General features: G+C 40.3%; 2 protein-coding genes and 1 non-coding gene across 18 annotated transcripts; 2 read left to right on the plus strand and 1 right to left on the minus strand.

The window, feature by feature from the left end:
- Nucleotides 1-24,748: 24,748 nt before the first annotated feature.
- Nucleotides 24,749-24,821, minus strand: TRNAD-GUC. Its single transcript has one exon. It is a non-coding gene; the product is annotated as a tRNA-Asp (tRNA).
- Nucleotides 24,822-50,684: 25,863 nt separating this feature from the next.
- On the plus strand, nt 50,685-161,313 carry MBOAT2 (membrane bound O-acyltransferase domain containing 2). Of its 4 annotated transcripts, none has more exons than XM_036872969.1 (13): nt 50,688-50,875; nt 89,575-89,724; nt 94,596-94,673; nt 129,274-129,369; nt 139,208-139,263; nt 140,501-140,555; nt 145,985-146,168; nt 149,895-150,087; nt 150,456-150,559; nt 153,213-153,277; nt 154,921-155,053; nt 157,813-157,964; nt 160,316-161,313. In XM_036872969.1, the coding sequence occupies exons 1-13, from the start codon at nt 50,805-50,807 to the stop codon at nt 160,539-160,541; spliced, it is 1,563 nt and encodes a 520-aa protein (XP_036728864.1). In that variant the 5' UTR covers nt 50,688-50,804; the 3' UTR covers nt 160,542-161,313. The 4 variants fall into 4 exon arrangements, with proteins under 4 accessions (XP_036728861.1, XP_036728864.1, XP_036728862.1 ...); XM_036872967.1 differs by having other exon boundaries at nt 50,694-50,878; nt 89,579-89,724; XM_036872966.1 differs by lacking the exon at nt 89,575-89,724 and having other exon boundaries at nt 50,685-50,878.
- A 19,553-nt stretch (nt 161,314-180,866) lies between these two features.
- KIDINS220 (kinase D interacting substrate 220) lies at nt 180,867-278,368 on the plus strand. 13 transcript variants are annotated; one of them, XM_036873486.1, is made up of 31 exons: nt 180,998-181,132; nt 187,874-188,002; nt 194,095-194,193; nt 195,231-195,329; nt 199,534-199,632; nt 200,567-200,668; nt 202,943-203,041; nt 204,761-204,958; nt 206,652-206,750; nt 208,679-208,777; nt 210,068-210,166; nt 212,955-213,132; nt 216,158-216,322; nt 217,981-218,160; nt 218,949-219,114; nt 220,786-220,937; nt 221,100-221,389; nt 222,215-222,355; nt 223,090-223,333; nt 223,499-223,587; nt 225,070-225,214; nt 232,205-232,367; nt 254,438-254,616; nt 255,703-255,929; nt 258,044-258,157; nt 258,909-258,965; nt 264,720-264,752; nt 268,946-269,074; nt 271,025-271,123; nt 272,677-272,907; nt 275,330-278,368. In XM_036873486.1, exons 2-31 carry the CDS (start codon nt 187,895-187,897, stop codon nt 276,590-276,592), a joined length of 5,346 nt encoding a protein of 1,781 aa, XP_036729381.1. In that variant the 5' UTR covers nt 180,998-181,132; nt 187,874-187,894; the 3' UTR covers nt 276,593-278,368. The 13 variants fall into 13 exon arrangements, with proteins under 13 accessions (XP_036729387.1, XP_036729388.1, XP_036729389.1 ...); XM_036873487.1 differs by lacking the exon at nt 180,998-181,132 and adding an exon at nt 181,667-181,716; XM_036873490.1 differs by lacking the exon at nt 180,998-181,132 and adding an exon at nt 181,667-181,716 and having other exon boundaries at nt 200,570-200,668.
- Nucleotides 278,369-283,395: the final 5,027 nt, after the last annotated feature.

Here is a 283,395-nt window from a genome sequence, read left to right on the forward strand (position 1 = left end):
TGATGCTTTGTTATAGAGCACTTTTTGTTACAGAGTGCCTTTGTTACGAGTACCCTACTTGGGGGTCCCCGCTAAGCAGGCTTTCCAGGGGTGGATTTTTAAGTGATCCCAGGGAACAGTGGGCAGGGAAGGAAGGAAAGCCAGTACGGGTGCATTATTGCATTGGCCATGTAAGGACAAATACAAACTAAAATAAGAGTCTTAATTCTCCCTGCTGAAACAGGGAAAGAGATTTGTCTCCTCTCCCTTTTCTCAGAGCATTTACTTTAGAAAACCTGTATGTACTTTCTCAGTCTCTTTAAAATGTGTTCCTTTGAATACATAAGTCTTTTGTCAGCTGGCTTTTTTTTGTTGTTGTTGTTTTTTTAAGCTTTATGACCCAGGAATGTCTTTCTCAAGAACCTGGGAGACATCTCTTAAAAGGCAAACATTTTGAGAAACATCTTTTTGAAATTCAAGCATCAAAAGAAGTATTTCCCTATCGTTAGTCAACTATACCTCAAGAAATAAAATTTTTTAAAAAGAGGTAGGCAAAAATCACTTGTAAATTAAAAAAAATCAAACAAACAAACAAATAAATGGCAGAATCTGTGGGGAAAAAAGAGGTAGTTCCCCTACTTTCCAATTCCTGTGGAAAGGGAGGAGCTTCACTTTGGTGGATGCTTTGCCCCAATTTGCGAAATGACCTCCTGTCATAAGATAGAGGTTTGGGGGCTTCCCTGGTGGCGCAGTGGTTAAGAATCCACCTGCCAATGCAGGGAACACGGGTTCGAGCCCTGGTCTGGGAAGATCCCACATGCTGCGGAGCAACTAAGCCCATGCGCCACAACTACTGAGCCCTCGTGCCACAACTACTGAAGCCTGCGTGCCTAGAGCCCGTGCTGTGCAACAAGAGAAGCCACCGCGATTAGAAGCCTGCGCACTGCAACGAAGAGCAGCCCCCACTCGCCGCAACTAGAGAAAGCCCGCGCGCAGCAACGAAGACCCAACGCAGCCAAAAATAAATAAATAAAATAAATAAAGTTATTTAAAAAAAAAGAAAAAAAGAGGTTTGTTTTTCCACTGGATAACCCCAACTACAGGTAAAGTTGAGATGAACTCTGTGTGACCAATGGTACCGTCAGGTCATTGCATTGCAGGACTAGTTATTGTTTACCTTGAGAACATGCATGGAATGGGCTGTATCTACTTGGCTGTGTGAGGCCATGAGATTCCTTGTGTCTCTGCCTTCTCTTAGCAGATTGATTGCCTGTGATGCACATCACATTCTGGTTTAATGCTTATTCAATAATAAAAATGTTTTCTTTTTCTACCACCATGGTGGAGAGGATTTCTGGGTTAGGAGAAGATCTTGGTTCTAATTCTCCCACTGGAGGCAGCCACTCCGTCACAGGGGATCAGGGCACGTGAGGACCACTGGAGCCTGGAGTAGGCGCATCTCAGAACTCCGCGCAGGGTTCAGAAGGAGGAGCATTTAGTCATCGGCTTCCACACCCGTCCGGTCTAGGGGCCTGTTCAGCCCCCGTACTGGTGGGTGGTGAGTTCCTGAATGCAGAGAGGACCATGGTTTCCCCCTCGGGGAGGTGCCGGGCAGGGAGAGGTGCCGTGTGTGGGTCTCAGGCGAGGTCGGTCTGCTGCACCTGCGTGAAGCTGGCCAGAGCTGGAGCAATGCCAGTCTAGCAGCAGTGGCTGGAGTGGAGCGAGAATGGTGGCGGCACACGTAGGCCTTTTTTTTTTTTTTTAAAGTAGTAAAAATATTAGAGTGGGTTTAGCTTTGATCCTAAGATACCATAAATTAACAACTGGTGTTTCCTTATTTGGTCTTGCTGCCTTGCAAGTATTTGCTTAGAAATAACACCGTAATGGTGTTATTGAATGAAGGAATAGGGCGAAAAGGAATACACTCGAGCATTGCAGAGGAGTTGAGCAATTCTGTGTACCTTAGAGAACATGGAATCTTTGTGTTGGGGACACCCCAAGAACCATCCAGGCATGGCGCCCACCTAAAACGTGGATTCCCTTTTCAACACCGCATTCTTTTTGTCACCTACGCTTTGCTTCCAGATTTCTTTCTGGCAAAGAATTCCAAATTATGGTAACAATTACTGTCTCCAGCTAATGTTGTCAGTGTTGTAACATTCTTTAAATTCTTTTTCTAATATCACTAGAAAATTGAGCAAGTGAACTATTAGGAAATGTTGCCAAGGTCAAGATTAAATTAGACAAAATCTACTTATAATAAAATTAGTGCTTTGCTGCCTGGATAAGGAAACCGGATATGTCTTGTTTAAACAGACCTAACTAGGGAAAATCCTGAGCAGCCATAGCATAGCGTAATGAGACAGATATGTTATATAAATATACTCCTTTAACTATAATAAATGATAGAATATTTGCCAGAAAGATCAAAGTACAACACACCTACAGTTGCAGAAGCAACAGAACTGTTCCAAGGAACCTTGAATGAATTGGTACCAACCACTTTTATAAAGGAGAAAAAAGAAAGACTTACAAAAGCATGCTCTGTCCCTATGAGCATTAGTATACTAATGTTTTCAGAGAAACCCAAGACATCCGGGTAGTTGTCACGAGCAGAACTACTGTAGCAAAGACACAGTGGGGCTGATAATATACCAGCAGGGAGAACCCAAGTTACAGCTGAATTATATGAACAGATGATAAGGATGCCAGTTAAATGAACCACCCTAGCTAATTGAATAAGATCCAACATAGCAATAATATTGGTAGCAAAGAAACCAGACACTGCAATTAAGAAGTAATTAAAGAAGGTATTCCTGACATGAAAGCCAGTTTATTTGTGGCTCTTGAGAGGGGCCTTTCGACAAGGGACAGAGGAAGCAGACACATTGTTCTCAGAGGGTGGAGGGCTAGATTGAGAAATTAATTTACCTTTCAGAATTGTGTCAGCTAATTTCCTGTGTCTAAAGTTAATGTCCTGATTAGAAAAGACTGGGCGTCCTGGCAGATGGATGGAACTCTCCCTGCACGTGGGATGAAATACAGCGCTCGGATCCCCCAAACCCTCCATAGTTTTTTTCCAGCTGGAGTTGGGATGCAGCCTGAGTCTGTACACAAAGGCAAGGTCCTCAGCCAGCGTAACCTGCGGTTCCCCATCTGTGTTGAGTTCCACACGGTTAAGAAGAGGAGAGAGTGTTGCTAACCGATCTCAGGCCAAGATTGTTAAACAAGAGGAGCCACGAAAACATGGCTGAATGCTCTTACCTCAATTTCTAAGAAGCCTAGTGAACATCACAATAACCATCATAAATAATATTTGTTCCATCTTTTATATTTTCCATGCCTAAGTGTTTTATATGCTCCTATCACAAATGACTAGATGTGAGCACTCATTATTCCCATTTATAGACTTGGAAACAGATTCAGTTAAAACTTGTGCAAAAGCACATTATTGGGAAAAGCCAAGATTCCAACACAGGTCAATCTGACTTCAGAGCCTACACTCTTATCCATCCCACGATATGGCCCACAGCCTTGTAGGCGTGGAAGAGCTGAGATCAGTGAGATTAAACCACTGACATTGCTTATAACAGAGTCTCCCCCAGATGAAACTGACAGACATTTCACACTGGTTCTCCAGGAGTTCTTTCCAGAAAAGAAGTTCTCTCCAGAAAAGACAATCCAATCCTGGTGATAAGAGATCCATGCTGGTCTTAACAGAGAATCTCAGCCTCTGTAGCTATTCCCAGACCCAGCTGCAAAGAATGGGACAATAAGTGGAAGAGGTCTGCGAGGGATATGGCACATGCTTACACACCCACACACACACAATCACTCACTCACTTTCCCAGCCAGAGGTATTTCTTTATTTATAACGCTCCTCTCAGATGTGCTACTTAAGCAAATCAGAAAAAGCAAATATTCCCAGTGGTCAAAACCTGATCAAGAAATCCACTCCGCTGCCAGGGAAGAGAAGCTCAACAAACTGACCCTCAGGGGATTCTTCAGGCTGAAACTAAAGGCCAATGCACGGTGCTGCTAGAGATCCTTTCCTCAGTGATCACCCTCTCTTCTCTAGATGGTCACCCTCCTCTCTTCTCTTTTATTGTGCTATCTTGTTTTTCTTCTATGCTGTACCCCAAGAGAAGTCAGAAATTGAATACACTCATATTCAGAACGTAATTTAGGATGCTCAACTTCATCTAGTTTAATGGATCTTCATCAAATTTAATGATGTATCAAAATATAGTTATTACAACCAATTATATTAGTTTGCTAGGGGTGCCATAAATAAGGACCACAGACTGGGTGGCTTAAACAACAGAACCATATTCCCTCACAGTTCTGGAGGCCAGAAGTCCAAGATCAAGGTGTCGGCAGGATTGGTTTCTTCTAGGAGGCCTCTCTCCTTAGTTTGTAGACGGCCGACTTCTCCCTGTGTCTTCACTTGGTCTTCCCTCTTTCATGTCTGTGTCCTAATCTCTTTTTATAAGGACACTAGTCATATTGGATTAGGGCCCACCCACCCTAATGACCACATTTAAACTAATTATCTCTTTAAAGACTATATCTCCAAATGAGATCATATCCTGAGGTATTAGGAGTTAGGACTTCCACATATTTTTGGAGGGACACAATTCAGCCCATACACAAAGTGAGATTTATATAACAGTCTGACTCAATTTTTTTTGAGTGAAACTATGTATCCTTTGACCAACACCTCCCTCCTGCCAGCCTCTGGTAACTACCATTATATTCTCTGCTTCGGTGAATTTGACTATTTCAGATTCCTGGTATAAATGGTATTGTGTAGTATTTGTTTTTATGTATCTGGCTTATTTCACTTAGCATAATGTTTTCCAAGTTCATCTATTTTGTAGCAAATGGCAGGATTTCCTGATTTATTTTAATGGCTGATTTGTCTTCCATTGTATGTAACACCACATTTTCTTTATCCATTCATCTGTCAATGGACGTATCTTTGCTATTGTAAATAATGCTGCAATGAACATGGGAGTGCAGATATCTGAGATCCTGATGTTAATTCTTTTGGGTGCATACCCAAAAGTAGGATTGCTGGAGCATATGGTAGATCGATTTTTAACTTTTTTGAGGCGATTCCATACTGTTTTCCATAGTGGCTATACCAATTTACCTTCCCACTAACAATGTACAAGAGTTTCCTTTTTACCACATCCTCGTCAACACTTGTTATATTTTGTTTTTTTATTAATAGCCATCCTAACAGGGGTAAGATGCTATCTCATTGTGGTTTTGATTTGCATTTCCCTGATGATTAATGATGTCCCGTACCATTTCATATACCCATTGGCCATTTGTCTTTGGGGAAATGTCTGTTCAAATCTTTTGTCTATTTTTAAATCAGGTTTTTTGGTTGTTTTTTGTTTGTTTGTTTTGCGTTAGTTTTTTTTTGTTGTTGGTGGTGGGCTTTTTTTGCTATTGAATCGTAGGAGTTCCTTATATATTTTGAATATTAATCCTTTATCAGATATATGGTTTGCAATTATTTTCTTCCAGTCTGTAGTTTGTCTTTTCACTTTGCTCATTGTTTCCTTTGCTGTGAAGATGCTTTTTAGTTTGATGCAGTCCCATTTGTCTATTTTTGCTTTTGTTGCCTATTCTTTTGGTGTCATATCCAAGAAATAATTGCTAAGGTCAATGCTAAGAAGTTTTCCCCCTATGTTTTCTTCTGGAAGTTTTATAGTTTCAGGTCTTATGTTTAAGTCTTTAGTCTATTTTGAGTTGATTTTTGTAAATGGTGTGAGATAAAGGCCCATTTCATTCTTTTGCATGTGGATATCCAATTTTCCCAACACCACTCACTGAAGAGATTATCCTTTCCCCATTGTGTAGACTTGCCCCCCGCCCCCCCTTCAAAGATCAGTTGACTGTAAATGTGTGGGTTTGTTTCTGGGCTCTCTATTCTGTTCCATTGGTTGATATGACTCCATTTTTGAAGTTTGACTGCTGGTAGATTTCAAATTCCACCCCTGTCTCTTCCCGTTCAGCCCCACATTTGGACAAGCTGATAAGAAAGCCTGGGTGCTCCCTCCTTTGGCTCCAGAAGGAAGTTCAAGTCCCACACAAGTCCCAGACCACACAAGTTCAAACCACAGGCCCAGCCTTTAACCATAATAAAAGGCAAACCAGTCTCCCTTTCCTCTCTCTCAAGCCACTGTTTTTTTTTTAGTTTAAGTTTATTTATTTATTTATTTTTTAACATCTTTATTGGAGTATAATTGCTTTACAATGGTGTGTTAGTTTCTGCTGTATCACAAAGTGAATCAGCTATACGCATACATATATCCCCATATCTCCTCCCTCTTGCGTCTCCCTCCCACCCTCCCTATCCCACCCCTCTAGGTGGTGACAAAGCACCAAGCTGATCTCCTTGTGCTATGCGGTCTCAAGCCACTTTTGTACCAACTTGGGTACTTGCTCTGCTCTTCCCCAAAAGTTTCATTACATGAGTAATAAATCTTTAAATACTTTTTGGTGTATGCGTGGTGTCATCAGTCTCAACATCCAAAACAAATTTCACGTGGAGTGGGGTTCCATCCTGTTCCTGCCGGACGGCCACGACAGTCCACTTACATTTAACTAAGATAACACTCGTAAAGTCAACTATATTACCCATAATAGTAACACAAAAATAATAAAAACATAGCTATTTTGATAGATGTCAAAAAGCAATGTCTTCTTGACAAAACATAAATATCTAAAAACAATAGGAATGGAATATTCATTTCTTTACATGATAAAGAGTACATATTTAAAATGGATTCAGCATTATACTTGATGGAAGGTACTAACATCACTCCTCTTTTAAAATATAGGAACAAAGCCAAGATATGGCCTATCACCACTCCTACTTAATATAGCACCTGTGCCAGTTAGTAAGCCGTTGTCTCTCAGCCCTAAATCGACTTTTCTTTGTGCTGCGCTGTGAGATGTAACATCTCTCCTTTGCCACGTGGCTCCATGTTAGGTGTTATCAATAGGAGGTACGATAGGAGACTGAAAGATAGACTTCCCTAGTGCTCCTATTGACAGAGCCAGGCATGGAGTTGCTGGCAAAGTGGAAATGTGGTTTTCAGAGTCCTAGCTCCAACATCACAGAGTATGAAAGGGTGATTTTCACGCTAATAGACAATAACTCAGTAACTGGCACAGGTCTCTTCAGCCTGTTCCTCCAGCACGCTGAAGTGAATTATTACCTTGCCCCAGTTGGGTTTTTTGGTAAAGAAAAACTCACAGACAGAAGTTACTCAGAAGACCATACTCCTGAAAATAACAACCATAATAACATCCTTCACGTAAAGACTTTCCTTGATCTGCGTTTATACTGCTCCACTTGGCTGTTCTTCTACACAGACGAAGTCAATTTGTAGTTGGAGAAAAGCCTTGTAATGGTATTAAAACCCTCTAACTCGCTCTCCAATTCCCAAATACTTAGGGGTTATGTCAACATGATAGGATGCTATAAAGATATTAAAATGACAAGTGTGCTAACTAATGTCAGTACATGGACATGTTTACATAAAATAAAAAGATGAAAAAACCCAAAACAGAATTTATTAGGTGTATCTTACTTATTACAATGTAAAGTTTATAAGTGTACATAAAAGGACTTGAAATAAAATTGGAATTATTTATTTATTTTTTATAAATTTATTTATTTTTATTTTGTTTATTTTTGGCTGCGTTGGGTCCTCGTTGCTGCGCACGGGCTTTCTCCAGTTGTGGCGAGCAGGGGCTACCCTTCATTGCAGTGTGCGGGCTTCTCATTGCGGTGGCTTCCCTTGTTGCGGAGCACGGGCTCTAGGCGCGCGGGCTTCAGTTGTTGTGGCACGTGGGCTCTAGAGCATAGGCTCAGTAGTTGCGGCGCACGGGCTTAGTTGCTCTGCGGCATGTGGGATCTCCCCAGACCAGGGCTCGAACCCGTGTCCCCTGCATTGAAGGGGGATTCTTAACCACTGCACCACCAGGGAAGCCCTAAAATTGGAATAATTTAAATAAAGTTGGAATAATAGCAATTGCAGTTTAATGCTACATTACGGTTTTCTTCCTATAAAGTCACACAAGTTCATAATAGTTTCTTTCTTTTTAAATAACTTTTTTTCCCATAAATTTATTTATTTTATTTATTTATTTTTGGCTGCGTTGGGTCTTCGTTGCTGCATGCGGGCTTTCTCTAGTTGTGGCGAGCGGGGGCTACTCTTTGTTGCAGTGCGCGGGCTTCTCATTGCGGTGGCTTCTCTTGTTGCGGAGCACCGGCTCCAGGCACATGGGCTCAGTAGTTGTGGCTCACGGGCTTAGTTGCTCCACAGCATGTGGGATCTTCCTGGACCAGGGCTCAAACCCGTGTCCCCTGCATTGGCAGGCAGATTCTTAACCACTGTGCCACCAGGGAAGCCCCGTAATTGTTTCTTAAAAGATGTGAGAATATTTGCTCGTTTACATTTCTCAGACTGCCTTCCTCTCTGATCTTAATGTTCCTTTTAATTTGTTTTTCTTTAAATCTTCTTTGAACAAATGAAGTAATATTGATTTTGTCTGACCTATACTCACAGCTTTTAAAACAAATCTTGCTTTCACAGCTGCTTATTCTAATATTAACAGGCTGAGTGAAGTTTGCCCTCTGAATTAATTCTCAAAATAAAGTAAGATTGAGATGCATAATGAAGAAAAATGAACTATAAAAACGAGGACTCTCCAACATACAATGAATTGTTCTTTCCCCTCTTTTTTTTTTGTTTTATAAATTTATTTATTATTTATTTATTTATTTTTGGCTGCGTTGGTTTTTTTTTTTTTAATGTTTTCCCAAATGGTTATTAGCTCTTTTTTTTTATTTTTTATTTTTTTAATGCTATTCTTGTCTGCTTACATTCTTTTTATGTATGTATGTATGTATGTATGTATGGCTGTGTTGGGTCTTCGTTTCTGTGCGAGGGCTTTCTCTAGTTGCGGCAAGCGGGGGCCACTCTTCATCGCGGTGCGCGGGCCTCTCACTATCGTGGCCTCTTGTTGCCGAGCACAGGCTCCAGACGCGCAGGCTCAGTAATTGTGGCTCACGGGCTGAGTCGCTTCGCGGCATGTGGGATCTTCCCAGACCAGGGCTCGAACCCACGTCCCCTGCATTGGCAGGCAGATTCTCAACCACTGCGCTACCAGGGAAGCCCCGCGTTGGGTTTTTTTTGCTGCATGCGGGCTTTCTTTTTAGTTGAGGCGAGCGGGGGCTACTCTTTGTTGCAGTGCACAGACCTCTCATTAAGGTGGCTTCTCTTGTTGCGGAGCATGGGCTCTAGGTGTGCGGGCTTCAGTAGTTGTGGCACATGGACTCAGTAGTTGTGGCGCACGGGCTTAGTTGCTCCACAGAATGTGAGATCTTCCGGGACCAGGGCTCGAACCCATGCCCCTGCATTGGCAGGCGGATTCTTAACCACTGCGCCACCAGGGACCCCCTCCCCTGTTTTTAAAAAGAAATAGCATTACCTGACTTTGTCCTGCTCTGTGCAGAATGAGACATGATTAAAGTAGTTTGTGTGCCTGATGATAATACAAAGCTGAGAGGAAAGGAAAAACCTCCTCTGATGAAAATGTTTTCCTTTAATGGGAAACTTACCGTCTCTGGTTGCAGAAAAGGAAGAGAGAAAACAGCCAGAAATATTCAGTTTTCTCTGTCATAAACGTGCCTTTTGGGAATGGTCAAGGTATCCCAAGGAATGAGATGTGGAGCAAAAGATTATTGAATTAGAATGACCTCAACTTCTCTTTTATTGAGCTCAAGGTCATCTAATAGCTGTTCTCACAACCATCCTCTTCTCTTCATCACATCTTTTGTTCTTCTCTTTATTTTTTTCCCATCCATATTAAAGGAAGATTATTCTAAAACCTCAGTTCAATATAACAGCTATATACAAAGTAATTACCATGTGCAAGATATTCCAAATTCTGTAAAAAATTCCTCTTGCCGTGACTTCCCTGGTGGTCTTGGTGGTAAGACTCCGCACTCCCAATGCAGGGGTCCCAGGTTCGATCCCTGGTGGGGGGAACTAGATCCCGAATGCCTGCCACAACTAAGAAGTCCGCACACGGCAACTAAAGATCTTGCATGCTGCAACTAGGACCTGGTGCAACCAAAATAAATAAATAAATAAATAAGTAAGTAAGTAAATAAATAAATATTTTTAAAAAATTTCTCTTGCCTTTTAAACTAGCTTGAATTTATTATGTTATACGCAAAGTAATTTTGACTAATGTATGTGCCTTTTTTATTCATTTATTTTTTAATCGAAGCATAGTTGCTGTACAATGTTATATAAGTTACAGGTGTACAAAATATAGTGATTCACAATTTTTAAAGGTTATACCTATACATGCTTATTTCTTATAAAACGAAGTCCAAATTTCTAAGAAGTGCACTAAAAGTTCTATATAATCTAGACATATCTTACCTTTTCAACCTTATTTTTTATTGCTTCTTAACTGAAATTTTTTTCTCCAAACAGCCTGGCGTACTCTGTATTCTTAAACACATCCTGTTCACTCCATGACCACACCTCTGCTCATTTAAATATCATCTTCACGTCACTTTCTCTCTTTAAATCCCATCCATCCTTCAAAGCCCACTTATCTCAAAGCGCCCTTTTATGACAGAGACAACCCTTCTTTTGATGATTTATAGAACTTCCTGTATGTGCAATTACTTTGGCATTTGTCATATACTCTCATGAACCATTATTCATTAAAACATTTTTAAATGTATGTGAATAAACCTGTAAGATCCTCGGGGTCAGAAAACACCTCTTTTGCTTGTTTGTGCTCTGAAGGAGACGCAGAAATGCTTTCTGATTATTCACTACTGATGGTGGGCCACTTCCAAAACTTATACCCAAAGAGAAAATTACACTTTTACCCAAGGAAATAAAATATAACCCTTATATTCATTCACTAAAATGGGTTTACTGAGCATGTTCTGTAACAGGGGAGAACCTTTTGTATTCTATTACAAGTTAATCACTAAAGGGATGTTGCCTATAAACATAAATTATACATAACGGCCCATCTCTGGGAACACTGCCTCCCAGGTAATGGGCATTAAGCTAAAATACTTCTGTGTAGCTCATAGGAAACATCCTGACCAGGCCCACCTGTGAATGCCTGCAGGGAGGAAAACATTAACATGTCCCCTCTGGAGGCTGACCAGAGCCAGGAAATGTGTGACTTTACTCCCTCCCTTTTTAGTATGAAAGAAGCATGAATTCTTGCTCAGGCAAGACAGTTCTTTGGGATATGAGTCCACCATCCTCTCGGTCTGCTAGCTTTCCAAATAAAGTCTCTATTCCTTGTCCCAGCAACTCGTCTCTCAATTTATTGGCCCGTCGTGCGGCGAGCAGTACAAGCTTGGACTCGGTAACAATTCTATGTGCCAGGTACCGGTGATGAGACACAGTAGGAACCTGGCCCTGCAGACCCACAGCCATCAGTGGTGACACAAATGGGTCACTGGGAGCTGAACCCAGAGCCCAGGTCACAGGGCACACGGACTGTCACAGGAGAGGAGAGCACGTATGCGCGGAGCTGACAGAGGGAGAGGACAGTCTGGAGCTAAAGGCCATCACGTGCAGGCCAGTAGCTCCATTCTGCGAAGACTCCACCCGTGTTGGGGCTTTAGCGGGGATAGATATACAGCACTGCTTTCTTCCACTCCAGAATCTGAATTCAACTGAGAAATAGACACAGGACCGAGACTGAAGGAGATGAGGACATGGCCTAGACTTGTGGCAAGTGGGATGCTCTCAGTCCCCTGAACTGAATTTACTCGACCCTCGGCTGGCCTCACCTGCAGACAGAATCTGCCCTGCTGAGCTTACTGTGCACCAGAAAGCAGGCCAGGATCTGAGGCGAATTAACCTCCAGCCAGGTGAGAATTTGGGGAAAAACAGAAAAGGTATAGTCCCAGACTCTATATGGGGCTAAAGACCACTGATGCATAATGTCATCTCCTCACTCTTCTCTGGGCCTCTGGGGAGTCAGGGAGGTGACCTCTGGCAAAATGTTACCATCTGGAGAGGAACTGGGAGTGGGAGAAAGCCACGAAGGGTGGTGTCCTGTGAAATGCTGAATGGTTTGGGTTTAAATACCAGTTCTGTCGTTCATTCACTGTAATTCTGTAAATAACAGTGTCATTTCCCTCATCTATAAAATGGGAATCTTACAAGGTTTTTATATGGTTTATTATTAATCAATATTTTTGATACTGAAATCCTCAAAAATGGGATTGAATTTGATTCAACTGGCCTCAAAAAATGTTTTCAAAATTTTTATTTTAAAGATTCCTTTTGGGTCTCTAACTTACCTTCTGATTAAGTAAACAATTTCTTCTCTACTAATAAAGAGATGAAAGCTATCTTTCATTGCAAAGTGGATATTGTACAGATTAGTTAACATGAAGCTTATGTGTTCCAGCTTAGGGGAAAGGGTAAAAACACATCTAGTTAGATTTAATTTCTTCTTCAAACCTGACAAAATATCAAAATTTGGGAGGAGTTGGGCTGGGGAGAGTTGATAGTTGATAAAATATGTTTTAAATTATAGAAGCCCAAAGGCCTCATGTGTTTGTTCAGACTTCATCTGGTAACACTGAGTGTGCATTTCAGACATTTTGACACTTTATTTCATCAAAGGGATGCATAGTCCTTCTCAGTGACATTGAACTTCAAGGGTATAATCATTCTACATGTGCCCCACCCTCTTGTGTTAATTACTGTGATGAACTGTCTTGCTCTAAGAGGTGATATTTCTTTAATTTTTATTCCAGCAGAGAAACATGAAACTACCCATTTAAGAGCAAGGAGCATTTTGTAAACAGAACTTAATATTTGTTTTTTATTCAATTAGATACTATAATACAATTTCAATAAACAATCTCTAAATTAAAATGCCACTTTTTTGGATATTTTTGTTTTTTAATTTAATTTAATTTTTTAAATTTTAAAATGCTACTTTAACTCTAGGGAAATAAAGCAGCTTGAAAATCAATAAATAAAAGGTGATTTGAAAACCAGGAAAAGAATGACATTTTATCAAAAATGATAATCAACTTGGCCAAAAGCCAGCTAGTCATCTTGACTATTTATTCCTGGAATTTCCATTTGCTATAGTTTTGTAAGGGTTTGTCTCCTTATTTTTGGTGGTATTTATTCCAGAGTTTCTAAAATTGGTGATATGTTGGTTGAAAAATTGATGGCATAAGATCCTTATTTTCTTCAACAAACTCCATTGACCATCATGTGATCTCATATAACCACAAAAGACATTCCTCTAAAGCAGGAATCAAGACATATGAATTGGGACTATCCAGAGAAAGACAGAGGCCTGCATCCCTTCCATTTTTATGATATACTTAAAATAAAAACAAATAATAATAAGCATTCTCAAAGCAGGATTCTCCAAGTTGCGGTATAGTTTGAATGTTTACATTTAACCATGGGAGTGGCATGAGTGAAACCTTCTTTTAATCCTGTCAGTGTCTCTGTAGTTATTTATAGAGATTATTCAGAGACAACTCAGGACAGCTGAATCTGAGGCCGTGTGTAAATTAGGCCCTGATGCGCACAGACAATACAGGAGATCGGCCCTGGTCTTCGTGGCTGCTCCTGGAAGAAAGATACACAAGTTTTCTGGTGACTGGAGAGGTCTGAGTCCATGTTTACATGGGCCAAGATAAATGAGATGTGAGATGAGTACCTGGCTAATTCTAACACCTCCCCTAACTCTGCTTTTAAAGGCAAAGCAAGAGGCTCGAGCCTAAATTAGGGGAACTGGATGAGGAGCCAGGACAACAGCTGTCGCCCTGCCCACATCACGCCTCTAGCCCCGGCCAGCAGCAATTGCCGTGGGGCTCCCAAAGCCACACCCATCCTCCCCACAGGTTGTCCTCCCTCACCCCCTAGAGTTCAGGGCACCGGAGACCCCGTCGCCCTGAGGCTGGAGCCGCCCCATGGTCCCTACTCAGCCCAGGCAGAAGGTCATGGGGCTTGGGGGACGAGGGACAGCTCTGGCTGGATTTGAGTCCTGTCTCCCGAACACGTGGCCTTCGTTACTTCATACCTAAATTTCAGTTTCCTTTTTTTTTTTTTTTAATTTATTTATTATTTATTTTATTTTTGGCTGCATCGGGTCTTTGTTGCTGGGCACGGGCTTTCTCTAGTTGCAGCGAGCAGGGGCTACTCTTCATTGCGGTGCGTGGGCTTCTCATTGAGGGGGCTTCTCTTGTTGCAGAGCACGGGCTCTAGGCGCGTGGGCTGCAGTAGCTGTGGCACGTGGGCTCAGTAGTTGTGGCGCACGGGCTCAGTTGCTCCGCAGCATGTGGGATCTTCCTGGACCAGGGCTCGAACCCATGTCCCCTGCATTGGCAGGCAGGGTCTTAACCACTGCACCACCAGGGAAGCCCTAAATTTCAGTTTCCTAATCTGTAAAATGAGGATAAGCACAATGGTAGCCAGCTCACGGAGCTGAGATGATTAAACATGAATTAATTGTCTAGCTCCTGGTAAGTGTCCTCTCGAAGGCAGTAATTAGGGATGAGAGACCCACAACTAGTCTCCACATTCATTGATGATTCTTGCCTAAATCAATTATTCGTATGATAGTTGCAAAATGGTAATTTTCTCAGTCCACCATTCTCTCTAAATTTATGAGTTGCATTAGATGACCTTTCCCTTCTTGCTCATGTGCTTTTTTGTTTGTTATTTAATCAGTATGAACTAATGGAGTCTCATTTTACTTAGTGGGTAATAGCCCATTCTTATCACTGTTACTCAACTTTCCCAGCTCTTGGTCAGTGGGAGCTCCTCCTTTCTGGCTCCTGTGTCCTTTCAGCAGCTCCTGCCCGCACCTCATGTTTTGAGCACTTCTTTATTTTATAGCCTAACAAAGCATTTCAGGTTCATCTTGTACTTTCCTTGTCTCAGCCTTGCCGTCAGCCATTTTTTCAAGAAGCTCTGATTCTTTTTGGTGGAAAACAGTATTTAGAATCCAACATCTGGGCACTACATGCGTTCATTGCTTTTGGGGTGTCACTGTTTCCAGGCGCTTTCAGCAGGCAAAACTAGAGAATACGCACACACACCCACAAATATAACTATATTTTCATCTTTTAAAACCACGAGTTCATGCTAATGCTCCCATTCTCGTCCAGCTCGAGGGATTCTTAGCCTTCTGCATTTCCATATTTGTTTGTCATGACGTTATCAATACTTGTACTCGTTTGTTCACCTACTATATGTAGAAAGCTGTTTCAGAATTGCTAACTCACATCACTGCTGAAACAAACCCTACAAATAGAGTTTGAGATTTGTCTGCAATTGGTTTTGTCTCTAAAGTAAAAACGCTGTGTTCGAAAAATTCTTGGGAGAGAGTGAGTTTTATGATATGTGAATTATACCTCAATAAAGACATTTAAAAAAATTTACATGGGTTAGTTGCCCTCTCCTTCAGCATGGCTATGCTCTCCATTTTAAATGCAATTACGTTTATTTGCTTCTGTTTGTATTCCATTTTAGAATTTTTTTTCCTTCTCTATCTTATTGACATTTAATTTTGGAGTATATAAACAAGAATGTGGTTCTAAAAGCCCATACTCTACAAAAAGGTATACTCAGAGGTGTGAATTCTCATCCCCTTTCCTTCCACTCAACTCCTTTCTACCCCAATAGGTGACTAGTCTCATTAGTTTCTGCTCCACCTGTCCTGTTTCCTTTTTACAATAATAAACTGGTGGAGATCTCTGTTACTATCTATCTATCCATGCATCCACCCATCTCTCCATTATCTTCCATACACAAAAGATAGTAAAGTGTACTCTTTGTCCTTCGATTTTTTTCCTCTGCTTAACAATGTAATCTTGAAATCACTTTACGTCGGTTTATAGAGATCTTCTGTATTCTTTTCTCATAGCTGCATAGTACTCCATCGTGTGGATATTCCATCACTTAGAGTTTGTCTTTTGCATCACTTAGAGTTTTAATGGATTTTCATGTCTCATTGGATCCTTGTAATAACCCTGTGAGATGGGCAAAATGTGTGTCATTATTCCCATCTTGCAGTTGAGAAAATAGAGATTCCGAGAGGTGACAGAGGTGAGTAATAACGGAGTGGGGTCTAGAAACAGACATCGGAGTTCAAGGGCAGCAGCTCTCCCATTACACTGTGCTGGTGGCCTTCAGACCTCTTAATCCTGCATGTGATGGGGAAACTCAGGCTTTGTGGAAATCTGGTCTGGAACAGTGACCACTATTCATATCATGTCTCTAGGTTTAATGATAATAATAACATAATGTGTTCTGAGTTCCAAACAACTACTTCAAAACAAAATTTTTTAAAATGACCTGTATCAGGACCCTGGCATACTTAAATTCGGTAATTTGAGGAGAGTTCATAAAGGACCTTGATGTCAGAGGAAATGGAAATTAAAACAATAATGAGATACCCTTTCCTAATCATCAAATTGGCAAAAATTAACGAGCCCTACCAGAGCAAGTGTTGGAGAAGGTATGAAAAAATAGGAATGCTTGTGTACAGTGATGAAAGTGCACCTACAGTCACTTTAGAGAACAGTTGGCAGTATCTTGTAAATTTAAAGCTATGTGTAGTTTTAATGTAACAACACGTAGTGGATTTATTGTTGCTATTTTATTTATTTAGGCCATGCCACGCGGCTCGCGGTATCTCAGTTCCCCGACCAGGGACAGAACCCAGGCCATGGCAGTGAAAGCCCAGAATCCTAACCACTAGGCCACCAGGGAACTTCCCTTATTGCTGCTATTTTAAATGAATTAATAAATTTAAAATTTGTCAGTTTTTATCTATAATATGATAAATATTAATAGCTCTAACACATGCAAACAAAACCTCTTTGGGGTCCTAAATAAACTCATGAATGTAAAGGGGTCTTGAGACAAAAATGTTTGAAAACTGTTTCTTGATGAGTTGTAAGAGTTGTGGGGAGTTCTTTATACTTTCTGGATACGAGTCCCTTATCAGATATATTATTTGCAAATCTTTTCTCCCATCTGGAAATTATCTTTTTACTTTTCTTTTAAAATTAATTAATTAATTTATTCTTGGCTGCATTGGGTCCTCGTTGCTGCGCACAGGCTTTCTCTACTTGCGGTGAGCAGGGGCTACTCTTCGTTGTGGTGCGCGGGCTTCTCATTGCTGTGGCTTCTCTTGTCACAGAGCACGGGTTCTCGGCGCGCGAGCTCAGTAGTTGTGACTCGTGGGCTCTAGAGCGCAGGCTCAGTAGTTGTGGTGCACGGACTTAGTTGCTCCGTGGCATGTGGGGTCCTTCCCGGACCAGGGCTCGAACCCGTGTCCCCTGCATTGGCAGGCGGATTCTTAACCACTGTGCCACCAGGAAAGTCCTGTCTTTGGTTACATCACTATTCAGTGTTTACATTATTATGTATATGTAAATATATTTTCTGCTGAGCCAAGAGATATACTGTTATTGTTTCCTTTCTTGTTAAAAAGTCTGCTTTTCTCAGAGTTAGCAGTAGCCTAATTTAAATTGTTGCCGTTGTTTCCTTTTTTTGAACTCATGCTGACATCTTTCCACACCCTTCAATGGCCTCCATTTCTACAAGACCAAACCTGGGGCTTCCCTGGTGGCACAGTTGTTAAGAATCCGCCTGCCAATGGAGGGGACATGGGTTCGAGCCCTGGTCCGGGAAGATCCCACATCAGCCACGGAGTAACTAAGCCCATGCACCGCAGCTACTGAGCCTGAGCTCTAGAGCCCGCGAGACACAACTACTGACCCCGTGTGCCACAACTACTGAGCCCACGCGCCACAACTACTGAGCCTGCGTGCCTGGAGCCCGTGCTCCGTGACAAGAGAAGTCACCACAATGAGAAGCCCATGCACCACAATGAAGAGTAGCCCCCGCTTGCTGCAACTAAAGAAAGCCCACGTGCAGCAACAAGGACCCAAAGCAGCCAAAAATAAATAAATTAAAAAAAAAAAAAAAAAAGAAGACCAAACCTGTCTGCTAATCTATCAATTCCTTTTGCTTTCTAGAGAGACATTGCTTTGGGCATCTGTTCCCTACACCAATCCACACTTCCTGCTCCCTAAAAATGATTCTGCCCAAACCTCCACGGCACTCTGCCTGCTGACACACGTCATAGCAGTGCAGCAGCGTTTTTTCTTTGGAGATGCTCCTCCAGCCCTCTTGGCTCCTGCCTCAGCTGGCTGGCCCTCCCCTTCGTAATCCCCGAGGATCACCATGACCTCTCTCTCCTCTTAGTTCTCTCATTTCCTGGATCGCACTTCTTTCTCTTTTAATTTATTCTCTCATTTTGGTGGAGTAGAGATTCCAGTAGCTTCCTGAGAAAATGCATGGGAGATAAATTATTTTTTATCTTTAAATGAGTAAAAAATGTCTTTATCTCCACCCTCATATAAATAGTTTGGCTGGGATTAGAACTCACGTTTAGAAATTGTTTTCGCTCAGCACTTTGAAGGGATTTCTCCTCTGTCTTCTGGTTTTCAGTGCTGCTTTTGAGAAGTCAGTGCAATTCTCATGTGGCATCTGAATCCTCCTGCCCCATTTTGTCTCTTCAGAAGTCTTTATGATCTTTTTTTTTTTACACTTGATACTGTGAACTTTCATTATAATATGTCTTATTCTGGGTCTTCTCGTCATGCATTGTGCTGGATACCTGAGGAGTCCTTTAATTCTGGGGACTTGTGTTTCAGTTTGAGGAAATTCCCTCATATTGATTCTCTGATCATTTCTTCCTCACTCTTTTCTCTGTGGAATTCCAATTACTTAGATGTTGGACTTCCTGGATGAGCTTTAAAAATTTCACCTGTCTCTCTTCTCGTCCAGCTTTATCCCTTTATTTTACTTTACAGGGTTTTTTCAACTTTAGCTTTCAATCCTTCCACTGACTTAAAAATTCTTTTGGCTATCTATTTTTTTTTTTATAAATTTATTTATTTTTGGCTGTATTGGGTCTTTGTTGCTGTGCATGAGGTTTCTCTAGTTGTGGCGAGCGGGGGCTACTCTTCGTTGCGGTGTGTGGGCTTCTCATTGCGGTGGCTTCTCTTGTTGCAGAGCACAGGCTCTAGGCACGCAGGCTTCAGTAATTGCAGCACACGGGCTCAGTAGTTATGTCTCACAGGCTCTAGAGCACAGGCTCAGTAGTTGTGGTGCACAGGCTTAGTTGCTCCACGGCATGTGGGATCCTCCTGGACCAGGGATCGAACCCATGTCCCCTGCATTGGCAGGCAGGTTCTCAACCACTGCACCACCAGGGAAGCCTTGGCTAACTATTTTTAATTTCCAAGGGATGAGGTCTTTCTTGCTCTCTAATGGTACCTTTAAAAAAAATTTCTGTTCTTGTTTTATGGCTATAATATCTTTTCTCATCTCTCTCAGGATATTAACATTAACTCATATTAACATTGACTCGTTTCCTCTGAATTCTTTTTTTCTCTTGGTTTGTTTTAGCCTCTTGTTTGTTGAAATGTTTCCTCAAATGCCTAGAAATCCTTAAATCTCGTATTTAAGAGTGGGACACAAAAAAGCTGATTGGAAATTGTGTGTGTGAGTGTGCATGGAAATTGTGTGTGTGAGTGTGCATGTGTGGTATGTGCTTATGTGTCTGTGCATGGTGTATGTGTGTATTTTGTGGTATGTGTGAGTCTGTGTGGTATATGTTTGTGAGTGTGTGGTATGTGGTGTGTTTGTGTGTGTAACCGTGTGTGTGAGAGCGTATGGCGTGTATGTTTGTGTGTAATAGGTGTGAGCATGTGTGTCTGTGTATGGTGTGTGTGTCTGTGTTTAGTGTGTGTGTCTGTGTGTGGTGTATTTGTGTGTGTGGTATGTGTGTGGTGTGTGTCTGTGTGTGTTACATGAGTGTGGGTGGTCGGTGTGTGTCTGTGTGTGTGTGTACCGGGGGCGGGCAGGATGGGGAGTAAGGGTTGTAGACTGTTAGGCCTCACGGTTATGTGATCAGGAAGCAAGCCAATTTTTTTTGCAGGGGAGAGTGGGGTTTGGGTTTGGGGTAACAGAAGTCTCCTGACTTTATCAAAGATGGATAATTTTCTATTTTTTTTTTCCTTTTGGATGATTTTCAAGAGGAGAAGGAGGTGGGAATGTCTTTCAGTCATCTTAAGACAAGAGGTTTCTTGTTGAATTATTTCTACTGTTTCCCAAAGTAAGAAGACCAGCAAAAGAGGCCCAGTGGAAGAAAGTCATTACAAAAAGCTGTACATTTCTTTGGTGTTTCTTCTCAAGACTGTTAGTGTAAGTGACAGTCACACAACCAGTATAATGAGTAAATGCAAGATTTCATCTTCCCGGGAGAGCAGTCTAGCACATTCCACAAACATTTCTTGACTAGAAATTGCTCTTTACTGTAGATGAAATGCCACTGGATTTTCAGTTATCTTGGAAAGAGTTCCATGTTGTAGCGATAAGAGGTAGTATCTTTCTGGGTCTTTAAAATCTCAAACAAACTCCTAAAATTTAATGACACCTAAACATAGAGCGAAGAAGTTCTTGGAAAGTTAAGTATGTAAGGGCAGGAAAACCTCAAGAGCCAGTGTTCAAAATCATTGTCCCAAACAATTGATAAAAATTGGCAAACAAGCTGAAGGCCCGCGGAGGAGGCTGTGTAATTCGACACAGAGCTTGGAGACGAGAGAGCTGTGTCAGTGAGCCCTGGCACGCAGAATCAATTCCAATGCCAGCTTTCTATACAGGTTTTTAAATTATTTTGCTTGGCATAATAGTTTTTCTCAAAATGCTCCAAGAAATAGCATAATGTGTCTTCATATATCATCATGAATTAAATGTACCCAATTACTTATTTAAACTATTGCTTGGCCCTGTATATTCGTTTCATAGCTAATATCTGCATGCTTCACTGAGGTAATTTCATGTACTTAGTAAATCTGTGGTTCCCTTGCTATTTACAGAGTTTTAGCGCTGACTAAGAAATGTTTTAGAGCTTCAGACTCATACAAGTAAGAGTGACTTTTGCAGCTTTGTCTCAAACAAGCAAAGCAGATTCATGATATCTTTTCCTAAGTTATTCAAGGTGTCACTAAAGCTCCTATGTCCTTTATGGGGAGACTGTCCGAAGGCAGTATTACACTCTTAAAAAACAAAATGACGTAGTCTAAAAACTAAATTTTATAAAGGAAGGCCATTAAAATACTTTGAGCCACGAGATAAACACTTCACATGTTATGTAGCCAGGATTCTGAAATGTGTTGAGATACTCTTTGGTAGAGGCTACACAATTTGGATTTGGAAGCAGATTAGAATTACTTCCCCAATATAACTGGCCCAGGGAAAATGGTATTTCCAAAAAAGCATGGAAACAAAAAGAAAGATTGTTTATCCAGCTCTTTCAATTGCACCCTTAAGAATATATCAAAGGCCCTTGGGCGATGTTTTTCTTTTTTATGTCTTTCTGCATTTCCCCATACTCTGTAATGACTATGTATTTCGTTAATAGTTGCATCAAGATTAATGAATTCTGCTTGAAACCTTTACAATCCAAATTATATAAATGAAGTTATGGGAGTTTACAACAGTAAATATTTCTGAAACACCCACAGATAGTAAAACAAATTATTATCATCTAGGTCATAAGAGGAGAAAGTTCTTCTTCTGACATCTGTCCTACATTCTTCCATCCTCAATTATGCCATGATGTCCTAAAGGTAAATGTTAGAATCTTATCTCTCCAGACACAAGAGAGAACATGAGCATACTTGCTAGAAGATACCCTAAAATTCTGCCCCTCCCTCATGAAAATAGATGTTTCTCTTTTAACCATAATCTCTTAGAATTCATATTTCAAGGGTCAGACTCTGAACTATATTTGAAATTTTCCCCAGCTCTTTTCTTGGTGCAATTCCAAGTTGGCAGGAAAGGCTTTGCTTGTTAACTGCCAAGTAATTATTTCATCAGAAGGCTCATGAGAGAAAGAGTTTCTATTACCTTTACTTGTGAGGATGCACCTTCCAAAAAGATTCAGACTCATTACGCAAGAGATGGAAAAAGCCACAGATGCCCGTGATTTGACTTTGGCAGAAGCCCAAACGCTTTTGAGATGTTAGATTTTCCAGATGCGTAGCCTCGCAGAAGGAGATCTGCCAAATTTGGAGAGGCGTGCGTATTTTTGGTATATACAAACAGTGTTCTGTTCATAGGGGTAACAAAGTTGGGGGGAGTCCTATGTTGTAGGAAGAAGACTGACTTGTGAAATGCTTAGGTCTTGGACCTCTGTTGCAGACAGTATATATCATCTTGGATAAAGTCCCTAAATGAGAGCTCTGTGCCTTGGTTTTCTTTAACGTGAGTATATCAAAGTCCACTACTCTGATGCCTCTTTTTAGATATCATGAGGAAATAAGCACTGGATTAGGAGGCAGACACAGGCTCTGGTCCCATGTTTGTTACCTACTGTGGGGCAAGACATCTGAACTTTGAACTTCAGTTTCCTGATCTATAAAATGGTGATACTAATCCCTAGCTACTTAATAAGTTTCATAATCATGAGATAATATATGAAAAAGTATTCCACAAATTATAAAATGTTATAAAGCCTTAAGGTATTACTATTAGTAGTAAGCGTAATGTCTGTAAAGAAAATTTCAGTTGTGCAGAAATGTACGAATACCATTATTGTGCCATTTTATTAGTTATGCTATGAAACCTTGGGATTTCAGAGAGTTTCTTATACCATTCTACTGCTCCACTCAAGGTATTAACTCTGCAAAATGCCCTCCTTGGGGACTAGTATTTGTTGGTTTCCTCATCAGGGAGGGAGCGCCACATGGCTCAGTGGAAAGGGCACCTGACTTGAGAGCAGACCTCCTGGGCACCTGGGTTGGGATACAAACTACTTGTACGGCCTTTGGAAAGTCACTGAACCTTGATGTCCTTGTCTTGAAGTGAGAGATTGAACTAAATAATCTCTAAAGTCCTATCCGGTTGTAAAATTCTAGTATTTTATCTTTGTTTAAAGTATCAGTTGCTTTTGAGGGTTCACTAGAGTGATTCCGAGTCCCTGTGTCACATATCACAGTTGCACAGGAAGCCCTGAGCTACTTCGGTACAGGATTAGGAGGAGGTATTTGTGTTTTACTGCCCAGAGTTGACCCTGCACAACTGGGTGCCCACCAAGTAGAATATTCAACAGCCTAGGAGCCATCATGAGATGAATAAACACCAGCGGTCCTGCCTGCAGGCCTAGCGAAGTATGCTTTGTTGCCATGGTGTTCCTGGGGCAGCTAATGTATAAACCTACACCAGGGGACCTGACTCCATTGCTTTAAAATCACCTCCTACTTTAGAGGAGAGTCCTAAGACCTTAATGTCCAGGGAATTAATGAATACATCAAGCATTTCTGAAAGTCAGATTTTATTTTGAACCAGTTCATAAACCAAAGGCATTCAACATGAAAAAAATACAGGCGTTTGAATTGGATGGACATTGATTTGAATCCTAGATTGAATTTACTAATGGGAGATATTAGGTAAATTGATCACTCTGAGCCTCAGTTTCTTCATCTTTAAAATGGGATAATAGCTACTTTGCAGATTTACCGTACAGAAAATGCATTAAAATACCTGGTCCATACTAGGGACTCAATAAATGGTCATTGTTCTTCACTGATGAAAACATATTTCTAAAATTCTGTGATCAATTGCACAATTTAGCTAGGAGTGAGTCGGAAAGGTTTCAGAATGAAAAGGTATTTGCAAATTTTTTCCCCAGTTTTAAAGGTTTAAACTGTAAACAGAGCCTTTATAGAACGTGTTATTATTCCTTATATGTTAAAAGAGTAAAGAGATTTTTCTTTTTTACACATTATTTGATGTGTAGAATTTTTGTATACTTTAGAGGTTTTTTTTTGCTTTTTTCCCCAATTTTCATCTTCTTTAAACTAACTTTCCCTATTGAGATATCTGAAAACCTAAATTATAACAGAGTTGATTCAGATTCCATGGTGTGCTGGAGTTGGCTCACACCAGTGCCTGAGAGCTGTGTTTGCACTTGTGTTCCTAACTCTGCATTCAGTGGCATCTCGTTGATAGCTGAAATTGGCCACAGTGGGAGTATTTACACCACGGAAATCAGCAAACAGTATAAGTCAGGTCTCTTTAATTTTTCCAGAGTCAATTGTTAAACACTTACAAGCACACCACTGGATACAAAATTCCTGGAGTTTTTCATGTTTGGCTTTATTATTTAAAATGTAGGGACTTCCCTGGCAGTCCAGTGGTTAAGACTCCGTGCTTCCACTGCAGGGGGCGTGGATTTGATCCCTGGTCAGGGAATTAAGAGCCCGCGTGCCGCTCGGCACGGCCAAAAAATAAATAAATAAAAAATAAAATAAAATGGACTTTTCCAAATTGTTAATATTAGTCTCTCCCTGAAATAAGAGCAAGGACTTTGTTTTATTTACTGATGAATTCCAAACGTCTAAAACAATAAATATTCCAATAAATATGGGAAATAAGCAACTGTACTTTAATAGCATTTCCCCTATCACATACTTAAAAATTACTACTACTCTGAATCTCTTCAAATGCTCAAACTATCACAAAATTGAAGTTGAAATTTATCTTTCTAACGCATGAAAGTCCTAAGAGATTTTTCAGAAATAAATTGATTATCAAATGTCAACTCTCAGCTTGCGGGATCTTAGTTCCCTGACCAGGGATCGAACACAGGCCCTCGGCAGTGACAGTGCGGAGTCCTAACCACTGGACCACCAGGGAATTCCCAATGCCAACTTCCTGTACAATGCAGCACATCTGTAAAAAATATAATGTTGAGTCTCACTGCATTTGGTAAGGTCTAGCTAAGTTATTCACAAAACAACCTCCAGATCATGTGAACACGTTGATCTATTAAGTAGAATTGTTTGGCATTATCTATCTAAATGCTAAATAGATGATTTTGACTTTGATATAATTGATAATAAGATGTTCTTCTAGGGAGTAATAAAGACTATATACAGCTTTTAGAAGCTAGTCCTGAGAAATAATAAGTCCCTGCTGTCAACATATAAAATGTGCTTGCCTTCATATTTTATGTGCAAGACTAAACTGATATACTTCTAATCAGACCTGATAAAGTGGAAATGGCAAAGAACAAACATTTTTGAGAGATATGAAGGATAAAAGAATTGACAAGAAAATGACAGATGGATTGGAGAATTTGGAAGGTGTTGTCAAAAAGTTGAGTTGGTATGGAGATTTCTTGAAAAGTGTAAAAGTGAAGGATTGGGAGTGTACTACCACTATTTGAAGAGGAAGATGAAGAGCCTGATTTTCGAAGTGTGAAGTTTCGGGTGTCAGAGAGACATTCAAAAGGAGACACTGTGGAGGAAAGCCGGGACGTGATAAACAGGCTCCCAACCATCCCACGTTTAGAAGGCAAATAAAACACACCAGAGACTCTGCTTTTTCCCAACTACCTCTCCTCAGGCATACCTTCTTTCTCACTATGCCCACTATGACCCAGTTTAAATAGCTTATTAAAATGCACCCCCATAGTAGGAAGGAAGTTAGAGGGTACAACTCTAAAAAGAACTATATATAATGCTAAGAGCTCAGACTCTGAAGGTAAGCTCTGAGTCCTAGCTCTGCAATTTACTAGAGTCATGACCATGGTTAAGTTACTTATTCTTGCTAAACCTTAATGTTCTTCTCTGTAAAATGGGTAAAATAAAAATTCCCCTTTTAGAGAGCTTTGAAGAAAATAAAAGAGGGGTCTAGCAATTAAAAAAAAAATCCCCATAACGTTGGTGTGAGGATTGAACAAGATAGTTCATGAAAAGTGCTTAACCTAGTTCCCAGCACATAGTATTTAGTAAATGGGAGCAATTCTATCGTAAGATTTCTATACGACCCACATTTAGCCCACCCTGGAGGTGGGGCTGTCAGCACATCAGCACCATAAGGGGCCGGGGTCAGAGTCAAATATGCCCAGAAGGAGCGGTTCTGCCATCGTACACTGGCAACTGTCCTTTTGTTCTCTTCAGACTCTTAGACGTCACAGCATATTCATGTCATCAGTACCTCTGGCTATCGTTCCTGTACTTGGTCAAATCTCCCAGGCTGCAGGGACTTTGTGACACCTCTCCACATGTCATAGGACTTCCTCTCACCCTCAACTGCTTGCTGGTCATTAACCTGTTTCCTCCACCATTTTCTCCTCCTTGGTGTGAAACTTGCTTTTTGAGGTCCAGCTTGAAATACTCCAAAACACTCTGCGCTGCCGGTCGCACTACCGTTTTGTGTGGGGCACCATTTGTGGGCAGATCTGTTCACCGGGACATGAAATACTCATGTTACCATGAATACCGTGAAACTCACATGCAAAGAGGTCACAACAGAGTGAGAAATGGATGGGGAAGCGCCTTTCAAATCAGGGCGACTTCACTGGCGGACAGAGAGCCGTGGAGCTTGTGCGCAGTATTTTTAGTTACAAAGACGTCTGGGGATGGGCAGGGCAGTGGCGAGTCAGTGCGGTGTCAGGGAGGAAAAACAGGAGGATCCAGTTTGCACAATGCGCTCACCAGAGTGTTGCCCCAGAACAGGGCTCGCTTTAGAAAAAGACCCCACGTTCAGATAAGGAGGAGGAACCCTGCACTGATCTTAGAGATTATTAGGGTGTCAAAGACTCAGACGAGTCCTGAAAATAAAGAAATCCTTCGGACAGCTTAAGTGCACACTTTCTGGAATGATGGGACCCCAGAACACTTCTCTGTGCTGTAAATAGAAAGTTCTACCACCAAACACCCCCTTCTGGGTGTTTCCTGTCACACTTCATTCTGGTCCGACGGTTGTCCTTCTCCTGGACCTTGATCTTTATGATTACAATACTTGTAATTAATACACATGACTCCCCCTCTAGCCACAAATAAACTACTGTTTTAATCATTTTTTGTTTTTCTCTTAGACTGGAATCCTTTCTCTTTGGGCCTCTGGTACATTCCAATAGTCACCAATTCCACTCACCCTCTTAGCTATGATTTTACGGATGTTATTTCTTGTATTAATAGCCTGTGAGTTTTATTTCTTAGAGCAGGGCTGTCCAGTAGAGTTTTCTGTGATGATGAGAATGCCCTCTCTCTCTGCTCTGTCCAGTACTCTAGCCACTAGCCGCATGTGGCTACAGAGCACTTTAAATGTGGCCAGTGCAATGGAATTTTTAATAGAGCTGAATTTTTAGTTTTGTTTAATTTTAATCCATTTAAATTTCAGGGGCCACACATGGATAATGGCTGTCGTTTTGGACAGTGCAGTCTTTGTGGGTCCTCTATATCTGTATCTGGGAGAGAAGGAGGAAAAAAGTCATGTTGACAAGGTAAAGCCACAGTGACTCCTACTCTGCAAAAAGCGTTGTTGATCACCAATTATCTCTTTAAAATACATCATGTTGAATATTTTTCTGATGTGCTATCTGTGCAATTTTTTAATACCAAGAAAATAGATTAATTTTGGTATATTATCGAGGAAAAGTACTATTAAAGTACAGGAGATGAAACCGCTTAGTGGCGAGGCTAATAGAGACTAACAGGAAAAGTTTGGAAAGACACGCCTTAAATAATGACGGAAAAATTAGAAACCATCTCCAGGGATGTTTAATTTGGATCAATTCTGATGTAAATTGACTTTCCAATGTTCCAGGGGAAAAAGCCAACATTTGAAAAATAAAAAATCTATATAACCAAAGTACCTGCGCAGTCCTATGGCCCATTTTTCCAGGGTGGAGGGGCTGGCCTTCCATTTGGTAAGAATACAACACAGGCTTCTTAGTGTTCACAAAAGGGCACCTCATGCTTGGTAACTGGAGCATTTGGATCTCCCTTCTGTTTACAATATTGGTATGTACTTTGGATACTTATTAGAGACTCAAGTAATGAATTGTTCACACAAAGTTCCTGTCAGAAGTCCGGCTGAGACAAATGGTATCTGGAAGGGCTTTGTCCCTCAAGGTTCTCTAAGTTTATCCCAGTATCAAATCTAATCTCTAGAAAGCATGGACTCAACTTGTATCCCCTTGGCACCTTCGTCATAGAAGAAAACTTCACATTATGCCTCAGCTTTTATCAAAAGGCCACACAAGAAACAGCCATAAGTAGAACTTCTGTGCCTTCCTTGTGAGGCTACTGGGGGCACATTGTCCAGGGTTATTCATGCTATCTACCGACTGGAGAAATTTGGCTCGGATACCAGAGCCAGAAAATGCTTGTTTCATGATGAACTGGAATGTTTCATTTTGTAAGGCAATAAAAAACATGTTCTGTTTCCCTCACTGTCTCCTTCCCCAGGAAACTCAGAGCTGGTTTTGTGCTTATTTGCAGTAGATTTTCTCAGCCCAAGATTTCTATTATAATTTTTTCTTATCTTCCCTCACAAAAATTTGGTCATTTTATTTTTGTTGTTACATTAATGATTTTATTACAGTCACAATTTTTGTGGTACTCTGCACCAAATCCATTTTGGAAGAGGTGACAAAGATTCTCTCCTTGACCAAACTCTACTCAGGCTCCCCTGAACTTTTCAAATAAGCCCGACTTTTCGACTTCTGTGTTCCTTTCTGTATTATCCAATCTTCGCAAGAATCCTGCTAGGTCAGTTTAGAAAGAACCCCCATCCTCGTTATCTGATCACCACAGATATATAATCAGGTTTCTCATCCTCAACTCCCCCCAGGTGATGCCTGATCCCCCTGGCCTGCCTCTAGCAAGAATCCTGCTAGAACCCCCCTTAATCCTGATGCTTCCTCTTAGTAGTTTTCCATCCACTGACCCCTGCCCTGCTCCTTCACTATGAATTCCCACTTGCTTACGCAGTATTCGGAACTGAGCACGGTTCTAGATTGAGGTCTATTTTCCCCTATTGCAGGATTCTTGAATAAAATCTGTTATTGTTTTAGCTACTATCCAGCTCTGGTTTTTTCCTTCACAGAGGACAGAATTTAAATATAAATTTATGTATATAGATTCATTTTCCTTCCTTTGTCCCCTAAAAAATTGGGACACCTTCTTATAGTTATTATTCTGAAACTTTGGCTTCAACACCAAGAGTCCAGTCAGTGTTTTAGAGCCGGTCCCGAACCTTCTCTTCCAAGGTGTTCCTTCAAACAGCGGGCAGGTCCATTCCACGTCGCCATGTCACTGTGGGTCACAACTCACCAGCAGAACAGTTTGTCAAGTGTCATTCCATCATTTCTTGTTTCAGGAAATAGCCCCAGAGCCCCTGTCATTCAAAACAGAAACAAGGGCTCTGTAGCCCAGTTTTAAATGTTCTTCTATTTCTTTCATATCCCTCCACAGTATCAGCTGAAATCCCTTTCACACCAAAAGCCTTCATCAAAGGTGTTTTCAGTAAATATGCTTCCTTCCAAGTAAACTTCAGAAAAAAAAAACGTCTTTGTTGGCTGAAGGCATATTTTGCTAGATTAAGTGGAAAATAAATTTCAACTTCATGCTGCTTTACTTTCTTTACTATATGTTAATTATAAACATTGCAAAAAATAATTTATATAATACAGCAAAAAGCATTCTCCAAAAAATGTTTAGGTCTGACACAGTTCACAGATGAATCCAGATCTTTTCCCCTGACCCTCATACCTCTACTTTAACATTCTTCTCATTTTGCTTATGATGATCAGAATTAAATATGAAACATTTCCTGCCTTCTAGATAATAAAAGGGAAGTTCTTCACCTAAGAGTTTTAAAATTAAAATCTTTTCAGGGAGTGTAGATTTGCAAAATAAAACAAAGAGCTATGTTGCTGGCCCCCCCGGGACACTTTTCTCGATAATGAAGGACAATCTGGTTCAAAAAAGGTGGGTAAAATATTCATCTGGCTTATTGCAGACGAATCTCATGGGACAGAGATGAATATTTTTGTGCTCACTTAAAAAATATAGGCATTCCTTGGATGAAGAAGATGTGGTACATGTGTGCAATGGAATGTTACTCATCCATAAAGAAGAACAAAATGATGCCATCTGCGGCAACATGGATGGACCTAGATATTGTCATACTGGGTGAAGTGGGTCAGACAGAGAGAAGCGAATATCATGTGATGTCACTTATGTGTGGAATCTAAAATAAGTGTACAAATGAACTTATCTACGAAACAGAATTAGAGTTACAGATGTAGAGAACAAACTTATGGTTGCCAGGGGTAAGGGAGGAGGGGAGGGATAAGTTGGAAGATTGGGATTGACATATACACACTACTATATATAAAACAGAAAACTAATAAGGACCTACTGTGTGGCGCAGGGAACTCTACTCAATACTCTGTAATGGCCTATATGGGAAAAAAATCTAAAAGAGAGTGGATAATATGTATGTGTATAACTGATTCACTTTGCTGTACAGCAGAAACTAACACAACATTGTAAATCAACTATACTCCAATAAAAATTTTTTAAAAAATAGGTATTAGGAGAAATCTGGCTCTCTTTCCTACGGCTCTTTCAACATTTACTTGCTTTTTCTTTTAACTGAAAGCTGTGTGCATGTTAAATTACTCATTTGAGGGTACTGTTAGTTATCTGATATATATTGTAAATATATGTACATTGCAAATCATACGCATATAAGGTAAGTAAAATGTTTTATTTTGCTTATATTTCAAGAAATATAGACCACATAGCAGTAGGCTTTGGAGTAAGGTAACTGTCGCTAGTGAAAAGTTCAGGCCTCTAAAGATGGTAATAACACTGTAGTTACTGTCATGCAAAAATCAGAATTAGCAAATAAATTTCTTCCTGACCAAGTACCCTCAAGACTGTTTTCTTTTAAAATCTCTAGGATACCTAAGGGACTTAAATGTCAAATATCATTCAAAAAAAAACTCATAAAGCTTGATTAACTGATAGAGTTGTTTTACCTGCTGCCTGAAGAGTAGTAGTACTGGTTTTACTACTCAGAACTCGCAGGACTATTACTGCAGCCTCAGCAGCTTAGTACCAAAATTTTATTCATGGGTCAATAGGAACAGCAAAAACTTTCACTCCAGGTTTCTTACCCTTGAAAGCTATTTAGCAGGGAACTGGAACCTGTGTATATACGGACAAAGGCCAGTATTGTTTCTGAAGCCAGTATCACTCCTATGATAATCTGGGGAAATTACAGCCACACGATTTCAGAATTAGAAAATAATTTAGACACCATCTCGCAATTTCCTCATTTTACTGATGAGGAAAGTGAGACCCAAGTGTGGCTTATTGGAGATTAGTCAGCTAGATACTGAGTAAATTGAGATGAAGATTCTCTACTCTTGCTACTGAACTATGTTACGTACATGTATTTCTGGGTAAAATGTGGCTTTTAGTTAGGGAGTATGAAAGATCTGATGCCACCAAATTATCAAGGCAAAGGATTAAAAATGAATCACAGCTGTTGGGACTTCCCTGGTGGTGCAGTGGTTAAGAATCCGCCTGCCAATGCAGGGGACACAGGTCCGACCCCTGGTCTGGGAAGATCCCACATGCCGTGGAGCAACTGAGACCGTGCACCGCAACTACTGAGCCCATGCGCCTAGAGCCCGTGCTCCACAACAAGAGAAGCCACGGCAATGAGAAGCCTGTGCATCGCAACGAAGAGTAGCCCCTGCTCACCGCAACTAGAGGAAGCCCATGCGCAGCAATGAAGACCCAACACAGCCAAAAATAAATAAAATAAATAAACTTATTAAAAAAAATTAAAAAAAAAACCACAGCTATTAAAACTGTTAATTCAGGGAGTTCCCTGGCGGTCCAGTGGTAAGGACTTTGCGTTTTCACTGCCGGGCCCTTGGTTCAATCCCTGGTCGGGGAACTAAGATCCTGCAGGTGTGGCCAAATAAATAACATAACATAACATAACATAACATAACATAACATAACATAACATAACATAACATAAAACATAAAACCATTAATTCAAATGCTGATGAGGGAACATTGTAAAGGAAGGATCAGCCTGTTAACACCTGAATCCCCTTTAACATCACCCAAAACGACACAGCCACATATTACATCTGCCCGTGCAATGCAATTGGAATTACACATTACCACCTATGAAAGATTCTTGCCCCCAAAATCAAACCTGAATCTGATTAAGGCTCTAGATCTAACTACCTCTTGAAAGGAAATCCTGAGGATAGAGGAATATGTTAAACACCACCACAGGGAAAAAATTGGCCGAATCCAGACTGGAAAATTCTGCTGAATGGATGGTCCTGTTTCTTCAACAACAACAACAGAAGAATGATAATAAGAAAGAAATCAGAAAAGAGAGGAGTATTTTTATCCATTAAAAGAGACCTAAGAGATGCAGACTGTAGAGAACAGACGTGTGGACACAGTGGGGGAAGGAGAAGGTGGGACGAATTAGGAGATGAGGATTGACATATGTACACTACCATGTGCAAAACAGATAGCTAGTGGGAACCTGTTGTACAGCACAGGGAGCTCAGCTTGGTGCTCTGTGATGACTAGATGGGGGGGATGGGAGATGGGGTGGGAGGGAGGTCCAAGAGAGAGGGGATATATGTATACATATAGCTGATTCACTTCACTGTACAGCAGAAGCTAATGCAACATTGTAAAGCAATTATACTCCAATAAGTAAAAAAAAAGAGACCTAAGAGATATTCATCAAATGTAACACACGAACCTTGACTATCTCTTGATTCAAACAAACAAAATGGCAAAAGAGTTTAATAGGACAATCAAGGAAATTTGAACACTGGCTGACATTAGATGATATTAAGGTTCTATTCTTAATATTTTTAGGTGTACATTTTTTACAGCTACAAATTGAAGTATTTATGAATTAAATAATATAATGTCTGGGATTTGCTTTAAAGTTATCTATGTGGGGATGGGGGAGTGGGATGCATAAATGAAGATTTGATCCATGTTGATAATTATTAAAGCTGAGTGATGGGTATTCCTTATACTATTCTCTCTACTTTTGCATATGTTTGAGAATCTCCAGAATAAAAAAATTAAAAATAAAAATAAAACCAAGATAAACAGAATACGTGTAATAGACTTTATACATACATTCTGTTGACGGAAAATTTTTTATAGGATTTAAAGGATCATTGAGTCTATGATGTTTCTATTCAAAGTTATCTTCCTGTAACTTTGCTGGATAGCATCCCAACACTGCTGGACAGGTGGTACCTCTGGCATGTCTGTATTCTGCGTTTCTTATTCTAATGATCCGTTAGTGTGTCTGTCTCTCCCACTGTGAGCTCCTGAAGGGCAGAGGTTCTATCTTTCTGTACCTGGTCCATAGCACAATATTTGATGGGCACCAAGTAAAGAAATGAATTTGCAGGAAAAATGTTTTTCTCTTTTGCTATTTTAATCAAGATTTTATTTAGTTATGTTGAAATGCAAATCTGTCTTTGTTGTTGCTGCTTGTTATTCTGCCCTTATTGAAAACGGGTAACAATGTTTAAAAGAATCAAAAAAGAATAATCAAATCCCCATCTATAGTTCCCACCTTCTGCCCCCATCCTTTGATTTTCAAAACTTTCTTTATGAATAATTACTTAAAAAGAATTATTTCTGTGTATCTGCCTTGGAACATTTCCAGATTCTCAATCTCACTTAAGCTGAGATTTTTTAAAATTTCAAGATACCTGTACAAATTATTCCAATAACTTTTGAACATTACTTTTCATCTTTCATAAACAGAACTCTCACTCAATGTAGGGAACAAGAATTTCTTGATTCTTTAATGATCACATTGTTCAAATAAAAGTCACATAATGCTTTCCTATTCAGCTATCTGAAACTCTCCATTTCTTCCTTTCCATGTTGGAATTCAAAAACTACTAACTTAACTTCGAGAAATTGAAAGGGTAAAAAGAGGACGTGGTTGACTGTGTTTAAAGATCTTCCCATCCTATACATGCATGCTGCTCCTTCCATCAAGAGGTGGAGTGTATTTCCCCCTTTCTGAAACTGGGCTGGCCTTATGACTTGCTTTCATCAGTCGAGTGCAAGGAAAATGACCCTATGCCAGTTCCGGGCCAAGGCCTTAAAAGGCCTGGCAGCTTCTGCTCTCACCCCCTTGTAGCCCTGGGCTGCAATGTGAGGAAGTCAAGCTCTCCTGATGGAGAGAGAGGCCACATGGAGGAGCATTAGTGCCCAGCCAACAGGCAGCACCAAGGTCCCAGATGTGAGTGGGGCCATCTTGGATCCTCTAGCCTTAATTGAGTCCAGCTGACACAAAGTGGATCAGAGACAAGCCATTCCCATTGGGCTTTGCCTCAACTGACGATCCACAGAATGACTGTTTTAAGTGATTATTTTTAGGTGTAATTTGTTACATAGCTATAGAAAACTTATACAAAGAGGGAAAGTGAGATCCTTTCTCTGTGTTCAGCATATTTCTTGTTTGAACCTGAAATGCTAGTGTTCATTCTCTCTGCCTATCAAAATTCTACCCATCTTCAGAAGCTACCCAAAAGTTCAAGTATAAGAGACTGGCTGTTTCCAGGTAGTTTCCTCCTTAGGGCTGGGACAGAGTAGGTGTGAGATGGGTCTGGAACATATTGTTCCATAAATTCTTCCATATGCCAAGGAAGTAAGGAAGTGATAAAAAAAAAATTATAGGGCATACCCTAAGGACATAGGTGCCAGCTTGAAGGCTCCCAATGACCAAATCTGGGAAATTTGCCTCAAAATAATTAAATACAATAATGAATTGTAAAGCATTTAAAAAATAGGAAATCAGGAATTCCCTGGTGGTCCAGTGGTTAGGACTCCACGCTTTCACTGCTGAGGGTGTAGATTCAATCCCTGATTGGGGAACTAAGATCCCACAAGCCGTGTGGTGCAGCACAAAAAAAAAAAAAAGGGAAATCATTATTATCAAATTACAATAGACAAGAAAGAAAGAAAAGAAGAAGGAAAGAAAAAGATAAGTCAATCAACAGATAGACGGGTGAGAAGAAGGAAGGGCTCCGTTTTACACCAGAATGCTGAAGCCAAACATTAAATGAAGTGGGAGTACTGGAGTTGGAAAATCCCCACTCTGCAACCATCGTTGTAAAGATTGACTCTGGAAATCAATGGCTACTAAGTTTAAGAGAAGTTTTGATGAGGAGCAGGATATTTGCAAAATCTTAATATATCATTTCCTAATAAAACTATTTATTGGTTGCAAGGGAGAAAAAGAAACAAAATTGTACAGTGGGGAGATTGGACAACACCTTGACCAAGTGATCAAAATGAACATCACCTTTGAAGGACAGATGGCTATCACGGGCAAACAATACAACATTACCCCAATGCAATCATGAAGAAACAGCAGATAGGCACAAAATGAGGACTGTTATATTAAAAGCAGAAAAGATAGTGGGAGCTAGAACTATTGTCTTTGAAATTGTCCATGTCATGAAAGACAGGGAAAGGCTGTGGCTATATCCCAGGTTGATCAATGTTCCAGACTGATTGAGGCTAAAGAGACCTGATACCTCAAGGCAATACCTAACCATAGACTGGATCCTATGCTGGGAACATGTCCTAAGATTTAAAAATGCTGTTAGATCAACTGACAGAATTGAAATATGGATTGTAGATTGTTAGCTTAGATAAATGCATTATCTAGCAACATAGTTTATGAAGTTGATAACTGTGTTGTGGTTATTTAAGAGAAAATTCCTAATCTTAAAAAATACACACTGAAGTATTTAGGGGTAAAAAAGTCATCATGTATGTAACTTACCTTAAGTGATTTGGAAAAAAATGTGTGAAAAATAAATGAGTGAAGGAATAATAAATAGTGCAGATGACAAAGCAAATGGGATAAATGTTAACAGTAAGTGGATCTGAATCTGGATGAAGGGTATACAAGGGTTTCTTGAACTATTTTTATTTTTTGTAATTATTTTAAGGCTAAAATTATTTCTTAATAACAAGTTAGAAAAAAAGTTCTACTGTTCTAAGATATAGTTCATGAAACTATTTTTCGGTCCTCAAACCCAGGGGTCCCCAACCCCTGCCGCACAGCAGGAGGTGAGCAGCATCTGTCGCTCCCCGTCCCTCCCCGTCGCTCCCCATCGCTGGCATTACTGCCTGAACCATCCCCCTCACCACCTGTGGAAAAACTGCCTTCCACGAAACCGGTCCCTGGTGCCAAAAAGATTGGGGACCGCTGCTCACACCTACATTATTTCCCTTCTCTGAACACCTATAGCACTTCACTGTCTTGTTTTTGGTTTTTAATTTATCACATACAGCCTTGTATTGTTATTTAGCTGCTTCGGTTGTTTTGGGTGTGGAAGGCTGTACCTCATCTTCTTAATTGCATGTTAAGTCCTCAGCACGCTCTTTGTGACTCTCTCGTGTCCCCCGTAGAAGGCTGACACAGAGGAGGCTCTGCATAGTCTGGAAAGAGCTCTGAGCAGGAAATTTGGCATGAAGTCCCTGCTCTGCCACTCGATTGCTCTATGAAATTGGGCAAATTAATACATATCCCCGTGCCTCAGTTTCTCCATTTGTTAAATTGGCAGGCTATAAGGGGCTTTTCCTGTTCTAAAACCAGGGGTTAAATATTTGGTTACATGGGAGCAATTTTATATTCTAGAAATATCTTGTAAAAAAATTAGGAATTAGAATATGAGTTTCTCTATATTAAAAAATATTAGCATAGCAGGCTGCAGCTATTAAAAGTAATTCAACAATTCTGGGGAGTCAAAAAATCTTAGAGGTGACATTTTGAGCAAATCTGTTGAACCACACATAGATCCTTCTGTTTGTTTCATTTTGGCAACGTGTTTTCTTTACCATGAGTACCCTGATAATTGTGGACTGAGAAAGCTGATGCCCCTCACCCCACACGCTTGCCTTGTCTTTTTCAGCTGTTGTTGATTTTATAGCAATCTATCCACACTCTACCCAGCTTCCCTGTGGCTAATGAAAACACATGTGTAAGATACTTGGCTGAGGTGATTAAAGATGCCCGAGGTCCTTGGCAGTTTGATGTTCACTTAATAATTCTTCCTTTCTGACTTTATGATTGACGCTGATGATTTGAGCAAAGCACCAAGAAGAGTTTCAGTTTTTCTCGCTCCTCTCAGGGCTAACAATTGCTCAGTTTTCAGATTGAAGCTCATTCAAATACATATTTTGTTACTGAAAGATTAAAGTAATGGACATAAAAGGAGTCCCTCTATTTTATTGATTGAAATAAATGCTTTCTTTTAACTTGATCTTTGCCTATTTCATATCTATCTAATCTAACCATGATATTAGAATTTAAAAGGTGTCAGCCGTTTTTTGAAAAAATTTGATCCATTGATATAATAACAAAATATGCTCCAAGTTTTATTTATATCTACAAACAAAATTTCAGCTAATAAAAAGTTATTTGAGCATCGTGCTTTACAATTATCGAAGCTCCTATAATGTGTATGAGAATTAACTTAAAGGTGGTAGGTGCACTAAGATTAGACATATAGTTAAGGAGGTTTGCAGTTCATGGAAAGACTGTTAGATATATTTCTATTATCTCTTCAATAAACAAAAATAGTTTCAGAGTAAATGAACAAATGTGCAATAGCTAACACTTAAGGACGTATTAACTTAATGCACTTCATATGAATTTTTTAATGTTCTCTAAAAACTCAATGAGCTGTTCAATTATCAATGAGCTGGTTTCCTCTTGATCTTGTCATCTGTGGAAGTTTCAAAGACAAAAGTGGAGTTTCTAAAATTTCTTTTTATAAAAAATTTAATTAATTAATTAATTTATTTATTTTTATGGCTGCGTGGGGTCTTAGTTGAGGCATGCAGGATCTTCGTTGAGGCATGCACGATCTTTTGTTGTGGTACATGGGCTTCTCTCTAGTTGTGGCGTGAGGGTTTTCTCTCTCTAGTTGAGGCGCGTGGGATTAGTTTTCCCCGCGCATGTGGGACCTTAGTTACCCGACCAGAGGATCGAACCTGCGTCCCCTGCATTGGAAGCAGATCTTACCACTGCACCACCAGGGCAGTCTCTAAAATTTCTAATACTGGCATCACTGATGCTAATTTTGCTTATCCATTCAGGTTGAATCAGAGTTATTTAATTCTCCAGATGGGAACATGTGTAGTCAATTAGAATAGTTATGACGTCAGAAGGAATAATTTGTGTCATGCTTTATTTATTTATTTTATTTATTTATGGCTGTGTTGGGTCTTCGTTTCTGTGCGAGGGCTTTCTCTAGTTGCAGCAAGCAGGGGCCACTCTTCATCGCGGTGTGCGGGCCTCTCACTATCGCGGCCTCTCTTGTTGCGGAGCACAGGCTCCAGACGTGCAGGCTCAGTAATTGTGGCTCACGGGCCCAGTTGCTCCGCGGCATGTGGGATCTTCCCAGACCAGGGCTCGAACCCGTGTCCCCTGCATTGGCAGGCAGATTCTCAACCACTGCGCCACCAGGGAAGCCCTGTTTGTGCTTTATATTGGTTAATTTAACTTATATTGGGGATAGCGGAAAATTTTCCAGGATTGAACTTGTTGTTTTCATTGCTACTTTTTTTAAGGTTGATGAGAATTTTATCTTGTGCTATAAGCTCTTACAGACATCAAAATGGCCACGAGTGAAAATATTGTTCAGAATTTCCATCTTGTTAGTAGCAAACAGTGATGGCTCATTTGACTCTGTCACTGTTACTTCTCTAAATAAAAGTATAATTTTTGACTTTGTGAATATGATATCTTGGGGAGTAAATGTTTGATTTGTATATAGAGAATCAAATATATTACACAGGCCATCAAATGAGACCACTGCCCAAGGTCAAAGATGCATCTACAGCAATACCATTAAGGAGGAGAAGTAATATTGTGTGAAATTTATATCCATGTTATAACCGACTGCCCACATCTTTAGCAGGAGTATTGGTTTTTCTGAAAGGAAAGGATTTTCAGTACGTAGGTGAGTTTATAACCCACCATTCTCCTTTTAAATAAAGGGTTTATCTTTTCTAGAAATCCAAGATTTGTTTCAACTTGGAAATCCAGGGGCTTATTATGAGATTGCATACATTTTAAGATGAAGGTCAAACTTTTTTCACTAAATTGTTTGCCTGAGAAAATGTTTAGATCCCAAATCTGGACAAATATCTTTATTCAGAAGAAGTTTATACTTTCATATCTAATAGGTGGAAATTTGGCATTGGAAATACTACTATAAGTTTGTTTAATTAATACACTTAATAATTACCTTTATAAGAAAATCTTGATGACATAAATGTAACTTAGGAAAAAGTAAACATGGTCCAAAGCTTAAATCTGAATATTGTTTATGCATAATATGAAATATTTTAGATTATAAAGATGCATGTGTGTTTTTCTTTTCTAAATAAACTGTAATTCTTAACGAGTATACAAATATGAATTTGGGGTTAGGTATTTGGAAACTATTGATGGGTGAATTCATATTCTCTGATATGGTGTTATGTCTTAGGTAAAGTTAGCTGATTTGACGAGCATGCAATTCAATTAGAACATGGTTCAAATCCATACTTTAATATGTGTAGGTAATACTCTTAGTGATATTTATTTGGTGTTCTTTATTACTCATACTATTTTACTATAAGCTGAGTCAGATTTTCCTTGTCAGTATAGTGAAATCCACTATTTCAGCAAAACCTGCTCAGCAGGATCTAAGAGTTGTCTGCTTTTTACTTTGGAAACATTTAACATTTAGAGTCAATAAAGATACTATTATGAGTCTAGCGCTGGCATTGTGAAAATTAGAAACATGAAGTGGATCTCATATTTCTTAATGTTCTCACTTATATTTCATAAGTGTTTGGTCTAGTAATTATGCAAACAATAAAACACAGTCAGCTAGTTGATGGATATGTCTTTGCACATACATTTGGGTGTGTTCTGAGTGCTTGTTTTCTTTTGCTGTACAAATTCCCTTTCTTCCAACAGGAAATTTTTTAATGCATGAAACATGTCCTCTTATCTCATTTTGTTACTTTTATTCGTTACAAGAATTTTGATGAGGGAAATGTATATAATTTTTGTCATTGATTTAATGAAAATATTTGAAGGAAAAATTAGGAAAAAGTTGGAAGATAAAATTGAGGCAGTCTTATATAAGAAAAAACAAAGAGCTGGAAATAGGGAAAAAATTAAATAGAGGATCAATCCAAGAAGTCCAGTATTTTACAAATAAGAATTCCATAAAGAGAGAACAGACCATAATGAACGGGAGAAAAATATCAAAGAAAGAAGAAAATTTCCCTGATTGAAGATCATGTGTTTCTAGAATGAAAGGGCCACAGAAATACCCAACAATGAATAGAAAAGACCCACCTCAAGACACATCACTAAAATTTCAGAACATCAATGATAAAAGAATATCCAAAAGCTTCCAGAGGAGGAAGGAGAAAAACCCCCAAAAAACCCATAACAGGTCACACACAAAGAATCAGGAATTACAGTGGCATTTCTTAGCAGCATCGTTGGAACTTATAAGAAGATGGAGCAATGGCTTCACATTCTAAGTGCAAAATGGTCTCAATCTATTCTAGACCCAGCTTTGGCAGATGTTACAGATTGGTGAACTCAACACCCACCCTCCCTCTCCCTTTCTGACAGCCTCCCTCTGCTTTAGACTCTAGAAAGCTAAAACCCGTATTTGCCAGGCTCCCTGGCAGCGACAGTTTTGCATGTTACCAACGACCCATCACGCAAACCCATGAGAGACTTGCAGGGCTGAGATGTGAGAAGTGACAGCTACCTGGGGTATCTGACATTCTGGGGCATCTGTGGCAAAGGCTGTACTATCTCAGCATTCCTCAATCTTTTTTCCTTTTATTATTACTCCCCTGAGGAGTCTTTTTAGACTTTTTCCCCCTAATTAGTCCCACTCATGAAATTTAAATACTACAGATATACTATATATCTGTTTATGTGGCTAGATGTATGTGCTTTGTATTTTAAAGAGTAAGTTTTTTTGGCCTCCCCCTTCCTTCAAACAATTTTGCCCCCTATTGAGGCAATATTGCCCCTGTTGAGAATGCATGTACCATCTGGTCCCCTAAAATCCTAAGTATCAAACGGCAGGGGGTAGCTGGGCAGGGAGTGGGTACTGTTAGAACAGCCCCGCGGTGTGACTGAGGGTTGCTCCTGGCTGTGCAACATCCCATGCGCTCCAGTGTAGGAGAGACGTGGAAAGGGGTCCTTCCGTGACACCCTAAACCCGCACCCCCCCCCAAAAATAAATCCTACACTGAAGGCTTGCTTTAGAGTTAGAGAGCAGACAATCCAGAACAGATCAGGAGGAAGTAGGGTTCCAAGACAACCTGCAAAACATAAAACTGATAGATTATACAATGCATATGATCGTGGTGATAAAGAGTTTTAGGGTTGTGTGGTGGATTTAGAGATGAATTAGTGATAGGTACATGAAAACTGAAGAAAATGAAAGCCAAATGTTAACTCTAGGAAAAATACAAAGTAGTAGAGAAATGGAAACAAATCATAGTATATATGTGACTATCTTGGACAATATTTTTGAGGCCATAATAATGGAAACTCTGACTATTTACTTAACCCAAAGGAGTGATACAATTATATTGGGAGGATAGGGTTGGAGGGAGGATGGGAAAAGAGCTGTATTCTCACCAGGCATAGTAAAGTAGTCAATGTATAATGTTTAAAATGAGAAAGCCTTGAAATAGCAGTATAAACTTTTTTTTTAAAAGAAAATGTAGAGGACAATACAAATAGAGACAGTTATAAGAGTTGAAAATGTTGGCTATGGGAAACAAAACAGGAGTGGGAGAGGTGGGACAGGGGACTTTCCTTTTTGTTGACCACAGTGCTATTTGATTTTTTAAAAACTTGTATTACTTTACAAAAAATAAAAATGAAATTCAAAAAATAGAAGCCCGAGGAAAAAAAGTCTGCATTGTTCTAAGATGTCTTAACTGCTCCTTTATTCATTTTCTCCCTGGATGGTCTTGTTAATATTTGTCTATAATTACTTTTTTTTTTTCCATAGAAGACCTTAGATATACTATTCCTTGGCAAAGACTTTACGTATGCATATTGCTTATAGGTCTTGATCTAGATGAGGCTCTTAAAAACTGAACACTGTGGTAAATGAATTCCATTTGATTACCAAATTCTCTTCCTGGTCCTAGTTCTCTATCATTTGAATGGTGCATTGGCCAATGCTGGCTCTCAAACACAGAATCTCATAGTTGGCAGATTTTTGATATTTGTAAGAAAACACAGAAATACAGAGGAATATTGATATCTTTATCTTTATTGCACATATGCAATTAACTAGAATGTACTCAGCATTTCATTTTGACTTTCAAATGCATTCTCCTCCTCAATGACCAAAGCAGATGTACAATGCATGTCTGAAAGGCCACAAAACAGGCCACTTTGGTCAGTAAAGTGTAAGTTAAACCATGTATAAGCCGGAATGACTTCCCCATACCTCATTATGTGCAGATTTTTCCATCATTTCCCCTCTTCATTACAAGTGTTTCAATAGAAAACATCAATGATCAAAATATCTGTCCCTCGATGCTGGGGTGATTCAGCTGCTTGCCCTGGGTGTAGATCATGTCCCTCAGTGCTAGGCCTCTTTTATATTTGCTCAGTTAATCCACGTTGGGGGAAACTGATTAGATACAGTGAACAAGCTCAGAGGTATGTTAATAGGGAAACACTTCTTAAACTTTAGTATATGCGTAAGAATTGCACATTGGTAAAATGCAGACTCCAGCGCCTTGACCTAGAAATTACGATTCTTCGTCGTCTTCTTCTTTTTTTTAAAAAAACTCTGATTCTTTATGTGTTTGGTATGGTACAGGAATCTGGATTTTAAACAAATGTCCTGGGTGATTCTGATTAAGGTGGTCCTGTGGAAGGCATGGAGACACACTGACTTGTTGGGTTGTGTCAGACATAGTGGGGTTGGTTTTATTATTCGTTTATTTCTCAGTGACACCCAAGCAACTCCAAAGGGAACAATTTTAAGTGCTCTCTCAGCTAAATATCTAGGGACCAGTAGGTGAATATATTTTATACAAGGAGGAATGGAATAGCTTTATGCAATAAGATCAAGTTCCTGGCTCCCATCCTAGAATAATGTAAGATCATTTCATTGGTTACCAGCTGGACGCTAACCAGAAAAAGATAAATATTTGTGGATTCAGAGACGGTATTCCAAGAAACACTGTATGGAAGGATGGAGTCTAATGCTACCTGGAATTTTCAAAATCATCAATCAGAGTAATCATTTTTAAATGTGTCACAAAGTAATATGCCAAATTATAAATTATACATTCATTTGCTTAGTTCTTACCCGTGAAATTCTTATATAAATTACCATTTGTCTTTTTTTTTTCATCCTTTTCCTACTGTGTAGGTTGTAAAGGCTCAGAATAGATACTGACAGTTAAAAAACAAAATAATATAACTTACCATAATATATTCCAGCATCTAAGAAGATGTAAAAGTTTAAACCTAGCTGTCATTTATTTTTGTAAATATAAAGCTCTGTTAATGCTTTCAGGTGAGATAGGCCAGGACTGTCATAAATCATTTAAGTTAATGTACTCTTTATACTCCAAATCTTAGCCCTTGGTGTCCCCCCCGACCCCCAGCCCTCAATTTGGAGGAAGAAGCTAAACCAGCCTTTGTTGCTAAACTACACTTCTACTCTGTATATAGTACCCATGGTAAATGTGACCATATACTGTAAGACCAGCAATTCCTATAATAATAATGGTGAGGACGATGATCATGATGATGGAGGTGATGATGGCTAATATTTATTAAGAGCTTACAATGTTACAAGCATTAAGTACTTTATGTGTATTAACTTATTTGAATGGCACAAATCATTATTATTCCCATTTTATAGATGAAAAGATTGAGGCCCAAGGAGGTTAAAAAACTTGCCCCAAATCAATTAAGTCATAAGTAGGCTTCAAACTCAGGCAATCTGGTTCCAGGACCCAACTTCTTTACCTGGTACTTTCTATAATCCTACCTTCCCAATGCCTCAACAAAATTAGGGATAATATTGCAAATGAAGAATCTAAGAAAGGTGCTTCCATTGGAGGTTATTTCCACCCGATCTGCATTCTCATTCTGGAAGTGGCAACACATTATTTATAAATTTAGTAATACAATTGGTTTAAACTAACTTGGGAACATTTGGTACCTCTTTCATTACAGTTTTCTCCTTAATTTAATTAAACTAATTTATTTATTTAAAAAATTTTAATTTTTATTTATTTATTTTTGGCTGCATTGGGTCTTCGTTGCTGTGCATGGGCTTTCTCTAGTTGCAGTGAGCGGGGGCTACTCTTCATAGTGGTGCACTGGCTTCTCATTGTGGTGGCTCCTCTTGTTGCATGGGCTCTAGGTGCGCAGGCTTCAGTGGTTGTGGCTCGCGGGCTCTAGAGTGCAGGCTCAGTAGTTGTGGTGCTCGGTCTTAGTTGCTCCGTGGCATGTGGGATCTTCCTGGACCAGGGCTCGAACCCAGGTCCCCTGCGTTGGCAGGCGGATTCTTAACCACTGCGCCACCAGGGAAGCCCTTCCCCTTAATTTCAGTGTGTTGTGATTTTCATAAGAACTGTCTTGTGATATACAGTATTTTAAGCCTGGGTCAGAATTTACATACAAAAACCCAAATAAGAGAGAATAACTATTGGCTTTCAAATGGAAAATAAAAGATATTTGATGAAATTGAAACCATGATCTGTTTATAAGGACCTTCCTTAGCAGGTACCTCATGTTTAACCAAAAGAGTAACCTGTCCAGGACAGCAAGTCCTTTGACAAGGGAAGTGGGTTAGATGTGGCAACCACAGACTTTACACGCAGAGACAATTCTTATTCCTAATTCTTCACTGTTTAGGGCTCTAGCATTGGTATTGCAATTTGTGAAGCAAAACCCAGCATCTGAAAAATGACAGTAATATGGGAAGGGTCTAAGCAGAAAATATCTACAACAAAATACGTTTTTTGACACATTTACTCATGAAGAGGGAAATTTGCTGAAAGTGATGGGCTTCTGAGGGACAATGCAGAATTCTTTGGTGGGCTGGAGACTCACTGAAGGCCTTCTCTTTGTTCCAGAGCCGGCAACAGAAGAGGTGAGGGTCTAGCTCCTCCCCTAGCAGCCAGAGTAGACTATTTGGAAGAGCAGTGAGATGTCAATATATTTAATGATTCTAGATAAACTTCTTATAATTATAGATAAATCAAAATAACCTGATTAGGCAGAACCGAGAAAATGAGATCTTCTTACCCCTTGTGGTCACCTAAGTAGACGCAATAGCGTGACTAGTGGTGATGGTGATTATGATGAAATCTGCGGTGGGTATTTTGACTTACATTTAAGATGTTTCATAATTTGGACACAAATGCCATTATGCAAGCATGGGGAAGCGTGAGGGTTTGTACTTTGTTTTTCTATGCCTAAGGATCAGAGGGTTTCAGATGGTGTACTTACAATAAATAAGCGCTAAGGGGATTTTTTTTTTGAGACTTGACTCATTTATACAAAGGTGGGAAAGCTAAATAAATCTATGAGGAAAATGAAATATTTCCCCAAGATGCACAGATACAACACAGAAATCATCACAGATCACTGAGAATAATAGATATTTTCGAGAAGAAAGTTGATTAGAGATGTAATCTCTACCTGTAATTACAGGTAGTTCTGAAACCAGTGGAGCAACTGGAAAGCAATGCAGTTCTCAAATTGATTAATAATAATTAGTTTTGTTTGTATCTCTTAGTCAAATAAACCTATACTGAATGGCTCAGAGAGACAGAAAAAAATTCTAGAAATTCTTGGGAATCATAATTTTAGAGGAAGAAGGAACCATTGGAATTATTTAGTTTTTTAATCTCCTAATGTATAGACAATGAAACTGAAGATAAGCGGTTTGTTTGTTGTTACAGGTCAGCCTTAGAGCCAGAAAACAGCAGAGCCAGGACTTCAATGGCTCCAGGCAGGTCTCCTATCTCTACTGTTTCCTGTGTTTGTTATGCTTGATGTCCTAACTGAAGCACATTATGTCTTAAAGCAGCAGTCCCCAACCTTTTTGGCACCAGGGACCGGTTTCATGGAAGACAAATTTTCCACAGACCGGGGGTGGGGTGGGGGAATGGTACAGGCGGTAACACGAGTGATGGCGAGCGGCAGATGAAGCTTCTCTTGCTTGCCCGCCGCTCACCTCCTACTGTGTGGCCTGGCTCCTAATAGGCCATGGCCTGGTAGTGGTCCGTGGCCCGGGGGTTGGGGACCCCTGTCTTAAAGGGTGTTTGCATTGAGTCTTCGTTGCTGTGCGCAGGCTTTCTCTAGTTGCGGCGAGCGGGGGCTACTCTTCATTGCGGTGCGCAGGCTTCTCATTGCAGTGGCTTCTCTTGTTGTGGAGCACAGGCTCTAGGCACGCGGGCTTCAATAGTTGTGGCACGCAGGCTCGGTAGTTGTGGCACACGGGCCCTAGAGCACAGGCTCAGTAGTGGCACACGGGCTTAGTTGCTCCGCGGCATGTGGGATCTTCCCGGACCAGAGATCGAACCGATGTCCCCTGCACTGGTAGGCGGATTCTTAACCACTGCGCCACGAGGGAAGTCCCAAGGGTGCTTTCTGTATTTCATTTTTTGGTCTCAGGCTGGGGTTAGCTTGTAAGTGCTTAAAGATGTCAGCCAGTTACCTGGGGCTTTTATTATGTGAATGGTCCAATGCCCCTCATCAAAGTTATCCCAAGATATGATATGAGGGCATAGAATAGGCAAGATAATTGCCTTGGGGACTCATTTCATGACACATACCATTTTCATGAAACAAAAGCAGCTTGATAGATTATTCATTTCTTCTGAGTGGTTTATTCAAAATTAAAAATAAATTGGAAAGGGAAATCTTCATTTTAGCAGTCTTGAATTACCATAGCCAATTCTGGGGGCAGACCTATCTAGGCAGGATGAGAACACCGGTAGATAGTCATTTAATTATACGTGAACGCTGCTTAGTGCTCTTACCATTTGGTCTAAGTTAGTAACTCTTGTTAAAATGTGGTTGCTATATTGAAAGCTTTTTCCTGCTCATTATTATTTCTAATACTAATATTGCTAATATCTTTAAAAATAATTTAGCCTATTATTAATTTCATGCTCATAGTCACGATACTTCTGTGAGGCAGAATGAAAAGCTATCATTATCCATATTTACCAATGAGGGGACTTCCCTGATGGTCCAGTGGTTAAGACCATGCTCCCAATGCAGGGGGCCGGGTTCGATCCCTGGTCAGGAAACTAGATCCCTCATGCCACAACTAAGACCCCGCATGCTGCAACTAAAGATCCTGCATGCCGCAACTAAGACCCAGCACAGCCATAATAATAATAATAATAATAATAACAATGAGAAATTTAAGGCACAGAAAAGTTAAGCAGATTTCTCAAGTTCACAGCTATTTGGTGGAAAAGTCAGGATTAAAAGTTTGGGATCAAAATATACACACTAATATATATACAATAGATAACCAGCAAGGACCTACTATATAGCACAGGGAACTATACTCAGTATCTTGTAATAACCTATAATGGAAGAGAATGTAAAAAAAAAGAATATATATATTCATATATACATATTTGTAACTGAGTCATTTTGCTGTACACCTGAAACTAACACAACATTGTGAATCAACTATGTTTCAATTAAAAAAAAAAAAGTCAGGACTAAAGTTCAGGTCTTTTGACTTCCAGCCAAGTTTTTTTCTCCTGGATGCTTTCTTTTGATTTTAACATTAAGAAAAGGATCTTACTTGGTACTTGTAACACCTCACTCTCTGTTTTGTGTATACATATGACTGTTTCTTTTTTTGATTATAAGCATCATTTCCTCGTTACAGCACACCCTGCCCCACAGTTCTTGAATATAGCAAGCACTCAGTAAATGTTTGTTTTTAAGAATCAAGCACGTGAGAATCATTTTTATAGGATGACTGTTATCTGTGGTAGGACAGTGAGGCATCGTATATAATTAATTCAATTCTTTCCCCCTTCATCACAATTTAAGAGCTTCAGGTCTAATTAGCAGATACTGGTCAGAAGGCCTGCATCAAATTTATGCTATCATCACTGAGCTATTAGCTTAAAATATGGGCCTCATTTTCTTCATTAAAAACATGAAGATGTAGTACTTTTAATATGAGAAAAATAGTTTCCATTTTCAGAATCACACTACATTTCTTGGATGGTAATTAATATTTCTTCAGTCTTACCATATACAAAGCACAGTTCTGAGTTCTTCACTTAGGTAAGCTTTTATAACCTCATAACTCAGAGTTGGTGCTATTATTATGCTCATTCTTACACACGAGGAAACTTGAGGCTTAGCAAGGTTAAGTAACTTGCCCAAGATCTGGTAGCTAATAAAAGGCAGAGACAGCCGAAAATCTAGGTCTGTGTGACTCCAAAATCTAAGTTATTAATACTACACTATATTTTACCTACACCTTTACAGCCCTGACACAGCTAAATTTTCCAGGTGGCTAATATCCTCCCCATTGTAGACATTAATTTCATGTGGTTACCCCAAATAGAGAACTGTTCTGTCAAGTCCTACTAAAACAAAAATTCAGTCTAAGCAAACTCCTTTTCATAGACATTATTTGTTCTAGACCTGAGATTGTATCTTTATGCTACTTTAGGTTGCAGTATGTTCCCAACACTCACTTTTTAAGTTTTTTAAAATGGTATTTCAAGTTTTCCTGCAGTTTGTATGCTCAGCCTCCTGCATGCTTCTCTACACGTCTCCAAAGTGGAGGAAAGGAAAAAAAAAGTTTTCTGAGATTAGTAGAGGGTTCCAGACTTGGGGGATAATACGTTTGAGTGAGCAGCCCATTGAGCAGGTTTGGTCTCTAATTGATTACAACTCCCTCTGAATCACTACCCCAAGGAAAATGAAGGTGCTGGCTTTTTGATTCTTCCTTCTATCCCTCATTCAGTTTGGTTGTTAGGATTAAGTTAACCAAACAAAGAAAGTTGGGCAGGAAGGAATTGAACCAATTAGTTCAACTACCTCCTTTTCAGAGAGACAACTAAGTTCCAGGAGAGTGATTTACTGAAGCTCATGTATATAAATCTGTGCTGTCTCATCATCCAAGACTCTACAGTAGTTATCAAGTAAATGGCACACCTGACAGCTGATGAAAATTTCTGGACTGGGTTTAAGTGTGAGGAAGAAGAGGGCCTAGCAATTAAGAAGAACTCTGAAGGCACGATCTGGATCCCAATCCTGTCTCTATTTATTAGCTGTGCTCTCTTGGGCAAGTTACTTCTCTGTGACTCAGTTTCTTTGGTTGAGGGTGGTAGCTGTACCACCCTCATGTGGTTGGTGTGGGGATTAAATGATTTATTATACTTTTAACGCAGCAATTAAAGCATGCGGTTGAACTCTCATTAACCATTAGTTATTTCTACCAAAAATTTCACACTCTTAACTCCTTGAATTTTGAGCTCTCCTGATGCTCTCCTCCAGCATTCCTCCTCGTCTGAAATCTTCTCCACAAAGTCGACGCTTGCATTTTCAAGGAACTCAAATGGCTTATTTTCACGGAGTCTCGACAAATAGATGAGACATACACATAACACACACACCACCACACACCGAAGGTACGTGGAAACAGCACAATGGAAGAGTCTGGGGGAGCTGGCGACTCAGGGGTGACGAAATGCTGAGAAAGAGCCTTCGCTCTGAGGAAGACGGCAGAGGCCGGGCAGGTAAGGACACACACACACACACACACACACACACACACCCCCACACACACCCACACACCCACACACACACCCACACACCCACACACACACACCGCAGGCACAGGTGAGAAGTGCCTCCCTCCCTGGGGCGGGGCGCCATCGCGGCGTCGAACTGACCGGTCGCAGCCCGCCAGGCCAGGTGGGCTTCAGGGTGACCGAAAGGCACACACAACCGGCACTGGGACTCAAGTTTGCGCTTTTCCACAGCAATCCTGAAGACAAAGGGACTTCTTATCTAGGTCACTTTTTGGTTTGTTGCCCTCCTCCTCCCGGCCCCCAGGCTTTGTTCCCAACTTCCCCCAGCGCTGGCTCGACGGCGCCCCGCACGTCGCCCGTTCGTCTGGCAGCCAACCCGTTCCCCTTTGTCGTCCACCGTTCCTCCTAGAGAGGGGTGGGCTGGCCGCCGACCTCGGGCACGGACGAGGAATAATGGGATGAGGAGGCGGAGAGCTCCCCGCTGGCACCGGAGGAGCGATCCCCGCGAGCCGCCCGCCCACTGTGACCAGACAGCCCCTCGTCCCCGGGCCGGGCCTGGGATGGGGCGGAGCGCGGCCGGCGCCCTCTGATTGGCCTGCGGGCGTCGGGGCGCCGCTCCGCGATTGGGCCGCGGGCTGTCTGGCGCGAGGCGCGCGTGGTGGGGAGGGGGCGGCTGGAAGCTGCTGGAAGTCAGGGGGCGGGGCGGGCGCGGGCAATCTGTGGGGCGCGGGCGGGGACGCGGGGACGCGGGGGCGCGGCGGGGGCGCGGGGGCGCGGAAGGAGGGCCGAGCGGGTCACGCCCCCGGCCCCTCCCCGGCCCCGCCCCGCGCGCTCCGACCGCGGGCGGCCAGGGGGCAGGCGCGCCGGTCGCTTCCCCGTCTCTCGGCGTCGCCCGGCTCAGTCGCGGGCGAGCGGCGCGGGCGGCCGGAGCGCCAGGCAGGCCATGGCCACCACCAGCACCACGGGCTCCACCCTGCTGCAGCCCCTCAGCAACGCCGTGCAGCTGCCATCGACCAGGTACCCGAGGCGGCCCGCTGGCACCCGCGCCCTCGCCGCCCCCTCCGCGGCCGTGTGCCATCCGCGCGGGACCCGGGACCGGGGCGCGGGCTGGGGCGGGGGCGAAGGAGGAGGCGACCCGCTTGTTATTGTCCGCCTGGCGCCCGCTGCCCCCCCCCCACCCAGCTGCCCACCCAGCCCCCACCCCGCCCGGGCAGCCCGGGGGGGCTCCGGGCCACCGAACGTGCGCGCGTGCATGCTTGGCCCTGCTCCCTGCCACAGCAGCGCCCGACCCGGGGCGTGCGTGCACCGCGTAGTCGGCGATCGGGAGTCCCGAAGCCGGTTCCAGGGCGTGTGGGCACGGGTGTTGTAGACAGTGGTGCGTGAAAGGCTGTGCTTTGGGGGAGCCGGGGTTGTCTGTGCCCTGCGCGCGTGGCACCCGATACTCCACGGGGAAAGGATGGACGTGCCTAGGTGGAGGGTGCGCTGGACACGACGTGTGTGGCGTGGAGGAGGCCAGCTCAGGGGTCGGCGACCGGCTCTTTGGGACAGTTTGCGTGGAAGTGCGGCGTATTCAAGAGAGAGAGGCAACAGTTTGGGGCAAGGCAGGCAGGGGTTAGGAAGAAAAGGCAAAGTGAGTTAATGATCCCAGGGTGTCTAGCGGAGAAAGTGGCAACCTTGTAGATGGAAACACCTCCGCCCCCGCCCCCCCCAAAAAAGCATTTGACACAGTATAGGGAAGAGTGACATTTAAGTCCTCACTTTGAGTTTGCATGAAGGGCCTAAGGGTTACTGAGATATAAACAGGATTGTGTGGGAAAGCCGCGCCATTTTTATTCAGAAAGAAAGTTTGGGAGTATTTGTCAGAGTGACATTTAGGGTAGTTGGTGGGGCAGAGATAATTGCTTTAGCCCCAGGCTAGAGGTAGTGCACTGAAAATTTTGCTTAAAATTATTTCAAGTGGACTTGATCTAGAAGTGTTTTGCACTTTCCAAGGGATCCGGGTTCACTGTCCTCCCGAATGTGTTGCTGTCATTGATGTCATCAGGGATTTCATTTATAATACTGGATTCCTCTGTGTCCAGACTCCGTTTCATAGCAGCAAAACGGGAAACGACCCTGTGTCTAACGTTATGACACTAAGTGCTTTGTGCTTCAGTGTTTTAAAAAGTAAAATAAAGTATGTTCAATGAGTATAAAAAAATTCTACCTCTGTTCAGATCTGAATTCCTTACTTATAGCTCAGTAATAGCTGTTGGTTCTTAGTAAATACCTATCCCCCATACATCTTGAACTACAGTTATAATGTGAATCTTGTTAACAGATTAAAGTGCCACTAGTGAAATTAATCGCATACTATAAGAAAGTAGTCTTCTCTGTTTATTAATAAACTGATCAGAACTTATGGTTTTTCGTCTTCTCAGCCCTGTGGAGAATTCTCACTTTTCTGAAGTGAAGCACAGTGTATGGCCTTTTAGTGTATTACAACCCTCCTTGACTTAAGTAGGTTGCTGCCAGGGTATCAGCAAATGCAGGGTAGGTATCTGTTTAAAAATTGTTTTGCCAATGAGAGCAAGAGAGATAGGCCTATAGCTTTTCACTTATTTTAGGGAACAAGATTATGCTCTCTTTCTCCCTCTTTCTCTCTGTTTCATTTTCTCTCTCCCTATCACGATGAAATATTTTCTCTACTGTGCTCGTGCCTTCTAATTTATATAATGCCTGTGCCTTTAAAAGTGATTTAATATAATAACCTCATTTAAAAATCTCAGCAATCCAGAGCAAGTTCTTTTTAGTGCTGACGTAAGCAGGAGAATCAAGGGAAGGGGACAGGACTTAAAATTTTGACTTTCCTCCTTTATTATCTACAGGTTTTGATTTGGTACCTTGGACACCTTTGTTCTCTTGAGACCATTCTGAATTTGCATAGCCACTTGTATTTTGGGTTGTTTTCTCTTAGCAAGTCTTAAGACTATTGGATTAATACCACACAAGCCTTAACTTTTTATGATAATAATAAACTGTTTCTCTGAAGCACCAAAGAATTGACTTTTTTGCTGATAAAGCACTTGGAATAACTGAAAACTCATTTAGTAAAATTGGATGAATAAGTAGTCACTGACTGAAAAAAAAAAAAAATAAGTAGTCACTGAGCCATTATTTTGAAGTTGAGCAAAATAGAAATGAATTTTGGTAACATGTAAATAACTGGGTCCCAGTTGAGAGAAAGCCTAAGAATTAGTTGTAATCAAATAGTGTGATTCAACAGGAAAAAGACAAATCAGGAAATGAAAAGTGTAAAAATATAACTTGTTAGTGTGTTAACTTGGTATGCGCTAATTGACAGTGTTTTGAAAATTTAGGAAATTATAAAAGCAGTTATTTGATGTCAGAGGAAGAGAAGGACCTTAGAGCCAGAAAATAGTTAAACTTTTTTACTAGAGTGAGTGCGGAATTCATGAAATGATAGAAAGTACTGGTATGTATGGAATAGAAGAATGCAGGTTGCAGGGTCAGGTAGGAGAGAAAGGAAGAAATATGTTGCAGTAAAGACCAGGCAAGGAACAGGGACAAAAGATCTTGCCTGCCTTAGGCTCCTGGATTCTTTCATCTTTTCTGAGAAATCTGGAGTGACCTTGAGGTAACCGTAGTATTTGTTCAGTAGGTCTTACATTTAAATAAAAATATAAAATCTGGTATTTAGTGAGGTTCGATGATGCTTTAAGATGGGAAGTGTTTAGCATCTGATGTTTCGCCTTCTAGGCCTTGCATTCCAGGCGACTTTATTTCTAGAGCGGTTAGTTATCATTAAAGGAATATCTGGGGGGATTTGGACTGAGGGAGAGACAAGGGCCAAACGTGCTATCGAGAAGACATCAGGTGTCATTGAACAGAATCGTATTCTTTATTAGTTGGCCATGTGGTGACTTTTTTAAAAACTCCAACATGAATACCAAACAAGGGAGAATAATTGTGTCCAGATCAACCTATTATTTTTAAGAGGTTTTTTTGTTTTTATTTTTTAACCTGAATATATATGTTCTATTGCATTTGACTTAACCTCACTTCTGAGTTATCAGACTGAGGGGCTCTCTAGCCCTCTTCTTCCTCCCTCTCTTCACCCTTCCTTTCCTTTCCGTTTAAACCATTTTTCTTTCCTTATTTCCCTTGATGCTGTAATTACTATGAAATTGGAGTAAGGTTCCCTGGTGACGTGATGTCCAGGATGGCATACTTGGCCGACAGCCAGTGAGGGATGAGACTGACCTCATCGATCAGTCCCGTTTGGGGACAGGGTCCTTGTTTTAGAGATGACGTGCTGAACTTTCTGGGGCTGGGAGAGGGGGCAAGAGGGAGGCTCGAGATACTCGGAAAGGTTTGGGGGAGGGAGGAAGAAGGACCAGCTGTTGTAACCAATCCTGCCAAGTCGGGTAATAATGATCACGGGTAACATCTTACAGTTTTCAAATCTCTTCCACATGCGTTATATTATTTTCCTGCGTCCTCACAACACCTTATGAAGTCAGATAAAATTCACGTCCTGAAGTGTGTTAGCTTCAGGTACGTATGTACGTATGGTATTAAGCATTTGAGTCAAAGGTCCATTTCAATTTCTATTCTGAGCACGTGGCAAATCATTTTGTCAGATCCATGTTTTAGATGCAGGTTGCCAGTGTGTTTTTGGAGGACGGGGTGGAGAGGAAGGGCTTTCCCAACACTCAAGTGCTGGTGGTGACGGCTGGAGTGGGGAAAGCCGTGTGTGTACAGGGGGAGAATCCTCGTTTCCTTCTTTTTGGTCATTTCGTTGATTGACGGGTTGCTGTATATTCTCCCCCGCCCCATGCCAGGTAAACAACCAATGAAGTGGAATAGTATATTAGGGAAAAGAATAGTTTAGAACATTAACTGCCTTAATCCTCTGACGATTCTGTGCTGTGATGAACCCCATTTTATAGATGAAGAAATAAATGACGTTCTCAGTTTTGAGCCTTTTGAAGATGCTGACTTTTAGGAGAAGAAGGTGAATGGCAACAAAACAAGCAAATCAAAGGTCTATTTTATTTTAAAGTTGCCATTTGAATGCTTTAGGTTTTGGACATAAATATTTAACTCATTTGTCGCTCCTGTCTACTTTTACGCCCGTGATGAGCCTCAGCCTTCATCCTGAGAGCCTTGCCATGCTGAGGCAATCTGCTGTGGAAGATCCCTTTTCATCAGGAAGGCATATGGGCCTGAGAATCTTGAATCTGTATTTTGGGCCCTGTCAGTTACCTAATTTTAGAAATGTCACTTTACATAAATGAGTTTCCCCCTGTGTAAAATGTGTGTTGCACTTAGTTTTAAAATCCCATGATTCTGTGTTTGTTTCCTCAAGCTGCCTCAGATTCTTTTTGGACTGAGTTGGAGGGAGTATAAATATGAACTCAGGGGAGGAAAATGGACTAATAAATTTTGAAGTTGAAACCGCCTCTGTGGTTAATCTGAGGCAGTGAGGCAAAGGACCGCGTGCCCTAAACTGTAGTCCGTGTCGGTTTCCCTGTGTCTGTTTCCCTTCATCGGTAGGAAGTAGTCATGCCGTGGTCATGACTGGCTTGGAACCAGATTCTGCCAGCCTTGTGCTTGTTGGCAAATCACTGTATATTTCTTTAAGGCCCAGTTTCCTCACCTATAAAATAAAGATAATAAATAGTAGCTATTTGTAGATTATTGTGGAGATTAAAATACATAATCTATGTAAAGTACCTGGCTCCTAGTATACATCTGCTGCACGTTCCTTCCTTCTTTACAAATTATGAAATATTTGGAATTTGTCTTCTATTTTTCTTTTGGGAAGTTAACATCTGTTCACATATATTCCATTTTAAATCTCTAGGACTTCCTTTTTAGGAAGGGAAATATCAGGCTCAGGTTCAGTCCTATTCCCCACACAGTGATTAAACTAGGATTAAAATCTCATTTTGAATTTGGAGTCAAAAGTGGTTTTTCTGCTTCCTCACTGTTCAAGAGTTCTTTGTCCCCTGCTTTAAAAATGCTTCCTGTGTTATTACTGCCTGGATAGGTACAAATAACCCTAGTCTCTGTTTACTGTGGCCCATCAGGGCTGACTTTCCAGGGAAATAATCAAAACAGCTCACACACAGCTTTGCCTGCAGTCTATTTAACAGGTGGGAGTCTACGATGATAGAACTTGGCAAGACTTCTTTAAAATAAAACAAGCTGTAAACAGGGCCCCCAGCAGAGTGATCTTTTAATGATTTTACGAATGACATGGGTCCTGCTTTGGTAAATGTGTAGGGTTTGGAAAAGGGGAGGGATAGCCGATGTGTGGAAAGATAGAATTCGGATTCAGGAGATCTGAATAGGCGGCAATGATGTGCCCCCCTCCTTTGCTTATCAGAACCCTCACTGTTCTTCCAAGCCCGCATCCAGTGCACCTTGCAGATGAATCTTTTCCTGAATCCCATCTGATGTGACTGCTGTTGTATTTGAACCACAGTAGCATTTTGGATTTGGCACTGTTCTGGCATTTATATTCTGCTTAATGTTGTATGTATCCGGCAGGGTTCTGGTAGGAGACAGATTGAACTAGGTAACCAAGGAGACTTTAAGAACCATTTACTAAGATATGGGCAGGTTTAGGGAAATCAGCAAGGAATAGGATGGTGTCCCAGGACCAGCTCCTCTAGGCCTGGAGGGGCCAGAGGAAGGAAGGGCAGAGCCCTAAGGGGATCAGAACCCCACGAGGGGAGCTGTAGGGGCTCCTGCCAGGAGCAGCTGTGGCCCCCAGTGAGGGACCCATCCAGCCTGCGGTGGGCTTGAGGGAGGGGGTGAGGGGAGATGAATACCCCACTCCCTCCCATCCTCTCTTTCCTGCTGGTGCCTCCTTCAGAGGGCAAGTTGATACTTTGGGGACACAGAGAGTGGGTCTGGAGGCGTGGAAATCCTGTGCAGGACATTGTGATTACTGGTATGTCCTTTACATGAGTGTTACTCATCTCTCTACATGATGAATACAAATAAAAAACCCTTTGTCAGGCCCTTAAGGCACATCCTCATTCTGTCTCTTTCTTCGGAGTCGCACGTTTTGAAAGAACAGTTGAATCTTGCTAACCTCTGCTCACTCTCACAACCATTGTAATCAGACTTCTGCCTGCCACGCTAATAGCCACATCCAGCGGCAAACTGTGTAATACTGATTAGTTACTTCTTGCGTAAACCTCTTCCCAGCTTCCCTGCTGCCCTTTGCAGTGCTCTTTCAAGTGTGGCTGCGAGACCACTTGTATCAAAAATCATGTGGGATTGTTGTTATATATTCCCAGGCTCTACCCAGAGCTACCCAGTGAGGGCCAGGGAACCTACATTTTTAAGCAGGCTCATTCTTACCCACCTTCTCCTACCATCAGAGGTAGAGAGCTACCTGGCCACATTTTTTTAAGGTTCTCCATATTACTAAAAGGTTATCAAAGTGTGACACATTTTTAAAATGTTTGCATTTAACCGATTAACTTGTAATCCCCAAAAGTTCATGCAGTGTAATTGTGCTATTGACAATATAGTCACAATATACGGGAAGAATAAAATTCATAAGTGCACACTAGGCAGTGTGGCCCCCAGTTTTCAGTTAAATGATGTCCTTGTCCCTTTCCAGTCCTGTCATTGTATCTGTAGTGACTGCATGTGTAGCCTCATGTGTAGAAAATGTCAGAAGTCTAACTTTGGGGTCCTTCTGGGCTGAGAGGCCTGCCCTGTGAGAGGCCCTGCCCCACCCATTCTCAGGCCTGCTTACCTCTGGGAACCCCTGGCCCACAGGAGAGGCCTAGAACCTCCCGAATATGGCTGCCAGCTCCTTTTCTGTTATTCGGGCCCTGCCCCTACTTTGGCCACCCCTCACACACCCACACTCTCTCCCCAGAGGAGCAGGAAATTGCCAGAAGCCCCCATGCACGTGGCAGTGGCCGGGCTGGAAGTGCAGTCCTGGTCTGCTGCCCGAAGGTCCTGCAGAACCAGTTAAGTTCCCCCAATACGTTTTCTTATCTTTTAACTCCATGCCTTTGATCAAACTATTTCCTCTGCCTGGATTCCCCTCCACACTCCTTTGGGTCGGCAAACCCATATTTTGCGATACTCCGCTAAAGCTTATGCCTCCTGGGTGAAGCTTTTACAGATCTGCCCCATCCTTTCCAGTCGCGCGTCACTGCCCATGGGGCCACTGTGCGCGTCTAACGCGGGCACAGGCGGTAGGTAAGTACATGCTGCTGCCTGAGGCTGTGGGCATCCCCGGCGGAGCCCCTTCCGGGAGCTGTTTCTCGAACCTCGGCAGCGGTTCTGCAGTGAGGCTGGCGCCGCAGAAGAAGCTGAAGAGAAGGCAGACAGGTAGTCGTCCTGCTCAACCTCTGTCCTTCGCTCTGGGCTCCCCCAGCCTCTCCCGTGCCTTCCAAGCAAAAGCCCAGCATCGCCTCGATCTGGCTCTTTCAGGAGTGGGGTAAGGGGCACATGTTGGGGGTCTTTGCCCCTTTCCACAGCTGCCTGTCAAGGGTGTGTACCCTCCTCGCTCTCGCAAGTGGTGGTCCGAGAACCCCCGCTGGTTGGCGTATCTGGCCGCCCTTGTCCTTGTCAGTCGGGGCCTCGGGGGAGTTGCCTCGGCTTTCCCTGCTCTGACGGCACCTGCAGCACGTCATTTTTTTTTGCTTACTTCGCGCGCCTCCCTGCCAGGGTGTAAGTTCCTCAGGCACAGGGCCTGTCCCTCAGGTTTGCCTCTCTCGCGCTCAGGACCGCCGCGGGCACGAGGGCATCCGGAGTGAGCGGCTCGCGTGGTGAGGAGCACAGACCCGCTAAAGTTCCGCTCATCACTGATTGGCGGGGCGCTCCAGGCACTCACTGCGCTTTCCTAAGCGGCAGGTCCCTGGTCTGCATCCCGGGGCGGGTGAGGGCCCCTCCCACAGGGCTGAGGCTGGCATCAGGGGTCCTGCCGGCAGAGGGCCCAGCGCACAGAGCTCAGTCCATGCTGGGTGTTGCAGCTGCCGGGCTGCTTTTCCCGGGCTTGTGGAGGACACGGAGTGTACGTGCCTCGGGTGCATCAGGCTTTGCAGTGCCCGTTTGCCGTGATGCACCTTGCAGGCACTGGAGTGTCCGGCGTGTGCCGGACAGAGTGCTGGCCGTGCGGGATACAGAGGAGAAGGTGGCTGCGGTTTAATGCAGTGGTTCTCACACTTTTCAAGGCAGCAGCTACCAGAGGGGTTGGCCGGGCGGCCAGGCGGAGGCTCCCGGCCGGGGTGGTACCCGTGCCCAGCTTCTGAGCAGCCCTGCGCCAGGGGCTCTCGGGGATCCTTTTCCCGGGGACACTTCACTTTTCCAGCGTCTTTCATTGGCACCCACACCCTCCCCGGCTGGAAGGCTGGTCGCGGGGTCAGGACAGCAGTGGCGTCCCCTCCCTGGATGGGGTGCTGCCTTGTCTCTGGCGCTCCTTTGGCTCCCCAGCTGGCCGAGCTCCGCAGATCGGGGTCAGGTCACTGTGACTCGGTCCCTCTGTGTGGGCACTGCCGTGCTTCCTCCTAGCTGCCAGCCGCGAGAGTTACGGGGTGCCTCTGCTCTGAGTGTTTACGTAAAGGGCTGCACAGTACATCTCCGTGGGTTAGAAGGAAGCTGTGTAAACCTTTCTGGCTGACTTTTATTTTCCTCAGGAGGGTTACTTAAAAGGAGATGTGCAAAGCATTGAAGAATTTTGGACGAATGTGACTGATGATTCAAAGGAAAATGGAGATAACTGTGAGAGGTACCAGTATCCCCAGCTAACGATTACACTGTCATTACACCGTTGGGTGATAAGGGGTGACTGGAAAGAGAAGCTCTATCAGCATTGTTATCAAGCTATTCAGAAAAAAAAGAAGCCTTCAGAGTGCAGAACTGTCTTTCTCCAGAAAGAACAAAGGGCTGTCCTTACAGCCCTGTGGTTGGGGGGGCCCTGCAAGAGGGCTCTTTGCGGATATTACCCCTCCACCCCCTTGTCCCCCAGCCGGACAGTCCGGGGAAGCCTGGCTTTTGGCCGGCAGCAGGTGTCATCAAGGGATCCTCCCTGGGCGGCCTGTGTCCCTGTGGAGTGAGGAAGCCAGGGGCCAGCCCAGTTGCCAACTAGATGGACCTCCCTCTTCCGTGAACGTGTGGGCCTCTGACCAGCTTGCCTTGCTCCTGTCTCGGCATCGGACAGAGATGCCACATACTTTCTGTTATAATCCATAGTCCCATAGAAACTTTTTTAGTTTTTAGAGGTTTTCTGTGCCAAACTAGATATCTGTAGAAGGTCAGAGTTGTAGATAATATATACTTTTAGACATATTTAAGTTACTCAGTTACATGTTATTTTAAAATAAATAGCTCCCAGCTTATACAAACAAAAAATTCTGAATGCTTTCAGTTTCTTTTTGAAGGTAGATTATAGGTAAAACTAAGCATATGAAAGACATTCAGGTGATACCTTGTTAAAACTAGAGAGAGAGGCTCTGCCTTTTTTTTTTTAATGTAATTTTTATTTATTTATTTGGCTGTGTTGGGTCTTCGTCTCTGCGCGAGGGCTTTCTCCAGTTGCGGCGAGCGGGGGCCACTCTTCATCGCGGTGCGCGGGCCTCTCACTGTCGCGGCCTCTCTTGTTGCGGAGCACAGGCTCCAGACGCGCAGGCTCAGTAATTGTGGCTCACGGGCCTAGTTGCTCCGCGGCATGTGGGATCTTCCCAGACCAGGGCTCGAACCCGTGTCCCCTGCATTGGCAGGCGGACTCTCAACCACTGCGCCACCAGGTAAGCCCGAGGCTCTGCCTTTTGCAAAACCACTAGTTTCAAAACCGCTCGTCCTCTGGGTGCACAATAAATAGTGATTGAGTTCAATGTATCTAATTTAACAACATCAAATTTCAAAGATAAATGTAAAGACTTGCAGTGAAGTTCTCGAAGTTAACTGTATAGGAGGAGACTTGCCTGAGACCAGGATTAAATTTTATGAATAAACCATGGGAGTTTCTGCTTACTGTAAGGTGTTGTTACCCGATGAGGTCATGGCTTAGGTGAAGTAGTTAATGCCAACGTAAATTCCAAATTCACATGTCTAGAGGTTGCCGCGCAAGGAACATGAATGGATATGAATGTAGATGCAGCCATTTTTTGAGATATGGACAGCATGACCATATGGAAATCCCATGCCCAGGCTAAAAGGAAAGCCCCCCCCTCACATTTGCTGATGGTTACCAAAGCTGATTTTTCAAGGGAAGCTGGAATTCTGGATTTTTTGGTGAAAATTTGTGATTTTTAAAACTTTGGCTCAGGTTTTCTTAAGTTTTCTGTTTTTTGAGCCCAAACAACATAGCTAGGCCAGATTTAGCTCATTGGCCGTCAGGAAGTAGGTAGCAGTCTCTGTTACAGTTGGTGGCGGTCATTCCAATCTGAGCAGCGCTGTGCTCTTCTGAGATGTCGGAGGAACCTTGACAGGCCCGATTACAACCACAGCAGGGCAGTCAGGGCTGCAGAAGCCTTGGGAACCATGTCATGGGATTGTTGAAGATGTAATTCTCGTATTTCATCACTTAGTAATTTCGTCCTTAAACTGGCCAGCAGGATTTCAGGTTAAATTTTGTCTGACTAGTTCTAGTCATTTGGAGAGGGTCACACCTTAGAAATAATCTTGAAAGTTAATATCCCATTAAAGTGGGAAGGTTGGACTTTCACACCGCTATCATTTTGTTCTTTTTGCAGATCCAGTATTTCAATTATTAACTGGCCTAAGTGGTCAAGGCTATATTATGGGTGTGATGTTAAAAAAAAAATGTCTAGCTAGTAGAGAATAAAGTCTCATGGAAAGGTCTTGATTGCCCAATAAGCCCCTACCAGTTTTTCAGGTTTTTAAAGTGTACGTTGAATTTTGGCCAGCATATTTTATCTCGTGATAACTGTTCAGGCTTTGGAGTTCAAGTTTAATCTACAGTGCGTTTCACTGCAAGTGTTAGGGTGCCTTTTCTAATACTGGGACTGGCACAGCTGTTCATGTTAGCTGCTTACCAAGGATAGGAGTCACGAAGATTTTTGGTGTCTGCGTAGAGCCGAGAGGACAAGGTAGAAGTACCCTTTGGCTGGCATTTAGTATCTTTGGGGATGGCTAAGTGTCCTCAGTCTAAGATTATCATCCTTCTATGTGGTCCCTGTAGCTTTCATGTAGTATGAGACTAGTTACGTCTTCTCCTTTTGTTCTTGGAAAATATTTTAAAAGCCACATAGTAAAGGAAAATCTCGGTATATTTGGCATCACAACATTGAGCTTCAGCCTTCCGTTAGATTTGAATGGAAATTCTGATAAACTAGTCAAAATCAAAGAACAGAATTTTTGGGTATTGTCGGTATTGTTGGGTATTTGTTACACTTTTCCATATGGATTGGAAGGATTCATTTCTAAAGAGTTCGAGTTCTTTTTTAAGGTATAGGGAATATAAATTAATGGGGAAATAACTATGCTGTTCCAAGTAGGTTTTTGGCACAGGCTCAGTTTTAGCACATAGGACCATGAAATGATTGATGCAGTAACTTTGTTAGGAATGTGGCATTTGGTAGGAAACATGTGAGTCGATTTAGAAAAAAAATCCTGCTCGGAATATTAAACACAGAAGGATGTTGGGACCATTTCAGCAAAGACAAAATAGATTAGAATAGTGCCAGAAGGCTGGTCTTGGATTGTCTTCCTTTTTGTATTGATTTTATTGAAAGCAGGAACCTCTGGAAAATAATGAAAATATTAAATTGCTTTTGCCCATTTTGTCCCTAACTCCAGATTTGGTAAATGCACCTTTCAGCTCTTGTAAAATGAAGGAGAATATCAGTACAGACCAGCGCCCTGGCTAGGCTAGTACCGTGGGTAGCAAGGAGATAAGCTATCTTTACGTTGGACAGTAAACAGTGAGCAGCAGGGCAAGGTACAGCAAGGGAAAAGCAAATGTGTATTAGTATAAGTTATATATCGGGGAGGATGGACTGGATCAGAATTAAGAGCCTTCTCTCACACTGGGACCCCAGGAAACGAGGTAGTAGCAGTGCCGAAGACAGACCTTTGACAAATTGGCATCATTCTGAGAATCGTAGAGTTGGAAAGTTTTAGTCTATGGTGAGTGTTGTTACTTTCAGAACATTTTTGTAAAAGGAAGTTGCTGGCTTATTGGTATCATTTTAGATATTACGAATTACCATGTTGGCAGTAAAGATGGAAAAGGGTAAGTAGGTATTGTTGTTCATCGAGCACCTGGTATAGGCCGGGGGTTTTCTAGGCCCTGGAGAGATGCAGAGATGAGAGAGAGCTGGTCTGGCTCCTGAGCTTCTAGTCTAGACGGAAGAGAAAGACTGACGCATCTGCACAGCATGCAAAGGTGTGTCAGAAGAGAGATGCTGGACGTAGCTTGGATAAAGCTGCTGCAGGGAGCCCCACCAATAAGTCAGGGCCTTTAAAGGTAATAGACTACTTGTGTTCTCACGTAAGTTTTGATGTAAATGGTCCAGATTGGTGGATAGTTCCACTTCACCTGGTCCTACAGAGACCAGTGTTCCTTCCAACACACTGTTCTGCTACCTGGGGCCTTATCGCCTGATTGCAGTTGAGGCTGGTTTGTTGAGGGCAGTGGCCCTTAAGCGTGAGGTTGCATGAGCATCCCCTGTGACACTGGTTAAAACACAGGTTGCTGGGCCCTATGACCAGAGTTTCTGATTCAGTTAAGTCCGAGTTTGCCAAGTGTGACAGGTTCCCAGGTGACGTTACTGCTGCTGGTCTGGCAGCCAGACCTTGAGAACTTAGGGGGTTCAGTCCTCCAGCAGACAAGGGGGGAAAGAACCCCTGTGGCTGCAGGTGTGGGCCAGAAGTGGCACATGCGCGTTACTTTGACCGTCCTTCCTTTTGCCAGAGCTCTGTCCCATGGCCACAGGTCACAGCAAGGATGTGGGTGGGGTGAGGGCTGGTAAATGTGGCTCGTCTGTGGGAGGGCAGGGCAGGCTCCACCACGCTGGCATCATCTAGGGAAAAACAGCCGTAACTCGGGCTTGGATTGGTCAGGGCAAGGTAACGTCTGAGCCAGAATCTTGAAGGATAAATTTTCCTGGCATCCCAGAGCAGAAGTGCGACTTGTAGTTAAGGAAGCAAGGAAAGCGGAAAGCAGGGCAGGCTCGCCCCTTGAATAAGTATTGATTGATGGCTAGGCTTTTTGTGAGGCCTCGAGCTGCAGAGACTAGAGGGGAGATGGGCGGGGTCTGATGCAGCTGATTAAAAAGCAAACAGGTTTCGTGTGTTAAGAGTCTAGCAGTTAAGACCGTGGGTTCAGGAATCAGCTTAGATTTGAGCTGTGGTTCTGTGTGAGTGGCTTGAACCTTGCTTTATCTGCATTGCTGAGCCTCGTGGGTAGGAAGCACTCTGTAAATGTCAGCGATCATGGTCATCGCACCTTTGGTGTGAACTGCTTGTGTGAAACGAAATCCTCATGGGAGTCTCTGGTGAATGGCCTTCTGGCTTCTGTGTGAACACATCTGTGCTGGAGAGCTTGCTCCCTTCGCTAGGGCAGCCAAGGCCATTTCTGGGTAGCTGTCATGGTTAGAAGGTTTGTCATCTTGGTGCTTACAGACTTTCTGGAACAATCCGGAAGTGGTCTGAATAAGCCCACTTCTTCATGGTCACCTTTTGGATTGTTGGGGACATTCCGTCTGTCTTCACATGGTTGGCTTATGAACAAGTACACTTTAGTAAATTAGGTATTGCTCCCCCTAAATCTTCTACTTTGGAAATGCAGAGGCTCATGAGTGAACGTTTCTAGCTGTTCTGGGGTGGGTAGCCCTGCACCTGAAAGTCTGGTTTCCAAGGGTTGCCCTCTTTAGAGCATTGCATACTTGTTTGAAGATTTATTGCTTAGTGCCTCTATTATTTGCTAGTATGTACTAAAAATAAAAATAAAATTGCTGATTTGGTAATAGACATGTTCTTTGAGACAGTGATATTTGAGACACTGATAGAAACCACGAGGCGTACCCCGAATACCACTTCTTTAGGCTCAGTGGACTCCTGGTACTCATGGTTTATTGTGTTCAGGCGTGAGAAAAAGAGCATCACTGAAGAAGGTGGATGAAGTGCTGGAAATGTGTTATCTAAGGTTGCCTTGAAATAGGGGTCCCTCAAATCACGATTTTGGTCAAAGGTCTGACGGCTGAGTGTTAAAATCAATAGTGAGTTAAAGCTGAATATTATCCAGACAAATCTCAAAAATTTCTTTGTCTTCAACTCCTGAAAATGGTTGATGGTGTCCTGTAATCATTTCTGCAAACAGTTGTTTCTTTGTAGATTCAAAACAATAGGAATTCTCTTCTTAAAACATTCTTTTTTTTTAAAACATCTTTATTGGAGTATAATATAATTGCTTTACAGTGGTGTGTTTACAATGGTGTTTGCTTTATAACAAAGTGAATCAGCTATACATATACATATATCCCCGTATCTCCTCCCTCTGGCGTCTCCCTCCCACCCTCCCTATCCCACCCCTCTAGGTGGTCACAAAGCACCGAGCTGATCTCCCTGTGCTATGCGGCTGCTTCCCACTAGCTATCTATTTTACATTTGGTAGTGTATAGATGTCCATGTCACTCTCTCACTTCGTCCCAGCTTACCCTTCCCCCTCCCCATGTCCTCAAGTCCATTCTCTACGTCTGCGTCTTTGTCTTTATTCCTGTACTGCCCCTAGGTTCTTCAGAACCATTTTTTTCCCTTAGATTCCATATATATGTGTTAGCATACGGTATTTGTTTTTCTCTTTAAAACATTCTTATGAAGACTATTGATCTCAGGTTTAATTAGTGAGAATAAAACATGTTTTGGGAACCCCAATTCTCTTTAACACTTTCCTTTTTTTCCATACTCCTTATATATTTTTATTACATATGTATGATTCATTATGGATATTATTGTGTGTGAGTTTTAGCATTCTTTCTCCTTGTGAAATTGAGATGGCAGAGCTAATTATTCTGCTTTTAATTCATTTGCATAAGATATATAGAATTCCCAAATAGAGCTTTTTCATTAAAAAAGGTCATTTTTTCATGATTTAAAACTAAATAACTAAAAATCGAATATGGTTCTTAAAGATTATTTTGTTTTATGTTAGTACACTAAACAATTTTTTTTTTTTTTTTTAAACAACAGCTCCTGTTTATTTTTATTTTATTTATTTATTTATTTATTTTATTTATGGCTGTGTTGGGTCTTCGTTTCTGTGCGAGGGCTTTCTCTAGTTGCGGCAAGCGGGGGCCACTCTTCATCGCGGTGCGCGGGCCTCTCACTATCGCGGCCTCTCTTGTTGTGGAGCACAGGCTCCAGACGCGCAGGCTCAGTAGCTGTGGCACACGGGCTTAGTTGCTCCGTGGCATGTGGGATCTTCCCAGACCAGGGCTCGAACCCGTGTCCCCTACATTGGCAGGCAGATTCTCAACCACTGCACCACCAGGGAAGCCCACTAAACAATTTTATAAGTATAATATAATTATAAAATACTATAATCTCCTATTGACTTATAAAAAATTTTATAAAAATTTTCCTCTGTGAATATAATGTTCTTCCTAAAGCTGTCATATAAATGAACCCTTTCTCAACTCTCACATTAACTCATTTGCTTTCCTGTTAATAGTTTCATACTCATCAGTTATAACAACATTTTACTCTCACGATAACAAGCACATATTCATATTTTAACTGATAGAATATTAATATATAGGCACACAAGGTGATTTCACACCAATTTAAATGTAGAATTCTTATCTATATATATATTTGAAAGTTAATATTCATATATGAACAATAGATATGAATGACATGCACTGTTTATATTACTGGTGTTATTTTGCTGATCAGAAATGACAGTAGGATTAAAGACCTAAATGTAAGACTGGAAAGCATTAAAATCCTAGAAGAAAACATAAGCAGAACACTCTTTGACATAAATCGTCATAATCTTTTTTTGGATCTGTCTCTGAAGGCAAAGTAAACAAACGCAAAAATAAACAAATGGGACCTAATTAAACTTAAAAGCTTTTGCACAGCAAAGGAAACTATTGACAAAACAAAAAGATAACCTACTGAATGGGAGAAAATATTTGCAAGTGATATGACAAATAAGGGATTAGTATCCAAAATATATAAACAGCTCATATAGCTCAATATTAAAAAACCAAACAACCCAATTAAAAAATGAGCAGAAGACCTGAATAGACATTTTTCCGAAGACAACATACAGATGGCCAACGGCTACATGAAAAGATGCTCAGGATCACTAATCACCAGAGAAATGCAAGGCAAAACCACAGTGTTATCACCTCACACCTGTCAGAATGGCCATCATCAAAAAGACCACAAATAACAAATGTTGGTGAGGATGTGGAGAAAAGGGAACCCTCCTACACTGTTGGTGGGAATGTAAATTGGTGCAGCCACTGTGGAGAACAGTATGGAGGTTCCTCAAAAAACTAAAAATAGAACTACCATATGACTCAGCACTTGCACTCCTGGGTATATATCTGAAGAAAACAGAAACACTAATTCGAAAAGATACGTGCACCCCAACATTCACAGCAGCATTATTTACAGCAGTGACGATATGGAAGCAACCTAAGTGTCCATCAACAGATGAATGAATAAAGAAGAGGATATATATGTGTGTGTTTGTGTGTGTATACAGGAATGAAATTTTGCCATTTGCAACAATATGGATAGACCTGGAGGGTATTATGCTTGGTGGAATAAGTCTAACAGAGAAAGACAAATGCTGTATGTTATCACCTATATGTGGAATCTGAAAAATGAAAGGAATGAATAAAAAGAAATTTACAGATCTAGAGAACAGACTAGTGGTTACCAGTCTGGAGAGGGAAGCGGGGAGGGGCAGGATAGGGATAGGGGATTAAGAGGTACAAACTACTATGTATAAAATGAATAATCTACAAGGATATATTGTACAGCATAGGGAATATAGCCAATATTTTATAATAACTTTAAATGGCGTATAATCTATAAGAATATTGAATCACTATGTTGTATACCTGAAAGTAATGTAATATTGTAAGTCAACTGTACTTCAATTAAAAAAAAAAAAAGAAATGATAGATTAGTCTATCTCAAGTGATAAAATTGAGATAAGTGTGAAATTCAAGGATGCTAGATAGAAAGGACCAGGAAAAAGGCATTAGGCCTTTTTGTCCTTTTACAAGCCAAGATCCAGAGCAAAGCAAAATCGTGGATTTGGGCTGAATAACAGGGTGAAACCAAACTTTAGTTCATCTATAACTTGAAAAGTTGGCAAAATTAGGGGTTTTTTTTTTGTTTTCTTTTTTGCTCATTGGGAGCTGATCCTTCTCTTATAACATGTAGATGTGTTTGACATTTGTGCATTTCCAATTTCGTGTGTTTTCACTAATGTATTTTGTATCCTAATAGGGAACTGAATATAGTTTGTGTGTTTTCTATCTGATTTTAAAAGTAATATATATTCATTGTATAAAATTTATAAAACACAGAAAGGTATAAGATGAAAATTTAAAAATCACTCATTGTTCTTCACCTTTTGCTACCTTTCTTTTTAGTGTGTGTATATTTAAACAAAATTGCCTGCATACTGAATGTAAGATTTTTGTAACCTTTTGTTTTTACGTAACACTTTGTGAGTCACTTCCAATTTTATTCAATTGATTTTCAAAACCAATATAATGTTCCATCATTTGGATATAGTTAATTATTAATTATTAACTAGTTAACTATTAATTAAATAGTTAATTATTCCCCTGTTGTGTACAAGTTTTTGCTATCATGATATTGCAGTAAATTTCTTTATATATTCGTTTGGTGCATATCTGTTTATTTCCTTAGGAAAAGAAGTTTCCTGAGTCTGAAACAATGTGCAGAATCACTGGTTTTGAAACAATTATTAGAACTTTTGCTTTTGCTTTTAATTTATTACAGTTTATTTTCTCCTTTAATATTTTAAGTTGTTTTCACTTTTTATTTCTTCATACTTGCACCCTTTAGAAGTTACATTGCCTTGTTCTTCAGTACTTGAATGTTTTATGAGTCAGAAAGTTACCGGAACTCCCCAGCTTGGGTGGTGTCAGCTCTGGTCCAGTGGCTGTGCTTTCCCCACTGCCTTTACCAAGTGCTGAAAGGATTGAGATTATGCCTTAGAGGCGTGGCCTCCTTTCATCCCTTGCCTCTGGGCATCTTCTGCTCTGTTTCTGTGTCTGTTTACTAGGTTATTTCCCCCACTAAGCGGATCTTCCTTCTCTCCATTGCTGGTGCCCTCCCTCTGCAGGCATTTGTCAGATGTTTACATTGCATACAAGTTTATGATGATTACATTTCTAATTTTTAGAGAAATGACATTACATTCATTTTAAGACTCCGAATCATCTGGAAGTCTGCCAGCAGGATTTATGCTCAACCTATTCAGAGCATTTGCTCACCAGTTCTCCTTGCAGGCTTGGCTCCCATTTCAGTTGGTTTAGTGTTGAGAGAGAGAGACTCACCATGAAGAGGAACCACACCACTGGCGGGTCGGCTGGTACTGTTAGGGATGCTGGAGACTGGTGTCTGCCGCCTGCACACCTTGCTGGTGCCATCTGCCTGCCTCGTGCTCCGAGGTCCTGAGCCCCTGCCAGCGGGGGTCATGGTTAATAGAGCAGACACTCCCATTTTTCCTTCCTCCTTTTAGAAGCCCTGCTTCATGTTCCTGAGAATAACAGGGAAAACTCCACTCTCTTGATTTCTCTACTTGTAGGTGAAGAAGAAACAAAAAATTATCACATAACTTTAATCTTGTAAAGGAAGTGATGGTAGGCATTTAGTGCAAATCATATGTCCTAGCCCTGCTCAGACCGCTGTGGGGAAATCCTCTTCTCACTTGGAATGGACCCCCAGGTCCCGCCATGATTCGGCCCTGCCGACCTCTCTAACCTCATTTCCTACCATTTTTTTCACCTCCACTTTGTCTCCACTGGCCTTCTCACAATTGCTTGGATACTGTGAGCACGTTCCCACCCGGGGCCTTTGCCCTGACGTTCCTGCTCCCCAGATGTCTGTCCGGCTCGCTCCCTCACTTGCTGTAGCTCTCTGCTCAAGGCCTTCTAAAGGAGGCCTTCTCTGGTCTCCCCATCCCCAAAATAGAACCTCCTATCATTTTGCTCTTTGTCAGTCTTATTTTTTAAAATATCGACCTTACATTCTTTTGTACATTTTGACATTATACATTTATTTGTTTATTGTCTGTTTCTCTCACACTAAAGTGTAATCTCCATGAGAGCAGGGACTTTCTTTTTTTTTCTTTTTCCACTGTCTAGTGCCTGGAGCAGTGCCTGGCACATAGCAGGTGCTCAATACGGATTTGTCTATTATATTAGAGAACTATCAATCTGATGATGATATGTGTTTTTTAGATTTTAATTTCTTGATGCTAACTGAATATAATTTACAGCAGCAAATGATAGAACAAATGACCTGTTTTAGCATTAACTGCTCTTTCCTTTTTGGAATTTCAGCTTAAGCTTAATGCAATACCAGTTTGGGAACTTATTTTTCTCTTGTTGCGAGGCAGTGGTTTCAAATGGTGATATTGCCGCTTTTTAGGAAGGAAACTTAACCTCTCTCAGCTGTAGAAGCCTCCATTCCCTCATATATAAAATAGAGATAATGATCATGTTGGCGTTTTCAGGTTCTAGTAATTAATAACCCTTTCTTGCCAAATTTAGCCCTGGCTGAGAGAGAGATAGATACGAGTCAGACGTGGATCAAACTGTCAGCCTTACTGATGAAAGCTGAATTGGAGGGTGTGACTCAGGGGTCCTGCCCCGTGGAGTTCCCAGTACTTTACTCCTGAGTTAGGTTAACTCCTCCAACACAGGCAGAGCTGGGCGCCTGCAGGTTCCCCAGAAGGAGCAACTTCCCCAGTTAACTTCCCACACAGTGAAGCAGGCTGAGGCTGGCAGGTCTAAAGAAAGCCCCAAAGGTTTAGTGAAGTCTTTCCTCCTCTGATGGGGAGGATGGGGAGGATGGGGAGGATGGGGAGGGGGGAGCATTGCACCAGAAGAAACAGGAGGCCCGGGCAACGGAGGGTCCCCCAAGCAGGTAGTACCTATTGTGAGGAGGACTTCTGTAAGATATTTTCTCTGTAAAGAGTTTGGAACATAGCAAATGCTGAATACCTATTAGCCATTATTATTATAACACCTGTGCATGTCATTACTTATAGCAGTTATCGTACTGGACTATAATAGGTGTTTGTTTTTTCTTTAATGTTTATTCACTAGGGTAGACTGGAAGCTCTTGGTGGAAGGAACTCTTCATTATCTCTTGAATCTCCAATGCTAGACTAGCTAGTGTTGGCTTGTAGCAGTCAGTGAATGGATATTTGTTTGAGAAGAAGAATGGCTTACTGGAAAGAATGTGGGTTTTGGAGTCAGAAAAAGGGAATCTGCTTTAAATTCTTTTTAGACCAAGGAGGAGATAAGAAAGAGTGAATACCAAGAAAGGAAAGTGGACTAATATATGTATATTTAAGATTTTTAACAATAGTAGTTGAAACAATTTCTGCTTCATCAAAGAAAGTAGCTAAACAAAATAGCACACACCCAAAATGTTTCAGTTTATCTAGGTTTCGCTAGGTTTCTTTTCTTCACATTCATAGCTGGTGGTAAAGAAGTTAGGCTCCTGCAGAGTGACGGATAGTTTACGCATGTTAGGATGTGTTTCTAATTAAAAAGTAAGGACAGGGACTTCCCTGGTGGCGTAGTGGTTGAGAATCCTCCTGCCAATTCAGGGGACACGGGTGCGAGCCCTGGTCTGGGAGGATCCCACGTGCCGCGGAGCAACTAAGCCCGTGAACCACAACTACTGAGCCCGTGAGCCACAACTACTGAGCCCGTGTGCCACAACTACTGAATCCCGTGCCCTAGAGCCCGTGCTCCGCAACAAGAGAAGCCACTGCAATGAGAAGCCTGTGCACCGCAACGAAGAGTAGCCCCCGCTCGCTGCAACTAGAGAAAGCCCGCGCGCAGTAACGAAGACCCAACGCAGCCAAAAATAAATAAATATATATTTAAAAAAAAGCAAGGACAAAGTAGGAGAAATTATTATTGAAATACCCAGTGAGGTCTTTTTTGATATATCCCAATATGAACAGTAAGTGAATGTTTTATGGAAAGGTGTGCATATGTTCACAGAGTTTAAGAAGAGGGCAGATGTCACTAGTAGACAGTCGTTAGCCCTTTCCTGTCTGCCTCCCCCATTAGGTGTCCTTGAATCCAAGCTCCTTGTTGTCCTTAGCGATGCTTTAGTTTCGGCCGTTTCTGTGCCCTGACAGCGTTGTCACATACTCTTCCGACGGCGCGTGGTGACACGGTGAAGGCTGTAATGATGTTGGTGCTCCTTTTTCACTGTGGCGAATATTACCTGCATTAACTCTGACAGAGACAGCCTTTCTCTTTCTTTACCCTGGGGCTTCCCTGGGCTTCTCCAGTCATGATTTCACTTGGCAGATTAAAATGTCGTATGGCACATTCTCAAGATCAGGTCTGGTCTTCAACATCCGGGCAAGCGCGCCTCCCCGTGGCTGCAGGGTGGGGGGTGGTGGGTGCCAGCCCAGAAGTCCCCCTGCCTCCCCGGGAGGGGTGTGCCTGGAGCACGTGGCCCTGGCGGGGTCCCTGCAGCACACCACCCGCACGGGCCCTGGACACGCCAGGCGCTTTCAGCCCCGTAGTCCAGAATTAGCACTTGTGTATTGGAAAATAGTAATTTTCTGAGCTCCTGTTTTTAAAATGGGGAGAATAGTGAGTATTTTCCAGGTTACTGGGAGTGTTATTCAGTTAATGGAGGATGTAAGATGCCTCGCACGTTCTAACTGCTCAACGAATGACATTTCGGAATACGGGCAGATGGTGTGACATCACCGGCACGCGGTGAGCGCCCACCTGTGCTGGGCACGTGCTGTTCATTCTCATCGCTCCACCCACTCCACTGCCCCTCCTGACCGCGCCCCGAGGCTCTGGCTGCAGACAGACCGCGAGGGCACAGCTGCCTGGTGCCTCCCAGGCCTCCTGGCTGGTGAGTGGCAGGCTTTGGACTAGACCCCAGCGCTGGTGACACTTGTGCTGCGTGGCTCCCACGGCTATGTGCACACGTGCCAGTAAGTGCTTTGGATAGTCGGTTACTTCCGAAATGGGGGGGGGATGAATTAGGGGGTTGGGATTAACACATACCCACTCCTATGTATAAAACAGATAACCAGCAAGGACCTAATGTATAACACAGGGAACCATACTCAACATTCTGTAATAACCTATGAGGAAACAGAATCTGACAAAGAATATCTATCTACATATCTATATAAAACTGACTCACTGTGCTGTACACCTGAAACTAACATGACATTGTTAATCAACTGTACTTCAATAAAGTAAAAAAAAAAGTATATCATGGAAAGGTTTTTTAAAATTTTTTTTGTGCATTTACTATTTAGTGGATAACTTTTTTAGAATTACGGGTTTGTTTGGTAAATCACTTCTAGTAGGACACAGAATGGAACCCTTAAAAACTGATCATTTTTGTTGGCAGTTAAATGGGAAAGAAAACTATTTTCTTTGTTTTGTGGGCTGGGGAGCGTAAGATTTTAATGGTCATTGTTTCTCTTTGGGGAGGAAAAAAACTTCCAAAGACTTAATTTTAGGCAGAGAAGCAGGCAAATTTTAAAACTCTTTAAAGATAGTTTTCTGTCATTTAAATTTGCTATTTAAAAATTTTCTTTATATAAATTTTTTTTTGTTATTAGAATTAACAATACTTGCCCATTGTAGAAATTTGGAAAGTATATTATTAACATAGAATTTGAATTCCACACCCTTAGGGATAACATCTGCACTTCGAGAATTTATCTTTCTCTCCTTGGATAGTGGTCTTCTAGAGTCTTTCACTTTCCATCTCAAATGTGGGGTGACTGTTCCACTGGCCTACTGCACAGTTTGCATTCTGCAGCTTCCTTTTACTGCACCTATGAGCCAAACTCATTATTTCTTGAATCCTTGCCTTCTTTCTTGGTTTAGACTTTTACTTTTGCTGAAGGGCATCTCCAAGTAACTTCCCAAGAAAGACTACATGGAAAGTAAGTTTTCTGCCTCTTTATATATTAGAAATTATCTTCATGCAACTTTAGGTTGAAAATATCTTTCCCTTATAACTTTCAAGATATCGTGCCATTATCTTTCAGCGTGTAGTATTGTTGATGAGAAGTCTGATGCTAGTCTAATTCTCTTAACGAGCAGTTCACCTGATTTTCTTTCTTGAAGACTGGTAGGATCTTCCATTTTCCTTGATGTTCTTAAATTTCACATTGTGTCTGTGTGGATACTTGGTAAGTTTGTTCAGATCGAAGACTCATGTTCTTTATCTCTGGGAAATCCTCTGGAATTACTTCTTAGATAACTTCTTCCTTGTGTTTTCTTTGTTGTTGTCATTGTTTTCTTCCTGGAACTCTTATCTATTAGATACTGATTTCTTGGGTGAATTCTGTCTCTCTTGCTACCTGAGTCTTTTGGAGACTTCCCTCAACTTTATATTCCAACCTATGATAGATTTTATTTTCCACAAGTGGTCACAGCAATATTTCTGGTACTTGTCACTCCCTATCAAGAGATGAGATTTATTTCCTTTCCCCTTGAACCTGGCGAGGTTTGTGACTGTTTCAGCTGAGAGAGTACAGTGGATGCTGTGTGACATTGGGGGTTAGGTCACTAAAAGGCTACAGCTTCTGTTGCTGTGGGTGTGTGTGGCTCTCTTTCTGTCTGTCTCTCTCTCTCAGAATGCTGGTCCTTGAACCCACCTGACGTATTGTGAGGAAGCCCAGGGCACACAGGCCATGTGAAGCTGACTTGAGAGTGAGTGAGCCTTAGATAATTACAGCCCCTGGCTGATGCCAAGGAGAGCGGAGATGAGTTCTCCCTTCCTAGTCGTGCTCAGATTGCAGGTTCAAGAGCAAAAGGTATATTATTGTTTTAAGCCACCAAGTTCAAGGGTAATTTTCATGTCATCAAATTTCTCATTTTGGCAATCCTGTTTTTTTAAAACGTTTATTGAAGTATAACATATATACCCAGATCTGAAGTGTACAGTTTGGTCAGTTTTGACAAATGCATATGTATTTTCTTGTGTGACTAACCCTTGTGAAGGTGATCATGGTAGACCAGACTGTTAGATGTTGAGTTGAAAGAGATTGGCAGGAATTTGGTTAGAATATAAATAGGATAGGAAGCCATTGGATTTTTTTTAATGAACTTTTTTTTTTTTTTTTTTTTTTTTAGAAATTCACGTTCTTTTTTATTTATTTATTTATTTATTTATTTATGACTGTGTTGGGTCTTCGTTTCTATGCGAGGGCTTTCTCTAGTTGTGGCAAGCGGGGACCACTCTTCATCGCGGTGCGCGGGCCTCTCACCATCGCGGCCTCTCTTGTTGCGGAGCACAGGCTCCAGACGCGCAGGCTCAGTAGTTGTGGCTCACGGGCCCAGTTGCTCCGTGGCATGTGGGATCTTCCCAGACCAGGGCCCGAACCCGTGTCCCCTGCATTGGCAGGCAGACTCTCAACCACTGCACCACCAGGGAAGCCCTAATGAACTTTTTAAAAATAAATTTTTAAAAAAATTTTATTTGTTTTTGGCTGCATTGGGTCATCGCTGCTGCGCGCGGGCTTTCTCTAGTTGCAGTGAGCAGGGGCTACTCCTCGCTGTGGTGTGCGGGCCTCTCATTGCGGTGGCCTCTCCCGTTGCGGAGCACGGGCTCTAGGTGCGCGGGCCCCAGTCGCTGCGGTGCGTGGGCTCAGTAGTTGTGGTGCACAGGCCTAGTTGCTCTGCGGCACGTGGGATCTTCCTGGACCAGGGATCGGACCCATGTCCCCTGCATTGGCAGGTGGACTCTCAACCACTGCGCCACCAGGGAAGCCCCTTTTAATTAACTTTTAATTTTAGAACTCTTTTAATTTACAGAGAGTTGTGAAGATAGACAGAAAGTTCCCATATAACCCACATTCACTTTTTCCTGTTGTTAATGTGTTACATTAGAATGGTCTTTTATCACAGTTGTCCTTATCAGGGTGCCAGTGTGGTCAGGTTCTGGTGAGGCCTCTCTCCCTGGCTTGCGGATGGCTGCCTTTTTGCTGTGTGTTCATGTGGACGTTTTTTGGTGTGTGTGTGTGTGTGTGTGTGTGTGTGTGTCTGGGTGTCTGGGGAGGGAGAAGGGCAGGAGCTCCCTCTCCGGTGTCTGTTCTTATAAGGGCACTAATCCCATCATGAGGGCCCTGCCCTCATGACCTAATTACATCTCAAAGGCTCCATCTCCAAATTCCAACACATTGGGGGTTAGGGCTTCAGTGTATGAATTGGGGGGATACAAATATTCAGTCCATAACAAGGTCCTGCCTGTGACCCAGGACCCTGTGCAGGATATTTCCACTTACATTTAGTCATCAATGTTTCTTTGGTTCCTCTGGACTGACAGTTTCTCAGACTTCCCTTGTTTTAGGTGACCTGACAGCTTTGAGAGTCATCAGGGATTTTGTAGAAAGCTCCTCAGGTGGGGTGTGTCCAGAGTTTTCCTCAAGACTAGGTCTGGCTGGTGGATGTCTGGGAAGCAGAGCACAGAGGTGCAGTGTCACTTCCATCACGTCATAACCAGGGCACGTCTTTCAACCCGACTTAGCGCTGTTGACGTCAGCCTTGTCACCTGGCTGAGATGGTGCTCATCAGGGCTCTCCATGGACGCTTCTCTTTTCTACCCTGACTCTCCACATCGTCCTCTGGAAGAGGGCATCTGGGCAGCCCGCACGTGGGGGCAGGCCGTCTGCTGAGCTGAACAGAGGAATTAGCTCATCTGGTTTCCCTGTAGGAAGATCTTGTTAGTGTGTGGAGCGCTAGAGGAGAACCAGGGGAGCAGAGCGTGGTGTGTGAGCAGCGGCTTTGCCCGGGGGCTCCTGGAAGGAGGAGCTGCCGTGACTTACTGGTGAGGGATGTACGTGAGGGAGAGGAGTCGGGGGCGACGCCTGTCCTGCGTGGTTGGCCTAAGCAGCTGGTCAACGATGGGGGCTCCAGGGGCGATATGGCTTTTGGAGCGTGGGAAGGGAAGGATAGAGAGTCTCCTTTGGCCGTGTTAAGCTTAGGGAGCCTGTTAGACCTGAAGAAGGAATGCTGAGTAGACCACTGACCATGAGTCTAGAGTTCAGGATGGAGGGCAGGGCTCAGGATGCAATTCAAGAATTCCATTGTGCTTTCAGACTAAGACTTTGGTTCGGTAGAATAAAGAGCCTGTGGTAGTTTGATCAGAATGATGAGAAAAACTAAAATCAAACAAATGTCCTTTCTGAGAGCGTCGTGAACAAAAAGAAGAAATGGTGATTTTGGTCAGCATCAGTAGCCCTGTGTCCCAGCTTTTACGGCCAGTTGAGCAGTGGAAAATTCAGAATTTGATTTGCATGTCTTAGGTTTTTCCCCGAGGAACTGTGTACATGTATTCTGGGGGCCTCGGAGACAGCCAGCGTGCAGCGCATTACATTTCCTCCTTCTTAGAGGGAAGCCAGCAGGAGTGGGAGGCCTCCCGCAAGCTGGATTTTGACGCGGCCGCGGCTGTGGCTTTTGTCTTCTCTCGGGCAGAGCGCCGGCCCTGTGGCCCCTTCTGGACCCCTCCTGCTTGCGCTCCCTCTCCTGTGACCAGTGCGGGTGACTGGCTTTCCTGTCTTGGTTCCTCTCCTGGTGATGATGAAGAGAGGAGACTGAGGGATTTATATTATTTGGCGCCGTAATAGGGCTTTCTAAAGGTCTTTGACAGTTACACATCAAATTACGTAACATTTGACCAGCGGTACTGATGGCTTAAGTGTTAAGTTGCTATATACATAGAAGTTGGTCCATTATCACTTAGAAAATGGAGTAAGTGAAGAATTTGGGGGAATTTTTAGTTCCTTCTTTTTTCCTTTTCTCCCCCAAAGCTCTTTACTTGTTTTTAGATCCTTTTTGTACCAGTACGTCTTCCCTTTTCTGGGGAGTTTTTATAAAAATCAGATTTGCAGGAGATTGTGTACCAGCACCACGTACTCTTAGAGGATGGTGAGACCCTCCCTCATGCTTCCAGCTTCAGGAGAACCTTTGCAACCTCCCTGGGTGCCCCTCTTAGGGCTCATCCAGGAGAGGAGTGGTTTCCAGAGTTTGGGGTTTATCATTTCCTTGCTTTTCTTCATAGTGTTAACCACAAACATGTGTATCTGTAACAACATCACGTTTAGTTTTGCTCAGTTTTGATTTTGATCTTTATGTAAATGATTCATACTGTGTGTTTTCTTCTGAGTCTTGCTTTTTCCATCAGGTTATGTTTATTTACATTGGTAGCTGTAGCTGTGTTTTGTACATTTTCACTCTGGACTAGTGTGAATATACTCTCACTTGTTTGTGGTCTCCTGTCCAAGGACGTTTGCATGGTTTACGGTTTCTTACCGTATAAACAATGCTGCACTGAACATTCTTCTTCATGTGTCCTTGTCACATGTGCAAGAGTTTCTCTAAGTTTATCTCCCTACTGGTGGCCTTATGGTCATGGAGATTGTATCTTTAACTTTACTAAATAATGGCAAACTGTTTTCCAGAGTGGTTATACCAGAATACGCTCCCACCGACCGTGTATTAAAAGTTCTTTTGTTCCTCATCCACACCAGCACCTGGCTCCTGCTGTTACCAGGTTAATAAATTTTGGCCAGTCTTGTGGGTATGAAAAGATCTTTTGTGATTTTCATTTTCATTTTTCCTGAACGAGTGAGGTTAGTGTGTTTTCATATAGCTCCTGGCCATTTGTATTTCCTCTTCTGTGAAATGCTTAGTCCTGTCTTTTGCCTGTTTTTAAATTGGGTAGTTTGCCTTTCTCATCTTGATTTTTACAGGTTCTCTCTGTTTTGGATTTGAATTATTTCTCCATTATATGTATTGTAAAATATCTTTTCCCAGTTTGTAGCTTGATTTTCCATTTTCCTTACGGTGTCTTTCAATGAAGACATTCTCGATTATTTATTTATTTTAAAAAGTAATTTTAAAAATTAAAACATTGTGATAACATATATAAATGTATAGAAGTTACCATCTTAACCATTTTTAACTGTATGATTCAGTAATGTTGAGTATATTCACATCATTGTGTGACAGATCTCCAGAACTTTTGCATCTCGTAAAATGGGAACTGTATACCCATTAAACAACTCTCTGTTTCCCCTCTCCTCCAGCCCCTGGTAACCACTATTTTACTCTCTGTTTCTATGAGTGTGACTATTCTAGATACTTCATGTAAGTGGAGCTCCCCTAATGGGGTCTGAACCAGCTGACCAGCTAGGCAGACCATGTCAGGTCAAGGATCAGAAGTACGTATCATGTTTGATTGGAGGGGTTTGGTATATTTCATAATCTAGAAGTGTAGATAGAGGGTATTCTTTTTTTCATATTAAGAAACTATTGCATAAAGAGGTAATGAATGCCAGAGACTACCTGGTCAGGGCCAGAGCAGGGATTTGTGTTTATGGTTTATTAGGTAGTAATGAGCTGCTTACTTTAGACCCACAGCCATCGGCCTGCTGTGATACGCTTGGTGCCATTCACCATGGTCCCGTTTCTGTGCTCTTTGATATGTGTAGTTCCCAGCAAACTAGTTGCATCTCGATTGCCTTTTCCTTTGAGGAGAAACTTTATTAAAGTCAGTTGTTCACAAACTTGACTACTTTAATTTTCATTAGTAATACGTTCTTGTGACACACCTCAAGAGACTCCCCTCCTATAAGTCGAAATCGCTGCCTTGGATGACTTAATTATGTGACTTTATCAGCTCTGTGGTGCTGCTTAATATTCACCTCGGAGTTGGTGTAAATATTTGATAATCTGTGTTGTACAGATGGTCTGCCAGCTGTGGCTTCCTTCCTAGCCCGAGAGCAGAAACTTGTTAGCAGTTTGCTGGCTCAGTCAGTGTATCAGACTGGTGGAGTCTGGCCTTCCAGGACAGCCTACGTGGCAGGACCCAGGTGGATCTCTTGTGATTGATTTACCAGATGACACTGCAGAGTTTGGAGGTCAAATTCTTACTGTGATTTAGATACAAGAGTTACTTTTTAGCTCCTGCTTAGTATTCAAATAACATCAAACAATAGGAAGAAGAGATGACACATAAATTTGGAATAATATGGCGATCAGAATAAGATAAAACAAAATATGAGTTTGCAAGTGTTTAACACACATGTGTTACGTGCTGATCATATGTCAGAAATAGATGCTGAGGAATACAGTAAACAAAATAGATAGAAATCCCTGTTCTCATGAAATGTACATTCTAGTGATTATCTTAATGATTTACTATAGGATAATTCAAACTACATGACATTAACAGGCATAATGATCAATTGTGATTTTCTGGGTAGCAGTGTCTGAAACCTTTAAAAGTTCTAAAAAAAAAAAAAAGAAATTAAACATGCTTACATTGGCTCATTCAGATAATGTGTTGTTTAAATGCTTAATGGCTAAATATTCCAAAGGCAGGGTGTTCAGATCCCAAGCTAATCATTAAAAGTTAATACTTTTTATGTTGACATGATTGTTATTGAAAAGTGTACTATTTTTGATGGGAGGCAATGTAATTGCAAAACCAAATCAACATATTTGTAAGCTGGTATTGTATTGAACTGAAATCTGACGATAATGAGGTAGCCCAGGAGAAAAGTGAGTTCTTTGCATCATTTGAAGCCTTGTGTAATTAATAGGATAGCTAAAATTGACTTTTTTTTTTTTTTTTTTTTTTTTTTAGGGTGGGTGCTTTTTACCCAGTAGCACCTAGGCCCCTGGATATGAATGCTTTCAAGTTAAGTCACTATTCTTATTTGGACTAAAGCTTCTAATAGTCATTGCAGAAATGAATGAACGAATGGGTATTAGAAATATAATAAATAAGTAAACAGATTTATAAGATACTTTGAGATAGTGATGAGTACTGTAAAGTCAGTAAAATGAGATAGGGTATATGTTAAAAACTGATTGGGATGCTGCTTTAGCTTGCAAGATACAGGGGCCTTTTGAAGACATGATGTTTGAGTTCTGATGTGAAGGGTGAAGTGTCTGCATTTTGTGCATTCCAGGTATGGGGGCCTTGAGGCGGAGGTGCATTTGGTATGTTAGGGAAGATCCCGCGTTGAAAGGTATCCAGCGAGAGAAACAGTGGTAGATGAGGCTAGAAACGGGGCCCGGCTCTTTGAGGGCAGAGTAAGGAGTTAAGATGTTATGTTGACCATGATGGGCAGGCTGCTGGAGTGTTTGAAAGAGGAGGACTGACATGGTCACATGACTGTAGTGTGGTGCCCAACTTGGAGAGGCAAGAGGGGACATAGGGAGCCCCTGTGGGCTTGGTCGTCCAGGCAAGAAGAGGCGGCAGCAGTGGAGATGGAGACAGGGCATGCATGGCACATGCAATTTGGAGACAGAGCTAAAAGGACTTAGGGATGGATTTGACGTGGAAGCTGGTAAGGAGTGGGTGCTTGCTGGGTGTTCGGTTGAGCCGCTGAAGTTGTGCTGGTGCGTTGGCTGAGATGGGTAGATTTGGGGGAGAAGTTGCCTGGATGACTAAGTACCCTTTTGACTGCAGCGAGTTTAGGATACTTATTATCGTTCAAGGAGGTGGTTGAGTGGGCAGCTGAAAAACGAGTCTGAAGCTCCGTGGAGAGGTCAAGATTAAAATTACAAAGTTAGGTGTCAGCAGTGTAGACATGAATTCCTGGGAGAGGATGGAATCTTCAGTTTCCTCCTTTAAGTTGAGGAAGTCGGACTGGATGGTCTTTTCCTTCTTTCTGAAAATCAGACATTTATTGAGTCACAGAAGCTGTCTGTGAGAAACTTGAAGCGATGGGAGTTTTCACTAAAATTCTTTCAGCTTTTTAAACCGTGAAAGTGATGAATGGGGAGGAAATACAGGCGTTTAAGTATTCCGCATCTGTATTCCTTCCAAAATTGCATGTCAATTGCTTGTCCACAAAGCAGGATATATAACTGAAATGAAATATCTTTCCAAAAGCAAAGGTAATCTCAATCACATTGTTAAGGTTTTCAGTTAAACCCAAATGATGGTCAATGTGAATTTATTTTTATTAAAAAAATTTAAACAGCTTTATTGAGGTATAATTGACGCACAATAAAGTGTGCCTTTTTAGAGTGTAAAATTGAATGTTTTGACATATGCATCCATACATAAAACCACCACTGCAATAAAGATAATGCACGTCTCCATCACCCCAGAGTTTCCCTGTGTCCCCTAGTAATACCTCTCTCTTGCTTCTCCCTGCCCTGCATCCCCAGGCAACCACTGATCTGCTTTTTGTCATTATGGATTATTTTGCATTTTCCAGAAATTTGTATAAATAGAGTTGCACTCTTCATTTTTCTGAATTCTTTTACTCAGTTTAATTATTTTGAGATTCATCTATGTTGTGAATGTCACAATAGTTCATTCCTTTTTCTTGCTAAGTAATATCCTCTTGGATGGATGTACTAGGATTTGTTTATTACATCATTGTGAATATAGACTCCTCTTCCTTTTTCCCTTTAGTAAGTCTTCTGATTTGCTTATATTATTTGTAACCACCTAAGAGATAAATATTGAGTCTCTCTCTCTCTCGCCCCAAATGCTCCTAATAAAAGGGGAGATGGTTCCTTGTTCTTATATTTATTTCCCCTTTATCCTTTTTAGGAATGAGCTCCTCAGTCATTTGTCAGAGTACGTTTGACAAGTGGTGTTGATGTGAAGCAGATCAACCCTTTCTTTGTGTCTGTGCTCTGTGTGATATTTTGAGATGTGTGTATGGTGACTTTATTTCATCTGGATTCAGTTTATTTCCGTAGATTGCCTTTACTTGAGTTTCATAATTTAGCAGTTGTGGATGCAATTAATCTAGCACCTTTTAATTTTACAAGCAGGTAGAAATAAATTCCTTCTTAGTTCATAGGAATCTTACATAGATGGCAAGACTGAAATTAAATAAACTCTCATTAACCTTGTAGGTAAGAGGTGTGTCCTTTTAATCTCTGGTGTCTTGATTGAATCACTTGCTTTCTGCTTCTGTTTCGGTGCCTTTGAAAAAGCTTACTACTTTTTGGTTTCTGTGGATGATCTGAGAATATACTTCAGGATCTGTCAGTTAATGAACCCCCGGGAGTCTGGCTCTTTTTAACGTCGTCAAATTTAGCACAGAGTAGGAGGTTAGGGGATGTCTGGGCTCTCGCCTTGCAGCTCTCTGTGCTGTTGTCTGGGAAGGAAGAGGAGAGAAAGTTGTATCTAAGGGCCGGCCCTGTCCTGGTGGACACGGGGCTTTGCTGGCTAAACCCAGTGTGTTTTGTTTATGTGGGATTCGGGTAGGCAGTTGCCATGTAATTCAGGAGGCAGGATGGAGCCCCGAGAGGCATGCCCTCTGCCTCCCAACCTGCCTGGCCGCCACCGTTGTTATAGTTCATTTGTGTGTCTTCTTGCCCACCTCTAAGTTTTATGAGTGCAGAATCTGCCATGTCTGTGCTTTCTTCTACCTAAACAGTGTTTACAGAATGTTGAGTAGAATGCACCTTTATGCTTACATATTTATTTCTTATTTCTTGTTATGGAGTTTCTAATTGGAGCAATTATTATTAAGGCTTTAAGTCTCTAAGGAAGAAGATAAAATATGAGCTGTTAAATTCGTAATAGTCTATACTATTTAGGCAAACTCTTGAAGCATATATTTTCCCTCCACTCTTTCAGTAAATTAAAAGCACAGATGGAGCCAAGCGCTGCAGTCTGGGATGGGTAGGGATTCACAGATGAACAAAATTTGTTCCCAAGCCCTGAGAAGTTCACAGTCTAGAGGGAAAGTCAGACTAATAGGCCAGTAAGTGACAAGTGCTGTATAGAACTGATTTAAAAAGTGTTCTGGAAGCCCAAAAGTATGAGTACCGGTTCCATAGTTTCTATTCGAGGAGCGGGGTGATCCCGTTAACTAAGATAGGTGTCCTTGGAGGAAACAAGCCAATTGGGTAGAATGATAAGATAGACGAGGATGCAGGGAAGAATTCCGTTCATGTGTCCAGTTTGAATTTTGGGCAGAATGTTATTCTTTTGGCGAATCTGTAGATTTTTATGGCAGTTTATAGAAACCTGTTTCCCAAAGTTTTGGTTGGGATTCACTTTTACTATTTATGGGGAGGTTGTGGTTGTTGAATGAAATGAGTTTAATTTACCAAAGTTGCTTCTAGTAGGAGTGGAGTTTCATTTACCCTGTGCCTGAAAGAGTTGTTTTTCTGTGTCAGTGGCCTAATCACGTTTGAAAATGCTTATATGCTGTAAGACGGGGCTGCCGTCGTATTAAATTTAGTAGGATGAAGCTAGCGATGCAGACTCAGTGTAGGGAGATGAGATGATTACAGTCTTAAATCCTGGTGCTCAGGTTTTGGTTTGGAAATTTGAAAAGAAGCATGAATTACTTTATTTATTTAAAGAATCAATTTTATTTATTTATTTTGGCTGCATTGGGTCTTTGTTGCTGAGTGCGGGCTTTCTCTAGTTGCGGCAAGCGGGGGCCACTCTTCATCGCGGTGCGCTTGCCTCTCACTGTCGCGGCCTCTCTTGTTGCGGAGCACAGGCTCCAGACGCGCAGGCTCAGTAGTTGTGGCTCACGGGCTTAGTTGCTCCGCGGCATGTGGAATCTTCCCGGACCAGGGCTCGAACCCATGTCCCCTGCATTGGCAGGCAGATTCTCAACCACTGCGCCACCAGGGAAGCCCTGTCATATTTTAGATTCCACATATAAGTGATATCGTATGGTATTTGTTCGTCTTGAGCTGCCTTGAAATTTAAGTTTTTTCACTCTCAACTTACTGTAAGTCAGTTGTTGGCTTATTATAGAATGCTTAGTTCTGATGTGGCGGTAATTAACTGTTGTGTGGCATGGGTGGCAGTTTATACACTTTTTCATAAGAGGTGTAGTTGGTTTGGTATGTCCGTGGAGGGAGGTGAGCAGAGGGGCCTCCGATGTCACTGTCTTGGACCCTTCCCTCCCTAAATGCTTTTGAAAATTTGTTTGGGGGTATTATTAATAATTTCTTTGAATATCCTTAAAAATAAGTGAATCTTGTTGCTGTTTCTTTGGAGTGGCATAAATTGCTGAGCAGTAAGCTTTCACCCTGCACACCCGGACACTGACTTAATTGTGAGATTGAACCACGTCATTTGGTGTCGAAGAAAATCCTTCTCTCACCACGTCATGTGGAACGTGCTCCTTAGAGAGCATCCTCTGGTTGGTGTACAACAATTGCTTTCATAGGTACTTCTGTGTGCAACCTTTCACAAAAGTTAAATTTTTAATTAAAAAAATCTTAAATTAGCTAGATTTTCCACCCTTGCTTCTCTCCCCTTCCTGTGCCCTGCCTCCCCTCCCACCCCCCCGCTCCCAAATTTCTGGGGGCACTTCTTTGAAGGTACGTCAGGTCATTTGTATAGGTACATTTTCAACAAAATGGTGTTGAAAAAGAGAACATAAAGTCTTTTGGGTCTATATTTCTTTCCATTTGGAAGAAAGCTTGTACGAAGGGTTGACCTGTAACAAACCAAAACAAATGTACGCAAACTCAACATGGCTTCTCTTTTACTGTGTGTATTAGGTGTGGGAAGTAGCCGTTTGGTGGCATTTTGTTAGCTAGGATGGACATATTTTGCGGATCGCAAATTCTCTATATGGTCTTGCCTGTAGCAATCAAGTTGGACCTTCAGACCTTCTCTAGAAGTAGAGAGGCAGCCCTTGAACAGCCTAGACCCAGACATGGGTTAGAGCCTGGGGTACTCACCTGTGTTGTAAGTGACCTTGAGTTGGCTGAGTAAACTCGAGGAAGTAGCACCTTGCTTCAAGGATTGAAGGCGGGAAGTAGTGGAAAGTGCCAGCCCGTGAAGTGATGGATGTCCGTGCCTTGTAGGTCTGTTAGTTCTTTCTTGCTCTATCTCCGTCTACAGTATTCATTTGCCTCCCCAGCCCTACCCCACCCGTGAAAGAATGACTAAGATGTGGGAAAGTTTTACCTTTAAGACCTTTCACAACAGCTATTTGAACATCTGGGTGTCTACCCATTCTGTTGTCTCCCATGGAAAGTAACAGATAGTCTGGGTTTCCCCACCTGGATTTCCTACAGGGTTTTTTTCTTGATACGAATTGCTGCTCCCTCCTCCTGGAGTTGCCACCATCGTCTGACGGGCGAATCCTTCTTCTCCTTGGCAGCCCAGTTACAAGGCCCGGATACCAGCTGTGCCTCTGGCTGCCCCCCCAGGTCGGGGCACTTAATCGCACCTGCTCCCGGGGCTCTGCCCTGGCGCTTCAGTTGTGCCCTAGTTCTGCGTGCTTTCAGAGCAGGATCCCGCTTCGCGCATCTTGTGTCTCCTGCACAGCTGTCCTGGCCCCTAGTGGATAACGTATGAATTACTCGTAGGCCGTATTAATTTGGACGGGTTACCTAAACACTGGGACTTAGCTTCCTCATCTGTGAAATGTGGCTTTCTGCTCTGGGCATGCTCTCACCGAGCTCACTGATAAAGGTGCAGTTGCCAAGGTAGGTGGCTTGTCTTGGATCTTGTGCCCTGTGACCTGACCGTGACCATGGCCCCTCGAGCCTCCTCTTGCCCCGCCCACGCACAGTGTGCCCGTTCTTGCCGCTGTGACTTGGCCCGGCTGTGACTTGCCTGCTGTGGGATTCTGCCCTGGGCCCCCTTGTCTGTCCACAGCTCTCCTTCCGCCGTGTCCATCGCTCCCAGACTCGCATCTGCTCTGCTGGCTCCAGACCCGCCTCGCAGACGTCGTCTGAGCGAGCGTGGTTGCCCCCTGCACACTCTCAAACTGAGCGTGCTCGAGGGGGGTTCTTTCTCCCCTAGGACCCACGCTTCCCCGCGCTGGTTCATGTCGTCATCCACTGATGACTCGCGGCCTTTCCTCTTCCTTCAGGCCCTGGTCTAGTGGCCAGTCCCGGTGGCTCTGTGGCCTGAGTGTCCTTCGAACTGGCTCTTTCCTCTCCGTCTCCTTGCCCTGCTTTCTCAAGGAGGCTGGAACAGCAGTGGCCTGCACCCTGTTGCTACACACTCCTTATTCCGGTCCTTCTTTTGCGGAAGCAGAGCTTGGGTCACCTGTTAAGTTGTCGGTGGTTTTTTTTTTAAATTAATTAATTAATTTTATTTTTGGCTGCATTGGGTCTCCGTTGCTGGACGAGGGCTTTCTCTAGTTGCAGCGAGCTGGGGCTACTCTTGTTGCGGTGCTCGGGCTTCTCACTGTGGTGGCTTCTCTTGTTGCGGAGCACGGGCTCTAGGCGCGTGGGCTTCAGTAGTTGTGGCGCATGGGCTCAGTAGTTGTGACTCGCGGGCTCTAGAGTGCAGGCTCAGTAGTTGCGGCGCACGGGCTTAGCTGCTCCGCGGCATGTGGGATCTTCCCGGACCAGGGCTGGAACCCATGTCCCCTGCATTTGGCAGGCGGATTCTTAACCACTGCACCACCAGGGAAGTCCTTGTCGGTGTTTTTTCATCACTTATGGGCTCAACTATAAACACCTCGGCACGACATGCAAAGCCCCTCTCTCTCTGAACCCACCCCCATCCTGACATCATCTCCCGCTGTCCCCACTATACCCTGCTGCTTTGCATTTTCAAGCCTCAGTGCTTCCTTCACATTGGGGTTTTTTGTTTTTGTTTTGTTTTTGCTGAAAATGCCCTTTCTCTAATTTTCCAACACCGTGGTTCTCATACCTGGAGGATTATTGGGACCTGTGTTTTTCTTTTTGAATTATCGACTTTTGTGCCTGCCCCCAAAGATTTTGATTCAGTGTCTGGAGTGAGATCTGGTCTCATTTTCTGTAAGACGACAACGTTGAAATGGATGTTTACAAAGATACAAAATTCTGTATGTCAGTGGTTCTAGAATGCTTCTGTATTAGTTCACACTTGGTTTTATGTTAGACAAATATGAAAAGAGAGAGAGAGGAGGAGGGAGTGGGAGGGAGCGACTCCTTGGATGTTTGTGGAGATCAGCTGTCATTAGGTCTTATGTCCCCAACTTTGTGACAGTCAGCCCTTCATGCTCTTTCCTTTGGGGTGTCCTCAAAGCACTTTCTGTATAGTCTTTAATAACTGAGTTGAAGTTCCTTGTGCACGTATTTGCTTTTTTCATTAGATTCTAAAGCCATCCAGGGCTAGCGCGGGGCTTATGCATTTTTTGATTTCCCATGCTTTGCCCAGAGTAGATGCTCCATACATTTTTGTTTAGTTATGAGATATTTGAAAGAAGTTTTGTAGATGTGAGTAGTTATTAATGTCAATATTCATTTTTCTGGTATATCTACTTTTTGCTTAATTAAAAAAATATTGTTGGAACCCTGTAGGAGAGAAAAAGTGCTTAGAACCTGTTGGAATGACATTTTGCTTGTATTAAGTCTAGCTGTTTCAAAGAACAATGGTCTCTCAGACAATGTACAACAATGTTCAACTGTTTTTCTCCTTGTAATGCAAGAAAAAGCACATAGTTGTCTGTGTCTTTAGGCAGAGATATCTCTGTGGATCTGTGGCAGCATCGACATGTAGATGGTGTGATTTGTTCCTAATTTAGGTCCCTGCAACAGTGATTTTGTTGTTGTTAAATGCGTTTCTTACAAGTTCCTAATGTCAAATGGATTTTTCTTGTATTTGTAGATTCTAAGGCATGTGTTCCTTAACGTTCTATGAGAATCTGCTTCATAAGAGATAGAAATGCAGCTTTTTCTTGAGTCTTTAAACACCACAGGAGAGTCTTATTTGTAGTTTTTTATTTTATCATTTTGCAAGGGCAAAAGTAATGTTAAGGGAGAGAAAAGAGCCGCAGCACTATTGCCAGCTTGTATGCATTCCTGAAAATTGAGAACGATGTTGTTCCTGGTGAGTTATGAGGACATTTAAGAACTTGCCTTGGTGGCCTTGGGGGTGAACGCTACCCCTCATGGCTTTCTGGAGGTTCCTTTCTCTTATTCACCTGCTTGCCTCCTGGACCAGTGCTTGAGGCCCCCAGAGCTGAGACATTTGGTTCCTTTCAGTGGTGGTTTCAGACCAGCAGCATCCCCTTGACTCCCTCGCCAGGGATGGTACAGAACTCCAAATGGAGGAGGGTGCATTCTACAGACTCTTGGGGATCTTGACCAGATCTTGACCCAGAGGAGTTTTGGAGAAACTCAGAGCTCTTCTTTCCCACCAGTTACAGGGTCGCCCAAGTCATTAAAATAAGTTTCTCTTTCCCTCAAACCATAGGGTACCCCATGCTTTCCATTTCTGCGTCTGCATCCCTGTGTCTTCCAGATTCTTCCAGGGGCCCCCCCAGGCCTCTCCCCACACTGGGCGCCAGCGTCCCTGCCAAGTGTAGCACCCACGTGTGCATCAGCCCTTCACTTTGAACTTGAGGCTGTCATCCCTGGGAAGATGCCCCGATTTTTGTTTTGTTTCTTTAGTAAACTGGGAGATCTTAATTTTCTGTAACCTTGGTGTTTTTGTCCTGAGAATTTAAATGTAACATCAAGTGAAAAGTTCAAGTCTGTGTTGCTAATATGAAATTTTAATTTTTCTTTACAGGTCAACTTTGTAGTGTGCCAACTCTTTGCCTTGCTAGCAGCCATTTGGTTTCGAACTTACCTACATTCAAGCAAAACTAGCTCTTTTATAAGACATGTCGTTGCTACCCTTTTGGGCCTTTATCTTGCACTTTTTTGCTTTGGATGGTAAGTAATTATTTTGATCATATTTAATGAAGACTTTGGACGTCTTTGTGAATTGAGTGTATAGAAGGATACATTATGTAGGGTTTTGTTCTTATAGTTACCTAAAAAGTTTTATATTTTTATTTTTAATATAAAAAAATGAGTGGAGAGTGGGCTCTGTCTCTTCAGCTGGGGTTCAGAGGGCAATTTATTATTTATAACTTATGAAAAAGGACAGATGAAGAAAAAGAATATAAAGACATTTTATTCTGTCATGAGTAGCTCTTTCACCTGTTTTGCAGGTCTTTTATGCCAAGACAAATGATCCATTCAAAATAGCTTTTTTCTTTCTGTGCAAGTGGCTTTTAAGAGTCTGGTAAAGCCCATTGATAGAACTCTATTACCATTCTTTAGATTCTGCCATTAGCCAAAAGAGGTTTTTTGTTTGGTTGGTTTCGGCGGGGAAGAATTACTTAGCATGGAAAGCTTTTATTTATGGCCCTTCAGATGCTGTGTGTACGTGTGTTTCCTTCACTTAGCTCCCTTCTTAATTGTCAGGGCTGTGAATCAATCCAGAAACACTGTCACTTCCTGTTCGTCCCAGGTGACGGTGGTTGTATGTGACAGAGGGTATCAGGAGAAGAGCACAGTGTCTCCACGAAACAGCAGAGACGCTCAGTGGAAGGACCCTCTGCTCTATGATTTCTCCCGAATTTTCCTTCTTCATAAGTGAGAGCTTATGCTGCTTGCTCATTTGCTATGTTTACACAGTCCCAGAGAAGGCTTTCTAGGTTTGCTGTTCGGCAGACTGTTGTTGGACATGGAAATTCCCTGAGAGGATGGAAATGTAGTCGCTTGATCTGTGGTTTAGTAGCTTCTGTTGTGGGCTGTGGACTGTTGGACTTTGACAATGCCTCTGCATTTGTTCTAGGAGATTGTTTTTGATTCTTGGGCGGGTTGAAATATACTGGTATTTCTTAATCTAGTTTCTGCCTCTGGCAATTCCACATGTGTCCTAGAAACTCACGAAAAATCAGAGATAATTTATTCAGTCTCTGCCATGTTGCCCTGTGACCAGTCCTCTGATAGGCCCCACCAGTGGTAGGTGTGTGTGGAGTCCTTGGGGTTTCAATGGGATCTCTTAAATCAGATCTAGGCATGGTTTCTCCACTTCCTTGATAACATCAAATTTATGTCATCAGAGTTTTCTTAGGTTTCTCAGGTGATTCTATTTAAACTTCTTGTAAATCATGTCATGGGGGTAGTGTGTATGTGTGTGTGTGTATGTAGCTTTGTGTTATGGAGCCTTTCGAATACAAAAGTACAGAAAATAATATAATGAACCCTCCTATATCCGTTGTCCAGCTTCAACGATTATTAAAATTCTACCGTTCTTATTTTATTCTTTCTCCAACTTATTTTTCTGGAGTATTTTCAAGCATATCCCAGTCTACGCATTTCACCCGTACATACTTGGTGTTCAGTGTGTATTTCGGCAGCATATTTTGAGGAGGGGTCGGGGAAGGCTTGCTGTCCAGAGTGGCCAACTCCGGGACACCCTTCACGTTGCAGTCTGTGGACACAGAGTAGAAGACTGAGATGTCAGCTGTGTTTCCTGGGGCCGTGTGACTTGGAGGACTGCCAGAGGGGAGGTCTTTACCGATGGGGTGCTTTCTTGCTGTGAAGCCTTCTCACGTGCTTTATCACAGTGTCCCGAGGAACCCACCTTAATGTCAGGTGGTCCTAAGTATTTCAAATTATATGTGATAGCCAGGATTTTTTTTTTTTTTTAAATAGAGTTCTCTGTTCTTTTCTTGGAGGAGAAAATTTTTATATTCCTTTCTTTGGGAAAAGAGTTTGTTTGTGCCTCTGTGCCAGGTAAAAGATAACTCTGCTAATTGGAATGAGTAGGGAAGTAGCGTATCCTTCTGATTTGCATTTTAGCACTTTGTTTTTTAGGCTCAAAGGTAATCCTGTTTCCTATTGATTTTGACAACTTCTCTTTTGGAAGACATATGTTAGTGAGTTGTCTAAATATAATTGGCTATTTTACCTACTTGTATTTGGCCTCAGCTTTTTGTTTTTTTTTGAACCATCATCTATAAGTTTCTATTAACTGAGAATTACTTTATACTTTTATTTACTTATTTAGCTATTTGACAGCAGTGTAGAGTAACAGACTGGAGCTTCGACTCTGAATCCAGACAGACCTGGATTCCACTCTGGGTGCCTCGGCGGCAGCCGTGTGACTGGACATGTTATTCAGGCTCTTTAGCATCACTTTTCTCATCTGTAAAATGGAACCAGTGATGGTTGTGATGACTAAAAGATGTAATACTGCAGAAAGGGGCTCAGCACAGTAGCCAGCTCCTTGTGAGCAGGGAAAGTTACTCAGGGTCAAGACTGTTATTGTGACTATGGTCTGTTGCTACCATTGTCCAGTCGGTGGTCCAGATTAGAAATGTTTATGTTTATCCAATCTCTTCCTCAGTTTATCATACAGTATTAAAGTGTGTCTTTCTCTCTAGACTGGAAGGTCTCTGAGGACAGAGACTGTATCCCCTGACTCTTTATTCCCAGTGGCCAGTTCTGTGCCTTTCGGAAAATGGACATTCAGTAAAGATCAGTGGAACAATCGAAGAGGTGTTTCTCAACCTTTTTAAAACTCTTTTTTTTTGCTAAAAATAAATTTTATACCTGCCTTTAGTGTGATTTGAAATTCAACATATGTAAAATGTGATATCTAAAAACAAACTGAAGTTTGGGGATAAAGGATTGTTTTGTTTGAAAGATTATGATCCATAGTCCATGGGGTTCCACTCCGGCTCACCCTGTGAAGAATCAGCCAGTGGATAATTGCCCAGGAGGAAACAACTTGAGTCTCAATGTCACTTAGGGTACTAACTGGGTATATGTTAGGACTTAGTTTCCTCAACTGTAAAATGATGAGGGCTGGATTATAATACACTTCTAAGATACCTTCTTGCTTGCATTTTTACCTCCCTAATAATACTTAATATTTGAAAGCGTACTGTGTGCCAGATAACCCAGTCAACACTTTTCGTGTGTTATCTTTTAATCCTGAGAAGTACTAGGTGGCTACTGTGTACTTACTATGCTCATTTTTCTAATAAGGGCAAGTAGAGTAGCTGCGGATGGGAAATTACGAGGAAAGTCACCAGTGCTATGATTGAGTGCACAGGCAACTTGATGCTTGTTGTGGAGGCCAGTGAAATAGAGGGCAATGCAGGTCCACTCTGTACAGATAGACCTATATTATCCCAGGAACAAAGGCTTGTACAACTGGCAGAGTGTCATATTGCCCTCCAGAAGATCGCTAAGCTTGTCACCTGAATGGCGATGCCCGGGGAGTGGGCGTCTCAAAGTGATAGAAGGAACCACGTCGCTATTTGAAGCATAGAACTTTTAGCTTCTAAGTTGTCACATATCCCTCATGTTCCAAGGAAATTTATTCAGTAGGAAAGGAAAGATATTTCCCCAAGAGTCTTCAAAATCTTTTTTCATTTAAGACATTTATCGTTAATGAGTTCTATTCTAATTAATAAAGCCTGTGCAGGTGTCCAGCAGGCCACTTCAGCATTTTCACATGAAGTCCGTTAGTGCTGGCAATAAATAGGAGCTGGTAATTAATTTGAAAAGTGTGTGTTTTAATCATGTTTTCTTAGCTTCTTTCTGTTTCAGTTTATACACAAATATGTTTTTCTGCTGCCTCCTGGTCCTTTGGTTATATAGTAGCATTCCAGGCCAACATTGTTTCTGTGTGTGTGTGTGTGTGTGTGTGTGTGCGTGTGTGTGTGTGTGTGTGTTTGGCAGAGGAAGAGACAAGTAGACAGACTGACAGACATTCTTTGTACAATGAGTAAAATAAGTTTCTTCTATGGGCCTGCCTTGGAGCCTACTTCTTATTTGTAATATCTCTATGGAAAATTTAAAAAAATTAAGTAGCTTTTCCACATTGGAGGTGCCTGTTATTCTCTGATGATTAGGTTAGAAAGTAATTTTAATCATAGCTTAAGATACTTATTAATACTTTAAATTGTATACAATGATTTGAAAATTTTTTATGCCGTCAAAGGGGAAAGAAGATGGAAATTTTGTGTTTGTGTGTGTGTGTGCACATGTATGCATAATCTTAGGGATAATTTGGATGGATTTTAAAACCAGAGATCTGAGTCATGTTTTGCCTGAATTTTGTGACATGAGTGGTTAAGTTAGTTCTCTCATTTAATGGTAGATTTCTACATTAGAACGTTAGAAGAAACTGTCATCTCAGTGAGAACGTTTTGTAGATAGATTACTGCAAATTAAGGATTGACTGGATTTGTATAAGGAAGCTTATTTGACTTGAGCCATCATGTTTTCAGAATAAATAAATTTGAGTGTACCTGCTTTTAAGTGAATTCTAGTATTTAGTATTTTTTGCTATTTTGTAAGTAATACTTGAAAATATAACTGCAGATACAAAGCTGTATCGACGAAGTTAGTTTGGGTAAGCCAAAAACTGATGTTCTGTCAGGACTATTCTGAAATCCAGGTTTCTTACTCCGTTTCATCCCTGTTCCTGAGTTATAGAAAAAGCTGTAAACCTTGAGCCTCAGGACCCCATAGAGCTTTCATGTAGCTGGTAAACGTGGAATGCTAGGGCCCCAAGTGTGGCTTTATGGGGTTTTGTCTTATTTTTCCAGCTCCTGTGGGGCTTGTGGGATGGGACTCCCTCTCTAGGGTATCCACAGAATTTTAGGCTTTGGAGGTTTGCTTCCTTTTTTTTATCTGGCAGTGTCGTGTGTTATAGATAAGCACTTTTTAGCCTAAATTATTTCAATCTGATGTTTGTGAGTGGGCTCTTCTAACAGTGCTCTTACTTTTTACAGGTATGCCTTACATTTTCTTGTACAAAGTGGAATTTCCTACTGTATCATGATCATAATAGGAGTGGAGAACATGCACACGTAAGTGCTCGCTTTATTCACATATAATACGTATTCCAACATAATAGAATTGGGTCAAGTAGAATTTTATTACATTAAAAATTATTATTTTTAATAATAATTATAAAAATTATTGTAAATTGTGATCACTTTTTCAAGAACTGTCATAAATACAAAAATAAAACCCTTGGTATGCAGCACTCTTCTGTTTACTTAGAGCAGGGTTTCTCAACCTCAGCTCTACTGACAGTTTAGGCTGGATCATTCTTGGATGCGCGGGACTGGCCTGTGCCCTGTAGGTTGTTTAGCGGCTTCCCTGGCCCCCGCCCACTAGATGCCAGTAGTACCTCCTCCCCAAGTTGTGACAACCATGGATGTTTCTAGATATTTTCACAGGTCCCTTGGGGGGCATAACCACCTCCAGGTAAGGACTATTGGCTTAGTCTAGGAGTGGCAGCAGTGGAGAGTTGGAGTGAGTCTGACACATTGGAGAGAGATTTAGAAGGTACATTTGGAAGGATTTAGTGATTGACGGGGAAGAAGGGTATCAGGAGGACTCCAGGTTCCTGGTGTGAACAGTCAGGTAGATGGAGGCACTGTTTTCTGAGTGTAGAGAACCCTGGAGGTGGGGAGCATGTCTAGGGGATAAGCGTTTCAGACAGGTATATAGTCATCTAAAACAGTGCTTCATATGTAGCAAACACTCTGGGTACTTGCTGAATAAGTGCCTGTTGACTTTGGGGTGTCTGTGAGGCAGTTCATCGATGCTGGGGAGGTGGTGTGGAGGTCTGGGCCAGAGATGTGCACTGGAAAGTCGAGGTGTGCACGCTTACTTGGTTGAGCACTCGGGGGCCGGGTACCCGCAGACCTTGCTGGCCAATCCTGCTGGGGGTGTTCCGTGATATCTGCGGTGCACTGTGTCTCTGAATTCTGACATACATGTGGCTCCAAGAGTTCTGTACAAGGAATGATGGACTTGTAACTAATCGATTAGCTTTTTTCCAAATCTCATTCTATTTTGCATCTTCGGTGTTTGACTCATGGGTCACCCACTCTGTTTTGACCCAATGTCTTCCCTCGATTTCCACTGGTGCCACCTGCGTTGATTTCCCCCTCCCTTCTGTACTGCAGTACTCCAGGTTCTTGGTGTTTTGATTTCAATTTTTATAAGAGGAGTAAAATATATATATTTTTAAAAATTAATTAATTAATTAATTTATGGCTGTGTTGGGTCTTCGTTTCTGTGTGAGAGCTTTCTCTAGTTGCGGCGAGCAGGGACCACTCTTCATCGCGGTGCGCGGGCCTCTCACTGTCGCGGCCTCTCTTGTTGCGGAGCACAGGCTCCAGACGCACAGGCTCAGTAGTTGTGGCTCACGGGCCCAGTTGCTCCACGGCATGTGGGATCTTCCCAGACCAGGGCTCGAACCCGTGTCCCCTGCATTGGCAGGCAGATTCTCAACCACTGTGCCACCAGGGAAGCCCAAGAGTAAAATATTTTGATGGTGTATCATTTGAAGCAATTTTTATACCATCATGACCCTATTTATAAAATCTCATACAGATGGCAGGTTCAGAGCAATACTATCTTTAATATCTGAAAAAGGAGCTGTATGTTTTGAATCTGGAAAAAGAAGGAAAATCTGGTTAGATTACTGAAAACAGGTAACTTGTGTATCCCTGCGTAAACAAAAGTCTTTTAAATGGAAAGGCTAGTAGATTCATATTTGGTCAAAGGAAATTGTTTCTTTTTCTGAAAGGCAACGGCAGTCTGTGAAGTTAACTTTTAAGGCTTCAGACCCTGTCCAGTATGGCGCCCTTAGCCACATGTGGCCTGTAGATTGAAATTAATTGACATCTAAAGCTCAGTCGTTCAGCCACACTGGCCACATGGCACGTGCTCCATAGCTACAGGTGGCTGGTGGCTACTGGACTGGGCAGGGCAGACAGAGAAGATTTCTGTGGTCATAGAAGATTCTGTCGGAAGGTGCAGCCTTAGAGACACACAGCTGGGTACAGTTGATTTTGTTGCTCTTTTACAATAAGTGGTCAGGAGGAAAGTGCTACTTGCATATATGCTGCCCGTGTTTAGAATTTGACACCATCCACGGAGCAGGCTATTATAAATGGGTTTGCCGTGTTAGTTGCTAGCGTTGGCAATAAAGAGTAGGTGAGTAATTAAGTTAGAAAGTGTGTATTTTAATCTCTTTTAGCTCCCTTCAATTTCAGTTTATACCTATGTGTTTTTCTGTTTGACTTTACTTTTTCCTTTTTGTTTTTTTTTCTTGTTATCCGTACATGCTTTTTTTCCCCTTTTCACTTGGGCCTTTACATTAATTTAAAATGTTTAATGGGTCCAAACTTCAGAATTTCATTCAAATATACTAGATGGGGCTTATAGCATTACTCTGTTATCTAAAGTTATTGTTTATGTATAATACAGTTCTGTTTATTTCTTTCAGTCTAGTTTTACATGGTATGTGTAATATGTTTCTTTGAACAACAAGGGTTTAAATCTTTTTAAGTGAAGGATTTGGACTCCCTGAGTATTTAACAGTTTAAAAATTCTTGGATCTCTTTGTTTTATATACTTTGTAAGCTGTTCATAGTGTAGTTTTTGCACTCTCTGTAACAAATCCATTTGTAAATTAAAATATTTTAATATAAACTTTATTTTTGTAGCTCCCTTTATTTCACACTTATATGTATGCTGTTTTATTCTGATCCATAATTAGATAATTTACCATTAAAATTTAATTTATTGTAGAATTCAGTGCTTTTTAATTTACCATTAAAATTTAATTTATTCTAGAATTCAAAGCTTATTTTCATATAAGCTTTGAAATTTTTGAGGAAAAAAAATTGAAAACCTTAAGTGTTAGAGGCAAGAAGAAAACGAGTATTTAGGGATAGAAGGTCCTATATCTTAGGATATTGATTCTCCTTAATTAGTATGGGGAGAATTTAACTTTCACAGATTTGACCAGCGTTTCTGAGAGCAGGGGTTGGCAAACTGTCTGTAAAGGACCAGATAGCAAATATTTTAGACTCTGCAGGACACACAGCCTCTGTCACGGCTTTTCTCAGTTCTGTCGTTGTGCACATAGACAGTATGTGAACAACGAACTTGACCTGTGCCTCCATCAGACTTCCTTTACCAAAAAAGCGGGTGGACCATATACTAAGCACACTTCTGCCACAGGGATTTGAAAAAGGAGAGGAAGGCAGACACACACTCTTCCTGTTAGTTTCAAAAATATGAAATAAGGTTTGCCAAGTGGTAATTTTAAACTTGCTATGGCACAAAAAATGGAATAATGAACTTTGTTTATTAATGATTTACTTTGGATTATTGTTCTGAAGCAGATAGTTTCTAAAAAGCTGGTTGAAATGTTCGCCTTCTTGGCATAGCTTTTGCTTGAAAGGGAAGTGAAATAATGCAGGACTCAGGACTTGATGTTTAACACTTAGCGTGATAATGAAAAATATCTTATTCAAAAAAATTATAAAGGGAATAGTAAAATCACAGTATATAAGAGTAATACACAAAAATTCTTTTTATTTCTACATATTGAAATAGTCCAAAAGTGAAATTTGTTAAAAGTTCATTCACAGTAGCATCGAAAAGGATAATATACTTAGGAATAAATTTATTGAAAGAAGTGCAAGACCACTAAACTGAAAATAAAAATCTATGCTGACAGAAATGAAAGAAGACCTAAAGCATGGAGAGAGACATCACATTCATGGGTTGGCAGACTCAGTATTGTTAAGATGGCAATTCTCTCACAGTTGATCCATTGAGTCAATGCAATGCCTGTCAAAATTCCAGCAGGCTTTTGGTTGCAAAACTGCTTGTATAAATTCACTAAAATTCATTGAATTGTACACTTAAATTAGGTGAGTTGATGGCATGTAAATTTTACTTCAATAAAGCTATTAAAAAGATAAAAAACATTGTAAAGGGAGGTGCAAGAAGGAAGATCAGTCTTAAAGTAGCGTGCTTTCTGAAAGTTGGTTCAAGAGTTTTGTATATTTTCTCATTTAGGCAAATTTATAGATGTTCAGATGCATCCACGTTTTCTTGGGTTTAGTTATAAGAATGAAGGGTCGAAAGGAACGTTGAAAACCTGCAGTGCCCTCGAAGGAAGGAAATCTAGGTGTTGAAGGGGGACGTGAAGCTGTCTTCAGATGCTTAAAGGGAGTATATATGCTGTTCTTAGGAATCCTGAGATGGAATTGGTACCTGCTAGGCGAAGTATGAAGATGCACATTTTTGACCCAAGGAAGGATGACCTCAGTTACAGTGAGATGCTTAGGGGAGTAATGTCTTTTGCCTTCATACACCACAAATTCAGTGACGGCAGTCATGTCTTACCTGTTTGGTTTTCTGAATGTAGTACATCACCTTGGAGGTTGTATGCTCCCAGTAGGTGTCTACTGAATGAATGAGTGAATGATAACCTGACTTCTGCATGACAGCAAGCCCTTTCCAAGTAGCCTCCTAGAGCCTTTGCTTCTGGGCCACGGTCTCTGCCTCCTTCAAAATCCCTGTGCACCATCTCAGGGCTGCCCCTTGAGAATTTTGTGAACAAGCATTGTAGCAGCCCTGATTCTCAGAACTGAGCATCTCCTGGGCTTTGCTTGGATCTCTGTTCCCAGGGAGAGTGGAGTGTAGGGGAGAGACAGAAGGGATGGGAATGGGGGAATGGGTGGAGGGAGAGCCTTTCTCACTTGGTTAGAAGAGGAAGGAGGATATCAATGCGTTTCAGGTGCTCCCAGCTGGGACTGGGAGGCATTTTCCCTGGAGAAGGTAGCCCAGTGTGGCTGGGTCCCATGGTGTTCTGATGGGCTCAGTAAGCTTTTGTGGATGGGCGTGAGAACCTAAGTGCCCTTCATGTTAGTTTTGCGTTTTTGTGGTTTTTGTTTTTTAACTTTTCTATGGGGAAGCTTGTTTCGAGTTCCAAAAAACAGTCTCAGATTTTGGAACACGGCACAAGGCAACTGCCCTTGTTTAAATATAAACAGCAGAAATGTGGGATAGTTAACATGGGAAGCACAGGAGAGCCTGATGACCTTGAGAAGTTAAGCAGAAGTATTTTCTTTATAACCTGGCAAGTAATTTTCACCAAAACAAATGACGTAAAGAAAACATGAAAAAGAGGTAGATACATAGAGTAAAACTGCATCTGTGAATGGTTTGCCAAGCTTTGTATGGGATGATATTGTAAAAGCTGTAAGAAGGTGATTTTAACCCCACCGTCCCATGGCTCAGCCACCCACCAGTTTGAACAAACACCTTGTGTGCCGCAGTGTTTCCAGAAACTCAGAGACAGTGGAGATGTGGTCCTTACCCTCTGATAAGCACTGCTGAGTCGGAGATGTTAAGACAGTCAGTCATGCAACAAGTATTTGTTACGTGATGCTGGGACCCAGTGATGGATAAAAAGACATGCTCCGTCTCTGCAGGACACTTACTGTCAAACTACCGATCACACTGTGATTACTGTTATGAAAGCTGATGCCCTCAGGGCTGAGGAGGCATCAAGGAGTGACCAGCTTGGAAAGCAGTAAAAAGAAGAAAGTGTATCTACATCAGCCACTTACTATGTGCTCAGCAGAATGAAACAGTTGGAAACAGAGTACCGATGTTTGGTGTTAAGTAGAATTATGCTAAAATATATTTTTAAATATGGGGAAATATTAAAAACCATGTTCCTCAGAATCCTCTTGTATTGGTATAAAATTGAACAGCAGGTCTAGGACATGAGAGAAGATCACCTCCAAACTCCGACTTCCCCCCAGGTGGCCTTAGTGATTCATTGGATGAATAATAGGGGCAGATATGTATGGGTTTGAATTCAGGTTCTGCTACATTTCATTAGCTCTGGGACCTTAGCCAAGTCACCTTACCTTTCTGAGTCTAAATTGCATTAAACCAGTGGCTCAGCTGAGGAGCACGCGGGTGCCCAGGTGAGCCCAGGTAAGCTTTTCGTCTGCATACAGGGTTCGGCTGCCAAGAAGAGGGTTCACATTGTGGGGAAAATGCTTTCAGAGGCCATTCCTGGTCACCGAGTGTTCTGCTGGGTTTTGCTGCCCCTGCTGATGTCACGTGAGAGCTTGCTGTCAGTATTCACGCAGTCGCTGTAATTTATTTTTTCTCCTCCCAGACCATGAACTCCTCGGCAGGGATGCTTTCCTCATTCTATAATACCATTGTTGAGCGTATGGATGATAGAAGCTCTGGAAGAGAGGTTCTCTGTTCTGTTCTGTTCTGTTGAGTGAATATTTGTAGGCTTTTTTGCACCTCTTTTTTTTTTTTTTAATTTTTATTTTATTTATTTATTTATTTTTAGCTGTGTTGGGTCTTCGTTTCCGTGCAAGGGCTTTCTCTAGTTGCAGCGAGCGGGGGCCACTCTTCATCGCGGCGCGCGGGCCTCTCACTGTCGCGGCCCCTCTTGTTGCGGAGCACAGGCTCCAGACGCGCAGGCTCAGTAGTTGTGGCTCACGGGCCCAGTTGCTCCGCGGCATGTGGGATCTTCCCAGACCAGGGCTCGAACCCATGTCCCCTGCATTGGCAGGCAGATTCTCAACCACTGCGCCACCAGAGAAGCCCCTGCACCTCTTTTTGTTTGGGTATTTCTGAGCAGATTATATTCATCCGTGCAGCAGGCCTTGAATGACAAGCTTGATGGGTTGACTGGCAGTCAGTGGTGTTTCCTGCTGCCTACCTGATTTTCTCCCCCTGACGCTGGCTGTAGAGCAGCGGCCCTGGGCATGGGGGTGAGGTTAGGGAAGGAGCAGGCAGTTTCAGCTGATGTGCTTTTGTCTCAATCATCCGTGACCCTGAAGACCAGGTAGGACAGGGATCCATTTTCACCTGTCATCTGCCGGTGCTACCGAGACTCCTGCAATACGGATATGTGGATAACAATATCGTGAAGGACTGCTTGAAGTCTACTAGGAAGGAATGAAGATCTCGGAAATGCCGTCTGGCGGGTAGAAGCCTCAAGTCACTTGAACATTTGTCCTCATGAAGTTAACGAGCAGTAGTTAGTGGTACGGCAGGAACTCTGTGGGGAGAATATTAACTTCACCAAGGACAACCCCATAATCCCATGAGAGGGAATAAAATGTGGCAGGAAGGAAACTGGACTCTTTGACGTTTTCTTTCCACTCTCTGTGGACCATACTCAAAAGCCTTTCAGTGGCTTGGAATGAAGGTACAGGCCCTTTGGGTATTGCTGTGCTATCCTGAGCTAAGAGCTGGATTTCAATTGGAAAACCGTAAGTAATTCTAAAATTGATTTTTTACATTATCTTATCCTTACAACAGTTGATGTTTCAGTAATTATTCGTATCCATCACCGTGCAGAGCACATGGATTGTCACCTAATCCTAGCAGCAGCCCTGGAGGTGGGCGCAGTAGATCTGTTTCCCCAGAAGCAGGTTAGTAGGAGGTAAATCTGGGATTAGAGCTGGGTGTGTCTGATTGCACCCAGCACCCAAGCTTTTTGCTTCTGCACTTTAGTACTTCTAAGCATTAAGTTTTTTTTTTTTTTTTTTTTTTTTTAAGCCTTATGATTAGGAGAATGCGTCGTTAAATAGAAATACCCTGAATTGATTGAGGAGAGGTAATGGGAGCCAACAGGGTCCTGAACAAAGGCAGGGATTTGTATGTGTTGGTTACGCTTCCTTAGAGCAAAGATGCAGATATTTTTATCCAAAAGGATGCAGTGGCCTTTGGCATATCGTGCTTAGGATCTGAGGCTTTTCAATATTCTCAATTCCCATGGGAAGGAAAACCCGTTACTCGGTGAGAGGTAGTAGGATGTCCAGACCCTGCTGGATTCTGAAGAAGCTTTAGGACATACCATCATACCATCAAATCCTGCACTCGGGAAAGGGTCTGATTCAGATTCCTTTACACCATGAAGGCACTGTAGTATCTCTTTGGGAGGTGTTTGAATTCTGAGTTGTGTTTCCAGTTGTAAACTGGACCTCTGTTAAGGCTCCAGTCATTCTTGAGCCAGGAAGGGAAGCTTTTTCTCCTTGGATTAAGGGTTTCCATACGAAGTAGGAGGATTACGTTGACGTGGGGATGCCGACGAGGCGAACACCCATCCCTTGGTAAATAACGCGGTTACTTTGGGTGTTGCTGTCATATCCGAATGTGTTAGCGCAGGAAGAGGTTTGCACAGGTGACTCATGTAATGGGGCCCTGCCAGGTCAGGTCTGTCTGAAATGCCAGTTTGATAGCTCATTCTCCAAATTAATCAATTAAAAAACAAAAGGGAGTTTTGAAGATATTATCCAATTAGTTGACATATCTTTCAAGTTTTGAAAAGAACAATTCATATATTAATAAACATAACCAGATAGTTGTAATAATTAAAGATAAGAATATGTACTTCTCATTGGCAAAGTACAAGGACTCACCTTTTCATTTTGGGTACCTCTGGAAACTAATCTTTTACAACAAGATCCTAATCCTTGATAGGATGTTGAAGGAAAAATTAAAACCCCTGTAACCATCTGTTAAAATGATGAACAGAATCATTCAGTTATGTGTCATAACACCATGCTATTTACCTAAAATATGTGGTCCGTGTTGAAGTTTTGTGAGAGAAAATCTTGCATGAATGGTCTTTTTTTTTTTTTTTACTTTTAGGTAAGAAATGAGGAAATTGTTTTGGAAAATTAGGGCTTGCTGAATGCTGAGTCTGCTTGTGGTGTATTGTTATAGTACATTTATAGACTTGACATGGGCAGGTTTTGTCTTCACTGTGTTAGAAACAGTGTGATTTAATAGGGTGTTTGGACTTGGACTTTGGAGCTTGAATGGTGGAGTGACTTCCATGCTCAGTCACTTTGCTGTGTGCTCTTTATAAATATTCCATTTAACTGTGTCTACAGTCCCGTGTAGGGGTGTCATTTTCCACTGTACAGAGAAGGAAACGTTAGTTCCAAAATGTGAGGTCACTAGAACTAGTAACAAAACCGGTAACAGTCAGCCCTGGAAGTCTGTGAAATTAATTTCTGTTGTTAGATTATTGATTTACTGAGATTCTTTTAAAGTTTTTTTTGTTTCTTTGTTTTTTTTAAATTGGAGAAACAAAAAGAGATTCTCACCTGCTTACAAGATAGCATAAACAGCCTGGTTTATTTTTTGAAAAATAGCAAGAATGGAGACATTGTATTGTGACTGGCTTTTTCTTAGTCTTCATTAGAATGCGGTGTTGGGATCTTTTTAAAAGGCTTTACCCTTTAGAGAAATATTTGAATAGTAGTGATTTTATTCTCTAAATAATCTTCCTTTATTTAAAATTGTTCAGATTTTTACAAGCTCCATGCTTGAGGTTGATATTGTTTCGAATACATAATACAGACTTTTTTTTTTTTTTTTAATAAATTTATTTATTTATTTATTTTTGGCTGTGTTGGGTCTTTGTTTCTGTGCGAGGGCTTTCTCTAGTTGTGGCGAGCGGGGGCCACTCTTCATCGCGGTGCGTGGGCCTCTCACTATCGCGGCCTCTCTTGTTGCGGAGCACAGGCTTCAGATGCGCAGGCTCAGTAGTTGTGGCTCGCGGGCCCAGTCACTCAGCGGCATGTGGGATCCTCCCAGAGCAGGGCCCGAACCCGTGTCCCCTGCATTGGCAGGCAGACTCCCAACCACTGTGCCACCAGGGAAGCCCCATAATACAGACTTTTAAAAAAATTTTATTAGAGTTGATTTATGATGTTGTAAATACTACTATAAAATAGTGCTTTAGTGACTTCCCTGGTGGCGCAGTGGTTAAGACTTTGTGCTCCCAGTGCAGGGGTCCTGGGTTCAATTCCTGGTCAGGGAACTAGATTCCACATGCATGCTGCAACTAAGAGTTCACCTGCCCCAACTAAGGAGCTGGCAAGCCACACCTAAGGAGCCCACGTGTCACAACTGAGGAGCACGCCTGCCTCAACTAAGACCCAAGTGCAATCAAATAAATAAATAAATATTAAAAAAAAATAGTACTTTAAAATACTATTTTAATGTCAGTTGACTAAAAAGAGAATTTTAAAATTCTTTCTGATAAATTAATTTGTGTAGGGGAAAGATACTGACCTTGTCCTACCTGCTGCTGCTGGCTTATTAAACAGAGTCCTTATTTAGAGTAGTTATGGAGAGAGAGACAAAGAGTAATAGGGGAAATATCTGATGACCTGAAAAATGGCTGGGCATTTTGGTGAAAGGATGTTACAGCAAGTGAGCCTGGGCATCTGTTTCTCACAGTGAAAACTGAGCTGTGGCTTAAACTTAGCAAGGCCCAGAAAAGAGATGGGATTGCTCATCTTTTCCTGGCCTGGAAATTAACCTTGGGATAGTACAGAGTATGTGCCTTACTAAGACTTGCCTTGGGAAGAAGATAACAGTTTCAGGATGGGCTTGGCACTATTTGCCTTTCAAAGTTTTAAAAAATCTTGTATAGAACTCATTTTGTTGGAGCATAATTTCATTTCAAAACATGAGTGAATTGAGAGCTATTATTTAGAATAGTATGCAAAGCATTTTTCCTTAGACACGAGAGCTTTAAAATGTATAGAGAGTGGACTTAAAGACTTGAAAATAAAATCCAATGAAGAAAATGATAAAAGTTAAGAAATGAATAAGATGAAACCCCTAAAGGACAATAGACAACTTTAATTGCAAATAAGTTACTCTTAATAGCTAAACTGCCAGTAATAGCTAACGTTTATTAAACACAAATCCTATGTCAGATACATGTTAAATGCTGAGGTGCATTCCCGTGCAATCCTTACAGCTGCCTGTACTGTAATAATTGTATCTCAGCTTTGTGGTCGGTCATACAGAGTGAAGTAAGTGAGAAAGAGAAAAACAAATACCGTATGCTAACACATATATATGGAATCTAAAAAAAAAAAAAATGGTTCTGATGAACCTAGGGGCATGACAGGAATAAAGATGCAGATGTAGAGAATGGACTTGAGGACACGGGGAGGGGGAAGGGTAAGCTGGGACGAAGTGAGAGAGTGGCATGGACATATATACACTACCAAATGTAAAATAGATAGCTAGTGGGAAGCAGCCTCATAGCACAGGGAGATCAGCTCGGTGCTTTGTGACCACCTAGAGGGGTGGGATAGAGAGGGTGGGAGGATACGCAAGAGGGAGGAGATATGGGGATATATGTATATGTATAGCTGATTCACTTTGTGATACAGCAGAAACTAACACACCATTGTAAAGCAATTATACTCCAATAAAGATGTGGAAAAAAAAAAAAAAAAGCCCCATGCAGCCACTAAAATCGGCTCCTCACCAACATTATCAACGTGTGGATTTTCCATGGGAAATGTTCAGTGTCCCAGCCATTTTATTTTGGGGTTGTTTTCTCTCACTGTTAATTGGTGTGTATGCAAGTAGTATAAATTAATCTTAGTGTGAATGCTGAATTGGGAAGCTAAAGTTCTTAATTCTAATTCTTGGGTTAGTTTCTTAATTTATCTAGGCTTCATTTCATGACTCCTGTTAAATCTAAGAGCCCTAAGTTAATCAGTGATTCTTAACCATTTTTCTCGCCCCCAGTACACCCAACAGAACATACTTTTGTCAGGAATAGTATTTTCTATAGCTGTAATTCTCAGCTCTTTGGGATAAAGAATGGGATAGTGATTCTGATATATGACCCACTCCATCCACCCCTCCCCCAGACAAAGAAAAACAAAACAGAAAAGGTGCTAGCCAAATTTGGTATCTGATTTAATGTTTGTGCCTGCTAACATATCAGATGGAAGTCCTCTTGCCTCCCCACGACTTCTTTCCCAATCTTGGGGCTTATCTGGCCGCTCTGTTGTTTGTCCCTCCAAAGTGCTGTCATCTACCCTTCTCTAGGTTAGCAGTTTGCAGAGTATGGTCCAGAGACCCCAGGAGTCCATGCAGTCCTTTTAGGAGGCTCTCAAGTCAAAACTGTTTTCATAATAATATTTAGATATGATTTGCTTTTTTCACTTTCTTTCCCCCCTGCATGTAGAGTGGGGCTTTCCCGAGGCTACGTGATGTGTGATACTGCAGCAAAAACATTTGCGAATTCAGCTGTCTTCTTATTAAGTCAGACATTGAAAAGATTTGCAAAAGCATAAATATAGTTCTGCCCTTCTCAGTAATTTTTTTTTTTTTGGTTTTGGGAAACATACTTATTTCTCATAAAAACATTGTTTCATGAAAACCTAGCATCGTAGGTTTATTGTCGTTATTCTTGAATTAACAAATATTTTTAAAATTCTCAGTTTTGTTCTCATATGGTAAATATCAGTGGCGATTATTTAAGTGGGTTATGCTTCTTTGGTCTTGTCAGTAATTTTGAAGAGTGTAGAGGACCCTGGGGCCAAAAAGCTTGAGGACAGCTGGTCTAGAATTCTCTCATGCCTTTCGTAACCTGACCCTGTCACCAGAACCATCTGGGCTCTTACAGTTCCTTGTGTTCGTGCCCTCGCCGTCCACTTCTTTGCCTGCTGCCGCTCTGCCTCTGAAATCTGCCAGCTGAGACCACAGATTCTGTACCCGAGCTTCCTTACTCCCTTCCTCTACGATTGGACGTGCTCCTGGAGGTGCAGTGAAACGACAGAGACGTGTTGAGAGCCTACAGACCGTGCTAGAGGGGATGCTGGTTCCACGTGTTCTCCTGGTCAGTGTCTTCCTGACCTCACCTTCCTGCTGTACATCGTCTCTGCCACTCTTGCTCCCGTGTCACTCTGTACACCAGGCAGATGTCCAGTCTGGGGTGGACACAGATCCCTGTCGTATTTGGGCAGCAGAGTGTTGGAGAGAGACCCATGTGATGGTTCTGGGCTGCTACAGCTTCATGATTTATTCCTTCACTTAAGCCTTCAGTTCTCTTGAAAGTTAGTTGAATTGACATTTTTCAGTTCCCTTTCCCATTCTTTTCAAAGATTAGTGTAAATCTTAGCCACCTTTAAATCTACTCACCTTATCCACTCACGCTTAGCAGATAACATAAATTCATAAGTAAAAGTTGAAGATAAAGACACTTCTTGGGAGACAATCCTTAAAGATGCAAGGTAAGGCGTTTAGAAGTAACAGAAATGGAGACAAAGGAGGAGGGGAAACGTCCCTGGCAGGAGGAGACGTGAGTCAGTGGCCTGCAGGTGTTCCTTCCCTGCAGAGATGGTGCTGCCTGCTCTCTGGTCCTGCCCGTCTCCACTGCGGCCCGAGATGAACACCCAGAGCATCTTGGGCCCCAGCTCTCTCCTCCCTCGCTTACACCCTCTTCGGGCAGCTGAGCAGCGAAGCCAGGCCACTGGGATAAATCCTCACTTCTCCCTTCTCCCGCGTGTTAGCCATCACGGAGAACAACCTTGCTTCAGTTTCCTCTTGGGTTGTTTTGAGGCTGAGACATCTGAAAGCCACGCCCGGCGTGGTCAGCCCGCAGTCGGTGGTGGTGCCTGTCAGCTGTAATTATTGCCCGCCTGACCCCTGCAGTCCGCTGTTGCTCTGCAGCTCCAGCCGCTTCATTAGATCACATCGCACAGCTGGGCTTTCATCGTCTTCCTTGCTGCCCTTGCTTTGAAGATCTTTACAGAATTAATTGTATCACCTTTTTCCTTTTCTCCTTTTCGACCTAAGTATTTTTCACCCCAAAGTATAAGAGAAGAAAGATGAGTGACCTTTCATGCAAGTGGGGAGGGAGCTCAGGACCCTTTGTTACAGTGCAGCCCTGAAGAACAGAGAGTGACAGGTTCCTGGCCTTCCAGTTGGGAGGGGCCCAGGATCTGTGACTTGGGGGTGGTAGGGGTGACATGAAGCCTTTTCCAAACTTTTTTTTTTCATGGTCCTGGTTTTAGTAGCAACTAGAATAGGCTGAAATCTGGATGCATATTTGTGGGTAATTGTCTTTCTCAGTTCAAGATTCTGTCATTACATTGTCTGCCAGACATAGTTTTTGATGTTTTTAAAAACTTTAAATTTTCATTTCTGTGTATTTATTGACTTAAGGACTATTTAATCAGATGATATTTTGAACTACAATTCAGAGGTCTTAAATCTTGATGTAAACTATAGAAGTCTTTGCTTTTTTTTTTTTTCTTTCCGGCCATGCCACGCGGCTTGTGGAATCTTAGTTCCCCAACCAGGGATTGAACCCGAGCCACGGCAGTGGAAGCGCAGAGTCGTAACCACTGGACTGCAGGGGAGTCCCATAGAAGTCTTTGCATTTTGAACGATGAAATAATCTTGCTTAATACCAGCAGCCAATACCCAATTTTATTTGTATATCTGGATCAACTTTGGAAATTTTCTTTATAAAACACAATTAAGAAAAAAAAAACACAATTAAGTGACTTCATTGTGTTACAGAGCCAGGTGTGGGAGAGGAGTTAGATTTCTTAGAAGAGCTGAACGGTAGCCAGGAGGTTTGGGTCATTTCTGTCATCCATAAACAAAGTGAGGACAGGGAAGAATCGAGTGGCTTCATGTATCCATGTCACTGTGTCTGGTGCAGTGAATACAGCTAAGCTCCTTTCCTTTTATTCATGAATAAGGCTTTGTGAGAGAACAAACACAGTCCCTCACGACTCGTATTGTATTTGTAACCTGTGGAGACCTCATGGTTCCAGGTGAGAGGGCACCTGGGCAGAGCGCCAGGGCAGGGAACCCAGCAGGCCCTGCCTTCCGAGCCACAGCAGTTTTACTGTGGAACAGAGATTACCTGCAGGTCTCCAAGAAGAAATCAAGAGTGTGTGCTGGTCCCTGGACTCCAGAATCTGGTGTCTCTATATCCAGGGAAAAGCCTAAAGTGGGGACCCTGGGGAGGAGGTTACTGACCCCACAGAGGACAGGGGCGCATTAGTGACTGGGAACAAAAGGGGGGCCTCTGAATCTTTATGAAGACTGCATGGCTGGCTTTTGCTGGTAGAGCAGCTGGTTTTTTAAAGTGTTTCAAAATTCTTCTGTTAGAGTCACAAATACAGAGCCGATTTCCCAGTAACAGAGCTCAGCTGACTCTCCCATGGAGGGCTGGCAAGCTCTTCTTGCCACCAGGACTTTTCTAGGTGTGGATATGTTTCTGATTTTCTGGATCTATTTTAGAACTTGAATTTACCCCCCACAGAAATAATATTTCCATGCTAGCCTACCAAATACTATTTTAATTGACAGATGTTCCAGCTATTGAGGAATGAGAAGGTCTGCAAATTTTCTCCCCCCAAAACAGCGATAAAACTGGATGAACTGGTCAAAACCATTTTAAGGCTCTGGAAATTGACCAAAAGTAAACAACAATTTGAGACGCATTTATTTAAAAGAAAACGGGTGACCTTTGAGTGAGAACAGTGGGAATTGTGGTGTTCTTGCCTGGGCTTACCTCCATTCTTCATTCCCTGGCAGAGTAGTTCTCCTGGGGCAGGGATGGCCACAAAAACAGCAGCATTGATTGACTTGATTTGGAGTGGAAGGCAGAAAACCCCTGCAATGGTTCACAGAGGATGCCATCAGCTCTCCTGTCCTGAGGATGTGGTCCATACGTTTAGCAGAGAGATCCTGGCAGTGAGAGAGCTATAAAGGGACTAGAGAAGATCTCAATGCAACCCTGGCTGACTGGAGACCGCATCCATGCCAAGGGAGATCTGGGAAGGCCTGAGGGACAGGGAAGGCGGGGGCGGACTTGAGAACTGCTGGACCATAGAATGAGCTCTCAAACCCACACGTAGATCCCTTGGCAGAGGGCAGAAGCCTTACTGGCTGCAGGTGTTTGAACACAAGCCCTGACCAACCCTTGGCTGACCACTGAGATTACAGACACAGGTGACTCCTCGAGTGAGGCTGAAAAATAAAACCAAGAGTTTAAAAAACTGAGTGGAGATGTCAGCCGCTGTGTACCATGGGTGAGAGAGATTCAACACAAAATAGCACAACAATGCTCAAGAAAAAAGACAAAGTTGAGTTACTATATTATTTTAACGTGTCCCTTTTTAAACAAAAAGTTATGAGAAACAGGGGAAAAAAGCAATCAGTTGAAAACTGTCTCCAAATGGACCCTGATGTTGAATTTACCAAAGACTTCAAAGCAGCTATTATTAATATGCTCAAAGAATTAAAGGAAGTTATGATCACCATGACTCAACAAATAGGGAATATCAATGAAGAAATAGTAACTATTAAAAAGAACCAATGAAACTCCTAAAGTTGAAAAGTAAATAACTAGAATGATAATTCATTAGATGTGCTACATAGTTGTTTGTGATGGCCAAAGAAAGAATCACTGAGCTTAAAGATGGATCAGTAGCTATTAGCCCGTCTATAGAACAAATGTAAGAAATACTGAAGAAAAACAAACCTCAGAGACCTGCGGGATGACATCAAGTATGCCGACATAATGGGTAATGAGAGTTCCAAAAGGTGAGTCAAAGGAGAAAAGGACAGAAAAAGTATTTGAAAAAATGATGCCCAACAGTATCACAAATTTGATGAAAAACATTAATTTCCAGGTCCAATGAGCTCAACAACCCCAAGAAGGATAAATGAACAGATGGTTACTAAGATACATTATAGTCACACTGTTGAAAGAAAAGACAATGAGAACATCTTGAAGGCATAAAGGGAAAAATAGGTCATTGCAGACGGAGGACAATGCAGTTCTTATCAGAAACAGTGGAGGCCAGAAGAGAGTAGAATGGCTTATCCAAAATGCTGAAGGAAAAAATTTTCAACCACAAGTTCTATATCTAGCAAAACTATCCTTCAGAAATGTAGGTGAAGTAAAGACATTCACAGGTAAACAAAGACCAGCTTTACAAGAAATTCTAAAGGAAGTTCTTCAGGTTGCAAGTAGTGTACCAGATGGTAACTTGAATCCACAGGAAGAAATGAAGAGCTCTAAAAATGGTAAATATGGGGATAAATATAAAAAATGGTATAAATATATATTTTCTCTTTTTTTATTTAAAGGACATATGGCTGTATAAAGTAGTAATTATAACACTGTATTGTTAGGATTATAACAATACATAGATGCCATACATATAATGATAATAGCATAAAGGACAAGGGAGAAAATGGAGCTGTATTGGAGCAAACTTGCTATATTTTATCAGAATTAAGTCAGCATCAATCTGAAATACGCATGCTGTAATCCCTAGAGCAATCACTAAGAAAATAACTAAAAAATATGTAGTGAAGAAAATCAACAGTGGAATTAAAATAGCATACTACCAAATATTTTTAAATACAAAAGTAAGCAGTAAAGGAGGAACAAAAAAGACCCAAGACATACCTAAGACAAATAGCAAAATGGCAGGTGTACATCTAACCGTATCAATAATTACATTAAATGTGAATCAAAAGGCAGACTGGATAATAAAAGATCTAACCATATGCTTTCTATAAGAAGCACTCTTTAGATGAAAAGACACAGCTTGAAAGTGAAAGAGTGGAAAAGATATATCTCACAAACAGTCGTCAAGGGAGTGCTGGAGTGGCTACAAAAGAGACCACCAGATCTAATAAAGGAGTTTGGCAAAGTTGTAGGATACAAGATGGGTATGCAAAATCAACTATATTTCTATATTTTACAAATATTCCAAAAGTGAAAGTGCAAAAACACTTCCACTCACAGGAGCATCAAAAGGAATAAAATACTTAGGAATAAGTTTAATAAATGCAAGTACACTTGAAAACTATAAAATATCCCTGAGAGAAATTAAAGAAGAGTAAATGGAGAGGTACTTCATATTCGTGGATTGGAAGACTTTATATTGATAAGATGGCAGTTCTCCCCAAACTGATCTACAGATTCATTGTAATCCCTAACAGAAATTCCAGAAGGCTTTTTTGTAGAAATTCACAAGCCAGTCATAAAATTTATATGGAAATACAAAGAAACTTGAATAACCATAACAGTTTTGAAAAAGAACAACAAAGTTGGATTTACACTCTCCGGTTTCAAAACTTACTGTAATGCTACAGTAATAAAAATGCTGTGATAATGATATAAGGATGGATATGTAAATCGTTTAAACAAAATTGAGAGTCTAGAAATAAGCCCTTAGACTTGTGGTCACTTGATTTTTGACAAAAGCTCCAAAGCCATTCATTTGGAAGGATGGTCTTTTCAACATGTGGTGCTGGGACAGTTGGATATGTGAAGAAATGAGCCTGGGCCTTACCTCACACCATATATAACAACTAACTGAAAATGTATCATAGCCCTACTAAATATAACAGCTAAAACTATAAAACTTTAGAAGAAAATATAGAAGGAACTCTTTATGTCTTTGGATTAGGCAAAGACTTCTTAGATATGACACCCGAAGGATGGTCCATAAGGAAAAAACTGATTAGTTGTACTTCATCAGAATTTAAAACTTTTGTTCTTCAAAAGACACCATTAAAGGAAATTCCCTGGCGGTCCAGAGGTTAGGATTCTGCACTGCGCTCTCACTGCCGAGGGCCTGGGTTTGATCCCTGGTCGGGGAACTAAAATCCCACAAGCTGCGTGGCCAAAAAAAAAAAAAAAAAGTTAAGAAAACGAAAAGGCAAGCCTCTGGGGGAAAATATTTGCAAAACATATATTTGATACAGGACTTATGTCCAGAATATATAAAGAACGTTTACAACTTAATAATAAGAAGCCAGATAACCCATTTTAAAAATGGGGAACTTGGGGCTACCGTCAGCAAGTCCGCGTTAAGTACCCAAGTACCTTCTTTGTGCCGTGGTCGGTTCTAGGTGTGGGAGGAGTGGCCGTGAGCAGGACTGCTGAAGGACTGCCTTGCTGGAGCTATTGTTCACATGGAACGAGACAGACAATACGCAGGTAAACACCACATTCAATCAATGTTATTTCCGAGACTGAGATGAATGAAAGAACATGGCTGCTATTTTAGATGAGTTGAGAATTAGATGATGCAAATGAGCCAGTTATTCATGGAACCAGAGGGAGACCCCTTGAGGCAGATGGAAGAGCCTGGGCCAGGCTCTCAGGAGTCCGGTGTTGGGTGTATTCAGAGCCCAGCAAGGGCTCCAGCCTTGCTGCTCCCTGGTGGGCCAAGGTCTCCAGTGGCGTAAAATGAAGTCAAAGAGGTAGGCGGAGGTGGATTGCAGTTAGTTAGCTTGTTTTTTTTTTAATCAATTTTTATTGGCGTATAGTTGATTTACAATGTTGTATTAGTTTCTGCTGTACAGCAAAGTGAATCAGTTATACATATACATATATCCAGTCTCTTTTAGATTCTTTTCCCATATAGGTCATTACAGAGTACTGAGTAGAGTTCCCTGTGCTGTACAGTAGGTCCTTATTAGTTATCTAAGTAGTGTGTATATGTCAATCCCAACCTCCCAATTTATCCCTCCCCCCACCTTTCCCCCTTGGTAACCATAAATTTGTTTTCTACATCTGTAACTGTTTCTGTTTTGTAACAGATTGTAGTTTTAAGTGCAGTGGGAGCCCACCAGGGAATTCTAAGTGATGTCACGACACTGTTCCGACTGCTCTGAGTGGATAGGATTGTTAGAGGGTGGGCGTGGTGGAAGGACCACCAGTCAGAGAGAGCGGGCAAGTCAGATGGGAGACAGGAGGGTAGCAGTGGAGAGAGGGAGGGGTGGGTAGATACGGGCTCGGTTTCAGAGGTAGAACTAGGGGGACTGCATTGCAGATTGGTTGTGGGGTGTGACGACGAGGGGGGAATTGACTTTTTCTGGCCCCAGCGGCCGGGGGGGGCTGTGTCAGGTAGGCATGGGGGGGCTGGGGGGAGAAGCCGCTTACTGGGCAGGAGGGCTTCCTCTGCCAGGTTAAGTCTGAGAGGCCTCATTCGATATTCGTGTCGGGACGGCAGGCAGACAAGCCTGGTGTTAGGCTTTCAAGGCTTAGAATTCAATGAAATCATCTAAGAAAAAATGTACATGGAAAAGAGGAGGGGACTGAGGCTTCATTTAACAGCTTGGCTGGAGTCACCAGCTGGGAAGACATCAAGCCAGCTTTCCGGCCAGGCCAGTCTTCACTCCAGAATCGACGTCTGTGTTCTCCTGATACACCCTAATTTACAAACCTGACTTTTTCTTCTTAGTTTCTATAGCCAGTATGTTACGAGATTATTTTTTAGTTCCTCCTTGGAAATCCTTAGCATTTGCTGTCCCATCCCCTGTCTTAGCTCGGAACTTATTTCCTCCCGCTGTGTAAGTGCTCTTCTGACTCCCAGCCTTCTCTCTTACCATCCATCATATATATGGGTTAGTCTTTATTATTTGCCTAAAAACTATTTCATCGTATTGCTCTTTGTTCAAAAATCTTTGAACGCCTATGGGAGAATAGCCGCAATACTCAGTCAAGAAACTCACGGCCCTTCAGAATACTCTGAATCCATTTTACCCACTAAGCTTATTTCCTGTGGTCTCTCCCAGTTCCCACTAGGTAGGCGTCAGGCTGACCAGGCTTGGCCCTGGGCACCCAGCCTGGCTGGGCGCTGTCATCTTTTCTGTGTCCCTCCTGCTCCGTGTTTGCAGCTACGGCGATGTTGCCGTCCTCCTGAGGGGAGCCTGCACTTACGTCCCCGGCCTGCGATGATCTTTTCACGCTGCTTGTGTTCTGCCTCTTCACAGAACGCCTCCTCTCTGTCAGGCACCACGCCAGGCTCAGATACGCAGATGTCTGAAGTCTTCAAGGAGCGCGGTCTAGTGAAGGATACGGGCATCTAAGAGAAGAGTTTTCACAAAATGTGATTAAGGCGCTCGGAATAGACACAGTGAGACGCGTGACTGGCATTTTGATGGCTGGCCCTGGGAAACCCAGCACTGCAGTCACGATCGGCTGCCGGGCATTGTGACCGTTGTTGCTGGCTCGATGTCAGGTTCTTGAGATGGAGAAGCCGTGTCTTACTGTTCCTTCTATAAAAGGCAAGTGTGTGGAGTCAAAGTGACATCTTTAACCAACCAACTCTGCGAAGAGATGAGACACATGATCTCAAAATGTGAAGAATGGCTACCGTGTATCTTTAAGAGGGTGTCTTTATAAATGTGGTGATAGTGGAAGGAGCCTTTCAACTTGGTTCTTAAAGACATCATGTGGTTAGATAGTTGATAGTCACCTATTGGTTACCTGAGGATAAACTTAACCTTTGGGTCTAATACTTGAGCAGAAATCATGTATCTTATTTTTTAAAAAATATTTATTTATTTGGTTGCACCAGGTCTTAGTTGTGGCAGGCGGGCGCCTTAGTTGCAGCTCACCGGCTCTTTAGTTGTGGCATGCGAACTCTTAGTTGCGGCATGCACGTGGGATCTAGTTCCCCGAGCAGGGATCGAACCCAGGCCCCCTGCATTGGGAGCACGAAGTCTTATCCACTGCGCCACCAGGAAGTCCCAGAAATAATGTATCTTAGAATGTGTTATTGTACGCAAAGTAAAAAGAACAAGAAACGTTAAGGGTCACATTTATTAAAATTCCATTAAATTTATGACTGGCCAATTAGAATAAAATGCAGATACTATCAAAAAGATTTTAGAAAACCGATGTTTTGATGATGGTTACAAAACTAAGTTTTGAGACTTCCAGTTAATTGTAGCAGATTAAACACACACATTTATCTGAAACTCCACTTAAATGGTAGTGAAACGTCAAAGAGGTGTAAACTCCAAGACGGGGGCTGGAGATGGCATAAGAAGCCGAAACCTAAGTGCCTGCGAGGATGGTGCTGTTGAGAACCAGCTAGTCTGTCCTGCCAAGTCCAGGGGCGGATCCGGGAACTGGCCTGGCAGCCTCTGGAGAGCAGAGCCTGCATGTGGGGTGTCCTGCAGAAGGCTCTGTCCTGGTGACCGGTGTCGGACCCTTTGACTTTGAAACTGTGCATGTGTTACTTTCATAAAAGTAGAGGTGAAGGAAAAGCCGAGCTCACTCCGGGATGCTGGTTTTAGAATAACAGCCTCATTTTTAGGCCACCTCCGAATGCCACCCCATAGAAAAATAACTCTTCAGGTTGCCTTGCACATAATAGCCAATCAATGAAAACGAACAGACTTGATTAATCATAAATTTTTACATAGGAAACTTGAACAGTTTTTAAGCAGTCATCTTTCCAGGTCTCTGCTGACTTTATCAGGCTTAAGATCCTGTTTTGAAACATACCCAGAAATAGAACACTCACCTTTGCTTTAAGTTCATTCGCCCGTAGGTCAGCAAACTCTCATTATGTCTAATAATTGTGTTTGTATTCACATGACTGTTGTATTTTTAGTGCAAAAATTTTTACCCGTGTACATATTTAGCATTTTAGCCAATTGTCTCTCTGGTTAGTTAATGTGAGTATTGTACAGTTTTCTGGTTACTTGTTACCAAAGTCTATTTTTAAGATCCTGTAAATCATTTATTAAGTACTTTGCAAACTCTGTTTCTCACTAGTGCCATCTTTGGAGTTAAATCTAGTGTCCACCCCCTGCCAATATTTACTGCTTTTTTGTATCAACAGTTCCTGGCTTACCTCTATTGCTATTTAAATAGATTAAAATGTAGAAATAACTAGATTAAGTGAATTATAGTTTTGATTATTCAATTTGAAATGGTGTGTTCTAGAAATGGAAATGTGTAATTGTGGATAGTAATTTTGGAATACATTTTAAAAGGAACGGAGTGTAGGTTTGGAGAAGTATTTACTTAGAGGTGTTTGCTTTTTAAACTGAGTGGAGTCTCTCTTCAAAATTACATAATAACCCATGATATGCAGGCTTATATGCCAGGAAGTAGAGGGAAGGTTTGGAGATACCAGTTGGAAGAAAACTTGACCCCTGACTTAAAGGCTGTTGTGACCCCCTAGCAGTTCTAACCTGAGCTTACCTTCTGTCAGCTTTACAGTTTTCACTTAGCAGGGCCATCGAGACAGAGGGAGGGGAATCACATAAGACTCAGGACGGTTTAGCAAGACACGATTATAAAAGAACACAGTTATCTTTAAAGTGAAATGGAGCCCTGTTTCAGCAAATCATGACCAACCTGAGACAACCCTGATGGTAACTAACTTATCCTCCCCCAAACTGCTGGAATTCCATGGATCACCTGTGTGCATGTGTGATGGGTGATCTCAGTGTTGCCAGGCTTCTCGAAGCTTCGGTAATATTCTAGTTTCATCTATCTTAAATAATTCTTTATTTCTTAAGTTATGAAAATAGAAGCCTATGTAAATGTGTTTCATTCATCCAGTAGAACCAAAGAAAGAACTCAGTTTTTGTTTCTTTTGTTTTTTTTTTAAGTTAGATTCTAGGGCAACAAAAGTTCGTGAAGAAATTTGGATTTTGTTCTAAGTGTGGTGGGTAGCTGCTGGCAAGTCCTGAACACTCTGGATGCTGTGTGTGTAACAGACTCGGGAGGGAGTGGGAGCAGGGGCTAGTCAGGGTGCTCTTCCAGTGGTCCAGGCCTGGACCTGCTTCCGGTGGGAATTACTCAGTCCAGGGTGTATTTTTTTTTTTAATTAATTAATTTATTTATTTATGGCTGTGTTGGGACTTCGTTTCTGTGCGAGGGCTTTCTCTAGTTGTGGCAGGCAGGGGCCACTCTTCATCGCGGTGCGCGGGCCTCTCACTGTCGCGGCCTCTCTTGTTGCGGAGCACAGGCTCCAGACGCGCAGGCTCAGTAGTTGTGGCTCACGGGCCCAGTTGCTCCGCGGCATGTGGGATCTTCCCAGACCAGGGCTCGAACCCGTGTCCCCTGCATTGGCAGGTAGATTCTCAACCACTGCGCCACCAGGGAAGCCCAGTCCAGGGTGTATTTTGATGATAGATTTGGATATGGATGTAGGTCATGCATGATGTGAAATATGAAGATGGATTTGAAGATTTGGACATGGGATGTGAGTATAGAGATACATCAAAAATGACTTTAGTTTTTTGGGCAAAGCAGCTGGGTGAAAGATGATGCCATTAATAAAGACAGAGAAGACTAGGGAGAGGAATTGTTTTGGTGAGGTCAGAATTTCTATTTTGAACGTGATGAATTTGAGATGCTTGTTAGGCAACCAAATAGAGATGTTAAGTAGCTTGCTGATTGTTTGAGTTTGGAGGTTAGGAGACACGTCTAATCTAGAGATATAAAATCTGGGTGCTGTCGGTATACAGCAGTAGGTAAACACCTACATAGTTTAAAATCATGGAACTGGATGAAATCCTTTTGGAAATAGGTGCAAATGGAGAAGAGCACTGAACCCTGGGACCCCAGGTTGAGAAGGAATCTGCAATGGAGATTGTAAAATTTGTTTCCAAATAATTTTTAAATCAACTTTATTTAGATAAAATTTACCTAAAACAAAATAGAACCACCAGTTCAGTGAGTTTGGACAAATGTATAGACCTGTGTAACTACCACCCAAATCCAGATACAGGACACCTCACTCATCCCCCAAAGTTCCTTCATTCCCCTTGTAATCATTCCAGCCCAGACCCCTGCAGCCAGCTATCTGCTTTCTATCACCATAGGTTACTTTGCCTGTTTTAGAATTTCATGTAAGTTGAAGTATATAGTAAGTAATCTTCTGTGTCTGGCTTTTTAAACTCAGCTTAATGTTTTAAAATTCATTCATGTCATTGTGTTTATCAACAGTATGTTCCTTTTATTGCTGAGTACCCTTCCATTGTGTGAATATACCGCCATTTACATATCCTTTCACCTGTTTATTAATGGTCATTTGGATTATTTCAAAATTTGGGGGACTTCCCTGGCGGTCCAGTGGTTAGGACTTTGCCTTCCAATGCAGGGGGTGTGGGTTCAACCCCTGGTCAGATAGCTAAGATCCCACATGCCTCGCAGCCAAAAAACCAAAACATAAAAGCCAGAAGCATATAACTGATTCACTTTGTTATAAAGCAGAAACTAACACACCATTGTAAAGCAATTATACTCCAATAAAGATGTTAAAAAAAAAGAAGCCAGAAGCAATATTGTAACAAATTCAATAAAAACTTAAAAAAAAAAAGTCCACATCAAAAAAAATCTTTAGAAAAAAATTGTATGTATTTAAAAAAAAACCCAAATTTGGGTTATTAGGAATAAAACTTCTAAAACATTCTTGTACAAGTCTTTTTATGGATATACGTCTTCATTTCTCTTATGTAAATACCTAGAGAGGATTTGCTGGGACATAGGGTAAAAGTATGTTTAATCATATAAGAAACTGCCAGACTTTCCCAAAGTGTTATACCATTTTACACTCCTGCAAGCAATGTGTGAGAGTACCAGTTGCTTACATTCTCATCGACACTTGGTTTTATCTGTCTTTTCAATGTTCGTGATTCTAATGTGTGTACAGTGGAATTTCACTATGATTTTAATTTAGATTTCTCATGACTGATGATGTCAAGCATCTTTTCTTGCCCTTTTGACCAATTGTACATCTTCTTTTGGGACACGTTTATTCGAACCTTCTGACTTGAATTTTATTACTATCTTATAATTCATTCTTTCTGTTTTCTGGCTGTAAGTCTTTTGCAGGTACATGGGTATATTCTCCCAATCTGTGACTTGCCTTTTCGTCTTCTTGGTGGTGACTTTTGACAAATAGAACTTTTAAGTTTTGATGAAGTCAATTTAACAATTTTTTATTTGATACTTTAGAGCTTTCTATGTCTTTTCTAAGATGTCTTTGCCTGCCTAAGGTTATAAATATTTTCTTCTAGAAGATTTATGGTTTTAGTTTTTATGCTTATGTCAGTGATCCATTCCGAGTTAATTTTTTTGTGTGCTATGAGGTAAGGGTTGAAATTAGTTTTTTTCTGTGTATGTATCCATTAGTCCCAGCACTATTTGTCCACATACCATCTTTTCTGTTTTGAGTTGCAATTCACCATATATGTGTGACTTTATTTCTAGACTCTTTGTTCTGTTCATTGATCCACATGTCTAACGTGCACAGCACTTGTAACATCTGAATACTAACTTTACTTTCTCCTTAATTATTTTTTAAAGTTCCATTGTATAATTTTTTTTAAATGTATTTATTTTATTTATTTATTTTTGGCTGCGTTGGGTCTTTGTTGCTGCGCGCAGGCCCCCTCCAGTTGCAGCGAGCGGAGGCCACTCCTCGCTGCGGTGCGAGGGCCTCTCATTGTGGTGGCGTCTCTTGTTGCAGAGCACGGGCTCTAGGAGCGAGGGCTCAGAGCACTGTAGTTGTGGCTCGCGGGCTCTAGAGCACAGGCTCAGCAGTTGTGGCGCACGGGCTTAGTTGCTCCGCGGCATGTGGGATCTTCCCGGACCAGGGCTCGAACCTGGGTCCCCTGCACTGGCAGGCGGATTCTTAACCACTGCGCCACCAGGGAGGCCCGTCTCCTTAATTTTTTTTCTCTGTTTGCTTACATACTTTTTGTTTTATAGTGTTCCTTGCATTTTTAAAGTGGCTTCAAAAATTACTTAGAAATGCAAAGACTACAGAACGTTTTGAAAGAGAAGAGTAAAGTTTGAGGACTTAGGCTACCTGATTTCAAGATTTCAAAGAGAGCCTTGGAGAGTATAGACAGTGGGGAAGGCAAAATAAGGAGAAAATGCAGTTAGTACTTAGATATGCAGGCCTTTCCTGAATTTGGGCTGCACCCAAAGCCATCTGAGCTCAGGCACCTTGGAAAGTGAACAGTTTAATTTGATTTCAGCACATTAAAACAGCTACTCATTTATTAGTTTTTGTCTTTATTCCCATCAAGATTTTGAACCTTTTGTTGATGTTGCCTGTTTCCCTCATTTGGGGAGAATTCTTTCTCAGTTCACATCATTGCTAGCCCATCAGTTTCCATAGTCCCTGAGCACTTTGTTTTTCCCTGAACAATTTCCAATTTGTATCTAATATCTGGAGAATGGGTATTTTAGATGTGGTTTTTCTTTTTAAAATGGGGCAGTAATTCAACATTTATATTTTAACAAATAATAAAAGGTTCTCTCTGGAACTCTTCAAATCGTGTTGATTTAATTTTGTTACGAGTGATGATAGTATCAGGCTGCTTTGAAAAACTGCAGAGAGCAGAAATCCCAGCTCATAGTGGTATAATGGCATAACAGTACAGGAAGATTTACCTCTTGAAGCAAGAAGTCCTGAGGCAAGGCAGTTCTTGTTGGTTAACTCAGCAACTCAGTTTTAATGAGGGCATCAGAAAGTTCTATTTTTTGTTCTCTTTAGCTTTTCTGCTTCGCTGTGTCAGCATATTGTCTGTAGGCTAGCTCCTTTTATAAGCTGGGCTTATCAACATGACAGTAGCAAGTGTCCTACTTCAAGGAGAAAGCCTTTCCAAAAGCTCTGTGTCATGTGTCCTTGACCATACTTAAGTTTTGTGCCCACATGTAAACTGGTCGGTTGCAAGGAGGACGAGACCACAGTGATTCATTTACCATAGTCAGGCTCCCTGCCTGTGTGTCTGCCTTTTATAAGGGAGAGAACTATGGTTCAGAAGTAAAGAAACTTCCTTAAGATCACACAGATAGGAGGAGTAAAAAGTGATGGGGCCATTATTTAAATCTAGATCATGTCTGTCTGGATTTTCTTTGCATGCATAATTTTCTGTTTGAAGACATTCAGTGAAACCCATGCAGTGACCGTAGCACTTATAAGAATATCGTGTGCACGTATGTATTGGCTTATATGTCTGCTTTCCTCTGCTGTCGTGTGAACTTGAAAAATCGGGGGCTTTCCCCGTCACCCTTTCCTGCAGCCTATCTCAAAAGAAAAGATAACAACAAAAGTTTGGTGTGCTTTGGTATCAGTTAGGAATACATTTCAGTTGCAGAAAAAAACCACCACCTGAGATTTTTTTTCTGGACTTAGGTCATTCAGAGCCAGTGTAGCTGCTCAGCAGTGTTTATTGAAGGAGCAGCTTTCTTGTTCTGCGGTGCTGTCCTTCACCTGTTAGATCGCTACTTCATGGATGCAGGATGGTTGCTGCAGCAGCAGTCAGATCCAACTTCTGGGCAGAAGGAACTCACACCACACCAGCTGCGTGTCTCCCCTCTTTGTCTTTGATTCTCACAGAACGCTTTCATTGACTTTTGACCAACTCATAACTAATCCATGGTTGCAATTCAACCACGATTTGACGGAATTAGACGACAGATATTTTTCCAGTTCAGTAAAGAAGTTCCTCACATCATGGGCAAACAAATGTGGTTCCATTATGAATGTCGGTTGATATTTTTGTTTACGTTAATGAGTACATTGAAAGTGAAGCACTAAAGATATATGTTGGCACTTCACTCTTCTCGTGCGTAATGTGAGTAAGAGCAACTTCTTTGCTGAATTGAATAACAGTTTTTAAATACTGGAAGAATAAGATTTCCTCTTTTTTTTTTTTTTGGGCTATTCACAATGTAGTGGCTACAGGTCATGACGTACTTTTAAAAGTTTAACATGCATTATTGACATTCTCTTCGTTACTTCTAATTCGGCTCAGCAAACTTCTTCCATAAAGGGCCAGATAGTAAATATTTTAGGCTTTGAGGGCCATGCAGTTGCTGGTGCAACTATTCAGCTTAGCTCTTCTCAGGCAAAAGCAGGCATAGACAATATGTATGTAAACAGGCATAGGTGTGGTCAAATAAATTTCATTTATGTAACAACAAGGAGGGGGCGAGATTTGTCCTACAGGCTTCAGTTTGATGATCCCTGCTTTAAACATTCTACAGTGTTTGCCAATTTTCAAGGTGTAAATACTTCCACCACGTAAAGCTACTAACTTGATGCCCCTGAATGTGGAATTGGGAAGAAATGCTCAGTAGCTCACAATTACATACTATTTCTACCGCACAAATACAAGAGATGTAAATCACCTCAAGAGCACAGAAAATAGCAAAAGTCAAGAAGTAATTGAGAAGTGATGAGTCTGAACATTTAATACCTTTGAAAGATAATTTCTTTAATTTTATGTTTATATCATTGAGTTTTTAGTAATGGCTGAGTTTAACAACCACGTTACAAAAACTCTTGAAAAATTAACAGCTTTCATAAGCTGGTATGAACCAGATCTGGAACACTCCTGCAGACGGCCACCACCATGGGCCACACAGACGCGTACCTTCCCAGGAGCCTCAGCAGATGCCTGCATACACCTCATGGGCAGAGCTGTGTCTCTTGCCACCTCTAATGGCAAGAGAGGCTGGGAAATGGAATATTTAGCCTTTGGCCTCTATAGGCAAGGAAAGCAAGGGTGAACAGAGATGGAAATGCATATGGAGTGAGTCAGCCTAGAGTGTCTGCTACAGTTCTGTTCTAGAACTTTTTCCATGATGTATCTGTATATGTTTATATATACACATACAGATGTGTACATATATAGAGAACCTAAAATGGGATTGCATTTTAAGCACACTGTTCTTTAGCTTACTTTTTCCACTTGACTCTGACTTTCATTGTGTGTACATACAGATATCTCTTTATTCACTGTTACTGAATGCTATAGGGTGGCTTTCTGTTTATTTTATTATTTCCATTTATTATAGCTAATATCATTGGAGACATTTAGTTGGTTTTCCATTTTTATCATTAAACACAGTGGTTTAGTGAATATCTTTGTATGTATCCTTGTGCATATATATAAGTATTTTTATTTTTTAGGGTAGACTTCTTGCAGTGAAACTGGCGGTTCAAAGAGTATGTACAAATTCTGAGGTATGCTGCAAAATCACCTACCAAAAAAAGGTGTTTAAAATTTCATCCCTACCAACTATGTTTGCGAATGCCTGTTTTTCCCTCCCAAACTGGATATTATCTACTTTTAAACTTTTGCCAGTCTTACTAGTCTTTTTTTTTGGCTGCTCTGTGCATGGCATGTGGGATCTTAGTTCCCCAGCCAGGGATCAAACCCGTGCCCCCTGCAGTGAAAGCACGGAGGCTTAACCACTAGACTGCCAGGGAAGTCCCTACTTTTAAACTTTTGCCAGTCTTAAAGTATTATCTACTTTTAAACTTTTTATATTGGATAAATATTATAATTCTAATATGCATTTCTGGATTATTATTATTATTTCCTGGTCATTCTTTATCATGAATCTAATTTATTTTTCTAAATGGACTGGCCGTTATAATTTCTTTATTCTATAATTTGCTCATTCACATTCTCATCCATTTTTTCACTTGAATTCTTAATTTCTTTCTTTGTTGACTTGTAGAATTTCATCATTAGGGATATTAACCTACGTGTAGTAGTTAATTTCTGTTACTTATTTAATTTTCTGTCATCTCTCATACAGAAATTTCTCCAATAATCTCTATATAATAAATATTGTCACACTTTGTGGCATTTATGATTTTTGTCATGCTTATGAAGGTTTCCCCAATTCCAAAAATTTGAGGATATTCTTTTGTGTTTTATTCTAGACTTTTTACTGTCTTATTTTTTTTCACAGTCTGACTGGATTTTTGTATGTGTGTGTAGTGTGAACTCGAAAACTATTTTTATTTCTGAAAGGAGAGCTAACATTTTACACTTCATTTGCCTCATTCATCTTTTTCCCACTAATTTTATATGCCAGCTTTATAATGACCAAAACTTTCAGTTGTACCGTGAGTCTTTTTTTGAACTTTCTTCTCTGTAAGGTTAATCTTTTGGCCTGTTTCTGCACCAATACTGCATTATAAATCACCGTGACATATTCTTTTCTCTGGTAGGAGAGGGCAAGTCCTCCCCATCATATGTTTGTTTAGTTTTCCAGAAGACCTTGCAAGTCAACTAATCAGGTTCCACTAAAAGTATTGTTGGGATTTTGCTTGGGATTATGATGCTAAATTTAGAGATTTGAGGAGAGTGGACTCTAATGTTATTTGAATTTTCAAAATAAGTCTAAAAGTAAGTTATTTTACACTAACACATATACCTCTTCTTTCCCACTTCAAAAACTTTCATATGCTTTCCCCCATGAATTACTAGTGTTTCAGGGCCAACAAAGTACTGAATATTTTGATAGACCTTTTTAATGTTAAGAAAGCATCCTCTTCCCTTAGTTTATTGAGTTCTATTTGTTTTGTGGAAACATTATAGAATTTTATTAAATGCCTTTTTATGTATCTGTTATAACTATTTTTCCCCTTTGACTCACCACTATGATGATACCTATTACTAGTCTTCCTATACTGAGTCATTCTTGCGTTTATCCAATAAGCCCTGCTTGGTCAAGGTATCTTATTTTAAATTACAATTAGTTTTAGTGTGCTAAACTCTTTTTAAGGAATTATTTCAGTTATCTAGTGCAGCAGGACAAATCACCCCAAGTTTAGTGTCTTAGCAGTGATCTATTATTATTTTTCATGGTTTTATGTTTGGAGTAGACTCAGCTGAACAATTTTTGCTTAGGGTCTCATGTGGTTGTTATTAAATATTGGCTGGAACTGCAGTTATTTGAAAGCATGACTGCTTGACATCCGAGAAGGTTTCCTTCTAAGGCTGGCAGTTGACATTGGCTGCTGGCTGGGAGATCAGCTGGGATGTTTGACTGGAGCACCTGCATGTTACCTCTCCGTGTGGGCTTGAGCTGCTCACAGGTCATGGCTGGGCTCAGAGAGAGTGTGCTAAGGACAAGCCTTCCAAGAAACCTAGGAGGAAGCAGGAAGACTTCCTATGACCTAGCCTTGACGTTTCAGGAAGTCATTTCCATTGTATTCTGTTGGTAAACCAAGTTATTTCGACCAGATCCAAGGTGAGGAGAATTATATTCCAGCTCTTGAGGTGCAGAGCTACGTGTGCCACAGGGAGGGTTGTTACTGGGGGCAGCAATCTTAGGAGCCCTTCTGTCCTATGGCTTCCACAGTTCACAGTCGTCCCACATGAAAAATGCACTTACTTGGCTCCCAAGATCCCCCAGCGTCTCCTCTCATTATGGCATCAAGCTCAAGATCTCTATCTCGTCATCTAAGTCAGGTCTAGTATGGATGAGGCTTCTTGGCTGTGGTTCCTGAAGTACAGTTCTTCTCCATCTGAGGACCGTAAACTAAAGAGGCCCCTGGTGGACCCAGTATACAGTGGTGAACAGTGATAGGATAGCTGTAGTGGACCTTTCTGTTCAAATAGGGGAATGCAGGTCACTTAGCAATCCCCGGTCTGTAACAATTGTGAACTCCAGACGGACACCTGTTATCACTTCCTTGATTAGGGCCCAGACCTAGTCCCTGCAAGTGGTTCTCTGTGGCTCTTGGCTTCACCCTCTAGACTCTTGACTCCACACCCTGAGCTCTCCTTCCTTTTCCATAAGAAATAGCCAGATTTTGCAGTTGAATAGTTTTCTTAGCCTACTACCCAACAGTAGATAGTTGGGCACCCAAAGATCTGTTTTCATTTTGAGCAGTCTCTCCCTTTCAGTCCAATCTCATGTAACTCCCTTAAAAATGATGTGGGCTTCCTGTGTATCTAATTATAACCCCCTGCATTAGACAAAAGCTGCACCCACAGATCTCTTTTTGATAGTCTCCTTTTTAATTTGGTCTGAAAGTGCTGTGGGACAACATCCGTAAGGTTCCTAAAAATGTTGCCTTGCAGAGAGTCTAAGAGGTATATACCCTTAAGATTCTTAGAAACTCTTTTTTTTAAATCTAAGAGGTTCTATAAAGTTGTGTCCTTAAATCTTTCTGAGGTGTCATCAAGAGCACCCTTGACTTCATCTTTACTCTGATTACTTTAAGAATATTTTGCTGACAAGAAAGACGATCCTGAGCCCTTTCTATTTTTCCTAAATTCTGCTCAAACCCTGCACATTTTCTTTTTTAGTTCCTCTCTCTCTACCCGTACCTTGCTGTATGCATCTAAGAGAAACCTTTCAGCGCTTTTATTGGGTATTTTTCTTATAGTCCATGTTACAGCAGGCAGCAGTGTTCCCCAGTCACTGTATAACCTGGGGTGCCTTTTCTCTGCTTCCAATTTTAATTTCCCTCCAGCTCTTTAGGTCTTCAGTAGCAATCTCCTCGAGACCTTTCCTGCTGCCACCTGCTCCCTGTCCTAAAGCCAGTGTGTGTTAGGTTTTTCCTATGGTAGCACCCTGTTCGCACTTACCAATTTCTGTTCTGATTATGTCACTACATCAGAATGCAGTGGCTTAAAATAAAGCGCTTATTACTGTTCTGTGGGTCAGGAATTCAGGAAAGGTTCAACTGAATTGAGCCCTCTTTTTCACCTGACCTCAGCTTCACGTAACATGTCTAAAGACTTAGTGCTCCCTGGCACCTCACTCTCTGACACTCCCTTCCTCCAGAACCCTGTACATGTGTTGGTCTTGGGACAGTCATGCTTTTTTCCTGACAAACAACTTCCAAAAGGCAGGAAGGAGAGACTGCCAGGCTAATTATGGGCTGCACCTGAACTAGCAAAGTGTTACTTCTACCGTAGTCTACTGGTCAGTGCAGTTAGAGGGCCAACCGTGATTCAAAGTGGGTAGAGAAAGACTCCTCCTCCTGATGAGGGAAAAGAGGGGCAGGTTGTAGACGAGCATGTGAAGTGGGGGACCTTGTTGCAGCCCTCTTTGGAAAATGCAATCTGCCACATGATATTTAGAAGTTATGTTAGGTTTGATTTCTCAGCGTTTTGTGTATGAGTATGCACATGTGCCATTTTATCAGATATAGCTATCAGGAATATATTAACTCTGTAAATCATTTGAATTAGGAAGCTTTCCTCCCTTTTTCTTTGCTCAGGAATAATCCAAGTAGATCGGAATTACCTACTGGTATAAAGTTTGAAAGGACCTTTTCATAAAACCTCCTGAATTGCCTACCTGAGAAGTTTAAGGTTTTAACTTAGCCAGATACATTGGTCTTTTTCCATTGATTTCTTCATTATATATGTTTTAGAAAGTCCTTCGCCAATTTGAGAATGTTTGAATATTTATCCACAGCCCCTATGTGTTTTGGTTTTATGTCGTATTCATAATTCTTTAATCCATCTAGAATTGTTTAGATGAAGATACAACTCCCTTCCCCCAGCCAGATGGTTAACTAATTAGGTGATAATCAATCCATTCCTGCTAATTTGCATTGCAGCCTTCATTTTATGCAATGTTATGTATTCTGGAGTCTGTGGATTTCTGTTCTATTGATATGTAAATTCTTTTTCCCATACTGTGTTTTTAATTATTGTAACTCTCTCCCATACATCTTAAGACTGAAAATTACTAAACGTTCATGTTTTAAAATGTGAGTAAATACCACCTGACCCACACTAAGTGTTTATGATTTTAGACAATTGAGGACAAGTTTTAAAAATCCTATTAAGAACTTGTTTAATGTATATTTCAGCCAAATATTTTCATACTAGATTTTGTTTTCTAGAAAGAAGGAGGAATAAATAGAACAGATATCAATACTCAACATATTCAGTTTCATGCTGTGAGCATGACTTTCAGATACGTAATTTGGTGTATGGAGTTTTTTCAGAAGGAAAAAATGAATAAAGGTAGGAACTAAATGCACTTACCATTGAAGATGGTACAAAGTTCAAGTAAACTGAAGCAGACACTAGTAAAGATTTTTTAAACTTCTTGAAGAAAGCTATTTGTGGAGTAGATCTAGTAATGTTTAATTTTTTGAACTGTATCATATAGTTAATAAATTAGTTTAAAATGTATTCTTTAACAAAATGAATCTTTTTATTTCACTAATCTAGCTTATTTTTGTTTTCCAGATATTGTTTTGTGTTTGCTTTGGGTTACCTCACAGTATGCCAAATTACTAGAGTCTATATCTTTGATTATGGACAATATTCCGCGGATTTTTCAGGGTAAGCCTGTTTATCTATTCTAACATGTTGGTTAAAGGACAAAATATAGTTGCATTTAGTGGTTCAAAAGCTCTGTTAGTTGAAAATTCTTTTATGAATTTAGCATTTTTCTTCTTGTAAAGTGGTCTTTTATAGTGCTACATACGTCACAAAAATAACCTGGTTTTTAAAATTGACTTATACAAAATTTCTAAATATATGGCAATTAAATTTGTTGTACAGCATTCTGATATTGAAAACATTTTCTAATTCTGTTAGAAATTTCTGCAATCACTTATAACTAATGAAAATCAGCCCCTTTGAGCCTGCATCCTTGCTACCTTCGCTCCTTCCCCCCGCCCTTCCCTCCCTCCTTTCCTTCCTTCTTCCTTTCTCTGGAGTCCCTTTTATACAATCGTTTCACCAGCTTCTGTGTAACATCTGATTGCTTGTTCTTGCTTCTTAGCACACTGTGGGACTTTCTTTGGACCAGAGGTCCTCGGACTAGCTTTGTCATTCTGAATTTCCAAGAGAGGGCACTTGAGCATGTATTTTACTTCTATGCATTTCACTTCTATGGAATGTTTTACATTCTTATATTCAGTATTCTACTGAGTGGTAGAAATAACTTCTGGCTTTTATTCCTTCAAAGGAGATTGAGTACCTCCTTGGTACTGGAGAGGTCTTTTCCCTGTAGCAAAACTGATGGAATGTCTATTATGAGATAAATGCAGTCCAAGTCCTTACGAATGAACTTGCTCACCATCTTTATAAAGGGACACTTGCTAACACCTAGGTACCAGGTGGGGAAGCTGAAGGTAAAACTCTATAGTCTTTATGTCAAGCCTAACAGCTTTCTCTGTTGAACAAGATACAGAAGACCTGCTTTTAAGTCAGTATTGAGTCATCTGGACAGGATAAAAAATGACCAGTAAATCCAACTTAAGGATAAGTAAGTGGAAAAAATAAAACAAATCATGACATCTATGAAAAAATTTGTTCAACAATAGAAAAGGCCCAAAGTTGTATGAGCTTAGAGAAAAATCACTGTTATAAAACCAGAGAATTTCAGAAGATGAAATATCTTTTTCTCCTTAATGAGATCAAAGTGGATTTTACTTTTATTAAACAGATTTTTAAAATAGGCTTGGATGAAAGGAGACTGCATCCAAAAGAACAAACAAAACCAAGACAAAACAAAATTGATTAAATACACTAAAACACTAGTTAGTCAAATTAGCAATATATTGAATAGAATTGAGAAATACATCTGGCATTCAGAAGAAGTGAATGATAGATGCTGGCGATCTAGCTTATAAATAATAGGAATTCTTGAAGAAAAGAGCTATTGAGCAGAATCAATAAATGTATTGGGCCACCATGAAAATCTTGGTGAACTTGAAGAGGTAACCCAGGTCACGTGTTGTCATCCTAGTATAACGAAAGTAGGAACTAGCTGCTTATATTTTTAAACTGCCAGATTTAATAAGTAATTTAACGTAGCTGAATTGAGTCTATTAGTATGGATTGGTACAAGTACAAATTCGTGAGACCCAGTATTTGCTGGATCCTTGTAACCCCTCCTTCGTTTTAATCTTGGTCATTTTTAATTTCCTTTATCTGCTGTTCTAAACTCATGTCACTCTCTAGCTAGGGGTAGGCTAGCACTGTCAAAACAACGACATCATTTCGGTGGCTTTACATAATGAAGGTTTATTTCCCACTCACAGTACAGTCCAGTGAGGAGGGGGCCTCTGCTCCGCACGGTCATTCAGGGAACCAGGCTCCTTCTTTCTTGTGGCCCTACCTCCTTCAGGGTCTCTGGAATCCTCTTGATTAAGTAGATGAGGGGGCGTGTCCAGTAGTGAGTTGAGCAAAGAGAGAACATGCCATGCTTTCTCCCATTCTGTTGGAAAAGGCTAGTTCCATGACCCCACAATTTAGAGGATAGTTTACATTAAGAACAAAATGCGTGTGACATGGCTTTAAGTACTTAAATGAAATTAAAATTTTCATTTAAATGTTTAAGTATAATTTAAAATACTGAAGTATGTCAAAGAGAAATAACATAGCATTTTAAAGGTGGACAACCTCATATAAAACTCCCAGTTTAATGTGTAATTTTTATCCATTAGGAGAAAACATCTGACCATTATCAGTGAACTGATAAAGATTAGACAGAGACACATCAGCTCAGGGAGACCATCGAGGCTGAACTAAGTTAAAGGACTCTCTCTTTTTTTTAATGGGCACAGAATAGAAAAGAAGCATTTAGAAGCCTTGAGTGTGTTACAACACATGAGCAGAAAAGATCCTGACTTGATCCTAATTAGAATAGATATGGTAGCCATCCAAAATGTTGGCTGTCTGAAGAAGGTAGAACTGAATAAAGGGAACCATTCTTTGTGCTAAGCTGTCCCGTTGCCCTGAAGTTAGAAAAGGGAAGCCAAGCTCTTGCTGAGGAATAGCATGGGAACTGTTTTGTACAGGGCAGTGTTACTTGCAGAGGTGTGGAACACTGATTTTGTGTGTGTGTGCGCACGTGTGTATGTGTGTGCAAAGTGAGAGAGAGAAATAGGTTCAATATACATTTAAAATGTTGATTAGAGAAAAGGGACTCACCTCTTAATAGAAGCTTCTTTTTGCAGAAAGGTTGAAAAGCTAGGTTGTTAGCTTTCACGTTGGCCTCAGAAAATAGATACAAGAGAAATATAAAACAATGAAATAGCTTTCCTTTATATCAGCAATAACCGGTTAGAAAATATAATGGAAAAAGGATCCTAGTTTCAAAAACAGTAAAAACTATGAAATATTTAAGAATACATGTAAAAAGAAATGCAGGGACCTCTGTATAGAAAACTATGAAACTTTACTATAGGATATAAAAGAAGACTGACTGGAGAAACATCTTGTTTATTCAGAGAGTAACAGTCAGTATTGTAAAGATGGTCCTTTTTCTCTAGTTAATCTGTAAATGTTATGCAATTTAAGTTGAGGTTTTGAGGGAAATTAGACACATTGAAAAGTTTCTCTAGAAGTGTTTGAGAGTAGCAAATTCAATATAAAAACATACACTGCTTGTAAAGCAGCTCTCATTTAAATATTGTAGGACTGACATAGGAATAGCCAAATCCAAGAAGCCAGCATAGAGAAACAGACCCGTGGATCTGGGAAATAAATTTACAGAATGAAAATGCTGGGAGTATAGGTCCATGAGGAAAGCCCCTCTCGATATTCAGTAAATGGTATTGAGACAGAAAAAGAAACGTAAATACTTGCACCCTTGTAGATGGAAGCAGAAAAAGATATTTTGGGGGCAGGAAGATAATGAGTTCTGATTGGAGTATGTCGATTTTTGTGGAGCTGAAGGGTTGGTTAAGCATCCACCTAAAAAAAGATACACGCGGCGTATTTTTCCATTGAAATCAAGAATATATTTTAGAGCTAACCAGATAGTATCAGATGCTCAGTAAGTATCTTATTACCAGCTGCCCCCGTGTGTTCGTTCAGCTAAGATGTACTGAGCATGCGCTGTACGTTTCGCTGGGTGCTAAGTACTTTTGCAGGAGACAGTGCTGTCAAGCAGAAGAAGGGAGAGACCCTTTGGTCGAAAAGCTTCATTCCGTCTCTCTGTGCTCACTGGGCTGAGTCCTGGAAGGTTCCTGCCGCTCCGCACCGTCCTCCGCTCCGCTGTGCCCAGTGCCTGTGCTGTAAATAGGGCTGATGTAAATTATTCAGCCCGTAAACCGCAGTGTTCCATTTATCCTGTTTCCTCCTGTGGGAGCGTCTCCCGACACCTCGACCTACATTTGGTTAGGGGAAGCATTCCGCCCAGCTGCCACTGAGGTAGTTCAAGTTACCAGGAGTCAACAGGCACGGGTCTGTTATATGGTTTGGTATGTCTGTTCCCCGCCCTACCTGAGCCTTTTCCCCGATTTTATGTTTGTTCACAAAGCAGTGTGGTATAACGGTATTTATCAGGAATCTGCAGTGTTCTCTTAAGACTCTAAAAAGTTGATCTCTGGCCTTCAAAGCCCCCATGCGTGCCCAGCCTCGCCTCGCAGCCTGTCTCGTCTGATGCTGCAGCCGCTTTCATGTACTCACACTTCTGCCCCTCAGATTCCTTCTGCCGGGAACACCCTTCCCAACCCTACCTGCATATCCAGACCTCCCTGCTCTTAAAGGCCCAGGTGAAGTGACTCCTGTTCGAGGTGTTTCCCCCTCAGTTTGCTTAGTTTGAAGTTATCTCTCATTTCTCTACACATTTCTTCAAATATCTCATTTAGCACTTAACACTTTTTTTTTTTAATTTTTAATTTTATTTAATTTTATTTATTTTTGGTTGCATTGGGTCTTTGTTGCTGCGCACGGACTTTCTCTAGTTGCGTCGCGCGGGGGCTACTCTTTCGTTGTGGTGTGCAGGCTTTTCATTGCGGTGGCTTCTCTTGTTGTGGAGCATGAGCTCTAGGTGCACGGGCTTCAGTAGTTGTGGTACACGGGCTCTGTAGTTGTGGCTCGCAGACTCTAGAGCACAGGCTCAGTAGTTGTGGTGCACAGGCTTAGTTGCTCCGTGGCATGTGGGGTTTTCCCGGACTAGGGCTCGAACCCATGTCCCCTGCATTGGCAGGCGGATTCTTAACAACTGCACCACCAGGGAAGTCCCAGCACTTAACACTTTTTTATGCAGCTCTTCGTGTACTGGTTTAGCTCCTAATTTAGTGAGAAAGCTCCTTCAGAGACAGCACTTTACAGTTAATTATTGCAGCCCTCCATGCCTTCTGTTGAGCAGCAGTTCCAGTATTTACTGAACGAAGATTTTATCAAACATCTGCTGTGCCTCAGATACTGTTCATGGTATTTGTCCTATTGCTGTTTTATTTAATCCACACGGTGGCTTTATTATCCCCATTTTATAGACAATAATTTTTTGGGGGGGCAGTTAAATAGCTCCCCCGTCTCCACAATTGATAAGTACTGGAGTCGGGACGTAAGCTGTTTTCTGACTCGCGGGTCCACCTGTCTGTTCCCCACGTCTCCGCCCGGTTGTCCGGTCAGCATCTCACACTGAACTTGCCTAACACAGAATTCCCAGTTTCCCTTCCCTGTTCCTCCTGCACTGCTTCTCAGCCGGCCCCATCCTTCTGTTTCTTGCTGTGGTCAAAAACCTTGGTGGCTTCAGGTCTCAAACCCTGTATCTGATCCATCGTCAAATCTTCATCAAATCTCACTGTCTTTACCATCAGAAGGTGGCTGGAATCCATTTCACAAGGCCTGTGCTGTCACCCTGGTCTGGGCTGCCATTCTCGCCTGTCTCTTAGCCCCATCCCAGCACCCCAAAGTCCTTTCCACCCAGAGCTGGAATATACCCATTTAGAACCAAGTTAGCTCTCTCCCCTCACCCTCCACAGTTCCCGGTGTGTCTCGGGTCACAGCCTGTGTCCTCACGGCGCCCTGCAGAAGCCTCCTAGATCTGACCCCTGCCCCCGTCTGTCTTCACCATCTGTTCCTGTCCTTACTTGCCTGCTTCAGTCACATCGGCGTCCTTACCAGCCTTCCAGCAGGCCAGTCACACCCACCTGGGGGCTGGTGAACTTGCCTCACCAGGGCTTGCTCCCTGACTCAGGTTCCCTGTGAAACGTCACCCCCGGGTGAGGCCAGTCCTCACCTGTGTCCTGGCACTCCCTCTCCCCAACCCTGCTGAGCAGGAGAGCAACAGCTGGCATACGATATAGTTACCTGTAGGTTCATCTGTTATCCGTCCCTCCCCAGTACAAGAACGAGAACCCTGTCTCGTTCACGGCTGTGTCCCTAGCACCTGGTGCCTTGCAGGTGCTCATTAGATACTTGTTTTCCGAATGAGGGAGTAAAGGGGACGGATGGATGGCTCAGAAGCCTTTTCCATCCTCTCTCACTGCACATTCCTTTGGTGTTAGGTCCGTGGGGTTTGTTGGTTTCAGCGGGTTTTGCTGTTTTGGAGGAGAGAACACCTGTGTATTAGACATGCCTGGGAGTGGAGAAGTAAGTTTGGTTCTGTTGTTAGGTCACTTGTACCCTGGTGACAGACTGACCTTTTACCTAGTAGGTGCTCATAGTTGCTTTGTAGCAGCATTGTTAGAGTTTAGCAGTCTCCTTGAAATAATGGAACAATCCAAAAAGTGATTGTTCTTTTTTAGTATTCATTCTCTGATAATGTTTAACTACAGTTTGAGTTTCACTGTGTGATAGAAGTAAATCCCATTATTCTCCTTCTTTGTAGAGAAAAAAAAATGCATGTAAATGTTTTAGTTAAAAACCAAAGTTAATTTGTACCCTTTTAAAAAAAATTATAAGAAGTCTATGGAGTTTTTTAGTTCTTTACATCTTATTTTATATTACCTGAAGCTCTTTCATCGGTTGAGGTATTTATTTTGAAGAGCTAGAGGGCACATTTTTCCATGTTCCTGGCAGAGCGCCGGGGGAGAAGTACGTGTAGTCCCACCTAAGTCTAGCGACGTCGTGGTACAGAACGTGCAGGTGGTTCCATCCAGGCCCGGGCCTCGCTCCATGGGGACCCGGAAGCCGACTGCTTGCCCTTCCCCACTGCACCCCGCAGCCTCCACCCCAGGGAAGCAGGAGACTGTGATTCACGTCCCGTTATCTCAGACTTCCTAGGACCTGGGAAGCGATTAGATATTGCATGCAAACAGGTAGTGAACATGTCAATAAAGGTGTAAGTGAAAATTGCGTGAGTCACTCTAACTGTCGCCATTCAGGTATTTGTGAACAAAGGGCACTGTTAGGAAAACCACTGCACTTCACCTCTTTGTCAACCCTGGGAGTGTTTCCACTCAGAAGCGTCCCCTCTGCACGCTGGGTTCTGTGTGCTCCGGGCGGCCGCCGCACGCGCCAGCCCTACCTCCATCTCTCTGCTCTGTCTCCCGGCCAGGCTCATGCCTGCGTGGGACCCGTCGGTCTGCCTTCCCCTCTGGTTTACTCTTCTGAGCCCTCGTTAGTCTGTTCCTCCCATGCTGAGCTTCCCCCTAGTACTTTTTTGCTTTCATTCATAAAGGGCCCCTTCATAGTCACTCTGTAATGATTTTGTCTTCTGTCCTTTTACTGTCGCATTAGCCACCCCCTGACCCCCAGCCTGTGACAGGTTGGACCAGAGGCTGTGGAATGGCCACCCCTTTAAAACCAGAGGAAATGTTCAGGGATAACAGTCATCAGTTAAGGAAACAGAAAAGTCATGTGAGACGTTTTTACAAGCCAGCCAGACCTTTGAGCCCGAGTATATAGCAGGTACCGAGGGTGCAGAGGTGAACAGGGCAGTGTTCCTGCTGTTAAGTAGTCCGTGGGTTTTGTGGTGACAGGAAAATCAACCAGTAATTACAGAGCAGTCTGGTACCTGTTTTCAAGCACAGAGGAGAGCGGACAGGAGGGAGGGCACATAATCAACCTACGGAAGGAGTGATGGATCTTGACACTCAGAAGATTCAGCTTATGTGGTATTTTAGAAATATTTATTCAGCACACATCCTGTGCCAGGCACTGTGCTCGGCCCTGGAGAGCCCTGGCTCGGACTCAGAAGATTCAGCTTATGTGGTATTTTAGAAATATTTATTCAGCACACATCCTGTGCCAGTCACTGTGCTCGGCCCTGGAGAATCAACCTACGGAAGGAGTGATGGATCTTGACACTCAGAAGATTCAGCTTATGTAGTATTTTAGAAATATTTATTCAGCACACATCCTGTGCCAGGCACTGTGCTCGGCCCTGGACAGTCTTTTTCACCTCGTGGTGAAAAAGACTGTCAGCTCCTTACAGCAGCGACCTTCTAAAGAGGGAAGACAGATTTTAAAATACAACCGTCACTGGATAAATGAAACACCCATGAATGTGAAAAATTCTTTGAAGGAAATAAACAAGACGCTGAGATGAAATGAAGGGCGTGTGTCGCATTTGGGCAGAGGTGGCTCCTGGGGTAGAGCTGCCCACGGGCCTCTTGTACGGAGTGACTGTTAAGCTGAGGCCTGAAGCAGGGGACGGGGATCTCCTTGCAAAGCAGCTCCAGGAGGAAGCAACGTTTGGGGAAGAGTCTGGAGCATGTGGGTCTGCTCCCCGCCTTCTTTCCACCTCTGTTAGAGAGCATGCTCCTGGGAACCCTCCGTCCCCCAGCCCAGCTCACTTTCATGAGAGCCTGCGCCCTACACACCTGATAGAGTAGAAGTTGCATGGGGCTGCCAGGTAACCAGTAGGCACAGTAAGGGCACGCACTCAAGAAGCACATATTTGCCTTTGGGGAACATCTGATGTATATGGACCTAACAATTTAGGTCACTGAGTTGATAGCATAAATTTAATAATTATTTTATCAGGTGTTTTTATGATGTTTTAAGGTGATGTGAGAATTAAAATTTAGAACCGAAGAGTATTTTCTCATTCATTTTTTAACTAAACTATGAAGAGAATTAGGCAGGTGAGAAAACTGATTCTTTTCCCCCAGGGAAATGGGAGTTACAAGGTATTTTTATAATCCTCAAAGGCATGTAAAATATCTTGCAAAGTTAAAAAAAATGGCAACTGGGTGTTGAAAGCAGCCTGGGGGGATAGGTTAGCCGAGGAATAATTTCCTGAGAGTGAGTGATGTATATGTAGGAACTGACCTTTAAGGGAACTCAAGAGGAATCCTCTCCGTTAGTACTTTGAGTTTAAGAGCAATCGTCATCTGACAGGTTTTTTATGAGATCTTGCCTGTTAGGTGAGGCCAGTGAGCTGTAAGTTCTTGGGGGGCCCAGGTCTGTGCATCTCATGCCAGTGGTCGGACCATTTAAAACAAATCCTTGCTGGCGTTGCTGACACGGTGAGAAATCACCTCCTTTCTTTACATGTTTAAAGATGCTGGTTGTTTTGGTGAAGGTGGCAGTCTGTGCTCTGAGCAGTGGACACGGGGAGGGGCGGGGGTGGGAGGGTAGGGGGGAAGCTCAGGGTCTTCGTGGTGGGTCTGAGCCCCCCTGCCGCTCCCTGGCTGCGATGGGCCTTCCATGATTTCCTCCTGGTTTTATTGAGATTCCAAAAATATAAACAAGTAACTTAGGGTTAATTGTTCTTTAATACTAATGTCTGTAAACTAACGTAAAGGATAAAAATGTAGCCTGGTGGGTTTTCTTATGTGGATTTTTTTTTTTCTTCGCAAGGTATCCATTCAATTAGAGATGATGAAATATGGGAAAACGGTTGCCATTTTCTCACTTGTGACACACATTGAAAGTCCTCTTTCTGTGGCGCGTAACCTGGTTTGTGCAGCTCCAGGGCGTTTTAACAGCTGCTCCCCCGCCTCGCCTGGTTCCTGGAATAGGGACATAGATGTCGTCCTTTCTCTTTTTGCCCATTTCCATCTTTCTGTTTTGCTCCACATTTCTCACCCAAACTCCTTTAATTTTCTACCTATTCCCCTTTTCCCAGGCGACTTACTTTCCATCTTTAAATTCAGCCCTGAGGCAAAAGGCAGCACAGAGTATTGAAAAGTACTGCGCGAGAATGGGGTGATGGGGTCCCATCTGGCGGCTGTGTGGTCCTCAGCTCTGGCCTCAGGTTACAGGCAGGAAGTGAGGAGGTGGGGCTGCGTCTCTGCTCACGCGGGTTTCCTTTAGAGGATGAGCCTTTTCTTAAAGCACGGAAGAAAGCCCAGATCTCCTGTCTTCTATCGCTTCCCCAAACATAGCAACCCTGGAGTTCTCTCTTTGAAATTCCTTGGGGTCTTGTTTTTATTAAAAAATTTCAGGGTTTTGTAGTCATAAGCAGAATAAAAACTCTTTCATATATCATAAGTATTATTTTAAATTTCTTCTTTTAAAATATTTATTTTCTGTTTTGTCGTAGCCCAATGATGATAATTACCCAGAAGATCACTAGTTTGGCTTATGAAATTCATGATGGTAAGAATTTGGAAATTAATTTTTCATCGCTGAAAAGGTTATATTCCAAGCATCATTTGTTTGAGAGATTATGATAACTCTCTATTAGAGGAAAGAAAGGGATGGCGGTAAGATAGGGAAAATATTGAACTCTGCTTAAGGTTACTAAAGTGTGCTTGTTTTCTTTCAGTGTTTATTCTTAATTTTGCGTTCAGTTCAGTGACAAAAACAAAGTAAAATAATGTGAGTCAGGCACGTGACCCACATCAGTGGCAATTTAAAATATGAAGGAAGTAGACATTTGGTCTAAATCAAGTTTTATTAATCCCTGCTTCATCTCTGTGTTACATTTTTATTAAAATTTGCATGTTTTCCCCCTGCCCCTCTCCCTTATACACATGAACACACACACATTTATGTCTCCTTTTAGTACAAATACTTACATATTCATATTCTGTATCCTCAGTGAATGGACACCTTGCCATGGCAAATGCTGGCAGTCAGGACTCTGAGTCCTAAGAGTTAGACTCTGGTCTCTTCAGAGACTGAAGGAGGAGTCTCTGTAGGGCAATCATTTATATGCAGCCTGGATGGATTTGCAGCCTCATAGTACCCATCACCCATCCTGTGCCACCTGCTCGGGCAGACCCACAAGAATTTTCGAAGTGTGTTGTTGCTTCTTAGACCTCCTCTGGCCTTTAAATTGGGTTTAAGATTCAGTAAGTTGATGTGTAATCATAGGTAACGTTCTCCTGTTTGGAGGACAGGTAAAGAAGTGGATGAAGATGGTATACTGAGTTCAGTTTCATTCACTAGAGTCACGTAGGAGTGAGGAAATCCTTCCTTGCTTTATACTGTCCGTACCATTGAGATTAGTCATTGGAATCATCCAATAACAGAAACATTTTCATGCCTCCTTTTGAAAAGTCATTGCATTTACTATTAAATATGCTAGCATTGGGGAATTTTTAAATGTGATAATACTTTCCTTTAGAAAAGAGTCAAATTAGTTCCCTGACATGCGTTATTTATCTTGCCCAGAGCCAGACGCGTTTGGTTACATGATGGTCCTTTCACATGATTGAGCCTGTGTTGTAATGAGAAAGAAAGGGACTAGTTATACCAAATAGTTAGACCAAAATTGGGATTATAACATGAATTTTGAGTGAGGAAAGTAATGCAAGTGTGAATGGGAAGAAATACCATTCTTTTATTGGGAGAAATCATAATTGATAAATTGCCTATTTTTATTTCTCAGGGATGTTTCGAAAGGATGAAGAACTGACTCCGTCACAGAGAGGCTTAGCGGTAAGGTATGTGCCTTTAAATCGTCTCCTGCCGAGGTTCACGCTGTCCCTGCTGGGGACACACACTTACTCATGGCCAAGGCTAACTTGTCCTCCTAGAAGCTCTTAGTTCATGAAAACCAAACGTTCCTCCGTCTGCACACCTCCCGCCACGAAATCTGGCTGGGCTGGGCCTCCCTTCTAAGACTCCCATAGCACCTTGAGTATTTCATCATGCAGCATGCACCTCCTGTAAGGCCACAAGGCATCTACGAAATCTTCTGTCTCTCCTGCGAGGCTCTGAGTTCCCTGAAGGCAGGAAGATTGTTTGGTCTTCACGTAGTAATTATGAGTCATAATCACAGCTACCATTTATAGACCAATGACCTGATGGTAGGTGCTGGGCTTAGATGTGTTAATATAGCACAGAGATGCCATGTTTTGAAATAATGAAGAACCAGCAAGATATTCTCACTGGTACTTGAGGAATTCATTTTGGGATAGGCTGCTACTTTGTTTATTGTGCGTCCCCTGTGGACTCATTTGAGGAATAGCTTAATTTCTTGGCAGGGCCGATCTTAATCTAATATAATTAGAGGTCAGACACTCAATCTACCTAAAGAAAAACTTCCCACAAGCACCTTGATTCCTGTAAACCTGGAACTAATAATATATTCTTGGCTGTCAGAAGAATGAAATTGTTTGTGTAGTAGGAAGGCCCTACCTACCCTAAGTGCTCACCTTTGGTCCCAGGTACTTGTCTTGAGGATCTTCTTATATTTTCCCCATCTTTAAAATTATTCTATTTTGATATTCACTATAGCCAGTCTTTATATATCAGCGAATGTGCACTTGAATTTATTTAGCTGCTGAGAGGTTAGTTTGACCTGGGCTCTGTGATCTGTATGAGTCCTCGGTCCATCCCAGGAACCGCTCGTCAGGAGCCACTCAGCCCTGGTCCCTCCTTTCCCTCCCACACGGCCACCTGGCAAGACCCCAAACCCGGTTACATTCAACTCTCCGCCCGCCCGAACAGTGGAAGAAGGCAGAGTGGAAAAACGTTGTCTTGCCGATTGGAGTGTTTCGGATTTGTTACCCCAGATTTAAAACAACAGAGCTGTGGTATTAACCACAGTTCCCCTGCCTCCTCCCCGCCGTCCACTCATTTTCCACCTGCTGCAGGATTGGGAACGGTGTCCTCCTTTCTCCCCCACTCCCAGCTCCCCGTCCCCGACGCGCACGTGGAATGGTGTTTGCTTTTTGGAGAAAGTAAGGCAACTCTACTTCATTCTGCAACCGCCAAACCTACCAGCCTGCCTGTGTCTGTAACAGAATGCTCTCCTTTCCTTCCCAGTGCCACGTACACACCGTCCGCAGTCCAGCCCAAGGCCAACTTTTCACGTCAGCGCTGAGTCCAGTTGCTTCTTGAGTACAAAACTCAAGGATTTTGCTTCTTCAGTTATCCCATCTTGTGCATCATCACTCATCAATTTTTCCCTCTCTGTGGGCTCATGCCCACCAACTTAAAGGGAAAAAACTCCTTCTTGACCTCACAGCCCCTTCCAGCTTCCACCCCATGACTCTCCACTCCTTTAGAGCAAGACTCCTTGAAGGATTTCTCTATTCTTACTTCCTCATTTCCTTTTCTCTCCCCAACCCACTGCAGTCAGGTTTCTGTCCTCGATGCTTGTCTGCCACCATTCTTTCAAGGTTGCTCTTCACCTTGGCAGATTTAATGGTCCACCTCGGTCTGCAGGCCGCCCAGCCTCTCAGCACCACGTGACCCGTTGGCTCGCTCAGTCCGTGGAACACCTTCGTCGCTTACCATCCGGGCCACCACGTGCTTCTCTCTGTCCTGCCTCACCGGCTGCTTCTCTTGGTCTCTGCTGAATCCTCCTCCTCTGCCTCACTGCGAAGTGTTCCTGTGCTGCAGGGCACATCCTTGGACTTTTCCATCTTCTCCGGGCAATCGCTGGCCTTCCATTGGCTTTAATACCGTCCACACATTTGAAGTCTCCTACGTTTATATCCCCATCCAGCCTCTGTCCTGGGCCCCGGCCTCGTATGTCCACCTGCCATTGCAGCGTCCAGGCGTGGAGGGTAAACAGTGTCTCAAATGGAACCTGTTTGAAATAGAACTTCTGATTTCTGTGTCCCTTCTCCCGCTCCCCATCCCCATCTCTTCTTCCACCGTTACTTCCCTCCCAGTTGCAAAAACTTAGGCAAACTTCCTTTCTCTTACTGCAAATCCACCTCACCCTCAAGTCAAGTGAACTCTTCCTCTGAAACCTGTCTCCCACCTGACCATGACATCTGGCCGTCTCTAATCTGGCTGGCCTCTCAGCACCGTTCCCGCTGACATCACCCCAGCCTAACCTCGCTCTCTACCTGGTCCACTGTCAGAGCTTTCCTGGCTGGTCTCCATTTTCTCTCCTGCCCATCCGGCAGCCAGAGATTCCTTTACTACGTATTGGATTATATTATCACCCCCTCCTGATGAAAACCCTCCCGTGGCTCCTCATGCCATCGAGAATAAACTAACAAAGGTCTGACGGCCGCGTGGCAGGTCCCACAGGAGCCGCAGCCTCCTTTCCTCCCTACCCAGCCCACCTGTCACCGCACAGCCCTCCCCTCCAGCACCCTGTAGCCCTTGGCCCTGCTTTACTTTCCTTCATCATATGTATCACTGTCTGATGTTTTCTAATATATTTATTGGGATTGTCCCTCTCCCTGTCCCCCACTTGTCAGCTCCAGGAGGACAGACCTTCGTCTTCCTTATCATTACATTCCCATCTCCTCAACAGCAGTTCGCCCTGGGGGTGCTTGTGGCCCCCAGGAGACATTTGCCAATGCCAGGGACATTTTTGGTTGTCACTGAAGGAGAGGGGTGGTGCTCCTGACTTCTGCCGGGTCAAGGCCAGGGGTGTTGCTAACGTCCTACAGTGCCCAGGACGGTCCCCTTCAACAGAGAAATACTGTCCCCAAATGTCAGTAACGCTGAGACTGAGAAGCCCTAAGCTGGGATGACGCACAGTTGATATCAAATAAGTATTTATGGAATGAAGAACGAATCTTCCACTTGATGTCATAAATAGAGTATTACGGTTATACTTAGTTCTCATTTCATAGCACGTATTATAGTTATCTGCCTCTTTCCTAACGTGACTTGTCATTTGTATGTCAGCAAGTTTCATGGTTCAGAATCATCTGTCCTTGCAAATTATGATACATATTTGGACGTGGTAAGATTGAGATGCGCCTTGACAACGTGGCATTGTTTTGGTCTTGAAATAAGTGGTGTTGAAAATGGGGCTCTGTTGCCTGAGCACAAGGGGCTCTTTGGCAGCTTTGTGACGACGGGGCACTTGTCCAGGTGTGCGAGGTGGTGAGAAGGCCCTCTGTTTCGGTGTCACATGGAAAGAACTACAAGAGAAAATCTGCCAGAAACATTTTGCTCCCAATCACTTGTGAGCCCTCAAGAAAAATTACTTAATGTTCCAGAACTTTTAAATGTAGAAAAGTAATTCAGGAAAAAAATTTTAAGGAGTTTTGGCTAAGGGGTGACCTAGCTGAGTGTCAGATGGGCCAGAAGCACTGTTTTCTCTTTGTTTTTTTTTCATAAAAATATACGTGAGGGGGTTCTGTCGACTTCTCTTGGCCATAGAGACTGTGCTTTTTTAGGAGATCGCCTGTCATATTAGAGAGGAAGGCAGGGCTGTAACACGTTCAAGAGCCTACTTGCTCTCCCCAGGTGTAGTTGTTCTTTTATTTGTGGTAGTTTATAGCTGTCAGTGGATGGCAGACTTCACAGATGGAGCTGGTTTTAAAAAATAAAAACAATACACTTCTGATGCATTTACATGATGATATACATGGTCTGCATTATCTCCTACGTTATTAACTGTTTTTCTCCCGGTTACCTGCATTGAGAACCGGAATGCTTGGTACACTTTAGATACTGTGTGCCATTTGGACTGACCTGAGAGCAGTTGAATTAAAAATGTTGCAGTAGGGCTTCCCTGGTGGTGCAGTGGTTGGGAGTCCGCCTGCCAATGCAGGGGATGTGGGTTCGAGCCCTGGTCTGGGAAGATCCCACATGCCGCGGAGCAACTAAGCCCGTGCCCCACAACTACTGAGCCTGAGCTCTAGAGCCATCGAGCCACAACTACTGAGCCCACATGCCACAACTACTGAAGCCCGCAAGCCACAACTACTGAGCCTGTGCTCTAGAGCCTGTGCGCCGCAACTACTGAAGCCCACGAGCCACAACTACTGAAGCTGACGCGCCTAGAGCCCGTGCTCCGCAACAAGAGAAGCCACTGCAATGAGAAGACCGCGCACCGCAACAAAAAGTAGCCCCCCCTCGCCGCAACTAGAGAAAGCCCGCGCGCAGCAACGAAGACCCAACACAGCCAAAAATAAATAAATTAATTTAAAAAAAAATGTTGCACGACATCCTTGATTCCGTTCTCCCTCAGGCCGCACGTCCGGTCCGTCAGCCGACCCCAGGGCTGTCCTGCCAGAATGCAGGCAGACGCTGCTGCTCCGCGGCCCCAGCCCCGTCACCTCCCCCTGGAGGTCAGCGGCCCCCTGACTGGTCTTCCCCCGTCCGCCCTTCTCTGTCCACACCCAGGGGCTGGAGGGATTCTTTCAAACCATAGGTATTTTAAAAGCCGACCGTAGTTCTTCAGCACATTCAGAATAAAATCCAAGGTTCCCGCCGCGCCTTGCAAGGCAGGCCCTGTGTTACCTCACCTCGGCTCGCTGACTCCCCTCCTGCCTCTCTGCCTGGCTCAGCCCGTCCAGCCACACCGGGCTGCCTGCTGCTGGGCCTGCCCCCGGCTCAGGGCTTTGGCCCTCATCCTTCCCTCTGCCTGGAGCCCTTGTCCGGGACACTCACACGACTCACACGTCTCCTGATCAGAGGGGCCTCCTCTGACTCATTAATATACCAAAATGCCCCCTTCTCCTTGCATTTAGCATCTCTGAAGTTACTTGATGTATTTTTTTTATTGTTTATTTTCTGCAGCTGTTCTGTAAGCTCTATGAATGCAGAATTCCTCTGTTTTATTTACTGCGGTATCTCTAGACCCTGGAGCGTGTGTGTAGTAGTCGGTGCACACGTAGATTTGTTAAATGAGTGAATGATTGACTAGTAAGAGATGATTCTTGCTGCCATATCTTGTCCTCCTCGGGTTTGTTTCATCATGAGGAGTTAGGTAGAAACCCTTCGTAGTTGCTCACAAAGACCTGTATGGAAACTCTTTTATCGAGAAATACTGTTGCGCATTCCTTCATCCTGAACCTTTAAATTCTTATTGTTTGGATGCAAATGAAAATCAAAGCTTGTTTTATTTTGGAAACGATAAGAGAAGTGAGGTTGGAGAAGATCATTCCTGTCACATTATCTGGAAGCAAACGTTCCATCTCACACGTTGCGTGTCTTTTCGTTGCAGACGCATGCCGAGCCTTCTGGAGTATTTAAGTTACAACTGCAACTTCATGGGTATCCTGGCAGGCCCGCTCTGCTCTTACAAAGACTACATCACTTTCATCGAAGGCAGATCGTACCATATGACACAATCAGGCGAACATGGGAAAGAAGAGATACAGTATGAAAAGACAGAGCCATCTCCAAATGTAAGATCATGAGATTCGTCTGCAGCCTCTCTAACATGTATTGATTAGCCTTGTTTATTTCAAGGTACTAATGTTTTCAAGTTTTGAGTTTACCCATCTTTTTCTTTAAAAACATTTTTCGAGGTAAATGACCCTTCACACAGTACCCAGTGGTGATGCCTAGTAGAAGTACAGTCGTGATTGAAGGACAAAAGTAACGTTACTTTAAAAGCCGTGCTGCGTTCCTTAGTGAGGATAATGCTTTGTAGTCATGGAGTATTTTGCAGAAAAGCCCATCTCGTGGATCTGACCGAGCCTCATTTTCCAGGCTTTTTCCTTAGCTGTACCTTACGTCTCTCCTAATGCCGATCATTGCCAGTTGAAATCTCACGCCTCTTTAAAGGCCTACTTCAGATTTCACCTCTTCCATAAAACCTTGTCCGGTGTTCACAATAAAAAAGATAATAATAGTGAACACTTTCACAGCACTTTCAGCCCTTAGGACAGTCTTACGAGGCAGGTGCTTTATTCTCACGACTTCACAGATGAGGAGGCTGAGACTCAGAGGCTAAGTAATTTGACCAGGGTTTCCCAGGGTGGCCGTGGGAGAACCGGAATTCAAGCCCAGGCGGTCTGAGCCTCACACCCGAATGTAATCTTTATTTCTTGGAACAACTGCTGCTCCTTGTTCAGGGAACCTGTGCAGCTCTGTGCAGGCCACGTTCTGCTGGATTTGATCTGGTAGAATCTAAAGGTCCATGAGAAATAGGCCAGTCAACAAGTCTGTGAGACAAAAAGGTGGGGCTAGTATGCTTTCTCTGAATGTGGGGTTTGGAACAGAGGACCAGCTCCTTTCTAAGTTATTATGAAACGAAGTGTGAATGAAGACGTGCACTCATCTGCAAAATCTCTCGTATTTTCTCTTTCGTGCCGTGCGACTACTCATTGTGTTTTACACCAGAAAGATGCTCTCGTCTTCACAGTTTCCGTTAACTGGCCAAGTGTTAACTGATAAATGCCAGCTCAAACTGGGACGGGAAACTGGGTATATTCAGATCTCTTCGCTGACTGTTTTGTGTCAGGCTGACCACTTAACCCTTCAGAGGCCTCACTGCCGTAGGAGGAACTCAAGGTAGTTAATAGACAGCTTCGATATCCCAGAGGTTTATTCTAGAATACTGGGAAGAGAATGAAATTAGGAATTTAGGAAACTCCTAGTAAGGAATTTAGGAATTTAGAAATTCCTAACTAGGAAATTAGGAATTAAGATGCTAGACTTAATTTTGTAAAATGCTGGAAAAATATCAAGTGCAACAAACATATAAGTAGTGGTAAATCAAACCCAACAAAAAGCAGTACAAATTTATGTATTACTTCTGTCGCCTCACTCTGAATTTTTATGGGATTTGCTCTTAGAAAACGTCACTTTCCTCCTTCAGGTTATGGACATCATAAATAAGAGATTGTTGACAATAGCAAATACTCTTAATATATTATCTCACTGTTCTAATATATTCTAAATTTAAATTCCATATGTACATAGTTCACACAGTCAAATTGTGGTAGTTATTTACAGATCACTCAGAGGCACTTAGAAGCTCTTTGTGTTATGAGTGGGGTGTGTAGACTCTTTGAATCCAAAGTGGGTCAGTCAGGTACCCAGCGGCCCATTTGTTGGGGTCCTCCCAATTGTCTTTATCTGCGTTAGTTAAGATACAGGTTTGGCTGCTGAACCAAGGCCCAAAATAACAGGAGGTTAAACAAGGTGGAAGTTTATTCTTCCCTTACAGGGCAGCTCAAGTGTCAGCGGTCCACGGGTAATATGGCAGCTCCACGGGCGGGGGAGCCAAGCTCCCGTTTTGGCCATCCTTAGGGCGTTTCCCTCATCCTCATGGTCTAAGATGGTTCGCCACAGAAGTTGTCCATGTTATTTGTGACCACATAGCTACACTCATCTGCAAAGGAGGCTGTGACGTGTGGTCTTTAGCTAGACTTCACCGTGCCCAAATAGAAAATCCATTGCTATGTAAGAAGGGGAGCACGTCTCCTGGGGAACACCTGTCAGTCTCCACTGTGATGCCCGTAGGTCTTTTCTCTGAGGCTGTTTGGTTTCTTGAGTGCGGGCTTCTCCCGTCTTCTGCCCGGGGTGTTCAGACTTGACTGCTGGTCTGTGGAGCTGGGAGGGAGGGGCTGCGGACGTCGCCTCTCGGGATGCATCCACCGCAGGTTCCACATTCGTTCCAGCCCCACTCTGGACCCGCGTCCTGAAGCCTGGCTCTTTTCTGGTTAGGCTTCCCTGAGAGTTAACTTCTGGCCTCCTGCCAGCATGGGGGAGAGGAGGCTGTGGGAACCGGGGGTTACAACTGGCTTCCCAGCTTCAGGCCCCCTCACCCCTGCCTTTCAGAGCTCCTGATCCCTCATTGACTGAGCTTTTTTGGGGACTCTCGTTGGTGTGTGCGCCAGCTGGTAGTTGAGATCAGGTATATGTTACTTTAACTTGTTTTAAACTGAGACCTGGAAACTAGTGTGTACAGTCTAATGGCCACAGTACTTCTCATTATGTTACTAAAGTGATGTACCCGATTTTTGGGTTCACATGTGAGGTCATTCGGTTCATCTCACTTCATTTATAATTATAATTTTTCCCTAATTACCTGTTGCAAATTCAGATGTGTAGGTTAGATATTTTGGAGGTAGGAGTGAAGAAAAGGTAGCCTTACTTTACTGGAGGAAGCTTTGAAAGACGACCAGGAAAATGAGAATAAGAACAGTTGCAGTGAAGAGCCCTTGACCTTCCAGCGCCTCCTGAGAATAAATAAAGGTTTTTCGAAAGTGCAGGAATCAGGCATGTGCTCTGACTCTCGCCTTTGAGCCTTTCTTTTTGGCCCCGTTACAGAAAGTGTTAAATACAGGTGTTCATCTGCAAATTACTGTAGTTAATTTGAATACTATTTGATTACTGTGCAGGACACTAAATCCAAGTATTTTGTTACATTCTTTCGTCTGGATCCAGCCTTTTCTTTCCTCTGTTTGTTTCTTTACCTCTGTAGCCTGTAAAATCTCCTTTATATTGAATCAGATTGAAATAGTCTAGCCTACTGAAAGCACAAAAACACCATGAGTTGGTGTTTTTCAAGGTAATTTAACCTTACCAGAATAAAGATTGTCCTTTTCTTTCCATCAGAATCTTTATGCAGATCTTTTTGTTTTCTTGGGTGTGGCTCTTTTGGTTTTATCATTTGAACAAAATTGCTTTAAAGAACTTCCAGGTTTAAAGAAAACTGAAAGTTGTTTATTGTAGAAATAGTTTTCCATGAAATACCTAGAATTTGGAAAATAGGGAAAAAGCACAATGGAAAAAATAAGCCGTGTGTGTGTGTGTGTGTGTGTGTGTGTGTGTGTGTGTGTGTGTGGTCACATAAAATCCACTACCAAAACTTATTAATGTTAACATTTTTACATAGTCACCCTATACACCTGTGTTTGCTTTTAGTTTTTCTAAGTTTACTGAAAGTCCTGAAAATACACATTGGGGTTTCTAGTGTGATTTGAGCCATAACCCAGAGGCAGTCATTAGACATAAGGCTTCATGTATTCAGACTGAGACAGTGGCGGCTTTAAATGCTGGGCACGCCTGAGTTCAGGATTTTGGATGGAGTTACAGGGTTAATACGACCTTCAGGAAGAGTTATGTGGCAATAATATGTAAATATCAATTAAGTTTATGAAGTCTTGTCTTGCTTTCAGCTCGCAGTTATTCAGAAGCTCTTAGTCTGTGGACTTTCCTTGTTATTTCACTTGACCATCTCTAAGACATTACCTGTGGCGTATAACATTGATGAGCATTTTCAAGCTACAGCTTCATGGCCCACCAAGGTTATCTATCTATACGTCTCTCTTTTGGCTGCCAGACCCAAATACTATTTTGCATGGACGTTAGGTAAGTAACACGTGAATAAACCTTCGTGTCAATGTGTGGAAGTATAAATCTTACCCTGGTGATAGCCGGGAGAATACCCTCTTGAGAATATATAGTTAAGACCAATGAGAAAAACTAGGGTCATCTATGCAGGAGAAACAAACCTTAAAGTTCATGTCCTACATATAAGGATAGAACCTAAAAACTGTTAGGGGAGCCTAAAAACTGGATCAAGGCCCATTTTATTATATCATATAAAAATGAGAATGAATCTACTTTGACTGTTTAAGAATTAAAGATGATAGTATATGATAACGTACATCTTCTGGGAGAACATAGTAGTTTGTTACATAGGTTTGTAATAGTTTCTTTTCCTTTGTGTATCACAGCTGATGCTATCAATAATGCGGCAGGCTTTGGATTCAGAGGATATGACAAAAATGGAGCAGCTCGTTGGGACTTAATTTCCAATCTGAGAATTCAGCAAATAGAGGTTAGTAAATCATTAAGAAGTTGGTTACCATATGACACTTTAAGTAACATAATTTGCCTTCATAGGTTATGATGTGATGTCCCAAGACTGGTCCTGAAAGATTTGTAATAATAATACTCATTCTTTCAATCAGCCAATATTTATTGGTCATCGACCATGTGCCCCAGGCCCTGGGGAGCCAGTGAATAAGATCAGTACAATCTGGGCTCTCCTGGAACTTTAATCGAGTGGGGGTTACAGGGATACAGAAAGATTGGCTGTAATCAGAGAGATGTAGGGCATTTCTAAGATAGGAGGCCAGCTTAGACTAGTGAGGCGATTGTGTGTGTGTGTGTGCGTGTGTGTGTGTGTGTGTGTGTGTGTGTGTGTGTGTGTGTTAGGAGGATGGGGCTATGTCAGGCGGAAGACGTCGCCCTCCTGAGACAGTGACCTGTTAGGAGGGTGCTGTGTTAGTCCAGCATGATGGTGACCTCAACCAGGGTCATGGCAGTGGGGCTGGAAAGACATAAACACACTGGACACTGTTTAAGAGACTCAGCAGAACTTGGTGATACATTGGAATCAGCAAGAGAGAACGAGTTATGAATCATGCCCAGAGGTCTGGTTTAGACCACTGTGTTCACCGTGGTACCTTTCACTGGGGTAAGGAGCAAGGGGTAGGCGCAGGTTTGAAGGGAAAGGTGGTGTGTTCAAATGGCAGACTTACCCGAGTGGTCCAGCCGGCCAGTGAATGCTGAGGCATGGGCTGAGATTGTAATTTGGGAACTATCGCACTTCAGGTTTTGGGAGGAACCACGAGAGTAGCCATGAGGGACACTGAGGGGGTGGGAAGAGACGAGAGCCCCCGAAGGAGCCTCCGTCTTACAGGCCAGGCAAAGGAAGGCATGCGGGAGGGGGTAGCTGAGAGAAGAGAGGAAAACCAAGAGGAGGCATTGCTCTGCAAGCCTGCGTAAGGGGCTGTCCCCGATGGGAGAAGTTACCAGAACTTCGGGTGAGAGGCTGACCGGGAACGAATAGTGAGCGGAGCAGCCGGACCCACTGCTGGACCTTGGCACCTGCGGTTGTGGGACCACAGGACATACAGGCCTGATCAGGTCCCTAGATCCTTCTGCCGTTAGAAGGGACCCAGAATATAGAGAAGTAAGTTAGACACCAGGGCCAGAAGCGGGGAGTGCCACAGGACCAGTGACCCGATTTCCCGCACAAACGCATGGCATGGGAAAAGCGGGGGGCAGAGAGGGGCTGTTACACATTAAAAGAGACGTCAGCCAGACGTGCCATATGTTTGGATCCTGACTGACCCCGCCAACTGGAAAACCACGTTTTTAAACCGTCAGGGGTATTTGAATACAAAATGGATATTGGATGATATTAAGGAATTACTGTTAATTTGGTTAGATCTGGTCATAGTTTTTTTTTTTTTTTTTTTTTTGGTCATAGTTTTTTTAATTTATTTTTTTATTTTTATTTTTTTGTAACATTATTTTTTAAAATTATTCTTATTCTTTTTTAAAAAGATATTTATTTGGCTGTGCCGGGTGTTAGTCGCGGCCTGTGGGCTCCTTAGTTGTGGCATGCGAACTCTTAGTTGCGGCACATGGGATCCAGTTCCCTGACCAGGGATCGAACCTGAGCCCCCTGCGGTGGGAGTGCGGAGTCTCAACCACTGGACCACCAGGGAAGTCCCTGATCATAGTTCTTTTAAAGGTCCCTATTTATTGGACATAAATTCTGAGCTATTTACAGGTGAAATAAGATGTCTGGTATTTGCTTTGAAATACTCTTAACAGTGTCAGTAATAAAATGGGGAAGGACAGGCGAAAATGGATAATTGTGGAAATTGGGCGATGAATATACGGCCGTGTTTTAACGTTTTGTTCATTATTGCCAACTAAGGAGCTTTTGAGACTTTTGTTTTTTCCTAATCAGGCCCCATGAAATTTTAATATCACAGATATATTGTATATCTCTTTATATCCTATATGTATATATGTGCCTTATTCATAAAAGAGTAAGATTTTTTTGCCTCTTAAGAAGTTTTCATCCTCAGATTTTGATGAGACCAGTAAATAACGGAGCAGAGAATCTAAAGTGGTGAGAAGTGCAGAGCCGAGGAGGGGTGGTTACACAGGGAAGGAGTCGCGGCCAGGAGACCAGAGCTTCCCTCTGAGATCGGAGGGTGGCGTTAGTGGGGGAAGCTTGAGTGAGGCCCTGGAAAGGTAGGAAGATGTGCAGACCACTCCTCCAGGGGGAGCAGGTCCCGGGAGGCCAAGACTCCCAGGAGCCGGGGAGGGAGGCACTGAAGGAAGTGAAGCTGCACCTGATGGGGCGTCCACTCCGGCCCCCAGTGAACGGCCACTGGAAGGTCATTCAGCTGCTCCATCAGGCGTGTCTTTGGGATAATTCCATGGCAACCCCTGTAAGTGTTAACACACAGGAGAAAATGGTGAGAATCCATTTACCTCACAGATGTTCCCTCCAGTGACTCCTTTTATAGAATGATGTTACTCTATTAGAAAAAAACGGTGTTAAGGAAAGAGATCATACACTACCATCATTGTCAAGTAATGTTCTCTTAGCGCAGTAAGACGTTACTTACATTTAAAGCTTCATTATTTTGTCAGCCAAAGAAGAAAGTTCCTTTGTTTTTCAGATGTCAACAAGTTTCAAGATGTTTCTTGATAATTGGAATATTCAGACAGCTCTTTGGCTCAAAAGGTAAGCTCCTTCAAGAACCGTCACCGGGGCTTCCCTGGTGGCGCAGTGGTTGAGAATCTGCCTGCTAATGCAGGGGACACGGGTTCGAGCCCTGGTCTGGGAAGATCCCACATGCCGCAGAGCAACTAGGCCCGTGCACCACAACTGCTGAGCCTGTGCGTCTGGAGCCTGTGCTCCGCAACGAAAGGCCACGATAGTGAGGCCCGCGCACTGCGATGAAGAGTGGCCCCCACTTGCCGCAGCTAGAGGAAGCCCTCGCACAGAAACGAAGACCCAACACAGCCAAAAATAGATAAATAAATAAATAATAATTTAAAAAAAAAAAAAAAAAAAAAAGAACCGTCATCAGCTGAGCTTTGGCCTCTAGTTCTTGAGGCTGAGCTTCACGGGGTTCACATTCTTAACTAAATTAAATTCATGCTGTGACCTTGCGTTAACCGGGAATCAGAGTTAACGTCGTCCGAAGCAGGGTGCTACCAAGTCAGAGAGCTGTTTCGGCTTGAGTCATGAATGTAGCCCACTGACCTCGTAGCCTGCCTTGAAAGGCGCCCACCAAGGTTTGAGATCATCAGTATGTCCCTCATTCATGGGAGATTTGGCCAAACAAACATGCCTACACAGCCACCATACCTATGCCCTAGATTTCGCACAACACTTCCAGTTTTAGAATATTTCAGGACAGCAGACCTTTATATGTTGGGCACAGGCTGCAGAGACCCAGCCTCTGCAGTGGGAGGTCACCGTCTTGGTACAAACTCGGCAGTCATCTCCAGGTGCTGCTCCCTGTCGAGAATGATGAAAGAGTGAGTGGGAAGCGTGCGGGAACGAGGGGCAAAGAGGCGCCTGTGCCAAGAGTTATGAGGGCTTGTCACGTGCACACGGGGAAGGCAGAGGACCAATTGCAAAAGGCGGAGCCAGGACACCGCGCAGAAGCTCCCAGTGGTCCTGTCTCCTTGTTCTTGGTGGGACACACTGCCCGATCTCGAGCTTACTTCATAAAAGACTGCTCCTGGGATGGGAGGGCTCTAAGCACCGTTCTGTGTAGAGAAGCCTTCTTTTGTCATGTCCTTTACTCATGACAAGTTCAATCCCTTTACCTCTTGAAATATCCAAAACACATTATCATCGCTTCATGGTGCCTTGCAGTCTCCCCAGTGGGTGGAGATTTTCCGAGCTAATCTGTTGTGTTATTTTTTGTTGTTGTATTTTAAATTTGATGCCTTAGGAAAATCTTATCTTCATCTGAGTTCTCTACCTGTGACAAGAACACTTTACACTAAGCACAGCCTACTTCCCAGAAGACCATCGTTAGATCAGTTGAAAGTCCTAAATGTTACTAAAGAAAATAATAAAATAATGTAAAATAAAAATAACTTTTATATTTGTTAAAGTTCTTCTGTACATAGTATAGACTCCCAAACACTAGAAATGATCATTTTGGCCATTACCTGTACCAGTAAAGAGATGGAAATGAAATTTCTTTTCATAAATCTGATCCCTAATAGCCGTAACCTCCGTGAAGTCACAGATCAAGCTGATGCCCAAAATAAGTTGTGGCTGTTTTCCTAGATCCTGACCAGGAATAAGAGTGATCGTTGTGGACTTGATAAGCTCTAATCACTCATGTTTTCCATGGTTTCCAGGGTGTGTTATGAGCGCACCTCCTTGAGTCCAACCATCCAGACGTTCATCCTCTCTGCCATTTGGCATGGGGTGTACCCGGGCTATTACCTGACTTTCCTCACGGGAGTGGTGATGACGCTGGCAGCGCGAGCCGTGAGTATGAGTTCCTTCTCGTCCTGCAGTGCTGGTCACGTGAGCTGGTGTCAGGGGCCCAGTAAGCCTCTTACCTACCGGGCAGCCTTGCTCCTTTGGCCGGGTCAGTGCTGCGGGCTGGCTGGGAGCGTGGGGTGTGCCTGGCATGTGTGTTGAGTGTGCCTCGCGGGCTGCACGCTTGGTTCATCTGAGAGGAAGGCCTGGCCCACAGCGGCCTCCACAGCGTGTTCCTCGTTGTCACAGAATCTTCGGAAGGATTGCTGAAAACTGGGTGAAATAGCGATGACCAGACGAGTAGGTTTATTTTAGAGATGTTTCCTGAAAACTACAGCCTTTGAGTCCTCTTTTAGATGAAGAGGGGACCGTGGCCAGGCCTAGATAACGTGGACGGGCCATTCCCCATGGCGGACACCACGTGCGAAGCAGGCCGCAAGTCTGTAGGGTACTTGAGACCTGGTGTATTATTTGGGAAACAGTTGAGGAATTAGGTTGGTGACGTGGGAAGGAAGAGGGGCAGTTTAGTGTAAGTCCTTGGAAGTCAATCGGAGGAAAGTGACGTGACAAAAACAGTGTTTGAACAGGCTTATTATGTCAGTTACAGGTGAGGTGGCTTCATTTAACGAACTAGCAGATATTTATTGTATTCAGTTTTAAGGTACCTTGGAGATATATGAGGTAAATGTCAAGAAGTATTAACTAAAGGCTATTCTTCTGTGGTTTGTAATCTAAGGGCATAAGGTGTATGTATGTGTGTAGGTATCTGTCTGTGTATGGGGGTGTGTGTGTGGGTGCATATACCACAAGGCATATATGATAGATTCCATCGCTTTTATGGATAGTAAGTACCATAGGTGTTTAGAGCGAAGGAAATCCCTTTTGGTTGGGTTGACTAGAGGTGGCCCCAGTAGGAAAGTGTGCTTGGATTTGGGCTTTGAATGATGAAAGTTATTTCACTAGTGACTGAAGCGTAATGGGGGGAGAAAATGCCTTTCTAGGTGTAGAAATGACGAAATTTATTTGAATGATGATGATGAAAGTTATTTCAGTAGTGACTGAAATAGTCACTACTATTTCAGTAGTGACTGAAGCGTAATGGGGGGAGAAAATGCCTTTCTAGGTGTAGAAATGACATTAGCAAAACCAAGTTAGAAAGTGTGTGGTGTATTTGGGAACGATGAGCAAATCTGGTTGAAGCAGAGCCTTCATGTATGTCTAAAGGGTGGATGATCCTGGAAAGGCTAAAGGCAGGGGCGGGGTGGGGCTGGAGAGAGAGGAAGAGGCCAGTAATAGAAGAACTTGAACAGCAAACCGGGGAAGAGCCTAATCCTCATCTGTCCCACATCAGGGAGTCAGGGAGGATGGGTAAGGGTGGGGATGGGATGCTGAGAGCCACGCCTTGGGAAATGGATTTGCCCCTGGTGGACAGAAGGGGAGAGGGTGCAGGTAGCTTTTGCCGCCTTGAGCAAGGCAGGAAACCTGGGTAGGGCCCTGCCACTAAGAGTGCTGGTCTGTGTGTGGAAGAACCACTAACCTCACACTGCATCCCCTCTGAAGAACTCGCGTGGCATCTCAGAGCAGGGCCACGCTTCACCTATAAACGTATTAGACGAAAAAAGCCGGGACACAAGAGGAAAAAAATAGTGTTTGGTTAAGTTTGCACATTTCAAAATTGAAATGTTTTGACTGTTTTCGAAGCTAAAAAATATTAAAATAGTGGTTATTAGAAGGCACTTTTTTCCTGAGAAGCCCTTCCCAATTTCCCCTAATGAATGATGTGTGTAATTGCCATTCATTTTAATAAGTGCTCTTTGACCTAAGCTCAGTGTGTAATAGCTGTCTTTCACAAATGCAGAGTTAAAGAAGAGGAAGGATGTCTCCTTTCATAGTAGTAGAAAAATTGATCACGGAGTGAACCTTATTTACGTATAGGCAGACATTGCGGATTCGGTTCCAGACCACGGCAATAAAGTGAATATTGCAGTAAAGGGAGTCACACGAATTTTTCTGGTTTCCCAGTTCACATAAAAGTTATGTTTACACTATTGTGTAGTGTAAGGGTGCAATGACATTATGTCTAAGTATACATACCTTAATTAAAAAATGTCATTGCTAAAAAATGCTGACCATCATCTAAGCCTTCAGCAAGTCATAGTAATAGCATCAGAGGTCGTTGATCACACAACACGATTACAGATATAATAATAATGAAAAAGTTTGAAGTATTACAAGAATTACCAAAATGTGACACAGAGACAAGAAGTGAGGAAACGCTGTTGGAAAAATGGCTCCAGTAGACTCGCTCGACACAGGGCTGCCGCACACCTTCAGTTTGTAAAAAACGCAGTATCTGCGAAGCATGATAAAGTGAAGCACGATAAAACGAGGTGTGCCTGTATTATAGTTTACCAAATATGATTTAAGGAGCTCTAAGAAGTGTAATTTTTAACTTTGGGGGGGATCTTTTAGTTTTAACACCACTTTAAATCTACAGAAAAATTGCCGAGAACTCCTATACGCCCTTTGCCCAGATTCACACATTTTGCTCACGTGCTTCCCCATGCGCTCTCCATATTTTTTATACATATACATGTATTAGTTTTTTCTGAACCAGATCCAGCTTTTCCCATAGTAGCAGTACCATTTTAGATGCCCACCAGCAACGTACGAGAGTTTCGCTTATTCCACATCCTTGAAACAGTTGATATAGTCAGTGTAATTTTATAAGCAGTGTTAAAGATAAATATTTTTGTTTATTTCAGGTGAGAAATAACTTTAGACATCATTTCATCGAACCTCCCCAACTTAAATTATTGTATGATGTCATAACATGGATAGCAACTCAGATAGCAATAAGTTACACAGTTGTGCCATTCGTTCTTCTTTCTATAAAACCATCATTCATGTTTTACAGGTAAGTGTTACTCTTAAAAATATCGGAAATTTAAAAAAAATTTTTATTGAAATATAGTTGATTTACAATGTTGTGTTAGTTTCAGGTGTACAGCGAAGTGATTCCGTTATTTACATATGTATGTATGCATGCATGTGTGTGTGTGTATATATATATATTCTTTTTTAGATTCTTTTCCATTGTAGGTTATTACAAGATATTGAGTATAGTTCCCTGTGCTATACAGTAGGTCCTTGTTGGTTATCTATTTTATACATAGTAGTGTATATATTTTAATCCCAAACTCCTAATTTATCCCTCTCCCACCCTTTCTCCTTAGGTAACCATAGGTTTGTTTTCTGTGTCTGTGAGTCTATTTCTGTTTTGTAAATAAGTTCCTTTGTATCATTTTATTTTATTTTATTTATTTTTCATTTTAATTTATTTTTAAAAGAGAGCTTCTTGCTATTGGGTAGAATAGAAAAATAGTACGCTAGCTTGTTTTCTGCAGTTAAATGCATTGTCAGTTACTTTTAAATCTTAAACCAAGCAGTCACAAGTTTATTTATGGAAGGATTAACACCACTCAGACCTCCGATGAGAGTGTGATTTACAGTGAGGAATATCAGCTGGGTAACCACTGCTTCAGATCTCTCAAAGGTTACACTGGAAAGTGGAGCTCTTCTTCCTACACTTGGTTGTGAACTAGATGATTGTGGTGATCATTTCATGATATATACATATATCGAATCATTATGTTGTACACCTGAAACTAATAATGTTATATGTCAGTTATATCTCAATTTAAAAAAGAGAGAGACATCAGACTAGCTTTGCCCCACAAGCCGTAGTTTGCTCACCCCTGCTCGAGAGCCAGGGTTTAAGAGTTTATTTGTTAAAGCAGAGGCTTAAGAGTCACTAGGGATATTTTAGGGGCGGAAGTAAAATATATCCTCTGATAGTCACCAGTAACTATTGGTAAGGTCCATGGAACAAGAGTTCAGCTATTAGACTGGTAACTCCAAAAGGAAAGGAAAACTTAAAAAAGATGAACAATAAAGAATATGATGAAGCAGTTAAAAAACAGTATAGCTTGTTCTTTATAACGAATTATTAATTCTCTTAATTTCTTCAGTCAAAAGATAATAAATTACTTGTATTTCATTTATTGGTTCCCTTTTCACTCTTTTATATTTCATTGGTACTTTTTCATCTCTACATGATAGAAATTATTGTTTTGAATTCCATATTTTGTTTATGTTTATCTTCTCTCCCTCCCCCACCAAATTCCACTCTCCCCAGAGTAGATAGTGATATCTTTGAGATCAAAAACTATTTTCCATTACCCTAGCATTTAGAATGACAGCACAGAGTCATAATAATCATACAGGAAGACATAAGTAACTCCTGCTAAAATGTCCATTTGAACAGAAATATTACATATGTCTAAATGTGACTGAGCTATTGGTTGGATTTTCTGTCTCAGGTACTTTGTTCAACAGGCACTGGCACTTACAGCTCTAGAACCAGGAGGTCACATTTGGTTTATATTTAATTTGAGGCATGATACTTCTAATAATATCTTTAATAATGTGACCTTCATTTTGTGACAGTGACCATCAAGAAGCAATATTACTTATCTATTACTCTCATCATTGGAATATTTGTAACTTAATTAGGACAGTAAATAACAGGCAAGGCTATTACTCTCCCTTTACTACCTGCATAGTTTGCTCAATATTTGATTCTATGGATTTTAGAGGTTTTTTTTCAGATCTCTGCAGCTATTAATAAGTACATTTTTGTTTTTGCTCTATTTAGTCCTGGCCTTATGACCTTTACAAAGGAATGCAATATGATATCTAGTGTGAGTGCTTTATAAATACCCACTGGCATACATGGTTAGAGTTTCATCCAAGGGGGATGGGTAAAAGAATAGTGTAGGGCTTCCTTGGTAGCGCAGTGGTTGGGAATCCGCCTGCCAATGCAGGGGACATGGGTTCGAGCCCTGGTCCGGGAAGATCTCACATGCTGCGGAGCAACTAAGCCCGTGCACCACAACTACTGAGCCTGTGCTCTAGAGCCCATGTGCCACAACTGCTGAAGCTGGCACGCCTAGAGCCCGTGCTCCACAACAAGAGAAGCCACCGCAGTGAGAAACCCGTCAACACAACTGGAGAAAGCCCGTGTGTAGCAATGAAGACCCAGTGCAGCCAAAAATAAATAAATTAAATAAATTAATTTAAAAAAAAAAGAATAGTGTAGTAAATATACACATCCTAGGTGAGGCTTGTGACATTTTGACAAATGTCAAATTAAGTCTTGTTAATTATCAGAATTTAATAAAGTAAAGTTTTCCTTTTTTCTTTTAGCTCCTGGTATTACAGCCTTCACTCTGCTAGTATCTTAGTATTATTGTTGTTTCCGGTGAAAAAAACTCAAAGAGGAAAGAATACACATGAAAACGTTCAGCTGTCACGATCCAAAAAGTTTGATGAAAGAGAAAATTCTTTGGGACAGAATAGTTTTTCCACAACAAACAATGTTTGCAATCAGAATCAGGAAATAGCCTCTAGACATTCATCATTAAAGCAATGATGGGGAAAGCACTCGGATGGCTATTTTTTGTATGTTAACAGAAACCAATCTTAGCACCTTTCAAGGGGTTTGTGTCTGTTGGGAAAGAGATCACGTGGGGGGAAATCGGACAGTTTTAGGTAGGGAATGCCCTGTGTACCAGCTTGAAAATGGAGTGAAAGACCCCTCCCATGCCATGTCCCTGTGGGCCATGCCTTATCAAAAATGTTTCCATTATTTCAATGGGCACTCAGGACCTCAGCATATGTCCATAGGGTCATAAGTGTGCCCTGCTGCTGAATGTATGTTGTGTATCCCAAGGCACTGAAGAGATGGAAAAATAATTGTGTCAATCTAGATGATTGAGAAAAATTAACTTTTCCAAATGAATGTCTTGCCTTAAACTGTCTATTTCCTAAAATATTGTTTCCTAAATGGTATTTTCAAGTGTAATATTGTGAGAACACTATTTCAATATTTGATGTTGTATGCTGCACAGGAATTCCGGAGGAATTTGAACAGGCTATTTAAGACTGTGGATACTTTAAAATGCAATAAACATCTCAGTATTTGAAGGGTTTTCTTAAAGTATCTCAAATGACTACAGTATGTTGTGCAACTGTAAAGTGATGGATGCCAATTTCCTGGAGAGTTTAATTACCCTGTGTCAGACAGAGAGCCCTTCAAGGAAGGATTTCTTAAACATAGTTAAATGTTGGTAATGTGATATTTTAAGCTATTTTTCTTAAAAAAAAAAAAAAAAAGGGAGAGAGAGAGAAGATGACAAAGGAAAGAAGGAAGACATGAATGAAGAAAGCACTGCGGGGGCCGTAGCCTGAGCCAGTGGCAGCTGTGACCAGCGCACACAGGTGTGCAGGGCAGGTGACCAATGCTCTGCAGAAGTGCTCTTCATCCCTGTTTATCTGAGTTCTTTGTGATTCTGTAAGACATAAGAGTTTAATAACTTTTTATTACGTTGGACTTTTAAAAGAAATGTATCAAGCATAAATTACATAGAATGATAAAAGGATTGTGAAAATAATAGCGGGAGATTGCTTGAAGGTTTTGAAAGAGAAATCACTGAGTGAAATTACTCTCTAGCTAATCACTTTTTTATCCTTGACAATTTAATTTGTATTTGGGAAAGTTTTAGGAAAATGAAAACTTAAAGTCATTGGGTCTGAACCACCTCTGTAGAGAATAATATAAATTAGTTTCCAAACTCTTAACTTCTCACATAAAAGTTTTGCCACTAACTCTTGTTAATGAGTTTCAGATTCTTTAAGTAGAAAAATGTGCTTTTATCTTATGGGCTGTTTTCACCATAATTAATTTCGCCTGAATTGCTGGGTATCTCCTTTAACCCCACAGTCTTGTGATGCTGCAGTAGCTGAAAGCAGAGGAGTGGGATGTGATGCCAGCCTGGCATCAGGGCCACGGCCGGAGATGATGAATCATGGGCGGAAAGGGAGAAGGATGGGCAGGGCCTTTTGACTTCACTTTTCTGTGACCCATCTTTTGTGGAATTTATTTTCTTTTTTGCCTTAAATTTTTAAATGAAATGCAAATTGTCTATCTATGATGAGTCTCTCTTTTTTTTTTGTCATTAATAAATCTGCAAATGAAGTTAAGGACAGAACAACTCCCTGGCTTAAGCTGTGTAGTATTTCAATTAAAGACGAAAGGAAAAGCAAATGTACTTGGAACTTTTGAGGTCTAATCAGCAAAAATATCACTGTACCTTCCCAGAACTTTAGAAATAGCCTCCTCTTTGTTTATATGACATGTTTTTATTTTTCTAAAGGTAATTTTTTTTTTTTTTCCACCTGATGGTGTTAGCCATGCCCTGTTACCTCCCAGGAAAAGATGGATTGCTAAATAAATTTTCTGTTTCCCATGCATTGAATTTAAGCGAACTGTGGAATGTGAGAGGCTAGAAAAGCATAATCATGGAAAGTATCTGCCCCCCACAATGTCTCCTCCATTTAATTAATGCTGCAGAGAATCTGATCACTATTAAGAAAAAGTAAACAAATTTAGAGGTTAAAAGACAAGTCTAGGCATGTCATAAGTGAAAACAAGAAAGAGCGTTAAAAACTTTCTTTTTCTTCAGCCTACCTAGCCATTAACAAATAATCATGATTTAGTTCTATTACCTGACTATTTTTTATTTCTCAGCCTATAAACCTAATATCACTGTTATCTGTTTTTTGCTCAGTGAAGGTAATCATAGCACTACCATCTAGAAAGCAAGATGATTGATGAATTTTCCAATTACTTTGAAGATAATACCTTATATATACAATTTGACTGATTTCCATCCCCCTGGATTATCTAGGTTTTTTGTTTTTTGTTTTTTTTTTGTATGAAATGGGTTTTGAATAGCTTTTATTTAATTCTGGAGAAATTATAATCACAGGTATACAATCTAGGAGAAAAACTAAAGAAATAATTTTAATTCTCAGCTTGACCTTCCTCCTCAAGAAGAGACTTTTTGTGCTCTATAAACTGAATATATCTACTTGGAGTGTTGTAAGGATTAATACTTCTAATTATAACAGAAGAATTGAAGACTGGTATATCTCTACTATGTTAAACTTAAAGGGATTCATTGTAATATGTGCTTGCTTCTTTTTTAATCAACAGAATAGGATTCAGTGCATATTTATATTATTTCTCCACTCTTCAGTTGCCATGAAACCACTCCAGAGATGATCAATCAGCATCATATTTATATCAATATTTTTGGTTATTATTATACTACTCAGGGAAAAAATGAACAAAATACTTACTTTTCCCGCAACTTTATTTTTTTGAAACAATAGCAGTTAATTTATTTTGATGTATCTCAGCTGTCACCATTTTACAACCCGCTTATTCTTGGTTTTTAAAATAAGCATTTATAATTGGAACTCAGGGTAATTGAAGAAATTTATTTAGCGTCTAAAATACCCAGCATAATAGAGAAGGTTTATTTGGCTTCCAAAATGTCCAGCCACCCCTTATGCCTCCACCATACCTTTGCTTAAAAAGTATTTTTGTTACTGATTCCCACCATGTGTGATGTTCACATACAGGATTTCCACAGATACCAGTTTTGAGAAAAATTTTTCAGTGAAAAGAATGGTTTTAAAAAGTAGAGGTAACCCACATTGAAGCACTAATTGTCCTAGGAGGAGACCTGGATATTCATCTGGCTCAGTCATCAGTGAGCCTTGTGACTTGGACGAGTGACCTGTCCTCTAGCCGAAAGTTCCTTAATAAGCCCAAAGGGTTAGTTCCAAAAGTTTGTGACCAGTTGTGTTTGTAATGAATGGAAACCATTAGCAAGATCTGTAAGAGTCACGAACCAGGGCAGATTCACCATCAAGATTATCTTCATGGTCACTTATTTTTACTACTTGAGCTCAAAGCCCTGACTTTTCAAAAGTTTTTTGAGGCAGTCAGAAGGCGTGCAGCCTACCATTTCTACTGAATACAGCCCTTAAAATGAATCTTTCATAACGAAATAGTCTTCACTGAAGGAAAATATTTTCTCTTTTTGATTTCTCTGCTTTTTTGGTTTCTGTTTGTGCTGTGTAAAACTGAGGAATATATATGCTGAAAACTATGTTATATGAATTATCAATTTTACTGGACAGGGTTTGCCACCATATAACTTCTCAAATATTATTTCATTCAAAGATATTTAAAGAATATTTAATTTAGTTATACCTTATTTTAGACTACAGAAAAAATTACTTTAAAATGTTGACATTAAAATGATTATAAAATTTATACTTTTATTCGAGGACTAGATTACACTTAGGACAAAAATCTTTCCTATTTAAAATGCATACCTTGTAAATTTTCATTTGTAAGTTCATGAACAACTTGGACATTTGTGTTTTTTTGTTTCCTTATTTTAAATCGTCCAAAATTATTCGTTGATTGATTTGAAGAGTTCTGCATTTTAGTCGAAAGAAAAAATTACTTGAGAGAATAATTGTTTCAGAATGGTGCCTATTATTGCTGTGTCAGCGAAGCATTTGTCCAGAGTTTTAGATATGAACCAGTATTTCATAGAGTTTTATTCAGCCACGAATAGTCCATCCTGGCTGATATTGAATACATCATATATAACAGAGGTGCAGAATTCTAAGTAACACTGTGAAATGTAATCTTAACTGCCCTCCAGGACTTTATAAAAACTACACTTAACCCGGTGTACATTTAACGAGTAGCTGATCGTTTAGACACTTAAATTAGATGCTGAAAGTTCTGCTTTCTACAGCCCTTCCTTGTAAAAGTGTGTTTGTATCAGTGCACACTCCTTATGCTGAAGAAAAAGATTTGCTTTAAAAAAAGAAATTTCACTCTGAAATATGGATTTGAAAGACTAGGATGCAGAGTGTCTGTTAGGATGCAGAGGGTCTCTACCGTGTTTTCCTGCAGCACCACTTAGTCAAATCTATTTGTAGTAACTCATTACAGAAGAAAATTTTAAATGAAATTTTCCATGTTGGCATTTTGTAGGACTGCTCTTAGAATCAACAACTAAGCTGCTTTTGGAGCTCTTGTACAGAGGATGCAGCCAATTACATTTTACTTGGTGGGCTGCTTAATAAAGTTTTATATATGTTTTCAAATAATATTTATTTTAATAGGTTTTTAACATTATGCAAACCCCAGTAAAGAGCTGACAAGCTCTAGAGGTCATTGATCGGGAAGACTTTCTGAAATGGAGCCTAAAGACACACTTTTATGCCAACTAATATGTCTTGCCTTTAAAGCTGATTATAACTGTCTTCTTTCAGTACACCTTTTATAAAGCAGCAAAACAAAAGAAACCCCAGGACTGTATGATCTATAGATAAGAGTGTAAAGATCCATGCAAAACCCCTGTCTAACTTCCTCAGTGATGATAGCCATCTCTCCAGTCACATTTTATCAAAGTTTGCTACTATAAAAAGAAATGGAAATGTAATGAAAAACCAGAAGTTACAGAGGAACATCAGTAGAACGACTCACCATTTTCTTAATAACGTGTTTGAAATGGAAAAAGTGACTGGCTGCCTCTTACTGGAGTCGTAAGTGACTGTATCCTGCCCAGCCTCTATTTTGGGGTAACTTTGAGAAGTTGATTTGTCAATATTCCTCTTTGTTTTTCCTATTAAAGGGCAAACACGTGTAAAGAGTCCGACAGACCTTTCAAATATGCTTCTTTTCCGATGTTAAGTGTTTTTGGTTCTGTATCTACGGCTTCGTCAACAAAGTACGTTTGCTCCTGACTTTTTAATCGCAGGAGAGAGGAATGAAACCAGCACACATGCTCCATCTTCTGTCACTCTGTCTACTTCTGTCCGCACCTGCCTCCCCAAGCCCCAAGGGGCACGATGGAAAGCAGTAGGAATGAGGGTAAAAATAATCCCGGCGGAACAAGCGAAACCCTCCTCCATGCAGAGTGAAGACGTGGGATTTCATTCCTGCCTTCCTTTAAAGCTTGCATCTCGATCTCTGCGTAGGAGTAGCTGAACACTGTTACGCCAACACGAGGGGGGGCCCCAGCTCCAGCAGCCGGTATTCACAGCCCTTCATTTGCCTTCGCTGGGGGAGAATAGAACGTGGTGTCTGTGCTTTCTGTTCGTATGATTCCAAAATATTTTTTTAAAGATGTGTTATTTTTCGACAGATCCATGAAGTAGTTCCTGTTGTACGGTAAATTAAAATGACCACTATGTCAGTTACACTGTGATGTGATAATTTCATAACCACTCGTTTCTCGTCTGTGTCCTCAGAGCTGCACTGGTGGCTTATTGCTGGGTTTTAAAGATGTTTTTAACTGAACATATAAATGTTTTTTTTCTAATTTGTGTGTCTTTAAAAATGATTAAACAGTAGTTTAAAAATATATGTGTGTGTTTGCTGATTTCAGAGGCTTTAAATTCCACCTCTAGATCTGAATATCAGGCCTGTCTTGAGAAGCAATGGTCTTTTTTCATGGAAGGATTCTTCAGTTGAATGGTAATACTCTCAGGAGTCATTGACTTTTTAACTGGTTAAAAATTCTTTAAAAGAAACTATTGTCACATTATAAACATTTTGGGAGGCAATTAAAAGAACCTTAGGTTAGTATACAGTATCTTGTGTTCTCTCTTAAAACAGACTTATAAAGTGAAAAGGGTGCTGACTCTTCTCAGATACAAAGAAGAAGAGTTGGCTTTCCCAGTCCTGCGGTTGGCACTTTCACTGGCCTTGTATATGGATCTGGTCTTTGCTTTTGAGAAGCAGAGCACTGGGACGGCCGCTCGGTTTCTGTACCATGATTACAGACTTAAGGGAACCTTGGGGGGCACTTCCAGGCTCTTCTAGATGCTGTTGTGAACAGCTGGGAGGAAAACATCTTCTATTAACTTGTACTGTTGTACAGAGTTGCTAGATGAACACGTGTGAGTAAGTCCAGTTGTGGTGCTTTCTCACTGGAAGGCCTTAGACTTGATGGCAGATTTAAATGACCCCATTTTGAGATTCATGATAGTGAGCCACGACCGGGAGCAGCACGGACCCAGGAGCTGCCTGCCAGCACCGCACTTACACGTGCTTGCCCCGACAGGCGTGACAGCAAAGGTAACGTGATTCGCTCCACGGTAAGGAAGGCCAGGAGGCCAGGTGATAACAGGACTCCTATCGTACATAGATGAACGTTGTAAGGTGTTTCGTATTTTACGAAAGTCATTAAATGACTTCCAACCGAATGTGCTGGGTAACTAAAGAACAAATCACGGCTCTTGCCTGTGAGGAGCTAATAGTCACCATATAATATGGGAAGTGCTTTATTAGAGGCAAGTACAAGGGTCTTGGGGCAATTAGAGGGGTGGGGAGCTCAGGAAGAGGCTGGGGTAGCTGCACAGAGGAGTGGCACTTGGGTTTGTGAGAAAGCGTTTTACTGCGCCGACAAAGAGGTGGGAGGTGAGTTAATTAGAGGAAGAAAGAAAAGCATACGTCAACGATTTTATAGCGTTTACACAAGTAGAATAAAAACAACAGGAGTTATGCAAGTTTTGATCTACTGTGTGCCAACTATCTGTTTAACAATAACTTATCTTCCCCCACGTAGAAAAAGGAATAATAGGAAAACATTGAATTTAGCCAATGTTTAAGAAATGAGACTTTACAAACTATTTCAAGCATATGGTTCAGTACAGAACAATAAAACAGACTCTAGTGCCCACCGCTCAGACTGAACAGCTGTTTCTGCTTTGCCACATTAGGTTTAAAGTTTGTCTTTTTTTCATAGAAAGAACGTTGCACATGAGGCCAGTATACCTGCCCCAACCTTTGCCTTCCCCCTCCCTCCTCAGAGGTCACAACTACGTCAATGTGAGCCTTTTTTGGTAAGCTTTTCATTTAGTCACCTTTCCTACAAGCTTAGCTATGTGATTTTAAAAATAATTTTGTCCTCTATTTACTACAGTTTTCTAGGTGTTTATAGCAAGATGGGTTGTGTTGGCTCGGTCTGCTGGTTGCTGGAATCAGATGTCAGCTCAGATTTTTAATGTCATTAAAAGATGGCATTTCTCTTTACTGGTAAAATCCTTTCTATTACGATGGATTTTTATTTTTCAGGTACGCTTTGTTTTGTGCTTGTGTCTTCTTTTTTTGTCACATCATCCCAAGTGATACCCATGGTGTCCGTTAGCACAGCCTGAGACTCCCGCCAGCAGAAGGGCAGGTCCGGATCCGCCAGCCGGGGCAGAGCTGGACGCACTGTGCCCAGGAGAGGGGTGCCGCTCACTGATTGCCATCCCGTTTTGCAGGGTGGGCATGAGCGCAGCCTTATACAAACAGGCCTAGGATCTGAGCCTAGCTGCCAGCTGCTTACAGCCATCAGCGGGGAAGTTGGCTGCCTGGCACCCGGAGACCCAGGGCCCGTGAGGAGAGGAGGCCCTGCAGGGGGGCCGCCAGTCCCCCGGAAAGCTGAGTTCCTGTTTCTCTCTCCACGCTTTTTTAATGCACGAATCATCAGCCTCAAGAAGAGGCTAAAGAAGAAATTCACGAGTACTGGAAATCCATCCTATGGTCCTGAACCTTTACTATAAATCTTCGGAAAAGAGTCGTCAGCGCAGCACCCCGCTTCCTTAATTGTCTCCTACACTCTGCAAGGGTCATTTTTTGCCTGTTGCTGAATGGGATGCTTAGTTTTCCATCTTTGCGTCGCTCAATCTCTGCAGCATTTGGCTATGTCGACCACTCTCTTCTTGAGATTCTTTTCTCAGTGTCTGTGAAACTGTCCTTCCTTGCTTCTCCTCCTTCCTGCCTCTGGATGATCTAAGTCAGCCGAGACCCCTCGTCCTGGCCCCAGTTCACACACTTGTCTGTTCTCATAGGTCCTCTGTGCTGGCCCTACCTTCAACACTGACCTCTGTCTCCTAACATCCCCCCCACCACCACCAACTCCAGCTAAATATCTGCACCTGGAAATCACGAGCAAACTCAGAACATCCAAAACTGTGCAAAACGTGTGATTCCTCTCGTAGTGCTCATGTCATTAAATGTCGTGAATATTTCCCTCGTTACCCAAGTCAGAAGCCTGTGCAGCACCCTCTCTCTTCTCACTCTTTCTTCCTTACCCACCATCACATGTCGCCAGCTCCCGTGTGTCCCGTCTCCCAGACAGCTGACTCCATCTCACCAGCCTTGCCTCCTCCTTCCTCACCTAGTTCACGGCAGGGACCTCCCAACTGGTCCTGCATCCTCCAGGCATGTCATTCTGTAACGTGCAGCCTCGAGTCATCTCTCTAAAGTCAACAAATTGGGTTTTTATTTTCCTGCTTCAAAAATGAAACTTAACCAAAGCCTTTGTGATAAATGCAAACTCTTAAGTATGGTGGAAAAAAACTTTCCATGATCTAACCCCTGCTTACCCTTCATCATGCTTCTCTCTCCTGACTTACACCCTTCCCAGTACACACATGCTGCCGTAGATTGAATCTGTCCCCCTAAAATTCATGTTGAAATCCTAACTCCAAGGTGATGGTATTTGGAGGTGGGGTTTTGTGAGTGTGATAGGTCATGAGGGGAGGCCCTCGTGAATGGGATTTAGTGCCCTTATAAAAGACTCCAAAATGATCTGAAAAAGAATATATATAGATATATAGATATCCCTTTCCTGTGTACCTGAAACTAACACAACATTGTAAATCAACTATACTTAAATCAAAAATAAAATTCAATTTAAAAAAGACCCCTGAGGGCCTCCCTGGTGGCACAGTGGTTAAGAATCAGCCTGCCGATGCAGGGGACATGGGTTCGAGCCCTGGTCCGGGAAGACCCCATGTGCCGTGGAGCAACTAGGCCCGTGCACCGCAACTACTGAGCCTGCGCTCTAGAGGCCGTAAGCTACAACTACTGAGCCCACGAGCCACAACTACTGAACCCTGCGCGCCTAGAGCCCGTGTTCCGCAACAAGGGAAGCCACCGCAGTGAGAAGCCCGCGCACCGCAACGAAGAGAAGCCCCCGCTCGCCGCAACTAGAGAAAGCCCACGCGCAGCAACAAAGACCCAACACAGCCAAAAATAAATAAATAAAATAAATAAAGTTATTTAAAAAAAAAATGAGAAAGACCCCTGAGAGCTCCCTTGCCCCTTCTACCATGTGAAGATACAGCAAGACGTTTGCAGTCTGCACCCTGGAAGAAGTCTCTCACCAGAATTTGACCATGCTGGCACCTCGGTCTCCAGCTCCAAGCCTCCAGAACTGTGAGGAATAAGTTTCTGCTGTTGATAAGCTGCGCGATCTCTGGTACTTTGTTACCGCGTCTGAACAGACTAAGGCAGCTTATGCTCAAGCCACGCTGGGTAATCATACTTCCTCCAGTCTCTCTCCCTTGCCTCCTACCTGCTGCTCCTTTTACCCAGAATTGCCATCTACGCCGCATCCTCCCCACCTCTCCCCTCCAGCTCACTCCTGCTTCATCATTGGGGTGCAGCCTGATTGGCACAGTCAGAAACGTTCAGTGAGCTTGTGCTACATGCCAGGTACTAAGATGAATGCTAAGCGTCAAACAGATGCTTTTCCCTAGGCAGCTCTTCCTGGACCTTCCCGTCACAGGTTCTCTATTCTTATATGCACCTTACACTCACCACACAGTGCTATAATTTTTAATATATAATATATATTTGTTCAGAGTGGCGCAACCAAAGAAGGAAGTAGAGTGATGAATGCAGAACAGTATACAAATTCATAATTATCTGCTATTTACCCCAGACTCATAAACTAATTCCTTTAGCTGCAGGACCTCCATTTCCAAGGACCATCAACTTGTGGTTGATGTAGGAATAGATTCCCAAAGTCTCCACATTGCGTGTTAGAGACACAAACTAAGATGCTTAAGTCCTGGAGGCCACATTTAAGGCACGAGGACCACGTACATCTCAGGTATGGGTATAAACAGAATCATTTAGAAAATCAGTCATCGTTACGCATTTGCTAAACTGAAACAACCTCTACTGCTTGATACTAATAAATTGCCTTTCACACAAAGCAACAAGGTTTTGTGGAATTTGATTAATTTTAGAAAATCTTCGGTATGGCCCAAAATAAAACAAAAACCTTAACACTAAGACCGAAGGTGTTTTGTAGGCAAGATTAAATATTTTCTATCCAGACCTTCAGATTAGGAATTATTTCATCGGTTCCTCCACACCCACACTAACTGATTGTCCCTCCCCACCTTTATATTAGGCACATCGTAGTTCGTAAATGTATTCAAATAAGTCAAACAAACACCCATCATTCTGTCACTGATAACCGATTTTAATATTCTGGGGTATTTCTAGTCTTTTTTCCTGTTGCTAGATAAACGTGTGTATTTTGCAAAATAATTTTGTAAGCTTCATTTTTCACTGATATTTTGTACCTCTCTTTCCTTATTTCACCTAATAAGTTTACTTAGAGGGGCAATAGCAAGAAGAAAAGAGAGAAATGAAGGATGTAGTTAATATGCAGATTAAATAAACCACATGTTCATTGAACCCTACTCCAACCCATAAAAACAGAAAATCAGTTGTCAGGTTCATTTATAAATGAATTTGAAGCAGGATGAGAATAAGTCACATCTGCTTCTCTCCCTTTATACTGGTGCATAGTATTTTCCTGAAAGTACTTTTCTTTCAGGGGCACATTAGGCCATATACAGATAAAATCATTTAAAACTCTTATAAACTTTCATCAAGAACAGAAAAGTGGATAATGGAATGATTCAAGATAGATCCAATATAAGGAAACAGCCCAGATGACTGTCATCTGACTTTCTGAATCAGTTTGCTCGGGGAGAGACTGACTAATAATGAAGAACTAAGGAATTTTATGCCAATAATCATGTGCTCCTGACGTTTTATTCCATTAGAAATATGGACCCATAAACCACAATGTGAGTAAATATTTTTAGTATATGATGGTGCAACTTCCTCTGTGAATGGCTAAACAATTTGCACTTCATACTGCCACAGTGAGTACATCGAAGTGTCATTTATGTCTGGAGTCATAGCATTTCAACATGTTTATGTTTGCCAAGTCATCTCCATTTTCATCACTATTGAAAATAGAAAGCTTGCTATCCTGCAGCTCTGTACAGCCCATCTTCCACTTCCCTCCCCAACTCCCCCAAACCTGCCACTCTCCTGGGACACATGGCACGTTGTTAGTAAAGTCTCCCCTATTTCCTCTAACTCTTTCCTCCACCTTTTTTTTTTTTTTTTAATTTTTTTTAAATTTTTTATGGCTGTGTTGTGTCTTCGTTGCTGTGCGAGGGCTTTCTCTAGTTGTGGCAAGCGGGGGCCACTCTTCATCGCGGTGCGCGGGCCTCTCACTATCGCGGCCTCTCTTGTTGCGGAGCACAGGCTCCAGATGCGCAGGCTCAGTAATTGTGGCTCACGGGCCTAGTTGCTCTGCGGCATGTGGGATCTTCCCAGACCAGGGCTCGAACCCGTGTCCCCTGCATTGGCAGGCAGATTCTCAACCACTGCGCCACCAGGGAAGCCCCACCTTTTGCTCTAATGAAAACCCACGTCTCTCCCAGGACGTGACATCCCTTGCTGACCTCACAAGTAGTAGCTGGTTTCCCTCGCTCATCACTGGGCCTGGAGGTGGGGTAGGTGCCCTCCCTCCTGCTCACTGTCACGTGCAGACAGTGTTCCCTGCTTTCTTCCTAAAATACTGGAGTTTAGAAGCACGTATCATCCCTCTCTCCTGCCTCCATCTCCAGACTTCCCTGGGTAACTCCCCGCTAGAAAAGATTAGAGGCTGATTGTTGTCACTCTCCAACACAAGGCCCTTGATGATGTCAACATCCTTAGAGAAGAGCCTGCCAACACTGGCCTCCCAGCTCCCTGACCTGCCCCCTGACCTTGCTATCCCCAAGGTCTCCATTTCCAGCACTCCACTCCCAACCCCCTCCAACTTGCCCTCTCACTTCCTCTAATACACAGACTCCATCAACTCTTTGACGCCACCATACATGCTTATATTCCAGTGATCTTAGCCCATGTCCTCACTCTTCCCTACCCTGCTTAAACTCTCTGTTCTGTAGTTAGTTTGTAGTAATGCTACTGCTACAGCCCTGTAGACTGCTACAGGCTTCTGTCCTAAAAGCACAGGGATTCTGATGAATTCTATATTGTGTGATTCAGCAAAAAAGAAGAATGAAGTAAGTGCCGAATCATTGTAAAAAAATACATATATTCTGAAATAAAAAGTTTATTTTATATATGTATATAAAATAGTTTAGATACATAATAAACTTTTAATTTTAGAATAGTCTTAGATTTACAGAAAATGTGGTGAAGATAGTACAGAGTTCCCACATATCCCCACACAGTGTTTCCCAATTGTTAACATCTTACGTTAGTGTGTACGTTCGCCACAGCTAATAAACCAGTGCTGAATAAAGGCCACACTTTATTCAGATTTCCTTAGCCTTAGTTTTTTCCTAACGCCCTTTTCTGTCCCCAGATGCCTTGCAGGACACGTTAGTGGTTATGTCTCCTTAGGCTCCTCCTGACTGTGACAGTTTCTCAGACTGTTCCTGTTTTTGATGACCTTGACAGCTCTGAGGACTACCGGTCAGGTATTTGGCAGAATGTCTCTCCATTGGGAATTTGCCTGAAGTTTTTCTCTTGAACATATTCTGACAGGAGAGGACTTCCTTTTTGAGAAGGTGTAGGTCTTCTGCTTACAATTTTACCTGCCTAGTGTTAGAAGTAACGTTTATAGACTAGCTTCTGGCTCCATCTGTTACAGACCTTGTCTTCCATCTTCCAGATGCTGCAGTGCTGGGTATCCCAGGACATCTTGTTCCAAATACACCTAGAACCTAACTTTCTTTCCTTCCACTACTAGGTGCCCCTGTTCAAACTGTCACCTTTCACTTGTGTTACTACAAAAGCCTCCTAAATGGTCTCCTATGTCCCTCCCTTGTTACCCATGAAGGTCCATTTTTCACACAGTAGGTAGAATGAGTTTTCTAAAACAGCTCAGGTGTGTTCCTTCTCTGTCAAAACCCTATTTTCACCTGCAGTAAAATTCATCTTTGTGGTCGCAGAAGAGGCCCTGCCCACCCTGGCCTCTGGGGTCTCACCTCCTCCTTTCCCGTCTCTCTCATGCTGCTCCAGCCACCCTGCCCTTGCTGTTCTTTGAACACACCAAGCACGTCGCCACCTCTGCGGCTGTGTATCTACTGTCCCCTTTGCTGGAACTGTTCTTCCTCCAGATGGTGCACTTGAACTGCCTCTCCTCCGAACAGTGCCTGGCTTCTGCGCCTGCGCACCCTAACCGTCTGCTGCATGTTCCCTTTCTCCGTGGCACCTACCTCTGTCTGCTGACTGTTGGCTTGTTGTCTGTCTTCCTCATTGGAATATAAGGTCCATGAGGGGAGATGGTAGGGATTTCATCCTCACTGCTGTATCCCTGGCATCTAAAAGGGTGCTGAGTGAAGCTTATAGTGGCTCATTCACTTATTCAAGACGCATCTGGCACATAACAGGGGTTCATGAGTTTGGGTGAGTAAAATGAATGAGTGAGTGAATGGAGCCTGATCCTACAACTGAAAGCCTCTACTGATATTCCTGGTATATCCCTAAGTAGACATCCTGTAGCTTTTTCATTATTTTCTTGTGAGTTATCTCCTAGTAGGTCTCCAGGGGGTTCTGTTAGCTGAGGTTACCAAAGTTTTATACTGACTGCACATTGCTCCAGGCTTAGTTTTCAGATATCTCGATACACTGCTATTTGGCTGGTATTATCTACTTTTCTTTATACCCCTTCCATACTCTGGTTATATAACTGTATTCGTCATTTTTTGACTATACCTCACTCACATTCCTGCTTAAAATGCTTCTACCTGCTGGAAGAACCAGCTCAAATCTTATCTTGACTAAGAAGTCTTCCCAGCTTCCTCCAAATTGTAGTCTCTCTTCCTTTTCACAGCATACATCAAAATATCCAGAGTGAAGCATGAAGAGAAAAAAAAGTTAGAAAACACAGAGAAGAGAGTCGGAGCTGTAGAAGATATGGTGAAAAGGTCTAGCCTATGAGTGATTGGAGTCCCAGAAGGGGAGAAGAGAGAATGTTAGAGAAATGTCTGATGTTGATGAAAAGTGTCAGTTACTGTGAACTTTACGGATAAACAGTGGAACCTCAAAGGGCCAGGAAGGGTAATCCCAGAAAATATTACAATTTATTATAAAGTGATAGTAATTCAGGCAGTGTTGTATTGGCTCAAGGATACCCAAATGCATCAATCAATCAAGTTGAAGTCAATTTAACTCAACAAAGAACCACTTGGTAGGCAATTTGGAAGTAGAGGAGAAAAGATTTAATACTTCATAAGAAACACATGGAAAAGCAGCTATCTTTAGGATAAATATTTTAATTGAAGTACAGTTAATTTACAATGTTGTATTAGTTTCAGGTATACAGCAAAGTGTTTCAGTTATACATATATACGTGTGTGTATATATATAAATATATATATATATATATATATATATATTTATTATTTTTCAGGTTCTTTTCCCTTACAGGTTATTACAAGATATTGAGTATAGCCCTGTGCTATACAGTAGGTCTTTGTTGGTTATCTATTTTATATATAGTAGTGTGTATATGTTAATCCCAAACTCCTAATTTACCCCTCCCCCCCAAATGTTGGTTTTAAAGAAAGCTATAGGTTATATGATTAGAATCATTAGTAACAGAGGAGTTGAATTTAATGCTATGTTAAATGATGGTGCTATCCTAAATTTCTAATGTATCTTTAGCAAGCAAAAACTGCTTGATAATTTAAAATATGAAAAAATGACACTAAATTTCATGATTAAGATGAGACAGGTGTAATTTCAAAACATATACCAACTAGCAGATCTGAATTACGTAGTTTTTATGGCACAATAAAATTAAACATTAATTCATAGTCTCATCCAACTGAAGGGGTTTAAAAAATCAACCAGTGGACCGAATGCAATATTAACTATCTCTTTCTGTTCCAGCTCTTGTTCCCTTTTATGGGAATCCGTGCTGATGAGTGAACTTTGGCTTCAGAGGCTAGGAGGGATTCAAGGTTCCAACTTAGCTAGAGCGAGATGCTGAGATCCTGGAAATGGAAAGAGTTCCACATTTTCAAGAAGGGAACAAAGCACTAGACCTCTTACTAACTTAAGGTTGCCCTAAAAATGCTTTTGATATAAAACTCAGAACGAGTACGGTTGGGTGTCAACCTTGAGTAGGATTTCCTGACCATGTAACGCCCATTCCCACCTCCTGGTCGATGTAGTTCCCCTGACCCCTGCTGACTCTCCTCGTTGCTTAGAGGGCTTTGCTCTCCTCCCACCAATCCCCAGACACCGCTCGCTCTTCTGAGCTACCATGTCCTTGGGGCTTAGCCTATGCCATCTGGAGCTGATAATATTTTCTGTTAGCATATTACCCATCTCCCTAATTGGACTGAACTCTCATAGCGGGGCCCCGAATCTTCAATCTCTGTTAGTGAGTAAGAATTTGGCAGGTTTTTTTAAAATTAGTATTGTACTTTTATTTATTTATTTGTTTATTTATTTATTTATTGGCCATGCCACGTGGCTTGCGGGATCTTAGTTCCCCCACCAGGGACTGAATGTGGGCCCACGGCAGTGAAAGAGCTGATTCCTAACCACTGGACCGCCAGGGAATTCCCAAGAATTTGATGATCGAAAAGAGCTTTAGAGAGACTAAAACAGCCATGGCAAGGCAAGGGGTTGGCAACGCCAACATGTGTCTGCCCTGCTGGTAGCTTCGTTTGACTTACGTTGAGCTTGCCAACCTCTAAAACCCAAAGTCGTTTTTATATTGATTCAGTTATAACTCTTTCTCTTTCCTCCAACTCTTCATCTGACTCTTTTTCCACCACTCCCTGCCCGCCCCCCACTTGAAGGCAGGGTTTTATATTTGCCCCTCTTCTATTGCCTCTCAAATCTGTGCTTAGCTCTGTCCGGGAGTGTGTTCCTTTTCTTCTGGCGCCATCCCAGAGTTGAGGAAATGTCCTTCCACCTGTTTTTTGTGTAGCAGGAACATGCTGATTAAATGAGTCAGGGAGGAGATTGGCAAAGCTATCAAGAGAAATGATAGCGGCAACCATCACTCTTCAAGGCAAAAAATGACATCTTAGGAACCTCCCTGTTACCTATCCCCTTCTCAATAAGAAATATTTAAAATAATGACTCTGGTCCATAAAGTTTTTGTTTCAAATCTCTGTTTAAGATGTCAGAGGACTCTGAGTGGTAAATTAGGGGAGATCGCTCTTCTTCAAATATCTCTGTGTTTTCCAAATACTTTATAATGAACACATATTCCCTTTAGAGTCAGAGAAAACCATTTTTTAAAGCAAGATGGTATGTGAAACATCTTAAGATTTCCATGGAAAATCTGATGTACAATGAAACTGAAACCACGTAAAAAGATTGGACTGCTGAAATCATCATCCCAAGATGCTGATACTGTTGAAAAAGATGAAAGCGTGATTAAAATTACAGTTTTGGGTGGGGAGAGTGGTGAGGAATGGAAAGATAACTCATATTTTTCCTCCTCCATAATACATGACAAGTAAAAAAGCCAGACTCTTGAAGTGATTTGAGTGATTCTGCTGAAGCAAGAAACCCTTAGTATGCCTCTGCCAGAAAGATTTAGGCGAGCTGCATAAACCATAAAATGACCAATGAAAGTGGAGAGAGTGATGCATTTGAAACAAAACTGAGGAGGAAGCATTTCAGTTCTATTTTACAGCAGTCATATCATCGCAAGATGAGAGTCTGAGTCCATAAATATGAAAGGAGTCGACAGCATTTGTCAGAAGTTGGAACATATTTAATTTATTAAATGTAACCATAATGTAGATAAAGAAGAATGGGCTACAGTGGGATCAAAAAGCTACTTTAAACAAGGCCCTACTGTATAGCACAGAGAATTATATTGAGTATCCTATGATAAACCATAATGGAAAACAATATAAAAAAAGAATGTATATGTATGTATAACTGAATCACTTTGCTGTACAACAGAAATTAACACAACATTGTAAATTAACGATACTTTAAAAGAAAGTAATTAAAAAAAAGCAACTTTATCTTTCCTCAGGACAGCTCCTGCAAATGCTCCCTTCTCCTTCTTGTTTCCCAGACAAAATTTCTAATAGGTCTCATAATTTTTGTAATTTTTCTCATTACTCTTGGATCATTGAATATCACCTAGTCACGTTTGGTCATTAAAAATTCTCATTTTAGTAATGAAATGCCTGGCCTGGACTACTAATAAAACCCCGAACGTAAGATTTCTCCCGTCCCCAGTTCAGGCCTGCAATGGAGGGGGGACCCTAGCTGATAACCCTATGCCCTGCTCCAGGCTTCTCCCCTTTCCTGCCATCCATGAACCCAACCATTCTCTCATCTTCCATTCAAACACTTGCCAAAGGAAAGCCTGTTTCTAGTAGCTTCTTTCCAGGCTGTCATCTGGACTGCTTTTAAAATGTGCCTGAAAGGACACCTTGTACACCGAATATCTTCAGGATTTCTATCTGGGGAGAAGAAGTGGGGAGGAGATTCAGGTAGTGTGGGTGATGGTCTTAGTGTCTGGGACTCAATGTCCCACTTCTAGACCGGGATTTGCAAAGTCCTTGACCGAGAAGCCCCCAGCTGCAGTGCAGCGGTGCTCGGGACCACCTCAGCTGGAGGACCACTGCTTGCTGTCCCCCCCGCCCCCCCTGCTTTCTGTTATATTCCAATCGTCCCCAAGAGAGGCGTTCTGGTGGCGCTGGTTCACTGCTGCTCAGTGTGGCTCACGCCTGCTGGGCATGAGCCAGCCTCCTGGACTTGCTGTGGAGAGGCCAGCTCACCAACCAGGCGTTGCCTCCTGGAGTTACAGAAAGTACGGGGTGAAGCGGCTGGGGGTGGTCGTGGTGAGGCGGGCTGGAACGGTGAGGACTGTCACGGGGGCAGCTCTCTTCTCAAAATGGTGTTCCATAGGGGAAGCACTTAGGGACTCAAGACCCCTTCTCCCTGAGTCACCATTTCATAGCTGACACACCTCAGTGAGATCTTGCAGGGCCCAATCTCTGCTATGGAATCCACATTTTCCCTTTGTGTCCCCAGGCTCATCCAGAAAGCCCGTCAACATCCCAGGGGAAGAGCAAATCTCTTGGAGAGTAGCTCAGAAGGTCAAGAAACTCAAAGACAAGGTTTAATGTACAGACAACTTTCTTGCAAGAAGAGCAACCCAGATTTGCCCCAGTACTAGGAATCCTGGAAACAAATCTAACCATCGTGGGATGAGAGTGCAGCTTTTTTACACATGGTAACCCAGAGGTGTCAGGAAGTGTAGGAAGTCTCATCTCATTTTTAATATTTTTGCCCAGGGATTCTTAACCACTTTTGTGTTGTAGCCCTTTTTGGCACACAGGTAAGACCTACGACTGCCTTCTCAGAATGTGTTTAAATAGATAAAAATAAAATCAATATGATTACAAAAGACACCAATAATATTAAAATGCACTCATTAAAATATTTTAAAAACAACCCCCCGCCCCAAAAATAACAAGAACAAAAAAGAAAGCCTTTCAAACGCCTTGCTGATGATTCAGATGGTTCCTTATGATAGAGCACTGGCTCCCACGCTGGGGCCATAGATCCCTGTGAAACCACAGATTCCAATTCCCATGTCGCTTTCACAACCAGTGGCTACTAAAAGGCCACCTGCTATACTGTGTAGGTCCTCGAAAACTTGCTTGACACTGAAAAGGGATATTCATATCTGCTATCACCGATTTGGACACAATGGGACAAAAACCACGTCTGAGAACGGTGTTCCGTTGGAAGATATTTTAAAAATCCCCAACAAGGGTCGAGTTTTGACTTTTAGAAAGATCTACGGATGATTTTGACGTGCCACCTTTGGGCACCATTGAAAAGCATCTGACATAGATCACTCTGGCAACTCATGGAAAAAGCCAACAAGGAGCCAACATGTGGCTCCATCAGATGTTGGTGTGGCGTGCATGGACAATGAGAGGACACCCCAAAGCGTGTGACGAAGTCATAAATGGTGCTCTTTCTTCCTCAAAGGCTTTCCAAGGCCACACACTGCTCTAAACAGGGTGAGGGAAGCTGGTGCGGAACCAGAATGGAGTGAACCTTATAGTGGGGGAGCGGCAAGGAAACAGGTTAAATATGCCTTAACACATACTTCTGGAACACCTACTGTGCCCCAGGACTGTGGAGTAAGAAGGTGAATACAGAAGATGGATGATGAACTCTGGCTGAGGTCATGCAGAAAGCTACACAAGAGGGGACTGCTTAGGGTGCCTCTTAAAGGACAAATAGAATTCATCTGTTGGACTCAGCGCAAGACTATCCAGGGGAGGGGGAACCACACTTTGGAAACAAAATGGAGACGAGAAAGAGCATGGCCCAATGCTCCAGGAACTGAACTTGCCAGCCTAGGGCGGGGCAGGATGGGAGGAGAGTGGTGGACAGTACAATGGCAAGAAGTCTGGCAGGGGTCAGCTCCAGAGGAGCCTTGCCTGTTACGTACTGTTTGGGAACCTGCTCTATGGAAATGGAAGGCTGCTGAGGAGTTTAATCAAAGAAGTGACATGATCCCAGTCTCCTGGGGAGATGGTTAGTGGGGCACCAGCAGAGGCAGGGAGGGTAGTTGGGGGCTTTTGATATATAGTCCTGGTGGGGAGCTTCTGAAGCCTTTAAGCAGCTCAGGGGTGATGAAAGTGGCTGCAGTCAGGCGGTGTGGGCTGATTGGATGACGTTAGGGAGGGGCGGAGGGAGGTGCATGACTTCCCAATTCCTGCCTCGGTGGATGGGGGCAGGAGACAGGTCCCCCGACAGTGTCACTACAGGAGGATCACACCAGGTCGGGAGGGTGACGAGTCCAGCTTTGAGATGAACTCTGGGAACGTGAACCAATTTGAAGGGAGGTGAGATCTGAGAGGAGCAGCTAGAGAAATGGGAGGAAAACGAGGAGAATCAGAGTCACAGAAGCCGAGGGAGGTGAACATTTCCAGGAGGGAGTCGCGAGGGAAACCGTGAGTGGAAAAAAGGTCGGTCACATTTGGCCGCCGGCAGGTCAGAAGTTCCTTCTGCAGAGACCCGGGTGAGGCCGGGCTGCCGGGCTGCAGAGGGGGGAGTGAGGAAGCGGGGGAGGCGGTGGGCTCTCTGGGCCGGGAGAGTAGATCCCACAGGTGTTCTGGGTTCAGGAGGACGGGATTTCAGCTAGCCTCCATTCGCAATATGTTTGCAGAGTGGTCTGAAGTTATAATTGCGGTTTATTTCTCTGCATAAGCTTTGATGATAATGGTGAACTGGGATAAGAAACTCGCCATAATATGAAGAGTGACACTGAAGATGAAGAAAATATTGCCTGGGGCGCTTGCCAAAATACACCAGAATTTGGAGGCCAGAGAGAAGGTGCCGAGGGCGGCAGGACTGGGTGACTCGCTTCCCTCGCCCCAGCCCGCCTACCCTCCCCGTTGCTCCCGCCGGCGCCGGCAGCCCCACCCAGCCCCGCCTCCTTCGGGCTCCCGGGGCGGACACGGGGCGTGGCCACCCGCCGCCCCGCCCCTCAGCCCGGGTCACGTGATCTGTCAGTTTGCGGAGATGGGGGGGAAGATGGCCGCCGGCTGAGGTGAGGGCGACGCGCTGAAAGCGGCGGTCTCTCCCTTTCTAGTCTTCTGACAGCGCCTGCGGCAAAGCGGGCCCTTTCCGCCCGAGCTGTGGAAGCCGTCCTGGGGCCAGGTTCTGAGACGGTCGGTGTGGTGGTCGGCGGGGAGGGGCCGTGGTGGGGTGTGTAGGGGGACTAGGCCGAGCGAGGAGGGAGCGGAGGAAGGGTGAGGCCGGGTGTGGGGAAGGGGCCGTGGCCGGGTGAGGGGGGCGCGAGGCCGAGTGCGTGTGCGGGGTCGAGGGAGGGGAGGGAGGGGGCGGGGTGGGGCCGGGGGGCGCCGGTGTTCGGCTTTCCGGGCGGGTTCGCGCTTGCTGGGGCGCCGGGAAGGTCTTGGACTTGCTGTCGCAGGTGGTCAGCCTTTTGGGGGGGTGAGATGGGGGATGCTAGTGAAACAAGTGTCTTTTGGTTTGTTTTTCGGAGCAGCCGCAGGCACACCCACCACCTCGAGAACCCCCTTAGCTGGTACCGCTAGGGCAGGCGTTCGAGGTTTCTTTCCCTGGGCTTCCACGGAGGAGGTGGTTGGTTTTTCTCCCTTTGCTTTCATATTGGGCTCCATTACGCCATTGTCCTGTGCAGGCCGTTATATCAGCAAAATATCAGCAAGCCATTGATTACGACGCTTCCTTGACTTACTTATAGGGAAGCGATTTGTCAGCCAGTAACGTTGGATTATTTTTCTTTAAAATTGTTTTGACACATAGTCAGGTTTAAACCAGTGAAGAATATTTTCTTATTAATAACTATTTATGGAGCCATCTTTGCTAGCCGCTAGGGGGCACTGGTTAAAAATGTAGCTTTCTTAGCCTTACCCTCAGAATTCCCATTCAGCGGGCCTGGGGTGTGGCTCAGGAATCACCCCTTCGGATAGGTGACTGTGATACGTTCTGTCACTGTCCCCACCTTGACGACACTGAGGATCAGACATCTAAATTTTTTTAAAGCACCTTAGGAGACACTGATGCAGAGCCGAGGGTGAGAAATGCGGCGGCAAGGTTGTGTTCTTTGTTCTCTAGCTTTACGAGCGTGGACACTTTCATCAGAATCATTTTGGGGTGCTTGTTAAAATGTCAGTGTCTGCGCCCCAGATCTACTGAATAGGATTCTCTGGGGGGAGAAGCCCAGGGAATTTGTGTATTGACAAGCTTCCTGAGTAACTTTGATGCACACAAGTTTGAGAATCTTTGTTTTACACTCTGTGCGAGTGACTTCCAGATCTGTTTTTCCAAAAACTGGGTGGATTCTCCAACCCAGGTTTTTTCGAGCACCTCACGTTCAGCATGCAGGAGTGGTGGGGAAGGAGGAGATACTAACCGAACAGAGGAAAGTCCTGACCTTCTCCGGACTTCACTCTTTTTTTTGTTAGTGGCACCACCATCCTCTCATCACCTATGCTTGGTATCTAGTCACCTTTGACCAGTTCTTTCATTTCTGGTCACATAATTTTTAAAATTTCTACATCCAGAATCTCTCTTCTGGATATTTTGGTAGGTCAAAGGGTCCAATATGGGGGATTTTATACTGTTCAAGTTCATATCTCTCACTTCTTCTGCATCCCTACCGCCTGTCCCCTCTCCTGTGGGCTCTTCTGGTGGTTGTCTGACTGGCAGCCAGGGTTCTGATTCTGGGCCGCATACACTGCTGGGGGAAATTTTTCCTAGGATCATGTGAGTGTGCCATCCGCCTCTTCCTGCTTTTGCTCAGTTTCTCTGCTATTATATTAGTCAGGGCTGTTTAGAAGGCGAGGGACAGAGATTTACTCTTTTACCTCAGGGAGAAGGAGATTTGCAGGACTGACAGAATCGGAAGGAAATCGGGATCTAAGGCAGCTCCACCTTCTGTAGATCTCTCAGGGGCCACGTTTGTTTTCTCTCTTAGGAGGAGTCTTCTCTGTTCACATCTGTTGGATCCCCTCTCTGCTGACTGGCTGAGAGGAATCTCATTGGCCCAGCTTATCTTGTGAGCAGTCACCTGTCCTCATGTGCTCGTCACTGGTTGTGGCTGATGGTAGAGAAGATGGCTGTGGAGGGTAGCGGGAGCTGTGGGCAGGCAGAGTCCTACAGAAGAGGCGTATTTAGTACACCTATGCAGTTATTCAGTCTGGCAGTTATCTTCGATGTTTCTACTTGCTCTGGACCTGTAACAGGTTCTGGGGACATAAGAACAAAAGAGAGACAGCCCTTTTCTTGCAGAGATTACAGATCTAACCACCCTCACTTTCCAGTCTTAGCTCTAACTTTTTACTTACCATCCCTATACACGCTGTTCGTTGTTTCCTGGACATACACTACATAGTCACTCAGCACGCTCTGTGTTCCTTCTGTTCCTTTTGCCTGGTATGCCCTTCTTCCATTTCCCACCAGTGGACCCATTCTTCAAGGATCAACACAAAGTGATACTTCCGTGATATTCCAGTAAGAGTAGGAACTTCTCTTCAGAACTCTCATAGCACTTTGGGTTTCTCCAGCACTGGTCTACCTTAAATTATGACTTGGATGTATCTGGATGCTACACATTTGCTTTTTGAATTATGTTGGGCAAGTTACTTGTGTATGAAACCTGTTTTCTCATCTGTAAAATGAGAAATAATACTTAAGATTATTGGAAAATCAAATAGATCATAGATACAAAAGCATCTCATAAACTATAAGGTGACGTGTAAATGCTCTTTTCGTGATGAAGTTCTTTTATGTCTCCTAGTGAACGGTAAGCTTGTTGAAGGCTTGATAGGAATCCGCTAAAGGCTATCACGGGCCTTGCACATGATGGTGCCCCGGAAATATTTGCAGAACAGTTGAGATCTTGCCCCCTGGGCTGCCTTCGTTCACCTGATGCCTATTGAGCCTGTCCTTTGTTCCTGGAAACGTGTCAGGCATGGGGGAAACAGTGGTGACCAAAGCAGACATGCTTCCTGCCTGGGAACACAGTCACTGCAGTGAAGTGCAGTGTATCTTTAAGGAAGACTGAGAAAGGAGGAGGGAGAGAGGAGGCCCTAAGCTGGTCTGGGAGGGGGGTGGGCGGTCAGGGAAGCCTCACTGGGGGAAGTGACTTTTAAATTGAGACCTCTAGGCTGTCTGTCGGTGGGTTGGGCATACGTGTCTGTTGGGATGTCGATGTCGGGATGATGGGGAGGAGATCCTGGTCCTTGTGAGGGGGAGGGGGAGGATGGCTTCAAGCTGACAGGGAATTTCTGAGAATGACAAGAGCGGAGGATGGGACGTGGGCGGTGAGGGTATTTGTTTTTAGGTGAGAATGGAACCTGTTGAAAGGATTCATTTAAGAGGGAAAGCACGGCTAATCAAAAGTGAAGCCTCTGAGGGAGGGATTGGGAGACCTGGCCGTCGAAGAACATAATCTGATTTACTGGGCACACTTGAGATCAAATTCTTGATTTGTTAGAAGCCTGGCTCATGGGAATCATTTTATAACTGTCAGCTGTGGTAGACTGTTTTCTCCTGTTAAATCAATAAATGTGATGTGACGATCAAATTCAATTCAGGAAACATTTAACAATTCTTTAATATGCACAAGAAACGGTTTTAGGCGCTTCTGAATTTGTGAAGGTAAGACTTGTGAAGTTCCTCCCGTTAAGAAACTTAACAGTAAAGAAGGGATGGGTGGATGAATGCAGAGATTACCAGAATTCCAGGCGTGTAATGCTGAACGATCAGCAAAACCTGCTCTAATATTTCCCCCTAAATACACAAAGTAGAGAATCGTAATGAACCCTCATGTACCCATCCCCCAGCTCCAGCCAACCAATTTTATTTCAGCCATTTCTCTCTTCCCCCAGTCACCTCTTTTCTCCTCCAGTACTTTAAAGAGCCCTAAGTCTCCATAGGCCAGAAACAGTGTATTATTCAACTTGTCAGTGATAACCTGAAGCATTGTAAATTACAGACTTCCAACAGACTACTGTTAGATCGAACTGTTATTCAATTATGGCTGTGTAGAATTGCATTTTCTCAGAACTGTATGACAAAGGTAGATCACCTTTCCTTAATAGAGTCGTTTAAAGAATATCTTTCAGGTGGCTTAAGGCAAGGCAGCTTCAATTTTTTTTTTTTTTCTATTACCATTTTCTGCTTAATCTTAGTCTAAAGGGATCTAAGTCTAAAGTCTTTTAATGTTAGTCACAATCTATGAGTGATAACTTTTTAAGTTTTATGTATCTCAAGGTGATACACGTACCATCCACATACCAGATTGGGGGAGAGAGGTAACAAGATTTGAAAATCTTAAGAGTTTCAATTTTTTTTTTTTTTAACAACTGAAGTCAGTGTCTATAACTACTTTTCTTTACTATGCTCATTCCAGTCTTGTGTGATATTATAGTGAGGAAAAATATTTGATCTAAATAAGGACTTTGTCAGACATTTGCATGTGTGTTTAAAATTTTTATTTTAAAGTAATTGCAAACTTACAGAAAACTTGTAACAATAGTACAAAGAACTCTCTTTTACACCTTAACCAGATTCACCAGGTGTAACATTAAAATTTAGGGTGCACATAGCCTCTGTAATTATAAAATATTCCTGTTAATTCCGTAACCATTTAATGACGATGTACCAAGCCTTTCCTTAGTTGCTGAGGCTGAAAAGGTGAGACATGATCTTGTTTTCAAGGATTTCTAAGTAAATGAATAATTGTGATATGTTATTATAAGTGTAATACTGCAGGTATGCATGACATGTAGGTGTACTGGGCGAAACTGACCAGGGCGGGGCAGGGCAGAATGAGGGGAAGAAAGGGGGGAAGGTCCCAGAGGAGGAGCCCCCTGAGGTGGATTTTGAAGGACTGTTTCGGTTTGTTGGAAAGTTAAAGACGGGCGAAGAATTCCAGGTGGGTGGATCAGTGTAGGCATAGCTCGTTCGCTCTTAGATGTTGGGTGTCTGCTGTGTGCCGGGCACTGTTCTACATGCTGGGGATTCAGCATCAGACAAGACACAGGTAGTCTCTGCTCTCATTGAGCTGCATTTTTGAGGTGGGATGGGCAATGAGGAGGCAGACGAAAAACCCAAAAACCAAAAAACAAAGGTTTCTTGAGCAATGCTAAGTGCTGCATGGAAAAGTAAGGCAGGCTTATGCCATGAGGAGTGATAGTGGGGGTGATGGCTGTTTCATAAACAGTGGTCAGGGACGCGCTGATCAGGTGACATTTGAACAGAAACCCTGCGTAGCCTGAGCAAAATGAAGGAGAAAGAGAGTGGTAGATAAGCTCAGGGACATGGAGAGGAGCTGGAGTAGGTCAAGCAGGGCCTTTTGGGCTCTGATAAGGAATTGGGGTTTTTATTTCGAGTGAGAGGACAACTGTTGGGGAGTTTGGAGCACAGCATGGCCAAGATGCGACTCAGTGATTTAGGAGTGGGTTCCAAATGCAGGGGGCGAATTGAGCAAAGGCAGGCGTGTGGAGCATGTGAAAGATACAGATTCAGGGGCTGCACCAGGACCTGCTTGTCAGAATCTCCGAGGGAAGGGCCCAGGCATCTGTGTTTTACAAGCTCGAGGGGATTCTGATGTATGTTATGATTTAAGAAGCTCTGGTCCAACTTACATTTTCAAAAGATCACCTGGTTGCCTTGTGGAGGATAGACTGGGGGGAAGGCAAAATGGAGGAAGGGAGAGCAGTTGGGATCTAGGTGAGAGGTCACGGTGGCTGGACCAGGGTGGTTGTGATGGAAGTGGTGAGTGGTGACCAGATGTGAGATACATTTTATAGGTAGAACCAAAGGATTTGCTAATAGATTGAATGTAGAGTGTAAAGGGATGAGATAAGTCATGGATAAGGCCAAGGTTTTGACCTTGGAAGAACGGAGCTGGAGTGGCCGTTTACTGAGGTGGAGAACGTAGCAGGAGAGGCAGTGGAGCGCTTTCTTTTATTTGTGGGTGGTGGTGAGGAGGAGCGTTTGGGGGATGGGTCTGGAGTTCGGGGTTTGGATGAGTTAAGAGAGAGATGAGTGTGAGTCTTGGGAAGAGAGGGGTGGGCATTTTGAGAGCTGAGCTACGGGGCCTTGTTTTTACTCCTGCCAGTGGAGGTGTATTTGTACAAGTTTAAGGTTAAGAAAGTAATATAGTTAGTAGTAACTTTTTTTTCCTAATCCCAAATTATGATCTGATTTAACAGGTATTGTAGCTTTCTGTGAAAATGTCAGTTCTCATATCACAGAGCGTAATAAATTATGTAGAAGAAGAAAACATTCCTGCTTTGAAGGCTCTTCTTGAAAAATGCAAAGATGTAGATGAGAGAAATGAGGTAAGACCAAGTTTCTAAAATTAAATTCTTCTTACAAATATTTGTTGACTACCCACTATGTACGAGGCACTGTGCTAAGGGTAAAGGTAAGTAAGAAATTTGTAGTTCTCACCCTCAGTAATATAATTTCTTATAGTTAAAAGTGCTTTGAATTCTGTATTGTTGGAATACATTTGAACTTATATAAATGATTGAATATTGAATTTATGCTTTATGATTGAGACTTATGTTTTGCTTTTTTCCAGATAGAACAGTCACTCTTCAAGAAGTTTAATTACTGAAATCAAAAGTGTTTCTAGGAAACTTTAGAAGAGCTTCTAGACCCAATCTTCTCATAAGTAGATTAACCAAAAAAAAAAAAAGATTAACCAGACAAAATTAGGACTTTCTGAAATATTTTCTTTCCTGGAGCCTCAACCCTCTTCCCAAGTTGTTCATTCCACACGCCTTGGGATTTTAAAGACTTACATCTTTAAGAGACAGTTAAATAGGTCATGTGTTCTGTTTAATGAGACAGGGAAGTATATATTGATCATTTTCATTAACTCGTATTAGATATTTCTATTCAACAATACAAGCAAGTAAAATGTTGATTATTTTATTGTGAACAGCCAAGCTGCAACATTTTAGGGACTAATAAACTTATTGTATGAATTTTTTAAGTGGCAAAGTATGTATGTTTTATAAAACTTAAGAAAAATAATGCTTTTTCTTAGGACTGTATTTCAATACAGTGTAAATTTTTTTTTTTTTTTGCCAGTGAATAAGATGAACGTGGACTGATTTTAGTTTTACACAAATGTGTATGTGTGTATATGTGTGCACATATATGTATCTGTGTGTATAGACATGCAGAGTTTTATTTATGATTTTTTTTTACAGTGGGGAAAAACCGTAAAATTTACCATCTTAACCATTTTTAGGTGTACAGTTCAGTGATGTTCAGTAGTGTTAAGTAATTCACATGTTGTGAAATATTTCCAGAACTTTTTCAAATCTGAAACTCCCTATCTACTATACAACTCCCTATTCCCCCTACCCCGACCCCAGCCCCTGGTAACCACCATTATACTTTCTGTCTTTATGAATTTGACTACTCTAGGTACTTCATAGAAGTGGAACTGTACAGTGTTTGTCTTTTTGTGACTGGCTTATTTCATTTAGTGTAATATCCCCGAGGTTCATCCATGTTGTAGCATGTGACAAGATTTCCTTCCTTATGAAAGCCAAATAATATTCCATTATATGTATGTACCATGGTGTGTTTATCCACTTATCCATTGATAGACAGTTGGGTTGTTTCCTCCTCTTTGCTGTTGTGGATCCTGCTGCTATGAACATGGGTATGCAAATATTATAAATGTTTTGAAAGCTGCTGAATCAACAGTTATTACTTTATTATTATTATTTTTGACATGGGGTACTTAGTTTTATTAAATGTTAGCTCTTGTTAAAGAAATCGTGATATAAAATTTTTATTATTGCAATACAGTGATGATAGCTAATGTTTTTATTGACTATGCAGATATGGTAATGGTTCTGTATATTTAGCTCATTTAATTTGCATAGAAACTCCATAAAAAATTATACTCTTATTTATCTTGACTTACAGATAAATGACTTAATCCTTCAGTTTCCTATCCAAGATATTACCTGGTGAAATCCAAATTGAACCCATTCTGTTCGACTTCAAACAAGCTATGATCTGTTTATGCTCTTTTGTCTTTGAGTCTTAAGCTTATTTTCATCTAATGATAACGTTCATCTAGTGATAATTATGTTCGTCTAATGATAATGTCTATATCTTCAGTGTTTCTATATAAAACAAACTATATTTTGGTTAGTTGACCTCATTATTCCCTTCTATGATTTTGAATAGTCAACAATTGTTATGCATAAATGAGATAAAATTAATAGTTGGAGATTGTTCATTGTTATAAAAGAACTGCTTATGGAAGTAGTCATTTTATTAGCATATATTAGCATATTTGGAATAATAAAATGATAGTTTAAAAAGATTAAGTTTTACTTCATAGACAGTTTCTTTGGGAATATTGAGAAAATAGCTTCACTTGGAAGGAGAAAAATAGCACATAATAAGCATAAACTTAAATTAATCTTATTCACATAAAAAATGAAGTGTATTTGGTATAGAGCTTAACTTGTCATCATGCATGGAGTAGCATTTAATGGTTATTAGTGATATTTACGTCTAGTTTAGTATTCTATAAATTAAAATTGGATTTTTAAAATAATACTTTGAAGCAACCTGGGATTTTTTACATTATGGCTTAATGTGAAGGTTGTGGAGAAAGTAGCTTTCTCAAGGCCTTTTTTAGCATTTTGCTTCTACAGCTTCTGATTAAATTTAATTTTTATAGAATTCTAAAATGTTGCTTAGACCTTCCCTCTTTCTTGCCTTTAAAAAGTGAAGTACTTAATTACCTCATGTTAATATGTTTGGTTATCAGTTTTCAAAAAGTTTCTTAAATGTTACATCAATAAAATACAATAATGTGGGGAAAATTGCCTGATGCTGTGCTTTAGCATATGATGGGCTGCAATTAATAAATGCTAATTTCCTTCCTTTTTTTCTTTCTACTTTATTTGTAAACTAGATAAATCTCTTGGCCTCTGAATGTTCTCAATGATGGCAAGTCTTTGCCCTTTGTAGATCAGTGAAGGGCTTTAATTTAATTTAACTTTATTTTTGAAAAGAGCACTCTCAGCTCTCCTTGATACAAGGATATAGTGTTGAGGGTGGACATTATTCCCTGTCTAAGAAAACGAAACAGGGCTGTAAATTCAGGAGGTGAATTTTGTTATGTGCTTACAAATGTAGACCGTGAAGGAAGCTTCAAAGGAGAATTAAAAAATGTTCTAGTACAAAAAAAAAAAAATGTTCTAGTTTCACTGCAATTATTGGAAGATGTATTGATCCTCCAGAGGTGACTGCTTTAAAGGGCAATGGTTATCTAGGTCCAGTACACCTGAATAAATAGAAGTGGGACTACCTAGGAATTGGGAAGAGCAAAAAGATGCTGAATAGGACATGTTTTTGCACTGTAGCTTCTGGGAAGCTGAGATAAAATATGATAGCTGTGGTGCGGAACCTTAGTCGGCGCGCAGTGTTCTGTTTTGGTGTGTTTTGGTTTGAGGTCATTATCAACAGAGTATTATGTGAGTTATGTGATCCTGTATTTTTTGGAAAGAAATGGGTTTGGGATTTGCTGGGATGTGTATGTGGGGTTAGGTAGGGAAGGGCCCTTTAGTGATTCATATTGAAGTGAAAGAGTAAAGTCGTCGTGACTGTTTCTAAGTCACTCTATCTCCACAACTGTAGTTACTAGATTGGCTAAGCAAGAACTAGTAGAATAAATATGTTTTGTGATAAGGCACAACTTATAAGGTAAATATCCTTCTACCTTAAGGGAATTAATAAAACTTAATGGCAGCCTTTCCTGAAAATCACTCATCTATTTGGATAGTGTAGCTAAAAAAGGTTAAAGATTGCTTTGGACTGCATGTAACAGCTCCCAAAATAGTGGATTAATCAAATTAAGATCTTATTTTTCTCATGTAATGACAAGCTGGAGGAGCCATTTGAAGGCTGATATGATGGCGTCAGGATATCTTCCCAGGCTCCTTCTGCGCTTCTGGCCACTCCTCTCTGTGTGCTTGTTACTTCACATCAGCTGTCTTGATACAACTGCAGCATTGTGTACACATATCAGACAAGAAGGAAAAGGGAACGGGCCAGCCGAGTTAGTCTAATTACTGAGCCTTCCTGGGAGACCTAGCCAGAGTGGTGCCATGGATTGTTTCCAACTGCAAGTAAGGCTGAACAATGTAGGTGTTTTTAGCTGAGCATGCTGCCACCCCCAACAAAATCCTGTCGCTCTAGATACTGGGTAGACAACTAATAGTTTCTGCAAGAGAAAGTTATGACTATTCAAGTCTTTCATTTGGCTTGTTTCTAGTTAATCACGTTTACACCATCTGTCTTATTTGTGTTATGGATTTTAATACACATCTAACTTATTTTTTCCCTCCTACTCTAAGAGCACCTGTCTTTGTGAACTATCTGAAATGTGACTGTGACCCCAGAAAGTAAACAGAAAGCTCCTGAGTCTTTGGAATTACAATTTTGAAAACTGATGTACAAGTCATATATCCTTAGGGCCATAGATTCAATTAGTTGGCTTTAATTTATATATTATGCCATTGATTTTGATATTTCACTTTTTATCCCAGTTAATCTAATCAGAAGTGAGGAACATGCTGTAGAAAGTAACTCAAAGACATTAGCGCTCACAGAGACAAGCCTGGTGTAATAATTGATGTCTGTAGGTATGACTCAGAATCATAAACATAGTGTTTAATCTGTTTAACAAGTAGCAATGTGTGTATTACTTTTTAGAAAAATGGTAATCATAAAAGTTATAATCAAATTTAATATTTAAAGGATAAACTTTTTCACCTGGAAAATCTATTGATGCATAATATCTCATTCCCTAATGACCCTGGTTGAATGACAGGTGACTACCACATATAATTTAGTATCCATCATTATATGAGTGTCTGTATTTAATTCGATTTACTTTTGTACTTTAACTCAATATTTGTGTTTCTCTTGTATTCTTACAGTAGCATCTGTTGTACATTGCCTGTTACCATAATTATTTCCTGGTTTGTATGTTGCCGTTAGTGGATTTTTAAATCCTTTCAGACTTGGCGCACTCATTCACTCAGTAGATACGTGAGCACCTGTGTGGCCTTCGCTGTCCCTCTCGCTGGGGCTGTACAGTACTAACTACACAAACAAAACCGGCATGCTTCCCGCCCTCTGGGAGCTCAGGGCCTTTAGAGGAAACACAATAATCAGTTGTTAATCACACAAATAAAGGTGTAGTTACAAACAAGGATTAGTATAGTAAATGAAATTAGAGGGGGTCAGCAAGGCTTCCCTAAGGGGTTGATGTTTGACCCAAGAGCTGCCGGGTGGGTGGTGGTTAACTGGGTGGGGTAGAGGGAAGACTTTGTCTGAGGGTCCAGAGGCGGGAAAGAACTTGAGGGCACATTGGTGAGGAGGGAATGGCCTGGCACAGGCTTCAAGGTAGGCCTGCTGTCGTCTCTCCATCGTTAGACCACAGGCCACGTAAGGATTTTGGTTCTCATCCAAAAGAGCAGTAGGAAACCACTGAGGGTTTTAAGCAGTGGAATATTGTCAGATTAGCATTTAAAAAAAATCACTGATGTTTCCCCGCCACTGATACACATTCAGTAAGTAGGTGCTTAGATAAATATTTCTCTAATTGAACTTAGTTTTTGGTGCAATTTTCATATACCTTAGTATGTTTCAGCACCTTTAACCCCGTGCGTCTAACCTGTTTGATATCACGGCGTGTGCAGGAAATGATCATGTCTGTGTGCTGCACTTGCAAGAGCCAGGCTTGCTGCTGGAGGGAACCCGCCCCACGATCCCGCTGCCCAGGCCCTGCCCTGCTGTCTCAGGGCTGGGGAGCACTGTGTCGTATGCTGTGACTCATTCTAGGCACAGGCTGGGCAGCTCTGAGGTAGCTAGTAGGGCTTTAGTTTAATGAATTCAGGTTAAAAGGGAAGGCTTAAAAAAACTACATAATATATACAGCACCTGTATTGTTTTTGCATATTGCTTTACTTTCCTGCCTCTAGTCCTGATAACACATCTTATACATACAATAAAACCACATTCTGTATCATATTCTGTGTTGGTAGAGAATTTTGTTACCACAGATATCCTAAGATTTTTATATACATTGTGGTAATTACTTTTCAGTGCCTAGTATTATTCATGCTTACTTATTTTGAATAAAATTGCAGTGCCATAAACAGATTGCTAATGCTGTCATTAAAAAAGTCTCATTTTCTCTTTGACTTTTACATTATTAGTAAACTGAAAACTTAAGAGTTCAGAGGTGTTTCTAAATTAATGAAATACTGTAAATAGCGCTTAACATAACATCAGGAAAAAGTAAGTGTGCTATAATTAACTGGTATTTCAGCTAAAGTACAGCATCTTGACAAGTTCTCTGTGTCTTTTATATCTCCAGTGTGGCCAGACTCCATTGATGATAGCTGCTGAACAAGGCAATCTGGAAATAGTGAAAGAATTAATTAAGAATGGAGCTAATTGCAATCTGGAAGATTTGGTATATATTGAAATAATTTACTCATTTGTCTTTTTCTTTTCCTTAACTTTGCTTTTAAGAAATGATTCAAAAGTAATAGATTATAGATTGTACTTCTTCTGTTTCTCGACTTTGCCTAACAATATGCTAACTCAATTTTTTAAAAGGGGTAATAACAGGAGAGAAATTTTTACTTTCAGTGAAAGTTCTCAGCGCTTCAGGTTTTTTATGTATAGATGGCACTGGTTGAATAGGGAGCACATATACTTAAAATTAAATGCCTGCCTAGAAGATATGTATGAGTCATATTGTTAAGTAACTCCCCGTAATGGTACCTTATTATTATAAATATCACATATGATAGGCCAGAAAGATGTGGTCCCTTCTGATATCATTTGTGAGGGATAAATCACTATTCCAAGAGGCTTACTTCCTCTGTTTCCCGGGAATTATTTTTCAGGGTCACACAGCTACATCTGTTTTTCTGTTTGTTTTTATGATTCAAATTGATGATATTAAATTGGTGATTTTAATTGAGTGATCATTTGAATTAAATTATAGTGCACTCATGGATAAAAGTTAGGATAGGATACTTGTAGGCTTTATTTAAAAAAATAAAGAATAGTTCTTTATCATACAGTTTCTGAACTCATCATATGGGATCGCTTGAGTTTAATAGTTTGTAAATGTGCTCTTAAGTCTGATTGCAGGCTCTTTAATTTCAGTTTATAGTAATGGTCGCTAACCGCAAGGATTAGCTTTGAGGCTTCGATAGTCACCTTTTCTCCTCTGTAAAAACACAGTGTGTGATTAGAAGGCCAATGAAAAGACTGAACACGCAGTTGTGAAACCGTTTTTACACCATTGTAGTCATACAGGTAGACAGATAAATTCTTAACAGAGCTTATGCTTCAGTGTAATTTCAGAGTAGTTTAGAGTGGGTCAGGTCATGTCAATTTGGTATGATCATCTGGTATGTAAATTCAAATTTATTTTTCCTCACTTTGGAATGTTATTTTTGGTTTTGAAATGATAACATTTGTGTCTGTGTGTTCAAGGATAACTGGACAGCACTTATATCAGCGTCAAAAGAAGGGCACCTGCACATTGTGGAAGAACTGCTTAAATGTGGGGCTAACCTGGAGCACCGTGATATGGTATGGACATTCTTTATCCATTGTTAATCAGCTGGGATCTTATTAGCAGTAAGGGATATGTGTTAAGTCTTGTATTTTTCTGTGTGAGGTGATACTATAATAATGTTTTTAGGATTTGGGATTGGGCATTGAAATGACCCTCAAGAATGTTTTAAAACCCGGTGATATAATGCACCTCCTTTAGAATATTCTTAGTCATTATTTTCTGTTTATTTCAGAATTTTAATTCTGAAATGTTGTTAAAACAACTTATTACTCTTTATAATGTATCAGTCTTAGAACTCATGAGAGAGTTGTTCCCTTTAAGGAGAACTTTAAGAGGGACATAGTATAGTTTTAAAAATATTTTTCAGTTATTTAAAGTCATGATTTTCAGAATAATATTTATAAACTTATTTTCAAAATGTAATTGTGTTTATAATGCCATCTGTACACATTACAAGTTTAACAAGATATGATTCTTAATTATCTTAGCTCTTATTTGATCTTGGCATTTGCTTAAAGCATAAAGGTGAAGAAAGGGATCATTTCTGGCTTATTTTTTCTGCAAAATGTTCAGCCTTTTCAAAGATTAATTTTAACGGGAAAAAAAGAAGGAATTGAACTGCCTTGATATAGAAAACATGTATTACTTTGCTGATGACGCTTTATGAAGTACAGGTGGTCTGAATTTTTAAGAAACTGCAGCACTCCACCAGCTTGCACTTAATATTGTACGATGTAATTTGCACAGTGTTCTTCTACAGTGTTATATTTATTCTTAAAACTTAGTGAAGTGGTTGGTATACTTATTTTTATAGAAAGATACAGAACCATTTGTATCCTCCCTATTTCTGAGAAGAAATTGAAGTACATTGCTATAAAAATTTAAGGAGAGAAGGTAATGATGTCAGTAACCTAGGCAAAGGATGGATATGGCAGGTAGGAGTAAAATGCAGTGTTCTTATCTTAACTGGCATATAAAGCAGAAGAGAAATTCATGGAATTACCTAGTTCTCAATATTTTTTTAAAAGCACCATACCATTTTAGCAGATGAATTAATATTAGGTAGCTGTTGTATGCCTGATCCCTTTAGGTGCTTTTTAGCCTCTCTGTCATTAATTGACTTCTCAGAAGAATCCTATGGGCTAAGGGTTAATTTTGTTCTCAGCATATATAGTTCAGGAAATTGAGACTGGAAGAAGTACTCTTTGCCCAAAGTCACTTAGCTCTTAAGTAGTCAGACTGAGTTTTGAACCCAGGACTGCTTACTCCAAAGACTTTCTCCTTTATTATTCTTCCATATATATCAGCAAGGGAGTTAGGAACTATAAAGTATACATTATGAATGTATAAAAACTTGGCAAGATGTGTAAAAAATGTTTTCTTAAACTTTCTTAGTTCTCCATATTTTTCATTTCCCTGAAGTACTTATCAAATCACAGAACATTTTAACATTTAAAGGGCCTCTGTGTTTGGCTTTTAAACACCCCAAATTAGGGAAACTGAGGACTGTGTCTCCCTTAGTAGTTAGTATTGAGAGACCCTAAGCTCAGAGAATTGGGTGGGTGGTGGCAGCTGCTGAACTGTGAGGGAAGGCAGAGTCCCTGGGACTTGTGTGAGGAGAGGAGAGTGTACCGGGGGTTGTCTGGGATTCAGGAGTCATTCCCAGATATAATGTCAGGAAGTCTAGTGAGGATTCTTCCTTTAATGGACACCAAACTACAGCATTGCTATAGGCAGTCAGTTCCAATCTTTTCACTTTGCAAATTTGGGCATAGGTTTCTCAAGGTTAAGTTTTTATCTCAGAGATTCTTGCATAGGGTGGTACTATACAAATTAAAATGAGGGAATGATATTAACACAATTCTGGGCAGGAATTTTACAGATTAAAATATTGGTGTGTTTAAGACTTGACTAAATGCCCAGCTCTATAATTTGACCTAAATAAATTATGTCAGCCTTTCTTTGTCTTTCATGACCTTGACACTTGAAGACTTCTTGTCTGGCATTCTTAGGATGTCTCTCAATTTGGATTTGTCTGATGTTTCTCATGATTAGATTGAGGTTGTGCTTTATTGGGAAGGAGGTGATATGCCCTTCTTAGTGTACCACATCTAGGTACATACATCAGCAGAATGTATCACTGGTGATGTATCTTGGCTAAGGTAGTGTCTGTCAGATTTCCCTTTGTAATTCCTAAATGTTTGAGAGAAGATACTTTGAGACTATACAAATATCTTGTTTTTGATTAAACTTTCATTCATTTATTTTAGCATCCATCAGTGCATCTTGCATGCAGCAGTTATGACTGTGGTGTTATAATGGTGATTTTTCTATTTTCATCATTCCATCTACATTTATTAATTAGAATTCTTCTGTAAAGAAGAGTTCTCTCTCTCTGACTCTGTCTCTGTCTTTCTCTGTCTCTCTAAATATATATCTATATATAGATATATGTAGATATACATTTTAGCACTTCCTTACTTTCTGGCATTACAAAATGCTTCAGGCTCAGGTTCATCTTATATTTTCCCTGCCTTATTTCCCTGATTATCAGCCCTGGAATCAATCAGTTTTCCAAGGAACCCTAGTTCCTGTTTTTCGAAAATGATATTTAGAAACCAGTAATCTAGGGGTTAGGTATGCTTATTGTTACTGGGATGTCATTGCTTGTAGCCCTTCTCAGTGGACAGATGTAGGAAATAACATGTCTGTATATTAACTCTTGCATATATATACATCTTTTCTGTATCTGTGTGTGTGTGTGTATATATATATATATATATATATATATATACACATATATATATATATTTTTTTTTAAATAGACTAGGTCGATAACCATGAACCCAATCCACTGTAGCCTTCTCCCTTTTCTTAATTTGTAACTCTCCTCTGACTGTGAGAAATCTGGCTCTCACTATCTACACAATATATTTACTTATTTGTTCAACTCTAGTATACAAATAAAGTAGTTTCAGAATTTCTAATCCATACCCTGAGAGAAACAGATTTGCTACTAAATATACTGTTTGTGTACAGTTCTTTTCGTCTTTAGCATTATTACAGAATTCAGTCAAAATATTGCATTCCAGAGTTACCTAGATCAGCTTCTAAGTAATTATGTGATTCATTTGTAATATAATTAATTCATCCCAGTCTATATTCTGTCTTTCTTCCCCATATTCTAGGTGATTTTTTAAAAATTTACATACAGTAAAATTCGTCTCTCTGGTGTTCAGTTCTGTGGGTTTTGACAAGTGCATGATGTCATACGTCCACCACCACAGCTCTGTACAGAGCAGTTCCATCATTTCAACAGTACCCTCATGCTGCTTCTTCATAATCAGCCCCTCCACCCACTCCCCAACCCATGGCTACCACGGATCTGCTTTCCCTTTCCATAGTTTTGCCTTTTCGGATTAGGGCAAGTATTTTTAAAAATTTCTTTTTTAGTGACAATGAAACAGAATCAGAAGGATTAAGTGATTTATATTCTTGAACCCAAATTTGGATTGGTGCAAATACTGATTTAAAACGAAAAGCAAACAAGACATTCACTTCTTAGTATAATTTGATTACATTTGTCTCTTTCATCGAATTGCATTCTAGCTAAAGAGAACATTGCCAAAACAAGAACACTACTCCTGTAGCTTAAAAAATAGAAAGCTACCATGCTGCTAACTCATGCTTAATGACTTTGCCCGCCCTTGGAGATCATGATCTGCAGATCATTGCCTTCTCATCCTCTGTTTTTTAGCAAGAGGTATGATAACGATCTGGAATTTATAGGATGGGTTTAGATGCAGGAGTTGAATAGGGTTGCTGGAATCCCTCTCTGGAAAAAGTCTAGACTCATACCAGGAGGAGAATATCTAGAGACATAGAATGTTTACTGAAGGAAAGTATTTATAAAGCCAAAATAAATCTTGGAAATTTGGAAAGAGTCCAACATGAATGTTCCCTATGCCAATTTCCAAAATATAATACAAACTTAGGAGTAATCATTACTGGACTTAAGAGATTTGACATTTTTCAGATACTATTGTGTATTTCTCTGGGGAGCTTGGGTATTTAAAACTACATAGTAGTGATTTCTTAAAATAATGGTTCTATAAAGAATAAAGCTGACAAAAGGAACTTCATTAATGCCATTTTTGTGCTTAGAGACAATCCAGTGTTTTGTTTCCCTCCGCCGCCCGACCTTTTTGTTTTCTTTAGGGAGGATGGACCGCTCTTATGTGGGCATGTTATAAAGGCCGTACTGAAGTGGTTGAGTTGCTTCTTTCTCATGGTGCCAATCCAAGTGTTACTGGTCTGGTAAGCGTTAACAAAAAATCCATCTGTAGTATAAGTGGTAAGTTCTTTTAGGGAATGCTTCAGGCTGGTTATGCTTTGGACTTCATAGTGGATAAAAATGATCTAGATCTTACTAAAGATAATAATGCAGAATGTGGTTTCAAAACACAATGAGAATTTTTTTCTGAGGCTAAGCTTATTTCTCAATTTTTATCAACAAAAAGGCAACTCTTAGAGTTTAAATGTTAATTATAGCTATATAATATTTCAAAAGGAGATTTTGAAATCCTTGTCATCTTACCTGTTTTCTGTGCGTATGTGTTCTTAATCTAAACTCTTTTAAAGAAAAGAAACATTTACCAGATATCCATGCCACTTTTCTATACATTCTTATAGGTGGTAATACATGCATTACTATTGTACTTTGCTTGAGACTTGATCTCAGACTGCAGATTAAGAAATTGTTTTATTGATGGGGGGATTCCTTTTACGATGCATATGTATGTCAGATCATTACATGCACTTTAAATGTCTTACAATTTTATTTGTCAGTTATACCTCAGTACAGCTGAAAAAAAGGAAACGGTTTTATTCAAGTTAATGGACGGATTATAAAGAAAGGTTTTATATTCTTATTAGTCTTACCTGTTGGTTAGATAATTACATTGTGTGTTGAATCTATAAAAATAGATGTGTTCATAATATATATTTATTTAAGGTTGAGTGCATCACAGTTCCCAGTTATGTATTATGAATATTACATGTGTTTTTAAAGTGGAGAATGGTCTGTAACTTGATTTTGTAAAATACTACTTTATATTGCTCCCTTTGTTGTTTACTCTTCTTAGCAAATGTGTGCTGTAAATATCCACCTAAAAGACTTTTTCTTTCCCTCCCTCCCTCTCTCCTTCCCTCCCTCCCTGTGTACCTACTCACCCACCTGCCTACCTCCCAGCAGTACAGTGTTTACCCAATCATCTGGGCAGCAGGGAGAGGCCATGCAGATATAGTGCAACTTTTACTGCAAAATGGTGCTAAAGTCAACTGCTCCGATAAGGTAGGTCAGCAGGATCTTTCCAGCTTCTAGTTCATATTATGTCCACTCAGTGTGTCTAACTTACAAGGATTTTCATATGATCTCATGCGGCTGCTCTGATGTATCTTATGTTTATATTTATTAATATATTTTATAAAGACACACATAGGTGGGTTCCTTCTAGGTATTACATACGTGCTAAGTGTCCTTCCATTGTCTTTTATATCACATTCATCATTCTCAGGGAAATAGATAGGGTTGATTCCCTATCTTCATTATTTTCTGTTGTAGCTCTTCTTTCTACTGTGGGTCCTATCTGCCTTCTCTGTATTGTTGCCAGATGATGAAAATTTAAGTCTTGTTCTTTCTCTCTCATACTTAAAATCCGAAAGGCTTCAATCCCTGTTATGATGTGTAAAGATAATCCTTGCCTCCCTCTCTACCCTTTCTCCTGCTCTCTCTACCCCAGACTACCTTTGCTCAACTATCAAATGATGCAGGTTCCTGAGTCCACCTGTTTTTAACCCTCCACATCTTGCAGGTGCTCTTTCACAGTGTGGAGTGCCCTCGCATCCTCATCCGCTTTAGCTTCTGTTCATCCTTCACACTCAGCTCATGTGCCACCAGCTCCAGAAAGCTCCCCAGGGTTTTGTTCTGTTCATTTTTTAAAATCCTTAATACCCCAAATATTTGATAAATATTTATTTAATTATTTCATTCTTTCTTGCTTTTGGAGAGCTTTGATAGCTTCTGTGGTTTCAGCGCAAAGCCCAGACTTTTCAGTTGGACCCCAGTCTTTCTTCCCAGGTTCACTTCTTGCCATTCGTCTCCATATGCACTAAGCTTTTGGATACAGAAGATAGTCTACCATTCTGTGAATTTTTTTCTTTTATTTATTTATTTATTTATTTTTGGCTGCGTTAGGACTTCATTGCTGTGTGCGGGTTTTCTCTAGTGGCGGTGAGCAGGGCTACCCATTGCGGCGTGTGGGCTTCTCATTGTGGTGGCTTCTCTTGTTGGGGAGCACGGGCTCTAGGCGTGTGGGCGTCAGTAGTGTGGTACGCGGGCTCAGTAGTTGAGGCACTACTACTCAGTAGTTGTGGCTTGCGGGCTCTAGAGCGCAGGCTCAGTAGTTGTGGCGCACGGGCTTAGTTGCTCCACGGCATGTGGGATCTTCCTGGACCAGAGCTCGAACCCGTGTCCCCTGCATTGGCAGGTGGATTCTTAACCACTGCACCACCAAGGAAGCCCCATTCTGTGAACTTTTATGAATTTCTATGAAGTGCGTGTCTTTGTTTATCCTGTTCCCTCTGCTAGGAATGTTATGACCTCCTCTGCCTGATGAACTCCTATTTGTTTTCTCAAGGCTCAGTTGAGGTGTTAGCTTCTCTGTTAAGTGTCCTTAACTTACCCAGTCACCTTAGATGCCCCTTCTTCTGTAGCCAGTGTTCACTGTCCATACCTCCGCTAGTGCACAGAAGTTCTGTTGGTCAAGGCCGTTATAAAAGGTAGGTATTCATTAAACGTTCACTTCAATCTGCAGTCTCCCATGTAGTTAAATGTCACTATGAGTATTCCTGTGTCTCTTCATTGCCTTATGAATCTCCCCAAAGATAAAGTGTTGCTTTTATGCATGATTTACATTCTCTGATGTCTTTTGAATCACGTTCCAGCAGAAGGGGCTTTTGAGTGCAGTTTCTAGGCGGACCTTTATTTTGTCAGGTACAGAGGCCGATCTGGGGTGGCGGTTAGGAGCACAGACTGAAGCCAGGCTTGTTGGGTTCATGGGTCTTGCTCCACCTCTTAGTAGCTTTGTGACTTCGAGCCTGTAATGAACTTCTCAAGGCCTTGTTTGCTCATCTGTTAAAATGTGATATTGTGATTTGTACTTATTCTTCTGATAAGGATTACACACGTTAACTCGTGTAAACTATTTAGAACTGTATTTGGCACTCGGTTGTTACTATTTCAGACTGTTGGACTTTATATTTCACAAGATATGGGAAGCAAAGAAAGCTTGTTGGAAATTAGAGGCTGTATGACATTATGATGGAAAAATTGTCACTGATTGTAAAAGTTAAAGTTAATTAAAATATATTTCATACAGTGGTTAATCCATCTATTCAGGAGAAATAGTATGGGAAAAATATGATTTATCTAGGATTAAAATTATGATTGGTATAAACTGTAATCTAAAAATACTCAAAGTATGATTTTTATCAAAATTCATGGTGAGAGCTAGTTTCTTTTAATATACCTTAGATAATAATTTTAAATTTATTATTTCTTTAATAGTATGGAACCACCCCTTTGGTTTGGGCTGCACGAAAGGGTCATTTGGAATGTGTAAAACATTTATTGGCTATGGGAGCTGATGTTGATCAAGAAGGAGCTGTAAGTATCTTTTCTATTTTAACTGCTGGTAGTAGAGAGATGTTTTTAGTTTTAAGAGAGAGAATACTTTTTCCTTAGTATATACCTAGAAAAATTTCCCTATAGTTTCTAAACAATACTTAGAAAAACAAACATCTTCTGTTATCCTGGTAAATATATTATACTATAGATATTATGTATTACAGATATGTGCTTTTAAGGATTTATTGCTAATGCACATAAATTTTGGGAGGCTAAAACTATATGGAATATCTTTTAGTAATCTTAGTATAAATTAAAATACTCCCCAAATCAAATTGTTTGAATTACTATTGTGGAAAGAGTTTCTATTCTGTTAAAATACCTTTTCTTTAAAATTTTAAAATAATATCATAATTTTTTGATATTTTAATCTGTGACTTGTTTTCTCTCATAGACAGATGTAAAAATAATCAAAAATCAGTGGTCAAAACCTATATAGCTTAAACACTGGTTCAGTGTATCTTACAGTCCAGCAGTTATGAATTCCTTATTGAGTACCCACTGTCCACCCAGCCCTGTGCCAGACGTGCTGGGGACACTGGAGAAGCCTGTCATATCGCTCTTCTCTTGAGCTCATAAGAATATAGGTAAAGGAGATGACATTTATGCACAAGAAACAATACAGACTTCTATTAACGTAATTATTGTCATTATGTGAGATGGATCATAAAGGATTCTGAGAAGAGCTGCTACCAAATCTCTGGCTGCAGTGTAACAAAAGTGAATTCTGAATCATCAAAAGTAACTTCCTGGCATAATACCAACCAGCTCCTCCTATTGTCCATGTTGACAGAAGCTACTCATTGATGACCTTCAAGGGGTATATAATATTTTAGTGGTGTGCGGAGATAGAGCATGATTCTTACCCAGCCACGGAAGTTATACCCTTCACTTGCCTCCTTTCTGGACAGTTTATCAAGTGGATGAGTGGCTTGTCTCTATGATTACTGACTGCTGAGGAATCTGAAAAGGCTATGTTATTTTAATATTGAGAGAATTAGTTCTGGGGGCTGATATAATAACTGAAATATTTCTATAAGGAAATTGCATGGTATCTCAAACTAGATCAAAATCTCAAGAATAAATTTTAATATTTCTTTTGTAATGAGTCAGATTCTTCTATTATGTGATTTTCTGTTATAAATTAAATGTGCAGTTTTTAAAAGAACCACTAAAAATAAGACAGTTTTGAAAATGTGGTTTCTAGATCACTGTGGAAAACAGAGGAATATGTTATACTTTTATTGAAATATTCTATAGCTTATTAATTCATTGTTTTACTTCAGTTTTTCATATAGATTTTATTATAGACAATTCTTTGAAGTCTGATTGATTCTTACTTTGGATTATTTAACTTAGAATGTGTTTAATTTTGAATCATCCTGTCAGCTATTTTATATGTCAGTACTTTAGTGAGAGGGTTTGTTCATTGTAAATGACTCCAATTTTGGATTATCATTTAAAGAATTGAAGGTCGTTAACAGTCCTATTGACTGAAGAGAATTAATGTATCTTCAAAAATGGAAAATGTGCTTCTGGCCACTTTTGGTCTGTTTCTGGTTATTTATATTGGCATTTTATTATCAGAAATAACTGTTAATAATAGGCCACCTATTTGAAAACATCAGTTTTTTGACTATAGAATAAATTATATGTTTTCTGAAAGTATTAATTTCTTGGGCATTGTTTGATTTGTAGAATTCAATGACTGCACTTATCGTGGCAGTAAAAGGAGGCTACACACAGTCAGTAAAAGAAATTCTGAAGAGGAATCCAAATGTAAATTTAACCGATAAGGATGGAAATACAGCTTTGATGATTGCATCAAAGGAGGGACATACAGAAATTGTACAGGATCTACTTGACGCTGGAACATATGTGAACATACCTGATAGGGTAGGTTATCTATTTAGAATTTGTCTTTCAGTGGTGACATTGATGGAAGGTTACCGTAACTTCTCACCACCTTTCAAGATTCTTCCTGCATGACATACATTTAAGATGTTTTATTTCTGCCTTTAGAACTAATAAGTTAAAACCTGTCCAATCTTTGTGAAGGGTGTTCTTTTAAATTTTTCAAAAATAATGCTGTTATTGAAAATGTGATCTTGAAACCATCCTAACTATAGGTGTTGTTCATGGCTGGTGTTATTCATTGTTCCAAGGCTTCAAGTCTCCCACCCTTACACCTAGAATTTTCAGATTGGTATCTCTTGCTCTCACCTCTTCTTGGAAGTCTACACTTGTCTGTCCGACTCCACTTGAACTGTCCACTTGAATGTCTAATCGGCTTCTTAACTTACAGCAAAACAGGTGTCTTGTTTGTTTCATCCCACACCTGCTTTTCCCTCAGTCTTCTCCCTCTCAGTAAGTGGTACCAGCATCTATCCTGTTGTTAAAGCACCAAATCCTACACATTAGTCCTGATTTCTCAAGACTACCCAATCCAAAGTAGCTACCCGGTCACTTTCTATCACATCACTGTATTTTATTTGCATTACATTTATCTGATTTCTTATTTGTGTTTATTGTATGTTGTCTGTTAGTCTCCTCTAGGCTATAAATTCTCTCAGAGCTGGGACCTTGTCTATCTTATTTCCTAGTGCCTAGAACAGTGCATGGCACATCGTAAGCAATGAAATATTTATGACCTTTTATTAATTTACTAGTCTGAACCTACATTAATGCTAATATTCTCAACTAAAATGTGTCTGCCATGGGTTTATTTACACTTTTAATGTAGTAGTTAAGGTGCTACATCATGGTGCTAGACTTAATAATCCTCGAGGACCTGCATCTTGATATAGAGCCCACTGGGGCCCACTTAGGATTGAGACGAGCTGTAGCTCATGGAATCGCCAACCCAAACTCATACAACTGATTTGTAATTTAGCAGTCAAAGAAAAGGCCATTTACAATATTTGAACTAGGGGAAGATATAATTAATAATGATTATTGCTTGGTGGATATAATTTCAGGGCAGAGATGTCCTTATGAGGTCATGAACTTCATCTAAGCCTTGTACTGGGGAGTGAGTCAGTCTTGTGCACTGTTGGCCTGTAATGCCAAATTGATAGAATATAGATGCTCTTCTGGGAACCAACCTTCTCCCTTAATTAAATGTGGTTATAAACCCACAGATGGCTCTAGCTTTATACCTCCCTTCTTTTTAGAATCCATGGCTTTTGTCATATAGCATTATTCCAGGGGATTTGTATTATGTAATTTCCAAATGTTCATCTGGTTCATTGACAGCCATGGTGTCGTTTTATTTAATTTACATTTGTAATGGGAGGTTACCTTCAAATAGAAGGGCTTATTGTTCTGGGTGACTTATCTTTCTAAACTTTTGTCCTGGAATTTCAGGTATGAATGTCCTCATTTTGAGGTATAAAGTCTTCTGTCCCTTATTCTGAAGGCTATTAATATCAGGTATTAATATTAGTTAACTTTCTGTTATTTAGAGATAATTTTTTCCAAGAAATTTTCAGAAAAAATCTGTTATATTAACACATGACTAATTTTAACTTCAAAACAGTGTTTTTTTGTTCTCATCTTCAATTCACCTTTTTTTCTTTTGTCCTTTTAGAGTGGAGATACTGTCTTAATTGGCGCTGTCAGAGGTGGTCATGTGGAAATTGTTCGAGCACTTCTCCAAAAATATGCTGATATAGACATTAGAGGACAGGTGTGTGTGATTACAGGGCTGTTGTTATCTTAGTATAATTGTTTGTATATGTTGGCTGATCATAATGTCGTTCTTCCAGTTTTCCTATGGAGACAAACGTATAAATCCTAATAACGTTTAATGGATGCCTGTATTATTAAGTTTCACTGCCATTATTATGAAATTTCTGTATTGATGTCAAGTTAGATTTAGATAGAAGTAAAGCATAATGAAACTCATGTTTTTCAAATACACCTCCCTTACTAATGTCTAAATATATTCAATTCTGACATGAGTAGTTTATGATACCGAGACAGTTGGTGGCACTTTGAGTGCATGTGACTTATTTTTTTTAGTATGCTTCCTCTGTTTTGTCTTCTTCATCCATATATTGTTCTTCTATTTCTGTTGTTTCATCTTTCTTCTCCTTTTCCCCCATTTGCTAGCCTTTCCCAGGACCACTTGGTAGTGCCTGTGGATTTTGCTTAAGGCAGTCATAGCTCACAGAGCTGTAAAGGTTATTTATTTTAGGGAGAAGCTTCCCTAAAGTTGAGAATTTATCCAATATGTCAAGAGCTTTAGATTAAAAAAAATCTGTACTGAACAGCCTGTTTTGTGGTTGGAGAGTCTACATTTCTGCTCAGCTTTTTCCTTGTATTTAGCTTGTATCCAAATCCACTTTTGAATCAAACTGATAAATATTATGCCAAATGCCATGAAGGTCTTAACATGGGTCCCTTGCCTGAAGAAACATGTGTTTGAGTTAGGAAGGTTTTAGTTTGTTTTGTTTATATTTATTCTTATGTTTTTATGTAAACAAAAAAAGTGATGCCACTTTTGGTATAAGATAGTATATGATTGATTGCCTAGTGAAAGGTTCAAATGTAAGAGTCTTGAGGTGGGGAAAGCGGGCATTTAAGGAGAGCTTTTAAGGGAAGGTAGAATTTGAGCTAAGTTTAAAAGGTGGGTTAGATAGAGAGAGAAAAGGAAGGCTCGGTAGTTCAGGCAAGGATAGTGGAATAATGGGATGAGAAAATTTAGGAAGAAGGGAAAGTGAAAGACTGTATTCCTTAGTTGGTGAATAAATCAGGTTGTCAGCAGGATGGCGGGGAGGGTGGGATGGGAGATAGAGAAATAGAAAGGGATGTAGTGCCAGAGAGGCCGGAAGCTAGGGTACAGTGTCGAGAAGGGAACTGCGTTGGGGAAATCTTGCTGTAGGAAAATTAATGTGGCAACGGCAGAGAGTCATTCACTGTCTTTTGGGATAAAATTATATTTTCACTAAAAGTTGGTGACTGGATCACCTATTTAGACTTTTACCTATCTCCTTTGTGTCTGTCAATTTTGTTTTCCTATGTTTTAGTCAGTTTTTTTGTTCTCTACCTCTGCATTGAAAGTCCACATGGATCTGTTTTTGGTTTTTGAACTAGATAGGATTTTAAAGGATCTGATGAAGATCAGTATATAGGTGCAGTGTAGAGATTAAGAAAGCTAAACATGGTAATAAAACAATTCACCCTATGTTTGTGTAGTACACTCTTATGCATTATCTTTTGAAAAGACTGGGCAGTTGAAAAGCCAAAAGCCAAAGGTCAGAATATTTATGTGACTTATCACAGGATACAGAGCTCAGGTACTGATGACTTCCAACACAGTGCAGGGTCCTGAAACCTGTTTGCTTTCCAAAAGCATAGTTTACCTTATCGACTATGTGGGGTTGCTGCTTTCTCAGTCAAGAAATATTAAGTTTTCTTAGGCTTCTTTCATAAAGAATTTCTCACAAGTAAATGCAAGATAGAATAAGGATTAATGTTATTTTCCACCATGCTGCTTCTTGGTAAGATATATTAATGCTTTAATAGAAATGTTAATAATGTTTTATATTTACAAATAGAAGTTTTTAATATTATATCTTATATGAAGTGATTGTTGATTTTTTTATTATACAGGACAATAAAACTGCTTTGTATTGGGCAGTTGAGAAAGGAAATGCAACAATGGTGAGAGATATCTTACAGTGCAATCCTGACACTGAAATATGCACAAAGGTATCAACGACATTTCTGTTCTCTTAGCAATACCTAGTGCTGAATGTTAGTACTGCTTATTTTTTTCAATTTTTTACAGTTGTTTGATATTAGAATTATACTGATTTAAGTGGAAATGTTCTGTATTAAATTGAGGAGTAAGTTTATATCCTTTCAGGAGTTGTGTATTCACAGCAAAATGCAGTGTGTAATTTATTTTAATTATTATTTAATTTATTTTAATCAGAAAGTACAGTATCAGCCCTTCATAAATTGTGGACAGATCATTTCCCCAGAATTATTTTATGCTCCTGTTGTTTGGAATGCAGAACACATTTCCTTTTAAAAGATCATTGTGTGTGGTTATTGGTTCCCCAAACCAACCACTTTTAGTCTATTTTACTCAAATCATGTGGAAAGTATAAAACTGTATAAGACTTTAGTGATTATATTTGGCTTTACATGTAATAGTTGTCCATGGGGAAAATATATTTGGAGTTCTGGATTGAAATGGCAGGAATGAATAAAGCAAACTTACGGAATCACCTGTAAGACAATCCTATTTCATCCGTTAGAGATTTGGAGCAGCATCTTCTAAACCAGTGGTGGTAACCTCAGAGCCCTGGGGCAGAGCTTTTCCTGGGATACCGTCTGCTTTGCAGGTGGTGGCTGCTTGGAATCTTGTTTCTTTTTCGTTTAGACCTTTGTGTCAGCTACTGTGACCACACGTGGCTTCTGACCAGATTTTGCTTTTTCTTAATTCAGTGCTGAACTGTGGTCTCTTCTTATTTTTCTTAATTTGATTTTGAAAGCAATTGTAAACTCCTTTGAGGTTTCCCAAAGGCATACTGCTTGTATCAGATTGTTTCCCCCTTATACGCAGGTCCTGAGGTGCACAGAGGCGCTGGTAAAAACATCTGACAAATCTAGACACTGGCTTGCCTGGACATTGACAGGCTAGGTAGTGGGTTGCTTGGGTGAGGTGGTCAGAACGGGAAGCAGCCTCTGGCGGAGCTGCCCCAGATGTCAGTGGTGGGACCTGGGGAAAGACAGTTAGTGGTGAGGGGCAGAAGCGGCTGATAGGTAGTGGGGCACATCTCTTGCTCTGCTGAGTGATATAAAAGTATTTTGATACAGGTGATTGGTTGTGAAAGGAAAAGCATTTGTTAGTTTTTCCAACTATGTTTTCTTGAGAACATTTTCAATATAGACTGGTCAGATATTTGAATTCTTGACACGTGTGTTTATGTGACTTTAAAGATTTAGGAGTAAAGGTATTAATCTGGCAAACTTTCTTATCTGTGCCCACAGGATGGTGAAACACCTCTTATAAAGGCTACCAAGATGAGAAATATAGAAGTAGTAGAGCTGCTGCTGGATAAAGGAGCTAAAGTATCTGCCGTAGATAAGGTAAAAACATCAGTGTAGAGAGCAGGTGTTTTTTGAGGGCTATAGGTAGACTGACTGTATATCCGGTGGGTTTAATGGGGGTCTGATTTTATTTTGTGGAGGGAGAGGTTACTTGCTGGGGCTGTTTGTGTGGGATTTGGATGCTGTGAGAGCTTCTTGGCTGTTCCGAGAGCATGCTGAGGAGTGGGTGGGCTCAGTACACAGCAAAGCAGCTGCTTCAGAGGTTCCCTCTATGGCTCAGATCAGTTACGGCGAGCTGCACTGACCACCATGCAAGGAGGATGTCATCAGGTGTGGAGCTTGTTCAGAGAAACAGGAGGAAAGAATCCAAAAGGGGCTGGAGAAGATAGAATGCCAGAAGGAGACTGGCATTCATGTTCACCAGCAGGAGAGATGTTCTGCCATGTGTCCTTGCCTTAATCCTTTTAGAGGAATGTTCATATTTTCCATAATAAATTTAACTCTAAATTGCTTAATACTTCATATAGAATTGATTCCTGGTTTTAGTTTGTCTACATTTTAAGCAGGATTCTTTCTCTACTTCAAATTGATTTCCTCACAGAAAAGAAGTGAATTGATTTATGTGTGAACTAAGAAATATAAATTTTTCCCTCTGAGTATATAATATGATTTGGGCTCTCCTAATCCATAATAGGTTGACGTTTATCTTTTTATTATTCATGAGGCAATTAAACAAAAAACACAGAATTAATAGATATTTGCCTTTTATTTTATCAAGAAACAACATTATTAAAAAAAGCACAAAAAAGCCTCCCACCTATTATTACCATATTAATGTATTTATATATGGTATATATATTAATGTATATTAATACCATATTAATATAAAATAAAGAAAATATAAAGAAAAATTTTAATCTTAAAAGTTAGGGCATAAAGTCAAAGAGAAGTTGTTGAAATTGAATATACTTAACTTTCTAGAAAACTTCTGTATTGCCTGTTTTTCTCATTCTGCTGTTGACTACTTTCTGGCACTGGTCTCCTAATTTGCAAAAGGGAACCACTGGACTACGTGCCCTTTAAGGTTCCAATGGCCTCGTTAATTCTGTAACATGCCATTTATAAATAACTGTTTCATACTCATTAAAATCCCTGAAGGACCCTGTCTCGGACCCTGTTGTGTGTGCTTTGTCTTGAGTCAGCACATACTTGCTGAGAAGCACATGTGATACCTGGAATGTTCTTGGAGTGAATGTGCATTCATTCACACGTACTTACAAAGGATGGATAAGGTGCTGTCCTGCTCGAATTTGGAATACAAACTTGTAAAAGTCTTGAACCTGGCTCTTCATAAAGGATTACATTAAAAAAAATTTAAGAATAAGGTTAATGTTATTTTTACCTGGCCCATCACCAATCTCTGTTTATCTTCAGCATAGTGGCAGGGTGTGTTGATGTCTTCTCTGCATTTTCAGAAATTTTGTGTCTGGCTGAAATGTTACTGATGATATTTCTTTCTTCTCACATGTTTGGGGATAAGAAATGGAGTTCAGGTGGAGAAATAAGATGATGAAGTTCAGTTTAGATGTGTTTAGTTTGAAGGCTAAGGCGTTCAGGAGGCTGTGACCGATAGGGCTTGAATTTGGGCAAGAAATCAAGGCTGGTGATAGGAATTTCACAGTTAGTTACCAAGAGATAAGAGCTGCATGGGAGTGACTAAGATCATCAGTTTGGAAGAAAGATGAAAGCTGAGGTCAAACTTTCCTTACAGCGTGTGTCACATTCTAATTTGTTTTATGATTGTGCACGTTTATCCAATCTCCTCCTGTTACGTTGTAACTTAGTTAAGGCCATGGACTGTTTTGTCTATCATCTCCATATCCCCCACAGTATCCAGCTCAGTGCCTTACTATATAGTGAGCTCAATATGTAGCTTTTGTGCCATATTTAGGATATAGGAAGGGAATCTAGAAAAGGAAGAAGTAGACCTGAGGCAGAAGAGGAGATTCAAAATCACTATAAGGTTGTGCTATAGAAGCCACAGGAAGTGAGTGGGTGAGAACTGAGAATTTCATTTGTTAACTTGTGGGTCATTGTCTTTAAGAGAGATGTTTGTGAAGTAAAAAGTGGAGAACACCTTGTGGACTGAATTTGTTTTTTTTTTTTTTACGTATTAGTTTTCCTTAGTGTTGGATGCGAATACTAATATGATGGAGATTCTAATAAGGGAAGAAGGCAGGTTGATGTTAGGGAGCCGTGAAAGCTGAGGAGAACGGAAGAAGCTGTAGTAGCCAGAGAAGGATGGATTCAACATAGAGGACTCCAAGGAAGAGAATGTAGGGAACTAACATAATGGTGACAAAGGGCGTGGGGAAGGACGAGGTCGCTCGTGCTAGTGGAATATCAGCATGGGTTGGGAAGCTTTCTAGACAAATGGAGACCACGTTGTGAAATAGCATATAAATTCGTTGAGGAAGGTGGTTGACATCTGTGGACAGTAAGTATCTGGATGATAGATGGTTACTGACCTGTGATGGGGGTGGATCCAGGGCCTGGGAGGAGCCACAAGGAAAAAGCCTGTTGCTTGTCCTCTTTCGTTCTAGAAGGCTGTGGGAGAAGTCATACCTGAGGGAAGCTAGGGAAGGAACTAGAGAAAGAAATTGTGGGGAGGATACAGAGATAAAAATTCACATTATTTATACATTCTATATGAAAAATATGAAAAGTTTGGATTTTCTGTTATTTTAGAGAAACATGAAAATTGTTACTCTGTATATACTATATGTAAGAAATGTGAAAGTTCAAGTTTCCTGCCACTATTTTACAGAAAGGAGACACTCCTTTGCATATTGCTATTCGTGGGAGGAGTCGGAAACTGGCAGAACTTCTTTTAAGAAATCCCAAAGATGGACGGTTACTTTATAGGCCCAACAAAGCAGGCGAGACTCCCTACAACATTGACTGTAGCCATCAGAAAAGTATTTTAACTCAAATATTTGGAGCCAGTAAGTATTGGGTTTTGTACCTGACTGGGCTTTTAAGACATGAATGTCTATGAAAAAATTAAGAGACTTCCAGCAGTTTTGCATTTCTGACTTAACTGAAGATTATAAAAGTTAAGAAAGTTATTACTTTACTGTAGAAAAAGAACTTTTCCCTGTCTAAAGCTGTTTTGCATTATATTGTAGCATTCAAATTAAGTACATTCAGAGTCAACAATCAGCTTTTAAGACTTCTAGAAATCTAGCCTACTTTTCTAAAACTCTCTTCCCCCTCTTATTCTCTCAGGTATACTGTGTGCTTTTATCAAAACGCACTCTGTTTTCAGAGTGTGGCTCTCTACCTTTGCTTGTGCTGTGTCCTCTCCATCCCCATGAATGTTCTTGTTAAAATCGTCTCTCTCCAAGGCTGGAGTCAGTTGTCGTGTTCTCAGTGACGTTTTAACTGATCTGCCTAACCATATACAATTTTTGCCTCATTTAAATACTTAAGCATTTGTGTTTATATTTCCTTTTTTAATACTTATTATATATGGCCTTTTATTTTGTTTCTTTTAAAATTTTCTCCCTTATTTCTTTTAGAATTTTCTCCCTTCCAGATTCCAAGTTATTCAGGGCAGGGATTCTTTCTTCTCATCTTGTATCCTCCATAATATCTAGCACATAATGCCTTGAATGTTGTACTAAAATAGTTTTTGCTTGTAAAGGATGCACATGAGAATGTAATCATTCACATGTGGTCTTTTGAAATACGGAACAGTTTTCTACTAGAGTTAAAAAAGAGATATGTTAGTCCGAGAAACCAACAGGAGATAGTAGAATCCTGCCACTTTCCAGTTTAGCTGTTTACTTACATAAGCAAGTATGATTCTATTCAACATTATGAGTTGTATTTTAAAATATTTTTTTCTGATGATAATAATAATGCACACATTAAATTTTAAGGATTAAAACACGAATATAGTAGAAAGTGCAAATTTCCCATTGTCCTTTATCTCCTAATTTGTAATTGTTTGAATGACTTGCCAAGATTTTCTTTATATTTCTAAAAATGTTTTATACTATGTATATAGCCTTAAAAAACTTGAGATACCATAATATAAGAGTTTTTAATAATGAACTATACCATATTTTAATTGTTGCATAATCTTTCATTCTAAGTTCTAATAGTACATTCAGTTCTTTATTGATGAATATTTGGTTTGTTTTGCTGTTAAAAGCTAGTGCTGGGCTTCCCTGGTGGCGCAGTGGTTGAGAATCTGCCTGCCAATGCAGGGGACACGGGTTCGAGCCCTGGTCTGGGAAGATCCCACATGCCGCGGAGCAACTAGGCCCGTGAGCCATAATTACTGAGCCTGCGCGTCTGGAGCCTGTGCTCCGCAACAAGAGAGACCGCGATAGTGAGAGGCCCGCACACCACGATGAAGAGTGGCCCCCACTTGCCACCACTAGAGAAAGCCCTCGCACAGAAACGAAGACCCAACACAGCCATAAATAAATAAATTAAAAAAAAAAAAAAAAAAAAAAGCTAGTGCTGAAGTGAACATCTTTTTTGTACGTATATCCGTTAACTCTTATTTTTAGGATTATTTTCTTGGAATAAACTCCCAGAAGTAGAATTGGCAAGTCAGTGGATGTTCAGTTTTGATAGACTTTCCAAAATGGTTGTAACAATTTCTCCTTCCTTAGACCATGCATGATAGTGCAGTTTCCTGCAACCTTGCTAAAACTGGATATTTCCGGCTTCCTTAAGCTTCCTGATCAGATCAATAAGAAAAAATTTCATTTTAATTTGCATTGTAAAATTATTAGTGAGATTGAGATCTTTTAATATGTTCATAGGCTATTTGCATTTTTGCTATTTTCCTCTTTGTATCCTTTGCTCTCTTTTTTCTTGAGGTTTTAAAATTATTTAAAAATTGATTTTTGTGTCTTTAAGTATATTGATCCTGGATCCAGCCTATATATTGTATCTCTCTCCCGTGCTTATTCTTTGTTTATGGTGATGGGGTTTTTTAATTCCCCATCCAAAAGTTATATAAATTTGTAGTTTACTTGTTGGTCTTTTCCTGCAGTTCTGGCTTTAGTATTATATTGAGAAAGGCCTTTTCCACACAAAGATTTTTATAGTTTTTTCTTTTATATTTTCTTCTAGTACTTTTATAGTTTTACTCTTTACATTTAATTTTTTAATGTTTCAGAAACTTATTTTTGTTAAAGTATGAGATGCAGCGTTTTAATTTTATTTTAAAAAATGGATGGCTTACTTCTCCCAACACCACTTACTAATTCATCCTTTCCCCACTGATTTGAAATGCCACATGTTAATATCCTGTGTGAGTTCTGTGATGTTGTAACTATTGTAGCTTCAGGATAATGTATTTTGATTCTTCTCCAAAGACAGCTACTTTTTGGTAGTCTTTAAATTATTTTTCATAGCTATTTTTGCATGTTCTTCTTGCTTTTCAGTTTTTCAAAATACTCTCATGGAATATTATTATTGGAATTGCCTTAAAGTGGCAGATTAATTTGGGGGAGAATTGCTCTTTTTAAGTCGTTGAACCTTTCTGCCTGAAACCATAGAATGTCTCTTTTTCTCTGGTTATCTATTATTATTTTCACTAACATAGCCTTTATATAGGTATTATACATATTAAAATGATTCCGAGGGACTAGTTACTGTTCTAATCATTTTATTGATTCTAAAATGTACTTTACTCCACATTTTAGCATCCCTGAAGTTGGAATATGTCTTATAATTGATGGGTAAGAAAGCATCATGTCATAATTTGGCAGCACTTTTTCTTTCTTAGTTGTACATAATAATGATGCATCTTATAATTAGTAGGTATCTTAAGTTCTATGAAATATGGTATTAACTTAAGCACCTCTGAACCTATTTTTACACAGGTCTAACCATTTAAAATAAGTGATTTTCCTCAATTAAGTAAACAATTAATAAATGAAAATTGATGCTCCTTTTTAATAGTAATGTCTTTAATGCAAGGATATGGTGTGTTTATAATTACAGGACACTTGTCTCCTACGGAAACAGATGGTGACATGCTTGGTTATGATTTGTATAGCAGTGCCCTGGCAGATATTCTCAGTGAACCTACCATGCAGCCGCCCATTTGTGTGGGGCTGTATGCACAGTGGGGAAGTGGGAAATCCTTCTTGCTCAAGAAACTAGAAGGTATAGGGCATGTTTGTAAAAAGTCTGCATATATAACAAAGTTTTCTCTTGTGTATTTTTTTTTTTTTAAGTAAAGAAGAATAGAGGTTTTTTTTTTTAACATCTTTATTGGAATATAATTGCTTTACAATGGTGTGTTAGTTTCTGCTTTATAACAAAGTGAATCAGTTACACATACACATGTGTTCCCATATCTCTTCCCTCTTGCGTCTCCCTCCCTCCCACCCTCCCTATCCCACCCCTCTAGGTGGTCACAAAGCACCGAACTGATCTCCCTGTGCTATGCAGCTGCTTCCCACTAGCTATCTATTTTACATTTGGTAGTGTATATATATCCTCAAGTCCATTCTCTAGTAGGTCTGTGTCTTTATTCCCGTCTTGCCCCTAGGTTCTTCATGACCTTTTGTTTTTTTCTTTCCTAGATTCCATATATATGTGTTAGCATACAGTATTTGTTTTTCTCTTTCTGACTTACTTCATTCTGTATGACAGAGTCTAGGTCCATCCACCTCACTACAAATAACTCAATTTTGTTTCTTTTTATGGCTGAGTAATATTCCATTGTATATATGTGCCACATCTTCTTTATCCATTCATCTGTTGATGGACATTTAGGTTGCTTCCATGTCCTGGCTATTGTAAATAGAGCTACTATGAACATTTTGATACATGACTCTTTTTGAATTATGGTCTTCTCAGGGTATATGCCCAGTAGTGGGATTGCTGGGTCGTATGGTAGAAAAGAGTTTTATGTATGGGTATGTGGTTGATCCTCCGCACTGTTATTTGAGTTCTCTTTCTAAAACAGAGATCCAGCTGTGTTATAGCATACTTTAAACCCCTTCGTAGCACATTCCCTGTGAATGCTGTTTATAACCATCCTACCCAGGCCCTTCACAGACTGTCAGTTTGCGTGAGCACCCCTGCTGGGACTGCCCCCTGCGTGTGCTCAGGGATGTACGCGTAGGGGCTCTCTGCGCCCACACGAGCCCACTAGACCCTTCCTGAGTGGCCTCCTCTACTAGGAGCTTCCTGGACAGGTCCCCCACCTCCCTGCTGAGCCCCACTCCTTTTGTTTGGCAAAATCTCACTCGTTCTTCAAGGACAGGTGTCAGTATTGCCTGTAAAATTCTTGCTAAGTTTTGTAGTAAGAATGCCTTGTTAAGGGCTCATCTGGACTGAGCGCACACCTTTAAGAGCAGTGATCCTCAAATGTAATTGGAGGGAGGAGGGGTGAGGAGGAGCAGAGAGGAATGGTGGTGCTAGCTAGGTATAATAGTTTGAAGACACATAACAGAGTAATAGTTTTTAGTTTTATATCTGGAAACAGTACCTTGTTGATTGTATAATACAAAGCACAAGAATAAATACCAACAAAATCTTAACAGATGGGAATATATGAAAGAGGATTTTGTGCATTTTCAGTAGGAAGCAAGAGAGTGGGTAGGACAAGGGTCAAGGGTAGAGGTACCTCTGGGGAATGAGATTCTTATCAGAAGAGAACATTGGTTAAAATGGTTAAGTAGCAGCATTCTATCTAGGGACTTGGTAAGTGCTCAGTAAATGTTTATATTGAAAATGTGAAATTTTCAAAATGTTTGAAGTTGTATTTCTTAAATAAAACAGAAATAATGTTTTCATATTAATTTCTCTTTCAGATGAAATGAAAACCTTTGCAGGACAACAGATTGAACCTCTTTTTCAGTTTTCATGGCTTATAGTATTTCTGACCCTGCTCCTTTGTGGAGGGCTTGGTTTATTGTTTGCTTTTACGATTGACCCAAATCTTGGAATAGCAGTGTCCTTGAGCTTCTTGGCTCTCTTATATATATTTTTTAGTAAGTCCTTGCCTTTTGTCTTTTTCAAAAATGTAGAGAATGTCAAAACTCATTGTTTTACTTAAAATTGTATCTATATCTTTCTCCTAAAGTCTGTAAGAGGTTTTCATAATTAGGTGAGAAAATTGATTTTTTGCTATTTTGTAAGTTGGCCTAGAGGAACATTGTCCCCAGCCTGGCTGGTACAGCTTTAAAAACTAGTGCAGTACTTGTTAATATTGAAGCAGAACTTTTATTTATTATACTTTCCCTTTTATATGTTAATTAATGATTTATATTTAAATCTTTTTCTGAAAATAAGTTTTTATAGCTGTCATGGCATGCTCTTAATCATTTTGACCATGACTGTAATTTTTATTTTATCTAAAAGCAAAGTAATGGATATATATAATCCCTGTTCTCAGGAGTGTCTTCAGTTGCAAGAAAGGAAATAGATTTACCTTTGGAGGAACTACTGGTAACTTCAGCAGTTGCAAGTAGTGATAAAACCAGTCTTTTATGTTTGAATCTGAACTAAGGGTTATGTTTCTGTTTAAGGCATTATCTTTCTGATTGTGTTTCTTATGTCATATTTTAGTCAGCTTACTTTCCATTTTTCACATACCTGATGTATGTTGGGGGAGGTTAATTAATTGAGGAATTCTTTGAGGAGTAGTTAGGAAATGGAATGGGACCATGAAAATTATGTAAGTCTACCTGTTACTACTTGATACTTGACTGTTTGGAGAAAAGAGGCTGCTTGACTAATGATTGTTCTGGATAATTTTGTTTTAAACCGTGAATTTCAGTTGTTGTTTACTTTGGTGGACGAAGGGAAGGAGAGAATTGGAATTGGGCCTGGGTCCTCAGTACTAGATTGGCAAGACATATTGGGTATTTGGAGCTCCTCCTCAAATTGATGTTTGTGAATCCGCCTGAATTGCCAGAGCAAACCACTAAAGCGTTACCTGTGAGGTGAGTTGGTCCCTTTGACAGAAGTAACTTTTAATAAGATGAAGCAAGTAAAAGTTTATAATGCATCATTTCTCAATGTATATTCCAAAAAAACATTGGTCCCTTAAACTTTTTAATGTGAGAAATAAAGCAAACAAATACTCCCTGGTCAAATCTGTGTGGGAAACACTTCATATTATAGCTCCCTCTTGTACATTAAAGGATTAGAGACACCTTTTCATAAAGAAATCAATTTAACTTTGATTTACCATATTTTATTTGAGCATAAACCCATGTTCCCCCCCTTATGACACCTGTTATCAACCTTTGGACAAATTTGAAAAGAGTGCTGGTCTATTTGAAAAGAGTGAAAGGAGTCCTGGCATCTCTTTACATCAGGGTGTAACTTCGGCAACTCAGCTTGTGCTCCGAGCTGCTCTTTCCTCACCTGTGGAAATATATTTACCCACTCCTCTAAAATTATTATTAATATCAGATAGGAAATGTATAAGAAAACAGTTCAGAAAAGATGAGAAACATGTAAGTCAAAGAGTAAAGGAAAGCTAGAGGGCTCCAGAGGAAAGTAAAATGAAAAAAAAAAAAAAAGTTTAGAACACTGAAAGCAAAAGGAATTCAATAGAAATTAGTAAAATAATTAGTAATAATTAGTTAAATATGCACTAAAAGATTAAGAATTTAAAAATTATTATAAGATAAAATAGGTTTAAGTTAAGCTGAAAGTAAATAGGCCAAACCAGATAAGACATCAAAAGTATAATATAAGAGAGGAAGATAAAAATAAAAGTTTACAGATAATTGGCACATAGGAGTAAGTATTAAGAAAAGGATATAAAATGAGAAGTTAAAATGAAAAGCGTAAAAAGAAAACGTGCAGAGTGTAATAAAAGAAATGGAGAAGATATTTTTACATAAAATAAAAACACTTTAATGAGATGGTATTTGTTTAAAAAATTAGAACAACTAAACTAGCATGCATATACATAGTACAGTGTGATCCTAGATTGTATTTTGAAAGCAGTGCCTATCTACAGGATTGAGATGAGAGTTTAGTTTAGGGGTAGAAGGGAAGAAAGGAACTAATGCAGAAATAATATCCATTCGGAGACTCAAAATACAAATAGTTCAGTTATTTTGCAGAACAACTGTGAAATGAATATTTTATAGCTTCTTTCTAAATCCCTGGTAGATGTTTAAGCTATAAATAAAACATTCTAAAGCTTGAGTTTTTAAATGGCATTCAATTCTTAATTACTATAATATTTTCTCAAGGTTTTAATCTCTTCGGTTGGTGCTTAGAAAACTTTATGCAGCATTTTTTGGCTGATATGGGGTGTCACCTTTTAATCGTTTTAATCGTTGTATCATGAGATCTGTTGAGATGTCTGATTCCTTGGCTAAGCTGTCATAATCTTTTTCCCTTTCTGCCTTTAGTCAGAATTACTTCATATAAGTCTACCACATTTAACTTTTGTTATTGCCTTTTCCTGAGAAAGGTATATAAGATGTTAGAAATGGAAGATACCTAATTACAAGTTGTTTTCCCTCCTTAGAATTTTAAAAACAACATTTTGAAAGAGACATGAAGAAATACAGGCTAAATGATAGAGATAACATATGTTGAAATCGTTTCTTTAGATAGCTGAGTAACATTTTCTTTCCCCTTTCCCCAAGGTTTTTGTTTACAGATTATAATAGGTTGTCCAGTGTAGGTGGAGAAACATCAATGGCTGAAATGATTGCCACCCTCTCGGATGCTTGTGAAAGAGAGTTTGGCTTTTTGGCAACCAGGCTTTTCCGAGTATTCAAGACTGAAGATACGCAGGGTAGGACCTCCTTCTCTTCTTTGTGTGTATGTAGGGCTTGAGGATGGGATGGATGAAATGCATGAAAACATGAATTGAACATCAGATTCATCATATGTTGTCACCGTAATGATTGAGATTTTCTGGATGCTTGACATGTTAAAACCATTTGTTGTATTACAGGTAAAAATAAATGGAAAAAAACGTGTTGTCTCCCATCTTTTGTCATCTTCCTTTTTATCTTTGGCTGCGTTATTGCTGGAATTACTCTTCTGACTATATTCAGAGTTGACCCAAAGCATCTGACAGTGAATGCCGTCCTCATATCAATTGCGTCGATAGTGGGATTGGCCTTTGTGCTGAATTGTCGTACGTGGTGGCAGGTGCTGGACTCTCTCCTGAATTCTCAAAGGAAACGCCTCCATAATGCTGCCTCTAAACTGCACAAATTGAAAAGTGAAGGATTCATGAAAGTAAGCACTCACTGCTTCTTAGAAAATAATCCTGGGAGTTTCCTGGTGATCCAGTGGTTAGGACTGCGCGCTTTCACTGCCGAGGGCCGGAGTTCAATCCCTGATCGGGGGGAACTAAGATCCCACAAGCCGTGCAGAAAATAATCCTAATGTGAATATGCTCCCCATGACCATGGGGCTTTAGGGAGTGTATTCTCTAAGTGTTAAAGCGTTGCATTTGTGTTTAGTTTTACTCTAGATTTTTCCTATGAAAATACATACGTGAAGTGGGAAAAGTTACAAAAATAACATATTTTTATAAAACAGACTTTTATAAGATACTCAAAAAGTTGCAGATTATTCCACAGTTGGTAATTACTACCTAATAATACAGGTTGCTCTAGAGCCTGGTAGAGTAAGCAGATTGAACCACCAAAACATATAAGATAGGAACATACTTTTAGAACGAAAAAGGGCTTTATACAATTATCTGCAGCCCCTTACTTTGATCAAGGTCACATGCCATCAGGGAGTCAAATGTAGTGTGGTATTTAGATCATTTGGATTTGCATTCAAATATGTCTTCTGACATTCAGAGCATGTGATCTCAGCAAGTAAGTCACTCAACCAAGTTTGTCCTTTTAAAATGGATATGACAGTGTCTACCTTATTGTAATAAATGCTCTAATTTAGGTGAAACACTCGCTACAGTTTTAAGTGGAACCACAACTGGCAGTGAGGACTTCGGATTTCTTTTCTTCCTTTAGCTGACTTTCTGTCAGGCTTTTTAAGAAATGTGCTTAACTTTCTCAGATTTCAGTGCTTTGTATCCTTTCTTTTGCACAGGTTCTTAAGTGTGAAGTGGAATTGATGGCCAGGATGGCAAAAACCATTGACAGCTTCACTCAGAATCAGACAAGGCTGGTGGTTATCATTGATGGGTTAGATGCCTGTGAGCAGGACAAAGTACTCCAGATGCTGGACACCGTATGTCTTAACCAACTTGAAACTTGTCATTGTCACATATGTGGCAGCCGAGAGGAATCACTTCATGAATATCTCAAGTGGAGTTTGAATAATACTTCCTTTGTAAAAACAACCATATTTTATGCAGAAACATAGCAAGAGTAAAAGTTTCATCACAAGCAGATTTAAACAATTCTAGCTTAATGGCAGTGTGAGGAAAAAAGTGAATAGAGGGTCTCTAAAGTCCATAGTGTGACTCCAGCTTTTCTTTGCAGATAGTTATGGTTAGAATAGAGATAAGGGTTGGGAAACCACAGAATTTGTAGAGTTCTGTTAAAGGAGGGCACGTCAGTGGCTCTCTGTTAGGTACGTTATAAGCAACAGTGTGTAACTGTGGTCGGAGACCGATGTGTTTAGTATGTCATATATGTTCATGAATATTTCTCATGTGTATTGATCTTACCTCTTATGTAGACCATAAGTGTCTCGAAATATGACAGGATTAATTGTTTTCTCTGGAGATCTTATCACTGTCAAATGTTGAAAAATTGTCAGATGGTGACAAACCAGATTGAGACTTTGGTAAAATTTGTTTTCATATAGAATAATACTTGAATGAAAAGGAAATGTTATTTTAAAAATATAGTCACCAAAGGACAACACAGATTTTGAAAAGGTGTTTTATTACTTTGGATAATTTAAAATTTTTATCTTATAACTATACATCTTATAACTATACATTTCTTCTACCACAGGTCCGAGTTCTGTTTTCAAAAGGCCCATTCATTGCTATTTTTGCAAGTGATCCACATATTATTATAAAGGCAATTAACCAGAACCTCAACAGCGTGCTTCGTGACTCGAACATCAATGGACATGACTATATGCGCAACATAGTTCATCTGCCTGTTTTCCTCAATAGTCGTGGACTAAGCAGTGCAAGAAAATTTCTTGTAACTTCAACAACTAATGGAGATATTCCATGCTCAGATAATACAGGTAAAGATCAAGTTCCTCAGGTACTTTGGGTTTGAAGTAGTTCTATAGTTTTTTATGGTGCATCTCCTTTTACCTTGAAAAATATTGTTCATATTTCATTACTCTTTAAATACCACATACAACAGAGTTTTAATACAATGGTGCTTTCTTGATAAATTCTTTAAGGGATGCAGGAAGATGCTGACAGGAGAGTTTCACAAAACAGCCTTGGAGAGATGACAAAACTTGGTAGTAAGACGGCCCTTAATAGACGGGTAAGTTACCTTATGTTTTGAGCCATTTGTTTGTATTGCTATTATTTAAATAAAACCAAGGTGATGCCACGTAATATTTTATAAATACTGCGTTGAGCTCATCAAGTAAACTTTATCATTGGATTTCCTTTCAGCTTCAGGTGGTTTTTCAAGGAATGTCTGAACCTAGAGCCACAATAACTGTAAATTATACATGAGTGCCTGTCCTCTCCCAGCCTGCTCTCAGCCCAGGTGCCACTCCAGACTCCAGACCAATTGAATCAGAACCTCTGAGAGTGAGATTTTAAAGCTCCCCAGATGATTTCATCGAGGGTTAGAGAACCACTGGGTTCATTCCAGGTCGAGTTGTGTTCATTCCAGGGACCCATGTCACCATAGCTGTAAGGGAGAGAGAGGCTCGTAGTGTGAGAACAATTCCTTGCTTTGTTTTCCTGTTGGCCTTCCTCCTTCCCTGATGTTTGTGAGATGTGTACTCTTTTTTTTTTCTCCCCACATAGTGATTTTGTGCCTTTCCCAGTCCCTTGGTTTTCTCCTGGAACACCGTAGTTTCCCTGTCCTACCCTATCTTTAGGAGCCTTCTTTTGTAAAGAATAAGGGAGTATTACAAGGCAGGAAGATGTCCGCTGGCAGGTAAGTTATGGTGGTAGTGCTGCTTAAGGATGGCTAGGTTGGGCTAGCATTGGCGCCGTTTATTTTCCCCCTAGTTTGCTAACATTAAATTGGGACATTTTACATTTTAAAAAATGTGTCTTCAGTGATATTTTGACGTTATGCCTCTACCATGTACAAGTATGGATGTGAAAATAATATTATGAATGACAGTTGACAGCTCTAAATTAAGAGCAGGGTGTGATTTACAGTTTTGAATTTCTCTCCTGGGAGTCTGGACTCTTGGGTTCCCTGTAATTGTATCCACATTCCCCTGTCTCATGACCTTAGATGAGAACACACCTTTGTTATGCCTGTTCCTCCTCTGATTAGATGGGATTCCCTGCCCCACCCCAGCCAGGAGAGAGCCTTTAATTCTTATGCAGATGTAAGGATAGTTAGAGCAGCTGTGTCATACGTTTAAAAATAACCTAAAAATCAAAATGCTGAATCCTTAAATCTAGAGGAGGGGTTATTTGCTTTATTATTTCAGGGTTCCTATAAATACTGAGCTCCCATAAGAGTTTGAGTTGAATTTTCTTTACACAATTCAGCTTATTTATGATCTTCAAGGCATTGAGCTTTCTCTGTACAGCTATAAATCAAAATACATCTGAAGCTAAACCATAGCATTTGATGCAGTTGCTGCTAATGTTACTTTATAACTGTTCTGTAAATATTTTGCCTCAAGAAGTAATAATAATACTTTTTATTACTATGTAGTCTTCCTCTTTGACTAAAATTTTGGATTGTTTTTGTTGTTGACATAAACATATATTAACTTCTCAAAAAGCCTTAAGTTCTCAGGCTCGAAGTATGGGTTCACTGTTTCAGGATACTTACCGAAGAAGGCAGATGCAGCGCACGATTACTCGGCAGATGTCCTTTGATCTTACAAAACTGCTGGTTACAGAGGACTGGTTCAGTGACATAAGTCCTCAGACCATGAGAAGATTACTTAATATTGTTTCTGTGACAGGTGAATTTTGTTTTCTTACTGTTGTATGGTAGATAATAAGTTTTAACATTAACAAAGCAATTCAATTTCAGAAACAAAAGGATGTACTGGGTTTATATGTTTACACTGCTGAATACCAGTTTTATTTGCATTAAGTGTGTCTAATAAAACCTATATTAGCTTTGACAATGAAAATCAACTACCAGTTGTCTACTGTTATTTTAAAACTCGATGATTTAAAAATTTTTAAATTTCATCTCAGCTTTAATTTTTCTCTTTGTATAATTATAATTTTATGCTAATTTGTATAACTGAGTATAATTAATTTATAATTTAAAATGTTGAAATTCAGATTTTACTGCTGCTCTTTCTGTTTTCAAATGATATATATTTTTTCTTTTTTTATCGTGTTAAGTGAAATACACATAAAAATTTATCATCTTAACCATTTTTAAGGGTACAGTTCACATAGCTGTGTAGCCGTCACTACCATCCATCTCCATAACTCTTCATCTTGTAAAACTGAAACTCTGTACTCATCCTCCCGCTCCTCTCCCCCCAGCCCCTGGCAACCACCATTACACTTTGTCTCTGTGATTTTGGCTACTCTAAATACCTCATATAGTTGGAATCATACAATATTTGTCTTTCTGTGACTGGCTTATTTCATTTAGCATAATTTTATCAAGGTTCACCCATGTTGTAGCATATTTCAGAATTTTCTTCCTTTTTAAGGCTAATATTCTACCGTATGTATGTACCAAGTTTTGCTTATCCATTGCTAACATTATGGACATGTGGGTTGGACATGTGGGTTGCTTCCATGTTTTTAGCTGTTGTGAATAATGCTGCTATAACACGGGTGTTCAAATATGTTTTGGAGACAGTGCTTTCAATTCTTTTTAGGTATATACCCAGAAGTGGAATTGCTGGGTCACATGGTATTTCTATTTTAAATTTTTGGTGGAACCTCCATACTTTTTTCCATAGTAAAAAAAGAAGTTTTTCCCACCAACAGTAAACAAGCAATTTTTCTACATCCTCACCAACCTTGTTGTTTTCTGGTTTTTTGATAGTAGCAATCCCAGTGGGTGTGAGGTGGTATCCCATTGTAGTTTTGACTTGCATTTCCCTAATGATTAGTGATGTTGAGCATCTTTTCATGTGCTTATTGGCCATTAATATATCTTCTTTGGAGAAATGTCTGTTCAAGTCCTTTGCCAATTTTTGAGTCGGACTTTTTTTGCTGTTGTTGTTGAGTTTTAGGAGTTCTCTGTATATTCTGGATATTAATCCCTTTTCAGATATATGATTTTCAAATATTTTCTCCCATTCCATGGGTTGCCTTTTTATTCTACAGATAGTGTCTTTTGATATACAAAATTTTAAATTTTTATTAATTTCAGTTCGTCTGTTTTTTTTCTTCTGTTACCTGTGCTTTTGGTGTCATGTCAAGAAATCATTGCCAAATCCAATATCATGAAGTTTTTATCCTATGTTTTCTAATGCTTTAAGTCTTAAATTTAGGTCCTTGAGCCATTTTGAGTTAATTTTTATATATGGTGTTAGGTAAGTTCAACTTCATTATTTTGCATATGGATATCCAGTTTTCCAAGCATCATTTATTGAAAAGACTGTCCTTTCCCCATTGAATGGTCTTGGCACCCTTGTCAAAAATCATCTGACCATATATGTGAGGATTTATTTCTGGGTTCACTATTCTGTTCTGTTGGTTTGTATGTCTGCATTTTGCCAATATCACACTGTTTTGATTACTGTAACTTTGTAGTAAGTTTTGAAATCAGGAAGTGTGATTCCTCCAGTTTTGTTCTTCTTTTTCAGGGATGTTTTAGTTATTCAGGGTCCCTTGAGATTCCATGTGAATTTTAGGATGGGTTTTTCTATTTCTGCAGAAAATATCATTGGGATTTTGACAGGGTTACATTGAATCTGTAGATTGCTTTGGCTAATATTGACATTTTAACAATATTAAGTCTTCCAATCCATGAACATAAGATGTCTTAATTAGCTTATATTTTAAAATGTTGCAATTCAGATTTTCTATACTTCTATTTTAGTTTTCAAGTGATATTTTAAATAAAAATATTGACAAGAAAATTAAGGATTATTGCCTTGTGACTGAATTCCTTGCATGGAATTCTGCTCTCCACCATGTTAATGCTTACTTATAAATATAAATATTTGTAAAATATATATTTCTTTCTTTGCATGATATTGAATGGTACTTTGTAATATTGACCAGTGTTAACTCTCTTATGATAGTTACACTGAAATTTGTTTTTATACTAATGTTGGGTGCATGCTATGGAACTATATTGCAACTGAGGTTGTATCAAGTATATTCATAATTTTTTGATAACTAAATTCCTTTAAGTGAGGTCACAGACCTCATTATACTTGATTATGTTCTACAATGGAAATGTTTTAGTATATTATCAGTAATACTTATGTAGTCATTTAACAAATATATAGTGAGTGTCTAGATATGCTAGGTATTGGTCTAAGCATTGTGGAGATAAGCAGTGAACAAGATAAAATTCTTACCCTTTGGGGGAAAACAGATGTAAAGTCATGTAATGATAAATGCCATAAAACCTCATCTTCCCTTACCATTTAGCATTGGAATGCCCTTGGCTCAGTCCTTGGTTCTTCTCTTTCTGTCTAAACCAGATGTACCATCTTTATGCTGAAGACTCTCAAATACATATCTTCACCCCTGTTGCTCTCCAGTTGCCTAATTGATACCTGATGATGTCTGATATACGTCTTACACTTAACATGTCCAAAAATGAACTTTAGATCCTGTGACACAAACTTAATCCACCCATAGTTTACCTTCTGAGTTAGTGCCACTCCTATTCCATTTCCTTGGAAAAAGAGGTCTTGATATCTTTCTTTCATATATCTTCTCCAGTCTGCATTAAATTCTTTTGCTCTGTCTTCAGACTATATCCAGAATCTGACCACTTCTTCCCATTTCTAGCATACTATCCTTATTCAACGCACCATTATGTCTCATCTGTATTAGTTATAGCAATAGCCTTCTGACAGGTCTCCCTGCTCCTATCTTTTCTCTACAGTCTATTCTCCATGTGGCAGCCACAGAGATCCTTTAAAAATAGAAGCCAGTCATGCTGTGCTTCTGCTAAAAGCTCTATTATGTGCCCCTATTTTACTGAAAATAAAAATCTAAGTCCTTACAGTTTCTTACAAGCCGTTTGATCTGTCTCTCTCCACCCCTTTCCCTACCTCTGACCTCATCTACTTTCCTCCTCCAGCCCTTACCAACCTCTTTGCTGTTCCCTGAAAACGTCAGGCATGATCCTGCCTAAGGGCTTTTGCACTTGCTGTTTCTTCTGTCTGTAAGGATCTTTCTTTGGAGAGATGCATAATGGCTTTTCTCACCTTCTTTTAATTCTTCGCTTAATTATCAGCTTTTCAATGAGACCATCCCTCTGTTATCTTATATAAAATTACACCTCCCTATTTCGTACTCCTTTCTTCCCTACTTCATTTTACTCCATAGAATCCATCACCTTCTAACACATGAACATACTTACTTATTTTGTTTTTTGTCTGTCTCCCCTCAGTAGAATGTTAGACCCACATGGCCAAGATTTTTGTCTGTATTATTTTCTCTTTCCTCCATACCCAGGACAGTGTCTGGGACACTGTTGTTGAATGAGTTTGAGACCTGAAGTGGAAACCAAACTTTACAAATAACTTGAGAAAAGCATTCTAAGCAGAAGGAACAGCAAGTGTAAATGCTCTGAGGTGGGATCCCAACTCTGAGGCCAGTCTGGTTGGAGTTTGGGGAGCAGACGGGAGAGTAGTGGGAAGTGATGTCAGAGAAATAGCCAGTGGCCAGTTCATTGTGGGCCTTACAAGCCCCATATCCATGGTAAGGACTTTGTATTATGTTTAGACATCTTTAGGCCCTCTAAAGATGAGCAAGGAAATATCATTTAACAGCTGATATTTAGATACACATTAAAAAAATAATGATGTGTACACATTTTGGAGTAGAACCAAAGTTTTTTCCTAAAGCCTTGTTTTAAATGTAAGAATTTCTCTAGTATTAGTCTTTGACTATAAACAGTCTTTCTAGATTGTTACATCAGAAATATTTTTGTTTCATCAAATATAGCTCTGCCTGAAAATGAAAGATTCTAGGTAAGTTTTTCATTTTATGAAAGCATCTTAATGCTGTTAGTTTCATTGCTTAAATATAAAAGTGTTATGTTGAAAATAACCTACAGATTTAAACTTTTGTATTTTAATGGATTTTTGATAGTTTTCATGATAAATTTTTCACTCAGTTAGCTACCATTAGTTAGATGTATATAGGGAAATACATTTTATTTATTTGAGTAGATAAGTAATTTATTTAGTTAGAATTTGAAGACAAAAGACTTGAATTTGAGCCCTGGGCATGTTGATTAGCCTCTGGTACCTCTCATTCTCTTATATGTAAAAATGTATAATGTTATCTGTTGAACACTATGCAAATGGTTGCTGCTATTAGGAAAGGTATATAATGGATAGAACTAATATCAGAAAATAATTTGGGACTTTAGTATATAAAGTATTGGTGAGTATTTAGTTAAGTGGTTTCCTGCTTTAAAATTGTGCTTTATTTTATCAAATGTGCTTTATTTAAAATTAGTTTTATTGGATTATTTTGGAGGATAATATTAAAAGATAACCGTAGACACATCCATTGAGCAAAATTTTTTCCCACTACTGCTTTTTTTTTTTTTTAAATAAATTTATTTATTTATTTTTGGCTGCATTGGGTCTTCTTTGCTTCGCGCGGGCTTTCTCTGGTTGCTGCGAGCGGGGGCTGCTCTTCATTGCAATGCGCGGGCTTCTCATTGCGGTGGCTTCTCTTGTTGCGGAGCACGGGCTCTAGACGCGTGGGCTTCAGTAGTTGTGGCACACGGGCTCAGTAGTTGTGGCTCGTGGGCTCTAGAGCGCAGGCTCAGTAGTTGTGGTGCACGGGCTTAGTTGCTCCGTGGTATGTGGGATCTTCCCAGACCAGGGCTCAAACCCGTGTCCACTGCATTGGCAGGCAGATTCTTAACCACTGCGCCACCAGGGAAGCCCCCGCTACTGCTTTATTTCTTAACTATTGTATGCTAGGACACTTCAAATACTTAACGTTATTTTTATTCACTCATACTTTTAAAATAGTTTTTCAGTTCTCTGTATCTGCTAGTTTCATAAATTCATGACTGCATTTGCTGTTCCCTTTGTTTGACTGCCCTAACTTTCTCCTCTTGCCTCAGCCCTTCCTCATCAGATTGACTCGTACTCATCTTGCATAGCTTAGTTCTAGGGGTTACTTTCTTAAGGAAACCTTCCCGTAACTGCTGCTTCTGGATTTGGGGTGCATTTTTTATTTTCTCACAACAATATGTGTGTATCTCCAGTAGAGTCTTATCTGTTAGGATTGTAATTGTTTTCTTATCTATCCATCTTTTCCAGTACACTCTTGAGTTCTTTTAGGGTGGGGAGTAAGCCTTCTATGTCTGTCATCAGTAACTAACATACTGAATGAGTGAGTTTTAAAAACTCAATAGAGCAACTGTAGTTAGATTTGAAGCCTTCATTGCCTTCCCACAAATGTTTGGGGGATCAAGCCTAATCATTATGGGATGAAAATTAGTTCACATATTGTTCTAACCCATGTCTCCAATTCAATTCTAAAAGTTTTTTTCACCAGTTTTTTCATCTTTTAAAGTTCAAGAAGTATGTTGTCAATGTTGCAAGCACATTTTAATGCCTTGCTTCTAGTTGCCTAGTTTTTTAAACTTTTAGTTCTGTGTTAACCTGTTTATACTCTACTGAGGGTAGGTCTCCTCTCGTCACAATTTGTGATTAAGTCATTTCATGATTTTTGTTTGATTTATTTGTCTGGCCCACTGGGTGTAAGCTTCATGAAGGCTGGGATCATATCTCTTTTGTTAAGCATTAGTATCATATATCCATATATTGTGATACTTCAGTGAGTTTTTGTAGCTTTCAAATGCATGTGACCATAGCTCGCTTGGATTGAAGGTAAGGACCTTGTCAGTGATTTAGCAGACCAGATCCCATTTTCTAGGGAAAAAAGAATCCGGTGATGATAATGTGGTTTGCCCATAAAAGCAGATTTGCTGAGGGAATGAGTGTCTGAGGATATGGGAAGAACTGGATGGGGGAATTACAGATCTACATCTATTAGTGGTAAGGAAAGGGATGATTCATATTTGAACCAAAACAAATAGATATCTTAGTCTAGATAATGATGAAATAAAACTGACAATGTTTAAAAGTAAAAAGCAATGATATCAGCAGTTGGGAATCCCAACGAGATCAAGGAAAAATTGATGAAGCAATGAAACAAATCATCTGTTCTGAAAGTTCAAGGATTGCAAGTGTCCTAATGTAGGCATGCCCAATGGTAGAACACTGAATTAGAGTCCTAAGAAACCCCGGTGATAGACAGGATTTTTAAAATATATGTAAACAAATTTTAGAAACATATTATTATTCACTTGATAGATTACTTACATAAGCCACCCTTAGTACATAAAAATGAAAGTGTATGGGGTTGTACATTTACCCGTAATAAAAAGAGTGGACTAGCATATTTGGATTTGTTCAAGGTCCATAGGAGGATGGGGCTCATCATGGGTGCATTGATGTTCTGCTGTATGATTGTGGGTAGGGTGGAGACTGTCTCACATGCCATCCTGAAAGATTTTTGCCTGCATAAATGTCATCAAAGCAGTGTATAGCACCAATGGCAAATCACAAAAAAATTACTTTAGAATTAAACAGAGTTGTGTTTAAGCCATATCCACATAAATACTAGGTTTCAGTTTGTAGTGTAAATTAAATGGCAAATTTTAAAACATTTAAAGTTGAATTATTTTTGAATATACAGAATATTTGGCTTAACATTACATGCCTATTAATTTAAAACATTTTTTGTATTCCTTAAAGGGCGATTACTGAGAGCCAATCAGATAAGTTTCAACTGGGACAGGCTTGCTAGCTGGATCAACCTTACTGAGCAGTGGCCATACCGAACTTCATGGCTCATATTATATTTGGAAGAGACTGAAGGTATTCCAGATCAAATGACATTAAAAACCATCTATGAAAGGTACTTTATCTGACCTCTTTATATTTAAATTTATCCTAGACTGAGTTGACTTTTCAGAAGAAAGTTAATGCATATAAAGCAAAATGAATACAAAATGTATAAAATGTAGAGTTCTGGGTTCAACTAATCATTCTCATTAATTCCGTTATAATTTGGAGTTATGTTAGTACAGGTATATATCCCATTATGTAAAATTTACAGCTTTATTTGTCTATATTCTTCCTTTCTCAGTGTAACCTATATGATGAAAAACGTTTCATAGTTCTGTTAGCTCTGTGTTATTTATATATACAAAATGCAAACCTTAAAACATTATTATTTATTTCTATTTTATTTTTTATTCTAAGTGTCTTTATAGAATATTAAGGAGGTTACATTTTCCAAATCATTAGTGCAGGTATATTCACAGCTTTATATCTGGAGGATTTGGGGAACTGTGAATACTGGCTGGAAAGCATTCTTTGCATTAAACAATAAAGGATTTATAAAATATATGAACAATTTATTGTTCTTTTATAGAACAATAAATTGTTCTATAAAACAATAAAAAGAACAATTTATTTTTCTTTTATAGTCAGTCATTTGAAGTACTTTTTAAATCTACCTCTGGTAAAGAAATTGATTAATTTTTTCTGGAAAGACATACAGTTAATGCTCAGTGAAGTGTCAAGCATGTCAAGTTTTAAGAGTTTGACTTTCTTGTCAAATAAACAAATAAAATTATAATCCTTTTTGTTTACCAGAATACTTAATACCTTCAAAGTTTTCAATTACAACTCTAAATAAAAATACCTCTTAGAAAAAATATAATACAAGGGAACTATACTATTGTATAAAACTTGGTATAATTGAAACTATTATTTTGAACATGTAAATGAAATATTAAATCTAACGAACCATTCAGTGTAGAGTTTATACATTAAAACTTTTAAGATTCCAAGTAATTTTTCTTAGAGTATTGTCAGCATGTGGCTTTCATTATTTTCCAATCCCCATTTTTCATGTGCATATTTTATCTAATATTTTCTAGGTGAATAACTGATTTTAGAATATAGAGGCTGGTTGTAGTGTTAGTCTGCAGACTTGAGCTCTTGTAGGTTTTGCTGTTTAATTTGTGCTGAACTAAACAGATTGAATTCTGTGAGCTGTGTCAAGTAGGTGCTGTCGTAGATGGCAGCGACACACAACTACCATGGGCCTGTGGAGCAGTGTCACTGAGTGCATCTGCCCTTTGATGTTTTAGAAACCATCTTTTTATTATAAGATACATGACTGGTTTTTCCCTTGGTTGTGCAGTAAAATATTATTTCATGAATAAACGTTTGCATCATAGCATAGGTGCTGTATAATAATGAATGTTTGCTAGATGAGCACAGTTTTTGGTTTGATACACATAGGACTCAAGTCAGTCTCTTCACCTTCCTTTAACTGAATATAATGCTTAGAAGTTTATTGTGTCTCAGGAGTCCAGGAACATTGATCAGTTTCTCACATGTTAAGGACTGTGTGCTTAGGGTTTCCAGCACTGGGCCCTCTGCATGTTCTGTGAAGAGGGTGAGTAATTGGTGAAAGAGGGTCTGTGTCCTCAGGAAATAGAAGCAGAAGAGATGTGAAAATAAAAAGTTTTTAAAGCTCTCAAAAATATTCATAATTGAATTCAATCAAAAAAAATCTATTAAGTGTCTGCTACTTGGGGGCCCTGCTCCTGATGCTGGAGGTACAAAGGCGACCAGGTAAATATATGTTTACTTTTTGATCCTATAATCTCACGTGTAGAAATTTAAACACACACCTCCACAGTTGTAAAACTGGTTATACAGGGTTGTTTATTGTGACCTTATCTGTAGCAGCATAAGTTAAATGCACATTTATAGGAACATTGGTTGGATAAATTATGGCACAGCTACCATAATAGAGTACCTTGTAGCTGTAGAAAATGAGAAAAAACTATGATTTGATATGGAGGAATTTTCAGGATATATTAGTAAGTGAAAAATGTAAAGTGCAAAAGAGTATATAACATGTTTCTGTTTGTATAAGAAAGAAGGGGGAATAAGAACATCTGTATATACATATGTAGGTATGTATTATTTTTCATGAAAATATAAAACAAACCCATGGGAAGGGTAAGCCAGAAACTAATAAAAATGTTTACCTAAAGAGGATGCTTAGATGGGGAATGAAATATCTCTGAATGTACATTTTTATGTAGTTTGCCTTTTGTATCATAATCGAGAAACAAAAAGGATGGGAAAAGCAAACCCTAATATTGAATACAAACAGAAAGAAATGATCCTAATGGTACATGAAATTGAAAATATAACCACACAGAAAAAAATTAATTCAAACACCTTTGAACTCAGTTCTCTGATTCTTTATTCTTTTTTTTTTTTTTTTTAAATTTTTTTTTTTTTTTTTTTTAATTTATTTATTTATTATTTTTGGCTGTGCTGGGTCTTCGGTTCGTGCGAGGGCTTTCTCTAGTTGCGGCAAGTGGGGGCCACTCTTCGTCGCGGTGCGGGGACCGCTCTTCATCGCGGTGCGCGGGCCTTTCACTATCGCGGCCCCTCCCGTTGCGGGGCACAGGCTCCAGACGCGCAGGCTCAGTAGTTGTGGCTCACGGGCCCAGTTGCTCCGCGGCATGTGGGATCTTCCCAGACCAGGGCTCGAACCCGTGTCCCCTGCATTAGCAGGCAGATTCCCAACCACTGCGCCACCAGGGAAGCCCTCTTTATTCTTAGTATAATATACTGAAGACAAAATTAACTGCAGAGAAATCTTGAGCTTAGTAGGTTTGTTGTTGATAATAGTATTGGTATTATACTCCTGAAATCCTTTTGAATGTATCATAGGATAGAGTAAAAAATGAATTAATAGGTATTTTTGGAAGCTGGTGTTTTCCCTATGGGAGAAGGGAGATACAAATATTGAATGGAAGAAATTAGGAAGAGCACTATGGTAGTAGACTGGATTTGGAGATATTAAATATTAACTCATAATTTAAAATGAGGTTTCCTCTAGTTTTGCCCACCAAAAGGGAGCAAAAATACCCCCAAATTGTGAGCACATCTGGTGCCTAGATCTTGGTTTCTGATTGGGACTCCTTGGAGAAATGGCTAATTCCAGGTCTAAGGCAGGGAAAGCTCAAGGGGAGCCTGCATTGTAATGTGCCAGAAATCAAGGAAGGAACTGTTCAAAGACAGTGAGGTCTGCACAGAAGGGCACAGGACTTAGCTTGAAGGAGCACCTTTCAAACTTGGGCCCATTTGAGAATCACAAAGAAAAACGATGGTAATTGATTATAACATATCAACAAAAGAAATCCAATGAGTCCATAGTAATACTTAGAAGAGAGGAAAAAGGAATAATTCTTTGTTTTAGGAGAATGCCAGCAGATAAGTGTAGAAGGAATGAATGAAATAGAAAAATTATCATTTTTTTAAATCCCCAGTATGATAATTGATTCAAGCAAGGATCATCGGTGGTTGCAGAAACCACTGGAGGAAAGTTGTTGGGGAACAGGAGGCGCACATGGTCTCAAAATATCACTCCCCAGGTTACATATAATTACAGAGAAGACATGCCCTTGCAGTGGAGAGATCTGGCTGTCACCACATTTTTAATCAAATAGTCAAGCCTGACATCATTAATGGGATGCATAGCATCATATGCCACTAGATAAAATGCGGTAGAAGGTACCACATCACCTTTCTGGTACAGTTGCCAGCCGTGTTGTACTATGATTCTAATTCTGAGGAAGCAGCCAGATGAATCCGGAATGTGGAACATTCTACAAGACAACTGGCTTGAATTCCATATTGGTGACTGGGGGAGACTGAAGAGATAGATCCCACAGCCAAAATGCAGTGTGTGAGCTGTGATAGGGATCTGTATCAGAAGAAAAGCAGGGCACTGAAGGGCATTTGGCGGGCAACTGGGGAGTAAGAATTTTTGAATTAATGTTAATTTCCTTAGGCATGGTAAGGGTATTTGGGGGAGGTTCATGCTGAACTATTTAGGTGTGAAATACACTTTCAGATGGTTTGGCAAAAGGAAGGTGCATGTATGTGTGTGTAGATGTGCATATGTCTGTAAGTATACCTATGTATATGTTATGTGGATGTGTATACATGTACATATATAAGGGGAGGAGGGAGATAGCAGGTGTATCGAGACACTATGTTGACAGTTTGTGAATCTAGGTGAGGTGTGTTTGGGAATTGGTTGTCCTGTTCTTTCAGCTTTTCTGTGAGTTAAAAAGAAATTTTAAAGCAGTGGAAAAGCACAGTAAATGATTAAAATATAGGACGATAAATGCTATGATTTGAGCAAATAAAAAGAGAGGAGGGATACAAATATGAAGTACCTGGTTCTTATTAAGAAATTTTCCTCTTCCCATTCCTTTTGTTCTCCATAGTGATTGTTCAGTAAATATTTGTTGCTTTGTTAAGATTTTTACTTAAGGACATAGTTTACATTAAATGAATCTAAGAACTGTATTCCTTAGTGCACTTATGTGATTTTAGTAACCTTTACACACATGCCACGTGTAATTGAAAATCATTATGTATATATACATAGCTCTATTGAAAGCTTTAAAAAAAAAAAACCTACCATTTTGTTTCATGGTGGCAGGATGAATCACAAACTATGCTTTATTGATTGATTGATTCTAATGTTAGAATCAGCTGGTACCTCTGAAAGGCATGGAGCAAGTGGATGCAGACGGTGCAGTGTTCATTAGTATTTTAAGACCTGCAATCCACAAATGCCAAGAAGTCAAGTTAGCCAGTTCTGATCCTGCAGGAAGTAAGATGGACAGTCCATCAATGAGGTCAAGTATGATTAGAATCTGCAACTCTTGGGTTAATGAGCTATTCAGGTGAAAAATCATATATATTTAAAAAAATTTTTTTAAATGCACAGTGTCTAATTTCTTTGCAGAAAATTTATCTTATTTCTTCTGCATGTTGTCAAACTATATAGAAAATATTGAGCATGTTTTTATGAAAATGAGCTTTTAACTTATCATTGGCAGTAATTTAAATTAGAAAGTCATGGTTTTGTAGTTTTCTAGTTACTTTTTTGCTGAGATGGTCGCTGGAAGACAAAAGATATAAAAAGGATGAAGAGTATTTCAGTCTCATTTTAGATATTATCATTTGAGTAAAACATATCTTCCTGAAATCTTGTCTCTTTTCTTAAAGAAACCAAGATGAATAGGTGTGAGACCTAAATGGCTTTCCTTGATTTTTGTTTATCCATTCTAGTTAATTTTCTTCATTTAATGTGTATTTAGTGTGAGTTCTTACTATGGGTCAGGGCTTAGATTGTTGTCCTTTGTGCTTTCATGCGTTCCAGGGGCTGGCTGAGGAGGTGGGGTACATAGAGAGACAACTATACAAAGCATCTTAGGCCCTTGAGCAACTTACACACATATCTACACACACATACATACACTTTCCTTTTGCCAAACCATCCAAAAGTGTATCTCACACCTAAATACTTCAGCATGAATCTCCCCAAAACAGCATTAACACACACACACACACACACACACACACACACACACACACACACACACACACACACACACACACACACACACACACACACCCTTTTTTTTTTCCTAGACCATTAGAGGGTGTATTACATACAACATATCTTTTGTCCCCAAATACTCAAGTGTTGAGGAACTTATATTCTGATTGAAGGTAAAACATACATATTTGAAACAACTGGAGGAAAGTAAAAATGTGATGGCTCAAACAGCCAATTAACAGGTTTTTATCAATATCAGGCTAAAACATTGCCTTCTGGATGATAGAAAACTTTTCAGGCTAAAACTACTGTTATTTGCTAATAGGCAATTACTTGACCTTTTAAAACTTTCACCCTAATTTCCAGCATTTGAGCCTCAAGCTTATATGACTTCCTAATATTCAAGGAAACTTTCAAAAATTTATATTTTTAATTAATTAAAATATATCTTACAGACAAAAGAGAATGTATCACCTGTAGTTTAAAGATAATAGTAATTTTTCACCCTGTTCATTAATATATCAGTAGAACATTTGTCAAAGAAATGCTTTTGGGGGGGTATTTTTAATCATATAATAAAAATAGCTTGGAGTAACTTTTTGTAGGGGGAATATTTTATTTTGTTCAAATAAATATAGACTGTTATATATTAGAGGTATAATGAGGTAATGGGAACTTTGTTTTGCCATTAAGTTAATCTCTTATTTTGGACTTCAGCTCTTGGTGGGCCTGCCATCCATGAATGGGCTGGATTCAGGGTGATTTTGAGATGCCTTTTTTTTTTAAAGAAATAATTGTGTCCTATATGCCTGCAAATACTTACAAAGACTGCTTTGTAGCTAGTCTAAGGAAGAGAAAAAAGACAATGTAGTAAGAATCTGAGAATTCATTAAGGAATTGACAAAGTAATTTAAGATGATTTCTTAATGAAAAACTATAGGAAGCCAATTTGATCAACATATTGAAAAATCGTATATTGGAATATGTTAGAATAACTTAGATGACTGTTTCTAGCTAACCATAGTTGAGTTCTTTGATGCTATTGCTTGTCATTTGAATAATAAAAAGTGTTATTTACAACAGACAAAAAGCAGCAGTATATAATTGATATTCATTTATTTTATTAAAGAAATCTGATTTGGTGAAAACAATCAGAAAATAGTATTTTTAACACTAGTAGTAAAATTTTTTTAATCCATAAAAAGCCTCATTTATTTTTATAGCAATTTGATGACACATCTGCTTGCTTTATTCAGCTGAAAAAGAAAATGTTGGTTCTTGGTGTTTGGTAAAATTGCTTTGTTAAATTATTTTCTAAATTGTTCAACTTTTAACAAATGACATTTGATACTAACACTGGAAAGCAATTTCAGCTAATTAAGTAGATCCCTCTGTAAACCATTGGAACATTAAGATGACATACTGTTCATTCAAGATTATTTTAATTGGTACAATTATTGTAATTTTCTGGCAATTATGTGTTGAGCTAAAAGCTTTTGTCTAGATCATTTGAGGGCTTTTTTTGTTAACATACATTTAGTAAGAAGAAAGGGAGTAAAATAAAAACTGTAGATAAAGATTTTCTGTCTACTTTTATTACAGAGTTTTAGACACCATTGAGATATTTTAGTATAAAACTTTATTTCTGATATTTTTCAGTAAGCATTTTAAGCAATGATAGAGGTTTTTAAAAGATCAATTTAAATAGTTTTCATGAAGATAATGTTTCAAATTTCTGTTTTGACACTGCTCAACCAACCTTTTACTTAGGATGATGTGGTCAGAATTAGGTTTGTGATAAGGATAATGCCTTACCAAAAAATACTTTGTTTTGGTCCTTTATTTTGATTTTTTAAAAACAATTTAATAAGTTTTGAGAGAACCTCAGAATCGTAGCCATTTTCTTTTCGTGGAAATATCTACTACTTGCTGACTAGACACTACAGACATCAAGTTTGTAACATTTATCCTAAATTCAGTATCTTTAAATTATTCAAGTAGCAGTATTTCTGTATTTAGGACGTTTTTTGTAATAAAACATCATATCGTCTGATATTCCTTCCTGATATTCAGCCGAAGTTTTCATAAGCTTATTAGTTTTATCACTTCTAGTTATCTCATGCCTCTGTTTAGCTCTCACTAACCGCCTTCCTCTTTCCTTGAAGTTCTGGGTGATTACTGATACCCTCCCTACCCCATTATGTGGCCCAGATTATGCACAGCCTTGTTTCTTTTGCATGTGGACTTAAGTTATGAATTTGAATAGCATAAAAAAATTGGACAGTAGTTAGTTTAGATTTGTGAAGAAGTCTTATCTCCTTTGTAGTACAAAGTACATTCTTTGTACTGATGATTTTTTCTTAATTTAGGTTTTGAGATACTATAAATATTTATTCCCGATACTGTTTTATGTATGCTCTTCTAGTGTTTTTTATATACAGTTGAGAATCTTAATGAAATTCTATCTTCTTGATACGGTGTGACTTCTCTGTAGGTGTTGGTGTTGTCATCATTCCACCATTATTAAATTACTGTCTTGTGTATAATTATTATTTCCATTTTTTCCTCCAAAACACTCTTGCCCTTAATGTATATATAATGTAAATACTTTATTCAGGGGCTCAATACTTTATCAATATCTTTATCTTTAAAAAAAAAAAAAAAACCTGACCGAATTCTTTGGAAAATCATGAATAATTCTCCATATAGGAAAGGAAACTAAGCAGGTTTGTGTTGAAAAAAATAAAATATAATCTAAAATAGAAATCATATTTTAACTGGATAAAATAAATAACAGTATATTTGCCAGGTTTAATGTGAAGATTGAGTCTTCAAACCATGAACAAAGATGCCGTAAACAGATGTAATGTTGACAGTTAAACATGCATTTCTTAATATGCATTGTTTATTTTTATTCATTGTCTTTGTGGAAATTGATTGGAAAATTCAGTTTCCTAAAGATAAATAAAGGTGAAGGGCAGAATTTTTTAGTTTACTTCGATATACCTGCAAATCATGCCTACTTTTGTTGTTCGGAGAAAAAAAATGAAGCATGAAAACTAGACATGTTTGACTGTTTTTTGAGTTTATCTATTTATATATTTTGCTACTTCTTTGTTCTATTGTTGCTGCCAGACTCATAGCAACATCCAAAGGTATGAGAGAAATTAATGGGAGAAAGCTTAGAATTCATTCATTTATTCAGAAAATAGTTATTGAGCACCCATTATGGACCAGGCACCATTGTAGGAGCCTGGATATGTCCATGACCAATACAGACACAGATCCCTAAGCTGAGGAGCTTATTACTCTAGCAGGGAGGTATGAGTGACAAACAGTCTCTGTAACACATACCTCTACAGCATGTTAAAAGGTGACAAGTGCTATGGAAAGAATAAAAAGCAGAGTTAGGGGGAGGAGGAGCGGTGCAGGGTCCACACTGCTCAAGAGGCTCAGGGTAGGCCTCCTTGAGGAGAGAAATATTGACCAAAGACTTGAAGGAGGAGAGAGAGAATTAGCCAAGTAGGTATCTAGGGAAAGCATTTCTAGGCAGAGGGAACAGTTTGGACAAAGGGCCTAAGGCCAGAGAGTGCCTGGGATGTTTGGGGAACAGCAACAACAAGGGATCTGGTGTGGCTGGAGGGAATTCTGTAGGGGGAAATGGGGGAGATGAGGTCAGGGAGGTCAGGGGGTGCGGGTCACCGACAGCTTTTAGGAGAACCACCGTAAGGACTTTGGCTTTTACTATGAGTAAAATGGAGATCCACTGCAGGGTCTTGAAAAAATTGTACGCATACCCGGAATGCTCTAAGGTGCCTGTTATTTGGTCATATCAGTATAACTTGGAACAGACTTAGGAAACCCTGTTGACCTAAGGGAGTGTGTTTTCAGAATCCTGTGCTGGGAAGAAGATAACAGTGAAACTGGGTAGAAAAATTAGGGTAAATGGAAAGTTGTGGAGAAAGTAGGTGGCAGTCGCACAGTAAAGATGAAATGAGTGGTAGAGAATGGTCCATGGTGGCACTCCATGAATATGAGAAAGCTGAGAAATGAATAACATCATCTATAGTCTTGTTGCAGTGTCCTGATAGAAAACTCATTAGTTACTCTAAACATCTGCAAGAATTTATATGACTTCCCTGCCAGTTTCTCCTGCTGTAATAGTTTCGTGTTTCTTAAGATCATTTTATTCTTTATTTTCTAATAAAACGATGGATTTATAAGCCTACTTTTTGGGTCAGTGTTTTCACCTGCCTCTTTCCTTTGGAGTTGCCAACTGCATGTCCTGTCCCGCCCTGCTACCCTTCACATCTAAACCCCTGCTTGAGAGTGGATGAAAGGTGCTTCCTGTTGCATTGAAAACTGATAGGTGTACAGAGCACCTTGCTTGTAGAGTAGTATTGAATTTGATGTATGAGTAGTGTAAGATGGAAATGGTGGTCATTTCAATATCAAATTGGGTTCTAAGGATAACGAGAAATAGTTGGTCAGAATTCTAAATACAGGAATCAGGTTAATCTGGAGCTCCAAACAATCTTAGCATGGATTTCCAGCCCCTTCTCATGCCTTCTCCCTCTTGCCTTTTACCTTTCCACCTGTATTTCTCTCTGGCCCCTCCTCCCCTCTCCCACCTTATTCTGGTCTCACCTGAAATGTCACTACCTCAGGAAGCCTTTTGTATCCAGGCATATCCCAGTCTCCAAGATTTTATTAGATGTGTTCATTATAGACTGGTATGTTACTTCATGGTACTTCCCATAGTTACCTTTTATAAATATTTGCATTGCTGTTTCTTTAATATTTGTTTCCTGAACTAGACTGTTAACTCCACGAAATGTAACTTCCTTAAACCTTTCTGAATTCCTTGTTTCTAGACATTCTTGGCATAGAGTAGGCAGTAGTGGGTATTTCTGAAAGAATAAAGAAATATGATGATGACATTTGCATTGAGGAAAGCATGGATTTGGGGAAGGTGGTAAATGAGAAGCCACATTTTATCTTGAAAAAAATAGCTGTCCATACAGACGTGTCCTTCTTTGGTTCTAAACGTGGGTAAACATTTTCCTTTGTCATTAATACCAGTAGATCCCTGGGCAAGGCACATAGAAGGTTCTCAGAACACAGAGGTTGAATGGTGACTACATATTTCAGCTGACACCTAGTAGATTCTGCCTTTTGTCAGGTGATAGTAAAATCAAAGCAATGTTTTCATAGGCATTTCCCTGTAATGGTGAGTTCAGCTGCATTTGGAATTTTTCTTACATTCGTAATGGTTTTATGAATGCCCCGGTTTGGTGTTGCTTCCTATGGGCATGCTTTTAGACAGGTTCCTCCCACTTCTTCAGTTTCTATTTACAGGCTGTTGTCAGTATTGTTTAAAAAGGCCCTTTGACTTAGCTGGACTCCGTTTTTGTTATGCTAAACATTTTGATTGTGTTCATTCATTAACCGAATGTTTATAGAGTTTATTACCTGCCGGCACATGCTAATAAAAGCAGTAACTAGTATTACTTGAGCCCTCAATATATGCCACACATTGGATTTGCCTAGATTATTTCATTTAATACTCGTAACTCTGGGAGGCAGAGAGAGTGGGCATTACCTAAGGTCACACGGCCATAGCTGTTGGAGCTTCCCCAGCCCATTTCTGGAAGCCAGAAAGCTGTCTGTGACTACAGAGCTAGGCAGTGGGTCTGAGATATTAGAAATGCAGAACTAAACTAATTTTATTATTTCCAGATATAATTTATTCATTTTCAAGTGAATATTTAGAATCATTTATTGTGTATCAATGGGAATGTTATAGCAAATCCACATTTTTTAGAGGATGGAATTTATCTTTTCCATTAAAAAAATGCAAACTTCTTACCAACTTATGTAAAACCCCAAATCAGTGCTTCATTCAGTTCTGATTGTGTCTACTAACTGCAGTAGGTTTTGTACGGAAAACTGAAAAAAAAAAAGCAGTTGTGATATTCAGCACTTAAACAGCTGGTACATCTGTGTGTTTAAGCCTTTATACCATTTTTATGTACGCTAAGTGTCTTTAGTTTTTTTCTTGATAGCGTTTTCAATAGCTTTTCTTTTGTTTTCAATAGGATAAAATTGACTTTTTAAATATTTTCTCATTTAAGCTCATAATGCCATTTTCAGTATTTTATACTAATATAGAACAAAGAAGGAATTTTAAATGTTTCAAAGTTGTGTGTTTCTAACTTTAACATGAAAAACTAAAATATATTAACTAAGACTATTTGAAAACAGTATTAAAAAATCAGTTTTTCTAAAATATGTTTTAATATATAAAATAAAAAATATCATTACCTATGCAGGTTTATAGTTTATTTTATAATACAGTAAGACTATTATGCATATTTACATTAAAAAACAAATACGATTATTGAAGGATTCAAATTTGTCAAAAAAATTAAATATACCATTAGAGATCAGGTAGAGATCAGTATTTTCCCTGAAATTGTTTTTTTTCAACAGAGGCTTGTGATTTCAGAATTTCAAATCAAAATACTTTTAAGACTCTTCAAAATTTGAGAATAAGCAAAAGTAATGTATAATAAAAATGCCAGCTAATTGAAGTGCTAAGGTAATGGTGAAATGCTTATGTAAAACCACGAGGCACATGACCTCTGTTTGCAATGTCCAAAAAGTCCACGAGGGGGGAGTATTTCACCAGAAACATTGTTAGCACGGTCGGCCAAGAAATAAGAGTGAATGCGTTTTGCTTTCCCTTTTCCACGGCAGAAAAACAAGAAAAACACCGAGTTTAATGAACATTTTAAACTGTCTAAGGTTCAACTTTCATTCCTATTATTTAAAGAACGGCTTCACAGGACTTTTGTGAGCACTGAGAATCATGATCATAAACAAATGAATGGTTATCTGATCGTATGGTATAGTTTTTATTAAGTTTAGTGTAGTACTTTTTTCTCCTAAAATTCTTTTAAAGTTACTGTTGGGCAAAGGGATATGAAGAACAAGGAGTTTTTTTTAATTGATCTGCTTACAAATTTATGTTTATATATTAAAATACTAAATCCTAAACATTGTAGATCTTGGGTTCCTTACTGATTAAACGTTAAACCTTTAAGATAACTCGTATAATAAAAGTTTTGCTTTAATCTTGGGCATATTTATAGGCAGACTCTGAGTTCAGAGCCTCCATCCCCTGCTTGTTATTCAGAGTTTTACTGCAAAACATTTGCGCCCTGTATATGATTAGTGTAACACTTTTTAAGATTTCTTAAAGGCAACAATAACATGAACATCTCTTATTGCTTGCTAGCACCTCACGATGTTATTAGTGTTCCTCAAACAGCTATGAAAACTGGATCTTATTTACTTTTGTCAGAATATTTTAAAATGTCATATCATCATATAAACTCTTGATATAAAAACTAGGGCTTTGCTTTTTTAATGAGAGATAACTATTTTCATATTGTCTGTTGTGAAATGTTTTGCCTCTCTTAACCTCTTTACTGAAGTTTTCTCTGTTACCTTAGCTTGAAATTACTGTTTTGTCATCTGAATTGCTATCATCTGACCACCTGCATGGGAATAATGGGGTAGGCATCATGCTATAGCACATGGTTTTTCAGGCTTTTCCCCCCCTGGTGGAAACCTTGTTGCAAATTCAATCTTACGTAGAAACCCAATAAATAAAGCAGAATGAATATAAATTAATTGATTCAAATTATAACACTTCCTGATAAATTCAGTTAGGAAGATGAGCTGTTCTAAAGAATATTAAAATTAGAACGTGTGGATGATTGTTGCAGTCCCATGTTGGATCAAGCATCTGTTTGTTTCTATACTTAGTTTTGGTAATGTAATATCAAGAAAATTCTAAATCATGAGTAGATGCAAATGTTAACCAACTTTTAAACTTGCTTTGCAGTGGTGGGATATTTTCAATTAATCTGATTCAGAAACTTGAAAGTTTAATTGGGGATTTTCTTTCTTAGGTGAATCACTAATATAATTTTACAGTTGCTCACATTTTTTTTTTAATAGTCGAAGTGTTGGGTGCTGCTTCTCTGACTAGGTCCTGTCACCCAGGTCATGTCATGAATTATTACTGAGATTTTCTAACTAGCTTTGGCACTCTGTGCTCAGGCATGTAGGGTGGAGTAGTGTACTTGCTTGCATAATTTTAACGGAAAAGTGCTGGTCTGGATTTTAAAACAATGAAGGAATTTGAATATATACATGAAGATGGAGGAGAAACTTTATTTCAAAGTCTGCAAAAAAATTGAAACAAAAAACCAGGATAACTTGCTAACACAGGCTTATATGTTGGTCTTCTTCAGTGTGTTAAAGTTTAATGTGTAACAGCATTCTATTTTATTATATTTTAAGGAGTTAAAAGCAGGTAAATCATTAACTTAAGAACCGTGAGCCATGTCTGTGGCACTCGGTTTGAACCAGCGCAGGGAGCGGGGACGGGGTTGTGAACCTGGTAGACGCAGGCCCCAGCTCTGCCCCTTGCAGCCGGGCCACGTCAGGCCAGCTGCTTCTCCTCGCTGAGCCGCAGGTTCCTCATTTTAAAAACTGAGATAACACCTCATGGAACGTTGGGAAATTAGATAGACCAGATAAAACATCTGGCTCAAAGAATGGCAAGCAGTAGGTATTCAACAAATACTGGTTTTTAAAAAAAATTTTCCTTTCAATTCTTTACAACATTTAGATATCCGTTCTATTAGATTTTATATGAGAAAGGGATACCTCACTCAGAACATTTTACATAATACACATGAATGAAGGCAGTGCCTTACCAGTATTATAGCTGAGCCTAAGCAGATACTTTCTTAGTTACTTCTTTGGGCTTTCATGTTTTGCCTTCCCTGTTGATCCTTTCTCATCCCTGTAGTTACCAAAATTACAGTCTTACAGCCAGTAAAATTATGCTTACGTGTCTCGTGTTTGCACCACAAATCAAGGGAGCTCGGACGTGGAAGGGACATATGTGCGTAGGCCAGAGCTTTCCTTCATCACTTTGAGAGGAAGAGCATCTCCCCACATGGCAGGGGCGTGGGAAGCATCTGGAGGGCCATAGATAGGGTTTTAGAAATCCGCCTCAGCCCCTTTGAAATAAGGAAGCTGGAGTCTAGAGAGTTAAATGACTTGTCCCAGATCACAGACAGTTAACAAGTGACCCAGCCTTTAAATACATTTTTATGCCTTAAAAAAGTCTCATTGCTTTTAATTTTAATTGTCAAACATTACAGCCTTATTCTAAGGAATCTGAGATCATCAAGTCTGGATCTAAGGAAAGTCATTGCAGTAAACACTCTGCTTATACTACATTTGTTTCCTAGTCAATTGAACAACCTCATTTCTCTTTGAGTGTAAATGCCTTTGTGTCAAAATGATTCAGCGCCTTTTTTTTTTTTAACAAGAATGAGATTTTTGTGGTCATAAAATGTTCCTCCTATTACTTCTACCACCAAAGTTACACCTTGTGCTACCCAGGTGAAGCTCAGCTGAAGCCCAGCTACAGATATACAAATTGTGTGTCTAATGGTAGTCTACTGAGTTTGCATATTGAACACTCTTTTATCCATTAAATTACAGGCCTACATGTTTCCTCCATTAGTGAAAAAAAAGTAATCTTGGGCCCTCACGTTTTTGCCAAATAGATCTCCTTGGAAATGAACACCCTCAATGGGAAATAGTTTTTTAAAAATGTAGAGTAAGCTCTTCTAGTAAGTAAAAGAGTAACATTGTTTAGCTCTGCCAGTGATCCCTGTGGCAACCTGGACAAGTATTTTTATGGTTTGCAGTAGTTACCAACCCTAATTAGATCACCCTTGAGCATACAAGTCACACATATCAAATATCAGACATCAGAAACAAATGAGCAAGCCTGAAGCTTGGCATGATTACATACCCAGTGTGCCACATGTACAAGTGCTTTGTTTGTTGTTTCCTAGTGTGCTTACTGAATAGGATGCCTATAAAATGCAACATTACTTTTGTGACTTTAGAGAGTGAGCAAACCTGACAGTGTGCGCACTGTTGTCTTGAAAATCAGCTCTGACCACCACGTGGAGATGCCTCTTTGTTTTCTCTGCAACAAGTTCTTTGTTCCATTGAATGTTGCTTTGCACTCAGCACAACCTTCTGCATATGGACAGTTTTAGCTTTTAATTACTTTAGTAACAGAAGTAATAAAGTAATTCTGTTACTTTAGCTATAGCAAGGAAAGTGTCTATTTTTCTGACCCTCTATGCTAACGTTCTCTCCAACACAATATGAAAGGTGACGCATGGAATCATTTTCAAGGTAATTTTTTCTTTTTTTGGCTGGGCCATGTGGATCTTAGTTCCCCGACCAGTGATTGAACCCATGCCCTCAGCAGTGAAAGCGCAGAGTCTTAACCACTGGACCACCAGGGAATTCCTTCAAGGTACTTTTTAGGGGTGATTAAAACTTACGGGATGCAGCAAAGGCAGCACACAGGAAAATTTATAGCTATAAATACTTATATTTAAAAAGGAGAAAAATCTTGTATTAATAGCCTAACTTTAACCTTGAGAAACTAGAAAAAGAGGAGCAAATTTTACAGATTTCAAATCTAGCAAAAGGAAGGAAATAATAATGATTAGAGTGGAAATAAATAGAGAATAAAATAACAGTAGTGAGAATTGATGAAACCAAAGCTGTTTGCAAAGGTCAACAAAATTGACAAACCTTTCACTAGATTGACAGAAGAAAAAAAAGACAGAACTAACTAAAATCAGAAAATATGGATGTTACCACCCACCTTACAAAAGTAAAAAGGATTGCAGACTACTCAATAGATACACAAAAGGCATCTGACAAAATGCAACACCCTTTCGTGATTAAAAAAAACTTAGAAAACTAGGAGTAGAAGGGAATTTACTTAATGTGGTAAAGGGCATTTATGGAAAAACGCACTGCTAACATTCTCGATGGTGAAAGATTGCAGGCTTCCCCGCTAAAGATAGGAACAAGATAAGGATGCCTGCTGCTGTGGGCTGAATGTGTCCCCTGCAAAATTCATATGTTGAAAACCTACCCCCCAATGGGATGGCACTCAGAGGTGGAACTTTTGGGAGGTAAGTAGGTTTAGATGAGGTCATGAGGGCTGAGTCCTTATGATGGGATTGGTGTCCTTATAAAAAGAATCAGAGAGCTAACTGCAAATCAGAGACAGGGTTCTCATCAGAACCTGACCATGCTGGCACCCTGATCGCAGACTTTCAGACTCTAAGAGCTGTGAGAAATAAATGTTGTTTAAGCCACCAGTCTATGGTATTCTGTTATAGCAGTCTGAGTTGACTAAGTCACCTGCTTTCACCACTGCTATTCAACATTATACTGGAAGTTCTAGCTAGTACAGTTAGACAAGAAACAGAAATAAGTGGATCCATTTGGAAATGAGGAAGTGAAACTATCTTTAATCGCAAATTCCATGATGCTGTATGTAGAAAATCCCAAAGAATTTCACAAGAAAGCTACTAGAGCTGATAAATTCAACGTTTCAGGGTACAGATTAACACAAAAATCAGTTGAGTTTCTATACACCTGCAGTGAACAATCTGAAAGGAAATTAAGAAAGTACTTCGATTTACTATAGTGCCTAAAAGAATAAAATATCCAGGAATAAATTTAACCAATGAGGTAAAGAATTGTACACTGAAAACTACAAAACATTGGTAAATTAAAGAAGTTCTAAATAAATGGAAAGATATCCTATGTTCATGGGTAGGAAGACTAAATATTGTCAGTATTACCCAAAGTGACCTACAGATTCAGTGCAATCCCTTTCTAAATTCCAGTAGCCTTTTTTTGCAGAAACAGAAACCTGATCCTCAAATTCATATGAAATTGCAAGAGACCCCAAATAGCCAAAACAATCTTGAAAAAGAATAAAGTTGGAGAACTCTTTCTCGATTTTAAAACTTACTACGGAAAGAGAAAAACAAATACCATATGCTAACACATATATATGGAATCTAAAAATAAATAAATAAAATAAAATATGGTTCTGAAGAACCTAGGGGCAGGACAGGAATAAAGGCGCAGAGGTAGAGAATGGACTTGAGGACACAGGGTGGGGGAAGGGTAAGGTGGGACGAAGTGAGAGAGTGGCATGGAATTATGTATACTACCAAGTGTAAAATAGATAGCTAGTGGGAAGCAGCCGCATAGCACGGGGAGATCAGCTTGGTGCTTTGTGACCACCTAGAGGGGTGGGGTAGGGAGGGTGGAAGGGAGACGCAAGAGGGAGGAGATATGGGGAAATATGTATGTGTATAGCTGATTCACTTTGTTATAAAGCAGAAACTAACACACCATTGTAAAGCAATTATACTCCAATAAAGATGTTAAAAAAAAACAAACTACAAAGCTATAGTAAGCAAAACACTGTGGCACTGACATAAGGACAGACATATAAACCAGTGGAATAGAGTTGAGAGTCAGGAAATAAACCCATACATCTATGGCCAGTTAAGCTTTAATAAGGGTGCCAAGTCCATTCAGTGGGGGAAAGAATAGTCTGTACAAGAAATGGTGCTGGAACAACTAGATTTCCACATGCAAAAGAATGAAGTTGGACCCTTATTTCACACCATGTACAAAAATTAACTGACATGGATCAGTGTACTCTTTCCCAAGCACAAGGTTGTTTTTCAATATCAGAAAGGGTAAAGTGAAAATTATTTTAAAAGAATAGAGTTCTTTGGGAACGATACTTTTTTGTGTAGTTCACTCTACAAATATTTATTAAGCAAAAGTCATATGACAGCATTCTGCGCTAAGCACTGGAGATACAGTGGTGAACAAAACCAAACTTGTTCTTAGCTTTAATGGAATTTACAGTGTAGTAGGGGGAGGTAGACATTAATAAAATAATTCCACTACTGAATAATGTAACATTCTAATTGTGACATGTGTATGTAAGAAAGCATATGTGCTATTATGAGGGTTTGTAATAGAGGAATGCAATGTGATTTCACGGAAGACTTCCCTGAAGCGGGGGAGCTGAGCTGAGAGACAAAGGATGAGTAGGAATTAACCTGGTTAAGACGGAAGGGGAGAGTGTGGTTAGCTCCAAAGTTGTCTAGGGTTTTTGTCCGCAGATAGTAATGGACTTAACAATGGATTTCATTTTATCTTTTGTTTCTCACCCTTTGGCTACAATGCTGAGTGGCTGTTTTCTGTGTGTTCCATCTATCTTCCAGAATCTCCAAGTGTTCTGTGCATAGAGAGTATTTAACAAATGGATACTCACTGATAGAAAGTATTTGAGCGTCTACTGGAAGTTAAATTGTTTCAAAGTAATTCAATTCTGAGGCAGTTAAAAGTTTTCCCTTTTTAAATTTTTAAAGAAAATTTATCTTAATTTTTAATCTCTTACGACTAAATAATGACATTATTGGGCAGCTACTTTTAGACAAAGTAAGGTAAATATGCCTTCATAAATTATGCTCTTAGAACCTATTTATATTTTGATTTAAAATGGAATTTTTTCTATGTAATTTAAAACCTTATTTTGAATGGAAGTGATATGAATGGCTTATGTAATTTCTGCCAAGGAATTAATAGGGACTTTCTATAAACTGCTGTCATTTATAATCAAAATGCTTTTAACTTACATTGATGTTGGCATTAACAAGTACTGCTAGATTGGTAGCATAGAAGGAGATTGCATTTAAACTTACTGGGAGATCACTGATGCCTGAGGTTTTATAATGCCTTCTGTGGGCCATTTAACTGCTGGCAACTTTAATTCACATGATTCATAATACTGGAAATTTAAATTCACTCTTAATTGAAAAGTGAAGTTGCTTAAATTCTCTAAATACTAACCTTTGGAAAAATATCTGAAAAATAAAGGCACATATGATTTTGGTGGCCTACTGCCAAAAGATTATCATTTACATAAATATCTCTTTCAGTAGAAGAGTTTAATGTATTGAGCTCAAAAGGTTAGAATAGAGACTTCAATCTGGAAACCAGCCGCAGACTGTTGGCTTGTGAACAGCAGTATTGTTCATCGTATCGAGAACACTGTCCACATTCAAGCTTAAGCAGAGCTGGCGTTAAAATCCAGTTAATTTGTTTCATGTGACTTGTCAGCTGTGTGTTTTCATCTAAATCTTTCTAGCTTCTCTTCTTAGTCTTTTATGTTAAACTCCTGAAATAGATGAACTACCTTTTTAACTGTTTAAGCTCTGGTATTGTGGCCACTTCTGCAGATGATTCTGTGAAACCATTCTTCAAGTTTTCCATTTCATTTTAAATATATTTAATAATCAGTTTGAAAGCCAGTTTAATTTATTAAGAAGTAATCCCATTTCAGAGGGCTTTTTGTTTTGTGCACGTGTGCATGAGTCCATAAAAGGGACTTCCTGAAATTCATTAAGACAAAATTGCTATCCTTATTTTCTCACCAGCACCCTGTTCTTTTCTTGTTTGCTAATTTTGTTCTCTGGATTTTCTTTTAGATGGCTTTTAATAAATGGCTACTAGCCAAGTAGTGGGCCTGAGTAGTCAAGTGCTAGTCCCAGAGAAATAACGTAACTATAACTAGTATTAGAGTAAGATTCCACTTCACTTTTTTGAAGGGCATGAAAATCTTACTGCTTCTCTGAAGCTAGACTCAGTATAATCTCACAGTTAATATTCTTGACTAATTGGGAATTGAGTGTTTTGAAGACATCTTCAGATTTACAGTGATTCTAAAACAGCTTTATGAGATATAATTGACATACAATAACCTGCCGTATTTAAATTGTACAATTCCTGAAGTTTAAATATATATACACACACACACGCATCCCCACCAAATTGTCGCCGCCGTCAGGAGAGCAAACATATCACTTCCTAAAGTCCCCTCCCATTCCTTTGAAGTCTCTCCCTGTCGTTTCTCTTCCCCACATCCCTGACTTCACAGGGAACCTTTATCCTTTTTCTGTCACTATAGGTTGGTTTACATTTTCTAGTTTTATATAAATGAAAAAAATACAACTATGTATTCTTTATTTGCTATATTCTTTCACTCAACATAATTTACTATGAGATTTATCCATGTTGCATATATAAATAAGTCCATTCCTTTTTATTGCTAAGTAGTATTCCGTTATATGGCTATACCACAAGTTATTTATCTTTTCCTTGTTAGTGGACATTTGGGTTATATCCAGATTTGTCATCTACTTCCTTGTCTTTTAAGCTCCTTCATATTTTCCATTCCTTTATCTCTCTGTGATGTATTTTTACTCACTGCCTCAGATTGGCACATGGCCTGGCATGTAGTAGGTTGAACCCTATGGAATTGTCAATATTTGACCGTTTTGACCTATAAAAATGGCAGTTTCATATAGTTCAACATAGAAGTGTTTACTAAGTATTTTTTAATGAATGTCACTTGTTTTTACATTTAAGACCTCTGCCTGATACAAAATTATTTACATATATAAATTCAACTAGGTTAAAAGTTATGCATAATGAAAAATAGACTAAGTGACACGGTAATTGATAGTTATCGTGTCTGGTTGGTAAAATGATGTGGTTTTTTTCCCCTTTCTGTTTTTCTGTATTTCTTTGCCTTATATATATGCTTATATAGTAAGCACAGATTACTTTTATAATAGAAGATAGAACCTTTTTTTTTTTTTTAAAGACTTTTTTTTTTTTAAAGGAATTCCTTCATTTTTATTATTTATTTATTTATTTATTTATTTATTTATTTATTTTTGGCTGTGTTGGGTCTTCGTTTCTGTGCAAGGGCTTTCTCTAGTTGCGGCAAGCGGGGGCCACTCTTCATCGCGGTGCGCGGGCCTCTCACTATCGCGGCCTCTCTTGTTGCGGAGCACAGGCTCCAGACGCGCAGGCTCAGTAGTTGTGGCTCACGGGCCCAGTTGCTCCTTGGCATGTGGGATCTTCCCAGACCAGGGCTCGAACCCGTGTCCCCTGCATTAGCAGGCAGATTCTCAACCACTGCGCCACCAGGGAAGCCCAGAACCTTTTTTTAAAAAGGAAAAATCTGTGCTTTTTTCTAGTTCATGTAATTTATTTAGAAATTCTTTATTTCTTCTTTTCTTTGCAAAGGCAAGAACCATGGTATTTTATAATGAGCATGGATTTTAGAGCCAGTCAGATTCTCTTAGTTGTGTGGCTTAGACAGACTGTGTAATCTGTCTGAGGCTACTGCTCACATGTGTAAAATGGTAACTCATTTAGTCTTCACTGAGAGGTGATCATTAACATGTGACATACCTAGAATATGTTACTTTCCTTTCTCTGTTTTCCTAGCCCCAATCCTGCCTTTCATTAGGGCAATGTAATTCTGACCTCACACTTGTTACCTTAGTAATTTTGTAACTGTACCACTTGTTTTGTTCTTTTCTTTTTTTAAAAAAAATTATGAGCGCAAGGTGTATAATGTGTTATTTTTATAAATAACAAATTTTAAGTTACATGCAGAATTTGCCTAATAGTGACATTAATGACCATTTTTGTTTGTTTCTTATTTGAAGAATATCAAAGAATATTCCAACAACTAAAGATGTTGAGCCACTCCTGGAAATAGATGGAGATATAAGAAATTTTGAAGTGTTTTTGTCTTCAAGGACCCCAGTTCTTGTGGCTCGAGATGTAAAAACCTTTTTGCCATGCACTGTAAATCTAGACCCCAAACTACGGGAAATAATTGCAGGTGGGTATTAGTAATAAATTTAATTTTTCCTCTCTGAAGTACTGAAAACTTTTCCTATTTCTAACTTAGCTGTATAAGTTTCTCCTGCTCCATGAAACACCGAGAAATATTGAACCAAGCACTACACAGGAGAATTAATGAAACCGAGGACCGGCAGTCTGACATCTTTTGGGAATGCTAGGAAAATGCTGTTTGTTAAATTGACCTTTTTATGTTTCCCAGCCTACACAGCTGAACCTTCTATGGAATCAGGTTCCTTTTAACGGTACAGTCACCACTTTAAGATGTCAGTCCATTGTAATTTTTCTGTCACCAGTCTTCTGTCTTTAATAGGGATCTCTATCCAGAGGGGTAAGAAAATCTATATCACTTTTAAAATTTTAACTGAAATCTGTGGACTAGAACTTGCGGACAGTGACATGAGGAGTTTGGAGAAACTTAAGTTGTTCTTGAGGCACCGCTGTATGCACGTGAACACACACAGAACCTTTGCTGGAATGTACTATCTTCTGTGTGATGCAGGTGCTCCTGACCCACCTTTGCATTTTCCAGGAATTATGAAGAGAGAGCCTTATACTCCTGCATTCTTTCTTTAGATACCTGTTATAAGGCTGTTGTCAGAGGTGTATTTTGTGACTATGGAATTGTTTATTGTTCTTGTTCAGAGGTGGATGAGACATATAGTTTGCAAACCCACAATCTTAGCTAACGTTATATTTACTACACAAGTTTGAATTATTAAAAATTAACAAAACTTTATGAGTCACAAGAACTGTTAGAATAGCACAAATACCTTGAAAAGTCAGAAAAAAATTTATAGTTCTGGTAACTGAGGAGAAGAATCCAAATGTTGGTGACTTTTCAAATGGTGAAAAAAAGCTTTTATGCAAAGTAGTTGAGTTTCTCTTGCTAAAATGTCTATGGAGTATTCAAAATTTCCTGTCTACTTCTGTAACCCAGTTGAAATCCTTGGCAAGAGTGATACAGTCATGTTTCTATCTGGTACCTAAAGGAGGAAATGGTAATTGGACTAAATACTAATGTTCTATTTTCTTTTGCCTTCTGGGGTGTTGTTTAATCTTTTAGATGTTCGGGCTGCAAGAGACCAGATTAATATCGGAGGACTTGCGTATCCCCCGCTACCTCTGCACGAAGCTCCCCCTAGACCACCGTCGGGCTACAGTCAGCCTGCGTCGGTCTGCTCTTCTTCCACCTCCTTCAATGCCCCGTTTGGAGGAGGGGTTGTGTCACCACAGCCCCATAGCAGCTATTACAGTGGTATGACGGGACCCCAGCATCCGTTCTACAACAGAGTAAGCAAGTGCTAGGAATCTTAAATTTTAAGAATTTCTTCCAGGGAAGTATTAGAAGTTTTCTGCTAATGGAGTCTGTTATTATTTTAAAACTGTACTTTAGCTTTAAAGACAAAAAGTGTTAAGTTTGAATGCAGTATGACTTTTTAAAAATCAGAAGAATTTTGAATTTTAACGGTTCTAGATCTCAATTGAGTCTGAACATTAGAGATGCTTTTTGCTTTTACTTATTATCTTAATAAGAAAGTGAACTCTACGGGGTCAGCAGAGACTATCCTATGCTTCAAAGGGATCTGTTTTTCTGTTTGTTTATAAACAAATATTCCATTTGTTGAATCTTGTATAATAATTTATATTGGCCTTTAAAACAATGATAATTTTTATAGTAGTTCAGTAAACCTGTATTTAATATGTGTTACAGCTTTTAAATGTGAGATAATAATGGGAAATACTGCTGGTAGGACTCAGGTGCTATTGCCAAATAATAGCACTGTAGCCAACTTCTAGAGTTTTATTTCAAGTTATCTTCAGTCCTGTATAATTATTTGCATAGTATAAATATGATAATTTTCTACTTCAAAAGATGAGAGCACAATTAATTATCAGCAGTATTCAGACCCTATCAAGTTTAGTAGGTCCAAGCTATCCTCATTTTAATGGTCTTAAACACTAATATTTCCTATAGGAAAATGGAGCATCTGCTCTAGTATTATACTTTCTGGAACTGTACTCTAAGATCCCTTGCAGTTTCTTTATTTTTGTTTTCTCCCTCTTTAGTCTAATTTGAGAAAACAAAGGGGCTAGTATTCATAGAAGCCAAGTGCATGCCTAAATAAATTTCATATAAGCTAGGAAGATAGAGAAATTTGAATAAATGTGGCAAAGCAGGAATTCTAAAATCTAAATCTTCCAGTTTTTGAGAAACGTCAGCCATGTAAGTTATTAGGTATACCATTTATAGAGGTCCTATGAATGTTATTCCATTCTTTTACTCAAATAAGGAGAAAAAGGTGGAACAATAGCATTTTATAATAGAATTTTATAATTTCACCCTTGTAAACTTTAACTGAGTGGTAGGCAGTGTGAAATGCAGGGTTTTTATTTGCCAGTCTTAAAATCTGCTATATTTTTTCATAAAATGGTTCAATTGATAATTAGATGACAGTTGAAGTTTTGAGACCAAGAATTTTTTTTTTTAAATATTAAATTACCATACCATCTAGGTGGAGACCGTGTGTTCACTAATTTCACATGAATAACAATGATGTGATGCTTTAATATCGTTTTATTATTTTTAAAACATTTAAAAATTTCTCATGTTTTTAGATCTAATTATTTTTTGCTCTAGTTATTTGAGGTTTTTAGTCTGAAAGTTAAAAGCAGAACAGTTTTCTTAAAATGGCAGGAGTGAAAAACGTAAGGGAAGATCATCAGTGTAATGAAAGTTAATATGTTTTAATCTTTATTTTTAGCCCATATAATCTGATAGCTCCTGTTTATATGAAGCTGGATACAAATAAATGGTGTAGTTATAGATCTCCTCTAAACAATGAATTCCCCGTTTAAAAAATATGCTTGCTTATTTAGGAGACAGAGTAAAGTCCAGGATATAGAATATAAAGTAAACTCTAGGAATTTAGAGTAACAGTATTCCTGGAATCCATGCTTTAGGAGGTTCTCATATAATTCAGACTTTCTTTGGTCTTACTTAAGGCTAATCTTTTTTTGGTAAAGAATAGTATTCTATTGAGATTCTATTTTGCTTTTTTTTTTTTTTTATGAGAGTGTGAGTTAATATTTGTAAATCACTTAGAACCTGACACATGGTAAACCCATAAAATTGTTAAATGGAAAGAGAAACTCTGGTGTCAAGTTGTAAGGTACAAAACTTTAGTTGCTTTTTAAAAAGCTTTATTAAATCAACAATATAAAAATTTAAATAATATGTCTTAAGTTTGGGTTTGATATCTTATAGAATATTAGTGAGGCATTTTTTCTTTTGTTTTGTCACTTACATTAAAAACGTGGAGTTGTATTTTATTGGTTAGTTTCGTTTGCTACATCTCATTTCGCTTTGATTTCGGTAATGGTTTTGTTACGTGTTTTCTCCATAGCCATTCTTTGCCCCTTACCTTTACACGCCAAGGTACTACCCTGGCGGCTCCCAACATCTCATCTCACGTCCATCAGTAAAAACGAATTTGCCCAGAGATCAGAGCAATGGCCTAGTAAGTATAAAAAAGCGTAACTAAAGTATTACTCTAATATGAAACATAGTCAGCATTAGAAGTTTGCTTATGTCCTTTCTGTAGTAAAAGCGCAACTTATTTTATAAGTAGTTTTAAGAAACATAAGCTGTTACTAACACAAAATGTATTTGTTTTCATTTCTGGTAAATATCTATGAAAGGAAAATGACTTGCAGCATCAGGAAGTAAATGATGAGTTTTTTTACAACCAGAGTTTCTGGCCAATAATGTTTGTTATCAAACTTTTAAAACTAAACCTTTACATCTGCTAATTTCTGATTTCTTTTTAAAGGACATACATATATGGTATCTGTATCTATCTATCTATATATATGCTAGCCCTATGGTATAAAAATTAGAGGACGTATTGAAAGAACATTTTGATTGAATAGCAGAAATTAAGTAGAATCAGGGAAGTATTCAAATGTACTATTAACTCTAATCCAAAACAAAATACATTTGTGCCTAAAATTTTAGGTGTTCCTGATGATAAACGTAGGTTAACAATTAAAAAGAAAAAGAAATTCCCTGTTAATATATTTTTTAAATTAGGAGGCAAAAGCTATAGAAATTAAACTGTTATTTAAATTTTAAAATATTATCATTGAAGGAAAAACATCTAATCACGGCCAGGTCTCAGTGTTATGTATTATTTTAGCATCATGTTCATTCATCGTCCTTGTCTGGCTCACCCTTCACCTTTTACCCACACTCTCGTTCTGTGTTGTTAGGAGGTTATCAAGGAGGACGCTGCCGAGGGGCCTTCTTCACCCACAGACTCCTCGCGGGTAACGGAGCAGTCTTGTGGTGTGGAACGCGAGCTTCTCCCGCTTCTGCAGCAGTAACGACTGTCTTAATCACGATGACAGCAGTTCACTAACTGTGCATCTGCAGTGTGATGGGCAGCTGCTGTAGAGTAGCTGAATACTAATAATTGTAGTTCACGGATTAATTAAAAAGCTAATGTTTAACTTTACCCTTCATTTCCTCCTGCTTTTCCCCTTTTTCAATGACATGGGATGGGGTTTTTTTTGTCGTCCAATAAGGAAGGGGTTTTTCCCAGCAGTCGTCAGGAGCATTCAGTTGGTGGTATTAGTTCCTTAATGTTGGGCTTTATTTTCACATTTGCCTGCTTTTCTGAAGCCTGCCGTTGGTACCACACATGTAGAATAGGTTTGAAAATATCTCCGATCAACCTTGAGACTGCAAAAAGGCATTATGAGCTAGATGGTATAGACCAGGAATGGATCCTTAGTGGCTCATGCTTAATCTAGGTGCCCATGCTTAGTGTAAATTCAGTACTACTACAGCGCTACTTTTCTTTATCTGTATACAGTTGATCCTTAAACAATGCAGGGGTTAGGAGCACCAAGCCTCCTACCAGCCTAAAATCCTAGCAGTCTAAAACAGAGACTGTTACTTATAGTCAGCCCTCTTGCGGAAGTAGTTCCTCCTTATCCATGGTTCTGCATCTCCGGATTCAACCAACCACAGGTCGTGTAGTACTGTTGTATTTACCATTGAAAAAAATCTGCGTATAAGTGGACCCGCACAGTTCAAACCTGTGTTGTTCAAGGGTCAACAGTATTTATTAAGATAAAATTTCCAGATAAACAGAGCTAGTACAGCATGTAAAGGGAATTATTTAAAACTTTTTTCCCCCAACACTTTAGGATGGGTGTCTTTAAAAAACCAACTTTTGTAGGAAGTCTCTTTGTATATTTTTTATTCAAGGCTTTGTACTTAATAAGAAATACATTTAATGCGATGAGCCATAAAACCTTCATCCATTCTGTCAATGTGGACTTTAAGAACCCAGTTTGTATCTTAAGTTCTATTGATTGATTTGCAGAATGTTAGGCCCATGTAAACATGATCAATTTAATCTAAAGAAATGTAGCATAGCAGTTAGAATGACTTTGGTGAAATATTGCATCCTGAATTTATGCATAATTTTTAACTTAAAACATACATTTGAATAGGCAATAGTTTTTTTAAACTTTAATTTTCTTTGAGGTAATATTAGTGAAATAGGAAGAGAGCCATTTTGGTGTTTTCATTGAGGAGCTGATGATTCTTTTTAAGTCATTAACATTTTAGCTGAAGTGTTTGAGAGACTTCAATTATCCACGAATGATAGACACAATAAACCATAGTAATTCTATTTGGGTGTTGAGGGAATATTTAATCCATGGATCATTGCCACTGTATGCACGAATGACTTTTAGTTTAGTCAGAGAGCCTTTAATACATAGTTTCATGCATGCAATGCAATTCTCTGAGCTAAAATTCCTCCGCAAACTTTTGATGAAAGTTAGATCCTGTGAAGAATTTGATGGTCTTAATGACAGAGACATGCTGAAGTAGTAGCTATTCCCATGCTTAAGGACAAACACTTGTGAGTAAAAGGTGTCTGTAATTTCAGGGACCAGTGAAGGAGCATTGGGCAAATTTTAAAATGAGTTTTTGGGGAAGGGGAAATAATGCAATTCTTAAGAAGTGTTTACAAGCGCAATAACAAAGAGTAAAAATGCTCTGAATATATTAGTGCCTTTGTTTAGTAAAATAACCATACTATTTGCTGTTCTTTTAATATTAAAAGGTAGTTTTGTAATCTGCTTAGTGAATAATAGCTGCTTCCCAAGCCTTCTTTGCTTTTAAGAAATTAACAATGACAATAGCATGTAAAATTTATTTAGAAGTAGACTAGTTCAAGTAGACAGTTCAAAGCCGTGTTAAAAACAGTGGTGGAAATGTGGAGAAGTATCTATACATGAGAACATTGTATGGGATTTTTATAGCTGAACCAACAAAGAAGTAGTTAATATTATACAAAAATTTTTTTAGCCTTTCATGGCTCATGTAGTTTTCCAGTCCTGTAGTAGAAAACGATGTGATTTCTGAGATAAGAAGACTGCAGGTGAGTTCATCTCCGCTCATTCATCTGTCTCCTGTATGCAACACTTGATGACAAGAGCTGCTTATAGATAAGTCAGGAGCTACGCAAACATTTTTGGACAAATTGTCTTGTCATTATGGACACACAATAATGCGTTAAAAAAAAAAAAACACCAAAAAACCGGATCATAGAGAGTTAACCAGCTCTCTGTGGTCTTTTCAATATAGGTGGTCCCATCTTTTTTTACCTCAAGGAATTTCTCATAAACCTTCATAAAGCAGAGCCTTATGAAAATAGTTGAGTTTTCTCACATTAAGGAACGTTGTAATGATCGTGACTTGTGAAGACCAGCCAGGGACTTATCAGATAAATTATAGAGATGTCCGAGTGTCTCACTAAGGCGAAGACGTAAAATACAAGCCTCTGTGCTGGCTTTTTTCCACTGTGATTTTACAATAGAGAAAATATATGCCAAATCTTATAAAACTGAAAAAAATAATATTAACATTGGGCCCAAGATATGATCCCCAGGATATTAGAGCAAGAAAGGACTAGTGTTTTTCAAACTTTCAAAGCAGAGAAGCCTTTTTTAGAAATGAAATCTTAATGAGAATTCTAGTTTACAAAACCAGTGAAAGAAGAACTCTGGCCCCCCACCTTGGACTTGCCTTCCCTCTGGGGGATCCTCAGAGAACGCTAGTACCCGTGGTCTAGTCCAGTGCCACGGTGCAGACTTACCTGAGGCTCCCAGGAGGGGAGCACCAGGTGCCAACCTGGAATCCGTGTGGCTGTTACCCTGGACCGTTTGTCACCACCGTGCTGCCCTCTTTGCCCCTGTTAATGCTAAGCATGACTTGGTCAGGTACTTGGTCATTCAAGTTAAATAGGCCCTGGTGATTAGCTCTTTGCCTTGGAGAAATTACTTAACCTCTCTGATACTCAACTTCCTCATCTGGAGAAAGCAGACCTACTTCCTAGGTCTGATTTAAGGATTACTCAGCCTTTGCATGCTTTAAGTACTTAATCATCGTTATTATTACTACTGTCCCAAAGACCAAATTCCATGGAGCTTTAAAAAGACTCAGAAACTAAAACTGTTTTGTGTTAAATAACCTCTTCTCAGTGGTGGGAGTAGTGTATAAACTCTCCATTCAGTTTAGATTAACTCCGCCTTTTATCTGTTGATGCTTCTCTGGCCCACAAGGTGGTTTGATTTCCTAGAGTCGGTTTGTCTTCCTAGAATTTAGAAGGATTTCCAGCTTATCTGAATGCTCCAAATATTTTACAGTTTTGAAAGCTTCCCAGGAGAAGTTTACTTGGTGCCTTTACCTTCTTTCAGTCCAGGTCCCCCTAGGAAGTAGTGGCATTCAGACCATTCTGTGACCATGAAGGGAAGGACCCACCAAGGAGGGCCTGTCTTGAGCCAGGTCTCCTCAGTGGCATTTTGTTGTGGTCTTTCAAAGAGTTGTTCTTATGAGTGTTGTATTCAGTGTGTTTTTATTTAGGGTATGCTGCTCATGGTGGTAACTGTGTTTCCTTGAAAAGCATTTTTTCGAAGGAAGGAGTGATAGAGCATTTCTTTACCCGTTTATCCTTCCTTGAATTATTTAGCACTGAGTCCTTCAGATGCCTGTGTGATCATCCACTGGTTCACTGTTACAGTGGGATGTGGCAGTGAACAAAACTGATGGAAATCCTGCCTTCATGGAGGTGATGGGTTTGAGACCGCCAAGCGGGAACGATCAGTGTTGCTACCAAGTCATTCTTCCTCGACCTTCTGTGCCGCAGGGTTTACTAGAAACCTTTAGATAGCTTCATTTAGATCAGCTACCTCACTGAAAAGCCATGAAAATAATTAGCACAACGTTTAATTGCAGAGAACTTCAGAGTTGCAGAGGCAGTGTTAATAACAGTTTCCTGCCTTCCAGTGTGCTGTTACTTTTACTTTTAGAGATTGATGAAATTTACTGAATTAATAAAAGTCTTAAAAATGTAGGTCTTGGTTTTCATTAAACCGGACCCAGTTGGTGGAGTGACCAAGTTAAAAGGGAAAAAAAGATGGGACTCAACTGTAGATCATTTTTATTTCCACCACTGGTTTAGAACTCATAACCTATTAAGCAAATATATGTACAAATCAAGCCGTCTCTCATCGCTCAGGAGCAGACTTGGATGAGAAAGCTAAAGATGCTGTGGGTAAGGCAGGGCGCGTTTCAGGTTTCATTTAGATGCAGGCTTAGGGCGGGTGCTCTCTGCCAGCAGTCAGCACCTTTTCTCAGGAGGTTCACTCACACTTTCTAAAGCATTTTAGGAGTGCACTTTTTTATTGATCTGTTTCAATTTGGAAAAGTTTTAACATATTTTTTCTCTAGTAATGTAGTGAAAAATTATATTCACTTCCAGCTTCAAAGTCTTTGTGGCAGACTTCAGCTCAAGAAAGCTTTTTTCCTAAACAATAAACTGCAACTAAATTGATTGAGATATTATCGAAGAAGTAGGATACTGCAGTAATGATATCATTGAAATCCTAGAGTACAGTTAAAAGTTAAAAAATAACAAAATTGTGTCCTGAACTTGTGTTTTTTTAAAGATTGCCCCCTTACATGTGGTGTTAAACCTCATCTGTCAACTTTGACCTAATTATTACTGGATTGGCCAAAATGTTCATTCGGGTTTTTCCATAAGATGTTATGAACTTTTTGGCCAACCCAAAACTTCTCATGTAGTTCAAGTCTCCACAGATATACATAGTAACTTTCTAAAAAAACCTACTTATAATAAGGTTGATATGTAAACTAGAAAACAGGGTTCCCATAAGGTACTCCAGAAAATGACATAGTAAAAGAAAAACATTGTAAATTAACTTTGACTCAATATTGTCAGTTATCTATAGATTATTTTAACTATTTTAAGAATGTTTATGACCAACCTAATTTGTACAGAAGAATAATTAGTAGCAGTGTGTCTGCTTTGAATTAGAGTTTTAAAGAACTACATCAGTAAAATAGTTACATTACTCACAGTGTGCAGATATTTTTCACTGTTATATTTACGATTTCTTGAGCTAAAAGGCTCTTAGGGCCTTTCTTTTCAAATGGTATTTTAGTGCATCTATTACGTGCCACATGCCCAGTGAAACAAAACCCAAATTTGAAAAGTATATCTCTGAATGTTAACTATAGTGTGGCTAGATAATATTTTATTTTATGAAGTGAGCATGTGAATTCCAAGTATTTAAACCTTATTAAATTGGCCTGCAATTAATAGTGGCAGTTTTTTTATCAGAATATTTAAAAATTAATTTTAAACTTGTGCATAGTAGGAATATTGACTTTTTGTAGCAAATTTTATTTACCTGGTTTTCTTGTTGAATGTATGGCCCATGATTTATTCTTTTAAGAGAAAGAATATAAAATTTGAGAGTACAATTTTAAAATTACCAAGCACATGTTAATGAAATGAAACTACTGTGTGTGTGTGTATGCGAGTGTTCCTTGCTTTGTGTTGCTGTAGAGGTGGTGTGTTCGAAGTCATGGGAAAGTAAGAGGGGTGACAAAAGTGCTGCCTGTTTTTATTACATATGTGTATTTGATGTTTTACTTTAAGCTCGTGTCCTTCATTCTGTTTTATTCCTTCCTTAAAGCCGTGTGACTCTGGGTTTAACAAACAGAGACAGGTACAGAAACTTTCAGTGAACTCTTACTCACTTTTCTTGTTTTAGACTATTAGAAGCAGTCATTGGCAGCTTCATGCTGGGCTGTTTATAAATCTGTGCTCATTTCGGTGCCTTGGGTTTATTTTAATAGCTGCTTTCAGCCTTTGCATGGCTCTCATTTCTGGCTAATCAATTCTGTGCTTGTTTAATAAATTTACCAAAGATGATAATGTTTCAGAGTGTAGCTTTAATCTACTTATAATATAAAATCATATAGTTATATCAAAGTAATTTAAATCTGTCTAGTTACTAGCTTTACTTTGACCCGGAGGAATTCTGATTTGTATGTATTTTGAAGTTTATATTTAACAGTTTAAACAGACTAACATCTTCTGCATTCAGTTTTCTGTATTAGAAAAAAAATTGTTTTAATGAATTGTGATGTATACTGAAGTGATCTTTTCTTGACTTGTAACAAGTAAATTTCAAGCAAGAATGCATGATAAACTTTAAAGTGTTACTATTCTTTGTATTGCCAAAGTAATGTAATTAGTTTCCTATTAAGAATTTACATATTGAGTTATTGAATATGCTTTTTCCTTATCACTTTTATACTCTTTCTCCTTCTTTTTATGAGAGTTCTATCTAGAGATCATTATTTTGGCTACTAAGATTCATTTGGTTTCAAAATAATTTTATTATATATGATTATTTTAGAAAAGACCTGGCAAGTAATCACTATTTCTCTTTTATTCAAAGAAGCATACTGTAATGTATTTTAATTTATTGATAATTTACCCCTTTTCTTGATAAAACCCAACTCACAAATAATTAATAGTCAGACTATAGCTTTGATGGAATTACAGGGATATCCATTGTGTCTTTTCTTATAGCTTCTCAAAGCCATTCAGAGATAATATATATTTTCTACATAATCCCCAGTGAGGGACAAAATATGTTTTCAAGTGATAAAATGTAAAAGTTTTGAAGGATCATGAAAGTAAAATAATGTGGAGTTTTTTGTTTTAAAGGAAAAGGGTAGTATCTTTATTAATGTGTCTCCATTGCTGAATTCTCAGATTCCTTTAAGGTACTCTTTAACATTTTACATTCCCCCCCTCAACCCCATGCAGACAGAGTTAATCTGTTCCATGTCTGTTATACTTGCTTTTTTTTAGCACAATCAGAAATAGAGTTTTTTTGTGATTAAAAAAATTTTTTTACTTTAAAATAATTTTCAACTTCAAAGGTACAAAAATAACATTCCCTTAATGTTAACATCTTTCCTAACTCTAGTGTATTTCTCAAGAGCAGAAGTGAAAATTTGTACAATACTCTTAACACAGACTTTATTTGAATCTTACCAGTTTTTCCACTAATGTCATTTTTCTGGTCCAGGATCCAATCCGGTTGTATTTTGTTATTTCTCCTTAGAGTTCCCTAATCTGTGACAATTCCTCAGTCTTTCCTTGTCTCTTATGACCTTAAAACTTTTGCAGAGAACTGATCAGATATTTTGTAGACTGTCCTTCTATTTGGGTTTGTTTGCTGTTTCCTAATGATTAGAAGATTGTACATCTTTGGCAAGAGACCCACAGAAGTGATGCCGTGTCCTTCTCAGTGCATCATAGTTGAGCATCTGTGAGGGCCTGAATCTTCCCACTGGTCATGCTAACCTCAGTCGTGTGGTTAAGGTGGCATCTGCCAGATTTCAACACTGTGAAGTTTTATTTTTCCCTTTGTAGTGAGTAAATATTTAGGGGGAGATACTCTAAAACTCTGCAAATATCCTGTTTCTCCTCATACTTTTGCGCATTAACTTTCATGTCCACCGGCGCATCTTGTGAACAGCCACTTGTGGTGTGTTTCCTGATGGGGATTTTCCGCTCCCTTCTTCTGCATTTATTAATTGGAATCCTATAAGTAAAAGCTGTCTCTTCTTCCTCATTTATTTACTTATTCAACTTTTTATTTATATCAGTATGGATTCATGGATATTTTTTTCTATGAATTATAATCCAGTATGATCATTATTTATTTTGGTGATCAAACTGTTTGTTTGTGATTTTTCTAATCAAGAAAATGGAAACAAGTGTAAATGTACCCAGAAAGAAGAGCTAGGTTGAGGAATAAAAACATACGAAAGACAGTATTAAAGATCATTTAAAAGATAAGTATTGTTCAGCAATAAAAAAGAATGAAGTACTGATCCATGCTATAACAGGGATGAACCTTGAAAACATACTAAGTGAAAGAAGCTAGTTACAAAAGGTCACATATTGTGTGGTTCCATTTATATGAAATGTCCAAAAATAGGCAAATCCACAGAGACAGTAGATTAGTGGTTGCTAGGGAATTGGGACTAGGTGTTGGAAGGGATAAAGAATGACTGCTAATGGTACAGGATTTCTTTTTAGGGATACGAAAATGTCCTAAAGTTGATTGTGGTGATGGTTTCACAACTATGTGAATATACTAAAAATCATTGAATTGTATACTTTTAATGGGAGAATTGTATGTGAATTATATCTCAAATAAACCTGTTTAAAAGAAAGAAAGAAAAACAAAACAAATATGGTTATTAAAAATTCATAGAAAGCAGTTTAAGTTTCCATAGTAGATACTGGATAATTAACACTTTGAATATTGGCTATACTCATCCAGGCAGAAAACAGAACTATGTATAAAAATATGAAAACTAAATTCTGGAAATAACTAGTGTTTTGCTCTTAGTATTTTTGAAGTAATTGAACCTCAGACCGTATAATATATGGCATATTTTACATTTATATTTAATTGAAAACAAACTATAAATAAATGTGTTTTGTGCAGTATATTCCAAGGCATTAATTTACAAATTTTTATGGGACTGTCTCACACTTGTAAACTTGCTAAGACTCCCTCTCATAAAATTACTGCCTCACTGTCTGTTCAATATGGTCTCATCTCCTAGCTGTATTTACATTTATATGTAATATAGGTATATTTTGTTTATATACTATGTGTGTATATTTATTTATCAGTTCATAATAGAGTATTATGTTATGCTTTCATGTTACAAATCATGTTTAACAGGTAGCTAACAGGCAGTTTTGGCTGTCATAGTCTACCTTGGTAATGATAAAAGAGGCAGTAGAAAATATAAGTTTACACGTACTTGAGGATAGGATAAATTGTATTTATTTTAAGACTAGATTGACTGGTAAACAAGACAGGTCATTTGGAGCATTTTCCTCTATACTAGTTGGTTTGTCTTCTCTTTATTTTGGTTATAGTTTCTATAAACTCTTTAAAAATAGACAGTTGCAACAAAGAAAATAGGAAGTTATAAGACCTGATAAGTTAGGGTTCCCATCCAAATCTACCACTAACTAGCTATTTATTCTTTGACTTTGAAACCAGAACTTACCTCTCTGTAAGCCAGTGTCCACATCTGTAATTGAGGAGCTTCATATACAGTTGGCCACAGGCAAATACTTCTTTAGTATGTCACCATATTCAGAAAATGTTTTTCTTCTAAGTAAATACTAGATTTATTATTTTGACTTTTCTTTTAAATGAGAACAAATTTTAATGGATCATATTTACTTCCACATGTGTTAAGAAGTAGTACTATTGTTTCATATTGACATGATTATTGTATAGATTCTTAAGGGGAAGTTTTAGATCCCTTGGGTGTAAAATGTGGTCACGATCTGAAAACTTCAGATAGTTAAGAGTCGTAGACTGTTAAGGTAGTCTGTAAAGACATTTAAAGCTGTTTGGTATAGGCACTTTTAAAATTATTTCATACATTTACTTTTTGTATTTTTGTAGTGTAGGCATCAGTAATTCCCCCTATTCTTTTTCTTTTTTTAACCCCCTGTCCTTCTGTTATTAAGGGCTACACCCTTCTCTCTTGCGGTTTGAAGTTAGGCTCTCTTGCAGTTGGCCTCGGCTTGGCTCGTGGAATGTTCTGTCTTCTTAGAAAAGTGGTTTTGATCAGGCTGTATCTGCTATAATAAAAGATACTTCTTAAGGTATAACAGTAGCTAAATCTCTTCCCTAATGGCATTTCCCCATACTGCACACATTCACTGTCTTTACTTTAGTTTGAAAATGTATTGTTAATCAAAGTACTTATAGTGTAACGTCACAAGTTTCTCTGTCACGTGACTGCGTATATCTGACATTAAATGCTATTCATAACGTGTATTTTTCCACGACTTATCTAGGGATCAGGCCCAGCCTCAGGAACAATATCACTGAATTCAATGAATGTGGATGCGGTTTGTGAGAAGCTGAAACAAATAGAAGGGCTGGACCAGAGCATGCTGCCTCACTATTGTGCGACCATCAAGAAGGTGACCAGCATGTTTCCCCGCTGACTCGAGACAGGGCTGAGGGCACCAGTGGCGGGCTCAGTGCATGGCGAGCACTTTGTATTTAGCTTCTCAAAGACGAGGTCTCTGTTGAAATGGGAAAGCTCTAGGTGGAAACAGGTTTCTTACTATTTGTATCCTAAAATTGCCCCTTTATCCCTTAGTTTAGAAACAGATAAAAGAAAATAAAGTGTTGTATTACAACGTTCCTGTAAAATGATCTAATATAAGGGGGAGTTCCCTGGCGGTCCAGTGGTTAGGCCATGGTGCTTTCACTGCCTGAGTTCCATCCCTGGTCAGGGAACTAATATCCCACAAGCCATGTGGCATGGCCAAAAAAAAAAAATATCTAATGTAAGTCAAAAATGCTTTGATGAGAAGTACAAAGCTCTAAAGGATTTCACATTAAGATTAAAAATAACTTATATTTCCAATATGCAACATAGAACATTTGAAGGCCTTTTCTTTTATGTTACATTTTCTTTAATTATAGTATTTATTTGTGACTTAATAATTATCCAAGTAAACCATACTTGCTTCATTTTCCTCAAATTCTCACTTTCATGTCTTAGAGGATTTCTGATCATGTCCCGTTTGATAATACCTCAGAGGTTTGGGTTTGCAAGGCTAATGCATTTGAGGAAGTTTATTTCTTCCTAGATCTTTTCTTGCAATTCCAGTAACTACCACGAACCTGGGATTTTGAGGAGGCTTCCCATATACAAGGCTAACCCAGTCCCAGTTTTAATAGATACTTCCACTAAGTTATACTTTTTCTATCAGAGATACAGTGAAGGAGAACATTAACCACAAGCCTGTAATATTTACATACTTTAAAGATTGGCATCTAAAAAGTTTTTAAAAGAATTATGAGCACATATACCATTTCACTAATCTTAAACTATGTTTGGTCAGAAAGGTTCGGATAATGTTAGTTTTCTCACGGATCTAGTTAGTGTTAATCCCCATTTGCGAAAGTGTCAAGCACTGCCTTTCCAAGGTACAAACCTGACTCTCCTCAAGGCAGCTTGGTGAGCGTCAGGAAAGAGGGAGGTCTCCACATGGATCCTCTGTGGCGATTTTGTTTCCCTCAGGACAGTGGTTCTCTCCCCACTCAGCTCTTTACTCTCAGGCCTTGGCTGTTTGAAGCCGATTGTAGCAACTGGTCTCTTAAGTGCTGCTAAGCTCCTTGCATTTCTACAGCAGGACCTCTGCCGTAGGCTTGCTCTGGACATTCTTTTCTTCAGAATTAACTTGGAAACTGAGCATTCTGCCGGTTTTAAACCCAGGTATTACATAATTTTACCACAGTTAATAAAGTCAGGTTTTGTATTTTGTAAAATAAGTAAGCTACCTGTTACTAATAAAGAAAATTCTATCATTTCTTACTTGGAAGGGACTAGAATTACAGAGACCCAATAGTGACAAGATCATTTTCTGTGAATTTAATAGACTGGGAAATTTGTGGGTGGACATTCTTGGTGGCTGAAGTTATCTCGTATAGTTGATAAACAAGTTTGTCCGCGCTTCACTTCATTTAGAAGTTCATCAGTGACCAACATGCTGACAGATGTCTTTGTCCCCTCCCAGCAGCTTGCCGTCGTGTTCATGTTTTATGATTAGAGGGAAAAAGCTAACAGTTTTGTTATTGCTCATGGCAGAATAGGTAGTTTTGGAAATAGTTGGAGGGTTAGCTCTTGGGTTGGTCCCTGAAGAATGATTTATTTTACTTGAGCGCCTAGGACACTTGCAAGAGTATGGAGTGGCTTATGCTATTCAGAGTCTACTTGTTTATTAATTATTACATGGGGTGATAACCTTCTTTAGGTCAATATTTTCTAGTCTCTAATATAAATGTACTTTTTGATCACTAGAAGTTCAGAATCTCTCACATTTTGTTTATCTTTGTATTTGTGTTTTTTTTTTATTCAGGCAAACATAAATGGCCGTGTGTTAGCTCAGTGTAACATTGATGAACTGAAGAAGGAAATGAATATGAATTTTGGAGACTGGCATCTTTTTAGGAGCACAGTAAGATATTTTTAATATTTGTAGAATTATTTACAACATTTTATGAAACAAGTGCCAGTAAGTACTGGTCTAAACTGATATTTTCCTATATTTAAAAAAAAATATGTAAAAATTACATTTTACACTTACGTGTACAACTCTTGTGTATCCTGTTATGTAGAATATACACAGCAGCACTTAGCAACATTTGCCTTTTGGGCATTTCACTTGGAAATCTGGGAGAGAGGCCACCTGCCAATTCTCCCTGCTTTCATTGACCAGGACACTCTCCTTGACCTCACTCAGTCAGGCTTCCCGAAGCCTCTAGGCCTCGACCTTGGTGTCTGTCCTCGCTGGGTCTGCATCGCCCAGTTGTAGGAAGAATCCTGCTAAGTCAGTTGAGAAAGAACCTCACCCTCAGTGTCTGATCACCCTCGCTATCCGATTACATTCCTCATCCCCCACCCCTCCTCTGCTCCCCGTGAGGTCCTAGACCCCAGGTCTGCCTCCAGAAGGAATCCTGTCAGGTCAATTCAACCAGAATCCCCCTCCCACCCCTTACCCCTGATGCTTCCTCTTAGCAACTTTCCATCCACTCATCCCCGCCTCGTTCCTGGGCTGTAAATGCCCACGTGTCCACGCTGCTTTTGGAGTTGAGCCCAGTTCTATCCTGAGGTCCGTTTTTCCCCATTGCGATAGTTCCTGGTTAAAATCTGTTTTTACTGCTTTAGCTACTGTCCAGCTCTGGTTCTCTTTGACACACTCCAGTTGCATTTTGTTTTGTTCTTAAGTTAAATTTTAAATTAAAGTAGTAACACAGTGGTCAGATTAGAGTATAGTATATGTGTGCTGGTCGTGGTCATTACAGTTATCTGTCAGTATCTGTGGGTGGGTGGTTCCAGGACTCCCGTGGATACCAAAATCTTCAGATGCTTAAGTCCCGTATATAAAATGGCATAGTAATATTTGCATACTACACACATCCTCCTGTATACTTTAAATCACCTCTAGATTACTTATGATGCCTCATACAATGTAAATGCTGTGTAAATAGTTGCCAGTGTGTGGCAAATTCAAGTGTTGATTTTTGGAACTTTCTGGAATTTTTTTTTCCGAATATTTTCAATCTGTGATTGGTTGAATCTGCAGGTGCAAAACCACTAGATTCTGAGGGCCGACTGTACTTCTTTTAGTACAGATGATCCTTGAACAACTCAGAGATTAATCCACTGATAACACAGAGTCAGCCTACCGTATCCAAGGTTCCTCCGCATCTGCGGATTCAACCTACCCTGGACCATGTAGAAAATACTGCCGTCTTCACTAGTGAAAAATATCTGCGTGAAAGCAGACCTGTGCAGTTCAAACCTGTGTTGTTCAAGGGTCAGTTGTATTATTAATATAGAAAGATAAGCAGATAAGGACAAATTATTTGAAATTCACTTACAGGAAGTATGCTTTCTCATTTCCATTAGAGTAACTTTATGTTTAATTTTTAAGGTAATTTCTAAAGCTTCTAAAATGTGATTTGTCAGTGCGGATACTGATGACTTTTTTTTTCTCTCTCTCTTAAGGTACTAGAAATGAGAAATGCCGAAAACCAGGTGGTCCCTGAGGACCCACGTTTGCTGAGTGAAAACAGCAGCACAGTTGCTCATGGTGAATCTGCGCTCCGCTCGGCCCACGAGCTGCCTCACACCGAGCTCTCCAGTCAGGCTCCCTACACCCTGAACTTCAGCTTTGAGGAGCTCAACACACTCGGCCTGGATGAAGGGGCTCCACGCCACAGTAACCTAAGCTGGCAGGTATTTATTAAATGCCATTCTTCATATTACTGAAGAAGAGGGTGGTATTTAATTCTCTGAGATTATGTCGGTGCGTTTAATAATAGTCATTCAGAAAATCTTTAGTGAGTCCCTGAGTGAAGAGGATGGAGGGAGGAGTCCCTGTTCTCCAGGAGCTGTGTTCTTCTGGAGAGGACGGTCAGTAAAACACAAAGAAAATAACGTGATTTCAGAAATTGATAAGAATTGAGAAAATAATGAAATAGAGTCATGGCATCGAGGGTGAACAGGAACTGGCCTACTTAGGTGGTTAGCTGAGTTCATCTTTCACTTGCTGTTTCCTTGTTAAATTCAGTAATCATCGGCTAAAACACATCTTTATTGGATAACCTGCCGTGTTATCCCTTTGAGCACCATAACCTGGTTTTTCAGTTCGTATGTTGCACACTGTTCATGGATATTTGTTTTCTTTTTATTATCTGATGTTAGATACGGGTGAGTTCTTTCTTTGGATGTTCTTAGAAGAGGAAGGAGAGGCGAGGCTCAGGAATAAAAACAAAAGTGAGAGAACGTGAGAAGGAGTAAGGGCTGGATAAGAAGAAAAATAAACTAGGAAAAAACCTAGAGCAGGGTACAGAGCAGAGAGAAGACAAGCAAGGGAGGAAGCATAGTAAGTAGCTGCCAAGAACTCTCTACTGAAACGGAGCCGTATTTAGAGAAAGGAGTACCTGTTAGGTCTACCATTTTTAAGGGTGTTGTGTTTGATTTGGTAGTAAAAATATTTTTTGGTTGTTATTATCTTTTCCTACATACTATCAATCTTATTTCTTTAAGTTGAGAAGCCATTTTATTGTGTGTTAGCTAAGATAAAAATTTCCTTATTTTACGATAAGTCCGCCCTTGACCCTTTTATCTCCCTGTTTCAACAACAGTAATTCCTTTCTTTTCCCTGGAATTCCTTTTAACATTTCTTAAGAAATCCTCATCCTCTGCTTTTCCATACTTGGTATTTAACCACCGTGACCTGGAAACTCTCACAGCCTTCCTATCAATGCAGCAGTTCTCAAACTTGTTTTAAATCTCAGAATCCTTTTACACTCTTAAAAATTATCGAAGACCCCCAAAGAGCCTTCGTTTATGTAAGTTTTATCTGTCAGTATTTACTATATTAGAAATAAAAACTGAGAAACTTAAACCAATTATATATTAACATAAATAACATTTTTATGAAAAATGACTCTTTTCCAAAACAAAACATATTTACTGAAAATGATATTGTGTTACAAATCTCTTTAATGCCTGGCTTTGTAGAAGACAGCTAGATTCCCATATCTGCTTCTGCATTGAATCTCCTGGGAGATCACACATGATGCAACCTCTGGAGACTCCACTGTACACTATTGTGAGAATGAGAGTGGAAAGGCAAAGGTCATCTTCATATTCTTAGGAAAATAGTTTAGACCTCGTGGATTCCCTGAGAAGGGGTCCACATACTGCATTTGAGAGTGAGGGCAGCACTGTCCTGAACTGGATCTCAGGGAACCTTCTCAGGGAGCTGGGTCATTTTCTCCCGGTGGAAGGAAGACTCTGCTTTATTTCTGCTTCGTTTCAACCTTTGCTTTTGCCCTTTCTTAAACTTCCTTGATTCTTTTTCTTCCATTTCCTTCTTGTTTTTCCTAATCTTTACTTTTTATTCCTCATGTTATTAACCTTTTCTGGGTCTATAGCAATTCTCGTCCTAAAACTTCACATTGGAAATCAAACTTTTAAAAATATTTTATTTCTGTTTACTTGGACCTGACTGTTGACCTCAAGGCTTCCATTTTTGTTCATTTGGATCCTGTATTTATCTTTTTATCTTTTCCATTGCACTTTATACTTTTCCTTTTAAAATCTGTTTTTTTCTTTTTTTTTTTTTTTTTGCATTTGAGTACATTTTTTTTCTCTGAATTGGAATTTGACAGAAACTTCATGTTGTGCAAGTTGAGAAAGGTTCTATTTAACATACATTTAAAGACTTGAGTATTTTGTTTTTGAGATATACCTTACCTCTCATCTTCTTTCTCTTTTCTAAGGGGAACTTTTATATTTTATCAATGAAGGTGACTTTTTCCGTAAATAAGTTTAAATTATACTTTTAAATATTAACAATAAACTAATTTTATTAAAATTTGTGTAAAGCTTTCTAATAACAGTAAAATTATTCATAAGTTCACAGCTTTTGTTAAGCTGTGTTATGCAGAATTCTTCTAAAAGAATTTGGTATTTTAAGGACTTTAAAAATTCTTATTGTCCATATATATATATTTATATATTTTAATTTTTATATATATATATATATATATATATATATATATATAAAATTTCCTAAGCTGATGTTTATTGTGCCTTTTTTTGGGTTTATTTGAATTCTTAAATTATTATTATTTTTTTGTCTTCACAGTCACAAACTCGCAGAACCCCAAGTCTATCGAGTCTCACTTCCCAGGATTCCAGTATTGAAATTTCAAAGCTTACTGATAAGGTGCAGGCTGAGTATAGAGATGCCTATAGAGAATATATTGCCCAGATGTCTCAGTTAGAAGGGGGCACGGGTTCCACCACAATGAGTGGCAGGTCTTCTCCACACAGCACGTATTATATGGGTCAGAGTTCATCTGGGGGCTCCATTCACTCTACTCTAGAACCAGAGAAAGGGAGGGATAGTGAACCAAAGCCAGATGATGGAAGGAAGTCATTTTTAATGAAGAGGGGAGATGTTATAGATTATTCCTCATCAGGAGTTTCCACTAACGATGCCTCACCCCTGGATCCTATCACTGAAGAAGATGAAAAATCTGATCAGTCAGGCAGCAAGCTTCTCCCAAGCAGGAAGTCCTCAGAAAGGTCAAGTCTCTTCCAGACAGATTTGAAGCTGAAGGGAGGTGGGCTGCGCTATCAGAAACTTCCAAGTGATGAAGATGAGTCTGGGACAGAAGAATCAGACAATACTCCGCTGCTCAAAGATGACAGAGACAAAAAAGCTGAAGGGAAAGTAGAGAGAGTGTTGAAGTCTCCAGAACACAGCGCAGAGCCTATTAGAACCTTCATTAAGGCAAAAGAGTATTTATCAGACGCCCTCCTTGACAAAAAGGACTCATCTGATTCGGGAGTGAGATCCAATGAGAGCTCTCCCAATCACTCCCTTCACAATGAAGCGGCTGATGACTCCCAGCTTGAAAAGGCAAATCTCATAGAGCTCGAAGATGACAGCCACAGTGGAAAACGGGGAATACCACACAGCTTGAGTGGCCTGCAAGACCCACTTGTAGCTCGGATGTCCATTTGTTCAGAAGACAAGAAAAGCCCTTCCGAATGCAGCTTGATAGCCAGCAGCCCTGAAGAAAACTGGCCAGCGTGCCACAAAGCCTACAACCTGAATCGCACACCCAGCACGGTGACTCTGAACAACAACAGTGCTCCGGCGAACAGAGCCAACCAGAATTCTGATGAAGTGGAGGGGATTCGGGAGACGCCCCAAGTCATTCTGAGGTCCGGTTCCAGTTCCCACTCAACTGCCATTCAGAACGAAAATCTAAAAAGCATGACGCATAAGAGAAGCCAGCGTTCAAGTTATACGAGGCTCTCAAAAGATTCTTCAGAGCTGCACGCAGTAGCCTCTTCTGATAGTACAGGCTTTGGAGAAGAAAGAGAAAGCATTCTTTAAGAAAAACAAGCAAAAGTAGAATAGTGTTACTATAATCCCTGTGACAAGACTGACCTGAGTTTTATCGTGAATCCATCCACGCACATCACCTGTACATTTCACTCACAAATAATTAACGGATGAGAAGGTCTTTGGTAAAAGAGACATACACTATACAACAGAGGAAAGTATAAGATAGCCTGGTTCATCTGTCAGCCCCCGTTGTCTTTGTACGTAGAAGCTTAAAAACCCAATATTGTTTTCATTGGCATATAACTGCAAGACAAGATCTGAGTATAAAGATAGGTCAGAAATAGTTTATTAAATATAAAGGGCTTAATTCTCCAACAAAAATTAAAAGCTAGAGACCCCTTTCGTAGAACATTCATTCATTAAATATTTGAGGGAAGACATGATGTTAAATGAACCAGAAGCACATTCTGCTCTTAAGGGGTGAAAGATAAGAACTTACAGCTTATGGAATAACCTAGAGATTAAAGGTTAATGCTCTGTAAGTTGCGAACCGGTGTTCTTTATAATAGACAAATTCGCTTATCAAAGAGTTTTTAAATTTTAAGTAGAAAATATAAAGAGGGCTTTAAAAATTGGTAAGAAAGTGAGTCAACAGTGCCCAAAGTAGAGCCCCAGTAACTGGGTCATTGTGAGCTGCTAGGGGAGTGGCCTGTGGAGAGGGGCTGATCACCTTCCTATGACCTGGATGCTCTTCTCTCCAGATCCCAGACCTGGCTTCAAGCACCATCCACCTGCCCGAGAACCCGCCCTGGTCTACTCTGTAACTCCTTTAAATTGTGTGCTCAGCTTTCCTTAGTGAGCCGAGCGATGAGAGGAAAAACATGAGTTCTTCCTCTGGGAGAATCAGGGAGACGTGGATAATAATAGGCGCTAAAAATCTTTTTGGAATGGGAGACTGAGGACATAACTATAGCAGAAAGGTCAGTGACAGTTGACAAGTGACAAGGAAATATTTAGTTAGGGAAAACGAAATCACTGCCTTCTATACCAGGGCAGGGTTTATCTGCTTCACCTATTCCGAAATTAGCATGTTAATTCTTGGGGAGGATCATAAGAAATACTTGTAGACAGAAGTTTAAAAACATGTAACAAAGCAAGAGTAAAAAGAAGATAAATCTGGGTGTGACTTTTCATTTACTGTTAGCAGAGTTAAGAGAATGATCACATTTAAGTATCGTGTGGACTAGACATTTACCCTGGCATCATGCATTGACATTTTTTTGGTCATTTTAACATAGCTTTCTTATGTAGAACAATTTTGGCAGTATACCTTAAGTCACAGATAAGATTGTAGGTGGTGAGATCGTAGACGAGCAGTTACCTAAATTTAGTGTTTATATTTTTGATGTTTTTCACTTACTGGATTTTTATTAATATGCTGAGCAGTTTATCTACTTGACCAGTCGTTGCATTAAAAAGTTGCTCTTTTGGGTTTCATTGCCTTGATGTTTGAGTGTAATCTAACATTTTCATAAAGTGTTTATTTTGCATGACCTTAACAAATGTTTTAACCAATTAAAAAAGAAGGCAGGATGTTGTTGACATTGTATGTTGAAATGTTAACATTTTAGTACTTACAGTGTTTATTAGCCTGCAGTATTGTGTAATTAGTAATTATTTCAGGGGTGATACTTTGTTCCTTTTCAGGTGAGTAGATGCAGCTTAATATCACTGTAGTGTATTCTTTATTCTGTTTGTAAAGTTAATACCAGAGTATTAAGTGTACAGATAGATTTAGAAAACAATAAAAAAAGTTGCATGCTATTCTGAGTCATGAATTTTTATTCACTATAGTGACGATGATTCACAATTCGATTAAAAATAAAAAATAATTTGTGTGTTTGTTTTGTCAGAGGTCTAAAGTTCATTAAAGGTGTTCAGGTGCGTGTAGCAGTCGTGCAGCTGGCAGGAGTGTTCTGAGCTGCCCTCTCTGGTCTTTCCGAGAGAGCGTGGCTCAGTGCCTGAATGGTGCCTTTGTGAAGCATTAGTGCCCACGGCACAGCTCTGTAGCGTGCATTTCTGTAACTATAAGCAGTAGGTTTTCCAGATCCTGGGAGGGTATCAATTTAATTGTTGTATGAACATTCTGGAAAAGTTTGCTTTTTCATAGTGTTTTAGAAATTGACAAACCAGATGGGTTATTGAGTCACACCATCATCCCTTTGAATCTGTGTGTCTATGTGTATGTGTATCTGTATCTATTTATAATCCATAGCTCAGCCTGACTCTCACATATGCAAAACTCTGCTTTAAGCTGGGTGAAAAATGATAGAAAAGAGAATTGGTGCTCTAAATTTGCTAGTCCCTTATTAGATTCTGCCTCAGAGTCTTGCCATGTTTTATAAACCGTTTTGCCTTTACTTTAAGCCACCGATAGTTCTGTTCCTGTGCCATAACGTTAAGCCAGGTCCATTCACCGTGGAAGCTGTTGCTCTCTCTCAGCTGATCCAGCTTTCAGGATGCTGAGCCTTGAAGGACCAGCTCTCCCATCTGGAGAAATGTGAAATTCATAATAACCCACGTTTTCAGTATTAACAGGAAAACTTGTTTTTGTCTTATATTTGATTTATGTGAGTTTTCTGTAGCAGTCAGAATAATTTTAATTGCCTAGCCAAATAATTTTAGGAACTTATTTGCTAAAATTCTTAATCTTAAATTGAGGACTCTTTGGATCACTTGCATGTTATAGTTCTGAGTGAAATATACTTGTAATCATGATTTTTTTTCTTACAAATACTAACCATTAGAAAATATTTTCAAATGAAATTACATCCTTTATCTTTCTGGCTAAAATACTAAATTTAAAAGGTTTTAAAACTACATAGATTTTGGCTGTACCAGGAATTCTCAGCCTGTTTAGAGGTATCCTAGAGCTTAAAAATCCCTGAATTCCTGGTTAACCCTTGAGTAAATCAACGTAACTACCAGGAAAAGAGAACCAGAGGGCACTGTGCCCTCTACGAATGAGTGACATTGAGGGAAGAAGCAGGTAAAAGGGAAGGAGCAATGAAATTAACTTCTTTAACAAACACTTGACACTGAACATCTAGGCTCCTTCGCCGCCTGCCCTTCTAGAACCGTGCTGACACTTGGCAGAAGGGAAGAAACAGCCGAACAGCCGGGGAGCCTTTTTTGCTTGGGGTAGGGGTGGGGCTGGACCAGCCTGGGTGGGCTGTCTGAAATGACTGCATTTTAAATTTCCAGGTTGTGGTGCCCCTTACCCCTCCCTACCTCAGAATTCTGAGCATAGACTATAATTATGCAAATGAATTGAAAAATAGAAAGAAACTGACCTATAACTGAGAGCCTGCACTTGGATGGTCTTTTCATGGCTCATCACTTGAGAAAGGTTGAGAATCCTTGGTTGAGACTGATTAACTAGAAAGAGAATTTAACACCTTACGTATTTTAAACCCTTTCATGCCTAGGAAGAAAATGCTGCCCTTGAGATAGATAGATCTTCAGAGGGATCCAGTTTAAGCTAAGGTATGTAAAAAATTAGTTTTCCAAGGAATTAGTTTTAAGCCGCCGTTGAAACAGTTCTCACCAATTAGAGAATTTACATTCTCACCACTTTAAGAAGTAGAGTTAAGTAAGAAATATCTAAAACAATTGCTAGAAATCAACCACGGTCACCTACATGGTCAAAGCTTTTTAAGTAAAATTACTGGTAAAGCACCACCTTGGTTAACACCAAGTCTGCTGTGCCCAGGTCTGTGGGTGAGAGGTTTCCTAAAGGGGCTTCCCAGCACTTGGAGCAGAAAACTCTTTGAATAGGCCTGGCTGGCTTTGTGGTGAGCTCTATCCTGAGTTTCCAGTTACAGTGAGGCATTAAGAAAACAAAGAATTTGTAAGAATAAAAGGATCAGTCAAGAAGGAAGAGCAGTTCTTTCCAGACTATTAGTAGGATGATTCCTTAAAAGTCAATAAAAATGCCAGTGATTTGACCTAACTGGAGTGAGGACCAACCAAAATTGGCCAAAAATGTGAATTACAATAATACTGTACAAGAAAGGCAGTGTGACTGTTTTAAAGTCCACAGAATATTCTGACAGTGTCTATACAGGATGATCCGCAGTCATCTGTTTACAAAGAGTATGCTTAGGTCCTTAATCTCCTGAGGTTAATGTGCTTGGTGTAGGGTTACTTACACCAGTGATATACATTACGAGCCCTTAGTTTTGCCGGGATTTAACAAAACACAAAACAATCTATCAAACAATTATTAGAACTTGAATAAATAAAATTTTACTTTAAAAAAGAGTATAGAACTACATGCTCCATATTATTCAAATTAAGGAGTTGTTTGAAATAGTTAAGATTGTCTTGATTACCCGCTATCACTTTCTAATTGTAACATACATTTTATACTTATTTACCTCATTTTCTTTCAAGGCAAGAAGGGCTCTAGATCTTAGTTCCCCGCCCATAGACCATTCCTCCTGACAATTCGGTTACCTTCTCCCAGTTGCTGGCTTCCTCACCAGACACAAGGGGGCAATGAAGATTCTATCTGCCACTCAGTAATCCTGCTATCCAGTCGATTGAAGAAGAGAGACTTGTGCACCTCGGCCAGTTTTCTTTGTTCCAAGTAGTTGTAAAATTTGAATTCGTTTTAATGAAGTGTTCCTTTTATAAAATTTTAGATAGAAGCCCAAATGTATAGCAAAATGCATGTAAACAAACTCTACATAACCTGACATTTCATATCTTATAGCATCTTCTTGGTCAAATGTCTAATAAGTATTTAGATTGTTATTTTCAAATTACCATAGTTCCTGACGCTTGCACTTTTTAGCTGTGTTTCTGAGAATTTGTAGACTGTATGTTGTTATACTTAATGTGAATTTAACTCTTTTTATTTTTAAAGAATTTATTTGCTTTTTGAGTTCTTTGTGTTTTTTTCCTTCTATCTTTTACCTGGGTTCTTTTCTCTCTTTTTGTGTCTTAAGTTTTGTATTGGTTGTCATGTATTCATCCGTTTTACCATAAAACATTCTTCAGAGCATTAGAATGGGAAAGAAACCTCAAGAAAGGCCAAATCCTGGATTTCAGATAGCCAGTGGACATGCGGTCAGTACTTGATGAGTGAATAAGGTGTACCTAAACTAGGAGAGTCTGCCCACACATTGGGAAAATGCTGAATTTGAATGCCTTCATACTGTGTGTGTGTGTGCTGTAGTTCCTTACAGGCCCCGCCCTTCCCTATCACTTTATACCCACCTGCTACCTGTCTGGCCCTATAAGCTTCTCAGCTTATGACTCTGGGAATCTTTCAGGACATAATACCATGCTTTGTTAAAAGCTCTCAGGGAAGAATATCCACAGCCCATCTTGCTAAGTGCTGTCATTTTAAAGTGCTAGGCTCTCTGTTCTACATGGATGTATTTTAAAACCCGCTGTGTGCCTTAAGCCCTTTGTTTAGTCCTTTGTGGAGATGCCCATCTTATAAATTAATACAGTTATAGAATCAAATTAAAATGGTTCAGTCCTGCATTTAACTTCAGAACACTGAGAATGTTTTTAGGTATGACTCGGCTGTGGTGAGCCTGTTTTCTCTGAGCCCGAATCGGGGTAAACCGTTATAGTGAGCGCACGTAGCGTCAGGGCCGCCCCCGAATCTGGTAGGTAGGTTTACCCTTTCTCTGGCTCAGCTTTTCAACCTTTTTTTTTTTTTTAGTTAGTTATCATTTTCATTGACCAGCTCTCATTGCTGCCTCTCATTCCTTATCTCAGGTTGACCACTCTGATAAATTTGAACTAGAATTCATGTGTTATACTGGGATTCTATACTGACCTTTATACATGAGTGGGCCATTGTGGGTTCACTGAAAATTTCTTTATTAAGGTAGGCTAAACACTGTAACAACAACCTCAAAATCTCATCGACTTAACACATTTGAAGTTTATTTCTTGTTCCCGTAACAGTTCAGTGTTACCTAAGTTGACAAAGATTCAGGGACCCAGGTGATTCCTTCATTCTGTGGCTCCACCAGCCTCCAAGGCTTCAGAGTCCTCTGCCCCATCTTCTGTGTTCTGTTGATACGCAGGGGAGGAGAGAGGGTGGAGGACCATGCGTGGGAAGTTTGTATCGTCCCGGCACGGAAGTGGTGTCTGCCCATTCCATCGGCCTTCCTAAGTCCCCTGGTCGTGCTGAGGGGCAGGGGAGGCTGGGGAATTGGGTGAGCTGCATGCCCCGGAGGAGGAGCGAACGTTTTTGTAGTTCGTAGGCGTCTGGCCGCTTAGGTGCTTGACGCGGATGATCCATGGCAGACTCAACGCTGCGACTCATCTTGTTTTCAACTTTAGCAGCAGTGCTTTTTGAAGACATCTCTTTAACATTTTGCTTTTCATTCTGGTAGGGAAGTCTGTTAAAATCATAACACCTAACCTGGAAGATTTTTAGGATTTCAGGGTTTTAGAGTAAGGTAGTTTTCAATTAGCCAGTTCTTTCCTTACATCTCCAGAAACTTCACAAATTTCTAATATGGAGCAGGTTGCAGGAAGAATGAAGCAAGGTTGGGAATGGGGAAAAGAAAGTTTCACAACTTCTCTAGAACCCTTTTTGTAATCCAAAGACTCAGGCCACCCAGACTCCCTGACTCTTGGGATCTGATGGTAAGTACAGACCTGCCGTCACCACCAACCCTTTCAGCTTTCTTCCTCCTAGAGCGACGCAGGGGCTCCTGGTTCCTCCTCCTCGTACCTGGCAGGCGGGGCAGGACGCGGTCCCTGGGAGGCTCCTGCCCCCACTGCAGGGATTGGTAGTTGAAGAGAAGCTAAGCTTATGT

This window comes from Balaenoptera musculus, chromosome 13, assembly GCF_009873245.2.
Source record: "Balaenoptera musculus isolate JJ_BM4_2016_0621 chromosome 13, mBalMus1.pri.v3, whole genome shotgun sequence".
Lineage (NCBI taxonomy): Eukaryota > Metazoa > Chordata > Mammalia > Artiodactyla > Balaenopteridae > Balaenoptera > Balaenoptera musculus.

What these genes read in the sequence shown, in the direction of transcription:
- KIDINS220 (XM_036873486.1), top strand. Translation starts at nt 187,895, where the DNA reads ATGTCAGTTCTCATATCACAGAGCGTAATAAATTATGTAGAAGAAGAA. An exon ending in ATCCAAGTGTTACTGGTCTG is followed by an intron (nt 199,633 to 200,566) that starts GTAAGCGTTAAC and finishes CCTACCTCCCAG; the next exon opens with CAGTACAGTGTTTACCCAAT. An exon ending in ACACTGAAATATGCACAAAG is followed by an intron (nt 208,778 to 210,067) that starts GTATCAACGACA and finishes CTGTGCCCACAG; the next exon opens with GATGGTGAAACACCTCTTAT.
- MBOAT2 (XM_036872969.1), top strand. Translation starts at nt 50,805, where the DNA reads ATGGCCACCACCAGCACCACGGGCTCCACCCTGCTGCAGCCCCTCAGC. An exon ending in GCCGTGCAGCTGCCATCGAC is followed by an intron (nt 50,876 to 89,574) that starts CAGGTACCCGAG and finishes TAATTTTTCTTT; the next exon opens with ACAGGTCAACTTTGTAGTGT. An exon ending in CTATTTTGCATGGACGTTAG is followed by an intron (nt 150,088 to 150,455) that starts GTAAGTAACACG and finishes TGTGTATCACAG; the next exon opens with CTGATGCTATCAATAATGCG.